Source organism: Microtus pennsylvanicus, chromosome 7, assembly GCF_037038515.1.
Source record: "Microtus pennsylvanicus isolate mMicPen1 chromosome 7, mMicPen1.hap1, whole genome shotgun sequence".
Lineage (NCBI taxonomy): Eukaryota > Metazoa > Chordata > Mammalia > Rodentia > Cricetidae > Microtus > Microtus pennsylvanicus.
The window spans coordinates 75,870,658-76,159,015 of NC_134585.1; the positions used below are offsets into that span (position 1 = coordinate 75,870,658).

Consider the following 288,358-nt stretch of genomic DNA (forward strand, 5'->3'; position numbering starts at 1 on the left):
GTCATTAAATTTGAGTTGAGTTGACCTTGGGATTTGACTTATTTTTTAAAGTCTTATCTTCATTTTATCATCTGTATGTGAGTGTGAATGAGGACACGTGCACACCAAATAGGAACAGTAGAGAGCTCTGGAAGGCCCTCCAATCCCTCTGAACACTTTCACACTCCCCAAGTCTGAAATGACAAGAATATAATAGGAAATGAGAGTGCCTTGTAATTTTCATTCAACTTTTTTTTTGACAACTTCACCCGTACACACAGCTCATTCTGTTGACTGCCACCCCCCTTCTGTGTCTACCTCCCTCGTATCCCTGTTCCTGTCTACAAATCCCCTCCTCACATTCACTTCTTTTTGAGTTGTTTTGTGATCCGGGGGGGTTCATCCAGGGTCGTCTGTGCAAACATGGGTTTGGAGCTACCCATGAAAGCCCAGGGAATTAGGATAGACGGTATTTAGTGGCCACTTAACAAACACGTGACAGCATTCCACATGCAGTGTTGCCTCCCAACCTCCCGGCAGCTCTAGGTGGCCACTGTAATAGGAAGCTCAAGCAACTGAGTCGGGGCAGGGAGAGCGCTCGCCTTGAGAGCAGGAGGGCCTGAGCTCAGGTCCCCATTGTCATGTGGGAAAACAAACAAAAAACAGGTTCGAGGCAAAAGCAAGTGAGTCCCTTGGCAATATACGTGTTTGGTAAGGGCCAGATCACTGAAAGAGCCCATATCAAAATAGCATCAGCTCCTAAGGGGTGGCACCCAGGCTGCCCTCGGGCTTCCACATGCACAATCACACACAGGAAAAAAAAAAAAGCCTACACAAGAGTTAAGTGACTCTCCATCCTCCCAGAAATAATAAGTGACAGGAGCAGGAACAGCGTCCAGGCTTTTGTACCCTGAGCCACTGTGCCGCTTTACTAACGAGGAGAGTGGGGAAGACCTGAGTCTGGAGGGAGGGCCTGCTGTGTAGTCAGCTCCCATAGTGCACACTGGGAATCCCTTAAACGAGGGCTGCCAAGGGGACTACATGGAGTTCGATGAAGGTTGACTGAGGATTGAAACCACACATCACGAAGGAAGGAAGGTCAGGGGACCCTGGGAGGTCACAGAGAATGTGAGTGGACAGGAAAGGTGTACTTGTTCACCAGCACGGGCTGCTGGGCAGGCAGATGCTGACAGACGTCCAGACACAGAGGTGCCAGCATGAATGGACTCACAGGGACGCACAGGCACGCACGCAGGCTGGCACACCGGTAGAGAGAAACGCACACAGCCCTACAGAGTCTAGCAAAGGCAAAAAGTGAAAGTGAAGACACACCCTTCTGACCTCAAGGTCATATTTAGACAGAATCAAACAGAAGTAGCGCTTTGCCCAGAAGGAATTTAGAGTAGACTACATTGCTGCTTGCTTTTGGGTCCCCCCAGACACATGACATCAGTCAGTTTGCACTGACTTACAACACCAAGATGTCTAGCGTCGGCCATTCTCGATTTCTGTATCCGTGCCATGCTGTCTAAACAAGCTGGCTGGAGCATCCCTCTGATTCCTTCAAATGGCGAAGAATAGTGCTCTATACACAAGCTTCTGTGCTTTCAGAAGAGGAACGGGTCAGAGCACAGGAGGGCTCAGTGGGGTTGCCCCAAGGGATGATGGGGCTCATTCTACAGGAGAGCAAGCTCCTCTGTTAAGTTTCTCCTGCTCCCCTGGCAGGACCGATGGTGGGTTACATAACATCTGGATAATCAAGGGTTATACAAATCCCCACCTGCAGCCTACTTGTGGCAACAAAATGAGACGTCTGGAGGACTTGGCTCTGTCTGGCACCCTCCCCCTGTGCGTGTCTTCCCGTGACTATCATCACTCTAACTACCATTTCCTTGGGCTCTAAAAACAAGGCCAAAACCAGAGGAAAACTCTTCTCAGCTAACATCACTGTTGCAAGGTTGGAAGGAAAAACCTTCCGGTGGAAGCTCTTGCCTCCGCTGACAGCCCTTTTCACCAGCATCACCAATGAGACACATACCAAACAGCCCCAGCCCTCCTCTCGTTTCGGCTTTACTATACTTAGAAGCTGAGGGTAAGAGGTAGAGAAACCTAAGCAGTCCAGGATTTACCATGAGATCATCTCTAATTGGTGTGGGAGATGGGGGCTAGGCTAAAAACAAAACAACAAAGAACAAGGAAACTAGAGGAGCTAAAATAGATGCCCTTTGAGGGTGCTCATCAAAAAAAAAAATCTAATGGCCCACACTCTGTGGCCGCAATGGCATTTGCAAACTAACCTGTGGTTCTTATGAGTCTAGCTCCAGAGGCAGATGTCACTCCTTCCCATCCCAAGCAGAGAAGCACTGTTCTCTCTGCCGGCCCCTGCGTTATTCTTTGCTCGGCTTCTCTGCTTTAAATAGATCCGAGATAGATGGACCCTAGGCCTGACATTCGGTTTCATCCTCCGCTGATGTATAGAAGCTCCAGGGGCATTTGGAAGACACAACACAGAGATTATATGTAAATCAATAGCAATTTTTCTTTTGTGCTCAGACCATGAATACCGACTAGGTAGTTCTCGTGACATCCCAATAAGATAAGTGAGCTCTATGTCCCTGTTCCAATTCAATTATGCTTCAGTGTTTTAATTAGCCTAAATGATTTTACTTTTTGCCCATAGAATGAATTTTTGCCAGATCCCTGCATTTTCATCCAACTGTCTTGTCACAGGTGGAGACAGGCCGCGGTGACAGCTGGGTGCTGTGGAGTGAGGTGGACAGAAATGGAGAACTGGGTAAGGAGAGCCCTGACAAGGACTAGCAGGCACGGTTGGAAGGGCGGATGAAGGGACACAACCTGGGTGGTAGAGTGGGGAAGAGTTGGTCAGGTATACTGTAGAAAGGCAGTAGACGTGTAAAACGTGGGTGCCTGGGTAACAGTTCGAATAGCTGAGGATGTGCTGTGTTCAACAGACATACTAGGTTTCTCCTGAAGGGACTCTTAGTGCGCCCTTCCCCATCTCCATCAAAGTATCCTCGCCTACCTGTTGAGTATAGGCTTGTCCATGCAACTTCCTTTGTACAGTGAAATGTTGAGTACATTAGTTTGTTTTGTGTTGCTTTAACAGAACCCCTGAAACTGGTCAGCAGCAGCATTAGTCTTTCCACTGGTCAATTATGACCCAATCAAGTGTTCAACCCCCCGTCTGAAACGCACCAGCATCTCTCCTTACGGCAATGCTCGAGACCAGACTTACAGCACATGGGCAACATCTCGTCGTTTCTCCATTTTTAAGAATACAAACCTCACACAATGTGTTTGATTATATTATTTCCCCTTCCGCAATCCTTCTCACCTCTCCCAACTTCTCCACCCACCCAACATCATGTTCTTTCTCTCTCTCTCAAAAAAAAAAGAAAAACACAAAAAACATCAAAACAAAACAAAAAGCACACATAAAACGTCACGTCTATTGGTGTTGTCCGTCTCCTTGTAAGCATGGGGCCCGCCCTAAGTGTGCTTGGAACACCCAGGGTCACTCCACTGGAGAAAACTGACTTTTGCTCCCACAACAGGTATCAATGACAAACAGCTTTTTGATGAGGGGAGGGACTTTGTGTCCCTTCCCCTTCTTGTGCTGGGATTTACCTATCCCTTCTTACAGCCCGCTTACTCTTCCATATAGTTCCCCAAGTCTTTTTTTTTTAAATATTTATTTATTATGTATACAATATTCTGTCTGCATGTGTGTCTCCAGGCCAGAAGAGGGCACCAGACTTCATTACAGATGGTTGTGAGCCACCATGTGGTTGCTGGGAATTGAACTCAGCACCTTTGGAAGAGCAGGCAATGCTCTTAACCGCTGAGCCATTTCTCCAGCCCGGTCCCCAAGTCTTGAGGGAAGGGGCTGGATCAAGATCCCATTTAGGACTGAGTGCTACGTGGCCAATCCCTGAGGCATGGCAACAGAATGAGAAGCAGAGTCTTCTAGTATGTCAACACCTTTCAGCTAGGCCTCTGAGGCTTCCAGCGGCACCACGAGAAGAGCTGGCCCTAATAGCTCTAGTTGAGACAAGATGAAAAGGCAGGCAGGACAGCCCCAGATCGCACCTACTGCTCAAAGCAAGTCTGGGTGAGATTCCACCTAGAAAGTTCTTCCTAGCGTCAAGGCTGCGCTAAAACTGCTTCCTTTTCTAGCCAAGTCTAAACCTACACATTGCTTCCTCAGGCTACCCTGCCCTGACTCTCCTCCCATCAAATTGATGCCTGCCCTTTCTGTTCATTTTTTCCTAAATGCACCCAACTCTTTCATCACAATCTGATTATATGTCTCATGTTGGCCTCTCCCATCATGCTGTGCTCTCTGAGATCAGTGGGTGTGAGGTAAGCTTCACTTAGTGCTAGCACAGCCCCACGTGTAGAGCAGGCATTAACAAACCCTTGTGGGATGAAAGATAACAAGCGCTTGCCCGGAATGTGATCTGAGGACCACCCTGACGGCCTGGGGCCCCTCACAGGAGGAGATGTGCAAACACTCACCTGGAGTGTGATCTGAGGACCATCCTGATGGCCTGGGCTCCACTACCCAATGTCAGAAGGACATAATGACTGTGTGTCTATGGTTAGGACTGACTTGAGAGACAGGCATAGGATCTACAAAGAAATTTAAGCCAAAATTTGGTGCCTTCAAAGAGCAATTAGCTCTCAAAGTGACTATGTACTAAGAGCTTGGCTGGGCGCTTCTGGCTCAGATACCTGTTATGAGGCTAGAGCCTCGAGAAGCTGGGACTAGCAGCCAGCACATCTCTATATCTGTATCGTCTCGGGCCACTGCATGTGGGATTGCTGCACAAATCTGGGTACATCAAGTGATAGAAATGTACCTCAGTGTCTCAGTTCATCACAAGAGAAGGCTCAGACTCACCCGGGTTTCTCGCAGGCTTGGCTTGGGCCCTGTATCTCCCCTCTTCCCGTCCAAGGCTACGGCCATGAATGAGTCTCGAGTATGCCTTTCTCTTACCTCCTGACTTTCTGTAGAATTCCAGTCAACCTGCACACAGTTCATCCAGAAAAAGGGAGTGGCTAAAATCTCCAGGGATAATTCTTAATTGAAGGTAAATGAGAGGCACTGGACAAATGCCCTATGGATAGACTACTCTGGAAACCATCGTGTAGGACTCAATGGTACCCACAGCATCTGAAGCCTGTAATCCAAAGTGGTGACCTCATTCTTTACATTGGTTAGCTTCTTCCTTCTCTCTGCTTTCTCCCTGTCCCTGCACACCTCCTGCAGACCACCTTACAAATAACAGCATTCCTTTGTACATCCCTGTACATCCTGCTTTTGGAGAAACTTACACTAAGAGATTAATGCATTGGGGAGGCAACAAAATTCTGAACATGTCTTAGTCTTGCAGAAATTCTCACTAGGTGTTAGTACAGAAGGCAGGCTAAGTGCGATACGTGTAAATCATGCCTAGCTGAATGCCAGACCATCGGAGACACTTACCCGGTTATCATACTTCATCCACTCCCAGACACACCATGTCTTGCAGATTTTACATTTTCTGGAAACAAGAAACGCTGCTGCCAACTGTGATTAGATCACTGATTTAAAGTGGACATTGGTGGACTTGTACTTTTGTTTGTGGCTGGGGCCTCATAAGGAGGAGTAGAGGTTCTCTATGTCTCCTGGGAGAAGGAATTCTCACAATAGGCATGAAAAACCTGAATATGACCCCAGCCAGGAAATCAAAGAGACTAGGAGGACCAGAAGGTTTTCTGGACAAGTACTGGGGCACTGAGTTCACAAAACAGACACTGTTTCTCATGTGTCAGCAGCACCAGGATAGAGCCTGGTCAAGGTTATTCACCGGTAAGTGAATTGGGAAGGTGGACCGTCCTACCTGACCTGGAAGCACACAGAGGAAGTGAGACAGCCCCAGCAAAGACAGAGGCAGGGCGTGGTAACCATCTGTAGAATTCCAAGAACACGGGCACGCTTTAGCAGCAGAGGAGACCGAGTGAGCCCTTCAGTGCAGTGCCTCACACTTGTGAACACACTGCCAGCCTCAAACCAGGAGGAAAAGAGGTAACCTAGTAACCACTGCATCACCATCCTCTTTCCTTCCCTTTCCAGGGCTGTGAGGGCTTCAGCAGGGCTCGAGGCCTTCTTTCTCCTCCCAGAGGAAGCCATTGCCCCTCACGGGTCTCTGTCACTCCTGGCACACTTTAACACCTGCCTTCACCTCATCTTCCTCCAGAACTGAATCTCCCTCCTTCCCATCTCTGTAGGCTCAGCCCACTCTCCAGCAGACCAGATGGATGCATCTGGCATTCAGGGCCGATGATAAGTTATCTCTGTTCAGGGCCATTTGTACCGTAATAGAGCTTTCTATGCCTCAAGCCCATGAGGATGAGCCCATGCTAAGCATTTGATAGTGAACTCACAGGGGCACATTGGGGTATTTTTAAAATTCCAAGGGAAACACAGAGGCATCTGTCAGGCTGTGCACAAATTACTGCTATTAAGTTATTTGGATTCACCTACTTAATAAACACAACTGCTAGAGATTTCTTTGGGCTTAGAGGAGCCGTGGGGGTGGAAGTCAATGTTCTGTGACTAGGCAGTTTGGAAACTTAAGCCTCAAGCCTAAGCAGTGGGCAGGGGTGGCATGTGACGTGACTTAAATGCTCTCAGGAACGAGCCTGCAGAACAAAGGACCCCTCCATGTGCCCCAAATCACAGCCTCTAGGTGAGTCCGTCCCTCCAGTAGATCCCTAGCACAAAATTCCTAGTATCTTCCTATTTATTTAATGACTTCAAGACTACCTGTTCTGGGGCACTCCCTGATCATGGCCCCGGGGGATAGAGAGGTCATGAGGTTCCACGGTAGACCTGAGAACAGCCTGCTTTTTTAGGCTTTCCTATATGGGGAAAGAGGAGAAAGCAGCTAGGTCTCGGGTCCGTTTCTATGTGGTCGCACCCTCCCAAATCATGCTAGCTTCCCCTTCTGGGAGGTTTGTCCCATCTTTTCTTCAATATCTATTGATAGAGCTTTTAAGTGTGTGTGTGTGGGGGGGGGGTGTACTGGATTCTACATTAGAATGTAGGGTCCATTAAAGCATGACTTCACATGTACATTACGGTATAACCAATACCTGCTAGAGTACCAGTCATATAATAGTCACTCAATAAATGTACTGAGCAAATTAGAGTTCCACAGAAGAACTAAGCCCTATACCCTATCATCCACCATACGGATTACCTTCTTCCCTATGCTTCCAGAATGGTGCCGACTGCCTTGGAGGAGCAGAGAACGCAGTCACTCACAGTACTGTTTGTGCACTGTGATCCAGAGAAGGAGCCCCTATTGGGAAAGGCTGAGTTTCTGGCCAATGAATGGCTGGAGAAGTCTAGTCCCCTAACAGCAACTTTGACGACCCTATCCACTCTTCCTGCCTCTACTAAATACTCCTGGGTTGGAAATGGTTAAGTCCTAAAGCTTCTGCTTCTACTGGTGAGCACTTAGGAGGGATGCTCAGCGCCCCTGGAAGGAGGCCTGTGGGACCCCACAGCTAATGGCTCTGTAAGCAGATCCAGCCTTTTAAAGGTCTCACAAAAGAGGATGTGCACGATCGAGGCTGCAGCCTAAGTGCTGTCTGGTACTGATAAGGCTGCCTGGGAACGCCCTGTTCTATCCCTTCCCCAAACCAAAGGCTCTTTGAGAGGCGGCCAAGCATGCGAGACCAGCCAAGCAGTGCTAAGTGCATTATCTTGTCTAAGCAAAGCATGAGAAGTAAATTAAGATCCTCGCTGACCTCACTAACTTAACATAAAAAAAAAAAATCCTCTGCTTTTATCGTTGCTTGGTCGCCGCCCTGAAGAATGCCCTCCCTTCCCTTAGAATTGTATTTAACCTTAAAAAAAAATCTGCCTGCTTCTGCCATCTCGTCCTGTAAAGAGCCCTCTAGCTCATCTTCCTCTGGTCATTTCTAAACCAACCACTAAGAAGGAGAATGGGACTGCCATAGTTAACTTAGACCCATAAGATCTATCCACCCCTAGCAGGGAAGGGTGCAGGTAACAGAAAAAGAAAATCGGGGTTCTATAAACCAAGAAGAGGCGCTGGTGTGCAGGCAGCAGTGTGCATGGCCAAGTACTTCACAGCCAGGACAGACAGGTACAGAGACAATAACTGGATCAAATGTTGCTGTTGTCGGACTGATGTTGCAAATGTCCTTCCACAGCTGCAATGGTCACACGACTCTCTGCTTCCCGACAGTGTGGCTTTGTCACCTCTGCACACCATTCATGTGTGAGTCATGCAGATGGCATGCTGGGAATCACCTAAGGAGATGGTGGAAATCCATAGAACTGAGCTCACACCAGGCTGGAAATGCCAAGATGTGAGCAGAGCATAAGGGGCTGGAGGAGAAGGATTCCCCACCAGCTGGGGGTACTTAAGGGACTCCCCAGAGTGGGACTGGGGCTGAGCTTTGAAATCAGCCTTTGCCTGATTTCTTTACAGTTAACCAATCCTATCTTCTTTAGCACTAAGCTCAGTCCTTCCACTTCAAAACGTGTGCTCAGGCTGCTTCTGTCCAGCCTATCACTTACAGACCCTGGAACAGCTGCCTTCAGAATGGTTTGCACACTCCAAGTTTCTGTTTCAAGCTAAGCCGTGTGCGCCGTGCGGAATTTTAATGGACATCTAAAATGCTCACTCTCAGTCTGCTTTGCGACATAGTTCATAGTTTCCATTGGCTCGGAATGTTTTCTAAATGTAGGCTTAGATATTCCATGTATACAGGATATCAACTATAAACTTGGCAAATCCATTTCTCATTGTGAGCCAGTCATCAAAACCAGACTTACTTTCTGTCAGAAAGTCTGACTTCATTTTTCAGTTCAGATAAGCATGTGGACGTCCACCCAGACAATGATCTCACTTTTCACTTCGAATTCAAGGATGGGTGGGTGGGTGGATGGAGAGATCAGTCCTCACTCTGCTTGCCGAGGGTTTATCTTTGGGATGACAAAGGGGAGGCTCCCATCTGGGTTTCCTGCTGGCACTGGCCCTGCCTTGGCATCCTATTGTTGTCTCTGTGTTTGCTTCTCTGCAGTGATGCACATTAATAAACTTTTAAGGCAGGACAGAGATTTATTCTTCATGAAAGGGAATTTAAAGATGGAGCGGGGTTAATCAGACAGCCACACACTTGACATACCAGTTTTAGGAGAGCATCAGAATTGAGCATCTAGAAAATACTCCCCTTAAAATTAAGAAAGTCATTTTTCCCTCCAGGGGTCCAGCGTCCCATTTGGGTTGAAGACCGCCACCCCCTGAAGGCCCCTGGGAACCACGAGTCTACCTCCACATGTAGATGGGAGGTGAACAGTGGGGCTTAGCAGCTCTCTGATACACATCTCAATTTTAAGAGACTCCCACAGGTCATAACTCAGTTCCTCTCTCTTCTACAAACATGAGGGCTTGAGTTTGATCCCCAGAACTCACATGAAAAGCGTGTGGTGGCACATGCTTGTAAGTCTAGCACTGGGGATGTGGGAACAAGGAGGATCCATGTGGCTCGCGGGCCAAGCTGCCTGCTCTCATATGTGAGGTGCAGGTCCCAATAAGAGAGTGAGTTCCTGCCTCAGAGACACACGGAGGACAGCTGCCATGAGAAACAAAACCCAAGGCTGTATGTGTGCACACATACACACACATACAGGCACACATGCATGAGCACACACACACACATACACACACATCACAAAGAAAAGGGTAAATCTTCTATTTCAGTCCAAATACATGTTTTTAAAAGTTCTATAGCTGTAGTGCAAAGATTAACACGTTGTACCCAGAAGGTCCGACATCAGATGACTCGGGACTTTAACTCTTCTCGTGGTTATCTTTAACTTTTAATAGACATCTCAAGGTAAACCTTACCTGATTCACAAACCAAAACAAGACACATGCATCCTAGCAAATTTCATCTAAAACACAGATTTATTTTGAAAATGAATCTGAGTCCAAGGAAAAGCATTCCCTTAGCCAGCCCAGGGGACTGAGAAAGAGCCAGGTGTAAAGTCTATTTCTCCCCTCTTCCAGTGCCATCCTCTCCCAGCCTGACCCAGAACCTCTCTTCTTCCATATCCACTAAAAATGAACAAAAAGCTGCTGCGCTTGATGGGTAAAGAGCGAGGGCAGATGGGTAATCTTTAGACATCTGAGGTGGAAACCAGATGGACTTTCCAACTCTTCCTTCCAAGCCATACTTGGCGCCAACCACTGGCTCCTTCCTTTCTCCTACTGAGGCGGACTAACAAAAACGCCTTCCTACTGGGATTGCAGAAGGAGTCCAGCGTGCTTTCTCCCCGGGATCCCTAACTCGGGATTCATGCCTGCCTTCTTGTGGTGGAAGCTGGTGCATAGCAACTTCTGCAGGAGCAGCTGTTGGGCCCAGGGCCCTCCCTCACCAGGTCACATTCTGTTGCACATTCCCGGGCGATATTTCAGAGGCTTACACATCCTGCCACTCACTTCCCCCACCTCTGCTCCCAAACAAGACATTAGGAAGGAAACACGAGAGATCGTATTTTAGCCTAATTGAACAATAGCCCTTATTTCATCCTGAGAAAGATAAATGGGCTGTCCAACTTCACTTCTCGGTTTATCTGTAACGAGGTTTCTCTCTCAACTGTTTACTAAAGTATTAAAAAGCACTTTGCAGAGCCTGCTGGTATATTCCATCAAAGGGAGTCAATAGAACAGATGAAGACATATGAGAAAGACAGGGAGATAAGGAGCCTTTTATGAAAGTTCAGCTTCTAAACCCATTAGAAAGAACAACCTCCCCTTGATGAATTCAGAGGGGGAAAAAAAACAGACGTTTTGTCTCTGGCAGCAAAATGACTGTTGTATAGGGCAGGACAACACCTGACAGGTTTTCCCAGGGTCAGACCAAGGTGGCTAACTAATTGTAATCATTAGCAAGGAAAGAAGCTGCCAGAATTGTGGAGTCCTAATGGGCCATTAGTGTCTCCAGGGTGTGTGGACTTCTCTGGGCCATTAGCGTCTCTGCAATGGAGGGACTTCTCTGGCCTCTTCTCTCACACAGAGTGCAGGCTCTGTCTATAACTGTTCTTGGGCTCCAGTCAGATGCTGAGAGCTACAAAAGTGAGCCCAGAGAACAGACTCTGCTGGATGTGTTGCACTTACACTTGGAACTCACCGTTTGGAGCCCAGTGTCTTCCCTTACAAAGGAAAAGGCAAATATCTAACCCTGGTAATTATCCCAGTATGGAGAATGACCATCTGTTTGATGGACTGAAATTTTATGTATGAATTAAGCATGGATTCTTTGGCATTTGTGTTGTGTCAGAGTGTCTTCTAAGATGAAACCTTCCATCCTGCAGCACAGCTCCTTAAGCAGGAAGGTTAACAACTTAAAATAGCTCCAGGAAGTCCCTGAAACTGACCAGATTTTCCAGGTCCTGTCCTGCCAGAGTAAGCAATAGAAACCGAGAGTTCCTCTGAGGCTAGAAGAACAGAACTGCCAAGAAGACTCTCAGAGGAGAACAGCTGACTCCAGACAACTGCCTGCAAGTAGCAGAAATCAGCGGCCTGAGAGGTTTAGACTCACAGAGGCCCCTGGAACGGTCACTCTTCAGCCTGTTGAGCTGTCTGCAGGCTGTGCTGTGTGCTCCAGGTTTCCCAGCTGTTGTGAGCTGTCACTCTTGCAGGGGTGGGCCATGGCGATGCAACTGTCTTTGAGTTATTCCTGTAAGGAACCCCTCACCCATACTCCTGTAAGAAACGCCAAGAAAACGCATTGGTTCGTCAAGTTGTCCTTGGAGGCATCTGTACTCTGGGCTGACATGAGTTCCCTATCTGGGGTGACATGTGTGTCGTGTCCCCCCGGGAAAAGTTTTGTCACATAATACACTGTAGAAGACACTTAGAAACTCCCGTTGCTAGGGAGCGCTGAATGCTCTCCTGGATTCCCAAGATAACTGGAAAGCAAGAGAGAAGCTTGGAATTTCTGTTTCCACCCTGAGTGTCTCCTTTACTCCTATTGGTATATCTCTGCTGCCTGACTCAGCATTGACGTGTTAATCACCCAACGTCTGTCAACCTCACCCAGCTCCTCCCTCCTTCAAGGTGAAGGCACGGAAGAGATAAGCCCCCTCCTGTGGGCAGCCAAGTAGGATGCCAGCAAGAGCACAGCCAGCGGCAGACTGCCTCCTCAGATGAGACTAATTCATGATGATGAAGCTGCCCTCTGGAGCAAGGGTAGGCCGCTTTGAAGAAGCAAACCATCTCCTCAAGCCATCAGGCCGACCACAGACCACCTTGCAAAACCAGAAGTGAGACAGTGACCAGAATCACAGTTTGACCAGGATGGCTTCATCATGCACACCCCTTGTCCCTTGCCCCAGTTCTTCCCCTCCCTCAACCCACAGCTCGTGCCAGCGTTCCAAAGGCAGAGCTCAGGTCACTGTGTCCCCTCATCTTTCCTCCTCAGAGTGGCCAGTGACTGAGCTGCCTAGCTTGATTTTTCACCATTTTTTTGTCTCGTTAACTGGTGTGTTAAGGTGGGTGTGCTGCCTAGCCTGGTGGGCTGCCAGCGCCCAGGCTTCGGTCCTGAAACACTGGCTATGGTCCCACAGTCGCAGTTCTGACCCAGCTTTCATTCAACAATCTGCAGATCCACTGTGTCTGTTCATAGAGTGGAGAAGTCAAGACCTGTAGGCATGAAGCGAAAGGTGTGGCCCCATGAGAAGGGAAAGTCACATGTCTACAGTTTTATTTTTTTTTTAAGATTTATTTATTTAGGGCTGGAGAGATGGCTCAGTGGTTAAGAGCATTGCCTGCTCTTCCAAAGGTCCTGAGTTCAATTCCCAGCAACCACATGGTGGCTCACAACCATCTGTAAAGAGGTCTAGCACCCTCTTCTGGCCTTCAGGCATACAGACCGAATATTGTATACATAATAAATTAATTAGTTAATTAATTAATTAAAGATTTATTTATTTATGTCTGTGTGCTGTGTCTGCACATTCATCTGAATGCAGGCAGAGGACACTGGATCCCGTTTTAAATGGTTGATTCACCATGTTGTTACTGGGAATTGAACTCAGCATCTCTGGAGGAGCAGCCAGTGCTCTTAACCACTGAGCCATCTCTCCAACCCCAAAAACCACACTGACTGTTTCTTTCTGCCTGCTTCCACGGTGTCATACCAACCCATCCTTTCTGTGGAAGATGAAAGCCACTGCCATCTTATCCCTCCCTCTGCTTCTCACTCTTGCACTGTTTGTGTCTAAAACATGGGGCTGGGTTCTGTTCATTTCTTTGTGTTCTTTCCCTAGAACGGCTCCTGCGATGTGGTTGATACAATGCAACATTTATGTCCAGCAGATGAAATGAGTGAATAAATAAATACAAAATACATACAATAACCTGGAAATGGATGTTGTGGTAAGAAGAGGCCGATATTGGGAGTCATAATACCAAGGTCCAAATGTCTAACCTATCATTCTGCGAAAGCCTTTTAGCTGGGTACAGCGGCCCACAACTTTAATTCCAGCCCTCAGGAGGCAGAGACAGGTGAATCTCTGTGAGTTTGAGGCCAGCCAGCCTGGTATACAAAGCTAGTTTTAGGATAGCCAGGCCTGTTACACAGAAAAACTTGGAGGGAAAAAGACAAAAAGAAAAACCACCAACCCAGAATAGACCCAGAATACAAGTTCTGGAATGAGACCGCCGTGAGTGTCAGGGTAAGGAGTTGAGGAAAGAAGATCAAAGCTGGGGAAAAATCATTCTTTCAATAGAGTAAAAGTAAAGAGATTCACTGTTGAGAGACAAGCAGGGCACCCTGGAAAAGAGAAAGAACCAGGTACCCTGAACCTTCTTCTTGTAGTTTTTAATGGCATTCACACAAAATGATCCTCCTCAGAGAATGGCATAGGCCTTAAACACAAAAGCAGTGTTCCACCCTTTTGGTCAACGGAGGAGGAAATGTTAACTTTAATGTCATTTAGTTTGTCACTGTAGTTAGCTGAGAGATACTCTTGGGTGGCCTCGCATGCAGGAAACACTACAGTAGGAAGGACTGACATCTAACTGTACTGATTCTGATTATGTCCGTTTGCCTCATATCTTGTCAGCCAAGGAATCGCTCATTGCGTTTCTGTCGTCTGTGTGCCCCGTAGTTCAGTGGCCAGCTTAAAGCCTTGTCACTCATTCATCTTCAGCTTGATTTTAGTTACAAGCAGATCATGTGTCAATATTAATTAATGAAAGGCCAAGGCTGACTCATTTTTAACCTAACAATGGAAGCCGGTGCCTGGAAACTAGTTACAAGCAGCCTGCAGATTTCCTGCCGCATCCCTGATCTATCTCATGCAGTGGGTTTGCAGGCAGCTGCCTCTAGGGGTCAGGCTTTGAGTGTATATGAAATGTATACGGGTCCCCTAGGTGAGTGCTTCCTTTTGTTCTAGAGCTTTCAGGTGTGCTGTTAAGTTGCTAGTGTGAGCTTTCTCCACTTTCTTTATGTGTGCACTTAGTGCTATGAACTGTTTTCACAGTGCCCCATAGGTTTGGGTATGTTGTGCCTTCATTTTCATTGAATTCTAGGAAGTCTTTAATTTCTGTCTTGATTTCTTCCTTGACCCAGGGGTGGTTCAATAGAGCACTGTTTAATTTCCATGTGTTTGTGGGTTTTCTGAAATTAGTGTTGCTGTTGAATTCTAATTTTAAACCATAGTGATCCGATAAAATACAAGGGTAACTCCAATTTTTTTTTTAATCTGTTGAGGTTTGCTTTGTTACCGAGTATGAGGTGCTGAGAAGAAGGTATATTCTTTTGTGTTTGGGTGGAATGTTCTGTAGATGTCTGTTAAGTCCATTTGAGTCATAACATCTGTTCTCTTATTTCTCTGCTAGATTTCTGTCTGGTTGACTTGTCCATTGGGGAGAGTGGGGTGTTGAAGTCTCCTACTATTAATGTGTGAGATTTAATGTACGATTTAAACTTTACTAATGTTTCTTTTACATATGTGGGTGCTCTTGTATTTGGGGCATAGATGTTCAGGATTGAGACTTCATCCTGATGGCTTGTTCCTGTTATGAGTATAAGGTGTCCTTCTCCGTCTCTTTTGGTTGATTTTAATTTGAAGTCTATTTTGTTAGATATTAGGATTGTTACACCTGCTTGTTTCTTAAGTCCATTTGATTGGAAAATCTTTTCCAAACCCTTTACTCTGAAGTAGTTCTGGTTTTGAGGTTGCAGTGTGTTTCTTGTATACAGCAGAAGGCTGGATCCTGCTTTTGTATCCATTCTCTTAGCCTGTGTCTTTTATAGGTGAATTGAGTCCATTGATATTAAGAGATATTAATGACCAGTATTGTTAATTCCTGTTATTTTTTGGTGGTGGTATGTGTGTTTGCTTTCTTAAGGTTTTGTTGGTGTGAGGTTATCTGTTGGCTGTGTTTTTTGGGTGCAGTTAGCTTCCTTGGGTTGGGATTTTCTTTGTAGTACTTCTGTACTACATATGTTCCCACACAGATACACATGCACAAGATTTTAAAAAATAAAATTTAAAAAGGGTTACTTGCAGATCCAAAACCAAGTTACCCTAGTTCTCCCTATTGGCATTAACCACCTTCCCATATCCAACCTAACATCCTTTGGCTATCAGATATAAGACTAATATGTATTTGTGTGTGACTGGGGAGATGGCTCAGTGATAGAACATTTACTGCTCTCACAGAGGAACCCTGTTCAGTTCCCATCACCCACTGGTGGCTCATAATTACTGGTAATTCCAGTTCCAGGGGTACGCAATGCCCTATCCTGGCCTCCATGGTCACCAGGTATGCAGGTAGTACACATAAATACATGCATGCAAACATACATGCAGGTCAATACTCATGCACATAAAATGTGTCTTAAAATAAATAGATATTTACAAACAAATAAAATGCATTCTTAGTAGACACGAACTCCCTCCCATCCACATCCTACCAATGTTGCAGGCAGCATCTAAAGCCGACAACAGCACAGGCCCTGTTTCACTGCAGTCGGCCTGCCTGTGACCACCAGCAGCATATCTGGTAAGTTACTTGATTAATGACTTTCTGCATTTTGTAACAAATAAAATATCACATAACTGCTTCCACGGTGGAACACATCTTTTGTGGCAACCTTAATCTGTGTTTCCAGGCCATGGAATTCATGTTTGGCTCAGGAAAAATGTCCCTCTTCTTCTGTTTGCGATGAGCCATACTCTGCATCGATAGCATCACCTGGATGGGAGAGGTGTGTGTTCAGCGTTGGTCATGCTACTTACACTAGGGATTACAGGGCATCCAAAGGAAGCTCTGGGGACCACTAATCCTGACTGAGTTAACACCACATTTTTATTAGCCCTTTAGGGGGATAAAAGGCTTTATATTTAGCATAGAATCAGGTTCCCGTAATAGTCAAGAAGTCCAAAGATTGTCATTTGCACATGCATGACTCCCCCTTAGCTACAGTCTCCCCCTAGAGTGGCTCATTTGTTGTAATTCATGGATGTGTACCACACGTCGCTCTTGTGAGGAACTCTTCACCATGTCTCCATCGGGACTTCTCACACTGGACTCTGTAATTGTACATGGCTCACTGACTGCCAGATACAAAGAGGATTTTTAAAAAGAAAAACCATCGGGTAATACACCATTTCAAAAGGGGAATAGAAGTTACTTTGTTTCCTCAATTTTCCACCTTCTGCCTCAAATCTGACTTGCTAGGCACCCTGGGTTGACATCAGCCCGTGAGCTATGTTCCTGGTATTGACCTCTGCGGCTAGTAACCAGTATTCTAGACATCTGCTTCTACCCTCAGGATACGGCTCAACAGCTGCTGGTAGGTGGAGCTCATCCAGACCCAAGAGCAACTGCTCCAACAGCTGAGGAATGCACGAGGGTGGGCTGGAAGAGGGGTACACACCTGTCACCGGAAACCTGGCTAAAACTCAGCCCTCACTTGGGGTCAGAAAAGGATAGCTTAAAACTGTATTATTAATGTTTAGTTATGGTGTTTCTGTCCCTGTCCTGTCCTATAGACCGCCCAGAGCCTTTGGGTGGGTAGCTGGCTGTATTTTCCATTTATCATTATTTTCCATCTTACATTATACTTACAGACACAGGTCGCTTAGCCAGCCTGTGCCTTTGTTCCTAAGAGCCAGGAGAATCTTTGACCCCAGCTTCTGAGCACAGTAAACAAAGGCTCCCTTAGCTGCCAGCAAGCTCAAAGTGCACATTAAGCAAGAAGCTTTCTGGCCAGTGGCTGGAATGACATCATGCTTCCTCCTGGAATCCAACTGGAGATAAAAATCAGGTCATTCCATTTACAAGGAGACAACGTGCCCTTCCCCTGCCTGCTTTCAGGGATTGCTGGTCTTCCAAAGAGAGCAGGGAGGAAGGAGCTATTTGAACTTACGCTTTGAGAACATCTCTTAAACCACCTGTCTTAATTCCTGATGATATGCAGTCCTCTCGCTCCAAATGGCTATGTTAGAGAGCGGGGTGCTCCTCACTTCCCAGTGCTGACTTTTCAAATGGCGCGCTTAACAAGACTTGGCAGCAGCAGATAAGCCGCATTAGTTAATAACGAGGCAGCCCTTCAAGCTTATTAGCGCAGTACAAGAGGAAGGAAGGAACGCTCTTTTCTCATCTCTAACACGACTGATCACAGTTTGATGAGAGGGAGAAAGATACAGGAGTCTTAAAGAGATCCATGCAGATTTCTTAGGATGAAACCAAAAATGAACAGTTCTCAGAGATCACTGATCTAAAGGGCTGTGCTCTTTCCTCTTTTCCTTTCCTTCCTAAAGTTCTCTACAGGGTTCTTGAGGGTTTAACATTATGACTCATGACTACTAATTATCAGAAGCCCCGGTCTTTTCTGAGTTTATAAAATTTGAGTTTATGTGACGGTTTTTGTTCCTGTAAGAGATAATAAAAATGGTTTGTGTTCGCCAGTTTTCCATTACTATAACAAACAACCTGAGATGACCAGCTTTTAAGAGTAAAGTTCTGTAGGTTTCTATCCATGACTGGACGGTCCTCCGCACTGGGGACTGTAGAGGGGGCATATCTCCATTGTCCTCTGTGATGAGGAAGCAGAGAGAAGAAGAGGAAGGGGGGTCCCACTACCCCACTTTAGGGCACACTCCCAGTGACAAAGATCTCTGATGTTAATCTAGTCTGCTTCTCTGAATCTGGAATGAAGCAAGAAAAGCATCTCTGTGTGTATGTGGGGTTGTCTTCACAAAGTAGCCAAGTAGAGATGGCTCACCCTCAATTTGGGCTATACCTTCCTACGGGCTGCCATCCCAGACCCAACAACAACAACAGAGAATAGAGATGAAGACCAGAGTTCGTCTCTCTCTGCTTCCTAATGGTGGCTACATGTGATCCTCATATTCCTGCCATTGTGTCCCCCCATCAGACCATATCTCCTCAAACCATGAGCCAGATAAAACTGTTCTTCCCTTAAGGGGCTTCCCAACAAGTGTTTGGCCAAAGCAATGAGAAAAGAACCCAGTGCAACCTCCTTCTCCGTCCATCACTTCGCAGTAGCACCTGGAGCCGAAACCAAGCCTTCCAGGTACCTATTCAGACCCAAAGCATAGCAACGATGCTATCACCTTGGAGACTGTTAACCAGTTTACTGAACATGTCTCAGCTTTCCTTCAGCCACCAACTACATACATTGTGCCAGCTTTCTCATTTACTAATTCTCTCATAATGATTTGAATTTGGCAAATGCCCATCTATTTGCCTAAGAATTATTGTCTCCACAGTTTGAACATTGTGCTTTGACACTCTACCAGCTTTTAACCAAACTGAAACACCAGGTGGATCCCTATCTTGAACAAATGAACCAATATTAATTAGTTTAGCTTCCCTGGAGGTAACTCCTGAGGCAGGAATTTAAGGGTACTAACTGATTTTCGAGACCTAGAGGTTCCTGAAAAAGGTGTGGGAAAGTGACAGCTAGCAGAAGCCGACTGCCATTGCAGGTGACAGGGAAGTCCAGTCCCGCAGCTAAACGGCCAGTGTGGAGCACACCAACAGCTGGAATACTTACATACTGGGGGGGGGGTCAGCACCAAATCTATAAAGTGAGATTTATACACCAGATGTATGACGATGCCGAGAATACATACCACTCCAAAGGGATGGCTGAGGAGAAGGTCTTTATTGTGGATATGAGGAGACTATAGTCAGAGGTACCTGGAAGAATCCAGAGCAGGGAGAGAAAGCAGTAGACTAAACCTGTCTGGTAGACTGAACCAGGCCATGAGAGGAGAGAGGGAGAGGGAGAGGGAGAGGGAGAGGGAAAGGGAGAGGGAGAGGGAGAGGGAGAGGGAGAGGGAGAGCGAGAGCGAGAGCGAGAGCGAGAGCGAGAGAGAGAGAGAGAGAGAGAGAGAGAGAAGGGAGTGTGGACAAAGGAGACCAAGAGAGGGGCCAGAGAGGGGGAAAAGAGTCTAGAAGAGAGGGGACAAAGAAAGAAGGAGCCAACGGGACCCAGAGAGAGCATGGCCAAAATGTCGGGTTTTTAAAAGAATGGGAAACTGAGTGGAAGGGAAGCCCATGAGAGGGAGAAGTTTAGGGTAGGGGGCGAGGTGAAAAGAGTCAGGAAGACCTAGGATGCCAGCATAGCCTCTGGAACAGGTGTCTGCCGTGCCAAGCCTGGCAGCCAAGCGTGCACTTGTGTATGCTAATAGGACCACAGTTCAGCCATCTGTCCTGAGTTTCTTTGGATCTGACACATACCAATTGTGCAGTCACCTTAAGGACTGCTCCCGGGTGGTTCAAATCTGCCAGCTCTTCCTGTCAGGTAACTGATAGCTCTTCCCAGGGCTAGAGTGCCTTCTAGAACTCCGAGACACAGTCAACTCCAAATCCTTGAGCTTGCTGAAGGTTCAGGGGTGTGGACACAGCGCTGAAGGTCTATTGGAAACTGAAATGAAACAAAGCGTTCCCATGTCCTGGGAAACGATGGCGTCCTTAAGGTGGCAGAACACAGCTCACATGTACTGCCCTCCACATAGAACAGAGGGACTCTTTCTCATTGCAGCAAAATATCTAGATTCAAACCTTTTCACTAAAGAATATTTCTCCTAAAGCAGTCACAAATGCAGACTGTTCAAAGTACAATGAAGTTAGCTTTCTAAAAGGAATATTTACCTGCTGAATCTGGGAGGTCCCTATGCGGTACATGTCTGAACTTTCTCACAACTGAACAGTATCTTTTACAAAGTTACAAAGTTTCCTAAATTACTACAAGATAGATGGGTGCACCTATCCAATTAATTAAAAAGAAACTTAAATTTCCTGGTTTTTACAAAATACCACTGGAGCCTGGGGGAGCTGAGTCAGTGAAGCAGATTTGCATGGTGCCCTGAGGCTTTGGGGGCCACTGGGACCACATGGGGATGGTGATATGATATGATATCTCATGGACCCAGAGGAAGAGCACAGATACCCCTACTCCAGGGCTGCGGGACACAGAAATGTTTGTTCTGTTCCTTCACGTGAGATTACTCTAACGAACAGGCCTTATAGGCTTTCCTCTTAAAAGCTAGAGCGTGAGTGTTTTGAGTGAGTGTTGTTTACAAGTGTCCGAAGTACACAGGCATAAAGGTTTATGAAATTGTGTCCAACACCTCCTGCTCATGCGTGTGTGCGCGCACACACACACAGGGGGAGAATTCCACATTTCCCCTTCAATCTCCTTCTTCTGCCTCCAGGTATTTCTAAGAAGCAATAATCACCAACAGCCCTGTGAACACTAACAGCTACAGACACCCACAGCAGCTACCAGGATCTTCGCTTCCAGCTTGGTTCCCACCCACACCTTCTGCTATGAACAGCTGTCTGCTGGCCTTCACCCCTCATCCACATCTCATAGAGATGCCTGAGGAAATTCCTCTTTAGATTTCTCTTCAGTAGGGGGCCAGCTAGGGGGGAAACCTGTACTACCCCTCACTCCTCCTTCCTTCAACGTTCTCTCGGCCACAGCGCTGCTTCTCTTCATTTTGAGCTACCATGTGGTGTTCCCTGACATGTCAGGAGATTCAACAGCTGTAAGCAGCCATGGGAGAAAATGCTTCAGTGTCACTGACCCAAGCTAGAATGTCCCAGTCTGCCCTCTGTCCTCATGCCACTGATCACCAAAGCAGCAAGAAACACACTGGCTGGAGACTGGCCTAGATCCTGGGTTATCTGGCAACCATTCAACGAAGCATCCTAAGCAAACCAGGCTCTGTGCTGAGATGGAAGTCATAGACTACTTTCTTCTTGTTCCTCTCTGCCACTCCCTCAGTTCTGACTGCCATTGCTCCACCTAAGGGACCCCAACAGTCAAGTGTGACCAGCCCCAGGAATTCTCCTCATTACTGCTAGAATAAACTCTCCAGTACAACACCTCATCCTGACCTTATTTCTCTTTAAAAATCTTTAGTACACAGTGTTGGAAGATGTGAACCCCTGATCCTGAATTTCTTGTAAACAACTTGTTTTCCTCTGATCTGAGTGCCTACAGCTGCTCTGAGCACGAGACCCTCAGGAGTTCCTGATGGCAGGAGAGTGGTTTCTGGTGTGTTTGGCTGGGGCGTGACTATCCCTATATAAGCTGCCCCTGAACACAATAAAGAAACATTCTTGGGGCATTCTGGCTTTGAGGATGATCTGTGTCTCTCTCTGTCTGTGAGTCTTTGTTTCAATCTCCAGCCTTTTGCCCGGCTCATGAACTGTATGGGGGCACATAGAGTGCAGACGGGGCGTGGTGAGTTGCAACAGGGGCTGGAGCCACGGCTCAGTAAGTGTCTGCTTTCCGAGCACAAGGACCTAAGGTTGAGCCCAGAACCTGTATAAACATAAAAAAGCCAAGGCGCAGTGCTGTGCACGTGTGCTGGACAGATGCAGCTCACTCCCAGCCAGCCTAGACTAATTGTCGTGTCCCAGGCTGCTGAGAGAAACCCTGTCCTAAAGTAGGAAGGAAAGAAAGAGGAAGGAAGAAAAGAGGGAGGGGAGGAGGGGGAGGGAGAAGAGAAGGAGGTGACGGGAAACAACCAAGGTTTTTCTCTGACTTTCACATACTCATTCATACTGATACATGTGCAAGGCGTGTGCATATACACACACGCACATGTGCACACACACAGTTTTAATACTTTACCTCAGAACTCAACGTGAAAACCAAACACAGTGAGACTTACAAGAGTACGATAATGTACTATCTACTCATCTTTCTGGTCTCATCTCCTGTCACTGGCTTCCCTAACATTTCCCAAAATGTTATACTTTATGTCCCCATTACAAGAGTACTCTCTTCCCCATTCTCTCTTCCACACGTTCATTACCATTAGTCTCAAAAATTTCAACTAGACGACGTCCTCTAGGGCATGGCCTCTGACTTCCAGCCAGGCAAGATTTTGGGATTTTTTTGGTTTTTGGTTTCTTGAGTTTTTTTGTTTGTTTGTGTTTTGTGTTTTTTGTTTTTTGTTTTTTTTGCCTTAAAATCTAAAGAAGTTAAATCCCTTATTTCGGGAAGCTGACTCTCATTTGCCCCCTCTGAGTTCAGTCACTACACCCCACCAGAAGCCACACTTCCACGATGGCTGTTCAAATTGAGTAGGGATGTTCCAAGGAGGCTACTTAGCCTCCCCTAACCAGAGTTTGGCATAAGGAGTTAGAGACAGCTGTCTGGCCTTTTGCTCAATGAATTAACTAGGGAGCCATGGGGTGATCATATTCCTTTTGGGGTGACGGGGGGGGGGGGCTAGTTGACGGAATGCAAAAGAAACAGCAGCCAGGGAGCAGAGAAAGGATTTCTGTGGCTCTCGGGAGAGTTCAATTCCTACTTGTAGCCTCCTTCTGACATGTTTCCACGTCCTTGTTTTTCCAAATCTCTTTTCTTCGGAGATCACAAACCAAAGGCCAGAGGGGGACATTGGGCATCGTGCTTTGTCATTGTCATCCTTTGGGACAGAGCCCTTCCCAGAACCTGGAGATTAGTGACTCCTCTGTCCCCACCCTCTTCCCTACAGTTCTGAGGTTGCAGGTGCACACACAGCCATTGAATGTGAACGTGAAGGTATGATTCAGAAAGCAGTTGGTGTGGGTCACACCTGAGGTAGATGCCATTGGTCCCTTTAGCTGCGGTGGAACCAGAGGTTTAGGTGTGCTTGTCCTGCTCAAGGTCACAGACCCAGAACTACCTGATTCCAAAGCCACACTCCTGATCCCTGCTCTTACCAGTGCACAGGAGGTGGTGACCAGCCCCATCAGAGGAGAGAGGAACAAGGACCAATGATAAAAGAAAGCTTAGCCAGGCATGGTGGCACAGGACTTTAATCCCGGCACTCGGAAGGCAGAGGTAGGTGGATCTTTGTGAGTTCTAGGCCAGCCTGGTCTATGGAGTCTGTTAGAGAACAGCTAGGGGTGTTATACAGAGAAACCCTATCTCAAAAAAACAACATAAATAAATAAATAGCTTAAGAGATATAAAAGTTTGACAGACATCATACTGAAGATCAGAGCACAAAGAAAACATTTCTTCCATGCAAAGCTACAACACGGCTTTCTGAATAGTAAGCCTTGAATAATGGTTTTATGACATTGGTGACCAGAAGAAAATGCATTTACACAGAGAACAGGCAGGAAATTAATAATCTGAACTTTAAAGAGGCTTTTTTCTGACATCTCCAAATTGTTTTATACATTTTAGAGAAATATTATGTCTGACATGAACAATTAAAGGGAAACCAATATTGCAAAAAAAAAAGAATTAAAGCTTTGCAATCACCATGCAATTATGAGTAGTAGGAAAAGTGCTAACACTGGAATGATGAAAAGAACGTTGTCACTTTAAAAAAGGAAAGATGCAAAATTCAAGAAGTCCTTGTTTTTTACTGCTGAGTAATACTCTAATATGTATATATTCCATACTTTCTTCATCCATTCTTCCGTTGAAGGGCATCTAGGTTGTTTCCAGGTTCTGGCTATTACAAACAATGCTGCCATGAACATAGTTGAGCATATACTTTTGTTGTATGATAGGGCCTCTCTTGGGTATATTCCCAAGAGTAGTATTGCTGGATCCAGGGGTAGGTTGATCCCGAATTTCCTGAGAAACCGAAACACTGCTTTCCAGAATGGTTGCACAAGTTTGCATTCCCACCAGCAATGGGTGAGTGTCCCCCTTTCTCCACAACCTCTCCAGCAAAGGCTATCATTGGTGTTTTTTATTTTAGCCATTCTGACAGGTGTAAGATGGTATCTTAAAGTTGTCTTGACCAAGGCCATCTGGCCTGGGTCTGAAAAAGCATGGGATAAATCTGGACTAGCTGAACATAGAGGACAATGAGGAATACTGAGAACTCAAGAACAATCGCAGTGGGTTCTTGATCCTACTGCACGTGCTGGCTTTGGGGGAGCCTGGGCAGTTTGGATGCTCACCTTAGGAGACCTGGATAGAGGGGAGCGGTCCTTGGGCTTCCCACAGGTCAGAGAACCCTAAGTGCTCTTCGAGCAGATGAGGGAGGGTGACTTGATCGGGGGAGGGGGAGGGAAATGGGAGGCGGTTGTGGGGAGGAGGCAGGAATCCTTAATAAATAAATTAATTTTAAAAAATAAAAAATAAAAATAAAAAAGGAAAGATGTAGGAACTCGACGTCTACAGATAAAATGTTCTTCACTGGAATGGGTCAGAAAGCATTTTTAACCTCGGGACTAGGTGTTTGGGAGGCCTGTCGGTGAGATCCCCACGGGCCCTGTGTTAGAACTGGACAAAAGAAGCCGGGCGGTGGTGGCGCACACCTTTAATCCCAGCACTCGAGAGGCAGAGGCAGGCGGATCTCTGTGAGTTCGAGACCAGCCTGGTCTACAAGAGCTAGTTCCAGGACAGGCTCCAAAACCACGGAGAAACCGTCTCAAAAAACAAACAAACAAACAAAAAAGAACCGGACAAAAGAAAGCTATTTAACCAGGGCTGTGGCTTCCTATTTCCCTTGCTCAGTTCTCTGCTTTCTACGTGGGTAGTGGTCACTATTTCCCACGGGTGTGAAGGACTTCTCACCACACATGAATTCTGTTTTCCAAGACTGCTCCCTCTGAGTGGTAGTGCTTTTGAATCTCAGGGCTCCACTGAAACAGTCTGAGGGACTGCAGTGCATGCTGGGTGGTAAGGCATGGGACGAAGTCAGCCTGGAAAATGGTCTAACCCAGTGCCTGTACTGGTTACTTTTTGACCTATACTGGTCAATTTGTCACAGACCTTGGGAAGAGGGAATTGTGGACAGGATCTACCTCTATCAAATCAGCCGGTGGATGTGTGTGCAGGACATTTTCTTGACTGCTAATGAAGGAGAGTTGGACCCACTGTGGGTGGTCCCACACTTGGGCAGGTGGGCCTGCCCTGTATAAGGAGGCTGAGCAAGCCAGAGGTAGCTAACCAATAAACAGCATGTCTCCATGACCTCTGCTTCAGTTCCTGCCTCCAGCTTCCCTTGAGTTCCTGCCCTGGCTTCCCTCAGTGATGAACTGCAACTTGTAAGATGAAATAAACCCCTTCTCTCCACAATTGCTGTTGACCATGGTGATTGAGAACGGAAAGCAAACTACGATGGTGTTCGTTTTCTTGGTCTGTGGCTCCGTTTACCCTGAATAAATACCACTGATGCTGAGAATTTCATTCTGGAAAAATAGTTCTCATTTTATATAGAAGAGACAAAGCCAAATCCTTCAGCTGCTACTGTTTCACAGGAAAGCATCTTTCTTGGGTTTGCCCCCAGTCCAGAACTCAGGAGGAGCACAATGCTACAGTATCCATCACACGTCACTGCTTCCTTTAACCAAATGCTTATTCATCCTGAAGTGACCTGAGTCACATGTTTGAGGAAACAGAAACCAAGGTGTTACAGTGTTGACTACGTGGGGACCAGTCGGAGAGCTGGCGGATGGCATGTAACTATTCCGAGTTATACCCTAGGATCCTTCGTGGGGGACTGTTTGAGATTCCCTCAGATTGGCAGTTCTTTATTGTTTCCTCCTGGTCATCTCACTGCATTTAGGCCCCATGGAGTTTTAGGTAAACGCTTTGCAAACTATGACTTAGCTATATACTATGAAGCTATTAAAAATATGGCATAGTTTTTAATGCCCTTTACCCAGCATGGTTTAGGACACTTAAAATCTTATGAAGAACCTATATCATAGAGGGCCTTGAAGGTCTGCTGTAATCCAAGAGGGGTGTTTGGGTGACTGTTTATGCTCCCTTGGGTGCTGTAGACTAGTTCTGTTCATATCACATTCTCTGAATTTAGTAAAAATTGTATCATATATCAAAATGCAGCTAATACTTACACATGGGCAGTGAGATTAAAGGTAATTTTTATTTCTGGAATATTTTGTCTTTTTAAAACCGTCCACAAAAAAATTCTAAATGAAGACAGCAAAATATTTAAATTTTTAAAATTCACAAGGAAGCTCAGAAGAAATAGAACACAGATTGCTAACACTTATTGGAGAATAAATAGGGGACAAAAGAATTGATTCGGTCACTTTTGGGCTAATTAGGGAACAGAGAATAACAAGAGAAAGAAATCTGGTCTTTCTGTGTTCAAAGGCTCATGATTTCATTTCCATACCCAGAGACACGGGTGCAAATACATGTGCATTTTAATTCTGTGCATGCCATTGAATCCAGCACGAGCACCCAGCATGTGCAGCAGCTGAGGGGGCTCCCCTGTTGTCAAAACTCCTAGAATGAGTCTAACTCCCTTTGGGAAACCTGAAGCTCTTGTTAGTTGGCCTTGGGCACTAGTGTGGGGTGTCTCTCTTTGGGGTGTGGTATAACCTGCCTGCAGCATTTTCTACTTCAGCCCATGTTTGCTTTTAAATTCCAACTCTCCATCAGCCCCTTCATCCAAGGGCAGCTGTCTACATCCCTGTGCTATTTCCTAACTGGTTTTATTCCATCCTTATTTCCAAGCCAGATGACATGTACCACTTTAAATTTACAGAGAACTCAGAATCAAGAGTTGATAGGGTAGGGGCATTCCAAATTAACGTAGGAGTTATCAGGAGTAGCTACCCAGAACCAAGGATGAATCTGCAAGGTGTTATGATAGGTAAAATTGGGCACAGAAAGACAAACAGTGCGTGTTTCCTCTCACCTACAGAATCTACAAGCTTCGTGTTCATAGCCATAGAGAACAGGATAGTGGTCACTAGAGTTAGTTAGGAAAGGTAGGGGGCACTGTGGAAGATGGAGAGAGGGCGGTTGGACAATGAATGCTAAAATGCAAAATAAATAGGAAGAATAAATTCTATTGTTCTATAAAACAGTGGGGTGACTACAGTTCAGAGCGATTTCCTGTATATTTCATAAGAACTAAAAAAAGAGCTAGGCAGTGGTGGTGCACACCTTTAATCCAAGCATTCAGGAGGCAGAGGCAGGCGGATCTCTGTTCTAGGACAGCATATTCTATAAAGTGAGTTCCAGAACAGCCAGAGCTACACATAGAAACCTTGCCTCAAAAAAAAAAAACAAACAAAAACAAAAAAAAAAAACCCCAAAAGCCAAAACCTAACAAACAAAAGTTTGAAGTCTCCCAACACAAAGAAATAATAAAGGTCAGAGGAGCTAGAGATGCTAACTATACTGACTTGAGAATTACTCTGTGTTCAAATGTATCAAAGGATTACTGGCACTGAGAAAGGAAGGTACCTTCCTCTGGAAGAACAACCAGTGCTCTTAACTGCTAAGCCATCTCTCCAACCCCAGGTTTAGAGTTTTAAATGTATGCATATAGCTGTGTCCCTGTGTGTATATGCCACATGTGTGTGAGTTCCCTCAGGGGCCAGAAGAGGATATTAGATCTCCTGGAGCTGGTCTCAAAGAGAATTGTGAGCCATTCACTCTGGGTTCTGGCAGCCAAACTTGGCTCAGCAGCAAGTGCTCTTTACAGCCACACCATCTCTCTAGCTCTAAATTGTTTATTTTTAAAATAAGGATAATAAATAAAGCCTGCATTGCAGACAGGGTTGCCTCACAAGTTTCCTGTAAGGATTAACAGAGATCTTGTTTACAGAACACAACACTTTCAATGTGTGAAAATGTCAAATGATAGATTACTTAATATTACTATTATTATGTGTTTGATATTAGATTCTATAATGGGGTAGTGAACATAGGATAAAAAGATTCCTGGGGTCATTCAGGGTTGATGTGGGAAGTCCTTCTGTATATGTATTGCTTTTATTGGTTAATGAATAAAGAAGCTGCTTTGGCCTGTGATAGAACAGAATAGAGCTAGGTGGGAAAACTAAGCTGAATGCTGGGAGAAAATAAACAGAGTCAGAGAGACACCATGTAGCCGCCACAGGAAACAGGCGCCTGTTGATGGAGGTTTCTATCCAGCCCAGTCCCACAGCCGTTCAGTCCTAAAGAAATGCACAGAGATCTACATTAATTATAAACTGATTGGCCTATTAGCTCAGGCTTCTTATTAACTCTTACATCCTACATTAACCCATAATTCTTGTCTGTGTCAGCCATGTGGCTTGGTCCCTTTTATCAGCGAGGCAGTCTCATCTTCCTCAGCATCTGGGTTACAACTGTAGGTTGAACCTTTCCCCATCCCAGAATTCTTCTGTTATGGTTGCCCTGCCTACGCTTCCTGCCTTGCTACTGGCCCATCAGCATTTTATTAAAGCAATACAAGCAACAAATCTTTCCAGGGTAGAAGACCATTGTCCTACAGCAGACGTCCCTACTGGAGCCCACCAGAACTTTGCTGGTAGGCCACAACCTCATGGTGCTGCACAGATTAATAGAGATGGGTTAGTTTAGGATATAAGAGCTAGCTAGCAATACACTTAAGCTATTGGCCAAACAGTATTGCAAATAATATCATTTCTGTGTGATTATTTCAGGTCTGGGCAGCTGGGAAACAAACAAGCAGCCTCTGCCAATACAGAGGGGCTCAGAGCTACTGTTCAAAATTCACCTTGTGAAAAGAAGGGACTGAGCTATATGTGGTCCCAGCAAGACAGGTTACATGCTGCTCAAAGAGTGAATGCTTGATCAGGAGAAAGCTTACAGAGGCACAGCGACTTTAACTCCTGCTCTCTGAGAGGTCACCTCAAGAGGAGGGGAGGCTGTTTGGCTCATGATGCCAGAGGCTTCAGAGGTGGGTTCTGTGGAAAAGCAGACCATCTAGGTGGAGATTGACTGCCAGAGAAAGCTGCTCACCGCCTGGCCACCAGCAATGAAAGGAGAACAGGAAGAAGTTGGCATTCCCATATCTCCTCTAAGGACACAGCCCCCACAACTCAACTTCTTCCAGCTAAGCACTCACCTCTTAAGTTCCATCTCACTATCACAGGTTGACTATCAAGCCTTCAGCATACAGACTTGGGGGAACACGTGGGCTTCAAACCATAGCATGCAGACAGAGCAAGGGGGTCATCAGCAGACAGCAAAGCATCAGTGACTCATGACTGCAGCCTCGGTCACCCCTGCCCATGATGGCAAGCGCAGGAGTGGGTGGAGTCCGGAAGAGAAGCCAGCCCAGAGGAGCTGTGCTAACAGTGGAATTCGGGCAGACTCCAGCAGAGTGAGAGGAAGCAAGACAATCATTTGTGGGGGCTTCTCTTAAGAAAAAGAGACAAACCTTCACAAAAGAGTAATTTTCCTTTTTATGTCACAAAGACAAAGCACAAAACAGCCTGGGTAACAATAACACGGATTTATTAGTGTTCAAAGAAAGAAATGGGAGCCTAGCTCACAAGTCAATTTCTCAAAACATGAGGCCAAGTAAAGATACAGGGGAAGGACAGGCTAATGAAAGGGAGGAATATTTATACCCTTTCCAGAAATAAGTAGGTGTTTCCCAGAATGCTTTCACTGTCTGGGGTTTCCTGTGATGGTGGCCGAGGGGTATGGCACTTAGCATGAAATGAGATAATGATGAAGTTTGAGGTCTTGTAGAAATCATTTGAGTGGCCATTTTGGATCTGGGTGGTTTCAGCTTCTGATTGCGAAGAGCAGCTTCTGACCTCCAGACATCCCGTCCTCGAGGATGGGTGGGTAAGCAGGCGGCCTGGCTATGCAGCTGTCACACTGGGTGCTGGAAGGCGCTCCAGCCTTCTCTCCCCTCCTGACCACTCATTTCCTGCTGGTGTGTGTGTTGCTAGCTATAGATGTAGCCAGAAATCATACCGCAGGAAGCCAGCGTACTCCACAGGGCTGTGAAGAATGAGAGGGACAGAGTAACCGGGCCAGCAAATTTATAACCACAAACGTGTCCGAAGGTCTGCCGCTTCACAGCGGGTGGTGGCAGGTGGGGGGAGGTCGTTCCACCTGGATGGCAGTTGTGTTAGGACAGTGCAGCCACTTGGTGATAGGCACCCTAATTCCTTTTAGGCAAAAGGGAATGAATGTACAAAAAAAAATTAAAAAAGAACATGACTGCTCCTAGGTATGGTGGAGGAGAAAGTTTGCTGTAGATAAAAGGGAGGGCATAACGGAGATGTCTGGGATGGTCCAGGGTGAACATGACCCTGAGCAGAGCCATATAAAGAGAGAAGAGAGAGCCAGACCAGCAGGCCAGGAGGGTGAAGGGTAGACCAAAAGGGAATGGGGCCGATGTTGGGGACACAGAGGTCCTTGTGCTCATAGAGAAAAACATTAAACACACAGAGGCCTCTCTCTTCAGGGGAGGAAATCAAATACCTGTTTTCCTAATTAATGTGCTTCTTTGTGAATACAAGGACCTCTGCGCCCCTAACAAGCTGAGTAACCAAAGTGGCTGGATTATATAGGGAAGGGCAAGTGGGAGAAGAGCAGCCCAGACTCTGAGCTTGAGGAGTTTAGGGTAGGGGAATGGGCATGCCAGCCATGCCCTGTAACAGGTAGGATGCTGAGAGAACCTGGGGAAGAGACACTTGTTCCTGAACCTAGAGCTGGAGAAAAGCCCCTGGACCCTGAAACCAGGACCAAAAGAATACACTAAGGCCCTAGATTCAGAGCCTAGCAGAGAGCCACCCTGGTCCCAAAATTACGGAGTCAAAAAGGTAAAAAGAACCAAAGAAACACAGTTTGGCCCCAGAATCAGAGCCATCTCTGCCCTTGACACAAAACCTAAGCAGGGAAAAAGGACCAATCACTGAGCTCCTAGAGGATTGGAATCCACCCCCCCCCCAGGCCTGGACATCCCTTTCCATCATAGGGGGCAGCCAATCCCAAGCCTGGAAGTCTGGAATTCCCCTTACTCTACTTGGGGGCAGCCAATCACAAGCTCAGAGGCTTGGAATTCTCCAAGCCACTATATATATATACCATTGAGGTGTGTGGAGTCTCTCCTGTACCGTTCCTGCTGCTGCTGCTGTCGATAGTGGGGCCCAAGTTAACTCGCAGTACTCTTTGCTTTTGCATTGGATGTGGTCTCATGATGATATTTGGGGGGGATCTGGACTTTGGGGGTAACAATGCATTCATTCACTCGTTTATTTATTTGGGTTGTTGGCACAGGTTTTACTATGTAGCTAAAACTAGTCCTCAGATTCATGATTTTTTGCCTCAGCCTCCGAGCCCTGGGGTAACAGATGAGCCCCACTGTACCCGGCTTTTGGTGACCCATTTTAAATCACCTAGTGCTTTTAAAAAGCTCATGGCAACACCCCAGATGGTGATGTTTCTCTTGGTGAGCAGCTGACAGTGGAATTTTAGAAGACCCATAGGTGGTTCTGCTGTGACCATGGGTGAGACCAAGGAATAGTGACCCTTGAGGCATCGAGTGGGGATGTCGGCCCTGGGTGCACAGATAGCTCACCAGGACTCCTTTGAATGGACTTCTCAACCATCTAAACTTAAATCTAAGTCTTTGGTGGTGGTTCCTGGGCAATGATATTTTTATTAAAACCATTCTAGATTATGCCAAAGGGTTGGAAGAGCTGACTGCAGATGGGATGAATAAAAGAGATGAGGCCAGCCAACTGCTTTTTCTAGACTTCAGACCCTTCCTGGGTCTGCAGAAGCAGGTAACCATGGCTGTAGCTGGGTCTCCCGTTAGGAAAGCAGAATGTGGTTGCAAGCACTCTGGGCCTCTCCACAGGGGCTAGCAAGAATATAGCCTCTGGCCACTGACTATGAAATCTTGCAGCAGCCAGAGTCCTGTTCAAGTCTGGTGCCCTGACTCCTCTAGGCAAAGCGAGAAGCGGCACTTTGACTTCTTTTGAACAGAACGGCTGTGACTCTCGAGATAGGCTTTTCTGAGGGAGGGAGAAGACTGGCATCTTTATGCTTGGAGCCCTTTGTGCTGCGCAGACTCTTTCATCCCTGCAGCAGCTGCGCTCCTGAGTGCTCCATCACTTCCTAAACGCGTCCTCTGAAAGGGTCCAGCTGTTGCTTTCCATCAGGTCCTGAAAAGGACGCCTTTCATTTGAAGAAAGCACAGATGCATTAGGGCTTGATGTTGGGATAGGGGTGTTGACGTTTGCTGCTCAAAATTGGGCCAAATAATTATACCTATTAGAAAAAACTGTTACCACAGGAGCGACAAGGCAAGCCTCGGAACACACTGCTAGATACAGCAACAGTTCTTTCACACTGCAGAGCTCGGAAATACTCCATTTTGTCCCCTATGTGACCACTAGAGTCTGAATGCTTGGTCCCCGATGCGGATGTTGAAATCTAATCCCCAGTCTGGTGACACTAAGAGGTGGGTTTCTCAAAGGTCTAAAGGGCTTGGCGCTGGCTGGCTGGACCACTCAAAGGTTAGGAGCTCTTGCTCTTTGCAGAGGACCCCGGTTTGGTTCTGAGCCCCCTCATGGTGGTTCACAACCACTTGTACCTCCAGCTCAGGGAATCGTCTGCCCCTTTCTGGTTTCCATGGGTTCTTGCAAGCATGTAGTGTGAAAACATACTTGGGTGCATACACACAAATACATAAAATAATTTTTAGAAAAGTTAAGGTCTTTGCCTTCGTGAAGAGAATGAGAGCCTTTCTGGAAGAGGCCTGGAAGGGTTGCTTGACCCTTGCATTACACAAGGAAACCTCCAGAAAGTGCCGTCCCCAGAGCAGAGAGAGAACACATCAGACACAGACTCTGCTGGGCACTGATCTTACCTTCCAGGCTCTAAATCACAATATAAACAATTTCCCTAACACAGAGAGATCCATAAATGATTATAGAGAAACTCTGGGCTGGGGTGATAGCTCACTGGTATGAGGGTCTCTATTCAGATTTGAGAATCCACATAAATCCACAAAAATCCTGGTGCTCTGGTGGGAAGGCAGGAAGTAGGGGCAGGCATTGCATTAGGTCCCTGGAGCTGTACTTAACAGTGAGCATGGTCATCGTCTTCTGGAAGTGTAAACTTCCATGGAGAACAGAAATAATTCATAACAACAATAGTAAGCATAAACATCCTTTTCTTCTCTCTTAATAAACAGTCTTTCTTTCCTCCTTCTCTCCCTCTTTACCCCCTCTCCTAATCTCCTGAGAAAGGCATCAAATGAGGTCAAACAGTGCAGGTAGAAGAGGCAGTGGTTCAGCAAGACCACGAGCTATGGGAGACTAATGTCCTAGTTAGGTTTAGCTGTCACCTTGACACAGCCTAGAGCAGCTGGCAGGGAACTCTTCCCTGAGGGCCTGAGGGATTGCTGTGACCATACTGGGATCATCAGAGTGCGCATGTCTGCGGGGCACTGTCTTGATGGTTAATTGATATTGGAGCACTCAATGTTTGTGACACCATTTTCTGGGCAAGTAGTCCTGGGCTGTGACTGGTCTTCCAGATGACCCAGGGCTCAATTCCCAGCACCCTTACAATAGTGGCTCACAACCATCTGTAACTCCAGTTCCAGGCCATCCAACAACCTCTTCTGACCTTCAAGGGTATCAGTCATGCAAGTGGCAGTCACAGACAAACACACAGGGAATCTTAAAGTGATCCAGAGCCGTACCACCAGAAACATAGTATGTGTCGCCAGAGTTGGTTCAGTGAAACGATCCCTTGTCTGCTACATTGTAGCCAGTAACGCATAAACTGGCTAGACAACGCCCCAGACACAGACTGAAGGCATTCTACAGCATGGCCTGGAACTGCTTACAGTGTTAATGCCCTAGCCTCAAGTCTAGAATAGAAGCAGAAGTCAGAAATGTTCCAGATGTGGAGGGACCCGTGACCCTGGCTTGAGTTCCCTGTTTATAAAAAGCTGCTGAGTCCACTGGAAAAACCTAAGTGGGCTTGACCAGGGTACATGGGGGAATTCTTTGTACTATTTATGTAACTTTGCCACAGGAAACTGTTTCACACACGCACACACACACACACACACACACACACACACACACACACACACACACACGTAGTATGATTGTATGATTGTCATGGTAATACAGCTTGTGCAAGCTGTTGTTGTGGCTGCCGGTGGGGTGCTGCTGGGTGAAGATGGGGGTGGAAAACAATCAGGTGGTTCTGGATAAGAGAACATGTTTGTCAGATAGGAGGAGGATTTAGGATGTGAGCTGTGAGGTTCTCCTTCCCTGTCATGTTTGCCTGAGCAGCTCACCTGGAGACTCTCCCGTTGGACCTTGGCTGGTCTGCGAACACTAGAGTCTACCAGAAGCCTCTGAAGACCTTGGAAAGCTGAAAGGAAACTTAGTAGACCATTGTCACCACCAGGTGAGCTCTCCACTACTGCCCTAGCCAGCACACCTAGTGCAGCCTGCAGCAAGGAGCCAGCCCACCCAGTGCAGCCTGCAGCAAGGAGCCAGCCCACCCAGTGCAGCCTGCAGCAAGGAGCCAGCCCACCCAATGCAGCCTGCAGCAAGAAGCCAGCCCACCTAGTGCAGCCTGCAGCAAGGAGCCAGCCCACCCAATGCAGCCTGCAGCAAGGAGCCAGCCCACCCAATGCAGCCTGCACCGAGGAGCTGGAGCCCGTTCTCCTGCTCTCTGGTCCTCAGATTCGGGTCACCCACACTCGCACAACCAGGGCCGGCTCCACTGTTCTACCCCAGGTCAGTTGCAGGGCCCTCTCTCCCCAACTGCTGTTGGGGGAAGAAGGGGACGGTTCATCTCTCCTGCTCTCATGCGCACAGGGCCGGCTCACCTGAGTCCCCTACCACCACCAACACCACACACACTCACCAGAGTCAGCTCTACTGTGCTGCCTTGGCAGGTTGCGGGGTCTCCTCTCTAGTGTGCTGCAGCTGGTGAGGGGCCGGACTAGTTAGTTCTCCCATTCTCATGACCCAGGGGCCAGCTCTCTCACCTGCTGCAGGTGGCAAGTTGGGAGGGGGCAGCATCCCAGCCCACCCCAGCATCCACCTCTGGAGCATGTGAAGGGGACAAATCCACAGATACAAAACTCCAGGGTCCCTATGACATAGGTCAACAACAGGCTTGAGTCATGGCAATGACACTTGCAACTGAAGATGACAGGCCTAAGGGGTGAACCTAAGACACCTGCCACGCTATCGCTTCCACAGTGAGACTCTTTTTGTTTTGTTTCTTTACTTTGCTTGTTTTTTTGCTTTTTCTTTTCAATTTTTGGTTTGTTTTGAGAGGGAGGTTACAAGGGCAGAGGACAAATTTGGGGTGGGGGGAACGGGGAGGTGAGTGGCATTGGGATACAAGATATGAAATCCACGAAGAATCAATAAAAGTTTGAAGAACTAAAAAAAGAAAAAAGAAAAGAAACTTAGTAGACAACATACAGCCAGCAGATGGCAGCAGTCAATTCTGGGAAAGAAGGGCCAACAGGAGCCGGAGGTGTGGAGAGGCCAACACCAGGCTTTTTCCACTGTTGGATCTCTGTGAATGACAGGCTCCTGCTGGGCAAGGGAATCTCCTGCCAGCTGTCCCCACTCTCTGCAAAAAAATGGGAGAAGGAGCAGGGCTTACAGAAAAGTCGACTTGTGCTTTTAAAGAAAGATGCTTTTATTTCTTCCAATAATGTAGAACAGAAAAAGAGAAGCCATCTCTGTCACAGAACTTGAATGAAATGCCTGGAGAGTCCTGGGAGTTAGTAGACAGAGCTGCTCTCACGGGTTAGGGGCGTGACGTCATCAGGATCTGTGACGAAACAAAATGAATAGGAACTCAGTTTCCTTGTAGACTGGAGAGCATGTGAGCATCAGATGAACCAGAAACATATGCGGGGTTTACAGGGTAAGGCAACCAGTCCAAAGAGTTGCAATTATTGCTATTTATTGGACGCTTACCTAGGGCCGGTAAATAGCACCTCACCAAGCCAAGAGTTCTGTGTGTGCTGTACCATGAAGTCCTTTCCTAAGTTAAGGGTGTCTATTTTACCATCTCACGTTTAAATTTTCAGGCTTAGAAAATTTAAGTCCTTAGTATTAATGTGTTAAGGTGTTTACTGTTGCCTTCTGGGACTATAGTGACCAGAGCAGGGTTAAACGTAGATATGATCTCTCACTTCCTGTAATTTACTGCCTAGCTGTGAATCCAAGGGTTGAGAACAGATTCAGAACTTGACATCAAGTTGGTCAGATTCAAAAGTCTTACTTTTGTCTCTAATAATGATAACACTAACAACCATAATAAAGCTGTACTGTTTCTTATTGTTTTGTTTCCCCACTTCCTTAGAGCAAGTTTTTATTAAATCTCTTATTTGTACTTACTTCATTGGTTAAAGTAGAAATTAAAAGTAATTTATAGTTGTTTGGAGAACACACAAGATAATATCTAATTAAGTGCTTACTGTATTCTGGAATCCAAACTCATCAATAGCAGGTCATTGTTATTACTGGGATGGCCTTGCTTCCGAGATCACATCCAACTCTCATTAACTCACCCTGGGAACTGTCCAAGGATAGAATGTGCCCAGCCTTGAGATAGGAGAAGAGGTTTCATACTGCGGATGCTGGTTTTTGCCTTGTTAGCATCTTTCCTTTGGGAGGACCACGGCATTATTTTCTGTCCACGTGTCCTGGATATGGCTGGCCCCAACCCCACCAGGGATAGAAGGGTAACTCGAGCCAAGCCATGTGGGGCAATTCCTCCTCCCAGGGTCATCAATTGAAGGGTGAGCATCTCATTCAAGTTATCAATTGAGAGTAAATTCAAGAGCTTTTCAAAGGGTTACCAGAAAAGGAATGATCTTTCAGCCGAGGCTATTTGCAGGAAGGAATACCAGAACAGTATCAAGTCAAGAGCAAGGTCATCTGGGAGAAAGATTGTAGTCAATGGATGCATGATAATCCTGATGACATCATCCAAACCTTAGAGCCAGGGACTGGCAAGCTTTTACTGGAAAAGGCCAGCTCATAAATATATCAGATCATTCCTGCGGAGACTCGGTGCATTATGGCTTGAGAGCAGCCCCAGACAGCATGCAAAAGAAGTTATCTGGCTTTGTGCCACTAAAACTATTTACAACAGAAGATGATTGGGCATGGGGTGATGGTTCAGGCTGATGTGGGTGTTCTGCTCCCAACACCCACATCAGGAGGCTCATAACCCTAGTTACAAGGGATATTGCACCCTCTTCTGGCCTCTTCAGGTACCTACATGTGTGACAGACACACACTCATAAATGAAAATAAAAATTAATCTTAAAGAGAGCAGGCGATGGGCTAATGTTCTCTCTTGTCTGAGGCTGTCCCTAAAGCTGGATATCACTGGTTTCTTCAATTAGGGCTACCTCTGACCTCCTCTCTGGATTAGGCCAGTTTGAGTGAAATTTATATTATAACAGTGGGAAGAACCCTGATACAAACTCCAATTTGATAAAATATGACCTTAATTAATCTGGCGTATCACAGATTACATAATGGTAGGGAAAATAATTCATCACTCCTATTACCAAATGGAAACCTTCAGAGGGGACACTCTTCCTCTAAGTCTGTTGTAGATGGAGGCCGCTCACTCGTTCGTTTCCTGACTGCTCCCGTTACGAGCAGCCTCCGTCTACAGTTCATTGTGTAGTTGTGAGTGTTTGAGGTCATGTGTTGCTGCCAAGGAAGTTGAAACTTAACTGCCATTAAATCTCCTCATCGCAGAAGTGGGTCTCGGTTTCAGAACGGGAGACTACAGTAAATCACCGTAGACAAGATGATCCCAGAAGCTGTCATCTTCAAATATTTAAGAACCCTGTTGGAGAGGTTCTTCTCCAGTTATCGTAAAAGGGGGATGAAGGGGTGTTATGTTCAGGGAAGGACGGGATCTTTGGAAGAGACAGGCCTGAATGTTCCCGTCAGTGGGATTTATCACCCTTCTTAAGAAATGACTTTGCTATATGGAAGATTTCATGTTCCTTGGATCAAGGCTGCTTGTTCTAGCTCTCTAATTTCCGCAGTTACTCAGACTTTCCTGGAATTAAGCTGATTTATGTGAAAGCTGAACACTGCACTCCTCGTCTCTAAAGCACGGGAGAGCTCTTGACGGCAAGTTGCAGACATTAGAATTAAGGATCGGCTTCTAAGGAGTGCCGGTGTTTACTGGGCCACCAGGTGCCCTAGGAGTGGCGGAGGACAGTCACTAGCATCTTTACCATCATCTTGGGTTGTAATCAAGAGCTGAATTACATGGTACAAATCTGAAATACTGTCTTCATTACAAGAGGGGAGTTGATGTGGGTGAAAGACTTGAGAAGGCCTCTTGTAGGACTAACTAAAAGTAAGGACATTTCAAGTGGAAAGGATTACTGGGACCATGGTCTGGCCCTGAGGATAAGCAAGTCATTGCATTAGATAAGGGTTTATTAGGCACCTTTGTGCCAAACAATGGACTGAGTTCCATAAACACAGCAGGAATGAAGAACAGAGTTCAGTTCTAGTGATACCCGCAGTCTACAGGAGGTGCAGACACCACCACCTATTGAAGAAGACTGTGTTTGTGTCCATTGCTAGAGGTTGGTTGGAGGGAGGGGCAGCCAGTGAGGTGGGGAAGATGGAAGTGGTGTGACTTAAGGCACAACTTGGTGGAGGAAGCACAGCACACTAACATACGGTACACTGAAGGGATCAGCCAGGCGGGAATGGAAAGACAAAATCGGTGAGTATGGGAATGCCAGGAAAGGGTGAACCCAGCCCTTCTGGTTTTGTCTATTCCCCAGAACCTGTGTCCTCATCTCTGTTAAACCCAGGGCAGTGCCGCTGCTAGATGAAAGTCTGTAATTCTCTTTACATTTAACTTATTTACTGTGGGAGGTGGGCGTAATGGTAAAAATAAAACAGCACCTGCCCCAAGGAGCCCATGGGCTGAGTCACAGGCAGGGAGTTGTGCAGCAGGTGAGAGAACTCAGCGGGTCAGCCAGTCCCACGAGGAGCAGCCAGTGAGAGACAGAGACGGATAGGCACGCTATGCATAGAAAGAGGTATTTATTCAGTAGGTCATGAGAGGAAAGGGAAGGGGGAAAAGGGGAGAAGGGGGAAGAGCAGAGGGAGAAAGAGAAACAGAGAGAGAGAGAGAGAGAGAGAGAGAGAGAGAGAGAGAGAGAGAGAGAGGAAGGGGCAAGGGGAGAAGTGGGAAGAAGGGAGAGAGGCAGAAGCTACAGCAGACAAGATACATACATGAACATGCAGACAAAACACCCATACACATAAGATAGAAAAAAGCATTTCTTGCTCTAATTCAGATTTATTGCACCAGAAGTTTGTGTGTGTGTGTGTGCGCGCGCGCGCAAGAGAGAGAGAGAGAGAGAGAAAGAGAGAGAGAGAGAGAGTCATTCTCATGCTCTGTACTTTGTAGCAACTTCCACTGGGAATTCTAATAAACTCTAAATTCTGAGAATCACTGATCTGTAAGGGGTACAACTCAAGACGGTTATGGATTTATTAGTTCTTAAAAGTTGCTTATTTAACTGACCTTTTGTAAACTCTGCCACGATTTAAACAGGCCTTGGCTTGTAGAGATGGGACGTCCTTCCATCAAGAGTCCTTTAAGACAGGAGTTCATTTCTAGTTACTTTGTTTAGAAAGTGTGGGCAATCTTATCGTGGCACCAACTAACACTAACAGAGCAGCATTCATGGCAATGGAAGAAAAGGACTGGAAAACTCCAAAGAAGTCTTTCAGCTCCAACTTAAAGAAGTTTCAGTGATTCCTCTGAGGGCACTGGGAGACAAAAGCCTAATGTTCTCTTGAAAATCAGCATGTGCAAGATACCAGGCATGAAGGCAGAGGCATGCCCTGTATGGAAGTTTGGCAACAAGTGTGAACCCCAAGAGCAAATTTCTAGTCCACTCCAGAACCGGCAGGGAGAGGAAGCAACAAATTAAGCCCAGGGCTGGTGGTAGTAATGCATGTCTTTACTCCCAGCACTTGGGAGGAAGAGGCAGGGTCTCTCTGAGTTCCAGACCAGCTAGCACTGTGCAGTGAGATCCTCTCAAATAAAGATAAGAAAGCAGTAGCAGCAGCAGAAACACCAATGGGAAAACGAGTGAGACAATTCGTATCCGTCGACATCCTCATCTCTCCTCTGGGCTGATTCTTCTAGCAACAGCCACATCATAACGGAAGCCAGGAGATGCCACTTGCTTGGTTTATGTTGACATAGATCTAGTGCAAGTTATTGAGAACAAATCTTTCAACATTCTCAAATATGTCTGATTATATTTTCTCTAGTTTACGAACAACTCTGTAACATCAGGCGGAATAAAATACTGAGCTACAGTCAAGACATTATATTTATCACCTCCTCCTGTTCCAACACAACAACTCTGCTGAAAAAAATTACATTCATTTGAAAAGAGGTGTTTCATTCAGGGCTCGTTTATTACCTAGTAACTTTTCCATGTCTGTTTGCAAATCAATCACAAAACACATTTTACACTATTGTTCTGTTTACAGAAACTTCTGAGCCAACTGACATTATTGTTTTCACACAAAGGATGACTTAAAAAAAGATTTTGTTGTCTTTCCTTACAGAGTGTTGACTGCTTAATCAGCTGTCAGTATATTCTGGTACGGTTAAACATAAACACAAACAACCTCATGTGTGATTCTGAATGAGGAAAACATAACCATCGTAAAGATACCTTGGGTAGGAGGTATACCTGAGCTGAAGTCACAGACGGCCAGTCTTGGAATACAGATTGTACATGGAACCTTACATGTACATGGAACCTCTACATGTACACTGTCTTTTTCTCTGTAAATCCTTGTAAGTGCAGGCTGTCAATCACCCACCAGTGAACACTGCAAGGGGTGAGTCAGTGTCCTTTAGAGAAACAGGAACAATGGAATGTATTATGTAAATTCGATGGACTTTTCTTCTTTTCTATTTGAAGGAATTGACTCATGCAGCTGGAAGGGTTGGGAAGTCTGAAATCTACCACAGGGCAGCCTAGCAGAACAATACTGCTGTCTTAAGTCAGGTATTCACAGAGAAGGCCAGCAGTCTAGAAACCCATGATGCAGACTTGACACAGACTCCTATATACAGAAAGCCTACCTTTGCTCTGAGGTTATCAACTATAACTGGATGTTTCTTTCCTGCCTGACAGTTCCCGAATAACCACTCAGAGGCTTATATTAATTATAAATGTTTGGCTGATGGCTCAGGCTTCCTATTGGCTAGCTCTACACATAAATTAACCCATTTCTAATAATCTGTGTATTGCCACATGCCTGATGGCTTACCGGCAATGGTCTGGCATCTTACTCCTCTGGAGGCTGCTGGTGTCTGTCTCAATTCCAGCTTCTTTCTCCCTGTATCTCTGTTTGGATTTCCTGCCTGGCTTTGTTGTGCCTGGCTATTGGCCAAATCAGCTTTTTTATTAATCAATGATAATAAAACATTCACAACATACTGAGGGGCATTCCACAAAAATCTTAAAATCATTACATACTTTATAGAGATCACTTTATAAATGCTAATCGCACCCAGAAAGTACCTTTATAGCCACTTCTAATGTTTGAAGAGATCAGGTACTATAGCCTAGCCAAGTTGATACAGCAGAAGAGATGTTCAATTATTAAATATGGATAGTATCCCAGAATATAATGTTCATTTATACAAATTACAGATACAGTGACAAGATATACACAATTATTGACTTGTGCAGAGAAAGTGAGTGGATGTCCCACAGAATCTGCCGTGCTGTAAGGCTGAGTGCCTGCCTTATACTGAGCTCACTGCAAGTCTCCTCGGCAGTTCAAAGCTGCTTAAGTTGCTTTGTTACAGCTTGTTAGAGAGCTGAAAGGCAACTTCATGTTCCCAGATGAGTCACCAGAGTGTCTAACAAATGGACTGATCTGGCCTTGCATACTAAGATTCAGAGTTTCGCCAGTTGGTTGGTTGGTGGTGGCGCAAGCCTTTAATGCCAGCGCTTGGGAGGCAGAGGCAGGCAGATCTCAGTGAGTTCGAGGCCAGCCTGGTCTACAGAGTGGGTTCCAGGACAGGCTCCAAAGCTAGAATAACAGTCTCAAGAAATAACAACAGAAACAAAAAGATTCAGGGTTTCTCAAAGTCCCGCAAGGATGAAAAATCCTGAGGGGCAAAAGAAAAACAAACAATATCCCCACCCTGCAATGTGGTACTGGGCTGGAGATGGAGAATGTGCAGATGTTAGACTGATGGTGCTTGATGGGGCCAGAGAGATAGATGGCTTATCAGTGACAGAGGACCTGAGCTCAGCTCCCAGCACCTGTGTTGGCAGTTCACGACCTCTTGTACTCCACCTGAGAATCTGACATCTTCCATTGGCCTCCCTGAGCTCCTACACACATGAAATAAATAAACAATCATGGGGGCTCATACACATACACATAGAGAAAATTAAACCTTGCAGCTGGAGAGATGGCGCAGCAGTTGAGAGGGCTCACTGATCTTGCAGCAGATACAACTTAAATTCTTGTCACCCACATGACTAGCTCACACTACCTGTGACTCCAGTTCCAGGGGAATCCAGTATTCTCCTCTGGACTCTGAGGGTACTCCTGCCCACATATATACATACTTAAAAAAATTTTTACAACATACTTGCAAAACTTGACACCTGCAGTAGTTTGGATCTTGAATGTCTCCAACAGACCACGTGTTGAAGGCTGGTTCTTAGCTCTTGGGAGGTGGTAGAACCTTCAGATGAGGCCTGGTGGAGAGGCCAGGCATCAGCAACATGTCTGGAAGACAATGTTGGATTCCCATGCCTCCTCTTTTACCTCCCAGCCTCCGTGAGATGAGCAGCATTTTTTGCCAGGTGTTTCCTGCCATGATATACTGCTGCCAGCAACAGGCCAAGCATTGTGGATCACAGACTGAAACCGTAAGTCAAAATACCATTTCTCCTAGAAGTTGATATCCCAGCTCTGTTATCACAGTGGCAGAATGCTAATAACCACATTCCTTCAATGAGTGCCTATTCTTTCCCTTGAACCTGCGTAGATGTGGCATTTCTGGACTCATGCATTAAAAAAGGCAGTGGCCCTCTTAGGATGCTTATTTTTGGAGCCCATTCACCATCTTGGGAGGAAACTCAGGCTGCCTAAGGGAAAGGGACTGATAGTTAGTGTCCTGAGCCAGCTAGGTTAAGCATCTATCTTGGAAGAGGAGCCTTACCAAACTGAGACGATCTGCTCCCATGGAGCCCTACTTATAGATTTGTGAGTAAGACAATCATTTTGATTAGATTTTGGGGTTTTACTGCTGCAAAAGAAAACTGGCCATAGGGAGTCTGGGAGGGGGTTCAGGCCATTGTTATAGGATCATGTTGGGCAGGAGAGGTAGAGTGGAACGTCATTATCCTGATGCTCAAGTCAGGAAGAAAGGAACCAGAACATAAGCAGGCCAGACTAGAGTTCTAGATCTGGAATGATCTAAAACACATTAGACCTGGGATCTTGGGTCAAGCACGGGCTGTACAGCAGATGTGATGGCTGGTTCATCCGTGTAATCCCAGCTCCCAGGGGACTGAGGCAGGAGGATTCCAAGTTCCTGGGCAGCCTGGCCTACAAAGTTAGACAGTTACATAAATTTCTTTCTGGTTCTACAAAGAGCTAGATTTGAGATTCATGTTGGTCTGGAGTGACTCAGAAGGCTGCAACAGGAGGATCACTTACCCCCAGAAATTCAAGACCAGCATGGACGACAAAGGGGGACCCTACCAAAAACAACCAGAACAAGACAAGGAGGACCATGCTAATTCCCTTTGGTTCACAGAATAGTGAATAAATACTCTACTGGCTAAGCATATACACCGAAAACTTATTTAACATTTATGCTTAGGTTTGTATTTTCCCTCAAAGGAAGTTGAGTAGTTTTAAAAGGCAAATTGGAAAAAAGAGCATATTACATATTACATTTGAGAATCCTAAAGAGATGACCTTCAGTGAAAGAGCAGACAGGCATAAACGACCTGCAGAGTGGACCTTTCTTTGTCAGTCCCTTACTTAAGGCTTTTCCTTGTTCTGAGAATGTAAAATACAGCTAAATTCTTAAGATGGCAGGGGCTGTGTGGCCTTTGCCTTCTATTCCAATAATAGATCATTCTTTATTATTTTTCTCCTGATTCCCTGGGCTCTGTCAGACATGTTGACCATCTTTTGGGTGAGGGAAAGGCTAGAGTTGGGGCTGAGGACTGCTCAGTTGGCGAAGGACTTCCAAGAACAAGGACCTGAGTTTGATCCCCAGTAACCTTGTTCAAACAAACACCTGGATGTGTTAGTGACATGGTTACAAATCCAGGGCCGGGAGGGGAGGCAGAGACAGTAGGATCCCTGGGGCTCAGAGGCAGTCTACCTGGAGTGCAGGCAAGCAAGAGACTGACTATAAAAACAAAAAGCTAGGGGTTTGGGGGAGAGGTAACCTCTGGTCTCTCCTTGCATACATTTATATGTATACCCAATACAATATGTGCACACGGGCACACACACATGGGTTTGGGGGAGAGGTGACCTCTGGTCTCTCCTTGAATACATTTATATGTGTACCCAATACAATATGTGCACATGTCTACACACACACATGCACGCACGCATGCTTTTCCCCAGATCAAGAGGTTGTTTGTACTGACTGGAGGGCACTTTCCAGCCATTTTCCCTTGACCCCTTCTGTTCATCTTTGAGATGTCAATTTGTCACATTCTCCAAGATCCCTAACCACATCTCTTTGTAATTTTCTCCTAGTAACGCTCTTTATTATTTTACTCCTCTGTGAGCTGTTGCCTGACTGGAGAGTGACCACAGTCCTATGTGAAGCGTTCTGGTCCCCGACTGAAGTAACAGGAGAAAAGGCCGGTCAGACCCCAGGCAAATTAAATTAAATTAAACACACCCTGAAGACCATTTAGTGGAGAATGAAGTTCCTAATGCAGCTACATGATGTGAATTCCATTTCAGGAAAAGTGTCTGAAGACACAGTTGATCTTGTCCCTCATGGCAGTTCCTATGTTCTGTAGTATCAGTGAATACATAACCTGTGTTCTGGGAGAAATGGGCAATTATGTGTCTAGGAGCCTCAAGCAAGACCTCTGTCAGCCTATGTACATACACGGTACAGTGTTCCTTTTTAAAGTATCTACTTTTGATTTTAGAATTGCTTTCAAGCTTCAGTCCTCTCAACAGCATAAGGCAGTTCTTGCTTACAAGCCCTTATTAAAAACCTCTGCCAAATTTAGAGATAACTTGAAACAGTTAAAGTTATTAGTAACAAAATTTTGAAGGCAGAGAAAAGTCACAACTACATTTATGAATTTCAATAAGCTCAATCAAGCACCAGGAACTGGGTATGAAATGGCGCTTTTTAGATCACAACATATACCCTTTCTTGGTAATCAGCAGCTTTGTTCCTTTCAAAAGCTGTTCTTTGATTACAATTGGCAAAACCCACTTTGCATTGGCTGATCAACTTGAAACTCCCAATTAAAATGAAGGATGGAGCAGACTACATTTAGGCTCAGCTCTGGATACTGTGGTTCGGCTTCTCTGATCTCTAGACATTAGAAGACAACACTTTTTTCAGGCCTCTTTTTAAACATCTCACTCTCCCCCTCCCCAAAGCAGAGACGCATTTAACTGGCTCTTCCTGCCCGGAAACCAGTCCAATTTATTTTCTACGTCAATGCCAGAAGTTCTTTTTTGAAGTTCCATCTTCAATACCTCTATTCTTCTGTCTGTGGTGGCAACTTCTCTGTCCACAACCGGCTTAATCTCCCTCTTGTTCTAAAATAGCAATAACCGCTAAGGATCAGGGGCACATTCACCAAGACCTGGACTGTCAAACTGCATTTGATCAGAAGCATGGTGCCCTTTGCCAGGATTTTTTTTATACTATTTTGATGAGCCACGTCATACAAGCTTGTATTCACTGTCTTACTGACTTTAAAAAGGCTTCTTTTAGATGTTACAGACTGTTTGCAATTACAAGCTATTACGTTCTAAAGAGTACAGTCATTTTTTGTATTTTGGCTTAAAAAGGAGCTTATATGAACTGTATATTCTGTTTCATTCTAGACTTCTCAGTGATTTTGGTGTATAGTTGTAGAACATATTGTACGTTACAGTTGTTTTATTGATACATTTTAAAAGGATTTTCATGCCTGTATTTCTAACTTTTTTTCTCGAAGGGGCAGCTAGCTGTGCCTTTCCTTCACTTAGCTCTTTGTGTCAGTGCTGACTTACAGAATTTTATTTTGTATGTTGGGCCGTAATCCACTATTATCCCTATTTGATTTGCTGCTCAAGTTGTCCCTGCTTTTGATGCAAGGTTTGATGCTATGCTCTTTTTTTATATTCACCTCTACCATCATTTTTGGAAGTATTTCCTTCTCTGGTATCGCACAAATTTATAGGCTAATGTGGCAAACCTGGCACTTTGGTTATGTTTATTTACCATGATATTAAAAACTGAGTTTGTCATTGGTTAAAAAAAAAGAGCTTATATGAAAAGTAGGAATGCATTGAGAAACAAAAGGATAAACCACAGTAATTTCAAATTCAAACATTTTTGAAAGTTTTTATTTATATTTTGGTCATATAAGTGAACATTCTTAAATGGAATTCTTTTGTAAGAATATTTAAAAACATAAAAATTTGCCAATTATCAGATCTACACAAATCCTTAACAAAGGTTTTCTGTGTAATCCTCATTAATGCAAACCTTTATGAGTATTACATTCTTACTGTAGATCTTCAATCTCTTCTACAACAGTTAGGCTACAAAAATTTTATAGGGCACAAACACTTCTACTAAAAGGAAAGCCGGGCAGTACAAAAGATCTGAGTGCTCTGTGGAGCAGCTGTGCTGCTGAGGCTCAGTACATCTCACGTGCTTTGTAGTTCTCTGTCAGCCACCTTCAGAGGGACAGCAGAGGAGGCATCTCCTTTATTAACTCCCTTATTTAAGATTCTGTTGTTAGAAAACTGGACCAATTAGTACAAGCTCGTATCTGCATAATTAACCAGAAGCCTCTTACAAAGCATTTCATTAGTGATATCAACTAATACAGAAGAATAGAAATTTCTAAGAAAGGGTTTTGTTAAGCTTGCCAGCTCCTTACATATCATGGGCTGTGTTGCTACTTCAACTTCTAATTAGAAGATTAATGGCGTACATAAAAAGACTGATCAATGTAAGCATGCAAAACTAAATTATTTTCTAGGTGCTGTGATAGCTCATTTGATGAGTAAGAAAAGAACAACCAAGCAAGGTTTATATGCGCTCCAACTTCTCGCTGAGAAACTCTTCCACACTGTCCGTGTTCCACTTGAGGATGCTTAGTTCTTCAGCAATGTTCCCGTTGTCGTCCAAAAGCTTTAGGACAGGGTCTGAACCGCGAACGTACTACAAAGATCAGAGACAGCATCATTTTCTACTTAGAAGGAGGCTTTTTGCTCTCAACCAAGATCAAAATGGCTGAATTAACTGTGCTAATAATTTTAACAGCTTTTACATGAGACATCACAAGCAACAGGTAGTCTTTTTCAGCAAAGACTTGAATGTGATTTCAAAATTGTAAGAATTAAGAAAATTACATGTTACTTCCAAACAGAAAAGCATCTGCTGGTATAGAGACAATTTAAGTGGAACTTTAAGGCCTATTATTGAATGTGGCAAGCACTTATTACATACATGGCTCTTTCTAATCTAGTGAACTTAACACTTAATGGTAGTGACAGACAAAGCAGAACAATCTATGACAATAAATTGAACACACTTGTTAAGATCAAATCTGCTTCCAAATTATGTAAAATAACAACTGAAAACGTAGCAGCAATAAGTAAGGTATCTCCTTCCAGCACCATGCGTCTGTTTGATAAGGCAGGCCGCTCTTTCCGGCCACTATGTGTCTGTTTCTAAAGATTTATTTATTTTTGCGTGAGTGTGTATGCAACATTTTCTGAGGCCAGAAGAGGACACTGAATCCTCTGAATCCTCTGGAACTGGGAGCTACAGATGGGTGTGAGAGGCCATGCAGGTGTTCTAACTGTCGGCTACCTCTCTAGGGCCTAACGCTTCACTTTGTAAAGGTTTAACTGTAGCCATGGAGGTAAGTTCTGATACCATCTTTTTCTTTTTTGTGGCATTAGATCCTTGCTCACGCTAAGCATTAAGTTATTCCCAATCACTAGCGGGTGGGTGTTTTAACTAAAGAGTGAATACTGACAACCCTGACAACAATACCTAAACATTTCTGATTAGGCTACTACATATACTATTTCTAAGATTTTAAATTTTTATTTCAAGTTATTCTTTGTCCAAAAAAACAAATAAGTTATACATACTATAATTCAGTTATGAAATTTCTCAACAAAATTATTAGCAACTCAAACCAATAAGGTGTGAGAGGAGGTAGGAGCTGGACACAGCACGTGCAAGGCTGGTCTAACGTCTGAGAAATTAATGCACTACTTCACTACTGACTGCTAAGACAGGAAACACCACAGCAACAGATACAGAAAAAGTATTTGACCAAAAGACACCATCCCCCCCCGCCACCCAAACCCCCAAAACAAATGGCAGAATTATTAAGCATGAAATGGCTTCAGCACAGTCACCAGTCATGGCGCTGACTGCTGCTGCGGGCACAATTGGCTCAGTCACCCCAGGACACAGCCACACAATCTTAACTACAGTGAGGGCAAACCGTGTGCTGGAGCTCAGGCTTATAGTCACTGTTAAGCAAGCTTACCTGAAATATGAAAACGCACCATGAAAAAAGGCTTTTTAAAGAACAGAAGGTGTTTCCAATCTCAGGGTGGGAGAGCAGGGTCAAACATTATTGAAACATTTGACTAAGCTTTTTCGGCAAATTACAAACTCGACTTTATATATGTCTAGTAAGTTCAAAGATTGTATGGTGGCCGCTTACCTTGATCTGTAGACCTCTGAACAGTTTGGGCTTATCACTTCTGACAAAAGCTTAAAAGAAAAACAAAAAGATTCAAATGGACCATGTCTAAATCCAAACTAGCTATGAAGATTAATCCAATATTAAACATGGCCCAGGTGAAAACTAAGGAAATCTAAATGGATGTTGACTAAATGTAAGCCATCCCTATCTAAACATTTAAGACAAGGTTTCAGATTCGTCAGCACCCCAGATTCCAACAGTAGTTTTGTGGGCTTGAGAGAAGATAGCACAGCTCAGCTGTGAACAGCTGGGGCAGTTTAAAAGAAACACAGGAGAAATCAGTTTCCCTATACGTGACCCCATCCTAGAAGAGTTAAGCTGGATCAGAAATACCAGTGAGAATCTTCAAGTGACAAAATTACAAAGAGAAGTAAGGGGTGTTGGTAGTGGTAGGGACAGGCACACTTGAGGGATATGCTTATGTAGATTATTCAATGGGAAACTGTCAAATATTAGACAAATCCAGGGACCTATATCACCTTATACTACAGACGGAGTAAGAATTTAAATTTGCAAAGATATTCACTGAATATTTACTATGTTCCAGGCAGCAAAAGCAAAGGTACATTAAGTATTACATAATCCCCACCCTTACTAAATTGACACTAAACAAGTAATCCCCCTGAACTGTGATTAGGTAGCTAAAAAGGAGGGGCTTGGAACATTATCACAGTTAAAATACGAAGAACTTAATGAATATGAAATATAAAACTCTTCTCTTACGCATGTTCCTAAAGGAAATGTTTACAGACATGTTTACATAAAAATAGGAATGCCAGGACAGCAGAACACTGCCATTGACAAAATTCAAGAGTAAAAATGAAAAAAGAATAAAAACTGTAAATTGACATATAAAAGAGATCTTACAAAAAAAACCCCAAAAAACCGCAAACAGATTGAAAATAAAAATGAGATACAGCCAATAAGCACCGCATCTTAAACTACACGTGCGCCTGGCCAGCACCCAGCACACTTCCAGCTTCTCCAGCCACCTTTTCAACCGCGCTAGAAACCGCTATGGGAAAAAGACTATTTAAAATCTTTCCTACACACCAAGCAGAGCTGTCAGCCCATTTAATAATGTCCATTCATTCAAATGTCTTTCTAATGGGCGGGACTGAGTGAACAGGCTTCAAAGGAACGGCATGATGAATCACTAATGATCAATCCCAGTAGGGTTTCTTTTCTGCTAAACATAGATCCAGAAGCACAACTTGGAAAGAGGCAAGTATTGTGACAGGCAAGTCCTGCCTCCAGGCAGTAAACAGAGCTCTTAACAATTTTGAGAATTTATATATACACTGTATTGCACGGACTACACAGCACGGGTTCTTTAATGCCATGAAGGCCATGGCTTTCTTAGACCTCCAAGAAATATTGAGGTACTCGTAAAAAGTGTCCCAGTGAGTGAGCTGAGTCAGCCTCAGGAAGACCAACACTGTTGAGCTTCTTTCATCATGATTCCCAGATTCTGTAGACAGTATACAATTGTGTATGCACATGACATGGAAGCAGAAGGGAAACTGTCTAGGAGAACCAGGGGAACCAAAGGGAGTGGGGGGAGTTTGGGGGTGGAGACATGCTCAAAGTTATGTTATATTCCTATATGAAAATGTTATCCAGCCCAGTGCTGCATGCAATGAAAACTAAAGCAAAGCAAAACCGTGTTGCTGGGTTAAGATTCAATCTTCAGCATCAAGGTAAATACATGTTAATATTCTCATCCTCTCCCTCTCCCCTACCTTGCTTGATGCTAAGGACCAAACCCAGCAAGATCTCAGACTAGCGCTCTGGGTAGTCACTCCACCACTAAAACACACCCCCGCCCAAACGCGGTTACTTTAACAATAGATAACGAGGACTCTGAGTTCAGAGGAAGATTTCTCTGTGTTGGAGTGACAAAGATATGAGTAACAAAATTAAAAGAAGTGAAAATTTAAAAAATCACCTGAAGATAAAACAGTGCCCTTTCCTTAACATAAATAATTTAAGACCTCCAAGAGGACTTCTTCCTGGTCTCATGTAAAATAATTTATTACTAAATCTGACATTTTCTAACAGACAAAACAGTTCCACATGTTTTGATGGAGAATGTAAACCGAAAAAGTACATTAAAATGCAAGCACAGAGGGCTGGGGGCATAGCTCAGCAAAAGAATGTTGGCACGGCATGTAGAAGGTCCTAGACCTAAAGCACAGACAGGGGAAAAATGCTAAAAAAGGCAACAAAATAGTTTGATCCCCCAGTCAGGAACAAAAGGACAGTTTTTCAAGTTCATGGTTGGAGTCTCTCTCTTAGTTCTTCAACCAGTAATGTACTTACTCTACCAATATAAATACAGCACTTCATCAGGAGCAAGGCAGGGAAGTCTCAGGATGTTTTGCAAGTTCTGACAAAATCCTGACAGGGAGTTTTTATAAATGGTTGTCACTTGAATCTGTAATATTGTTATGTGCTGTATGCTCAGGTTTAGTTATTGTACCTTACAGTCACATTTTGTGCTAGAGTTGTTAAATATGCCAACGGAAGGTGAAGCCCATGAAAATGGTGGGACAAAAGCACCCTTTCAAGATGATCTTTTCTATTTTTTTTTTAATTCTGGAAGAAGAGAGCTAATATCTTTTAAAATATTATGATCCCATTTCCTAGCTTGGATCAGCCAGCTCAGTTTGTACTTTAAAGCAGTTTAATAATAAAATTTCCAAAGTAAAGTGATGAAAGGTAACTAAGAAACTCTATAGGAATTGAAATATGGGGCGTGCACAACTGTAAGCATGGTACTGGGCAGTGGGGGAGAGCAGGTGAGGGAGGACTGAGTTAGACACAGGGTGGGGGACTGATTCAGGAGGCTGAGGCAGACATGGAGGACTTGAGTCTGTGCCAAAAATCAAAACAGATTAGGCACACAAAAGACCGTAACGCATTTCAACTTGAAAAGAAAGCCAGCCGTGCTGGCATGTTTGTGACTCCAGCTCCATAGGCTCACACCGAGCCACTCACACAAGCATGCAGTCTATGGGACTACCATGAGACCCGACCTAAAGTACCAACCAAAACCAAAATGGAGCTGCCTCAAAAAGCTTTTGTTTCATAAACCTGATTTTCTTTTTTCTTTTTTGGTGATTTTGAGACCAGGTCTTACTGTGTAGCTCTGGCTGTCCTGAAACTCATTTTGTAGATCAGTCTGGCCTTGAACTCAGAGACCCACCTGGCTCTGCTTCCCAAGTGATGGGATTCAATGTGTGCTCCACCATGCCCTGACTGCTTATGAAGTGATTTTCATGGTAAACACGCAAGGCTGAACTAGAAAACCGTCAGTGAAGGCTTCCTGGAGCTGCGAGGCTCCATCACAGCTTGATGTAAACTGCAGGAACAGACTTTGACAATTACTTCGTAACATATTTGTCACTAAAATTCCCTGCAATGACATACACAGAATGACTCTCTAAAATCTGTGGTAATTAATTCTCTTCTTGCTGGTTTGTCATGCTGCATAGGTTTACTTTATCTTAATGCAATGTTCTGTAACTTCCACTAAAAGGTATACTAGGATGTGTTATTTACAGGAAATCTATTTCTATCTGCAAAAAGAAAAGCTACCCTAAAATTTACACCTGACCAGATTATCTTTCTAAAGAATCATCTCATGCTCTCTATTTTATTTCTTTATTTATTTTTGATTTTTTAAGACAGGGTTTCACTGTAGCTTTGGAGTCTGTCCTGGAACTAGCTCTTGTAGACCAGGTTGGCTTTGAACTCACAGAGATTTGTCTGCCTCTGCCTTCTGAGTGCTGGGATTGAAGGTGTGTGCCACCACCGCCTGGTTAATGCTCCACTTTAAACCTAACTAACTTTCATGTGTGGTGTTTGTTTATAGTAAATGACCTGGTTGGCATCATTTCTATTAAAACTCCACCTCTGGAAAGAAGAATGGAGAACATTCACATACTGCTAAAGAGTGTCCTTCTGAAAATCCACATTCCTGGGAATGTTTAGTGAAGTTATTCTTGCAAGCAATAACTTTAATGACTGTTACATACCTTGGACTTGAGGGAACCTCCCCAATTTTCATCCACAGACTTCAAGGATAGCTCCGGCATACAGCTGAAAAATGCAAACCAGAAAACTTATAAACCAGAGCAGCCTTACAGAGCTAGAGCTCAGGAGAGAGCTTGGACATCTAAGCAGTTTTTCAGCGACACCAGTTAGCTTGGCAATAGGCTAAACTATTTTAGAAATGGTAAATCATTCTCCATATCACATGCAATAAGAAAAAGAAATGACTTTTGGCTCCTAACATTTGAAAAATACAACCTATTTCCCATTAACTTGAAGAATTGAAAATCAGTTATGAGATGATTCAAAATTCAAATATTCAGTTGCCTTGAAAAGCGAACCTGAAGCTATAGTGTACAGCAGCAAAAGCTGTGGGGAAAAAAAAAACCCACTTCTGTGTGCTGTCACCTTCCCCAGAGTAAACCCTGTTCCCATCTAAAGTGACAGCCTATCAGGAAGGTTACCTGTACCCAAAACAATGCAACACCCAACAGGTGCGCTGTGTTCACAGCACCCCTCACACTAAAAAACATTTTTTTTTTAAAAGAAACCAATGCACCTGACATATTAAAACAAACAAACAAACAAACAACACAGTCTAAAAAGAAGATAAGAAATCAAAACCCAACTGTATCTCATCCTCCACAAGACACATTTAAACAGTTTGCTGCCGGTTCCCCACTGGCTAATTCCACATGGCTGTATCGACAGAAGGACTGTGTTACCAACCACCGGGTTGAGGCTCTTCAGTAGCTGAGATCCCTTGGCATGTGAGAGACCTACCAATTTCCTTCTTCTTCTAGTATATATTTTTAGTAATATTTTATTTGTTTTCTTTTTAGTGGTTACCACCTTAAATTCAGATACTATGTTTCAGTCTAGTTATGCAAGTCCAACATCTTCTATTCCTTACTGTTCTAGGGGTTTATTTTGGCACCCACAGAGCCCATTTCAAGGAGGAACATTTAGCATATAAATGCAAAGGTAATTAGGAGCCTAAGAGTCTACAGTAGCTGTGCTTGGGAAAGGCAGATTCAATTACTCCAAAGCAGCAGTTCTCAATCTGTGGGTTATACAACTCTTCTGCAGGTTGACTGACCCTTTTTCAGAGGTCGCATATCACATAGCCTATATATCAGATATTTACGTTATTATTCATAACTAGTAAAATTACAGTTATAAAGTAGCAATGAAAATACTTGTATGATTGGGATCAGCACTCCATGAGGAGCTGTATTAAAGGTTCACAGCATTAGGAAGGTTGAGAGCACTGTTCTAAGGGTTTACTCTTCTTAAATAGTATAAGCTACAACTATGATAGAATGTTTGAACGTATGCTTAGAGAGCTGATGCTAATTTATTAAGCTCTTAAAGGCTGCATCAACTTTCCATATTAAAGGCAAGTGTAAAACCACCGATTTTCAGTTCAAATAAATAGCTATAAAATAAACTTCAAAACCTTGTTGAACACACACACGAACATATCCTCTATTTAGCTCTGTGACCTTAGACAGGATGTTACCTAGGTCTCAACTACGAAGTAAAAAATTACTAGTATAATAGTGATTATGAGGATATTATAGAAATCAATTTGCTTCAAGTATTTTGAGATGAGGTCTCAGTACAGAGACCTAGTTGGCTTAGAACTTGCTATGTAGATTAGGCTGGGTTTGAACTCAAATTCCCTGCCTACAATTTTTAAAATTCTTGGAAGAGTGCTTTCATATACTAACAAGTTAACAGATACAAGTGGCCATCATTACAAGTTATTATAATCAGTACTCTGCTACACAAGAGGTGGTTAGCAATGGTCACACTGGATCTCAACTGCTGCAAAGCATTATTTATATGTAAAAACCCCTTTGAGAAGAACGCCTTAATGTTACACTAAGAATCATGTTCTGCTTTTGTTTCCTTTGAAGAAATCAGTTTCTGTAGAGACTTTGGATGCTAGAAAAGCAAGGCTATTTTAAGTAGCATGAAATTTCTTTGGTGATTACAATGCCATGCACAGTTAGCACAGCTTCCTCTTCAGCCTTCTGTGTTTTACACAGTAGCAGCACTGTGTCTTTGGCTTGCTCAAGTGGACTTCTGAATCATGCTGAAATTGGCTATAGTTTATATTTCTTTAAAATTTAAAATAATTATGAGGGAAGGGAGAGAGGAATCTGTGGCTGAGGAAAGAATAAAAAAATATTTTGATTCCCCCTTTTTTTAAATTAATAAAAATTATGTCATTTGTTTGGACCTTATCTAAAGTTAAGAACAGGTAGTATCTTTTTCAAAATCACCAAATTAATGGGAGTTATAGTCTGTGGGCAAACAGAAAGATAAAGATTTGTTAATTTTAAATAAATAGTAGTAATGGAATTCTATTAGTTGTTCTTGTATACTGAACTGAAGGTCCAACAGGGAGAGAGAGACCCTAAGAAGGCCATTCAGGCTTTTCATGTTTAAGTCATTCAATTTTTTACAGAAACTTTGTATAGAAGGAATTACTGTCAACATTTTCAAGATGATATCAAACAGTATTGTGGTTTAGAACTTTGGGCTCAGCGGTCAAACTGTGATAATCATGCTCTGACACCTAAATAAATACCCCAGCACTTTGGGCAGGCCGCCCTCCATTATGTTTGTTTTGTTAAAGACTTACTCCCACAGCAATGGTGTGAAGAAGTTTTCTAGTAGTATCACCCCAAACCCTCATATCTTTCATGCAAGGTCTTAAGTGATAAAATGATTTAAAAGGTCAAATTATACTATATTCTTCACTAAAATCCAATCACTGGCAAAACTGAAAGCATTTGGTTTGATATCATTTACACACGTTCTGTTCCACATGGTAGGACCTGGTACCGAGCTCTTTGTGCTCACAGATAAGGACTAAGGGAACCTGGACAGTTAAACACACAAGGTTGTTCCCTCAAAGGAATAACCTGCTATCTACCCAGAAGGTGGACACAGTGAACAGCCTTGTGATCCTGGTGTGCTGTGTGGTGGAGACCACATCAGATTCCTCCTAGATTCTTAGCTCAAGCTTGTTTATCAGCTAATCTCTAGGACCCATCTTTATGGAAGGTGTCACATGCAGTCAATCTATAGAACACATCTTAGGGAAGGTGTTCTATGTACTTTACAAAAGTTTGCATGTAGTCATGTCTGATCTTCATTTAGCTTATTTTGTTTCTCAAGGAGATTTTTGTGTGCTTTATTGTGCACACAGGAATGAGTTAATTATCACTAGGAAAGTTTTCACTGAATTGTGCTGTGTTTAAATATGCCTAAAATAAACTACTAGGGGGTCAGATCCCTGAAGTTTGAGCCAACATCGGTTATTGGTCATACTGAGCTGAACTGTCTTCTTGCCTCCAGAGGATTGAGACTCTGGAGGCCACGGTGATCACAGAGACCCTGACACCACACCAAGTAGCTGCAAACACTAAAAGTTTTCACATCACTGTTTTGTTATCACAATATGGTCCTTCCTGCACCAACTGAGAGAGGAGCTGGAAAGAGAACATAAGAACACTATGCTGAAAATTTTTATCACTAGCAAATCTAACGATTCATGTTCTATCTATTTCCTGTACTCTGCCAACAGTTATCATTGCTGTGGTATTTCCAGAGTCATTCAAATTTCTACTTTTCCTTGTTTGCTTAAACACCACACACGTGCCCTGTAGATCATGCTCCTAGTGTGTATCACTGCCAGCAGCAGAGGTATCTGGCAGGCCCCTGCAGATCAAGCACAACTCTAAGCTCTGTGTGAATATTCATTCTTTTTATCTCACAGCAACCACAGGGCAGGAAGGAGCCCACAGAGAAAAGGGAGAAGGCAACAAGATCAGATCCTTCAAGACACCAGCTGAGCAGCAGAGGGCTGGACCCAGCAACCTGGGTGCCAAAAACAGGCTCTCAACCACTTTCCCAAACTCCCGCGAGAGTCAATCAAGAGGGAACAAACTGCAGATGAACTTTAAACAATCCGAGCACTGTTTTATATGAGTAATTTAGCTAAGCACGTTCTAGTTTTAGAAGGCTTTGCTGACAGGTGGGCTTTAGGGTAACAGACGGAGTGCAGGTGTGAACAGAAAGGAGCAAAGGTGCTATACTGGGGAACCAAAGCTATTTTAAAGAAAGAAGAAGGAAATCAACCAAATAAGCCATGTTTTAAAAGCCCACGAGACCCCAGGGGTTCTAAAGATGAGGGCCCACATCAAGGAGAAGCCACTCCACAGGAGCACCGTGAGCAGGAAGCTGGAGCGGGAATAAAGACAGACGACAGGTCGCAGGAGTAGAAAGAGTGACTACTGACAAAAGTGACGTGACTGCATAAACCTTAGAAGACAGATGTTCAGAAGAAAAAAGGAACAACTGATTTGTGTTTATCCTCAGGAAAATACAAGAACATTTTTAAAAATTATTTTTAATTAATCTAATCAAAAACAAAATTAAGATAAAATGTAATTGGTCTTAATCTCATGCTCATGTCCACTGTTGGCTGGAGTAGCAGTGCCTGTCGATGACCCTGTGCTCAGAAGGCTGAGGCAGGGGGACTGCGAGCTTAAGGACAGCAGGGGCTAGAGTGAGACCCTCTCAATAAATAAGCACTATTAATTAAGGCTGATGGTGAGCAAACTGTACCAAACAATTAACACATCCATTTTTGATACATCCTTACAAATAAAATGTAGAAAGGAAAGATTTGGAGTTGCCGCTAGTACTACCGAGGTTTACTAGTGGGCACCTGCCACCAGGAAAGCAAGTTTCTGTTCCTTTCAAAGCTTTTGCTATCTGCAGCATACATATACAAAGCACATAAATATAAAAGCAGTCGTAAAGTAAGGTTCTATTGTATTTTTAAGTATTCTTAATGGTTGGCTACGACTGTGCTGTTTATGCTGGCCTCAAACTCAGTCTTCCTGTCTCAGACTCCCAAGTGCTGGAATTTAAGGCCCATGTTCTTAAAATAACTGGAAATAAACCCCAAACCCACCGGATCTAATTTGTTTTCAGTGAAAATGGACTCATTCAAGTCTTGTCACAAAGACTTGTGAGTCAGTGTTCAAAAGGTCAGGGTCTTAGAAATAAATGATAAAACTAAGACTTTAAAGAGCTCAATTTATGCACAATAAAGGGCAAAATAATTGGAACAACAGCACAGCTAAATTATCTGCCAAGTATTCTAGGAACAGGGAGGAGGCACTAATTTGACTTGGGGATGGTGATGAGAGTGGACAAGGAAGGAGATGAATTAAGTCCTAAAAGACAGTTCTAGAAAAAGTGGTTTACTGTAAAAAATGGAACAAAAACTTACTAGTAGGACGTCTTAATTAGTATTTTATTCTGCTCTCTTCAGTCTCTGAAAAAGGTCTTAATTATAATTGGTACAAACTCAAGGCAATCCTCCTGCCTCAGTCCTCTGAGCACTGTAATTACAGGTGTACGTCATCATATCCAGCTCTACCTCTGTTCTTTACCTGAGACAGCTCCATCTTTTGGTTTCAATACACTTTCCATTCAGCCACTGTGGCAGCTAATAGCTTCTTTTGTTATTTCCCACTCCAGTTAATACCCTGGAGTAAGGACTGGAGAGATAACTCTGGTTAAGAGCGCTGCTGCTCTTCCAGGAGATCCAAGGTTGGATTTCCAACAGCCACATGATGGCTAACGACTGACCCTCACCAGCCAGCTTTCGCCTCCTCTGGTCATATGTGAGCTAGTAAGTCTCTATTTAAAATAGCCGAGTGATATGAGTACAGAAGAAATATGTTTCCAGTGAAAGGAGTTGGAGGTGGCAAACTCAGGAATGGACAGTTAATCACTGTGCTTTCCTAGCGCAAGGGCAGTTAGCAACTTTTAGTAGCTTACATTTTTCTTTAAGCTACAAATTATGCTTTGTATGCTTTCTCCAGTTAAGTTAATCTCCTGACTACTGTTTGAAACCATAGTTGTGAGCTTTGAAAGCTACTAAAAACAGTAACAGAACACCTGAACAAAATACTCATTCTAAGTAATACCTGAGAACATTAGTAGGTCCTTTATTGCTAAAATGCATTGGGCAGACCAATGAGAAAGAAAATGCAAATAAACGAATAATAAAATAAATTTCAAAGGACTTCAAGATATTATATGCTTCTGTAATTTTTTAAACAAAAAAATTTGACCATTATTAAAAACAACTGGCCTCAACTTTGGATAGATCTACAACACATGGAACTAGAAAAGCCAACATTTGAAACTGTATTATCAAAGACAGACTACATAGCCAGATGTGGTGCACATCATCCTACCATAGGAAGCAAAAGGAGGATGGCTATGAGATCAAGGCCAGCCTGATCTCTACGGGCTGGCTAATGATGACAGCATGACAGTTACTGTTGCTATCAGCTTAGCAGGATCTAGAATGACTAGGAAGACAGGCTTTGGGGCATGCCATGGAGGATAGTCTTGATTAGGCTATGTGGGGGGAGAGGATCCACTCTGTAAGTATGCACATCCTTCCAGGTTCTGGAGTGAGTCCTGGACTAAATAAAAGGAAGAAGGTAGCTGAGCACTGTGCTCACTGTTCTCTTTGTCCTGACTGGGCAGGTAACCAGCTCCTTTGTACTCCCGCTGCCTCAACTCCCTTCCATGACTGTGACTAGAACGTGAGCCAACATAAACACTTTCTTCCTGAAGCTGCTTCTGTCAGGCATTTGGCCACTGGACCTGGAAAAGTAATACAGGTGTTTGCATGCCAGGCAGAACATATAGCCAGATTCTACCTAAAAACAAACAAACAAGATCTAAAACATTTTGAAAATAACCTTCTAGCAGAGCCAATTTTATCTGAGAATTTAATTTTTATCAAGCGCATATCAAATTTAACAGTGACTTAGAAGCTAAGTGCAGCTGAGTGAGTGAGAGTCGAGTGAGACGGACGGGTATTTACTGCACACAGTGAGCTTGTGCTAAGCTGCACACTCACTGCTTTCTACTGGTCGGGACAGAAAGTCTGTGGGGCTCGCTCCACACGCCACTGTCATGGCTCCAGTTGTACTTCTCAGTACTTTTTTCTGGTTTGTTTCCACTGCACCTATAAAAAATATTCCTTCATTTTGTATGAAAGGCACTCAAAAATGCCTGATGGGAAATGGAGCTTAGCACTTGGGGCTGGAGCAAAGAGAAAGCACTAAACTCAGTACAAAAGGTTATTATGACACAGACTCACTTGTCCTTAGCTATATAAAACATGTAGCCACAATTAGCTAATAGTAACTGCCAGACTACTTTTGCCTGTTATTGCTAAGCTGTAGCAGCTGAAAACTGTCTAGGTACAATGCACAGTTCAATATGTAGTAAAAACTCAACAGTAATATAACTAAATTCAGAGGAATAAATCCAAATTTGGTTTCACAAAAACTATATTAAAATGGGCATTTTGAAGGAACACTGACAGAAAGCAATAGGCAGAAATAGCTCTTCTATGCACTGTTTATATTTCAGACATATTTTGTAACGATGAAAGGGCTTGTGAGATGAACACTGTTAATACAGTCATCCCTTCTTATCCCAGCTTTCTAAGTTTGGGATATTAGTGATATCTTTTCAGGCTGGATAGTGGCACAGCCATGGGATGATGATGAGAGGACTCACAGAGTCCTTAGCAATTTGTCCCATGTGAGTATCTCCCTATAAGGCAGAGGGGAGTCACAGCAAATCAGTTAAATCTGGTCTTAAACCTTTTCAAATCAAGCTTTTAAAACTCAGTGCTTAGCTTTATACATATATAGGGACTACCTTACATGTATGAAATCTGAACATAAAACATACTGTGGATTTAATAGAGCCAAGAAAGCAAAGAACATGTTGGACTCTGTAAGCTCACTTGGGACACTGAGAACTTTAGGTCATCAGATGGAGGGATCAGTGCTAAGGCTGGCTAGCACAAAAGAGTAGTCTTTTAACAACATGCGCTTTATTTTTTCCTCTAAACTCTAAATAAATATGTACAGTGTTAGAAGTAAACTTCATCTAGTCACAAGAAAGCATTACTATTTGAAAGTTTTACTAGTAGGAACACCTCACAAGGTACAGCACGGACAAGTTAAAGAGTAATACAAGGAACTCAACAAAGAAACGGGATATTTGTTTTTTGAAATCTCACTAAGTCACTTTTTTTTTTTTTTTTTTTGAGGCAGGGTTTCTCTGTGAAACAGCCCTGACTGTCCTGGAACTCACTCTGTAGACCCGGCTGGCCTCGAACTCAGAGTTGCCTGCCTCTGCCTCCTGAGAGCTGGGATTAAAGGTGTGCACCACCACCGTCCAGCACTAAGTCACTTTTAATATAATCTGCTTTGTGTTGGTGGTGAGCACTGAAGACAGAGCTGTGTACATCATAGGTGAGCACTCTGTTGCTCAGGCCCAAGGAGGCAGAGGCCAGAGGGCAATGAGTTCAAGTCCATCTTGGGCTACATGGTCAGTTCTACAGTGAGATTGTCTTCAAACTGCCAACCCACCCACACATGCAAACAAAGTACCGTGAACAGTGGATTCAAAACAACAGATTTTCTGGGGCAGAGCTACTTACCCTGGACTGACTTCTCAGATAGGAAAGGTAAGACTATGGGTATCTGGAATTTCCAGTAACGGTATAGACAGCGCCAGTTCTATTAATCACGTTTGTCCCCAACATTCTGCACCAATGCTACCATCTCAGATTTCTTTGTACAACTGGCTTATTATTAAAAAGAAACCAAAGTGTAATTAATTGGCTCTTGCCTTAATTTGGCCAGAGATAGGGAAGTTTAGCTCATGATGGGAGACAGTCTTGCTATGGTCATTGACTGATATAGTAGACCAGGCAAGTGTTGACTGAGTTTTCTAAAACTTGTAAAATTGTAAAATAGATTAAACAATCTGTATCCTATCTATCTCAACTAAAGCGTGTAAAGGAAGAGATACAACAGAAAAAAGGACCTTTTTGGTTTCAAATTGTGCTTCTTCCTGACAGCACCCTCTGCACGTGGGGTCCAGCTGAAGCAGGTTAAACTGTCCAAGAAGATCACAAGAGCTGCAGAGCAGGTTGCTGGAGAAACCCAACTCTCTGCATGCCTCTGATGACAACTCGGCCCCAAGAGCGGACACCTGAAAATGAAAACAAAGAATAAAACACAGTTCCAAGTTTAGGAGCTTCCTAAAAAGAGAAATGGAGCTGTTAATATTGAACATAACGGAGACAGGTGCTGTTATGTTTCATGTGGGGACAAATTTTTAAGTACTTTGGATTCCACAGCTTTATATATTTGGTTTATTGTTATTGCTTTGTTTTCTTAGAGACAATCTCATATAGTCCAGAATGGCTTTGAACTAGATATATGCTGAAGAAAGAAAACCTTATCCCTGATCCTCCTGTCCATGTAAGTGCTGGGCTTACAGGCATGTACTATAACACTGGACCTAATATCACTACTTCAGTGAAAATGTGGATTAACAAAAAATACAAACTATAACTTCAGTGATGTGCCTATTATACATCTCTTATTATTATTACCCAGTAGCTTATTAAAAAGATTTTTTTTTTTTATTTTTGAGACAGGGTTTCTCCGTAGCTTTTTGGTTCCTGTCCTGGAACTAGCTCTTGTAGACCAGGCTGGTCTCGAACTCACAGAGATCCGCCTGCCTCTGCCTCCCAAGTGCTGGGATTAAAGGTGCGTGCCACCACAGCCTGGCTAAGAAATTTTTTCATAAGGAAAAATACTTTTGGCTTGAGAAATCAGCTCCACCATTTATTAGATTTGTGATCCTGGGGAAGCTAGCCTCCTAAGCTTTGATTTCTACACTGTTGAAGCAAGCAACAATATGCTAGATTGCTTTAGAAATTCAAGGCCTGAGTTCAAACCCGAGCATCACAAAAATACAGTATTTGACTGAACTGCTTTAGGATTTATTTTTCTGTGTATGCATCTGTGACTTTGTGTGTATGCCTATTATGGCTAGAAGATAATTCCCTGGGACTAGAACTACAGATTGTTGTGAGGGGCCGGATGTGGGTGCCAAGAACTGCACTTGGATCACTTGGGTCCTCTGGAAGAGTAGCAGGCGATCTTGGCCTCTGGTGTGTTTGAATGAGAACTATCCCTCTATAAGGCTTGGGCATTTGAAATTTGCCCAGTTGGTGGCCCACTGTTTGGGGTAAGGTTGTATAGCCTTGATGGAGGAAGTACATCATAGGCTTCCAGAGATCATAACCCTATTTCCAAGTGCCAAGCTGTCCCTGTCATTACGGGCCCCTGCAACCATAACTCAAAATACCTTCCTTCTGTTACAGTGTTTTATCACAGCGGCAAAAAGTAGCCAAGCCATCTCTCCAGTCCCTCTCTACATTTCGAGACAGGTCCTCATGAAGTTGTCCAGGCTGGTCTTGCGTAGCCCAGACAGGCTTTAAACTTGCCATCCTACTGAGTGGATGGGTTCACAGCCCGGCCTATGCACTTAGGTGCTGTTCCCTGCTTTTTGGGAGGCTGCAATTTTATCCAGGACTTTAAATACCATTTTATCGAATGCTCCCTTTTCCCGAGTTCAGGCTTCCAAAGAATCATCAGATTCTGCAAATTCAAAATTTCCTATGATGGAGTCTATCTTTGTTTCTGTAAGTACAGCCCTCCAAATGCACTTGACATCTTAAAAATGGTACCACTTCCCTGGTCAACATGTTTGCTAGGCCAAAGCCCTCTAGGTTCGTCACCATCTCACAGCTAAAAAATTGTTTCACAGTTCTGTTCTCTGAGGAACTCTCAAATCTTACAATTTTTTAAGACTTTCAATTTTTTAATTTTAAAAACATTTTAATTATTCTTAATTATTTGTGTGGGTATGTGCACATGAATGTAGATGCCTGTGGAGGCAAGAGGCTTCAGATTCCCCCAGAGTTGGAGTTACTGGTGGTTGTTCCGAGTCAGACACCGTCGCTGGGCACTGAACTGGGGTCCTCTGTGAGAGCAGCACACGCTCTAACTGCTGAGCCATCTCTCCACCCCCCCCCCCCCAGCTTCTAAGGCTTTTCCTGTCTCTGCAGCTTTCACTAGTAGTCAGTTCCACCTCTCTCTTTCCCACTTTCCAGCTATGAACCCTCCTGTTCTAAAATGTTTTTACCATTTTTACCTTGTTAAGCTCATTTCCAAGAACCTAATCAGTGCCCGTCTTCTAGGAAGCCCCTCTGTAATATCTGTAACTTACCGTTAGCCACTGTGCCTTCCTTCATGGAGAAACGTATGCCCAGCTATAAAACAGACCTACTCAACAATACTGCATGTGTAAGTCTGGGGATTCTGCCTTGCATGTGTGAGTGATTCTGATGACAGGCATTAAGTTGATTCTATTTCTTGTGCCAATGCGAGCGAGCTCTTGTTTGCTAAACAGATGATTCGGTAAACCCACAATATCAAAAGGGAAATGTCTGACATTATCTGGTCGGTCTTCTACAACAGGGAAGGGTCTGCAAGCCTCTTAGGGCCAGAGAGCAATTACGCTTTGGCAGAAAAATGGTTCCTCTCATAAATACTCAAGTCTGCCATTGCCACACGAAAGCAACCACAGACAATGCAGACATGAGTGTTCCAATAAATGTCAGGGTTGGCTGAAATTGGCACACCAGCTGAAGTCTGTCAGCTTTCTTTTAAATTAATCAGCAAGATTAAAACCCACTGACATTGCTCAGTGAAAATACTGCTAGAACATTCCCACACAATGCTGACCATCCCATTGGTCTTTATCGGTCAGTCTTCTAAGCAGACATCTCATAAGTATTTTCCCCTACCTCTATAAATAGGGAACGCACATTATCTTCAAAACTAATCAACTATCCCAACTCAGTGGGAGGGACCTATGAGGTCACTAGTGAGTTTTCTGTGGTCAATTCTCTAGTTTAGACACTTCTTGCAACTTTCCCACCAGTAAAGTGATCTGTAAGACCTACTGTACAGGGAAATCTGAATTCAGGGACAGATGCATGATGGTTTGGAGACAGCTGTGTCAATATGCATATGTCCCCCCACATGTTATTACAACGTGACTGGCAGTCCTCCAACAAAGAACGTGTGTGTGTGCGCACGTGCAGTGTCTGTCTGCATGCACTCTGCACCCCCAAGCATTAGTTTCAGAACTTAAGTTACCATGCTGCAAAAAAAAAAAAGCCTAAACTAGAGGCACAGCATGGCAAGAACCATGCAGAGATCATCCAAGGCTCCCAGCTGACATCATCAACTACTAAACGTTCAAGTGAAGAGCCTTCAGATTCCAGACTCCAGCCTTTCAGGGACCTCGGAGCAGACGAGCCCCTGCTGTGCCAGTCTGGAAACTGATAGCCCACTGAATCTGAAAGCAAATGAAACTCTTTTACACCACTGCATTTATGCAAATTTGTCTTGCAGTCAGTAATTGAAACATGTAATAAAAGCAAATTCACTTTGAAAACTGCAAACTGCTTAAGAACTTGCAGGAACTGGGGCTGAGGAGATAGATGGCTTAGAGGGTAAAGTGTTTGCTGAACAAGCATGAGTTTGGATCCTCAGCATCCACCTGTAAAGCCAGGGGCTGCAATGTCCATAGGAACTCCAGCACTGAACGGAGAGAAAAGCCAGCTGGTTCCCCGGGCCTCACTGGGTCTAGGGTGATGAGGGGGAGCTCTAGATTCGGTGAGAAAACCTTTTCAAAACATGCGGTGAAGAAATGATATGAGGCCAACAGACACCAACTTTTGGCTTCCACATGTACACAAGTGCATGATAGAGGGGTGTATCCCCTTCCCACTAATTACACACACACACACACACGCACACACGCACACACACACACACACACGACAAATAGGTGGGTTAGAGAATGAATCTTAACATAATGTAGGCCAGAGGCACCACCATTATTGGAAGTCCTTATAAACCACCAGATAGCCTGCAAAGTGCTTTATAGTGGCATCCCATTTACTATTAGCTGTACTTAGGAAGGAAACAGGATAATAAGAAAACCTAAGACTACACAAGAGAAAAGATTTTAATGCTGGGAATGGAGAGATGGCTTGGTTGGTAAAGTGCATGCCACATAAATGTAAGAACATGACTTCAGGTACAGAGGGATGGATGGAGCTTGCTGGTGATCTTGCCTAGCCAAACACTGAGCTCTTGGCTCAGTAAAAGACTGTCTCAAAAAGAGGGCGAGCACTAGACAACACCTGTTGATTCATCTCTGGCCTCTGCAAGCACATGTAGCTGTGCGCATGTGCGCACACATGCAATCAACAATAGAGTCTAAGTGTATGTCCTCACCAAAATCCACGTGGTAGATGCCCAATTCCTCACACAGTGTAGGGAGGTGGGGCTTAGTTAGAGGTATGGAGGGTCTATGAGTTGATTCATGCAGTTCTTGTGGGGAGGTTGCTATCTGCAGCTTTTTCTTTCTCCACTAGTAGTCGGTTTGCTCATCTGATGTGGCTGTCTAGCCCTGTACTGTGCAGTCTCCAGACTGTGCACCAAAACACGCTTCTTTATAAATTAAGCAACCCCTGGCCTAGCTTACTGCATGGAATTCAGGAGGCATCATTGCTAGATAGATCAATAACAATAAAAATACTGACAACTATAATTATGCCATCCAGTGAAGGAGATGCTAATCTTTGGCCAGATTGGTGATGACAGTATTTTGGAATCAGCTACGCACAGCTCATTCCCTTCTATTTTTCATTAAAAATGGTGGACATGAAGATGTATACGATCTGAACAAAGGAGCACATACCAGCACCGAGGACCTTTAGTAAAGAGCTCCTTCAGGTCACACTAAAGTGTACTGTTCTAATCTTTACACATGATTATTTGCTGTTAGCCCAGCTGGGTTAAGTATGTACTGCCACTGACTTAAAATGACAGCTACCTGAAGATGCAGACACTAAAACAATTCTCTCTCTCTTTTTTTGAATTTTCGAGACAGGGTTTCTTTGTAGCTTTTTGGCTCCTGTCCTGGAACTAGTTCTTGTAGATCAGGCTGGCCTGGAACTCAGAGATCCGCCTGCCTCTGCCTCCCGAGTGCTGGGATTAAAGGCTTGCGCCACCACCGCCCGGCTAAAACAATTCTCAAACTTCTCTAGTGTAAGTTAAAGTATGAGCTAAGTCTCTACTTCAAGGTGCCAAGAAATTCAAGTTTACTACTTTCCTCCTTCAAGAAGTTCTATAGCTGTGATTCTCACTGTAACAAGTGCCCACTGTGCTTGGTCTTCTCCCCTCTTGCAAAGAATTAGTCTAACTTTTTTCTGTGTTTCCAATAATCCTATACACCCCTTTCATTGCCAAGGATTTTAGTCACTACAAAAGGAGAGTGTCACGACGACAGGGAGCCATGGCATTCTAGTTTAGCAAGGGTGACATGTCTATGGTCTTAACCAGGATTCTGGGCAGTAAGTTTTTTCTCTAACTTTGGGGACTGATTATGGTTCATCACCACTCTGCAGAAGCCACAGCCACGCTAATATCAATGGGAAGAAGCAGGGAGAAACTGGGAGGCCATTTGCACTTCTGAGGCTGGAAGTGAACAAACACTGGAAACACTTAAAACTAAAGGAACATGGTCCCTGTATTCTCTTGGCAAGTACTCTGGCAGGAGAAATAGAGGGACAGACACTTGCACAGCTATGATCTGTTAAGAACATAGGGTAAGTGTAATGTGCTATAAGCCAGTATGACGTACCATGGGGTATAAGCCTGTATGACATAACAGGGAGTATAAGCTAGTATGACATAACACAGGTATAAGTTTGTATGATGTCACACGGGGCATAAGCTAGTATGACAAAACAAGGGGTATAAGCTAGTATGAGAGTATGCGAGAGGGAGAAATTACTTTTGACTCAAGTTTTGCCTTTTGGTTCTTCCTTTGAGACAGTCCTGCTATGTAACCGAGGTTAGATCATAACTTGCTATATGTAACCCCGGCTAGTCTCAAACGTCTGACCCTCTCATTTCAGCCCCTGAATGCTGTGATTACAAGTAGGAGCTCAGACTCAGCAGGTACCAGCATGCCTGGCTCTGACTTTCTAAGTCTGTAAAGTAGATGAAGTTAAGCACTACATTCTAGTTAGTCACTTCACAGAGAACAACAGAAGAAAATAAAGATTCAAAGCAAATCAATCACAATTATTATTATTTGGATTTTCGAGACAAGGTTTTTTGGTGTAGCTTTGGTGCTTGTTCTGGAACTAGCTCTTGTAGACCAGGCTGGCTTTGAACTCAGAGATCCACCTCTCCCAACCCTCCAGTGCTGGGATTAAAGGTGTGCACCACCCCTGCCTTGCAGCTCAATTATTAAAAGTTAAAATTTGAAGACCTATTTACCTAAAGTTCTTTTTAAACTAAATAGCATAGTATCACAGGGTGGGGGGAATAAATAGCTACATATATAGATATGCATATCTATCTGCCTGTCTATCTATACCTATCAATTTATAGAGAAATTGATTGATTTTGATTATAAAAAATGGCTTGGAGAATACTTAAGTGGAATGATACAGTTGTCTAATTTAAAGATTATTGTAAAACAGTGTATTCTCATCCACCACAGAAAAGAATGGAGTTGATACCTGTCATTAAAAGATTTCAGTCTAGTATATACTTAGTATCAAGAATCATGTAATTACCAGGCAAGCTGAGTGTGAACAAAGGTGGATTTTCTGTAACACTTCTACCTGCACCATCTGTTGTCAATGACACACCCAGGTGGGACTGCAACAACAGAGCTACAGAAAGCTAACTGGAACAGGCGGTCGATAATTCACAGGGGGTCATCTGTCGGCACTATCAGACCTTAGCATCTAGATTCCCTAGTTCACTCATCAACTATGTTACTTAGATTTTAAGGTATTGCATCCCTCTCTGTCTGTCAGTAGACAAATGATAACCAGGAACTGGCCCTTCCTTAAGGTGTGAGCCAGTCAGCTCAGTAGGAAAATGACAATTTCATTACAATAGAAGACTGAAAGGTACCCAAGAGATGAAGTAGTGATCGCCACTGATACACAAAATGGTTTCTAGCCAAGTTTGAGCCCAGAGATTGATGTCCTGGAGGAAGTAATTTCTTAACTGCAAACTGACGGGTGGCAAAATGGCTCAGAGGGTAAAGGTGCTTGCTGCCAGTCTAAGGATCTGAGTTGGATTCTTAAATCACACTTTTAACTCACATGATAGAAGAAGGGTTAGATGGTAAGTAGAAGACAATCATACTTTTCTGGGCATAGGGGAAAGCGCTACTGAAGGAGACCAAACTACATGACATTTGCTGGAGCTAGCTATTACCAGTTCTTCACACCTTTTGTCTCCGAGTGGAAGAAGCAAATATGGGGGAAAAAGCTGGTAGACAGACTACCGACAGACTTGCTAAGGAACACTTAAGGCAAACTCTCTTAAAAATAAGTAGGAGTGGCCGGGCGATGGGTGGCGCACGCCTTTAATCCCAGCACTCGGGAGGCAGAGGCAGGCGGATCTCTGTGAGTTCAAGACCAGCCTGGTCTACAGAGTTAGTTCCAGGACAGGCTCCAAAGCCACAGAGAAACCCTGTCTCAAAAAGCCAAAAAAAAAAAAAAAAAAAAAAAGAAAAATAAGTAGGAGTTTGAAGTACAATAGATTTAGATTTCAGAAATGTTATTCTAGATCAGGGTCCTCAACGACCCTTTGAAGGCGGAATGACCCCTGTGAAAAACATTTACATTGCAGTTTGTAAAAGTGACGAAATTATAGTTATGAAGTAGCAAAAAAAAAAATTTTATGGTAGGGGGTTCCCACAACATGAGGAACTATATTAAAGGGTTGCAGCATTAGGGAGGCTGAGAACCACTGCTCTAGATGTATTGGGTGTAATTAGAAAGACATTAGATTAGGAAACTAGTTAATGAAGCTCTTGCGGTAATTCCAGGTACGTGGATATACTGGCCTGAATTACCTGTGGTGACAAAACTAAGTGACTGGCTTGCAAAATTTTAAGGTCTTAATGACAAATTTGATCCAAAGAGTGAAACTACAAAGAATTTAACAGAACACATTTTTGGCTTGGGCAATTAGAAAGCTGGTAGGCAAATTTTATTTAGATTCTCAATATAGTAAAAGGCAATTCTGTTACTTCTTAGGAGAGAGGTCTTGGTGTGACTGAAAGATTAACAAGTATCAAACTGGTTTTCAGGCATTATGTAGGAAGTAAAAATTAGTAAGGCTTGGTAATTGCTAGCATGTGAGGTGCATAAAGGAAAGGAGTCAGAAATGACATCTGAGTTTTGAGTTAGATTAGGTAGGTGGTCACTATGGCACACAACGAGACACAAACTCTTCCTATCCTGCTCCTGGTCTGAACATTCATCTGCAACGCAATTCTGTCACTTCTCTCATATGGCAGGGGAGTCTATTTACCTGTGGCTTTCTCTCGAGACTTCCTTTGGCAAGTAGAACCTGATGGAGTTTAGACAGTGGGACATCTTGCTTTTTATCTTTAGCCTTTGTCTCCCAGGAGGGTTATGTGATTTCCATGGCGAGGTCTTAAGAGGAACTGTAAGCTTTTACTCTTTTGGAGTGTTGCCCTGAGCTTGTTGTGAGAAAGAAGGTAGTCTAGTCTAGTGAGAGATGAGAGGTTAGAAGCAGAGGAACTATGTGGTCGCAGCTAATGGCACTGATTATGAGTTATGGTAGCTTTAGAAGTTTTCATTAAATTAACTGACTAGCTCAAATCAGTGCATATATGACGGAACTGCTCCACCAACCTAAAAAATGGTTACATTATTTAAAACATTGATTTCGGGGGTGAGGAGTTCTTACAAAGCCATTGTCTATTGAAATTTAGAAGGTAGTTGGAAACATTACTCTTTTATAACTTGTAGTGCTAACAAAACCAAATGGCCTACGATGGGAGGGAAAACAAACAACCCACTCCTCTCAGGATGAGTTTCCACGGTTGTTTCCCTAAGACTTAGGGCCTAAGTAGTTTTTTTTTTTTTTTCTTTTCGAGACAGGGTTTCTCTGTAGCTTTGGAGCCTGTCCTGGAACTCACTTCACTCTGCAGACCAGGCTTGGTCTCGAACTCACAGAGATTCGCCTGCCTCTGCCTCCGGAGTGCTGGGATTAATGGGGCGCTCCATCAACGCCCGACAATTTCTTAGGCACCAAGTGCTTGAATAACAACACTGTATTGCAATGTGAGAAGGTAAGAATCTATCCTCTGGACAAAGTAACAAAAGAAGACACAAAGTTTGCAAATTACTTTCTTTGTATGAAAAAGTCTAAGTATTTACAGACCTACGGCATAATCTTAACTTTCCAAACCTTGGACAAATCAAATACCCTAAGTGGAAGACATGTAAATATGGACTGCAAACTTCGATAAAGGAGTTTACCAATAGTTGTTTCATAAGTAGCTAAATAAGTCAGAATTAGGCTTTCTCCTTTGAGAGATTCACAATCCATGCATTTCTGTTAATGAAGAAAGCCACGAAGATGTTCCTTTAAGGTTTGGGAGTCTTGTAAGTAATGGTAGGTTCATTCATTTCTGTCCCGTTAAAAGAAACTTCCCTCCTTTCTAAGCATTACTGACTTTATGTACCCACTGCTTTCTTGAAAAAAAAATCGATTTTTATGTGCCTGAGGCGAGCAGACCACCGCCTCTAGAGCTCCGGCTGGAATTCCGCCTGCCACGTCTTCTCCCGGATGGAAGCGGCACTAAGGAAGCCCGTTCCAAGGGCGGTCCCCTGCGTGATCGCGGGGTTGATGTTCCCCATCCGAGCCCTCCGACCGGCCCTGAGGCAGCCACGGGGCCGACCCACACTCACCGCTTGAAACGCAGTCGCCAGCAGCAAGCGCAGCCCGAGAGCCGGCCGCAGCCACCCACCCTGCCCGGCCGCCATCCCTGCAGACCCCAGTCAATCTTCAGGAGCTCGAGGACCCCTGGACCGGGGACGTCCACTGCAATGCCTGAAGCGAAACCTGCAGCGAAAGGCAGCGCTACAAGCCTATGATCCCTCAGAGGCGAATATTAATCAGGCAGCCATTGGAGCGGAAAAGTGATCGATTACTGGAAAGCAGTCTGGTTCTCTCAGAGATTCAAATCAGGCATTTACTTAAGCTCCCCACACCCGTGGTCCTCATTCACGACATTTTGTCGGCTATCTACGAAGCCCCAGCTCCTCCGTGAAGAGCCTCGCCTCCCTGTCCGAATTTGCCCAATCACATTCCGCCTTGCTTGAGTCCTCTGTCAAGGAACCCAACCGTAAATCGAACCAAAAGGGCGCTCAGCGGCCGCTCTTCGGACCAATGAACGCCCCTGTACGGGAGGGTGGGGGCGGAGCCTCTGGTTGCCGGGCAGCGTGCGTCAAGGCGTGCGCGTGGTGGCCGAGGGGGAGGGCAGGGGGCGGGCCGAAGGCGGCGCAGCCGCAGCCGCAGCGCTGTGAGAGGAGCGCGCCGCCGCGAGCGACCGAGGAGGGAAAGGGAGGAAGCGAGGGAAGAGGGCGTGCGGCCGCGGGGTCCCGGAGCCGGGCGGCAGCAGGGCGCCAGGGCCGTCGGGTGGGCTGAGGAGAAGCGTGCAGCGGGCGGCCGGCGCTGGCTCCCGCGGGCGGAAGACCGGAGCGGAGGAGGGGGATCGCTGCGGCGCGGCAGTCCGCGCAGCTCCCGGGTCGGGGTCTCCTCCCGGCGCCTCCGTCGCCCGCGGGGCCCCGCTCCCCGCCCCCCGCGGTATGTCTTGATCTCGAGCAGCGGGTTTCATGGGGCTCCTCAGGATTATGATGCCGCCCAAGTTGCAGCTGCTGGCGGTGGTGGCCTTCGCGGTGGCGATGCTCTTCTTGGAGAACCAGATCCAGAAGCTGGAGGAGTCCCGGGCGAAGCTAGGTGAGGCGCTTGGTCGAGCGGGTGGGCATGGCCGGGCATAGCAAGTGGGCGTCCGCAGGGGTCTCGGAGAGTCCCGGCAGCTGGGACCCAGGCACGTCGAGCTCCCGCCACCAGGGACGAGCTGCACGCGCGAGGTCTCCGGCCAGAGGGCTGCCCCGTCGGCCCTCCACGGAGAGAGGGGACCCAAGTCTGCACGGGGCTAGTGCTGCTGGAGGACACGAACGCTCATCCTCCCGTCTCTTCCGAGGCGTTCTGGAGAGCCCCCGCTCTGTGCTGCGGTGGGGACTGGAATTTGAATGAGGGGCGCCTGGGCACAGGATCGAGTGGGGATGGTGGTCATCGGGAGGTTCGTCGAGGGAGATGGGCAGTAATGGACAGAGACTCAGGGAACGATGGGGAGGAAAAGCTGCTCACTGTGTAGCGAGTGGCATGCCTGAGCTAGCAGCAAGGGACCTTAGAGCTGACTGTATAGGTAGACTGGCCTGTGGGACAGCGGAGCAGATAAAAAGATCGGACGGTACCGTTACGAGGCGTCTGGGGGACTGAAGTTCTTTATGAGTGGCGCTATACTGCTTGATTTGGGCTTCAGAGTTAGGTCGTAAGTGTAGGTGGACTGCTTGTACGAGCGGGCATCGTTGAAGGTTCGGAATTGCAGCGTTTACCTTGTGGAAGGAATAGAGTGGGGGAAAGCCAACCATATGGGTGTCTTAAAGCGTTCTGTCAGTGCTGGAACGGGTAAAGATGCTTGAAACACTAAACTGGAGTGTGAAGTTGTGCAATAGCGGATGAAAGCGCGGATAGCCCGTGTTTCCGGATAGTGGAGAACTTTGGAATTTGGAAGTGCTCTGGAAACAGGGAGACTTAATGACTGGTGCGTTTTGATTTAAAACTGTTCATGGCACTTAAAAATCTGCTCAAGGGGTGTAATTTGAATATGGGAAGCGGTTTTTGCATACACTTTCACCTAGCCAGCTTCTTAAATGCGTTTTAAAGTTACCTTGAGGAACGGCTAGATGTAAGTGGGAGTGTGAATTAATTTTTAATAAAAGCACCAGAAAATAATTTAAATTTTAGAGGTAGTCGCTATTTGCAAGTTTTAGTAGATTTTACAAAAGCCTTTAAAGAATAGTGTTATCAGAGAACGTTAAATACATTTGGTTGATGTACAGCTAAGTTTGAAAGAGGAGCCGAAGCTTCCAGAATGAAATGTGAAGAGCTATTGAATTTATTTACTCTAATTAAAAAAGGTTCTGTATGCTGAAAATTATTCACTTTACACATTAAAGGTTAAACCTTTTATGTTTGCATTTCCTATGGCTCCATCCCCACAGCATTTACAGTCAAAGTCTGGCCTCAGTCACGATCCAGTTTTACAGGAAGAAAAGTGACTCATCTTACAATAAGTTAAAAGTTAGTTCAAACCAGAATTTGTATTTATTCTTTTTTGTATTGTTACTTGGAACTCTCTATCTGTCCTTTCTTAGAAATGCTGCAGATTTTCCTCCTTGCCTAACGTTCTTTCTGCCGCGCTTGCCTGTTGTTTCTATATGCCATCTGGATTACCTGGAGTTGTAGAATGCCACAGGTGGAGCACTGTGCTTCCTCATGATCTCCATGTATGACAGAAAAATCCTCTGCCAGGAATAAAAAGTGTGCATCAAAATAGATTGCTATGCAGGAGACAGCAAATATCTACCAGAATAAGTAATTCGGAGAAATAATCCAGGGCTGACTGACCATGGGGGTCAGGCAGGCCTGTAATTCCAGCGCTCTAAAAGCTGATGCCAGAGGATGGTAGGTTCAAGACTATGCTGTGCTGCTACGCTGCACTACTCTGTTTTAGAAAAAGAAAAAGGACAGCTCTCAGGTGTGAAACACCTGAGTATCTGGAGATGTGGACATGACACAGAGAGAAAATATATGCTTTTATGTCAGCTCATTAATCTTCTGTTTGGATTTTTTTCCTCTTTTTATTTTTAAACGACACAGGCGTCTGTCTATGGGTTGTCCAGGCTGGACCTGAACTCCTGGCCTCTGATGTTCTTCTTCAGCCTTGAAGAGTAACTGTAGATGCCCTCACTTTGCCTCCTTCCCACTCCCACAGACTGAGTATGTTTTAAAGGCAGTACTGAAGAGACAGTGCACATTATTCTGGCTCCTTAGCAAAGACAGACAAAAGGGTCAGGCTGTCACTATACAACTTTCCTCTGTGATGTTCTTATTTAGTCTCCCAAGAACAGAGATATCTATCTTTCAGATACAGGATAATCCTTAAATTATATAATTTACCCAAGACTGTACTGCTAGTAAGTGGCAGAGTCAGAATTGGAACTCAGGTATGTTTGATTCCTAGTTGAGGACTCCTGTAATTACACCAGGCAATTTCAGACTTTCTAGTGATACTGTACTACAATGGAGCTGTTTGAATAGCATTTATAAATTGTATTAGCAATGCATGTATTGCTGAGAATGAATATCATTCTGAGAAAACTCAATTTCTGGCACAAAGGGATTGGCTTAATGTCTCGCCCCTTGTTTATATCCATGCAATGAACATAATTATATTACTCAATGAAATGGACTGAAATAGCTTGTTTCTGCTGTTGGAGAAGAAAATCTTTGGTTGTTTGCTGTAATTGTAAAACTGCAACATTAAAAAGCATTTTGTTTTTTTTTTTTCATTTTGCTAATGAACATTTTGCCCTTAAAAGTAGTTTTATTGTTTGTTTTTCTTGCTGTAGAAGATTTCAAAGGATGGTAATGTCTGTTAATGACTGTAATGTGACTTGGCTAAAGTCAACAATATCTTGATGGTGAAATCTCTAATAAAGCAATAGGCATATTAAAAATACAGTATATTCGCTGGTGTCTTAGGAAATTATTTAAATAGAAATTCCTAAAGCTCCCAATATTACAGTTTACTACTGTATAGGTTATTTTTTCCTTAAAGCAAATATTTCTACATCTTACTATATATTATTCTGCAGCTTGTTTTTTATTTAGTATTATAAACCTCTTTCCATGTCAGTACACTGAAATTCGGCACTACAATGACTGTGTAGTGGTTCAAATTATGCATTACTAAATTACTAAATCCTAATTTACTCTGTCAGTGGTAGGTAGTAATTCTGTCTCCACACCTCCCCTCCTTTTAAGGCTTCTTTTCTTGTTATTATAAACAATGTTTGAATAAGTCTTTATGTGCCTCTCTTTACCCACTAATGTCATTTTTTCACTAGGGGGATATCTGGGTCAAAGAATACATGTTACTTGCCAGTTTCTATCCCCAGAGGGTACAGTAATCTCTATTGCCAGAAACTCAAGTGCTAGAAGTGCTGAGGTTTAAATGCTGCTACTCAGAGGCTTGAAATGACATGTTGTTAAATTATATTTCCTAAATTTTTCATTAGAAATCTTTACATTGTTTATTGCTTTTTACTTGTTATTGTTTATTGGGATAATTTGATACTTTTTTGTTGTTTGGGTTTTTAAATATTAAGGTAAATAATTTGTTCTTATTTCTGCTTTTTTCTAAGTCTGCATTTGTCTCTCAGCTGTGGTGTATTTTGCTTATACAGAAATGTTAATTTTACATAAATTTTATCACTTTAGACAAATAGCATTCATGTTAAGACTTTCCTGAATCAAGATGGTATATATTCTCTATACTTAGTTAGAATAGTGTATAGTTTTTGTCATTTACTTTTTAAGTCATTTATTTATGTGCAGAGATTTATTATAATGTCTTTTGATGAATAGTCACGTATGGCAAATATAGTAAACAACCGTTTTTTTTCATGTAAATTCTTTTATTTGTATGCTATAGTTTTTGTTCTCTTAGCTCAGCTGGTTTTATACTCCAGTCTTTTTCACTTACTGAAGTTCTTTAGACTTGATGAACATATTCATACATACACACACACAAGATGTCTGAATTTAGTAAAACTTGCTGTGTAGTTCTCATCACATTTATAAAGGATGATATGACTCCCTGTACTGGTTAAAAAAATAAAATCACAAATATTTAATACAGTTTGAGGAACCCTAGTCAGAACTTCTGAAAACCATGAGCTTCCTTCCAGGAGAAACTCCGAGTGCTTACCCGCTGCTGCCAATAAACACTTACAGAATGGGGTTACTTTCCAAATCCAGCACATTGGAAACTTAAGATCCGCTTCAGGCTGGTGCTTGAGGTGCACATGAAGCAGTAATGAATTTTTGTGTTGAGACTTGGGTTCCATCTCTTAAGATTCGTCTGTAAACATTCCCATTTGAAACATGGTTCTGGATTTTTGTTTCAGCCTGTAGATATTTCATGGTAAACGAAGTGAGTGTATTCTTTATAATAATGTGCTGTTGTGGGATATTTGTACATTATGTGAAGGTGTAATGCTCTGATTGATGTAATAGAAATCTGACCAACCAGGCAGGAGGTATAGGTGGGACTTCTGGGCAGAGAGAGAAAAGAGGAGGAGGAATCTAGGCGTGTGTGTGTTTGTGTGTGTGTGTGAATGTGTGTGTTTGTGTGTGTGTGTGTGAGTGTGTGTGTGTGAGTGTGTGTGTGTGTGTGAGAGAGAGGGAGAGAGAGGTGAGGAGGCATAGAGGAAGCACGAGGGTATGTGGCAGGATGAATATAAATGGGTTAATTTAAGTTATAAGAGCTAGTTAAAGACAAGCCTAAGCTAAGGCCAAGCTTTGCTAGTCACTGAGTTTTTGTGAGATTATTTGGGAACTGGCTGGCGGGAAAGAGAACGACTCATTACAATGTATGATACCATTAGACTCATTGGTTATAGCTACAAGATAAGCACCCTAGTTATGAAGAGCTTTCTCTGGGAAGTTTCACTTGCAAACTTCATTCTTAAAAATGCATACCTAGTTTTCTGGCAAGATATGCTCAGGATGGTGCAGTTGTAGATTACATACTTGATTTTCAATGAAAATCTGAGAGGATATGGAGTTCAAATGAAAATTATCCTAGCAGTGACTCAGAACTCTAGGTATTAGAATTTGCTGTTTATGAAAAGTAAAGTGGGAATCTCAAGCACATACTTGTCGCTGCTGGTTGATAAAACAGTATACTGAAGGCTGCTGTTCTTACCCAGGCATTAGAATTATGTACTTAATGATCTATTTCCTATAGGACCTAAGCATTTTAAATGATGTGTATCAACCACATACTTATGAAACCACTGTGAGTTTACAATTGTGTTAGGTTGTGCTCATGTAAACGAGCAACGTAGCTCCATCTAGATTATGCAGTGGTCTCCATTGATGGAAATTGTTAATCATTCTTTTCTCAAAACTACCAAAGAACTGATTCCAGGGCCAGACTACTTTTTGCAGTTTGGTGGTTTTTGCCAAATACTTGAAAGCATGCAGATACATATGTAGGAAAATAGAGCAGCAGCTACTGTCCAGAGGACTTTGGGTTAATGGGAAAACAGGAAATTTAGAAATGGTGTTGACATCACTTACTGCATATTGAATAGAATGACCAGTGCTGTGCAGTCATCACTTGAAGTAGTTATCTCAATTAGAATAATTCCAGGATGTCTATATCTCATCCCATTAAACTTTCTAATATTTTTTGCTTGTTTGTTTTTAGCATTTAGTAAAATTGAGATGATAATATTCAAATACTTTTCTCGTGAAAGACCACTTCAGAAGAGCATACTTATAGAAGAATTGATAGGGTTCAAAATATTTTCTTTGTACCCACAAATACCTGTACTTAATGCCCCTGGCCTTTCTACATTGTCAGTAGCCTGGCATTGGTGCAGACTTTTAATCCCAGCACTCTGGAGGCAAGAGGCAGGTGGAGCTCAGTGATTTCACGGCCAGCATGGTCTACAAAATGGGTTTTAGAACAGCCAGGACTGTTACACCTAAAAACCAAACCAAAACCCCCAAAAAAACAAGCAAACAAAAAGAACCTACATTATTAGTGCTCCTGATGGGTCACTTGTGCATTTGATCCTACCTTCCTCTAGCTCAGAACATGGTTCTAGACGCTTTCTGTCGTTCTGTCGTAATCACACCCCCCACATTCTGTCCGATTCTTTGTGAACATATTTTCTCACCAAGCCCCGATGAAGGACACCATCCAGCTAGCCCTTGTACCATAAACCTGCTCTCTTTTGTAGGCAGACTAAAAATTTAACTACAGTAGTCACCAGTACATGTCACTTCCTAAATGCTGTTGTCGTCTTTTGTTTTCCAGCTTCATGTATCACAAAGGAATCACTTCTTCCTTAGTAGACTTTGTTTGTTGGGACCCGGTTACTTTCTGGTGCTAGATGCCCCTTTTCTTCCTAACCGCTTAGTTTTGAGAGCTTTTTTAATTCTCTTTTAGCTGGTGACTTATATGTTGACAACTTGTAACTACAAGTTTTTTTCTAGTTCAAGCCCATTTTCTAAACAGTAGACTTACGTAATTCAGCTGCATCGACATTTTGGCGGAAGATGTGTTAACAGACTTTTCAATTATTATCTTTAAAACAGATTGTCTGACCTCTTCTGTCTCACCCAAACCCAGCATCTGTCCTCTTCATTTTTAGATGGTGACAGCCCCATCTTTTAAGATTCTATGCCTTTTACTTTCAAGTTAATATGTCAGGAATGTCTCATTAGCGTCATGTTAAGAATATTTGTAGACTGTGCCTGTTACTCAACACTTGACATCCTCACCCTATTTAAAGATACTTTCATCTCTTCCTTGGATTACTGCTCTTTTTTCATTCATCTCTCTGCTTCTACACTTGGCTTCCCTGTCTCAGTACAACAGAAATAAATGAGTCAAATCTTTACTCTTTTGAGGCAGGGTCTCAAGTAGCCTGGGCCAGCATCAAGCTCCTTATATGACCCAATATAACAATAGCCTTGAACTTCTGATCCTCCTGTTTCCACCAGAGGTTGCAGAATATGCTTCCGAGCCCAGACTTATACAGGAATCAAATAAACCTAGGGCTTCCTGTGATCAAGGCAGGCTACCAACGGAGTACATCCTCAGCCAGAAATTTGAGTCAAATCTTGTCATACAGAATGGGAGAAGATATTTGCAAAACATGTATCTGATAAGAGGTTAATGTCTAAGATGTTTAAGGAATCCAACTCAGTAGTAAAGAAATAATATGATTTAAATGATCTGAAAAGATAGTTCTCAAAAGAAAATTGCCAATTCTTGTATAAGCAAGAACACTCAGTATTACTAATTGCCAGGGGAATACAGAATGAGATGTTATCCTTCATAACTTAGAATGGGTGTTACCAGAGAGTTTGAAAACAATAAGCGTTGGAAAAATGTGGAGAAGGGAAACCTTTTACATTCGTGATAGGAATGTAATTTAATATAGTTAGTATGGAAAATGGGATGGAGGTTCATCAAAAAATAAACACTAGACTTGCCTTGTCTAGTTCCACTACTGGTGCAAGGTTCCTAGAAAATGAAGTCAGTATGTCAAGAAATGTCTGCACCATCCTGTTGATTGTAGAATTATTTACAACAGCCAAAATACACAGTCAGCCTTAGGGTCCATGGATAGATGAATAAAGAAAATTTGTCACACATGCACAATTGTCACACATGCACAATTGAATGCTCCTTTGCCATGAAAAGAACCTAGAGAAATTATGTTAAGTGGGATAAGCCAAGCACAGAAAGCAAGTACTTCATGATCTCACTTATGTGTGGAATCTAAGGAACTTGGACTTAGGCAAAGCAGAGAGTGGATTGGTGGTTACCAGGGATTGGAATTTGAGGGAAAAGAGATGGGGATATATTTAAAGAATACAAACATTTACATAAATTGGAAGAATAAGTTCAGATTTTTATTTACAGCATGGTAACTACATCAGTTACTTTTTCTGTTGCTGTGAGAAGAGCTACTCAAGACTGTTGGCTCACAGCCTGAGGTAGTCAGTCATGGCAGGGAAGCTCTGGTGGTAGGAGCTGGAGGCAGCTGGTCATATGGCATCCATAGCCAGGAAATGGTGCTGGTGCGCAGCTTACCTTCTCTCTTTTTTTTAAAATTTATTTATTTATTAAGGATTTCTGCCTCCTCCCCGCCACCGCCTCCCATTTCCCTCCCCCTCCCCCGATCAAGTCACCCTCCCTCATCTGCTCAAAGAGCAATCAGGGTTCCCTGACCTGTGGGAAGTCCAAGGACCGCCCACCTCTATCCAGGTCTCCTAAGGTGAGCATCCAAACTGCCTAGGCTCCCCCAAAGCCAGTAGGTGCAGTAGGATCAAAAACCCACTGCGATTGTTCTTGAGTTCCCATTCTTCCTCATTGTCTGCTATGTTCAGCTAGTCCAAATTTATCCCATGCTTTTTCAGACCCAGGCCAGCTGGCCTTGGTGAGTTCCTGATAGTACCTTCTCTTTTTTATTCTGTGCAGGATTCCTCAAGGAATAGTAACACTCATAGTTAGGAACCTGATCTAGAGAATTCCTCATAGGCGGCTAGGAAACTGACTTGATCTAGATAGTACTTCACCAGCAGAGGCTAATCCTGTCTAGATGACCCCTCATCTGCATGCCCTGTCTCCAGGGTGATTCTCAGCCGTGTCAAACTGACAGTACTAACCATTCCAGTCATCATAGTGGTGGTGTTTTCTTGAAAATTTGTGAATAAACCAAGTATATCATAATAGAAAATAAGTCCGTGAAGTATGGTGTGTGGTTTGTTAGCTTGATTTAGCCATTGTACAGTACATACATATTTTAGAACAACATGCTTTACACAATAAATATATAGTTGCATTTGTCAATTAAAAATATACTTAAAGTCTAGTATGTTAGTGCATGTCTGTAGTCCCATATATTCAGGATACTTACACTTGAGAATTGCTTAAGATGAATTTAAGGCCAGCATGGGCAACACAGTGAAACTCTGTCTCAAAATATATAGATGAGAGTCTATTTAAAAAAAAAATGGTAAACTGTCTTGGTGTTCCAAGTGAGTGTGAAAAAGTTTATTCTGCTGTTGTAGGGTGATATGTGCTATACATATCTGGTTGGATGCTGTTGGTCTTGTTTTTTTCTTTCTGCTTAATTTGTCCTGTATTTTGAATTCTGTGGATTATTGTTTGTCCTTTCAGTTCAGTCTTTTGCTTCATCTCTTTTGAGGCACTGTGGTGAGGTATGCAAATGTTTAAGGATCATGATGTCTTCACAGCCTCTTTGGGACGAGTTAGCTTACTTCATCCTTGTTAATATCCTTGTTACTATCTGAGACAGTGTATGTAGGAGACTCAATTCCGAGGGCACAGTATTGGGAGGTAGTTTCTTCCTGCCACTTCTCTCACCATGCTGGCTTCACAGCTTTATGGAAGTAAATTTCCCTTTACTTAATCGCAGGTGTTTTGTTATAGTGACTTAAAATGGTCTAAGCCAGATGCCTGCTTTGTGTGATGTTAATGTAGATGCTTTTCTTTTGACGGGTGTCAGTATGGTTTGGTTCCCTGTCTTGTTAATGGAGGCCAGAGGGTGATGATGGGACATCTGTCATTTTCTTCTCAGCATTTGTTTTATTCTTTCTTTCCTATGTCTGAGTATGTGCTGTGTGTGCCTGTGTGCATTTATATTTGCATGTGTGTGGGTGTGCATGCAGGCTGTGTGCATGTTCATGTGGGTGTCCAGGGTTAATGTCAAGAATCTTCGATTGCCTTCTACTGTCTGTTGCTTCTTTGGAGCAGTTCTCTTAGTCCTAGAGCTCACATACCCAGCTAGTTTCACCAGCCTGCACTAAGGCTCCCCCATCTTTTCACCTTTGAAGGCTGGAATCATAGATCGTTCAACATGTCTATCCAGGATTTCCACGGGTTCTGGTGAGCTCAACTCTAGTCTTCTTGCTTGAACCATCTTCCTGTGCCTTCACCTTAGTTTTAGAGTCAGGGTTTATAGCAGTCAGGGTTCTCTAGAGGAACAGAACTGATAGAATGTGTGTGTGCATGTGCGTGTATGTGTATTATATGTAATGATACACACACATATATAGTACATATATATCTATGTATTTAAGTACATAAATATCTATGTATTTATTAGAGTGACTTACAGGCTGTGGTCTGGCTAGTCCAACAATGTCTGTCTCCTGATGGAAAAGACAAGAGTCCCATAGTTGGTCACGAGGCGAGATGTCTTAGCTGGTCTTCAGGATATGTTGGGATCCTAAAACAGTGGATTCTAATCCCATCGCAGGAATGCCTCTGCAGCGGGATTGAGAAACTTGACAGTAGAGTGAGAGCAAGCAGGCATGAAGTAGAAGCTTCCTTCTTCATGTCCTTTTATGTGGGCTGCCACAGAGGGTGTGGCCCAGATTTAGGGTGGGTCTTCTTTCACAAATGATTCAATCAAGAAAAGCTCCTCACGGTTGTGCTGCTTGGGTTTTAGTTGATTCCAGATGTGGTCAGGTTGACAACCAAGATTACATATCACGGGCTGTCTCACTGAATTTGTAGGTTTATGTTCTGTTAGACTGTCTAACCAGTGAGCCCTGGGGCTCTGCCTGTCTTCCTTACCAGTGCTGGGCAATTCAGATGTTTGTGGCTACACCCAACTTTTATGTGGGTACTAGGATTCAAACTCAGGTATTCTTGCGTTCTCAGTAAGTACTTTACCCGTTAACACTTCAGCTATTAAAAATTTCTTGTAGGCAGTATGTAGTTGAATCTTGCATCTAATTTTATAATCTCCTTTGTAAATGGAATGTTTTAAGGGTTTACGTTTTGTGTAATTCTTGATATCATTGGCTTTAAATCTCCGAGTTGCCTTTGGTTTCTTTGTTCCATCTGTTCTTTCACTTTTTCTGCTTTTAGGCTGAAAGCAGGTCTTTTTTTTTTCCCATTGGATGAGACGCTAGCAGCCCTATGTGCATGTGAATGTGGTTTCTTTATGAGTTATGGTATATAACATGTATCATAAATTTTGTTACAATTGTTATACATCTGCAGTACATTATTATTTTGCTTTAACTAACCAATTATCTTTTAAGGAAATGCAAACATTCTTTAAGCCTTTTATGTTTTACTTGTGTATTTTACCATTTTGGTGTTTCTGACTCCTTTGTGTTTATGCAGATTTTTCTTTTTCTTTCATCCTGTAAGATTTATATATCATTATTTATACTGAAAAATCTGGTCTGAATTCTTTTCATTTTTGTATGCCTGTAAAAGCACTTATTTGCCTTGATGCTTGAAAATATTTTTGCAGAATATAGAAGTCCACATTAATGCTTTTTGTCAGAGCTTTGACAATTTTGGCTCCATGGTTTCTGCTATGATTTGTATTTTTGTTCCACTATGTGTATTGCATATCTTTCTCTTGTTGGTGGCCTTTATGGTTTTCCACTAGATTTTAAGTGATTTGATTATAATGGCCCTTGCTGTTGCATCTTGTGGATCAGGTTTGAAATGTTCTCCCACAGCCTATGTGTTGAGGACTTAGTACCCAGAACTGTGTTTAAAGGTGCAGCTTCTGGGGAGTGATTAGATCATGACTAGATGACTAGTTAATTCGTTAATCCATTGATGGTTTCAGATTTGATGGAGGTATTAGGAGCTGGTGGGAACTAAGGTCAAGCTCATTGGGGTGAGTGGACGGGGTGGGAGGGTGGGATGGGGTGGGGTTAGTGTGCGCCTTGAATTGTGACCTTGTTCCTGACTCTTCCCTCTTCCCTCTATCCATGGCCACTATGTTGTCCATAGCTTTGTCCCCCTGTGCCTGCACCTTGATGTTCTGTTTCACGAGACCCAGAAGGAATGGAATCAGCTGATCATGGCTATAAACCTCTGAACCCCTGAGCCAAGATAATCCTATCATCTTTGAGTTTGTTTCTCTGACAGATTTTTCACAATGAAGCAAAGCTGACTGTAGTGATATTTTATATGTATTTTAATAAACAAAGCTTGTCTGAAGATCATATTGACTAAAACCCTTGGGGTTTGTTGGACTTCTTGGATCTATGGATTTATAGTTATGATTCTATTTGCACATTTGGGCCATTGTACTTCCAGTTGTTTTCCTGTGCTCTTTCCCCTCCCCTTCAGAAACTCACGTATATTAGGCTGTGTGAACTCGGCTAGAGCCAGACTTGCTCTCCTCTTCAGTCATCTCTATTTCTGTACTGTATTCTCTGTTCAGGCACAGTCAGTGTGCCGCGCCGCCAGTTCTAGAAGTTCAGTTTGGATGCTCAATAAATTATGCGCTGTTTACATCCTTAAGATATATTTTTTTGAGGAAATAGAACTTTGTTGTAAGTCTTTTGATATTCTTGTTTAGTAAATCCTGCCATCCCTGTCATTTCTGAGTTACTTTTATTGATTTACATTTCCGTTTATTATGGCCAAGACTTTCTTACCTCTATACAAATTACCCAGGTGATTTTTAATTGGAAGCCAGGCATTATGAATTGTGTTCTGTTACGTTTTGTGTGTTTCCATGCTTTTGTAAATACTCTTAAGCTGCATTTTGGGACATGTTCAGGTTACCTAGAAACAATTTGATCCTTTTGAGGTGGCTTTTGATTTTGTAGAGGAGATTTCTGTAGCTTTTAGTGTATGGCTGATTCTGCTCTGCAGCCAAGGCAGTATTTGTTACTTCTCTCAGAGTTCTCTCTCGTGTCCTGTTATTACAAGTTTCCAGTGGCTGCAGGCACCGTGGCTAAGACTTTCCACCTGTGTCTTGAGTGTTTCCCTAGTTCTTCACAGCCATACCATTGGCCTTCCACTCAGCCTGCACCATGGCTTCTGTACTCTACCAGCACACAAACCTTCATGGTCTCCCGGAATTTCCAACTCTGGCTTTCCTCTCTTCCCTTCTTTTCTTATTTTTTTTCTTTTAGTTTCTTCTTTAACCTGAAAATTTACTTTAATAGAAGCGATTGCCCCAAGGCATTTCATGCGTTTGCCTAGATGGCAGATCAAAGAGGCTTTCCCAGTGTACCTGTAGAGATGAGGGGAGCATTGGGATCTGGGAAGATGGAAGACCGGGGCAGGAGGTCACCTTTGTGGCCCGGCATAGTAGGTCAGATGCTGTAGCTGTGATAAGTGTAAGAGGGGGCAGTCACAGAGCTTCTTTCGAAGCAGACTCAAGATGGGAGAGCTTCTGGACAGAAAGATCAAAGGAAGGTGCCCCCTCCTCTCCCTTTGGTGTCACTAGATGTCTTGTAAAGAGCTGCAGCGGACCCTCCCTGCCTGGTGATGCACATTAAACTGCCTAAGTTTAATTCTCCCCCCTGTACTGTGGCCTGGGAACTCTTCCCAGGCTTCTCATGGGACCCCTCATTTCCCTTTTCTGAGAGATCACATCCTGCACTGATCTTTTGTTAATATCTACTGTCTGGAAACTGTCATTCTTCTACACTAAAGCAAGAGGGCCCGTGACTTGTGAGCGGTACTTTCTCAGGTTGTCTAGGATAAAGTAGTAAAGCAGGATCATCAGTGTTGTAGTTCACAACTAAAGCTGATACTGCAAGTTCAAGACCTCTCTGTTTCTTCATAATCCAAGCCTGGTGTTGAGGTGAAGTCCTTTGTATGTTGCTAACCTAGAGGCAGAGGCAAGACTTACTCATAACCCAACTTCACTTCCCAGGAGACTATCAACTGAACACGAGTTAATTCATATAAGTGCTATTAGTTTTAGTCTATCTCAAGAACCAGCTTAATTGTATTCTTTAGACACAGATGAGTCTAAGATACAGGCTTTCAGGCTAGCCAGTGAAGCGCCTGGGTCAGGACGAGGTTTCTGATTTTCCTGTGAGAGTGGCTCTTGGGCTAATTTGTGTTTGCAGGATGTGGGTGAATGACTAGTTATCTTCAGAGGTGGCTTTTCTGCATTTCTCTGGTAAGTAGTAGGGTAGGGAAGCGTAGAGGATGCAGTGCTCACTGTAACTGATGTGTATGCTGTATAGTGGTAATTATAGCAAATAGATTGTACTTATTGAAAACACACATAGGCTACCTTAAGGAAAATATTATTATAGCTCTCAGTCGCTCAACTTTGTGACGTGACTCGGGTCAGAGATAGTTAGGTTGTATCAAACACGTGACTCTGATAGTGTCAAGGGCAGTGTTTTTTAGGACAGTACTGTTGGATCCCGCTGTTGGAAGGCGGGGCTTTGAAGTTGTCTGATGGTTTGGTATTTATGTAGCAGTTTTAAGATTGAAGTTCTGGGACAGTTAAGTATGCCCTCCTACCTCCCAATACAGTTTAGATTGGATTCATCAGTATTATCCTATTTCCCCTTACATTTGTGACATAGCCAGCAATAAGCCCTCAGGTGGCTTTAGAGAGACTTGTCAGATGTCTGTTGGGAAAGGGGACTCCCGTCGGAAAACAGTTTAGGGCTTGTTCCTTGTGCCTGTGGATTTGCACTTCGGGTCATATGCAGTTTCAAACAAACTCAGCACATTTATTTCTAGGTGTAAATTTAGAAATGTTATACTCCGGTATGTATTTTCACTGCTTTGAAGGAAAACACTGTAAGAAATGAGTTGATCAGTCAGGTATTTTTGTGCTAAATAGATGACTAGGTTTTGGCATCAGAATCTCCATGGCTTTTTACACCATGAACTCGGTGATAAGTAACTCCTTTGCTACTGTGTTTTCAAAACAGTTTATGGCGTAGTGTGCCTTTTAGTTAGTAGTAGCCTTAAAAAAGAAAAAAAACCCTAGCTGTTTAATATAAACATTCCAGAAATCTTAGTGCATTACTGCATTTTATTCGGTATCCATGAAAACCGAAATTCTCTGTCTTCGTTGTAAGAGCCATTGAGTCTGTTGTCCCTTCAGGTCATAAAATATGATACAAGCATTTATTTCCTAAGTATTCAGTGATGAGAAATATTGACATGAGTTTTGGAAGTTGGAGTTAAAATTAAATTAGTGGCTTAAATTATAAATCACAGAGCCCAGTGTGACATAACGCCTGTAATCCACGTACTAGGAAGGAAGCTGAGACACAAGGACTGTGAGTTCAGACCTGAGTTACATGGCAACACTCTGCCTCAAAAAATAAAAGAAAATGGGGGAGGGGATCCGTCTACAGCCTTCCGTGTGACTTACTGTTTTATTTGTGGACATTGGAACTGCAGTCAGTTTTGACACTAAGATTTTTTCTGTGTTCCTGCCGAGAAGCTGCCTCCATTTGCCAGCATTTTAAGTTGCAGCACAGGTTTTAATGCTTTTTAATGAAACATACTCAGGTCTTTCATAAAATGTTGGATGTTCTTAGTGTACTGTATATCCTTGGCAGGAGACCAAGTTAGGCTAATCGTTTCTCCCATAGAAGAGCTAATTAGGAAGACTGACTTGACATGATCTTAGGTGTGTTTTAATAGCTTCTTCATTGTATTAAATTGGCTTGAATAAAAACCACTCACCATTGCACTCAAGGACATAAATTCTTATGCTCATGTTTTGAAGGTTGAAACAAATAGAAAAAGCAAATAGACTTGTGTGGTGATATTTTAGCGTCCTGGAATAGGTTTCATAGCACGGAAAATTAGAGGTGTGTGTGACCTTTGCCGCTGACGCTGGCACTTGGTAGTGAGAATGTCTGTCCGATTTAGTAATCAGCCTGTCTGGGATGACTGATAGGTCGGATGTTACTGTGCCCTTTTCCTTTTGTCCATGCTTGGAACTTTGGGATTAGCCCTGTGACTATGACCAGTCTTCCTCTTAGCTCTCTGGCTTCCCTTTGGTCTCTTTTCCTTGTCGTGATGCTTTGTTCTTTGACACCTGCCTCATTTTTCTCAACTGGTTTTGAGCTTTCCCCACTGGGACCGTTGAAACTTTACCTGTAACAGAATGATAAACAATTGGTCACTGTCGTGGTCCAGACATGTACTATATTCCTCGTTTAATATACATGAGCATTACTCAGTTGTTACTAATGATTAGCGAGCCGGAGCAAGGTGTGAGCATATTACTGTCAAGTCTAAGGACCTGAGGTCCTGAGTTTGATCCTGGAGCTGACTTTCTCTCCTGTGCTTTTATCTCCAAATGCTTGCAGGGCACATGCTCCCTTTCTTCCCCAATAAAGAACTAAATGTGGTCAGAATAGCGCACCAGCACTATCTCTCTCCTCTTGTTGTTTCCATGGGTCATTGTAATTTATCGCTTACATTTCTTACCAGTATAGACTCTCCCGTGCCCCACCCATAGGGCCCTGGAACCTCTGCAGATATTCAGACAAGAGATGCTGCTGCAGGAATGCCTGATTGGACATTCATTAGCCTCTGCTTTTCTAAGGCAGAAGTAATGGTCACTGGTAATTCATGTCATTATTTGTTCCTAATGACAAATATTTTTTCACATATAGTAAGGAAGAACCTTTAAAAAAATATTACTAAATTCTCATCACTGTTTCCTACTTGACAGTTCCAGGATAAATTTTTATAAATTAGAAATTAAGTTGTGACAAAGGAATTGTTAGGTATGTATGTATGTATAATATGTATGTATGATGTATAATTCCTTGGTGCTTTCATTTTTTTTAAGCATTGATGATAGTTAAGTTAAAAGGAAGAAGAGAGGAACCCAGGCTGGTTCGTTTCTTGGGAAGGCCCAGCGAGTTAATCCTTCAATTTGCTGTTGGTTCCCCTTGTGACACATTGTCACTGTCTCATGGAAAGTCTGATTCTGAGTGTTCTGTGCCTTACGTTGGAAGTTCAACTTCTCGCACAAATACAGAATGTCATAGTTTGTACCATTATATTCTTTTTTTCTTTTCTTTTTGGTCTTTTGAGACAGAGTTTTTCTGTATCTTTGGAGACTGTCTCGGAACTAGCTCTTGTAGGCCAGGCTGGCCTTAAAGTCAGAGTGAATTCAAATTTAATCCCAAGTGCTGAAATTAAAGTTTTGGCACCACCACTGCCTGACTTGTACCATTATGTTCATTGCCAAAATTATGTAACTACAGAACAAACAAAATTCTTAATCTTACAGTTTTAAAAATCAACAACTCAGGGGCTGGGACCTATAAGCCCCCACCTCTAGCTGAGGAACTCTTCACAGCTGATGGCTTCTTGGGAGGCAGTCAGTTTCTTAAGTGGCCTCTGGTTGGTCAACCATGCACTGGTGAATGGCCTCATACCTCAGAGTAATTGAGCAGCACAGCTTGTGATCAATAGGGTGTGTGTGTGTGTGTGTGTGTTAGAGAGAGAGAGAGAGAGAGAGAGAGAGAAAATTGGGATGCGGTGGGAAATGAATATGATCAAAATATATTGTATTCATGTATGAAATTCTCAAAAAAATAATGAAAGTACTATGATAAACTATTTATTATGTAGGTGAACACTTAATTTCCAATTTAAAGTCAGAAAATTTGGGAGACTGTCTGTCATACTTGGGCTTGCTTTAGCTGTTTGGGAGGTAGGAATAGGAAGATTGATTCTAAGAGTGCATGACTAGCCAGGAAACAAGAAAAGGGAGGAAGGGAGGGAAGGAAGATAAGAACACTAGAGGTTGTAAGAGATAAGCTGTGTGATTACCTCTTTAATTTTGTTGCTGCTTCTCCGGTCACTATAGCATAATTCTAGGTACAGGTCACCCTTAATCAAGATTCACTATATGGTGGCAGGACATAGTTTCATGAGTAGAATGTTGTTTGGTTTGGTTTGACGTTTTGTGGTTGGTACCTTGTAAAAGTGACCTAGTTAGTAGTGCAAATTCCGTGGGAGAGGAGCATGGTTTGTTCTGTTTTAGCTGTATTTTGATTATATTTTAAGACTTTTTGGTAGAACTGAGGATTGAATCCACTGAGCTTCCCAAAAGGGGGAAAAATTCATTTCTTAGTGACCTTACCAATCTAGAATTGAGGATGGCAGGATTTAAAGGCACTGTGAACCTTTTACATTTAAACTATCCCTCCTCAGTTCTTCTTTTTTATCTTATTTTGTGTGTATGAGTGTTTTGCCTGCACATATGAATGTGCACCATATGCATACCTGGTGACTGCAGAGGTTAGAAGAGGGTGTTGGGTGCATTGATGGAGCTGGAGTTGTGAATAATTTAAGCTGGGTGGTGCTTGGAACCCAGCCCTGGTCCTTTGCAAGAGCACAAGTGGTTTTAGCCGCTGAGCTCTATTTCCAGCCCCTCTTCCCCTGTACCTGTGAAATCTAGTACCTTCTGCTGGAAACTGTCTTAATTTTTATTTCTGTTCTGAAAACTTAAACATCTGGTAGTCTTCTCTAGAACAAAGATGCCATATAATTTTCCAAGTGGATTTTTCTTACATTTATATATTTTGCAGGGGGTAGAGGCTTACTTTCTTTGCCTATTCTATTTAGACAGTGTTGTAGGAAAACCATTCTTTCTTGTTCTGTATGTCGAATCATCAATGCAATTTGAAAATTTTCCCTTCCTGACTAAGTGATTTTGTGTTCTTGCATGAATTAACCATTTCTCAAAGGCTAAAAACTGAGTATTTGTTCCTTGTTCTGTTGAGCTAGGTGGTTGTGGTAGTGCTGGAATTGGTAGAAATGCAGGAGGCAGATCTGAGGAAGGCTTCCAGACTTAGTGAGATCAGAGTTGACAGCATATTGAATAGTACTTTTAAAGAGTCACTAGGCAGCAGGGAAAGTAATATTTTTATCTCCATAAAGAATATTGTATGAAATGAGAGGTAATCAAGAGACACTAAGTAAGAATAGGTTACAGTTTCTCAAAAATAAACTTGCTTCTAATGTGAGACACATAGTAAGCTTTAAGAGTTTTTTCAGCCTATCTGTGGTTCTCAACCTTCCCAGTTCTGGGACCCTTTAATACAATTCCTCATGTTGTGGTGACCTCCAATCATAAAGCTATTTCATTGTTACTTCATAATTGTAATTTTGCCACTATTGTTAATCGTAATGTAAATATCTGATACCTCACTCTGTGAAGGGGTCGTTCAGCCCCCAAAGGGGTCGTGACCCACAGTTTAAGAACCACTGACTTAGTGATATTGAATATAGTTGGGAAAGATCAGCCATCTAATCATGAGGAGTGAGAATATTGTAGTAATAATGACTTGTGATGTCATTGTTCTTGCTATAATGCTGACGACTGTGAGTCATGGTTAGCGTAGGATCCATCATATAGAAAAATCTGTGTAATGATTGTTGAGCACCTTTTGACAAACAGTTTAAGATCACGTTATTACTTAGAAAGAATTATGAAATATAAGTAATCTTTTAGAGTACATTTAACTTCTGTTTAAAATTCAAACAACAGTGCATTGCTTCTTGATTTATTTTTAATTTTAGGAACATCTTTAAATAACTCATAACTTACTTATGTAGCCATGATTGCTAAGAAAACTATGTTTAAATTGACTATTCTAAGATATAGTTTTAAAATATTTAAAACACACATTGCTAGATTAATACTAAAGGTTAAATACTAAAGGTGAAATTGCTTATGCATAAGTAAAAGACAGAATTTTATGATGGCTGTTGTTTTTTAACTGTTCCTCATGTCTTCCATAGTATACTAAACACAATGTTCATATATTGACTTATTTGAGGCCTGAACTCCCTGTGTAGCCCTGATTGGCCCGGAACTCTCTGTAGCTCAGAGATGCTCCTTAAGATGTGTGCCGGTGCACCCAGCAACAGTTTTCAGTGGCTACTAGCACACTCACAACCAGAGCACTAGCTGCTGAACCCTTGCCTGGTATGTGTCCCTCCCGTATGCGTAGCTCTGACCTGTGACAAAGGAAAAGGAAGATTCATTTTAGGTCATGGTCTCAGATTTTAGTCCTTAGTCCTTGGCCCGTGGGTGATAACAGAGAGCATGTAGATGAGGAGGGTCTTCACCTCAAAGAGCGCAGGAAGCAGAGAAAACGAAGGAATGGGGACAGATGCAGCTTTCAGGGGGATGATCTAGTGACTCACTTCTTCCTAAGGTTTCCTGGTCAGCATGCAGCCTTTGCAGGAGCTCTGTGTAGACCATAGCACCTGGCTGAATGAAGCGATGCAGAAAGTCACAGCTTTAGCTTTCGCTTTAGGGTAGGGCGATCATGATGCGTACTGATCTGTGGTTTGTGAGGTTATGGTTTCTGATTTAAACTGTGCCACCTGCCCGCCCTCTTCCTATGTTAGTGTTAGAGATAGGATGTAAGCAGGAGAACCACTGCAGCACATGTACTGTCAGACATGGGGAGCTCCGCTCACACAGGCTCCTCAAGCAAGGAGTCAGAAGAATGCCCATAAGTCAGTCCGGTGCACCCGACTCCATCACTTAGGATTATGAGGGATTCTGAGCATAGTTCTAAGGGAAGGTACATACTTATGGTGTGCTCCTAAAACAACAGGACAGAAAGTAACTATTGTTAATGCTGTGGTCTTTTCTGTATTATTTGCTGGTTTCTCTAATGTCTATTAAAAATAGTTTATATATAATGAAAGCTTTTGCTATGTTTTATGAATTTTTATTGCTATAAATTATTATATTATTTTTTACAATCTTCTGAGGTATCAGCATTATCTCTGTTTATACATGAATAAATTGTGTTAGGTTCTTTAATTTAGTTGCATAAAGTCACATAGCAAGGAAGTAATTCACACTTGAGTTTTTGTGTGTGCACATAACACACACACACACACACACACACACACACACACACACACACACACACACACATACACGCATAGATGTGAATGTGTGTAGAGACCAGAGGATCATCTTGTTGCCTCCTGGGTGTCATCTGCTTTTGTTTGTTTATTTAAGATAGGGTCTCTAACTCACTTGGAACTTGTCAATTAGGCTAGACTGGCTGGTCTGGGATCTTCCTATCTTATTTCCCCAGTATTCCTATCACAAGAATGGGCCACCATACCTGGCTTCCTCTCTCTTCCCCAGCCCCATGGGTTTGGGGGTTAAATAAAGTCAGGTCCCATACCACCAACCTAGCTGCCCCTCCAGCCTACACCCACATTTTTATTCATTTTTTATTTATCAATGCTTTCGTTCTAACTTCTGTGACTGTAGAAAGGAGCAGCTGAAGGCTAGTTCGATGGATTTGTGTCTCGGGCATTCACATTTTTCTTGGAAACTGCATTCGAAAGTAGAGTAAGTTAGGCTAAGTACTGTGTACCGATGAAAGCCTCAGTGTTGTAATAGATGTGCCAGAGTACACACCTACCTGCGAGAGATTGTAATGCTAAACCTACCCTCTCCCCCCTCCAGTCCTTTCTTCCTGCTCTTCCTTCTCCTCTGACCTCCCTTTCCTCACTTTAAATGTTCCTGCCTCAGCTTTCTGGGGTAGCTTGCAGGGCAAGGTTGTAACACCTGACCCTGCTTTCTTACATCAGGAACAGAGCAGATAAAACCTAAGACTCAAACATACTTGCACTTCTGAAACTTAATCTCAAAATAAACCCTATCAGATTTATTATACTTTTGTCACGGACAAAATGTGTAGCCATTCAAACCTGCACGTAGACAGTAGTAATTGTCTAGCATCTGACAGCCCTGATTCGCCTGCTACAGATCTGCCCATGGGCTGTTGGCACTCTGTGGTCCTCTTCCAAAGGGGAGACTCCCTGGAGAACAGCATCTGTAGGCTGCTGAACTTCCGCTTCATGCTTGGAGATGGAGTGTGTGTAGAGGCCTGTCCCCTCACCTGGGCTCTGAGTCCTCCAGAGTCACCTGCTTGAAGCTTTGAAAGAAATCATGCAGAGGCTTTTCTGTGAGGACAAGGAATTTGGTAGACACCATTACAACATTGTGTTCTCTCTCTCTCTCTCTGGTTTTATGATGGACTTTTTTCTAATACTTAAAATGCCAATCACTTTCAATTAAATTACACTGCTGTGAATAATTCTTCATGTCCTCCACCCTTTCTTCTCTCCCTGGTTAATTATTTGCCCCTTCTCTCTTTTGGCAGTGTTATTACTTTGCTTTCTTTGGGGAGGCAAAGCTCCCTGCATGGCTTTTGTGATTGCTCTGTTATAAAGACAGTGGGATAAATGTTCACATGCTATAACTTTTCTCTTTGGAGGGCTGTGATGGGGAGGATTAGTGAAGAAATAAATAAAAAGCGAATGTTGGCGAACGTTCAGATATTTATTCTTTTGTGCACATGCTAGTAACTTTTTACAAGTAAATTTTTCACACGGTCTCTTTGAGAACTAAAGGTTGGAGATAAAGTGTGTATAATTGATTAGCCTTCGCCCCACAGAGGTGTTGGACGCATTAATTAGTTGTTAGAAAGCCCAGGAAACGTCATGCTATGCATGCAGATGACTGATCACTAGCTTTGAAAATTCACGGTAAGAGAATGCTCTTTAAAGGAGATGGGGGAACTGAGATTCTGTTATGGTGTTTTATTCTGTATCTGGGTTCCTGCTTGAACATATGTAAAACTCAAGTGTTGTTTTTTTAAAAATACAGTTGTGAAGTATTTATGCAAATGGATTCAATTTAAATTTCTTGACATATAAAATGTGTAGGAGGGCTCCATGAAGGCTCGCTTTAACTTCTTGATAGGGGCGAACCATTTTTATCATTACTATTTGGACTTTTTAAAAATATTGATGAGTATAAAATTTATTAAGATAAATGCACTTGTCTTCCTAATTTGAAACAAGGAATCACTTACTTATCTTTTCAAGTATTGGAGGCATTTGTAGTTTTCTCTCAAGGTCTTTTGGTTTTGGAGATGATATTTTGCCATGTTGCCTAGACAACCTTGAATTCACAGTCCCCTTGTCTCAGTCTCCTGAGTGTTAGGATTACAGGTAGACCACGATGCCCAGAACCTTACATTTTCTAAAAGTTGACTGAAAATTCAAATTTCAGAGGCCTGGTGTTGGTGGTGCATAGATTTAAGCCCAGCACTTGGAAGGCAGAGGCAGGAGGATCTCAGTGCTTGAGGCCAGCCTGGTTTAGAGAGCGATTTTTTTAGGACAGCCAGGGCTACGCGGAGAAACTCTATCTCAAAAGAGAAAAACAAAAATAAAAAAAGAAAGAAAAGAAAATTTCCTAAGAGATGATGTTCATAGTTTTTGTTGTTTTTAGTTTTTTGGCTTTTGGTGTTATTCCCGGTCTCATTTCCCTGTGTTATAGTTCTGTAAAAGTCTCATTTTACTCCAGGATAAACTTAAACCGTTTTCAGTTAGGTACAGTAGTGGTTATAGTCTTGTGATCTCTGCGAGCCAGCAGGGTGGTTCTGTGGGTAAAGGCACTTGGTGCACAAGCCTCATGACCTGAGTTCTAGCCCTGGACCCCACGTAAAGGTGGAAGGAAAGAACTTACTTTGTGAAGTTGATGTCTGACCTCTACGTACACGCTGTTGTGCACACACACAGGTGTGTGATCACTCACAACACAATAATAAATAGATACAAATTAAAACGAACCTTTTAAAAAAATGCTACATTTACTTTGAAAACTTTTGCCACATTTGACTCAAAGACTAAACAATAAAAAGTGCAACAGTTAACCTATATTTAATATTGAGCTGTCATTTTCTTCCAAATATAATGAGAAATAACAAGGTTGATAAAGAAATGCTGTTTTCTTAGTTAGGAGATAGTTTTAGGAGACAAATGAAATTCTCACTAACTTGTTTACTGCTAGCAGCATTTTTCATACGGATTTTTATCTTTACCATATTCTTTGCAGTACTTTTTCTCTCACATTCTCAAAACAGAAATAAAAATTTGAAGTTGCATGTGCTTATGCTATGAAAATAGATTCATCATTATAATAATTACTATTTAGGTGACTTCATGTGTTATTTTTAAATTCTTGGGCTATAACTGAATGTCCTGTTAGATTTAACATGATATTTGATATTCTACTCAAAATGATTCTAGTTGGGGAGAGTTACCCTGTTTAGTCGTGTTTAGATTATAAAAATAAAGTCTAAATTCTCATATATTTTGGAAAATAACAGCTTTAAAGCACACCGTGAAGTAGTAAAGCTATTTCCAAACAACGTAAATAAAGGATATAGCCCTAGCACCTGCAGTTTGCTGGAGATCGTGAAGACACCAAGAACAATTTTAACAGTAGTCATTTTTATAATTTATGATGGGGAGAGATATCACTGGTCATTTTTATGCTTGCCTGGCTTCAGGAGTCGTACCTGTTTTTCTTTTTCTAATGTAGTGGGTTTATCCACCTTGTATAAAAGTATCCAGATTTACCTTTCTGTGAAATACACAGTATGTTTGGAATATTTATTCCCCTTTGACTAAATTATTTTGTTAGCTATGGAGTTTCCATTTGCGGTGGAAAGGTAGACAGGTGACTTATATACAATTTTCTCTTCAATTATATGGTTACCATAAGCTTGTGTGTCTGTCTCTTGGCTTTATTAAATATCGAAGTGTTTCTCCACATAGGGAATGCCCTGATAGTTAACATTGACCCTGTTCTTTCTCTTCCTCTTACAGGTAACCACTGTGTTTATAAACTCTTAGAAGAAACATTTTCCTCCAAATCAGTCTCTTTAGTAATGAAATGAATCAAAATTAGTGAGAAGAATTTGAGAGGGAAATTTTATGGGCAGAACTTAAGGCCTACTTAGAGGTTTAAATAGTTGATAAACAGTTTTGCATCTGGGTCTTTTTTTCCCCCTCTATTTGAATGTTGAGTACTATTGAAACGTTTTCTCTTTGTAATGTAAATGTTTGCAAACCTAGGCTGTAAGGGACACGGAAGATGAATTCTGGTAATGTGTCCAGTTGTTACTGGCGCTTGTTGACAGGAACCCTAGGGTGGACAGATTTCAGTGTTAGAGAACGAGGTTGGCAGGCATGGTGGACACTGCCAGCAACACTGTCCCAGCCAACTCTTTTATCTGTGCTAAATTCTCTGTGGACGCAAACATCAGTCCCTTTACATTTTAGGTAATGGTACATTTTAGGATTCACTTAGGCTGTAATTTACAATGCACAATTTAAATTGGGTCCTGTTTGTTTGGTTCAGATAAAAAAGGGCTGAAGTGATACTGAAGGACATAAAAGGTGGTATAAGCAGTTTTAGAATCCTACCATAAGAAATTATTTTAGAAATAATGATTATTTTAAGAAAAAAAATCAACTTTGAGAGAGATTGTGCTTTTCTTTGATACCATTTAACTGCTTGTGACCACTGAAAAAGAATCCATGTGCTGGGTGGAAAATGAGACTTCCCTGATGTTAGTTGAGGCAGTGACTAACAACCTTTGTCCCCTTGCCACCCTAAGAATAAATAAGCCTTTCTTTATAAGGTAAAGTTAGTGTCGTCGTTTATTTAAAAACAAGAAGACTGTTAATCTGCTCTCTCCCCCAAATTAGCATCCTGCCCGTCTCCTTTAGTTAGTGTTTTATTAATGTATCCGTCTATTTTGCTGGAGGGTGGCTGTGTGTGTGTGTGCGCGCATGTGCTTTGGTTTTGGACCCAGCACTGCACCCCATACCCCCCAAAGGCAAATATTCTCAGCTGTCAGGCTTGAAAACTCAGGTCATCTTTGACTCTGCTCTATTTGCATATTAGTTACTAAACTTCTGGGCTCTACCCCTTTGATTCTTCTACCCCTAAGTTTGTGTCTTAACCAACTTACATATCAAGAATGGCATTCAGGAAGTCTCATCCTTTTTAAATATATTGTTGGTCTTTAACTCTAAAACTAAATGGTAAAATGTACAATTAAAGGCTTACTAAAGGACTACAAATAATAAAATTTGAAAATAATCGTTCTAATTTTAGAGTAGATTCCCCTAATGAGAAGATGGTGAAGATTTAGTGAAAGACATAACTTCATGCTTAGTGAGGAACTGTGCTATTTATTTACTTATAAACAAATTGCTGAATACTTTTAATTTGAATGTCTCATTCTGAGCTTTGCATCTATTTATTTTAAAGAGGATTTTGCTATATAGTCGAGAGTGACCTAGAATTCACTGTATCATGAGCTGGCTTCAAATGAATTATGTGCCAAGAATGTTCTTGAACTTCTGATCCTCCTGCATCCATCTCTAGAGTACTGACATTATAGACACGTGAACTTCTGATCTTCTGTGTCCATCTCTAGAGTACGGACATTATAGACACGTAAACTTCTAATCCTCCTGCATCCATCTCTAGAGTATGGACATTATAGACACGTGAACTTCTGATCTTCTGTGTCCATCTCTAGAGTACTGACATTATAGACACGTGAACTTCTGATCTTCTGTGTCCATCTCTAGAGTACGGACATTATAGACACGTAAACTTCTAATCCTCCTGCATCCGTCACTAGAGTACGGACATTGTAGACACGTGAACTTCTGATCTTCTGTGTCCATCTCTAGAGTACTGATGGTACAGACATGTGAACTTCTGATCTTCTGTGTCCATCTCTAGAGTACGGACATTATAGACACGTGAACTTCTGATCTTCTGTGTCCATCTCTAGAGTACGGACATTATAGACACGTGAACTTCTGATCTTCTGTGTCCATCTCTAGAGTACGGACATTATAGACACGTGAACTTCTGATCTTCCTGTGTCCATCTCTAGAATACGGACATTATAGACACGTGAACTTCTGATCTTCTGTGTCCATCTCTAGAGTACTGATGGTACAGACACGTGAACTTCTGATCTTCCTGTGTCCATCTCTAGAGTACGGACATTATAGACACGTGAACTTTTTTCCCTCTACTTATTTTGTCCAATATGAGGTCTTCTAGTGTTATACATTTTCATTCCATACATTACAACTTTATATTCAGATGATAAAATTGCATTCTTTTTGCTAAGTAATAGTCCATTGGCTATATGTACATCAAATATTCTTTGTCCACTTGTCTATTGGAGATCATATAGGTTGATTCCTATTGTGAACAGTATTACACTAAGTACATTATACAGCATCTCTGCTAATGTATCGTTCCTTCTGTATATAATTCCCAGGAGTAGAGACTGCTGTTCAAATGTGGCTATATTAATTTATAATTTATATTACCATCAACAGTGAGTAAGCTACTTGTATTTATTCATTCTTGCTAGCATTGTTATTTTCTGGTTGATTGTTTTCTCTCCTATTTTACCTTTTTTTGTTTTTGTTTGTCTTTTGCTTTTTCTATAGACAGGGTTTCTCTGTGTAACCCTGATTGCCCTGGAACTTGCTCTGTAGACCAGGTTGGTCTCAAACTCAGAGATCCACCTCCCTCTTCCTCCCAAGTACCAGGATTAAAGGCATATGCCACCACTGCCTGGCTACATACTTTGTTTTCTTGGTATTCATAGGGCCATTGAGATGGCTCAGTGGGTAAAAGCACCTGCCTCCAAGCCTGCTGATCTGATTTCAATCCCTAGGACCCACATGCTGAAAGAGATAACCAGCTCTTGCAAGTTGTTCTGCAGGCCTCCACATGTATCTTGTGGCACACACAACGTGCACGCACACACACACACCTATGCACAAATACTTAGACACACACACAAATCAAGGCAGTAAAACTTTAGAATGAAAAATTATTGATACCCCATTTAACTGGAGGAGATAATACCTCAGTACAGTTTTCATTTGCATTTCCCTTATGTTTGAAGTTGTTTGGCATTTTACTTCATACATTTATCAACTGCTTATACTTTTGAGGTCATTTGTTCATATATCTGATTGGATTTCTTGGTGTCTTTGTTGTTAGACTTGTTGAGTTCTTGTTATATCCTGCATATTAATAATCTCTGATGAATAGTGAAAACTTGTCTCATTTTGCTGATGGGACAGGTCTCAGGGTATGATTCTCTGACTAACTTGGAACTTGTGTAGACTAGGCTGCCCTCCAGTTAATGAGCCTTCTGCCTGAGCCTCCCTGGTACTAGAATTACAGATAGGAGGCATTGCACCCAGCTGAAAGTTAATTCTCTGGCTGATACTGGGGAGCCAGCATATGTGTTAAGCAAGTCTCTATCATTGAGCTACAGCCCCAGCTAACTTTTTAAAATGGTAGTAGAGATATTTGCGCAAAGACAGCAAAGGCTATCATGAGCCTTCACAGCAACAAGAACAAATGATCTCAGTTTCTGAATCTGTATAATCATAAATCATGAGAGAGAATATTTTTAACCTTCCAAGTCTTTTTCTTTGAGATGGGGTCTAATGTAGCCCAGATGGGCCTGGAGCCACATCTTTGTCTTATCTTCGTTAATTCAGATGTTTACTGGACAATGTTGTCTATGCCTGACTTTTCATTATAAGTTTAGCTTCCAGCTAAAGATTATTTCTTTGATGTATTTCTGGTATCCAAGCTGCTGCATTCTGTTTTCTGCAAAGCCAGTGCTTATTATCTTTTATAGCTCCTTAAAATACCCTTGTGAGGTTGTGGTGTGCTTCCCTTTGGAGTACCACCGTAAGGAGCAGGCATCGGAGAAGAGGGGTGTTTGAAATGCTCTTGAAGGAATGTGGAATTCGAGTAAGGATTTTAAGAGTGGGTAGGAATTTGACAAGCAAAATTAAGATAGAGAGGATGGCATGACCAAAGGAATGAAAGTGGAGGCACTCAGGGTTCTGTGTGAGAGATGTGGTGGGATATAGACGTGTGGACTGCTGTCCTCGCCCGTACCCTTGGAAAGACGGAGGAAGTAAGGATCATGAAATACATTCACGTTACTTGTAGTGAAGACAGACGTGCTTATTACATGTTTAGCCTCATTGAACCCTACATGACAAAGTCTCATTCAGCTTTCACAAGAACAGTCGATATAGCAGATAGTTTCAGAAGACTACTTGGGATTTAAGGAACCAGTGAGTTACATTTGAATTCACATCTCTTTAAACATGGTCCCTGGTACCTCTGTCTAACTGACCATCGATTTTTGTGACGTCTGGACTTGACAGAAGACCCTTAAACAGTCTTAAATTTGCCCTTGTAATAATATTGGACTGTTGTATTAGGGAAGAAGCATGGTTATTAGTACATCAGACTTCAGAAGAATTTCAACCATGAATCTGTTATTACAGTAACATGAATTAAAAACCTGAAAAAGAAGACTGCTTTTATTTTGACGTCTGAGGCTCTTTATCTTTTTCTATATAGCTAGAGCTCATACCAAGGACTCTGTAAATGCTGAGCCAGTGCCTTATGTCCCTAGCCTCTGAGGATCTAGATGCCCTTCAATGGAAGAATGGATGAAGAAAGTATGGAATATATACATATTAGAGTACTACTCAGCAATAAAAAACAAGGACTTCTTGAATTTTGCATGCAAATGGATGGAAATAGAAAACACTATCCTGAGTGAGGTAAGCCAGATCCAAAAAGAGCAACATGGGATGTACTCACTCATATTTGGTTTCTAGCCATAAACCAAGGACATTGAGCCTATAATTAGTGATACTAGAGAAGCTAAATAAGGAGTACCTAAAGAAAAACATATAGGCATCCTCCTGAATATTAACCTTCAGCAGGTGATGAAAGGAGACAGAGACAGAGACCCACATTGGAGCACCGGACAGAAATCTCAAGGTCCAAATCAGGAGCAGAAGGAGAGGGAGCACGAGCAAGGAACTCAGGACCGCAAGGGGTGCACCCACACACTGAGACAATGGGGATGTTCTACTGGGAACTCACCAAGGCCAGCTGGCCTGGGTCTGGAAAAGCCTGGGATAAAACCGGATTCTCTGAACATAGCGGACAATGAGGACTAATGAGAACTCAAGAACAATGGCAATGGGTTTCTGATCCTACTGCATGCACTGGCTTTGTGGGAGCCTAGGCAGTTTGGATGCTCAACTTACTAGACCTGGATGGAGGTGGGGGTTCCTTGGACCTCCCACAGGACAGGGAACCCTGATTGCTTTTCGGGCTGGGGGGGGGACTTAATTGGGAGAGGGGGAGGGAAATGGGAGGCGGTGGCGGGGAAGAGACAGAAATCTTTAATAAATAAATAAATTTATAAAAAAAAATTCTCTCTCACGTTATAAAAGACTGGAACTTTTTCTGGACCTCATTGCCAGAGTTAATAACATACCTTGAGGTTACTTAAGACTTAAGACTGATACCCTACTGTGTACTCGGCATGTTTGTTTAACATTGATGGGAACAATGTACCTTCCTTGCCTTGGAATTCCCCTGCAATCTACTTTGAAAACCTAAACCGACTGCACTGCTGCTGTCATAAATTCTGTACTCTTCCCTGTCTCTGATCCACCAGAATATATCCATATGTGTTACACATGTGCTATGGTAAACATTTGTTAGAAACAGAAAAGATAGAATGCGAACAACTTTATTAAATGAATATCCACCATAAATGTGGATGGAACACAATATATAGATATCACTTAGGAAACAGGATGTTTGTGGTACTGTTTGTTTCTTAGTCAGCTGGAGTCAGTGGCTTAATCAATCACTAAACTCTGCTAAAGATTTCTGTGGCATATTCCCTCTTCCTTCCCCGTGTTCTTTTCGTGCTATTCATTAGGAGAGAAAGACATTTGTTAGGGACAGACAAAGGAACAGGGAGAGAGTCACATGATAGCCTTCAGGGAAGCATAGATTCAGATTCATGCAACTCACAGAAAAGAATGAAGGAAGACACAGGAAGAATGAAGTAGAGAGTTCAAATCTGGCTTTGCTCTTGGTTAAAAGACAGAAGGAAAGGACTGACTTTTTTTCTCAATTACCACCAACACATTAATGGTGGCTCTGACTTTATTATTTATACATTCAAACTGACCACAAACCTGGCTCCAGAGGATTACACTCGGAGTATGTGGATAGCAATAATGAAACCAAGTGGGGTTTAAATTAGAAGAACAAAAAGAGGATGTGACATTTGGGCAATTGGAAGGTGGGGTAGAACTAAAAAGAGTTGGGAGCATGCAGGTAAATAGCCAAACACATTTTATACAAATGTGAAATGCTCCCATAATTTTTTGTTACATTTTAAAAATTTAAGATTAACTACAAGGGTTGGGGCAATGGGGAAAGAAGCAGAGGAGGACAAATAAGTTTAAAGCACACACACACACTTATGTATGTATATATGTGTGTATACATGAAAATACCCATAAGGAAGTCCATTACTTTGAATTCTAATTTAAATCTTTAATAAAATAAATATATGTGAACCCTGAAAAAAAAATAAAACCAAGTTCAGGGATGGTGGTATAGTTCAGCAGTAGGTTCCTTGTAGCTACAAGATCCAGGTTCAGTGTCTAGAACCAATATTTTATTGTGTCTTTTTTTTTAAAATTAAAGCCTGTATTTCAAATGTTCAGAGCTACATGTATGGAGCTACACAAATTACACACATTGATAAGAATGTGCATTAGAGGCAACTTTAGATTTGACCTTTAGTAATTGTTTAGTGAAGTCTTGTACGAATAATTCTAAGACCAGGTATGATCAGTTGCAGCACTGAACTAGATGGATGAGACTGGAGCTGTTTAGTTAATCTATTAGAGCTAGGCTAGAAGGCTTTGTCACCAAACTATTACTTCTGGTGTATTAACTACATTAATAGCACACAAGTCTCTAACCTGTTATGAGGCTGACTTGCCTGGAGCTCTGGTCGTGGTTGACTGAGATAGATTCAATCACTTGGGATTCTTTTGCAAATACACATGCCAACCCCTCATTGAAAGCCACTTAGTTAGAGAGGCCATCACATCAAGAGCATCTTTAATCAGTAAGCAGAGGCCCTGTGGTTTGAACAACATGCAGAATATTCTTGGATTTTAGAAACAGGTATCCAGAAAGTGTGTTACCTGACAGCCTAGTGGTAGCCTCACCCACATCTCTTCCAGTATTCACTAGCTAAAAACATCTGTTTTGATTACTGTATACATTTTTAAAATGTAATGCTAAAAATGTGAAACCACAATTTTATATTCTTATTTTTATAGATATAATTCCCCCTTTCAAAACTGAAATATTTTTGCAAACCAGTCTTACTACCTTAGTGTCCTTTTTATAAATAGTGGGAAGGAGACAGCATTTTTAAAAATTTATTTATTAAAAATTTCCACTTCCTCCCATCCTCCCATTTCCCTCCCCCTCCCCCCTCCCCCTTCCCTCCTCCTCCAGTCCTAAGAGAAGTCAGGGTGCCCTGCCCTGTGGGAAGTCCAAGGCCCTCCCCCCTCCATTCAGGTCTAGAAAGGTGTGCATCCAAACAGACTAGGCTCCCAAAAAGCCAGTACATGCAGTAGAATCAAAACCCGATGTCATTATCATTGGCCCTCATTGTCAGCCACATTCATGGTTTGATCACATGCTCGTTCAGACCCAGTCCAGCTGGCCTTGGTGAGCTACCATTAGATCAGCCGCACCGTCTCCATGGGTGGAGGCACCCCCTCGCGGTCCTGACTTCTTTGCTCATGTTCTCCCTCTTTCTGCTCTTCATCTGGGCCTTGGGAGCTCAGTCTGGTGATCCAATGTGGGTCTCTGTCAAGGAGACAGCATTTTGTAGCAGTTTTCTGAGCTCAACCCTACGGTGACAGAAAGTAGGCTGGCTGGCACTGTACTCGTATACCATGCATTACCCAGGAAGAACTCTGAGTTTAGGGGCCTGCCTTTTGGCTCTGCAGACACTGTTTGCAATTTCCAAATGTGGTTGCTGTCTGACCACCTTGGCCAGGCAGTGTGGAACAAAGAGCGTTCAGTACCCAGCTTACAGCGCATGCAGAAATATGAGACCAGTCAGTACATGTTTGCTTCCCTGGAAGCATCTTATTATGACAGGTGAACTAAGATGTTTCTTTTTTCTCTTAATCTAAATGGAATAATATAAAGAAATTCTTTTTACTTTTTTTTATTTTTTAAAGCAGAGCCTCCTTTCTTAGTCCGATTGACTAAGAAATATATAGTATATCCAGGACATCAGTTTAGCCAAAATTCTTATCCCTTGTTTTATTTTAATGTCAGCAAATTCTTGCTTTCAAGTTCCAGATACCATGTACTGTTTATTTACATGGGTAGATAGGAAAGTTGCGTGTTCCTTTACTCTGGGTTATTATCTGCTAAGTGCTCTAATTTTTTAATTGTTAGATGATTTCATTAGTGTGGAGACAGGTGGGACTTCCAACATAAAATATGAGACAAAGTAAGTAATTGACAACAACCTTTTACTGTGGAAGTATTTTAGATATTACGGAGCAAACAGAAAGAAAATATCAATTAAATTGAATTACCTATTTATAGAGCCAGGTATAGTGGACAGTGTTACGTAACAAGAATATACACAGCTGTTGCTCTGTGAGCACTGCAGTGATTATCTAAGGAAAGCCCACACTTTAAGAGGGTGTATTGACATTGGTGAAATGTCAAGACCGAAAAGTAACTTCCAGATAATTTAAACAAAAAGAATTATGGGTATAACGAGAGGTGGAAATCGTGACGGATTGTTAACAGTTGGGGACAGTATTGTTCTTACTGACACTTCAAGATGGGGATGATTTATGTGAAGGCTCTTTACCTCTTTCCCCCAACTTTTGTTTTAGGTTTTAAAGTTTTCAAAATAAAAAGTTGGGAGGAAAGAAGTGGCCTCTTGTTGTCTTGTTGGAGATGCACCTCTCTTTCTCTGCTGTGTGCTTGCCATGGGAAAAATTTGTGTGAGTTTCTGCAGAGTTGAAAGGACAGGAGGTATTGAGTTGATTGTCTGATGCTGTGAGTTGGTTCTGCTGTCTAGTGAGAAGACAGGCTTAGACTGGGAAACATACAGTTCAAGACTTATGTATTACAACTGCAATGTGTTTTCTGGACATGAGGTTTTTGCTTCTATAGAAACTAAAGGTTTGATTATAGAAAACAAAAAGTATTTTCTATCATCACATTCAGCATGTGAGAATCAGATTAGTTCATCATTAGATTGAACTGTGTTTTAAATGGAATGTTACAGTGTTAAATTGCTGTCTTACTGTATTGTTGACTTGCTTTTCATAGAACCATTAAATAAATTTTGGCTTGGGATTAAGACAGATTTTCTAGCAACTTCTGAAATAGTCCTAAACTTCTTTCATTTTGTACTACATATTTATGTGAAGTAGTGTTCTCAGCATTGAGACTTACAAAATCAAAATATTGATCAATTTGAAAAATAGTGAAGGTCCAGCACATCCAATATTTTCAAGTTTTAATTCCTGTAACAAAAATAAACATATCCATCTCATTAGAGTGTAAGTTTGCTTCCATCTGTAATAAACTGAAAAAATTTTATATTTATTCAAAAAATTTAATTTTTAATCATATATTATTTATAGGTTTTGATTTGATTACCTGTTTTATATAGTCAGGTTGTGTAAAAGTTTCTCAAGCAGACTAGAGTTTAACAATCCCTCTTAGTGCAAATATCTTTTATCTAGCACTGGAAGGCAGAACCAGGGTGATCTCTGAGTTCGAGGCTAGCCTGGTCTACAGAGCAGGTAAACCCTATCTGAAAAAGCAAAACAAATTGAAACAAACAAAAAGAAGCTGTATCAAGGAATTCCTTTGTCTAGGATATTGATGATAATAACAACTAATTTTCCAGGACCCAATAAAGCAAAATTTCAGACTATTCCTTTTACTTATGCATATTGTAAGGCTTTTTTTGTTTTTTTTTTTTTTTTTGTTTTTGTTGTTGTTTTCTTCAGTATCTCAGTTGAGAAAAAGTCAAGTTAAAAACGATTAGGTGATAAAGCAGTAGTAGAGTTAAGTTAGGAAGATTAAGTCATTTACAAGTTGAATATTTTTATTTTTAAGTTAGATTATAATTTGTCTTAAGGAAAATGTACATATTTTAAGTGTACAGCTTGAATTTGGTTCCGAATTTTTATCTGTGTGAAGCTAAAAATAAACCCCACCAGTTTCTTGGAGGGACCCAGGATTTTCTCAGTGCTAACTTCTTGAGTAGAGTCATGAGTTATCACAAAGCTGTTCGCTTGCACATCTGAAGTAAAAGTTGAGGTCCTGCCGTAGAGGTGCCAGTTTTAGTCGTAGTGAAGGGCTGTAGGGGGCTCAGTAATAATATATATCCAGCAAGAAAATCTAGAGTATGTTTCTTAGGGTTTCTATTGCTGTGAAGACACACAGTGGCCACAGCAAGTCGTATAAAGGAAAACATTTAATTGGGGTGGCTTACAGTTTTAGAGGTTTAGTCTACTGTCGTAGTGCAACATGGTGCCATGTAGGCAGGCATGGTGCTGAGAAGTAGCTGAGAGTCCTACATCTTGACTCGCAGAAAGTGGTCTGAGACACTGTGTCTTGGGTATATGTGAGCTCTCAAAGTCCACCTCCACAGTGACTCACTTTTTCCAACAGGACCACAGTCACTACACAAGGCCACACCTTATAATAGTATCACTCCCTTTGGGGATCATTTTCTTTTAAACCACCAAAGTGTGTCAGTAAATTATCATTCTTTCCATACATGTGCTTATGTATATATATATATTATTATATCTAACAATATATAGACACAGGGATGCTTGTAGTTTCTTTGAATGTATTTCTTGTTTAAAATATTTGCTTGGGCTCTTGAGTAAACATACGGAAATTTCTGTCCCTCAAGTCACTCCCAAGTAGCCACACAGAGGCTTAATAATAATTATAAATGCTTGGCCAATAACTCAGGCTTGTTACTAGCTAACTCTTACAACCTAAATTAACCCATATTTCTCATCTAAGTTCTACCACATGATTCATGGCTTGTTACCTCATTTTCTAACCACCCTGCTTCGTCTGTGTATGGCTTGTGACTCTTCTGACTTCCTCCTTCTTCCCAGAATTCTCCTAGTCTGGCTCTCTTGCCCAGTCTCTCCTGCCCAGCTATAGACCATTATTAACCAATGAGAGTAATGCATATTTACATTGTACAGAGATGTTCCACAGCATATATGTGCATGTGATGGTCAGAAGACAGTTTGGGGGTGTGGTTCTCTTATACCATATGGGTCACATTTGCAACTCAGGTTGTGGATTGAACTTCGATTTTTCAGTCTTGGCAGTCAATGACTTTATCCACTCTCTCTTACTAGCCCCTGAATGTATTTCATGATAAGAATTGATCAATTAAAGGCCTCAAGTAACAATACTTTAGAGTTATTTGCTTAGGTAGATCTGTTGCTTAAGAAACAAGCAGGTGGTTAATATTGACTCCTTGTTTGAAAGTTTAAGACTTAAAAAGATTTCTGTTTTGTTTATGGTGCCTTGAATTGATTTCAGGTTTCCCACCCTTCCTTCTAATTCCAGCGCTCATACTGCTAGCCTACGCCTCTACTATGTTCTTAGCCCATAGACTGAGCTTTTGACCCTCAGGCATGCTGACTGCACTCGCGCTGAGCTTTCCCTCTGTCTCTTTCCCTCTTTCCTTCCCTCTTCCTGCCATCTTTTCTGCTTTTATTTTGGGGGATGGATGGACAGGGTCTTACTTTATAGTTGAAGCCTAAACTGACCTGAAGCTCTCAGCAGTCCTCCATCCTGACCTCAGAGCTGGGATTGTGGGAGTGAGCACACCTGGCCTGGCAAGGTTGTCCCACATCCAGGGGAAAGTGGGTCACCTGAGAACCCACGTTAGTCCAGTTGTTTTTTAAGGGACAATTTATCCGAATCAGTGCCTGGAAAAGAATCAGTCAAGTCCTTAAAATTCTTGACAACATACTGAGGCCTCTGTACTTTAAGCTGCAAAGTTTAAAGTAAATGTTTCCATGTGGCCACCTTGGCTGTAGAAACCTATATGTGATGAGAATCTGGTTTGAGCTGTGTGAACTCATACAGAAAGGAGATGAATGGGAGAGGTAATTTTCCCTTCACGTTACCTTGTTTTTGTGCTACTTTGATCTGGTGTACTTTAGAAAACGCCATGTAATTGCTGCTCACCTTTTGATGTAGTTTTGTCCTCAAAAACTCTTTGTAAGTAAGAAGTCTATGTAATTTGCCCAGCTTCCTGGGTACCACAGTAAGAGCACACTGTTGAGTATGGATCATTTATCCCTGAGGGTCAGCTGACGGCAGCTGCCTATTGTCGTTACCCTGTATTACTATTCAGATTTGAGGTATGATTTTTACCGAATGCACCATTGTAATACTTAGAAATAGTACATCAATCTTTGTAAGTTGGAGAGCAACCTTATTTGATGAGAAAAAAATTTTTTTGTTATATTTTGTTTTGTCTTATAGGCTGCTACCAAAAAGACTTACACCAGAAAAACAGAAAAAAGAGAAACAAAACCTTCATGCCCTGATGTTTACTGGAGTTTATCATAAACTAGTCTGTCTTCAGAGATGCTCTTTCTCCCTTGAGGCTCTGGGCAACATTTTTGTTTGTTTGTTTGCTAGTTACTTCCAGATCCTCGTACTTAAAGAATTTGGAGATGTATTCAGAGTCTAGAAAATAGAACCTTTTTCTTACCTTTGAATCTCTGGGCATAAGAATGCCTTGAATTTAGCATCAAATATTGAAATCATTCCCAATTTTGCCACTTGACGTTCCACACGGGAAGGTTTAGCAGATGCTTGCTTGACATATACAAGGCTGGGCAAGTCAGGTCCTGTGCCCAGCAGAGCACACACAGCCAACAATGGCAGTACACGAAGAATGTCAGGCTCACTGGATGACTGGTTAGCAGCTGGGCTCGAGGTGGCCAGATCTGAGATTGCAGATGATTGGCAACTGACTGCTAAAGTTGGGGGTGTCTTTCTGTTCTCAGCTCCAGAAAAAAGTGCCAGAGAAAGTACAGCCTGGTGTTATGTCATGTGGCTGTTACTGCTAGCACCAGGATGGCTGAGATTACAAGATGGAAAATTTGGGGTCCATTTCTGAAAGGTTGGGGCGAAGGAGGAATAAAAATATATGTGCTCAACAATCTCGAGGCTAATATATTTCAGAATATCTTCTATAATTGTTCTTTCTCTGTTTCTCTCTACCACCACCACTCCCTCAGAATGGACAGGTTTAAATGGGTTCACTAGTCTAAATGAAAAGCTACACCTAGACAGTTCAGTTTGGTTTTGTTGAACGGTTAGGAATGGTAATAGTGTTTGGAATAGATACTGTAAGCCATTCAAAGAGCGACAATACTTTGTGTGCAGGGAGCTGTTTTGTGGTTGTCAGGATGGATTCGTACAAGTGTTCTTGCACTGATGGACTCTGTTGAACATCACATCTTTGTAGTATTGTGTCTCATGCTTGCAGAGTACTAAGTGATCCAATAACAAAGATTAGAAAACTCTGGGTCATATTTTAAAGGCTTATTTTTTATTTTTAATTGTATGTGTGTGTGTATATATAACCATATACACATGAGTGCATATGCCCTTGGAGACCAAAGTTGGATCCCCATGGAGCTGGAATTACAGACAATAGACGATTGTAAGGTACCTGATGAGGATTCTGGGAACCAATATTGGATCTGTCTTTGAATAACAGTAAGGTGTGTAACTGAGGAAGTCAGGAATAATTGAGAAGAAACCTAGGGACAATAGACAGATTTACAGGTAGTGCTAAGGGACACAATGTCTACCTATCGTGGTAGGTGAGTGCCTGCCTCACAGCTGTCTCCACACACCCAGCATTCTCTCGAGCAGCGCTTTCCAACCTTCCTGATGCTGCCACCCTTTAGAGCAGCTCCTTATGCTGGGCTCGTCCCCAACCGTTAAATTATTTTTGTTGGTACTTCATAACTGTAAGTTTGCTGCTGTTATGAATTGTTATGTAAATACTTTTGGATACAGAGATTTGCCAAACGGGGCAAGACCCACAGGTTGAGAACCACTGCTCTAGAATATTAAGATGTTTCCATTGTTAAGATCATGAAGTTCCATAGTTTTATTTTAAAATGAGGACCTGTCCTATATTGGGTATGTCTCTGATATCAAACACTGTTCCCTGATGTTATTTCACTCATAGTTTAAAAACCAGCTCTGCATAGTCTCCCCTTCGCTGTCCAGCTGGGCTTGTTATTCAAGGTTGAGATTCAGGAATTGTTCTCTAATCTGGAACTCTGGTCCACTGAGAAACTTCCCTGATACTTCCTGGCTCTGTGGTTGCTGCAGCTGACTCCACTTGCTAGCCCAGCTCTGCCTGGTTCCTTACAGCTCCTTGATGGCATCTAACTCTTACTGGAGCTAGGCAGACTCTGAGAATCCTTGAGTCTCTGGGGCCTTTCTGTTTATTTATGTATTTGCATATTTAGCTTTCCAGAACAGCTACCTGCTGCCCTCTTCTGGCTTCGTATTAGGCTGTCCTTAGGCCAATTATATTTTATAATCTCTAGAATTCTATCGGTGTCTTAGAGAGAACAGTGGTTTCCAAGCATGACTTGCTTGTGAGAATCTTTTAGATGAATTTTTCTTTTGAACTTAGTTTTCCACTTTTAGAGACTTTTATTTAATTAAATTTGGGGAAGAAGGCTGGTTATTGGTATATTTAAAACAAACAAAAACAAAACGCTTGAGTGATAAAAACCTCCAGCCAGTGATTAAAATCTAACCATAAGATAGGTAGTCTTTGGGTGCCTGGAGGACTTGTGCTGCTTAGCTATAGTCCTCACACTTGAAAATACTGCGGACAAAAAGGGAAAAGATGAGGAGTATGTGGGACTCCACCTTCTTCAGGAGGAAATATAGCTTAGGCAGAAAGAAAGGCCCACATGGTACCTGCCAACTTGGGCCATGGCATATGTGCTTGCCTGTGCTGGTTTGACACCCACTGGACCTCTCAACAGTATTTATAGTAGTCAGGACTGAGGGAAGTTGACTCTAATTTTATGGAGTCTTGACCCTTTATTTTTTGTGTTTTGAAGTGCATAAATCACTCATGCCAACATCTTCCTTCTTGGACTGATAGAGTGGGAACAGTGGCCCATCCTCCCAGGACACCAGATGAAGGGATGGTCTTTGCTGAAAAGTAAAGGATGGAGATTTAATGTGTTGGGAAGAACACATAAAGTGGTGCCCCCTGATCGAGTCTTTGGGTACTGACATGAGCTTTGGGTTTCAGTAGAATTTGGGTGCACATATGCATAATCAAGCAGTTGTTGCTAGAGTATGGTCTAGTTGAGTATTAGTTTTGGTTCTGCAAGAGGCCCGAAGAATCCTTTTATTTTTCATCACATGAAAAGATCAGTCTGGTTCCCACAACGGGCTTGCTGCTGCTCCCCTGTCCTCAGGGACAATTCCTTCCATGTGAGAGGGTCTGTCCCATGAGGATGTGGTCTGCTTGGACTGCGGCTGATTGTCTTGAAAGACCCTCGATGAGGACCTCTTTTCGGGAGGAGACCTCCCCAACGCCAAGGAACAGGCCGAGACCGCACGGATGCAAATCGCAAGAGGTTTATTGAGTAGACACAGGTACCTGTGGGCAGCAAGATCTCTCGGAAGATTTGCGCACCTGCCAACTGGAGGGTGGGCTTTTTATAGGGAAGAGCAAAAAGCAAGTTTACAGAAGCAAAAGCATGGTTATCAGAATGCGGCAAGGGGGGGAGGGCATGAATGGTTTCCTCTCTCAGCATGGATGCCTGGCAACAGTCACCCTGTTCCTATCTTATAGCTAACCTGCTTTGTTGATGTCCTATCTTATTGACATCTTGCCTTGCAGTCTTCCTATCTCTATCTCATAGATATCCTGCTCTCTCAAGCACATAGGATGTTCTTACGGGAGCAGGCTGGCTGCTGATCTGGAGAATTTTTTTAAAAGCAGACAGGACGTTCCCCTGGGAGCGTGCTAGCTACGGGTTTTGAGGAGGGGGTCTGTAGGGTCTTTCAGTCTGTGTCTGTCCTTCAGCCTTGTTGAGATGAGAATAGGGATGTGATATGTTGGTAGACACTTCTTGTGACTCTTTTGGTTGTATAGAGTCAAGCAGGAGTCTGATCCAGAGTCAATGACAGAGATGCCAGGTTTCACCTTGCCCCTTTAAAGTCCCCTTGTGGGCTCAAGTGAGAAGTTAGTGCTTTTTCACAAGAAACTTAATGAAATATACATGTGTGTGTGTAGTTTTGGAAGTTCTGCTTAAGACATTGGTGTTTATAGGGCCTGGCATTATTTATTTCTTTTTATCTTTGGATTACTTATTTTAATTCTCAAATATTTGAAGCATATATGGTTCTTCTGATCTCTTCTATGTCTTGTTGACTGTTTAGATGCCTGCTGTATGTTTTAAAATAAATAAATTTTCATGCTAAATTGTAAAACTTAAGATGTTGGCAATTATTTGGTTAGGGCTGACGATGTACCTTGGTGTCGAGAGCTGCTGAACAGGCAAGGGCTTCGGTTTCATCGCAGCACCACAAACATCAAGAGTCATATGTTTGGAAGTTTAATTTCAACTTTATTGGACCCATTTCATTCTCTTTCATTTGCATAAAGGATATGAAGCAATTATCCAGTTGAATAATTTATAAACTTTTTAAACTGAAGGAATGTAATAAAAATATTTTCTTAAACTCTTTGCACTAATTGCATTTAAGGTTGTTCCAGATATGTGATGTTTAGATGTATATTTTCCTTAGGTAACAGGCCCTGCTTCTCTCTTGTTTAAGCCATCATCTTCCTGCTATCTTCCTCCTTATCAGATTATTTCATTACTTCTATTAATACAAACATCTCTCTTTCTGTTGCTCAGCCTGTCTTACCCCAAAGGCAGAGCAAACACCCGATTAACTGCTTCTGGTGCAGATAAGGATGTGCGAGGTGGTGTTTGACGACTGAGAACTGGGGTACTGGCATTTTCCTTCTCCTTTTGTCCCCTGTAGTGCTGGATCCTGAACCCAAGCCTTGTGCGCTGTTCAGATGTTCTTCCACTGAACCAGTCCTCAGCCCATGGAAGGCACTGTGTCTCTTCTCATACTGCCTCTAGTATGCTTTGATTCCGTAACGCCTCTTAAATGTGTATTAGGATTTCGTGTTTATATCTCGTGTATGATTTTAGCTCTCCCTTTCCATTCCCTATACAAACGTTTGTAGTTTTTCTTCAGTACATTTCTTCAGATGTGTCTAATTAATTGTCCACTACATCTAATTAATTTTTTTTCCTAAGACAGGGTCTCACTATGTAGTTCAATCTGGAACTCACGCTAGTCGTAGACCAGGCTGGCCTTGAACTCAGAGAGATCCACCTGCCTCTGCCTCCTGAGTGTTGGGATTAAAAGTGTATACCACTACTCCTGGCTCAATTCAGACTTGTTTTCAGTTATTTTATGTTTTTTCCATTATGACTTCTGATTGTTCTTTCATGTCTGCTTCTTTTATTTTTTTTATTTTGATGCTTTACTTCTTTTTCAAATGTTTGTAGTCTTTAAAACCTTTTGCCCATAAAAGCCCAGTTTGTGATGAACAGCAGATAAATTCAGTATAGGGAGCCCTGGCAGGCTATTCTCATTGTTCTCTCCACTGTGATTCTGCTTTGGGAATCTCACCTCCTCTTATTTTGTCTTTGAATGTCGCTGGGCATTTGACATAGAAATTTACTTGTGACTGACTTCCCCCTGAGGAGTCTTCCTTGCCCTGTCCCCATCCAGCTCTCTGAGGCAGCAGGCTTGGGAGCCTGGAACTGGAGCATGTTCGCTTCATCTCCTGACCTGGCCTCTCACTTCTGCAGGTGATACTTGTTCATTGTTCCTTCAGTTGCATGCTCAGCACCTCGTCCAGGACACACTCTAGGCTTCCGTTTGTAGTTGCCACATCCCAGTTTTTCGTTCCCTCCGGCTTAGGGAGAGATAGTTTACTGTTTAATTTCTAGAATGGAGGAAATAAAATGACTTTCTTTACAAAGTAGTGACCTAAACTTGTCTTACAGCACTTAGTGCTCGCAGCTTAGTAAGGCTTTAAAAGTCACTAACTGATTCTGCGCATCCAGAAGTGTAAGGATCCCCTGTAACCCAGACTGGCTTTGAATTTACTAGGTAAATTCAAATTCTCATGCTCCTCCCTTTTCTTCTCAAGTGCTGGGATTGCAAACTTGCTCACCACAGCCACCTTCATGATTGCTAAAACAAAAACAAAACACTGCATTTCTTTATGGCAATAATAATAATTCATCTCCTATTAGACTCTGGACCCTAACCCCGAACTAAAGCCTACTCTTTCCTTACTTGATTTTATCATTAGACAGTGCACAACTACGGGGCATTCATCTTAGCACTGTGAACGGCAATGAGTTTATTTATGCTTTCATTTGGGAGGCTTGTGTTGGAAAATGACCATCACTGTTTGCCACATACCCTCTATTTGTGTGTCTTTAGCTATTAATGTGTATCCTGAGCTGTGTGCACTGTTTGGCTGTAGTATAGGGCTTGACATCTCCCTGATTACTTTGGGATATATTCATATCATATTGACTTGGCAGAGGTAAGACATAGTACAGATTTACAGTGCCATAACCTGGAATGATGCAGACATCGTGATGACATTTGCTGAGACAGAATCCCGAATCCTTGAGCATGTGAGCGTGCGCAAAGCCGTATCAAAGAAGTTTTGTTTTAGAGGATTCTGACTTGAGATGTCAACAGCAATTAGGAGGACCTTTTAACCCCAGTCCCTTTCCACGACAGCACCAAAACTCTAAGCAGCATCTTCCTACGCTACCAATTATTTACTAATGTTTTTATGGCTGGTTACTTTATAATTAAGTGCTGTTTCACTTAGGTACACCTTTACACCCCAGCATCTGTTTGATTTGAGGAATCCAGAAACCCAGAGGGGTGGAGAACATAAAGAATTTGAAACAGAACTCACAGAAAGTGCAGGGCATTGATTTTTGTGGCTCTAACACATATATAAAAACCAATAAAAAAATCTTAGCGAACCAAACATATTAGCATTTCAGAGAATTTTAATTAATTAATTAATTAATTGTTTCTGTGGTCTTTGCCTATTTGGCTCACTTAGATATCAGACAGTGCTGTGAGATGGAACATACGACAGTGTGTCTGTTCTAACTGCCATCCAAAGGAAATGACCATGACAGCTATTGTTCACTATAGCCAATGTGTCCATCAAGTGACAGCTAGCTTTTGAAAACGTAATGGAATAGTCAACCATAAAAATGAAATTCTACTGTTAAGCCTAAGTGAATGGAACCGTAAGACTTTATATTTAATAAGCCATACATTGAACAACAAATACCATTTATTAGCAGTCATTTGTACAGATGGAAAGAAGAGATCATTCCAGAATAGGATGTTTTGAAGAGTGGGTGGGGAGGGAAGCTTACAGAAGGAGCTCAAGCGGATATGAGGAACTGGTTCTCGGTAGACAGCCCTCACGGCTCTGGAGACAGTTCAGACCCAGCAGAGTACAAACCTTCCGAGCATGTGGGAGTGATGGAGGAGAGAAGACTGTCCTCACCTGGTCATCATTTTGTGTCAGGATTCTCTGGTTATACTTCATAAACATATAAAATTGTGTCAGTTAAAAATAGGAATAAAGAACCATAAATGATTTTTATTGAACAACTTTACTGCAGATGAGGGGGCATCACCCTCTGCCTTCTTAGCTCTAAATCCCGGCTTTGACGTTTGAGAGCTGTTCTTTTCTTATCAGCCATCTAGCGTCAGTGGCCATGAGTCAGATTGGCTGCATATGTAGGCTAGTGTCTAAATTACCAGAAATACTGTAGTTAAATTAAAAGTCGAATAAATCCATGGCTATGTAATTTTTCATGTTGCAGGATACCCACATGTTTAGAATATTTTATTACAGTTACATGGAAACTACATAATTACAAATGCATATTATCGCAGAATTGCTTTAACTGATAGTGATTAATAATTATGAAATATAGTTTACCTCACTTCACTTGTCTAAGATTCGAAATGTTTTCATTGGGAAATACTAATTCTTAGGGTTTTGTACTTAAATTTTAGCCACGTTTACCTTTTAAAAAATATGACAAAAGTTGCATTTATTATTTTCAGGCAGTTTTTAAGGGAATGGTTATTGGTTTTAGTAAAGAAACGATGTCTTTAATTCTTGGTTCCTGGTCCTTTCATAGTACAATGATTTGGGGTATAATTCATACTCCTGGGGTCTCTGAATAGAGTGAAGATTTCTCATCCATTCTTTTTTTTTCATCCATTTTTAAAAGAATTTCCTGGATACAGCTCTGTTCTGACACTTATGTCTCTAACGTGTTTACGTGGTAACAGAAATAGTTTTTAGTGTTTATGAACTGCTTTTCATCTAGGTAGCAAAGTCATTCAAGTATTTCATTCTAATGATACAGAGTGTTTTTATTGACACAGAGTCATTATATACTGTGATATATAGGACGTTTTCATATAAGTATATATTACTTCTCATGTCATTCCCCTCTTTCCTTCCTCTCCCCTCATCTTCCATTTAGTCCTCTTCATTCTCCTAGTTTGACTTCTACCTTTATGTCATATATGCTTACATTATTTTATGTACCATTTATTTATTTATCTATTTATTTATTGGCTTTTCAAGATGGGGTTTCTCTGTAGCTTTAGAGCCTGCCCTAGAACTAGCTCTTGTAGACTAAGCTGGCCTCGAACTCACAGAGATCACCTGCCTCTGCCTCCTGAGTGCTGGGCTTAAAGGCGTGCACCACCTGACTATTCTATGATTCTTTATAATGCCTAGGATTCATACATGAGAGAAACATGCAATATTTGTCTTTCTGAGACTGACTTTATTTGCTTAAGATGATAATCTCCAGTTGCTTCCATTTTCATGCAAGCAACATAATTTTGTGTTCTTTTTGCCTGAATAAAATTTCTGTGTGTCTGTGTGTGTGTGTGCGCGCCTGCGCCCGTGCAAGCGAGTGTGAGTGAGTGTACGCACCACATTTCTTTATCCATTCCTTTGTTAACTTTGTCCATTCCCAGGTTGGTTCTATAACTTAGTTATGATGAATAGCACTGCAATAAACAGTTGTATAAGTATCTCTGTGATATACTGACTTAAAGTGTTTTGGATAAATGCCCAAGGCGATACAGCTGGGTCCTATGATACATCCAATTTTAGTTATTTGAGGAAATCCATGCTGATTTCCATATGGATGGATTAATTTGTATTTCCTTTGGGAGTGTATAAGGGTTCCCTTTGCCCTGCATTGTCTCCAGCATTTGCTATTATTTGTTGTTTTCTAACTGTCCATTCTGACTAGCGTGAGATGGAAACTCAATATAGTTCTAATTTGCATTTTTCTAATAGCTAGAATGTTATTTCATGTTTATTGATCATCTGTACTTCATCTTTTGAGAACTGTGTTCAATTTGTTAGTTTATTTTTAGCTGCATTAAGCGCTTCTCTGACACCAAGTACTTTGACCTAGCAGCCGTCACCCCTTTTCATTCTCAGGAGTTTTCACTGTGCCCCACAGGGGCTCTCTACTCATTGAACAATAACTCCCTCTTTTTTCCCTAGCTCCTGGCAAATACTGTGTTCTCTGTGTCTGTGCATATAATGTTTCCAGGTACCTCTGTGGAGGGCAATCATGCAGCATATGTTCTTTTCCCAGGCGTGCTGTTTTTAGGGTCCATTCATGTTCTAGTGTATATCAGAGTTGCATTGTTTTGGAGCTTGGGAATTTTGAGACAGCTTCTCACTCAGTAGCCCATCATGTCCTCACGATGTTTCTCAGCCTCAGCTTCCTGTGCGCTGGCATTATAGCCACCATGCCTACTGGATTTTATCCCTTTTTATGCTGAGCACTATTGGATTAGGTGTTCCTACTACACTTTGTTCACCTTTGATCCAGCAGCCTGCATTTCTAATCCTGTAAAGCGGACAGTAATACAGACAAGAGACAGCCCCAGAAGTCACCTCATTGTCCAGTAATACAGACAAGAGACAGCCCCAGAAGTCACCTCATTGTCCAGTAATACAGACAAGAGACAGCCCCAGAAGTCACCTCATTGTCCAGTAATACAGACAAGAGACAGCCCCAGAAGTCACCTCATTGTCCAGTAATACAGACAAGAGACAGCTCCAGAAGTCACCTCATTGTCCAGTAATACAGACAAGAGACAGCTCCAGAAGTCACCTCATTGTCCAGTAATACAGACAAGAGACAGCCCCAGAAGTCACCTCATTGTCCAGTAATACAGACAAGAGACAGCCCCAGAAGTCACCTCATTGTCCAGTAATACAGACAAGAGACAGCTCCAGAAGTCACCTCATTGTCCAGTCCCTCCTGTACTTGAGGCTAATGATTGATAGGAAGGGAGCTAAGGGTGATTTCTAGGAAGGCCTGGGGACAGATGCTTTGTCAGAATTTTAACTTCTGCTGTATAATTAATAGCTATATGTTGGCCTAATTGCCTGTTTTACAGTTTGCTAGTCTTTGAATTCATCTTGTCACTCACCATCCCCTAGGAAGAAGCTTCCAGCATTCCCTGGTGCAGTGAAGAGAGGGTGAAGGGATGTCTTGGGGTTAATTGTGTAAGCACTCAAGAAAAGGAAGGGAAGTGGGGTGGAAGATATAGTCAGCCTAATCCTATTTTCTTAGGGAATTTAAGTAGCTTCTCATGAGCCAAATGTTTAGAAGAAATAGGTTATACCATGTCATTTCTTACAAGTAGTGGTTTATCTAATTGATTAAAACTATTTTTAAGTATCTCGTAAGAATTTACAGGAGATTTAAAGATGCTGGGAAACCTCCTTAGTGTTGTAACTATTGATATCCTTTCATCATGTTTTTTTTGGGGGGGGTACTCGTGAATTACAAGTTGAAGGGAAGGGATAGAGCTGAAGTGTCAAGAGACTTTGCAGCTTTAGCCCTCGGTATTGGCTCCCTACACATAAACACCCCTGTCTGCTCCCCGCCACAGCTTCTTGCTCCTCCTAAATTCTGTCAGCTTAGTTCACAGCAGCACAGTTTGGGTCTGTGACAAAGAAAGAGAATCCAACTACATGGAAGAGAAGAGCTAACACCTGCTTATGTTTTATTGTTTGTTCATTTGTTTGTTTTAAAGAAAGTTACATGACTCATTCTTGCTTTTTGAACAACAAACCTAATTTCTCAAAATAAAAGATTATTTCCTCTGGTAAGTTTGGTAAGTTTTGTTTACATTAGAACACCATTCTATAGCAGTGGTTTTACTAAGGCTAGCCATCCTTCTTCAGCTTCCCGAGCGCTGGTATGGCAGGCAGGCATCACTGGCTGCTTAAGAGAACAGTATAATAAATTTGCAGACCAATGGCTTTTCCTGGACCTTGTGTTCTGAACTCAGCTTGGTTTGTTAATTTCAGACTTAGTTCTTCTGGTTGATCTTACTGACACCTACTGTGTTGTGTCCCCTGCTTCCCAGACAGTGTTTTGACCTTATCCATCTAATAACGCCACCCCCCCCAAAGATGTCTAAACTGTGCTCCTTGGATTTGCAGATATGTTTTGTCATCTGATAAAAGGAATTAATAGCAGGCAAGATTAAAGTTCTTAGAGTTTTGATGATATCGAGTCTGTTTTTGAGAGGCTGAGAGAAACTTGGAGATCTTGTAGAAAAGAGAAACAGACAAGGCTTGTAGTTTGCACAGGTGACAGCTGGGTGTCTGGGTTAGGCCAAGGGTCTAATTGGCTATGGCAGTTCAGCTCTGGTTCTGCCAGGGCTTCTGGAGAAGTTGTTATGGGTGTGCCACCACTCTGGAGCTCTTTGTTCCAGCGTGCAGCCTCACGTCATAGGTGATGGCCCTCATCTGGGAGGTGATGTGTCCTGCCAGACTTGCTCTTGCTGGGGAGTAATTTTGGTCCCTTGTCATAAAGATTTTTATAGATCAGTCTTGTCTTCCAATCTCTTCTTGCAGAAGAGAGTGACTTAGCAGGAAAAATGTTTTAAAAAATGAAAAGGATACTTTTGTATAGGAGCACTGTCCTTGAACTGGTTCTGAACACAGTCGTCTTGTTCTTGCAGTCAACACTTGACGCGCTCATATATTTCTGGGACCCTGTTCTCTGGTGACCTGTAGGTGTGCTTCTTCCCTGCAGTGCTTCAGTCACATGACACTACGGCTGAAGTCTTGACTAGCCATCCGAGTACATTTAATTCTCTTAGCTCTATTGTGCTTTCTGCTGTTAATCTCTTCATCTAGTAAGCAGTTGGCTCACTTGAGGTATTACTAACTCTCATTCTACTCTAGTGGTTATTTTTATTCCTTCACACAGTGTCAGATGCTAGAACCATGTCAGGCCCTTCTGGACATTCCGTAAAGATATGGTGAAGGAGTGAGCACATATCCCTGAAGGATTTTGGTTTTCAAGAATTGGAAGTGCTATGGTGACCCAATGCCTTTATAAATCTATCAAGATTCTTGATTCCAAACAAAACTTTCATTGGATGTCACTTTAGTACTTAACTTCTAGATAAATGACTATTAATATAAAGAGCCCACCAGAACATGACTGTGTGTGCATGCTAGAAGGCCCACTTTGAGTTTTACTCCATAGCTACATTGTGCATACCCTCTGCAGTTAAATCCTTCTGCATAGCAGCATGGGGTCACTTCTCAGTCTCCTCACATAGTGATGAACTAACTGCGTAAATTTTCTCTTCGTTAGTGGAGAACAGGAATGTTTCTTCTTACTACAAATTGTTCAAAATTAATATGAGCAGTTGATACATTTCAAGAGCATCTTAAAGTACATTATTAGATGTAGATATCCTTTAAAACTTGTTTGCTTATTCTGAAGTAAAACTAAACTGTATCAACTCATTTCATAGACAAATTCAGTAGACCACTGTTCATTTGAAGACTGCCTTCCTAACTGTAGACTTTTAAAAACAGAAACTCTTCCTTGTATTTTCTGCTGAATGCACACTGTTTCAGAGGTTAAGAGTGGATGGTAATTGGAAGGCAAGCTTAGCCTTACAACTTGTAAGCAGTTTTAACAAAAGGTTTGAGTGCTGCGTTCAAAGGCATTGGTCAGAATTAGAGAGTTTTCTTTATTTGTAATTTTAGAATTTTATTCTACCTTACCATGGACAGTTGAGTTGGTTACAGAAAATGTTTGTCTTATATTCTACTATTCTACCTCAGTTCCTTTTTCTGGTTCCCACTTGTTTTTGCCTATTATGTATTCTATAGTTGAGGGAACACTTTGCCTTGTCTTGTTTATTTTCTTAAGAGCTGCTTGCCCTGTAAGCAATGCTATCTGTATAAGCCAAAGAATTATGATTGGAAACAGTCTCCCTGAAGTACCACATGTACCAAATAGTTAAGCATTTGGTCCCGAGAGCTATATATTTCACATACTACTCAAGGAAAGAGCATCAACTGTTCTTTCTCTCTTAGTCACCACTGTTTTCAAAGCTAGATAATAGTAACCTCAGGGTTTGGTTTTTTTTTTTTTTTTTTTTGGTAAAAGTGGTTGATGCTGAATACATTGTTAAGAACATTTAGACCACAGTTTGGCTTCCCCAAGTAGCTATCAGGTCTCCTGTAAAAAGTCACAGTGAGTGTCATGTGGTAAGAATTTCAAAATTAATACTCCTGCTTTATGTGCTTGAAGTTTATATAATAGATGTTACTTTTAATCTTTCCAGACACATTTTCAAGCAGAACTTTGATCTGTTCCACAGAACAGATGTTGCTCACACTTCAGTCAAGTGTGCCTATTTGTGTTGTTCTGTTCTTTACCCTTCTCTTCTGAGCCCTTGCTTGTCTTTCTCCCTGGGATGTATCCATACTACCCCTGATGCTTCTCTGCAGAGACTTAACAGATTGTTCTCAGGGGTCCATCTCCAGAGCTGTTGGAGCAGTTGATTCATTGGCCCAGCTTCTGAGCATGTGATCACCCAGATTACCACAGTCAATTACTCCCTTCCTACCCTTGTCACTTCCATATTGGCCATTTTGATTCTATGGCCATGGGTCACTTTTAATCATCTAGATTGCCAGGAGGAGAATCACTTCCCATACTGCTCCAAATAAAGGTTGCCAGTTTCTGTCACCCCAGCTTCATTTGCAGTGGAGGTCAGAAGATTAATTACTTTCTCTTTACATTATTTCATTTCTCTGTCTCCCTTCTCTCCCCCTTTCTCCTCCTCCCCCTCTCTCTGTGTGTACATACATGCATGCATACATGCATGCGTGCCATAAAACACATATGGAGGTCACAGAATAGCTTCCTTCCATCATGTGGATCTTGGGGAATCAAACTAAGGTTGTCAGGCTTGATGGCAAATGACTTTACCTGCTGAGCCATCTTGACAGCCCAGAAGATCAATGCTTTCCATTTAAGGTCACATCAAATAGATACAAGAAACATTGCAGAGAAGACTTTCTAAATCTTCTGATGACTGAGACTTGGTAACTTTGTATCAGTTACTCTTTTGTTGCTGTAAAGAAACACGGTGAGCAAAGCGGTTATCCAAGAGTTTATCTAGATGTATAGTTAGAGAGGCTTAGAGTCCATAGTGGTGGGGACGGCAGGCATGTTGACCGAAGGAGGGAGCTGAGAGCTCACATCTTGAATCGCAAGCACAAATCAAAGACAGGAAACTAGAGGTGGCATGATACTTTTAATCTCAAAGCCAGCCACCAGTGACATACTTTCTTCCCCAGTTAGTGCCATCCTGGGGACCAAGTGTTCAAATACCCAAGCTTATGATGGACATCTTATGTACACCTCCACAAGTGAGTAGAAATTTGATTTTTCAAAGTCTTCTGAATCTTTTGATGGCTAAGATTCAAAACAAAGTGGATTAAGGATGATGCTGAGTTGGTAGCAGGCATCCTTGTAACTATTTTTAAGACTCTCTGCTTTACCTGCTGTAAGAGAAGAAAACTGCAGGGCAATGACAAACAACATCTCAGTAGGCCAGCAAAACAGTGCTAGCAGGCCTCGGTGAGTTACAGCCTCTACTGCGTGTAATGTTTTTTGTCTGAGCCCTGAGAGCCCTGATTTTCTCACCTAAAACCTTGCTCTTACTGTTTCCTAGCACTCAAAAAGAGAGCCTTTTAAAGAACTGCATGGCTGCTTTTCCACTCCTCATTTTGTTCCCTTTATATCACAAACACATTTTAAAAATTATTACAATTTTGTGAGTGTTCGTATGCATACATGCGTCTATGTATGTGTATGATGAGCATGATTGGATGTGGTGGTAAGAAGAAGGCATTGGATCCTCTGGAACTGGAGCTAAAGATGGATTATGCAAGAGTTGAGAAATGAACCTGGGTCTTGTAAAAAAGCAACCAGTGCTCTTGACTGCTGAGCCATCTTTCCAGCCCCTTATAAACACACCTAGCTCGTGTTTACATTGAGAAATATTAGAAATTATTGGCTGGAATGTATTGGTATAAAAATAGGCACTGATCTTCAAAACATACCTATGGACATTGGATTTTTTTTATATAGAATCTAGAAATATACATTTGATAAAGGACAGCATCTTCAACAAATGATGCAGGTCAAACTGGATGGCTACATGTAGAAGAATACAAATAGACTCATACTTATGACCATGCACAAAACCCAGGTCAAAATGGACCAAAGACCTCAACGTAAAGCCTTATACACTGAACCTGATAAAAGAGAAAGTGGGGGATAATCTTGAAGTAGCTGAAACTGAGTGTTTTTGTGCTAGGTCTGACAAGGGTAGAGGATTATGGAAGAATGTCCTTGTGTAAACACAGTGTCTTAGACAGGCATTTACGTAGTCCCCTTAGTTCACATTCCTCTTGACAAAATGTCTGTGGAGATAAGCCGAGTCCTTCCTTCCCTGTGTAGGTGTCTCCCCTCAGCTGAAGGTCCTTCACTCGATATGCATAGAACACACGGACAGGTAAAGTGTAGTTTCCAAGGCATTAATAGTGGCTCAGCCGCAGCCACTGGAGGTAGGTCCTGGACAGTGGGTGACTGGTAGCTCTCTAGAGGTCTCCCAGCCCCCAGAGCTGTTTTCCAGCACACTTCTCTGCTGTCCAGTCTTCACCCACTGCAGTCTGCTGGGTCCTCAGGAACTTTTCAGCTGACCTTTAGCTGCTTGATAGGCTTGGGGCCTGCAGCCCCATGCAACCAGCTCAGCTCACTCTGCCTGCTATGGTTTAACTGGAGACCTTTGCTGTAGAACAGAGAGAAGCTGTACAGGGGGGTAGTCTCCTAGACCAACTGATGGGAGTGAGAGGGGGGCTCCTTATCTGGATAGCCGTGCATAGGCTCTTAATTGCTCACTACCATTCACTAAGCCATATCAGCATGTTGGGGGAATACTGGACTTGCTTGTTTACTGTCAGAGCCTGGGGGAGCCCTCCCCAACAGAGTAGTAACTTATGCAAGGAGAATGCTTGCATCCATGGCAGGTGGGGGCTGGGTCACCTGGAACATCTGTGGCTTAAGCTAACTCTTAAAGGCAGGATTTTTATGTGGGGCCTCTAGAGCAGAGATGGGTGCATGTGTTGGCTATGCCAGCTGCAGTTGTTCCTGTGAGTGGAGTGAGTAGTTGTCCCCAGGGCATCTTCAGTGAGAACCAAGTGTCTGTGAGCAGTTGTGGGGCTCTTAAAGCAGCCACAGCATCTGGTAGACAGCTCTTGAGATCACCAAAGAAGCGGCTGCTTGATTGACAGTTCCTGTGGCTTGTGTGGAAGGAGCAGGATTGAAGTGTGGTTACCACCATCTCCATGGTACTAAACTGGTAGCCGTGTTCACACAGGGTGGTCAAATCCAAGTCGGTACATGCACACTGCTCCCCTTCAGCTGTCTTTAAATGTCATGTCTGGGAAGGAGTCCCCGGTAGCTCTCAGATGGGCGATATCCTCACTTTCACCTAGTTTTGACAGCTTTAATCATTTAAAGGGAAGTCATAAACAATAAAAAGTGCTTATAACCAAGATTTAATGTAAAATTTACCAGAAATATTATCCAGGCTTTACCCCTAGCTAAATGCCTTTACATAAAGGTAAAAAGGTCACCTTATGTGTGTGATGACAGAATAGCTGTTGAATGAGTCTGATGAACTCTGTCAAAAGGAGAGTGAGGATATGTGCTGTTTCTCAAATTCCTGCAACTGAAGCATTCTACCGGCCAGTTGTCATGGTTTCTCCTGGTTTTCATCCCTGAGCCTTTTAACCTCTTTGATTAGAGGCCCTGTTATTCTGTGTAGGCCATGCTGGTTAGTAGCTTTGTGTTTGATGGGGGTGAGGGTGTAGGTTGGTTTGGTTTGGCTTTTTGAGTCAGTCTCACTGGGCCAGAGTTGCCCAGAACTCAGAGCTCTCACTTTCTTTGTCTCCTGATTGCTGAGACTAAAGGCATATTCTACCATGTCTGGTGCTGGGGAGTTTCTCATCAGCTTGGCACGAGCCACAGTCATCTGGGAAGAGGAGACATCTGTTGAGAAAATGCCCCACGAGAGTCTGTAGCACATTTTCTTGAACAGTGATTGATGTGGGAGGGTCCAGTCCACAGTGGGTGGTGCCACCTCTCAGCAATTGCTGGGTGCTGTAAGAAAGTAGGCTGAGCAGTGAGGAGCAAGCCAGTTAGCAGTGTTCCTCCATGCTTTGTTTCAGTTCCTCCCTCTAGGTTCCTGTCTCCAGCTCCTGCCCTGAATTCCCTCAGTGATGGACTGCAGCTGTAAGCTGAGATAAACCCTTTCCTTTCCCAGTTGATTTTGTTTGTGATGTTTTATCCCAGCAATAGAAAACAAACTAAATATAGGCATACGTAGAAATCTAAAAGCCAAGTAGATGATGGGAAGTAGGTGATGTTCCTCTCTGTGAGATTCCTGTCTAGTACTAAAATCAAATTTATTTCCCTTTGCAAAAATATAGCAGTGTTTTTTAAGGGACTTCCCATGTGTCCACCAGAATGTATAGTATAAGGTGTTTATTATCTTAATAGATAATTTTAATTTTTATTAGATACTACCCTCTTAGAGGATATAGATACAGTTTCATCACTAAAATGAATGCTAATTCTATGTAACCCATTTAAATTCTATGTAGATAGTGCCACTGTATCTTTTTAAAGATTATATTATTTTATGTGTATAGTGTTTTTTGCCTACTTCTATATGTACATGCATGTGCCTGGTACCAAGAGAATTCAAAAGATGGCATTGAATTTCTTGGAACTGGAGTTAAGGATGTCTGTGAACCACTATGTTGGTGCTGGTAAAAACAAATAAAAAATCTTCTTTGAAAGCAACATGTGCTTTTAATGGCTGAGCCAGGTCTTCAGTCTAAAAATCAAGTAGGTGATGGGGGAGGCAACTGTCATTGTATCTTAACAGTACTAAAAAAGAATATGCTATTGACACTTAATAGTGAATGTTCTAGGAAGGATGTTTTCATAGTTTCTTCCATTTCTGTGAGAATTTGTATCTGTGAAGCATCATTACACATTTACATAAATTCACATTTGCCAAATTATACAAAGAGGGAAAGCTTAATTGAATCATTTTACAATCATATAATCTATTCAATGTGATTGCATTTGCTCATAATGCAATTTGGTAAAACTGGTGATTGTTGAGATGAATGATAATGTTTCACAGATAATGTCATTTTATATATTTTGGATTTTAATGTTCTTCAGTTAGCATATAGATGTGGCGTGTATAGCTTCTTGTCTAGTGGAGGACTATTTGTCTGCAGTGTTTTCTGAGACATGCAAAAGCTACAGCCTCGACGATGGTACTTGCAGTACCCACAGGAAGGTGCTCAGGTCAGTGAGACAGACACTCCTATGGAGGGGAGGGCTCTATAGCACTTGACAAAATGAGTCAGTCCTACAGTTAACCACTGACAGGTTTTGTAACCATTTATTGAGGGATGGAAGGCCATGATATAACTAGCAAGAGTTAAATATAGTCCTTCTAGAGAATACCCAGAGTCCTGCTCTGTAGCAGTCGGTGGAAGAGGAGCTCGGGATCAGGTATATGACACTGTCTAAGTCACTGTTCTGCTGCAGTGAAGAGACACTATGACCAAGCCAATTCTTAGAAAAGAATGCATTGGATCAGGGGCCTGCTTAGGGTTTCCCAGGGTTAGTCCATTATCCTCTCGGTGGGAAGCTGACAGGCACGGTGCTGGAGCAGTGGCTGAGAGCTTCTCATCCTGCCACGGGCAGCAGGCAGAAAGCCACTAACCCTGGGGTAGACTTCTGAAACCTCAAAACCCACCCCCAGTGTGATAGATCTTCAACAGGGCCACACCCTCTAATCCTTCCTAAACAGTTCACCAATTGAGGCCCAAGTCTCATTTTCATCTAGAACCGCCACAGACATCAAGAACCAAAGCTTGGTATTTACACAGTGCACTGTTTGAGATGGACAGGCCACACCCTTTTTTCTGAACCCCTTATAATTGAAAAACAGTGCAGATGGTTTTATTTCTGTATGTGTTTGTTGTGGTGCTAAAGATCCACCCAGGGATTGGATGTGCTGGGCAAGCACACTGTCACTGAGCTAACACCCCAGCCATAGTTTGAATAGTGCCACACATTGACAGAGAATAGCATTCTTACTCCTGGTAGATCTCTGCCTAGGGGGTTATTCTGTTCCCTGAGCCACTGTTCAAAAACTCATAATAGCCAGCAGTTGTCACTTGTTTGGGGACATAAGGTGAGAGCAAAGGCCACAGCTCACAGTGAGATATGTGGCACCAGCTTTGGAAGCAGCTTCTTGTAATCTAATAGCAGAACTGGGACTAGGCAGGAGCCTCGGGCATTTGGTCAGCCTGGGAGTCTTGCAGCCCTTGATCTACACCTGCTGGGGAAAGAAGCTACTGTACTGAAAAAAAAAGGAAAAGCTAGTTTTCCACCCTTTGTCCATTAGTGGGGTGTGGACAGTACAATAAAGAAAAAAAAATATGAGCAAGAGAGACTTTAAGAACCCAGAGATACCATTTGGCAGCAAATTGCAGACTCCATATTCCCCTCAACACTGTTATTACTTGATTTCAAACTGCTATTACTTAGTTCCCAAAGACACTGACTGGAAACCAGCTACCCCAAAATTCCCAGGTAGATGTGGCATAATGTCTTTCTAGAACCAAAGGTACACATTCTGCACTTACTGGCAGGTGTTATTCAGGAGTGGCTGTGACAGTTGTTCAGCTAAAGGGATCCTTAGCCTCATAGTCTAGGAGCTTTAAATGGGGACACCAGAGCAGTATGTAGTCACCTGTGCAGCTGAACTGGCTGTGCACTGATGGCCAAGGCTCTTGAACTGAAAACTGAAACGAGAAATTGTCATTATGTCTTTTTCTTTCATCTGCCAACTCAGCATAGTATCTGGTATATCAGTCAGTAGATTCTAAGCATCAGTAAATGAATGGCACCAGCTCACTGGTTTGAGATCTCACCCCAGCTTGTCCTGAACACTCAGGAGCTCTGCAAGGGAAAGCACCAGAGACAGCTGGACCAGACAGGGAATGGTTTGACCCTGACTGAACTAATGTTGAATCACAGCTGCCTGAAGATTCCTCTTGTCAGGTGTTCAGTTGGGGTTCCCAGTCTTCTGGGTATAGAGAGGTGGCCCTGGAGACTGGAAACCTAGGGGCCAAGGGAAGAATTCAGAGTGGAGAGTAAATGTCTTCATATAGGGAATGAATAAAAAGACGAGAAAAGCTGCACAGGTCAAGAGGAAGTTGGCATCAGACCTAGATGAATGAGAGCTAATGGTGTGTGTGTTTTGTGTTATTGAGATGATGGAGACCCTATTCTTGACTCCCATTTTCTCCAGAGTCCATATTCAGGTGGAGATAGTGCGGTATTGTGAGACCCACCATCACCAATACTAGAAATAGTTGGGCTCCCATGAACCCTTTGATGACAGGCCTAGCTCCCCTACTTCTGGTAAAATATCAACCAGGCCCCTTGATGCTGTTGGATAATGGTTTTACACTGTAAAGATTTGTTTCTTGTACCTGTTCAACAAAATGTTGATTGGCCAGTAGCCAGGTGTAGTAGGAGGCTGCTTATTCATTCCCGTCTGCCCAGAACCAAAATAACCACACAGAAACTATATTAAAACACTGCTTGACCCATTAGCTCTAGCTTTTTATTGGCTAACTCTTACATATTAGTTTAACCCATTTTTATTAATCTGTGTAGCACCAGGTGACAGTGGCTTACCGACAACGTTCCAGTGTCTGTCTCTGGTGGGGCTACATTCTGTCTCTGTACTCCACCTTCCTTCTCCCAGAATTTAGCTTAGTTTTTCCTGCCTAGCTAAGTTCCGCCCTCCTATAGGTCCAAAGCAGTTTCTTGATTTTTTAATGGTAATTACAACACACAGAGGGGACTCCCACATCAATCAGACAGGAAGTATAGGTGGGATAACCAGGCAGGAAGTAGAGGCAGAACAATGAGAACAGGAGAATTCTGGGAAGAGGAAAGATGCAATCTGTAGTAGTCACCCAGACAGAGAGGAAACAAGATGAGAATGCCTCGCTGATGAAAGGTACCAAGCCACATGGCTAACAGGCAAGAATAATGGGCAAATATAAGATGTAAGAAAGAGTTAATAAGCCTGAGCTAGTAGGTCAATCAGTTTATGATTGTGTGTTTCTTTGGGACTGAATGACTGTGGGACCATGTGGGACTGAAACCTCCGTCAGCACCTTGATACTGAGTTCCCTCTGTGGGGTATACAGGCTACAGTAGAGGACAGATTGACAAGTAACCAACCTTACTACTGCTAGGTTTGTGACACAAGAGGGGCTTCCCCCATTCCCCTGGTGCAGGTACCCTCCTGGATACTTTATCATGGCTTCAGCAAAGAAACAGTTAAAGGGAACACCATTTGTCATATTAGAGCCTGGACCTGTGAGGGCCCTTAGGAGCTAAAAGGATGAAGTTGTAGGACATTGAAAAGGTCAAAGGGCACAGAAGCTTGTTAAACCCAGAGATTTGGGCTGAGTCTGGATAGTGACATGTGGTGTGCAGCAGTCTCAAGGGGGCTCATGCAAGAATGCAGTGAGGCACTGGGATGCCTCCTGCACTATCCTCATCCCCTGCATTGTGGAGACTTAAGCTACAGAATGGTTGAACTTGGAGGACTCCCCCCAGCCCTACCACTGCTTTCCTGGATGCCATGCAGAAAGACTGGCATTTTAATGTTTCTATTATGTAGACAGCATGAAGACTCAAAGACGGGAATTAGATTTAACCACTTGGGATTAAGGTGCTAGAAACTATACGTTTGTCTAAGGGGAGAAAATTAGATGAAAGACTTTGGGGAGATGTAGTGCTTATGGCAATGTCAGATTTATAATCTTACAGATTTAGCATGTTTTTATATATCTAGTGGAATAATTAAGCCTGTCAATAACCCTGCTAGGTAAATCCTATGGGAAAATCATAGACATGAATGCAGGCATGCTCACTGCTTCATTGGAGCGGAACAGTGTATTCAGGCGCAGTAAACAAGAACCCAGGTTGAGCTCCTGGACAAGCGATGCTGTGAGGGAGTCGCAGGGGTGATGCAGCCTGACTGGGAGCTGCTTCAGATTCTGCACACAGGGAAGGTCTGAAAAGGTGGCCATCAAGATGATGAGAAGACACTGCAGTGTCATTTTCTTGAAATGCTAAGCTGAATTACATTAGCTTTTTCTCAGAAACTAATGAAACATACTGAATAAAATATTCTTTGTGCTTTAAAAGCAAACTGGAAAGATAGCCGACCTTTACACAAGAGAAACCTGAAGGAGACTGCGAAGAGTTTTCAGCGTTTTTTCTTCTGTATTGTATCGGCTGTATTGGCATCATTTCCAGTTTCCCTCTACTCTTGTGCCTCCTTTTCTTTAATTGTTATTGTTGCATGTGTGCGTGTGTTTGTGCACATGCCTGTGTGTAAAACCTGCAGAATCCATTTAGTGTTACTTGTATGTGTTTAATGCTGACTGCTTGGGTTGTATAACTTATAGAGGCTCATCCCTGGACAAGACTGGTCTTGTCCCCTCCTTTCTACCCTATTCCCTCCCATTTTTCTCCTCCTCTCTGTTTCTGTCTCTTAGTGTCATTTATCTGTGTCTCTTGATCTCCCCCACCCCCCACCCTGTTCTCTTGAGGTTGGAACATGTGAGATTTTTGCCCATTGGCGTGTCAACCGGTGTCATATGCATGATCTTCCTGAAAGCAACCATAGTTTTGAGACTTCATGGGTTAACTTCCCTGTCAAAGTTGGACACACTGCCTCACAGCAGACATCTTGGTTCTCTGATTGTTACAGTCTTTCTGCCCCATCTCCACAGTGTTCTCTGAGCCTTAAGTTATTGTAGATGTACTAACTAGAGCTGGGCACCTCGTGGTCACTTGTTCTCAGCATTTTGACCAGTTGTGGATTCCTATAACAGTTTCCATCTCCTGCTGGGGAAAGCTGCTGTGATGAGGACAAGAGCTGCACTCCATGTGCTGGAATGCAGTTAGAAATCGCACCCATTTAGGAACATACAGTAGTGGATTCTTCTGTAGGGTCCCTGGCTTTCCTGGTCTTGCCCACAGGCCCATGTGCTCAGGGCGTTTTCTCCATTAGGTATCCTCTTCACAAATGACTCTAGTTGGCGTCAAGTTGACCTAAAACTAGCCAGTATTCCTGGTGTATGCCTTTAATCCCAGCACTTGGGAGGCAGAGGCAGGCGGATCTCTGTGAATTGTAGGCCAGCCTGGTCTACAGAGCTAGTACCAGGACAGCCAGGGCAACTCCGGGTAACCCTGTACTAAAAAACCAAAACCAACCATCCAAACAAACAAAAAACAAACTGGCTAGCATAATTGGTTTTGTCATTTTATTTAAGTTTGTTTCTTGTTTTATGTCTTGATTTTCTGGATGCCTAGTCTTATGGATTACCTGTTCCTGCAATTTCTTTGAATTTGAAATAGGTTAATCCTGGTGCCTTTTACACATGCAGATTAATGTGTGGTAGTGCTGTTGCTATGCTGTGAGCGCCGTCCATATCCCTGACTTCCCTCCTCCGTCTGTGTTCTATTTCAGGTTCTCTTTCTGTGTCTCTCTCTTTCTCTCCTAAGACAAAATGTACAATTCTTAACCTTTCTGTGCCTAAGCGTAGATTTCAGTGATTGGCACCTTTGACAAAATACATTACACAACGATGACTCTATAGCAGTGGTGGGTTCAGTAAAGATGAATTAAAATGTTTTTGTAGCGTTTGTTAGTAAACTGGAAAAAACTAGGGGCCAGGAAGAGTTCAGAAAGATGTGTAGAAACTGTAAGTGGAGAATCTTAAAAACTAAGGAACAGCTGTAGGAGTACAGAAATCTTAAGTTCTCTGCCTCTGGTGTTTTCCTGCGCTTTTCCTCAGACTGCGTGCGTCTAAGATACACATCCCTGATGATGCTCACCCATTACAAACAGCTGCCTCCTCCATGCTGTGTGGCACGTTTGAGAGCTCCTCTTAGCAGAGGAGAACTGAGGTGTCTGGAAGGGCAGTCGGAACCTTACATGCTGGTTTTGTTCTCCATTCTCTCTGCTGGAGGTCAGTGTGTCTGAAACCATGCTTCTTTGTTGAAGTGGCTCTATACTGGGATGCTTTGGGGTGAGTGTAGTTACAGAAAGGGAGCATTTCTGTTAGCAGCTGCCAGAGCAATGCTGATTTCCTTACCTTGTGTGTGTCTACTTTTTCAATGTCAAAAAAATTTTAGTGCACACATAATTAAAGAGAAAGATATATTTTTACAACCTTAACTTTTGTGAAAAAAGAAGTAGGGCTTAATAATACTTAAATGTTAGCTACAAGGTGTTACTCCTGTCAAAGTCTATTAGGAAGACACAGTTGTGTATAAACATTTTAATGAAATTCTTCACACACAACTGGCAAGTGGTGCTGTAATGAGCTATTTAGTATCCCAGTGAGATTCAGGGAGATGTTTATTGAGGTTTTTTGGTTTTTTTTAAATAATGTTTTCCATTATGTTAAAATACACTACTGATGTCTAGAAATAATAATGAATTTAAAAAACAAAACCAAAAAACTTTAGCATTAGCATTATACCCTACTCAGCTTTTAATTTTTTTTCTCCTTTTTATCTGCCAAGAAACTCAGAAGCAGGCATTTGTAGTCCTCCTTGCCATACAAGTTGATGAGCTTGCTCACTGCCCACAGCCAAACCAGATTTGTACAGGGTAATTAAAAAAATAAAGCAAAAATACGTGCAGGAAAGGCATCAACATAAATAGTGCACAGAGCATTTAGCAGACTAGGAGACCTGGTTTGCATATATAGACTGTGCCTACAGATTGAAATATTGAAGGGAACAAGAAGTAACACTACACACAGGTGACTAAGGAAAATGGTTAGATAGCAACCTGTTACTCATCCCTCATCCCTAGTCAAGTGAAAATTTTTGATGAAATGAATCAAATTTTATATTGATTTATTACTATTTAAATTGTGCTGTGATTATTCCAACTAGGTTTCAGTACTTTCAGATGATTCTCAGTATTATAAAATTGTGATCAACACTGAGACAATGGGGATGTTCTATTGGGAACTCACCAAGGCCAGCTGGCCTGGGTCTAAAAAAGCCTGGGATAAAACCGGACTTGCTGAACATAGCGGACAATGAGGACTACTGAGAACTCAAGAACAACGGCAATGGGTTTCTGATTCTACTGCACGTACTGGCTTTGTGGGAGCCTAGGCAGTTTGGATGCTCACCTTACTAGACCTGGATGGAGGTGGGGGTTCCTTGGGCTTCCCACAGGGCAGGGAACCCTGATTGCTCTTTGGGCTGACGAGGGAGGGGGACTTGATTGGGGGAGGGGGAGGGAATTGGGAGGCGGTGCTGGGGAAGAGACAGAAATCTTTAATAAATAAATAAATTTATAAAAATAAAAAAATAAAATTGTGATCAAAAATTGATCTTCGAGTGTTCACTAGTGTTAGATATTTACTTAATCCTTTTTTAGCAATAACTTTTGTTCACTTCTGAGTTAAAGACAAGTCATTATTAACATTCTGTTTATAGCTCTTCTCGTCTTTTTACTATGATTGCCAGTACTTTTTGTCCAAAGTGTTAAATTGGGAAAACGGCAGTTTTATAAAGAGAAGGCATTTAAACTAGTTTCTTAAGTGTATCATTGTCATTTTTTATGGGTATGGGTGATTTGCGTGCCTGCTTGTCTGTGTACCACCTCTGTGGCCTGTAGTGGTGGAGGTCAGAAAGAAGGAGGTGTTGGATCACCTGGAACTGGAGTTCCAGATAGTTGTGACCTGTAATGTGGATGCTGGGAATTGAACCTGGGTTTTCTAAAAGCACAGCCAGTACTCTTACCCATTGAACCATCACTCCAGCCCCTAGAACTGGTGTTTTAAAGCAGAACAGATGTGATGCTGTCTTTGGGAATCGGGAAAAGGGTTGAACTTGTTTTTTGACACTAGCAATAGCTTGTTGATCAAGTTCTGTATTAGATGCGGCTAAATAGCGCTGTAATCCCCTTCTGCAGTCCTGTGGTCAGTCGCAAAGAAGCTGATGAAAGTCACGCAGAAACTTGGATTTGTTGGCATTTTGTAGATGACTTCTAGGCATTAAAAAAAGTTATATTCTTGAATAGCCTTTTGTGTTCATACTACCCGACACACAGCCACATAAGATGCCAAATATTACATGTCTTTGTGTGCATGTATATTTTCTAACTATACTGAGGTCCCCCCACAAAAAGTATTGTCATACTTGGTGCCCTTAGCTAGCTTGCAACTTGCTATTCTTGCAGTCCTGTGCCTTACCTACCTAAATACTGCCCACTGGTGTGTGCCATTGTGTCTGGTTTTTATTTTTATGTTCCTTGGGCCTTGATTTCTTTACATATGGCTAAAAATAGCTTCAGAGATTCAAATTGAGGGTTCTGCCACCATCCCACCATGATTGGATTTGGTCTCTGGGTCTTCTAGAGAATGCACAGAGGCACATAGAGTCAGTGCTGCAGGGAGCTGTGCTGATAGCCGTGCCGTCCAATGTAATAGCGTATTTCAGATGTGGTGGAAATAAGTGCATCTTTTTTCCTCACTTTATAACACTTAGGCTATGTTCTGTTCAGGTTTTCTTTCCACCATGAGACACTTAGCATTTCTCTGACATCTCCAAACACATAGCTTTACAGCTCATTTCCTTACTAAGCCTGTTCAGTTGTCATGACTTTATAGTATTTAAACCATTTGTTTTCATGTGACATAGTTTATCACTTATGCACAGTGCTAATGCTTTGCTCTCTTAGTGCTCATATCTCTCTCAGTTGAACTGTGCAATGAATTCTGTTTATTGTTTTCTGTGTGGTCCTTTATATCCATTTTAAAACTTCCAGCATTCCCAACTGATATCTTTGATTTCAAAGGAATGCAGTGGCATAAATCATTTGTATCTTCTAACCTTATTTACAAAATTAAAGAAAAAATTTGCAAATTTATCTTGTAGCATAACAGGTAAAATGTATTAAAATTTCTGAATTATGGAGAAGAGAAACCAAATAGTAATAGAACATTACCTAAATCAGGAATTTTAGATATTGCTTTTGCTATATATAGTCTTCCTGACAGATGATGTAAGTAGAATGTTTTCTGTGTTAGATATCAGAGAAACCAAGTTCATCTTGCCTAGATTCTTTCCTAAATATGTGTTGAATAGAATCTTTTAAGACTATTCCAACAACTCTTATGCAGAATTCTGCCTTATTAATTTTTTTCATTACTCATGATCTCAGAACAAAACAATATATGACATGTTAAAAGACATATCCTATTAGTTAATAGCTCATATTGGGAATTTCATAATTACATAGCACTTCAACAGAATGAAGGGTGATTGTTGGTGCTGTGTTTTGACAAAACATATATATGATTTGGTATTCTGAAATATAATTGCTAGGCAAAGTAACATGTAAAAGCTTTGTTTAGTTCACCAACTCCACTGTCACTTCTAGAGGCTTCTTCAATCGGTTCTCAAGTGAACGTGTCAGCAGAAAGTAACATTTAGTGCAGTTTATAATTAATGTCTTACAAGCCCTTAGAGGTTGAGGAGGACCGGAACTCAGTGGTAGTGCACAAGGCTCTGGCTCCATCCCACGTGTCACATAGTAGTGACAGTTGTGTGTAGGAAACAGTGAGGGTAGAATTTTATCTTTGAGTGGGCATAATGACTTTATATCCTACTAACTGTGTAGCTTAAGAAGGCTTAACAAGTTTTATTCTAGGAAATGCGTACTTTTCAGCTAACATCTAAAAAACTTAAATTGGGTAAGAATTCTCTTGCTCCTTAAATACCACTGCAGTCCGGAATGTGCCTCATGGTACCCATCCTCATCCCTGTTAAACATACAGTGTAGCAGGTAAGGTCCTTGGGAAGCAGTTGGAAGCAAAGATAAGTAGGCTCAAATTAGTTGTAGCCTCAAACATGGGACATTTAAGAAAATGGGATTAAGTGGCCTCAGTATTCTCCTGCACTCCCCCCATAAATTATTCAGCACACAGGAACACAGATAGGCACTTTATTATGTTCAACAGTTGCCATGGAAATATTCACATAGACAGCTTTTGTGATCTTTGTTCTGTTTGTAATACCAATGTTTTCTCTTACTTGTCATAGCAAAAGCAGAGAACTCAGGTTTCAGTGGCTTATTTATTTTCATATTATGTGTACAGTACTCAGTGGATTCTCTATGGTCTCTGTATGCCTTTTCAGTGTGAAAACAGGCTGAGAGGAAAATTATGGTGGTAGATAGTGAGAGTTCTTCAAATTCTACTTGGAACTAACACACGGAACTTTTGCATATGGCGGGTAAAAGCAGGGTGGTGAAAGTCAGACCTGTAACCATTCCACAGGAATAGACCCAGTAAAGGAGGAGCAGAGTGTAGGACGCTAATCGAGTCTGTTAATTCCCATCTTCCAGAGCACTGTCTACTGCACCTGCCTTTCCTGTTTGTAGTGGAGAAATAGGTTATTTTGATTATTATTTTATATGAATCTCAGTTTTCATGTTAATTACTGTATACATAGGACAGGAAATACAAGGAACATTTAAATCAGTGACAGCATTTGTATCCATGCTGGTATCCTGTTGTCCTGAAATAATCACACAGAAACTATATTATTTAAATCATTGCTTGGCCCATTAGCTCTATCTTCTTATTGGCTAACTCTTACGTCTTAATTTAACCCGTCTCCATCTGTGCATCACAAGGTCATGGCCTGCCAGCAGAGTTTCAGCACGTCTGTCTCCAGCGGCAGCAGCTCCATGGCTTCTCACTAACTCCTCCTTTTTTCTCCCAGCATTAAGTTTAGTTTTCCCCGCCTACCTCTATTCCCTATGCAGGCCTAAGACAGTTTCTTTATTAACCAAAGGTTTTCACAGCATACAGAGGGGAATCTTACATCAGTATCTTGTTGTAATTGATGCAAAAGTAGGCTGGCAGAAATATAGAAAATGTATTTCTCATTTTTTATAGAGTGACATTATATGATTAAGGAATCAAAATGGAAATTTTGAATGACACATTGTTTATATTTCATGATCAATGTGTTGTAAGTAGACTAAAACTAGGCCCTCTGTGTCTGGGGGTTTCTATTGCTATGATAAAACACCATGACCGAAAACAGGGAGGAAAGGTTTTGTTTCAGCTTAGGAGTTTTCGGTAACAGTCCTTCACTGAGGGAAGTTGGGGCAGGAACGTAAACCAGGAGTGTTCTCTTTCACAGTGACTCTAGTTTGTATCAAGTTGGCAGAAAACTAGCTAGCATACTCTGTTCATTTGGCTGTGGATTTGAAATTCTATGAAGCTTTGCTGTATCTCCCCTGCCCTAGACATTTTCTCACTTGTAAACTAGCCTGGCCCTGAACTGCACTAATCCTCTGCCCTTTGCTTCTCAAGTGCTGCGGTTACATGGACATGTGGTAGGCATGGACTACCACACTGAACTTCAGTGCTTTTGAAGTAAGATGTTCTATTTACTTTACATGCAGTAAAAACATAAAAATAAAAGCATACCTAAATGTTTTCATTTTGATGAAGTAATATACAGTATACATCTTGTTTTTTTCTGAGTGTTTTGTTTTGTATTGCTCTTCAAAAGCTACATTCTGTGGTCAGTACAGACTGTTGTAGGAATGTTGAGCGCGAGCTGAGTTTGCATATAGTGACCTTATGCCCTCCCTCTTCCTTACAGGCATGGTAGTATTTATGTAATGTTAATGAGGCATCCGTTCTTATATTTGTTAAAAGATGAGTCTCTGATTTCAGTGGGTGCACAGATCTGCCACACAGATTTAGCAGCTTCGAATAAACCACTATTCCTTGGAAATTATTGGAACGACTATAGATACATCTTTGTAGAAGCGCACTTACGCTATATCTCAGTGTGTTAGGGGTCTGCTTTGCTTGCGGATTGTGGGTTTTAGCTCCAGCACTAGAAGAGTTCTCAGCATTCTTTTTTTTGGAGGGGGGGAGGCTCACGTCCTCTTATCTAGTTTGTATATCTTGAGTTTATTTTTGTTTGCAGAGTCATTTCTTTAAATTTTGTGTGTTCTGCATTTGTTTGGTTTAAAGAAATTTGTTGTTTTTGGAAGGTAGACTCTTTCCAAAGTGCTTTATAGAGAACTGCCCATTCACTGAGCAGACTGTTCACTGTTTGTGATGTTCTGGTCACAGACTGTTCGCCTGGGAAGAACTGTGTTGAGCGTGTCAGACAGTAAATACCCTCCATAAGTGTGACCGTGGAGGTTTGTGGTGGTCTTATACATTATTAATCTAGGTTCTACTTCAGATATAAGCTTTTAGAATTTGATGACATTATTTATAGCCCTACGCTTCTATATGAGCTGCTCAAAAGTACCTCATTAAGAGCTTGGCAGCTTATGTCTGAGACAATAATACCACATACACGTTTCTAGTACATTTGTCTCCCCAGTGTAAAAGGGAAAAGTACTTCTCTTGTCTACACAAACGAAGGAGACTGTTGTGCTCAAGTTGCCAGGAGTCACTGCAACAAGAGAGAGAGAGTACGAACTCAACAGGGTTCCTCGCTTGTTGCTTGCCCATTTTTCTGTGAGACAAAATCCTGCTCATGCGTCTTGCCTTTCAGGCAGTTTCCTCAGCTTAGAGGGGGGAAAGGTCTCAAAATAATTGGAGTATATAGACAACCAAGTCAGGCGCATCAGAGGTAGCCTCAATAAACCACATTTTAAAGTAGGAGATTGTTGGGGATTTTTGTCGTTGTTTCAGTTAAAATGATGCAGACACATTTTGCCGGGTTCCCTTCCAGGGTCACGGACTTGGGGTTGGTTTGCCTGATGCCTTCAGTCTTCTCCCTGCTCTGCAGCCCTCCATTCCAGCTTGTTTTGCCTCGCTGCAGAACATCATCCAGTTTACAAAATACCTGTGAAAATTAATCTGTTCAGCTTACCTTAATAGGTGGATTTTTCTCTCCTTCTTGCTAACTCCCAAATCATGACATGGAGACTTATTATTAATTATGAAAGCTTGGCTGATGGTTGAGGCTTGTTGCTAACCTGCTCTTATAACTTAACCAATTTCTTTTCATTTATGTTCTTTTACATGGCTTGGTTACCTTTCCTTTGTAATATCCATGCTACTTCCTATGTGTCTGGCTGGCAACTCTCTGCATCTCTGTCGTCCTTCTTCCCAGCTCTTCTTCCCAGCGTCCTCTCTGTCCCCCAAATCCTGTCTACCTGTTCAGCTTTTTCTTAAACCAATCTGAGTGACAAAATCTTCACAGTGTACAAAAAGATTATCCTACAACAGTTTACTGTAGTTGCTGTGACTTTAGTATACAAAGAAGGACTTGTAGGGGATAGGAGTCTAGATCACAAATCTACACTGCAGTGAGACAAAGGTGAAGGGGAGAAACAGAGAATGCGCACTACACTAAACAGTCATGGCAGATGACAATAACGGTGTCTGGAAATGTTTAAATGGCAGTTTGCATTATTAAGTATTGAAAAGCTTATTTTTAACTGTGCTATATAGAATTATATGTCAATCCTAAATATTTGCAGTCTAACAATTTTAGAGATTTTCAGTTCTAGTATCTGAAATTACAGAATGATATGAGATGGTCTAAAGAATGACACCGTGATAAACTTTGCTTGTTTGAGCCTCTTCCTCTGTATCCAATATTTTAACTATTTTTGTGGGAAGTTTGGTTTAGAATATGTATCTATAACCTATATAAAAGTAATTAAATATTAGATAAATAAAATTTCAGTTCAACTAGAACATAATGTTGGACAGGTAAGCTTCAGCTTACTGTCCACAAAACAGAAAGCTGTATGAAAATTTGATACGTGATACCAGGATGGTTGAGATTATTGGAGTCAAAATAATAGAGTTTAAAGTTTACATTAGAAATTAATGGTGCATCAGTATTACCAAAATCTATCATAGAATTATAATCCTTTTGAAAACTTATTGTGTGTGTGTGTGTGTGTGCACATGTGCATACGTGTGCCATAGCGTGCACGTGGAGTTCAGAGGACGACTTTTTGGCACTCAGTTCTCTCCTTCCACTTCAGGTTGTGGTCAAACCCGGGTCACTGGGCCTGCGCAGCACGTGCCTTTTCCTATTGCACAAGTTTGCCAGGCCTAATTGTACTCTTGATAAGTAACGTTTGGCTTTATAGTTCATATTGCACATTTGTATGCACCATCTCGTCTAAGAATGTAAGTCCTAGTGCCCTGTACTGACAGCTCTCACGGGCTCTTTGCCTTTTCCCAGCTTAACACATAGGTATTTCCCCATTACATGGTCAACACTAACTTTGTATGTTTATTACTCTTTAAGCATGAGATCCAGAAATGTCTCACCCTGCATGACTGAAACCCTGTCCTCCTTGATTCTGTCAACTCCCCATTTCCTTAATCAACCTGCTCCTGCCACCCACAATTCTATACCCTGTGTCTAAGTGCTGAGATGACTAGATTAAATTCTAAATATAATTGACATTATGCTGCACATGTCTTTCTCTCTGTGTCTTATTTAGTGTAATGCCCTCCAAATCCATCAATGTCATCTCAAACGACAAACATCTTAGTAGGACACTGTATGGGTATAGCACATTTTTCTTATCCATTTGCTGGTTGGTGGCTTTGCGAGGTTCCATGTCTTGGCTGCTGCGAGTGATGCTGCAGTGGACTTGAAAGTACAGATACCTTTTGAGACTCTGGTTTCCTTTGCTTTGAGTGCCCAGATATGGTTTGGTAGGTCATATGGGAAATGTATGTGCCATTTATTTCAAATAATATCCATACTGTGTTCTATAGTGGTGTAAAGTGAAATTATTTCATCACAGCAATCCTTGGCTTTTTGCTCACCTGGGATACTCTAGCATCTTATTTTGACTTGGGAATTCTAAAAAAGTTATTTTGCTGCAAATGTTGATGTCCAAACTTGTGTTTCTGTTATGGGAAGGACCAGGGCTACACAGAGAAACCCTGTCTCAAACAAAAGATAGTCATCTGCTAAGCTAAGAAGTTTAGAGTTTGTCTTGTGACATTGGTGGGGGTGTGGTGGGGGATATGATTTGGTTTATTTTTAAATAGAATAAAGAAAAAAACACAGCTGTTTCTCTCCATATGTGTTTAAAGGAATAATCTTAGCCCTCTTATGGAGAATGACTAACATTTACTGCTTCTCAGTGGACTGGTTGCAAAATTCAAATCAAGGATGAAAAAAAAAAGTGTCACTGTGACAGCAACCTTATATATGTAAAAAATAGACTAGGGAGTAAGCCAAGAACTGCTAACAAAATGAAAGTAGGAATTGGGAGAAGTTTGTGAGGCACCTTCCAGACACTGCAGGGTAGAGCTATGGGGAATTGTTAGAGACAGCAGAACAGAAGCAGTGGAAGCGGCAGTGAGAGCAGAGATCTTAAGACATCTAAGGTAGAGGTTTTAGAAAAATATCACATTTCAACTGTTGGCCCTTATTTTCATTTTGTTAGCCTTCAAAATAAAAGAAAGCAGAGAACGAAATAAACCCTGAATTAGTATTTGAACCCAGATTAATTGAACTATATGTCGCTAGCAGCAAAAGCTTTTCTTTTACTATATGCTGCCATGCCTGGCTCTGTCGTGCCCTACAAAACACCTAGCTGTGCTCATCTCCCACGTTAGCACATCCCAGCTGATAAGACCACAAGCGGGAAGAGTGCCAGGTTATACAGAAATGTGTTGAAACGTTTGCTAGTCATGTATAATTTAAAATCTGTTTTACTGTTTAAGTTTCATTATATAAATCTATCACTTTCCCTAGAAAACTGCCATTGAAAACCATGATACAGGATAACGGCAAAGAGCACATCTTATTTCTCTGCTTTGCCACTGCCAGCTGTGCCATATTGAACGAAGTCCTTGGTACACTTCTTTATTGATGAAGTGAGTGTAAACAGAGACTGCTCTTTCATTTCCCTGCAACTCAGACCCAAATAATCACACAGAAACTATATTAATTACAACACTGTTTGGCCTATTAGCTCAGACTTCTTGTTAACTAACTCTTGCATCTTAACCCATTTCTATTAATCTGTCTATGTATTGCCATGAGGCTGTGGCTTACCGGCTAAGGTTCTGTTCTGGCATCTTTCTCCTTTGACAGCTACATGACATCTCCGTGACTCCACCTACTCTCTCTCTCTCTCTATGTCACTTCCAGCCTGGTTATATTCTGCCCTGCCATAGGCCAAAGCAGCTTTATTAAAAAAAAAAACAATAAAAGCAACATATACAGAAGGACATCTCACATCAAGTAAGGATGAAAATAATGCCCACCTTTAAAGGATGTTCAGGTTTTGGAGAAAAAGGTTAGTCCTGGCAGTAGCCAAGTAAAACTAAAATATCAGTTACTATGTCCAAAGCCATGTTTAAGATGTAAAAAGAGTGACATTTCTTCTGTTAATTACTTTTCTGTTGCTGTATTAAAATATCAAGACCAAAAGCAACTTAAGGAAGAAAGAGTTTATTTTAGCTTACGATCCGTAGGACAAGATCCATCATGGCGGGAAAGGCATGGTAAGGCACGATATGGTAACAAGACGCCAGCTGATTACATTTTTATCCATTGACAGGGTACACAGAAAGCGGGGAGAGCAAACAGGAAGCCAGGTCAGGCTCTGCACCCCCAAGCCCTCCCTCAGTGGCATACTTCCTCCAACTTTTACCTTTGAAAGATTCTATAACCTCCTCACACAGCGCCACCAGCTGGGGACCTGTTGTTCAATGGATGAACCCTTGGGGGACATTTCTCATTCAAGCCACCACACTTAAAACTTGTTCCGGTTACCTCACTTTTGTTACAGAAAAACAGTCCTGTTAATAAACAGTAGCATTCTGAACACACACTGGAGATCCCGAGTTTCCTTCGTAGGAAAGCAGATTTCATTATCTTTTTGTTCAGTCATCATTGACTTTTTGTCAAAAATTTGGCCCCAGTGTTCTTAATACGACTTGAAAGGCTTGATTGTATAAACGTATTACCTCTCCTTTTCATCCTTCAATTTGCTCATCAATAATAGAATTAAGGCCTTGCATATTCCTCCCTCAGGAGACAGCCATCTGTCTTATCTAACAGGATCAGCATAGTTTAAATCTTAATAGCATACTGAGCACCCTCTCCAAGTAGACAAGAATTCTCTCTATGTAGTAGGACTGGTGTCCAAAACCAAGGTAGTTTGCCAACATGACAGATTTAGGTCTAAGATGTGTGCTTTGAGAAATTGATGTTCTAAGTTCCTTCTGTATGTGTGTTTCTCGAGAGGAAAGCATACCTAGAAGGAATTTGTCTTAGTGGCTGGTGGGGGTTTACCTGAATCTGACTCAGTCACTTTTAAATCTGTATAATAACATGATTGCCTGAGTATTTCTTGAGTGTCTGCAGTCATTCAGTCATAACTAATTAATGCCTCCCACCACAGTATTGTCTTGCATTGCTCTGAGGTTAGAAGCCACCAACAGTGCTTCTAAGTGGTAGAATTTCCCCCCTGAATTTTGGATTATTTTCCTATCAGTATTTCATCTTTTAGTTTTCATTGGAATCTAAGTGCAGACTTTTTTGCCACTGTTACGTTTGTTTTGTGAAATGACTGTTTGGGATATCTATATGATACACCTTTATTATTTCTGTGCTTTATTTCTCATGGGATGCTTTCTAGAAGGACATTAGAAGGAAATGAGCAATGGATCAATCTTATCCAAAGTTACAGTTATTGGAAGCCCTATATTTACTGCAAACCTGTTGAAGACATTGCTCATAATTCTACATTTGAGAAAGTTCTGAGCTTTCATTGGGAAAATATTTATTGATGTTAAGGATGTATTTTCACAGCAGAGGTTGGAGGTAATGTGGTATGTGCTTAGCATGTGTGAGGCCATGGATGCTGGTACCAGAATCCAGACTACAAATGTTGGGTATTCTTGAGCACATAAGTCAGGGCATATCACAGAATAAAGTTAGCTTGCTGAGTATGAGCCTGTGATTTTATGTGTGTACATGAATAATGTGATCTTAACCATTAAAAAGGCCTCTGCTGGTATTTTATAGAACATGTTGCAAGTGTCCGTGCATTATCTGAGTGCCTGACATGCATGAGGCCCTGGCTGCCGCCCGTGCAGTAACAGCCGTGCCTGTTGAAGATGCCTTGCACATCACCTGTTCTCTCGGCCCTGCTCTGTCACGTCACGTCATGGCTAACCTTGTGAAGCTGCATTTTAATATTTTCTCTTCCTGCTGAAAGGCGCCGTGCATCAAAATGAAGACATTTGTATTCTGTATCGCATTGCTGTCGCTTTAGCTTACTGATGGTATTGTGTTTCTAGTTGGTTGCAAATGGTGATTTTTTTCTCTCTTCTTCAGTTTGCAAAACTGTGTGACAGAAAATCTGTAGCTAAATATCACTTTATGATTTCCATCTGTTCGAGTACAATGGTGTTTATGGCATAGTCCAGATTGCAATGTCATAGAAATATCCTATTATAGCAGATAGAATTTAAAATGATCATTGTATGTTCTAATGAGAAAACATTTTTAAACAAGTGCTTCACTTAATTTCAAAGTAGAATAGCTGAACACTCAACTTGATGGCAGCATCTGTTCTTCAAGAGTGTTTGTGCTGTCAACAGTAAAAACTTGCCTGACTTTAATAGAAATCCATCGGTTTGCTGCCTGTGTGGGAATCAGTAATGGAAGTGGGGTGGTCAGAGAGTTGTTAAAGTCGACGTGAATACCCTTAACTTTGTATTGGCATAGCATTGCTGTCTGCTCTTTTTGTAGCAGTAGGGTTGGTGATCCTATTTTGGCATACGACAGTGTAATTTTTGGCAGACTTTCTTGGGAGAGAAAGTTTACGTGTGTCAAATAAAAGCAGTTCCCATTATCACAAAGAACTCTGGTCACATCTAATTTCATTGGCCTGAAACTGAAGGCTGGGGACAGAAGTATGCGCTTTCCTCTGTTACCAGCACAAGCATCTCACGCTCATGTCTGCATAGATACTTTTGCCTTTGTGGGGAGGTGGGCAGGGGGAAGGCACCTGCCACCAGCACCAAGCTTAATAACTCAGGTTGCTCTGGACCCTTTAGAGGAGATAAACAGGTCCTCAAAGTTGTCTCCTGACGTTTCTCTATATGGGTGTCTCAGGATGTGTATGCATACAAAATAAATAAACATGTAATTTAAAACAGAAGAGAGTGATGCCCTGCTTAGTATGTGGTGTCCAGGTTCACATGATGACTAGAAGGTAGACTGTTATGCTGTGAGGCAGTGCATGGGATTGGCGGGATGGGCTAGTGGACACAGGCTCAGCAGCATTTCTTTGGGAGATTAGAAAAGAACAGTTGATTATTGTTGTATGTTTATTTGTGCAGGTGATTGAATTCAGGGTCTCTGTCATATAATTGGTTGATTAAAATAAGTGGGAAATACAGATACTTATATTTTTAATTTTTTAGTTTTTTTAAATTTAGATTTATTTCTGTGTATGAATGTTTTGTCTGTGTACTACATGCTTGTCTCATACCTATGGTAGAAGAGGGTGCCTGGTCCCGTGGAACTGGAGTTACAGACAGTTGGGAGCTGCCATGTGAGTGCAGAATTCAACCTGGGTCTTCTGGAAGAGCAGCCAGTACTCTTAACCACTGAAGCATGTCTCTAGCCAACTTGTATTTTTAAAGATAATTTTTCCTTACATAAAAACAATTAAAATGTATGTTGATCCTTTAGCTCTCATACTATGATTTTTAAAATTACCAACACAGTTTTTGTGTTAGAGAAAACAGACATTCTCATTGCTTTGAGAGATACACTTTTCTGGAAGTCAGATTTTCAAAATGTAACAAATCAAGTTTAAAATAGGACTTCATTTTTGCTGCCTTAAGTTTATCATGAGAGCAAAATTACAAGCCTTTAGTCTGTTGAAGTTAGAGCAGAGTGGACTTATAAAGATTAAGCTAAGTCTGTGATTTGGAAGGCATGTTTCTCCTTACTGTTCACCTACTTTAAGTTTTTATTTTTAGTAATTTATATTGTTTTCATCCTCCTCATTGCTGTCTGGTTCTGTTATTGTACAACAGTCTTGCTGTGTCTGTGTAGTCTAGGCTGACCTTAGACTTGCTGGATAGGATACTCCAGGGTTGCCTCAAACTTGGAATTCTTTTGTGTCTATGTCCTGGTGACAGGATTGCATAATGCTCTCTTTTAACTGCTTTTGACGAATCTGTTACTGGTATGTGAAGGTGGGCCCAATAAGACAAGAGAAACAAAAACACGAAATATACATGTGAAAAGCCTGTATAATTAAAAGTCAGTGCTCATGGATATTCTGGACGAACAGCTGGTTCCGTTTGGCCATCTGTGATTACTGTCCTTTGTAAAAAATAGTTTTCTTCCTTTCATCTGACTCATTCCCAGTCTTTCTAATCTATTTTGTTTGTTATAATCCTGTTTTATAATCATGATGGGCCTCTAGAATGAAAACTAATAAGGATAAATGCCATTTTTAATGTTCTAATAAATACTAGGAACTGAGTTCATTACATCTTTAAGAATCATTACAGATATGTTCAGGACATAAATAGAATTATAAAATGGATCTCCACATATTTCTCACAAGCTGTGGCAGCCATCAGCTCAAGCTCGGTCTGTTTCACTTGTACCTTTGCTCATTTGTGGCATATCTCAGGGCTCGTGCCATTTTGTTCGCAACTGCTTTTCAGGGGAATCAAAACAGCAGACGAAGTTCAAGAATCCTGTTGAATGCTTGTTGTGTGATGTTTTATTCCTTTGGACTTTTGGGGGTCCCTCCACCCAGCTCCAAAAAAATTGTACACGGAGGCTTATTCTAATAGTTATGAATGCCTTAGCGTGGCTTGTTTCTTGCCTTTTCTTAATTTAAATTATCCCAATTATCTTTGGCCTTGGGGCTTTTATCTTTATTTCTGTATCTCTTTTCTTTCCTTCTTACTCCATGTCTGTTTAACTGGTGGATAGGTGGCTGGCCCCTGACGTCCTCCTCTCCTTGTTCCTCCTTCAGATTTCTCCTTCTGTTTATACTCTCCACCTGCGACCCCACTTAGCCTTTCTCCTGCCTCACTATTGGCCTTTCAGCTCTTTAATAAACCTTTGGGTGTTTTAGAAAGGCAAAGATCACAGCTTCACAGAGTTAAACAAATGTCGGAAACCAATGGATCTGTTGGAACATGCCTGAGTGGGGGAGTGAGGATTGAAGAGAGGAATAGACAAGAGACAGAAGATGGAGTGGGGAGGGCATCCAGTGAGTACTGCATCCGCCCAAATGTATTTTCATAGCCCTTATATACCCTAAGCAAAAAGGGAGGGCTGTAGCTGGCCGTTTTACTCTCTGATCTTTAGGCAAGCTTTATTTGTTAAAATACAAATGGAATATTGTAGTAATTGGAGCGGCGGGGCTGCGTCCCCAACACCCCAGCCGCCTGCTCGGCTAGCTTATGCCCCGAAATAGCAACATACAAACTGTGTTCATTTAAACACTGCTTTGGCCCATTCCTTTCTAGCCTCTTCTAGGCTAATTCTCACATATTAATTTAGCCCATTTCTAATCATCTGTGTAGCGCCCCTAGGTGCGCTTACCGGGAAGATTCTAGGTTGGAGCTTCATCGCGTGTGTCTGCCTGGGAGCGGGGCATGGCGTCCCTCTGCAGAGGTGTCTGCTCCGGAGAGGAGAGCTGTCGAGTCTGACCTCACTTCCTCTTCCTCCCGGCATTCTGTTCTGTTTTCTCCACCTACCTATGTCCTAACCAATTAATTGGGCCAAGGCAGTTCCTTTATTAGCCAATTACCTTCCTCCATCAGAATATCATTACAGAGGGCAAAAGGAACAAACAAGTGTAATTTCTTCCTTAATTCTCATAGCATCCTGTTGTCTGTCCTTGAGGATCAAGAATAGGTTTGAACTCTCTGACCTTAAGTCAAGGAGTCAAATCTGTGGGTTCCCACACAAATGCAGGATAAACAAAAGTAACATCTTAAAATAGTACTCTACAACAAATGCTCAAAGTAATAGGGCCTCTTTGTAGGCAGCAATCTTTCTATGGAGTGCAAAGACTGCCACATAGTAACTGTTTTCTAAGATTCTGTGTAGCTTCTTCCCTGAGGACTAGCTTTAATGGTTCTAGAATGTGCCATGCACGCTTCCAAAGGAGGGAAGCAACCAATCGTCCTACCCAGCCATGATGCCTGTTGTCTTAGTGTTCTAATGCTGTGGTGAGACACTATGACCAAAGCAACTATTACAAAAGAAAGAATTTAGTTGGCAGCCTTGCTTACAGTTTCAAAGGGTTAGTTCGTTATCATCATGGTGGGCAGCATGGTGGGACGTAGGCAGGCCTGGTGCTGGAAAAATAGCTGAGATCTACATCCTGATCTGCAGGCAGCAGGCAGAGCACCACTGGGCCTGGTATGGGCTTTTGAAACTTGAAAGCCCAACCCCAGTAACACATTTCCTCCAGTAAGGCTATACTTCCCCATGCTTCTAATCTCTTTCAAACATTTACCAACTGGTGACTAAGCATACAACTATCTGAGCCTATGGTGACCATTTTCATTCAGACCACCACACCTGTGAACTCTAACAATGACAAACATGACACTGTATTCGAAGGGTACAGTAGGGGCACACATACCTAGGTGGTAACCAATGGGTCTCCAATTAGACTTAAGGCCACTCGACAACCAACAACAAGAAGATCATGCTGGTACTGAAAACAGCCAGTTACCCAGGGCTATTGAGTCATGTCTTGGGTCTTCGAGGAGAACCTACAACCAACACTTTACTAAGCCAGGATAATTCCTAATTTTATTCTAAATATTTATCTTATACCCACAGATAATTATAGCTCACCCCTCATCAAAGAAACTTTTCTTGCAACAGATAGAAAACTACAAATAATCAAAATGCAGAGAAAAGTGCATGCAAAGTGATCACGTGATACCTGCCCCACCTGACACATCTGCACTGTACCTCCTGTGCCTAAGGCCTAGGGAAAGTCATGGAAGAGGGTGGCGAAAAGATTCAAAGAGCCATACGAACAGGAAGTTTGCTATGAGACTACATTTGGAAATACCAGAGAAGCTGCATGCACGAGTCTCATCAATATGACTCCTGAACATGACTTGAACAAGGAAGACACCAATAGACACACTAACGTGAAAGGGAAAAATCTTATGATGCTTCAGCCCTGGACAAAGAACCATGGGAATGCTGAGAGCCTGAGAAATAATCTTCCTCAGCAGAGTCCCGCTTATTGGTTATCCACAACCACATGGTCAGCCCTGAAAACAAATGGAAGTAACACTATACTGACTGCTCTGGTTATATATTTAGGAACAGGTGTGTGTGTGTGTGTGTGTGTGTGTGTGTGTGTGTGTGTGTATGTGTGTGTGTGTGTACATATACACACACACACACACACACACATATATATATATATATATAACAATTAAAGAAATAGATCATGAATTTGAGAGAAGAAAGGGTGCAAAGAAAGGATTGGAGGGAGAAAAGGGAAAATGATGTAATTATATTTTATTTTGAAAAAAATTAATATTCTGTGTAGTGTAAGTAAAATCTCATGAGATGCTGGAATTCATCTTTCTCTGCATCTTCAGCGTGTCATCTGTTTGTTCATTTATTTTGATATTTTTTGAGACATTGTTGTCTGTTTTTTACTCTACCTCCATGTTGGAACACCAAAATGTTGTTTTTACTCTTTTTACTGTTTTGGCCTTTTTGGGGAGCCCACCACCCAGCTCCCAAATAAAACCTACAGTGACTTATTATAACTTATAAATGTCCGACCTTAACTTGGTTTGTTACTAGCCAGCTTTTCTTATCTTAATTTATCCCATGTACCTTTTCCCTTTGGGCCTTTTCCTTTTCTTCTGTATATTTTCCTTTCACGCTTACTCCGTGGCTGGCTAGCTCCTAGAGTCCTCTTCTTGTTCTCCCTTGCTCCTCCTTCAAATTTCTCCTTCTGTATATTCTCTCACCTGCCAGTACCGCCTATCCTTTCTCTTGCCTCACTATTGGCTGTTCATCTCCTCATTAGACCATCGGGTGCTTTAGACAGGCAAAGAGTCACATTCACAGATTTAAAGAGATGCAACATAAACAAAAGTTACACACGTTGAAATAATTTCCTCCAGCAGGACATGGTCTCACTTGCAGCTTTGGCTGGCCTGAAACTTGTAGTTATCCTCTTGACTCTGACTCCTGAGGGGAGGGGGGATAATACACGTTTTCATTTAAAATGGTTGACTTGCTAGCTTGCATAAAGCTTCTTTTACTTTTGTTTGGATTTGTAGTTTACTCTACTGTTAGAATATTGCTATCCCAGTGATGAGTGTAGTGATGAAAGGCAAGGAGGGGAGAGAAATTAGTTCCACTGGCCTGCTAGTTGAGACACCTGGTCATTGAGATGGTATTACTGACCTAGTAAGTAATGTGTCTCAAATATGCAAAGCAAATTAATTTTCAAAAGTAAAGAGACAGTAGTTCTTAATCTTAATGTAAATCTTTAAAAAGTGAGGAAACTACCTACTCCTTGGTCTGTTTCAGAATATGAAAACAAAAATGGAATTCATAATAGGAATGGCTGAGATCCCAGCGGAAAAGTAATTATTCCACACGTGACAGTGTCATCCCCACATCACAAGCACTAATGCACAGAGGGAACAGCAAGTACACAGTATGTGCTTGGGGAATCCTCATTCCACAGCACCATCGAGGGCCTCCAAGACTATTATATATGATTCTCCCACATTCCGCAGTGAGAAAAATAAGTTAACAGTGGACTGTTAACTTGATTGCACAAGCTGTATTAATTGTTTTCATTATAAGGTTGTAAATTTGGGGCTGGGGAGGTGGTACAGGGCTTAAGAGCACTGACTTCCTGCAGATGACCCGGGTTTGGTTCCCATCACCCACATCATGCCTCACAGCATCCGTAAGCAAGCACATAGTACATATATGTACATGCAGACAGAACATTTCTATATTTAAAAGAAGTACAGCTAAAACAAATTTTTAAAATTTAGATATTTCAGATTGACTACAGTTCTTGATTTCTAAATATGATAACTCGTGTGACTATTTAAGGAACTACACTTTCAAAACTATTACTCTAGTGTCAGACTGGTACAGTGAGTCTCTTAGAACCCTGAGTCATGTTTTCAAATAATATTAAAGTTTAAAGATTTTCATTTCTGTTGTTGAGAAACTGTCATGGCATTAGTATACATGCTAAGAATTTCGCTTTAAAATAGTTAATGTACAATCAAATAGTAAAGGATCAGTAACTTTATAAAGGAGCTAGAGTCCTTGTGAGCTGAGTAGTGTGCTATCTTAACATTTATGTTAAAGCCAGGTGGTTAATTCCTTTTGCTTACACATGCATGAACTGCTCCCTGGGTGGGTAACTAAGAATAGAGGTTGTATATTGTAGAGGTTGTAAATTGGACAGATGGGACAAGACCAGGGAGAACGTTCATTGCATACGCTTGTAGAAATACTTCTTCAGAATCTCAGCAGTAGGGAAGCTGGGGCCAATGTGAACTATAGAGGAAACCATTATCTCAAAAAAAAAAAATTAAGCTGGGCGGTGATGGCACACACCTCTAACCCAGATCTCAGTAGGCAGAGGCGGGCAGATCTCAGTAGGCAGAGGCGGGCAGATCTCAGTGAGTTTGAGTCCAACCTGGTCTACGAAGTGAGTTCCTGAACAACTAAGCCGTTACACAAAGAAACCCTGTCTCGAAAAATAAAACAAAGCAAAGCAAAAGAAAACGTGTGTACTTGAGTGCTCATGATGTAGAGGTCAGAGGACAACCTGTAGAGGTTGGCTCTGGTTCTCTCAGCCTTTGCCTTTATTTGGGTCCCAGGGATCTAGCTCAGTTCCTCAGGTGTAAGTGGCAAGTAACTTTACCCACCAAGTAATCTGAGTAGTCTGTACCTTTTACTTTTAATACATGAATGTCAAATCTAAGAATTATAAATAAGATTTAAAATTTTGAGTAATTTTTATCAAATAATCTTATGTCTAAAATTTAATTTTTATTAAGATTGCTTTGTTATATTTAGATTTATTTCTAGGTTATCTTAATCCACCTACCCAAATTTAAGAAACTGGCCTACATTAAAAATAAAATGGGGACCAAAGAGATGGCTCAGCAGTTAAGAGTGCCTTCTGCTCTTCCAGAGAACCTGAGTTCAGTTCTAAGCACCCACATGATGCAGCCCACAAACCCACCCCCTGTAACTCCAGTTCTAGAGCTGATAACCTCTGGCCTCTGCAGGCACCAGCATATATGTGCATATAAACTTGTAGGCATACCCTCATACATATAAAATCAATAAAATGAAATAGCTTCAAAATTAGAGCTTTGTGTAAAAAGGTAGTCGATGTCCTGACCGCTCAACTAGTTGGGTAGCCTTGTTTTTGGATTTAGCTTAAATGAACAAACCTTAGCACAGACTCTATATTAATGCAAACACCTCCTAGTCACAGAGAACTAGAAGTGAGAGTGCACTGTTTGACGTCCTACAACTGACCATTACTCCCTCGAGGCGTTGATCTTGGGTATTAGAGTGTCACACCGTCGTCACCTGGGCTTTTGATAGACCGTTTCTTAGGTCCTGAATAAGTTCCTGCAGCATTCATTTCAGGCGGCCCTGATACAGGCTCCTATGGAGAACCTCTGTCCTGGAATGTGGTGCCTTTCAAACTCCAGCGAAACGTCGAGCTTGCAGCATGCTCGCTCTAGTTTTGAAACAGCTGCGACATTAAGTTCTAGATAATGAGCTCAAACCCAGCTGGAGTTGAGTCCTAGTTACTCCTTATTCTTGTTTTTTACTAATGAATGGAGCACCAGGTGCAGCTGCTGCACTATGGAAGATAATGCAACTTTGGACAGTCCTGGCATTTCTTTCTTGATTTTGCAAAGGCCTTAATCTTCCAGTGGTATTTATCTCAGCACTCAAAGCACATATACTTAATGGCAATTTGTACGTACACTAAAAATTGACAAAAGTCTCTGAATCATTTTGCCATTTTAATACCAAAACTAACATTCTAGCCTGATTACAAAGGTTACATTTAATTGAATCCGCAGTGTTATGTATTTTCACCACATCGTAACGACTTTTTATAATGTCTTCTTCCCAGCATTATTTATTTTGGGCCTCTCACATCCTCTACATTTTCACCTCTTTATTTTCACTCGCAAGTGGAGTGGTTCGCTACCTGAACCATTAGTCATGTGCAGTGGGTTGTACTGAGAGTTTCTGTGCCTTCAAGACACACTCAGAACCAGTATGAGACATAAAACAAGCTTGTGTGTGCTGCAGGTGCTTATCTGTCACTTTATATATTAAATATAGGTGTTTACGAGTGAACAGCATAGTAAAAACTGCTTACAGTAATCAACAGCCTTGCGGTTGTTCCTGGGAACTTATTTTGCTGTATTCCAAGCAGTTCCATTTAGTGAGGAGACCACTCAGTCCCAAAATAATCACACAAAAACTGTATTAATTAATTCACTTGTCACTTGACCCATTAGCTCTAGCTTCTTCTTGGATACTCTTCCACCTTAATTTAACCCATTTCCAGTAAAGTTTTGTCTGGCTCCAACCGGGCTACATGGCTTCTCTCTGACTCTGCCCTTCTTTCTCCCAGTATTCACTTTAGTTTTCCCCGCCTAGCTCTTTCTGCCCTGCTCTGTTATAGGCTCAAAGCAGTCCTTTATTAACCAGTGGTACTCACAGCATACAGAAGGGAATTACACATCACCTCCCCTTTTCTGTTTAAATAAAAAGGAAGGTTTTAACTTTAGCATAGTAAATTACGTATAACAAAATAATTATCAAGCAAGAATTACAGTTGCAATATTTATATCTACTTTATCTTTCATAACTAAGAAAAACTATATATTCTTCAACTCCATCAAATACTCCAGAAGGATATATTACCTAAGTAAACAGAAAGTGTATTGTAAACGACTTCCAAAACGTAGAATTGACAGAGAAATCTCACTGCCTAGACACTCACCCAAAGTTCTTCTGTACCGTTGTGGCATCCATCTTCAGCCTACAGGCCTTTCTAGTGGAGTCTTCAGAGATACCTTGTGTGTGCTTTCAGTAACGAAGAGCAGAATTCCTTCGGCTTCTCGGCACCTGCTGTCCACAGGAATCCATCTCTAATCAGACATTTATCTCCCTTGCTGTGGCCCTGAGAGGAAAGGCTGGCAGTGCCACACTGCGTTGTCGGCACTGGTGCTGTGCTCTTGAAGAAACGGTCTTGTTCCTGGACCCCTGTGTGGAAACAGTGTTCTGTTGCTTTGAACCTCTTTGTGTGCCTCTGTGACGATATACTAAGTGTATATTCCCTCTCCTGGTGTGAGAGGTTGTTGTCAAGCCCGCTTAGGCTGCAGGAGTGAACTGTTTTAAAACCAGAGAAAAGAAAGCATATTCCTGGTATAGCTCTCACAATATTGTTATGACTACTACCCAGCCACTCACCTCCGGCCCCACTTTGCTCTCACCCCTTCCCCTATGTCCAAGCTTCCTCAGAGCCATTTCCAGAGCTTTGTGCATGATTGTTAGTTCAGTCCTTCTCCAACCCATTCCACCCCTTTTGTCTTCCACAAAAAGGACTTCCTTCCCCCCACCCCCCTCAGCCATCTCCTAGGGATCCTTGTGTATGTAGTCTTCCTGTTTTTGCAGCTTCTGTCCCATGCTGCATAGACTTTCCCATAGACGGTTTCTTGGTATGTCAGCAAGGCTGATTTTAAGCTCCCTGAGCTCAAGCGATGCTCCCTCCCTCAGCCTCGCTAGCACTGGGACTCTAGATGCTTAACTGTGCTGGCCCATTCAAGATTTTGTTATAAACTTCATCAGACTTCCCAACATGGGCTCTTCTCCAAAATCTGAAACAATATTCAAGCATTGATAATTAGTTAATAAACCTAGAGCAAAAATGACTTGACTGGTTATAAATGGTCACGGCATTCTTACTGCTTAAAACTGCACAGAAATGTTGTGACTGCTCAGTTCATGAAATTAATTCTTTTTTTAACATACAGATATATATTAAGGGGCAAATTTGGATACATATGCTGTGGGAGCTCCTTCGGCCAATAGCCTTTAAGATACCAATCCACTTGGGCGTGGTCTCTTATACTATAGATGCATCTGTAAGGCATGTACTCCCTCTCTTGCTTCTGGCTCTCATGTCTGTTCCTGTTCTCAGAGAGAACTGTGATCTAGGACAATGATCTGGTGGTCTCCCCTAAATAAATAACCCTTTGTTATACGTAATTCTGAACTAGTGTGGGATTATTTTGTATCTTCGCCATCATACATAGATATAAGCATGGGCATTGGGGACAAAAGGAGGACATGAAGTGTGGCTTCTCGAGCTACATTGTCCCAAGACAAGCTTGTCTTCATATCACTGCATAAAACACAAATGTGTTAGACCGCTATGCACTTACTCCCTTCCTTCTTAGCTGTTGTGGGCCCACTTTTACCTCTGGTTTGTTTTGCTTTGCTTGCTCTGTTATGAGCTTTGTGGAATTTCGTGTTTATTTACCCCAGAGAGTCCTGATTTCAGCTCTGTTCTAGAGTCCTTTCTGTTTCATAGTTTGGTCCTCACCCAAGGATAATGTCTGTATTATCAACAGGGACCAACAGCTTTACCACACTCCACCCGACTCCACCCTCCTGGAGAGCTTGCCTATACTAATGACCTTAAAGACCTCCTCCTGTTGAGGCAGTCCACCTAGGATACTGCTACAGAGACGGGGCATCCTTTGCTTCACAGTACTGGGTGTTTCTCGATGCCTTTATCCTCTCTCTGTATGCAACATGATAGTCTAGTTCACGTACACTCGGATGTACGTTAGTCTTTAGTGTGGGCTTAAAATGTCACGTACTGTCCCTGTGCCATTGAATACAAATGTCTTAAGAACTGTCCTTGCTTGTGACTTAAGAAAGTAATTACTGCGTTTTAATAGGGATGTACTTACTCTTCTTGAATACAGCTTTATGCAGTATTGTCATGTACAGATTCTTTTGAAAATTAGATGAATTTGTGTTCATTTAAACACATGGAATTGTTCCTGGCCCCAATGTAAGTGCAGTATTTTTTTCAGCTGCTTCTCTTTACTGCTGTTATGTAATTCCGTATTCATCATAATAATGTGTATTATTAACTGCTACCCCTGCTTTGTGCTGTCCCCCGTTTGTCATCACCATGCTTGAAAGCAGCCCCATCCTTTCAGGCTCAGCGTGTTCAGCGTGTTGTCCAGACCACTTCTTCCCCCTTCTCAGGTTTGGAAGTATTTTGTTTTCAGAACATTTGTTACAGCGACATTCATTCAGCTCTGTACGAGATGGTAACTGAAATAGGAACACTTAAATACATCTCTAAAATTTGAAAAATAATTTGAGATATAATGCTTTGTTAAAAATTCGTTAAAAAGAATGACTGGACTAGACTCCATTATGCTTCAGAATATCCAAGTCATTGAAGTGAGGAAAGAGCAGTGATTGTAGTCAGCACTTGAATTTTTTCACAGTATTTTACCTTTCTCAAATATGTATGTGGCATAATTACTGACTGATATAGGGTAATGAAGGCTATTTTTCCCCACAAACACTGTCTTTACTGTCTGTGTAGTGATCTACCACCAGCAAGAGAAAACTGACTTGTTTCATAAAAGTTCATGAACAGTACTTAGAATATTGTGCAATTAATGGACTGTTAAAATGTTATGAATTTAAGAATTATTTTGCTTTGGCTTTGATTTTTTTAGCATTAAAAATCTTGAAATAATGATGCACTAACAGGAAGTTCCACAGATAATACAGCATGTTTTGCTTTTTAGTTCCTAGAAAACAGTTGAGTACTGTCCATCTGTTTCACTAAAATAACCACAGAATGCTTCATAAGTTCCAAAGTGAAAAACATTTTCTGTAAGGAACAGTTTTAAAGAGTATACCTCGGTACTGTGTCCTGCAGGATTAGCGCTAAAGTTGTGACGCTTCTCTTTTAAGTACAGTGAGAAAAATACTAAATTTCAGCTAGTGCAATGTGGAGCACAGACTCTGGGGTCAGACTGACCTGGAGTTGTGTTCTTACATCAGTAATCAGCCCGCAGTCACGTCCTTGACGTCAGTTTCCTGACTGAGTGGAGATAATAATGAACTTCTTGGAGAATAAATTATGAGGCAGTGTTGCAGAATATTTCTTAGCTATGCAAAGCTGTGTTGCATTTGTTTACATTACTGCATGTTGTTTAACTTTGTAAAGAAATGTTTCATTTGTTTAATTATGCCAAGATATGTTACTGTTTTACCTTACCTCCCTAAGGCACCTGATTGGTCTACTAAAACCTGAATGGCCAGTAGCGAGGGAGGAGTTATAGTTGGTACTTCCAGGCAGGCACAGTAAGTAGGAAGAGGAATTTAGGATTGGGGGGCAGGGGACCAATCAGACAGACAAGGCGGAACCAGGAAAGTAGGACCTACAGAATGTAAGAAAGGTAAAAAGCCCCAAATCCAAATGTAGATAAGTAGAAACAAATTAAATTAAGTTAAAAGAGCTAGCAGGACAGGCCTAAGCTAAGGCTGAGCATTCATAACTAATAATAAGTCTCTGTGTCTTTATGGGGGAGTTGGTTAGTGGTCCAAAGAAAATTCCAGATACAGGTCCAGTACAGAGGTGTGCTCTTGAAAATAGGTGGATTTTAAACTCAGGGTCAACCTAACTCAAAAACAAAGAATAGTGCATTTTATAAACCTTTTGTTTTTGTCTTTAATATTATTAAAATGAGCTAATATTTTAAGAACTGTATCTTGTACTTTTCTAATGATAAATTTTTATGTGAAATTCACATAAATTAGCTGTTTTAAGCTATTTAAATTTAGCTGAACGTTCCACTAGCATCTAGTGTGTTCTCTAGGTCACATCTAGTATGTTACAAGCACTACCTCTGTTTACTGTCATAAGTTTCTAGGAATATCTACCTAGGGGTGGAATCGCTAAGTCATAGTCTGTACTTAAAATTTTGAGAAATGTAAAAATGTTTTTTTATTGTAATGCACTTGCAGTCTTACCAGGAATGTAGTGAGTGTTCTGTCTGGTTTCTCTGCTTCCTCAAGAACACTGCTTAATAGCAGCTGACACAGTGAGTCTCAAGTGGGACTTCATTGTACTTTTGTTCTGCTTTCCCCATGACTGTTCCAAGCATCTCTTTATGGGTATTTCCATTTGTGTATTGTCTTTATTGATTAAATGTTATTCTCGTGTGTGTATGAGCTCCAGATTTCTCCTGTACTCTTGTTTTATCTTATCTCACAAATATTGACACTTTATTTCATTTGTAGTCACTTTAAATGTCTTTTTGAGGCCGGGCGTGGTGGCGCATGCCTTTAATCCCAGCACTTGGGAGGCAGAGGCAGGCGGATCTCTGTGAGTTCGAGACCAGCCTGGTCTACAGAGTTAGTTCCAGGACAGGCTCCAAAGCCACAGAGAAACCCTGTCTCGGGGCTGGAGAGATGGCTCAGCAGTTAAGGGCATTGCCTGCTCTTCCAAAGGTCCTTAGTTCAATTCCCAGCAACCACATGGTGGCTCACAACCATCTGTAATGAAGTCTGGTGCCTTCTTCTTCTGTCCTGCAGGCATACATGCAGACAGAGTATTGTATACATAATAAATAAAAAAATATTTAAAAAAAAAAAGAAACCCTGTCTCGAACCACCCCCCCCCCAAAAAAATTCTTTTGGCATTTTATTTTCTGTTCTGTGTTTTTTGTTTTCTGGACTCTTGGACACTGTTGTGTGTCTCTGTTTTCTGCATTCTTGTGAATTTTTTTATAATTACCTTTTACCCTGGAATATTTCAAGTACAGTATTTTTGTATAGCTTTTTTTCAGAGTTACCTCTTTCATTATATAAACATCATGTTTCCCTTTATTGATGTCATTTTGCGAAGTGACAGGAAGTGTAGAAATCCCTGCTCCATTTAGGCCTTTTTCTTCTCTTTATGACACTGTGTTAAGTGTTTGCTATGCATGAATTGCAAACCAAAACTCATACTTTAATTTTTGCCTTCCTTGCTTAAGTACACTTTCAAAAACTGAAAAGGAGGGGAGTTCATTATTATCCATTTGGGAGTACTATCCATATTTTTACTCGCCAAATTTTTTACTTTGTATTTAAAATTTTTGAATTTATATATGAGTGCTATATTTACATCATTTCCAGCCTTCCTTTTCCTCTCTCCCCCCTCCAACTCCTGTGTTCATCTACTCCCTATCAAATTCATAACCTCTTTAATTATTATTTTACACACACACACCCCTTTGGAATCCATAATCCATTTAATGTTGCTCATTTGTGTGTTAGGGATGACAGCATGGAATTAGATAATCTATCTAGGGCTTATTACTAGAGAAAACTGATTCTGATGTCTCAGTGTGGTGGAGACAGCTTGTTCATTTCCTGATCGCCCAGACCCAAAATAACCACACAGAAACTATATTCATTACACTACTTGGCCAATAGCTGAAGCATATTTCTAGCTAGCTCTTATGTCTTAAATTATCCCACTTCTATTATTTTATATTTTACCATGAGGCTCATGGTTTACCAGTAAGGATCCTGTGGACAGGCATCTTTCTCCTTTGACAGCTACATGGTGTCTCTCTGACTCCACCTACTCTCTCTCTACATCTGTTCAGATTTTCCACCTGGTTTTACTCTGTTATGCCATTGGCCAAAAGCAGCTTCTTTAATGACCAATGGCAAGAAAACATATTAACAGTATACAGAAGGGAATCCCACATCATCTTAGCAGCCATAAATTCCCATATATGCCTTCATCTTGGGGTAGGACCTGGTGAAATTTCCCCATACCCAGTGGCATATCAATTGATGCTGTCATTCTACAGGACTTGATTAAGTGACCAAAATTTTTTAGATAATATGGATACATCTTCCCTGTCATATATGGAAGACACTATCTCACAGTAGACGTCCTGGTTCTCTGACTTGGAATCTTTCTGCTGTTCTGTGTTGTTCCCTTAGGTGTAGGGATTGTTGGAAATGTATCATTGGCATTAGTCGGGTTTTTTTTTTTCCTGTAGTGTGGATTTCTGTAGCTGTGGATTTCTGTAGTGGGATATACAGGCTTTTGTGTAATGGTTAATTTTGGTGTGCATTTTTTTTTAATTTGTAAGTTTTCTTATAGTAAGGTGTTTAAAAAAAAGGTAAATAACTTAGTTTGGCTCTTCTTTTCCTTACAGAAAGGGCAATTGCAAGACATGAAGTCCGGGAAATTGAACAGCGGCATACAATGGATGGCCCTCGGCAAGATGCAGCTTTCGATGAAGAAGATGATATAGTCATCATTTATAACAGAGTTCCCAAGACTGCGAGCACCTCCTTTACCAACATCGCCTATGACTTGTGTGCGAAGAACAGATACCATGTTCTCCACATCAACACTACCAAAAACAACCCAGTAATGTCATTGCAAGATCAGGTAATTATCACGTAGGGAACACGAAAATGCTTTCTGGTGTCCCCTCAAATCTGGTGTTGCAGGGGACGAAGTGACTTAAAAGGGAGATGAGCCCTGTTGTCAGTTTTTGTGGGGAGGGAACAACCAACTTCTTTCTGAATTTATAATCTTCCAAATACTTGACATATTTTCTTCCATATAATCCGTAGTCAAGTATTTGTGAAATAAGCAAACTGATAAATGGCTAGAAGTTTTGGGCACAGCTTTGATATTCTTCCATATGGAATCCCTCGGTTGTTGGTGGTTTTGAGACAAGGTTTCTCTGTGTAGTCCTGGCTATCCTCAAGCTAACAATGTAGACTAGGCTGTCGTCAAGCTCACAGAGATCCACGTGCCTCTGCCTCCCAAGTGCTCCATTACAGGTGTGCACCGCCATGCCCAATGCTTGGTTGTTTTGTTTTTTTTTAAACTTGATAAGATGCCTGCAGCAAAAGTTACTTTATCGTCTCAATTTACTATGAGGAAGTATTGGCTCGATACTTGTATGCAGTTCTTTATAGCTTCCTGAGTTTCATCTTTGGTAACTCATGTGCATATTAGCCACAGATTAGCCTCCTGGAGAACAGACTGTGGCTGGTGTCTTTATCAAAATCTTATCTTTTGATTGTCAGGAGTTTGGGATGATCGGGTGGATAGGTACCTTCATAAAATAGTATTTTAAAGTACAGGAGATTGTTAAATGAAATCTAGTTTATTCATCTCTTTCAGAAGTAGTTTACACTTTTCCACACACGTGCAGTGATGACTATAATTATAAATTTCTCATTGTAAATATTGAAGATGATGGGTATTTGACCATCATAAAAAGAAACTAAAATCCTAGGTGATCCCAGATACCACTGAGTGGCTTCAATAGCCAGCTGGTATCCATTATCTTTCTGCAGCTAGGGCTTCAGCTGTTCGGAAGCAACGGAACTCGTTTTGTTATGGACTTGAACATTTTCCCAGTGGTAAGTGCATCTATAGCCCTTATACTAAACAGGGAGGGAAGAAAACTCATACGGGTTTTGAAGACTAGTGGTAGATACATATCACCTACCCATCTACTTTTTGGTTGTCTATAAGATAATTTATTTTACATAGAACCCAAAATATATGTCTGTTAGCTAAAACAATTTTCTGTAAATAAAAGGAAACACAAGCTTTTTTACGCTCTTGGTTATTTAAAAAAAAACTCACAGTACTGTATATCTCAAGGGACAGCCTACTAAATGTTAATTTTGCATTCTGCGTAGTGGGTTTGCATTTTTGCATTTCATATCTTACCTTGATTTAAAAGGAGCATGTCAGACCAATGTCAGATTTCCTCAGCAGTATTTTTTATGATTCACTTGTTTGTCCAGTTTTTACTTATTTCGTGTCCAACCTTCCGAAGTTTACTGGCAGCTACCAGGCATCTGGCAGTGACATGCTTGCTTTTTTCCGTCAGGAAATGTGAGTGTGGAGACACTCGGCACACATGACATTTATCAGCACCGTGGCTGCATTTTCCAGTTGCATTTGGATGGGCTCCAGCCTCTGCTTTCCTTGCAGCACTTGGTATTTGTACGTAAGGAGGGCGCAGAGAAGCAGAAGTGCTGGCCTAAAGCAGTCAGCTTGTATAGTGAACAGCACTGAGAGGTTTGTTTGGTTTTTGTTTGTGTTCTTTGTAGACACTTTAGGGAAGTGGTCTTAAGCATTAAATGACATATCCCAAATGTCAGCCAGTAACTCAAAACCTGGTCCTAATTAGGAGTGGCTTACACAGACGTGTCCTCCGATACAGCATGTGTAATGTTTTCTCATCTCCTGTGTAGAAGCCGTTTTCTATAAACAAACCATGTTGGGGCTCCCTATCATTAGCATGGCATGTTTAGAGTGTTTCCCTTACAACCCAAAGAGCTTCATCTGAACGCAAACTTAAGACTACGTTACTCTGAAGTCAGCTTTTAAGTATTCCATATTCTATACTATTGCTCTGTTTTAATGTTATATCATAATATTCAGCAAATTAAGGAGAAATTACGGGTGGTTTTAGACCTCTCTAAGCAAATAGCTTCAAATCTATGTCTGACTTTAGTGAATGTGCTGTTGTACAGACCCTCCATTTAAAGCCCCAATTTCCTCATAAAAAAGCTGTGGCTGTGATAGGAGACCCTGCTCCTTTTGGATGCTCATGTATCGAAATGGAGCTCCTCCAATCCAATCCAATCCAGTCCTACCCAATCCAGCTCATCCCGCCCAGCCCAGCACTGCACATCATGTATGAACCATACTAGGCACCAATTCCTTACATGCTTAATTACTTTTCTCTTAGTTTAGAAGCAAAACACTAAGCATGTCTAGTCTAATACAAAGCTGTTCAGTGGGATGACAGCAATGGCCTCCTAGCCATCCTGGAAAGTTACCAGCTTTGCTCTCAAGTGTGTCATTTACCTTACTGAACATGTGATACATATGAAGATTGTGCCACAGTCTTTGGGAGAAATACCAATGAAATGAAAAGCCAGGGCATGTCTTTGAAAGAGATTTATATAATTGACTTGAGAGCCTAAGACACAGAATCAGAAATTGAGGATAATGGAAACATCAGTGATGATAATCTCACCAAAATGCTTTACATGGACATAACTGAAGAAAGCAGACATTCATGTCTTAGAACATCCTGGGAAACAACTTCCCCTTTCTTTGCTGAAGTTCCAGTGTTGTGACAACCAACAGGACAAGGTGCTGGGGTAGAGGCTCAGACTACAGGAGACTAAGGTGTGGAAAGCAAAGATGTGAGATCTGTATGTAGTTGGACATTTGATTTAAAACAATAAGGTCTTTGTTCATAAGCAGTACACACTGTAAGAATGAAGTGTGGGTGTGTGCTTTTCTCATGTACTTGAGAACAGTGAGTATGTCTACACATAGAGACAGCACACTGGAAGTTGCAATATATTAACAGTTAAGGATAACTGTCTAGGTAAGCAGTTTGAATGTTGGCTCCATACCGTTTTGCCTTTTCCATAGTGTAGAGTTTGTTGCTTTGGATGGCTTCAAATATGCAGGGATGTTCTACCTTAGCCTCCTGTCTGAAATTAAGCAGTTGGGACAGTTGAAGAAGAAAGGTTTTTAAAGAGGAAATTAATAGAATATAAAGCACAAGAAACTAAGTGATTAAAATGAAGTGACTTTTGTTAGAGTTTGGTTTTTGAGGTGGCCTTTAATTCAGATGATTAAAAAGAATTGGCAAGGACTGGAGAGGTGGCTCAGTGGTTAAGAGTGTTGATTGCTCTTCCGGAGGGCCCAAATTTGATTCCCAGCACTCATCTTACCTCATAGGCATTGGTAACTTCAGTTCCAAGGGATCCAAGTTCCTCTTCTTGCCTCTGTGGACACCAGCATGCATGTATACAGACACACATGCAGCCAAAATACTCAAACACATAAAAAATAAAATACCTTTTTTTTTAAAAGAGAAAGAATTGCTGAGAGACACAGCTCTTTTAGGTAAGAACAGTAGTGTGATTGGCAGCATCCTGTGTGTTCCTCTTAAATACAGTCTCTTCTCATATGCCTAGTTGATTATTTGTGAGCCCTCTTGGTTTAAACATTTAAAGTATCCAGCCCTATAGGACAACACATTTAGATATTTCTATTGTATATGCATGTGTGTTTTGTTAACTTACTCTCCAGCTTACTCGTGCTCATTTTCATTAGAACCTAGATAGTTTGCTATGTTAACTTCTCTGAGCAACATGGCAGGTAAGCATTTGGAACCTTTTATATGTAAGCTAATCACTGGTCAAAGTGCAGGTTCTTACTCTGAAGACCTAAATGGAGCTTGATGTTCTGAATTTTTAAAAAGCTTCCACTTGATGCTACAATTTGAGGATCAGTGATTTAGAACGCAGTTAAATGGTATACAAAGACACATTGAGGTCATTCCAGAAAGTTTTATTTATCTTTAAATTCATGTTCTTATTTTCCCTACAGCACCCAAATTTCTTATCTACTAGATACTAGCCTTTTGGCTCATTGACTGTATGAGCCTTCCTCACTTCAAGACCTCTGCTCTTACCTTCTTGTAGAATAAATTTCTCCTTCAGTTGTCTTCATGTTATCCTTTTAGTGTCTTGAACCTTGACTAGTCATCCTGTGCTATATTAAATGCTCCTTCCAAAGTATTGGAACGACATCACTCCTGGTACTAATCAGTTTATAAAATTAGGTTACATATTGGTTTTATTTCTTTTTGTTTTCCTCTACTGTACTGTATTGCCTTTGAGGGCAGACATCTTGCTTGTCCACTATTTGCCTCATGCCTTGTGCCTCAAATGGGTAACCAAGACATTGAGGATAGTTGATACATTGTTAAATGATGAATGTGCAAACAAATGAGCCAGCCTAGATTTTGGTGGTAGTCCTTAACTGACCACAGCACCATGGTTCCAGCTATAAGCAGAGTAAATCCTCTGATGGAAGGTTGATATTTCTTGGGTGATTTAGGACTCTTGAGCAGCTCAGGTCTGAACCTCAGACTCTGTGCCCTCTGTTGCAGCTGAGCTTAGACTTTTTCTGTCCTCTCACTAGTTTTCCTGAGTATAGAAAACCTTCTCTCTGGTTTAGCCTTAAACAATATGCCTATGGCTAGACAAGAAATGTTTATTTAAAGTAAATTTATCAGTAGGAATTGGTGAATAGTAATTACTCAAGTTAATAGTAGTCTTAATCTCAATAGATAGTAATTACAAAGTTGGAAGCATGCCAGGGCATTCAGGGATACCCCAGTCTTTCAGATAGCAGAAGGAGCTCTTTTGTGATTGAAGTCAAGCCTGTCGTGAATGTAGGCCCAGATACTGTTCATGCAAAGGTGCTTTCCTAGCTCTTTCCTTTAGAATTGGTTCAGGTCCGATTCAACAAGCAAATAAATCATGGACCACCACCTACATTGCTTGTGTTTTCCCTAAAGGTGTCTTGTGATTACTCGCTAGCCTGGCTCTGCTTGAGTTATAAAACCCGACAGAAGTCATAGTTTAGAATCTGCTCCAGGCTAGCCATAAAAACATTATTTTCATGTGCTGTATCTAACTACCCTTTCCAAACCATCCTTTTTGATAGCATGCTTCAGTCAGAGTGTGGAAACTTTTATTTGTATTCTCTCTTCTCCCTCTGCCAGTGTCCAGTGTTTTCAGCCTCCTAAACGTCATTTGATGCTGTTGGGTTTTATTGCCCTTCGCCTGGTATAAAAGGAAGAATCTGTAAAATGCACTGGGTGACTCAGCCAGGCCCTGTGGGCAGCATGCCCTGGCATGGACCGCTAAAAGAAAATAAATGGGGAGAACCAGCATGTGGTGCGGGAGTGGGAGGGCGGAAAATAATAGGTGGGGAGCGGGGACCAGGTGGGTGGAGGAAAAGTGGAGATGGAAACGGGGAGCATTTGGAAACTAGAGCCTAAATATTAAACATGGCTAAAAGGAAAAGCGGCTTGACAGATACTTTCAAAGGGAGGCCATCCAAGCTGACCTTTTCTAATGGCTTACTCACAGCATCTCCATGAGACAGCTTGGGGCGGGGTTGAAAGTGACCTGTGTAAAGGGCACTCCCCCATGCTCCAGCTGTGTTCCAGAAGGGAGAGTGGGAAGCACCACTTAGCCCTGGTCCTAGTTAGGGTGTCTGTTGCTGTGAAGAGATTCATGGCTGTAGCAGCTCTTATAAAGAAAGCATTTAATGGGGGGCTGGCTTAGAGTTTCAGAGGTGCAGTCTATCACCATCATGGTAGGGAGGGTGGCGGTTGGGGAGATGGTGGTGAGCAGGTAGACATGGTGCTGGAGAACTCTACATCTTGATCCAAAAGCAGCAGGAAGTGAACTGTCTACACTTCCTCCAACAAGACCATACATACTCCAATAAAGCCACACCTCCCATTAGTGCTGCTCTCTTTGGGAGCCATTTTCTTCCAAACCACATACCCTTCCTGGGCTCCAAAGGCTTGTAGCCATATCGTAATGCAAAAATGCGTTCAGTCCAACTTCCAAAGTCCCCATGAGTATAACGTTTTCATACTATTTAACAGTTTGTATGCTCTTGTAAAGTCAAAATCAAAAAGCAGACCACATACTTCCAATATATAATGATAGAGGATATACATTACCATTCCAAAATGTAGAGGAGAGAGTGCAGTGAGAAAATACTGGACCAAAGCAAGACCAAAAACCAGCTTGGCACACTCAAAACTCTGCATCTCCATGTCTGATGTCAAAGTGCTCTTCAGATCTCCAACCCTTTTCAGTTTTGTTGACTATAGCACCCTTCCTTTTCTTGGACTGGCTCCACTCCCTGTTAGCAGCTCTCCTCAGTAAGTATCCCACAGCTCTGGCATTTTCAACGTCTTGGGTTCTTCAAGGCAATCCAGGCTTCAACTTCACAGCTTCATACAGTAGCTTCTCTGGGCCCCTGTTCAGGAAAAGCCCTGACACATGCCTGACTTTAGTGGTTTTCCGTAGTTGCAAAGGCAAATTCCATAGCCCCTTTCCTCTATCTTTAACGTCAGAACCACGTGGCCAAACACACCAAGTTCTGCTGATTGCTGGGTCTGGAATATGACCCCTTGTTCAGTTGCATCTACACTAGCTTTCTGTTTTCCATGGTTGCCTTCCCTGCCTAGGTTTGGCTGTTCTGGAACTCACTCTGTAGACCTGGCTGTCCTGAACTCAGAGCTCTGCCTTCTGAGTGCAGAAGACTTTTATTTGTTCTGGCAGTAAAGGCATGCATCACTACACCTGGCTCTTAAACCTTTTCTTAGATTCCTTTTTACATTTTGGAAACTTAGCTGGGTGGGATCTTGCCCTTTATTACATTTCTTAATCTGTTTATCTCCTTGAGCAGAGAATTTAGCTCCATTTGACTTCCTGGTGCTCCTTTTCTCCACAGATTTTACATTTCATATTTACCTTTCTCAGCTTGCTCCTTTTCATTAGAAGTCTTCATTTGAGTCACCACTGATAGCCAGATTTCCTTTGCCAACAGAATTAATCCAAGTCTCTTCACCTTAGCCCCAGGCAGACTTCTGACAAGGGCAAAAGGCAGCCACTTTCTTCACCAAAATATCACAAGAACAATCTTTAGGCAACATACTGAAATTCTTCTCATTTGAAGCCTCTTGAGACAGCCCCCCCCCCCCCCCCCAGTTCAAGATAATGTGGTTTTCGGTGTTCCTTGAAAAGTAAAGACTACAGGATTCCCTTGTTCTTTTCTACCTCTAAAACTCTGGTTCACTAATAAGTTCAGGATTGGATATAGCATAATATTCATGCCTTTTCTCTACGCCTGCCTCTAACAGACTGGAAGTATTTTAATCTGAACTGTGTGTGAAATGCGTGCTTGTAGTAGACTTAAGCCCTCACTGGAGAGGTAGGGGTTACAGAGAATGAGTACAAAGTAGACAGGGTTCACTGCTTCTGCACCCTCTTTGTTTTGTGTACTGTAGTAGCTGGTGTGATTACCAAAACACCTGCTGGATTTCAGTGTATTGTTTTGTAACAGTGTGAGGATAACCTTGCCCAAGAGTTTCTGTAGCCCTCAGGCCTTCTTTGCTAACACCACAAAACAAGCCTCACATTAACAAAGCTAAGAGCTGGTTCCTAAGCCCATCCTTTCTGAAAGGCTGTTCTTCACTGTGGTTGGGTGTGAGCAACAGCACCTCCTGAAGGGTTATTAGAAGTGCAGAATTCCAGACACTGCTTCAGAACTGCTGCATTGGGATCTATCTCCACAGCAATTCTGGGTGGCTTGGTTTGCATTTTCAAGTTTGAGAAAACTAACAGCCGTCTAACCCAACCTCCTGAGATTCCCCATGTTAGAGAGCACAGGTGGGACGTGTCATTTATCCTCAGAATGCCTCAGGTTCCTAGTGACCATCCTAGGAATGTCTGGGGGTAAGAGAGGACACTTGGAGTGTACATCTGACTCCTGTTTCTGTGAGTCTCTTACATGTTCTACTCCATGTTTGTGTGCTCTGGTTCTCTCTGACCTCTGCGTTCTCCAGCAGCATTTCCTTAGAATTTCATCTAGCTCCACTTTTGGAAAACATCTGAGTTTCTGAGCATGTCTTACGCCGTGAAAAATTACCTCTTTTTTCCCTTCGTCGTCCTCCTCTTCCTCTTTTTCCTCTTCCTTTTCTTCCTCCTCTTTTTTTTTTAAAATGAGTGTATTTATTATAAGTGTTTTGCCTGCATGTATGTTCGTGCACCATCTGCATGACTGGTGACTGTAGAGGCCAGAAGAGAGCATCAGATCCCCAGGAACTGGAAGTACAGGTGGTTGTGAGCTGCCATGTGGATGCTGAGAATCCACCCAGGTTCCCCTTCCTCTGGAAGAGTAGCCAGTACTCTTAACCACAGAGCCATCTCTCCAGTCCCTCTTTATTTTTGGTAGAAATACTTGATTTACATAGGACCCAACATAATTAGTATTACAAACACATTTCATGTTGTGCATGATTTTGGATTATCTAATACTTTATTTTTCACTTGCCATTTTATATTTTTATTCTACTTGGTGCTGACTTTAAAGAATGAATAGGAAAGAGCACAAGAACCTCATACACATACATGTATGTATGCGGCTCTTAATGTTACTACCATTTGCTTCAGTGTATGAGTGTATGAGTTAATAATGTGTCCCTTAAGCCTAAACTGTCCAGGACCTTGTTTTATCCCGTGGACGTTTCCCGACTTGTGAGCTGCACTTGTCGTGTCCTTCCTAACTTCCCATCAGGCTCCTGGAGAAAGCACTCATCCTCACTCACTGCGGTAATGTCAGAAGCCCAAGGGCAGATGCTGTAGGATAGGGCCATGCAACTCGGGCCTGATGTAGACGAAAGGCTGACACAGTGTCAGCAGTTCGGACGCTGGTCTTCTGGGACTGGTGTCGCAGCCTGCCATCCCTGCAGTGGAGAGCAGTGGCCTTGCTGTGAGTATCTCCTCTCCAGAAGGGAGTCCTGACCAGTTCCGGCTTGTTGTGCGGACTAACTGCCTTTGAGAAATTGTGGAGCTGCTGGCACTCAAACTCTTTAACTAGCTGTTTTCTCAATTCTTTAAAAATAATTAAGTGCACTATACAATTTTTCGTGTTAACTTTTTGTGTACTTCCAATTCTAGTAAATTAAGAAGTATTTAGGGGCTGGGGAGTTGCTCAGCAGTTAAGAGTGTATAGTGCTCTTGCGTAGGCCGTGAGTTCAGTTCCCAGTGCCCACCTCAGGCACTCACAACAGTACAAGAGATGCAGCCCTCTCGTGGATTCGGTGGTCACCTGCTGCCACGCTCACATGGCACAGACACATGCAGTGACACATATTTATGCATCATTTTTAAAGTTAAAAGGATATAAGATATTTGAATATGTTAAATATTTTAGTTTGAACTAGTTTGTAAGTCCAGTCTTTAAAATCTGCTTATAATCATCATCTTTAATCATTTTGGTAGTCATATTTTAGTTTGTTGAAGCATAGAAATGTCTTTTTTATAATCACTTTTTGAATAATATATCATAAAAGATGATGGAGGAAGGTCATTGGCTAAAAAAGAAAATGCTTGGCTCTCATTGGTTAGGAGATAGGTGGGAGGAGTAAACAGAACAAAACGCTGGGAGGAAGAGGAAGTGAGGTCAGACTCGACAGCTCTCCTCTCCGGAGCAGACGCCTCAGATAGACGCCATGCTCCCCGCTCCAGGGAAGATGCACGCTATGAAGCTCCGGCCCAGGATGGACTTAGGCTAGAATCTTCCCGGTAAGACCGGTGCTATACAGATGATAAGAAATGGGCTAGTCCAGGTGTGAGAGTTAGCCTAGAAGAGGCTAGGTAGAAATGAGCCAAGCAGTGTTTAAATGAATACAGTTTGTGTGTTGTTATTTCGGGGCAAAAGCTAGCCGAGCAGGCTGCTGGGGTGTTGGGGACGCAGCCCCGCCGCTCTTATTACTACAAAAAGAAAATATTTAATATATGGAATGAGCAGGATATGGTGAAACACAAATAAAACCCCTTGGAAGGTGGTAGCAGAAGTATCAGGAATTCAGAGTCATCTTTGGATGCACGATGAGCTCTGTGCTCACCTTGGTTTCATGAGATCCTTTTTTAAATTTACACACACACACACACTGAATTTCTTACATTGAAATGTTGCTTGCAAACTTCACTGTATATTGTTGATACTTTTATGTTAACTTGATAAAGGGTAGGCTCGTTGGGAACAACACCCCCATGATTGGCCTGTAGGCAAGTCTAGGGCTGTGGGCGCATTTACTTCATTCATGATGATGTGTGCAGGCCTACGCCATTGTGGGCAGCATCACACCTGGGCAGGTCCTAGGGTTTAAACTGAGCAAGTCAGAGGACCAAGTCAGTAAACAGCACTCTTCATGGCCTCTCCATCAGTTCCTGCTGTGCTGGGTTCCTGCACTGACTTCCTTTGATGATGGACTGTAATGTGGAAATGTCTGTGAAATAAGCCCTTTCCTCCCTAAGATGTTTATGATCGTGCTGTTTTATATTACAGCAGTAGAAACCCTAGTTAACATAGTCAGGGTTCTCTAGAGGAGCAGAATCAGCAGAACGAACACACACACACATTTATATTATGTATATGCATACATAGTAAAAGTGGATCATGTTGGGGTGGATCATTGGTTAGGAGTGCTTGCTCCTCTTCAGAAAACCTGAGTTTGGTTCCCAGCGCCCAGATGGGGCAGGTCATATCACCTATAACTGTAGCTCCGTGAAACCCAACACCCCCTTATGGCTTCTGTACACGTGTGCACAGAAACACATAGATACAGGCCCATTCAACCATATAAACTATCAAAGAGAGCAAATGTTAGAGTGTCTTATGTGATGCTGCTCAAGTAGTTCAGCAATATCTGTCTAAACACTGGAGAAGCTGATCCTGTAACTGTTGAGTCCACGAGGAGTTCCAGCTTGGCCCTGAGGGCATTCATCTTCAGCCTGAAGAATCTGGGTTCTGACATCTGCAAAAGAAGGCTGCAGCTACAGTAGCTACAGGCAGTTATAGTAGCGGCAGTGGTACAGGCAGCTACAGGGTAAAAGAGGTACAAGGCAGAAAGGCAAATAGAGCCTTCTCCCCATCCTCCTCCCACCGTCTGGGTGCCACCCAAGGGTACTGCCTGCGTCTAGTATGGATCTTCCCATTGCAGATAAGCTGGCCAAGAGAATCTCTTACAGCTGTGCTTATTAGTTGATTCCAGTTTAGTCAAGTTGGCATCCATGATTTACTCCTGCACCACCTACCACCCTGTGTACTCCACTGTTCCTGGGTGTGGTAAATTAGTACATACCGATTTCACTATCTGCCTTTACTTCAAACGTGTCTTCCAGCTCTGTAATTGTCGAAGTTCTGGGACTCTATCCTGCTCCTGAGTGGGCTGTGTTTTGCTGCTCTCAGATGCCGTTTCCTTCTTCTTCTTTTTTTTGTGCCAAAAGAACAAAACTTTTATTCAAAAATTGTGAACATTAGGGTTAAAATTCTCAGCACCCACAACCAGGACACTGGAGACTGGCCGGCCCCCTCAGACCAGAAGCCTGGAGGCTCCCGCTGCAGACCTCAGGAACGGAGGAAAGGGGTGGGGGGTTGTTGAAGGGTGCTTACAGGGGTCAGATGCCATTTCCTTTACGTTGCAGCGAGGTAATGATATGTCCTCCTCTTCTAGGTACGCTTTGTAAAGAATATTACCACCTGGAACGAGATGAAGCCAGGGTTTTATCATGGACACATTTCTTATTTGGATTTTGCAAAGTAAGTAGCATCCAAAATGATGTACTAAAGAATGCTTTATATGTCACCAGCATAAAACCAAATAACTTCATTAAAGTGTTAGGATTTTGGTTTTAAAAAAAGAATATACTGACACACCTCTTTTAGGCCTGTAATTTAAATATTCCTTCCAGTGCTTTACTGCCCTCTGGTGTTCATAAATTGACACTTCTCGTGCTAAGTAAGGAACTCATGTTCTGTTAAGTTAGGGGATATGGAGCAGTTTCTCATATACAACTGAAGCCGACTGACTACTCCAGGAGCACACAGGTTCTAGCCTAGTCAGTCACCACGGCTCTCCAGGTCACTGACCGAGAAAACAAAGAAACTCTCACTCAGTTTTGGTACCACAATGTGTTTTCCCTTGAGCTGCTGTAGGGGGAGATGTCTTAAAAATTAAGAATTTTATTTTATGTTGGAACATGATTGTGTAAGTCAGGGTAATTTTCTCTTAGTTCTCAATAGAAAAGCTCAAAAGGCTGTAGACTACAAACAATGCTCAAGCACTCTGTGGCCCCCTTGAGAGCCCTCGCATCATTAAGGACTAATCAGAAAATTGGTTAAAAGGAATCGTCTAAATACAGCATCTGTTTGAATGTTCTCAGTGGAACACGTGGTTCTGCTCCAGCAAACTTCACATCAAACGCTCAGCTCATAATACTCTGTTAACTTCAGGAACACCAGGAAATGGCTTACTAACTTGGCATTCCTGGTTTTTAAACTAGAGCGTGTGTCTTACAGGAATAATGTTTATCAACTGTCAACTTTAAGAGCCATTCTGTGTAAATTTTAAAATGAAAGAAGTATCTCAATCTCCTTTTTTAAGGCTGAGAAGGAAAAAGAACAGAAAGGTGTGTTCCTGGGTCAGATAATAGAAAATCTTAACTTCTCTGGAAATTATATAATTAAAGAATTGCCCAAATATTACATACATAAAGTGATATATTCCTGACTTCCCTCATAATTCCTAAGATCCTTCAATAAAATTGTAAACTTTCAAGTTAAATTCATACTTTTCTATAAATAATTCATGTTGCAATATTGAAAGCATTTTATAGGCAGCTTTAAAATAAACTAAAATTTTTCTCTGCAGAGGCACTGAACCAGTTTCATAAACTTTATTCATATGCACATTTCCCCTGAAGGCTGCATTATCCTTCAATGAGTGTTTGTTACCCTTTCACCTAAATGATTTGATTTTTTTCTCTACATGGCCTGGTTTCTAATACTGTAGGTTTTCATTATTAAAATTATATATTTAATGTTTTTGCTTTGGGCACAGTCTTGTACATAGAGCAAAGCTCTGGTTTGCTGAGATACTTGAACTTGAAGTATATAAGACTTTTTAAAGAATATTATTAAATACTGACAGCAACTCTGGGTTTGAATATTTTCATATTGGCTTATGTTGTTGGAAAAAGTAATATATTGTGAAAATTTTAATAAACTAACAACATTTTAAACAAATAGCTAAACAGTTTATTAGAGGAAACTCTTTGATGTATCTTACTGTATATAGTCCAGAAATTCTATAGATGTGGTTATCCCTTAGCTTGATAGTCATAGACTCTGTGACTAAGGAGGGAAGAAATAAACATCACTTGCTGATTTTAATACCTTATTCTTCAAAACACTGAGTTGAGAATGCTGGCTAATGCTGTAGTTTTAGTTACCTGGAAGCTGGTACAGGAGGATTATATGTTTGAAACCAGCCCAGACAACTTAGCGAGATCCCATCTCACATCTTAAAATGAGAGTCTAGGAAGATGACCCTGTAGGTAAAATTGTGAGTACCCAAGTGTGAATCCCTAGAGCTTTGGAGAAACCAGGTTTGTAGCACAAGTACTCATATTGGAGAGTGGGGGCAGTGGAGTCCCCGGAAACCCAGCAGCCAGCTAGCCTGCTGGCAGCAGCAGGGAAACCCTGGCTCAAAGGAAATGAAAAGGAACATTGTCATCCGTGATTGTCCTCTGACAACCACCATACATATGACACATGCACCCATGTTCACACACACAGCTCATTTTACAGAACAAGCAAACGGATAATTCTTAATGTTTAAAAATAAATTTATTATGTGGTTCTGTAGGAGAATGTTATCTAGTTATGGTGGGAGACCTGGGTTCATTCAGTCCCTGTTAACCACAACAACAAAGGCACCATGGGGGTGGAGCGATAGTTTAAGCCAGTGGTTCTCAACCTTCCTAATGCTGCAACCCTTTAATACATTTCCTCATGTTGTGGTGACCCCCAACCATACAATTATTTTTGTTGGTATTCATAACTGTAATCTTGCCACAGTTATGAATTGTAATGTAAATATCTGTGTTTTCCAATGGTCTTAGGTAACTCCTGTGATAGGCTCATTCAACCCGGCAAAAGGGCCATGACCTACAGGTTGAGAACAGCTGGTTAAGTGGTTCAGAGTACCGGCTGCTCTTCCAGAGAACCTGGATTTGGCTTCCAGCATCCATATATGGTGGCTCATGACCATCACTCCAGTTCCAAGGGATCCGATGCACAGGCATGGTGCACAGACATCCATTCAGCAAAACACCATACACATAAAATAATAAGGCCTCAAAGTAGGATAAAGATGCAAAAACTGGCTCCTATATCCTTGGCTGGAATCGTCCTATGCTTGGTGGAGTTCCATAAGTTACTTGCTGTTAGAGGGATAATGGTTAGTTCGTGGTGGAATTGAGTTCCGTTTTTCAGTTTATTTACCAGATAATAAAAGACTGAAGCATAATTGAGTTTTCTGGGAACCCAGGGAAAATGTGGGGAAATAGGTGAAAAATCCTTTCTAGTTGAGACTGACTCATAAGGAGTGCACCTTCTATCTAAAAACCTCTCAAGTTGAGTCCTGGCTTTGCAATTTTTCTGCAGTTTTAGGATAGAAAAAAATAAATGTTTTTTATCTAGCAGTTGATTTCTTGTTCTATTTTCCACCCTTTGTCTTAACCCCTTTTGATTTTTTAGATTACTTTACCTAGTCCTACTTTTCCTGTAAGTTCTCAGTCGCTGTTTGTTTTCTTAATGAGGAACAATTTTCATATAGTTTAGATATGACAAATTAATGCCATTGACTTCAATATTTTCTATTTTAAAATTATATAGGTTGGACATTTCCAAGATGCCAGTGTGAATATCAAATTAAATAAGCTGCAGTTCTTGACTAATGAGTTCATTGACATCCCCTTTCTTTCTAGAGTGAAGAGTTTGTTTCCTGAAAACTGAAAATACTCATAACCATTCTATATAAATGTACGTTGTTCATTTATCAGTAGCATTTATTGACCTGGAGTCATCCCAACAGATGAATGTCCTTGATGCCACAGTGTCATCAGTGAGACCAACAGATGCCAACAGGTCATTCACTTCTTCGGAACTAAACCAAGGCTATCTGCCACTAGTATGAACCACATAAATATTTACGGCCAGACTTATGCAGACTTAATGGCTGGTGTAGTTGACATGTTCTTTGGGTCACCACCCGGCTCCCAAATAAAGACACAGAGACTTATAAATTATGAGTGCTTGACCTTAGCTCAGGCTTGTCCCACTAACTCTTTTAACTTAACCTGTTTCTGTTCATCTACGTTTTGCCTTGGGGCCTTTACCTTTATTTCATTCTGTTATGTCCTACTTTCCTGCTTCCTGTGTTTGTGTGGCACTTGTTGTCTCCTTTTCTTTCTCCTTGAGCCTAAATTCTTCTTTCTACTTATTCTCCCTGCCCACAGGGCCCACCTATAACTCCTTCCTCACTATTGGTTCAACTTTTTATTAGACCAGTCAGGTGCCTTAAGGAGGCAGGGTAAAACAGCAACACATCTTTACATGATCAAATAAGTGCAGTATATCTTTACATAGTTAAACAAATATTCTGCAACATAAACAAATGCAACACATTTGCATAGTTGAACAAACATTCTGCAACAGGCTGGCAAGATAGCTCAGCAGCTTAAGGCACATCACCAAAACTGATGACCTGAGTTTGACTCTGGGAACCACCCACATGATATAGGAGAGAAGTTTCTCCTGCAAGCTATTCTCTGGCCTAAACACACAGGCACAGGGCACATGCACACACACACACTAACAATAATAATGTTTTTTTTTAAGTTGATGCTTAAATAAAGATGGAAACTATGTTACAAAAGTCTCAAAGTATAGTATTTCCCAAAGACTGTCACCCCTCTTCCCAATTTCTTTGTCCCTCCTTTAGATTTTGACCAGTAGATTAGGTTCCTTACAAATGCCTGGCATATGCCCTTGCTCTTCAGACAGTTTTTGGTTATTCTACCCAGGCTATGTGAATGTAGTTGTAAAGAAGTAATTCAAGTGTTTGTTCCTTTTGTGCACCACATATGCTGACATGGCGTAGATTTCTAAAGTAGCTGTTAACAAGCCTGTTGGTGGGTAGCTAGATGTAGACATGAGCGTGCTATGAAAAACTCGTCTGCAGACGCCCGCCAAGTGTGTGCCTCTTTCACCAGTCAGTCGTTCATTCTCCTTGGACAGGAGCAGGTTTCCTGTCCTTCTACCCAGGTCTTTCTAAGGAACAACCGTGTAAAGTCTTCAACTAATGAACTTGGTTTTCTCCCCGTAGGTTATAAGGTTGGCAAAGTTAAACCAACAGACCTTGTTAGCTTTGTTTCTTACCCAGCTGTGGAGTGTGGCCCAGGTGGTGCCATTTTTATCATACCCATTTTTTGTTCTGCTCCCCTGCTTCCAGCCCTTTATGCTTCCATAGCCCTTCTGCAGCTACAAGTAAGAACTCATTTCTATTTTCAGAATGAGCCCACAGATTATCTCATTAAAATTGTGCTTCACACATAATGAGTGCCGCCCGGTGTCCACAGACAGCTGTATGCTAGGTGCAGCAAAGGTTTGTACAGTGTCGTACTCTGTTTGCTGTCCGAGACTAGGGAGACAAGGCAAAGTGCAGACATTCTGAGAGGTGCTGGGAAGCACTGAGGCCTAGCTCACAGTGGGGCAGCAGCTGATGGAAAGTATGGTAGTTTCCCGGGGAACCCCCAGCCTAAGGGAAGCTGTCGGTGCCATACATTTTCCCCTCCTTGTAGCTTCTATCGCTTGTCTGTAAGCTAGAAATGGTGTGTGAGCTTTACAGTGCCTTCCTGCCAAGTGCACTCTCATCCAGAGCAGTGTAAGTGGTTAGTGCCCGCAGTCTGTCCACCCTAATTAATACCTCTGTGCTCTCTGGGCCCTCGGCACTGGCGATGAAGTTCCAGACAGAAGGAAAGCAGCTGCAGCCTCTTTAGCCTCTATTGGGTCCTTTCATCAGGTGCTTGCTATGTTTGCTTGCCGATTTATGGATCCTCAGAAAACTCATACAGCAGGGGATTAGTAAGACAAGCTCAGAGTTGATTTTACCTGAGCCTAATAGCATGTGGGTACCGCAGGTGTCAGATGAAAGCAGATAGCTTTGTATGCAGTGGGTGTTGGGGACACAAGAATGTGTCACATCTCTTCATCCTGAAACAGCCACTCGCCTTTGAAAGATGACTCATTGCACTTCTCTACCGAAACCCTCCAGTGGCCCTCACACATGTCTCCTGGAAAGGGGTGATTAGACTCATCTGCAGGGCCATGTGCTTGACTCCCCAAAGCCTGTGGCCTCTCTGCTCCCATCTTCCTTCACTCTCTTTCTTCATGCTGCCGTCTTCTTCCTGTGTCTCCAACACTGGCACTAGAACCTTCAAGACCTTCAGCCTCTGAGATTCCCTCTTCCAGAATGCTTTCTCCCGCATATCTGGATGTGTCCCTTTTGTATATAACATCAGTGTGACTTGGTGGGACATGACCTGTGTGTCTGTCACCTGCCCTGGCATCCTTTCATTTCCCTGAAGTACTAGTCTCTGCACTTTACCATCTGAGCTCACCGATATGTATTGTTCTCTGCCCCTCAGTAAAATGTTAGCTCTAGAAAAACAAGGTTTCCTCTTTCCTTTTCTTCTGTTCCTCCCCGCACACTGCTGTATCTGTATAATCTAGATTACTGCCTGGTGTACATTTGGTATATACACACACACACATAAAAAAATGTGGAGAGAGGTGTTGGAGGGAAAAAAAATACAAGCATTGTAGATCAGGACGACTGGTGTGGTTTTTGAGGTGTGGTCAGGCCTGCCTGTAACTGGAAGCTTCTGCCTTGAGTAGAATTGAAGAAAACAACAAATAAGGTGACACCTAAGCTATAAAAGGACAAACGTAAGGTAACCAAGGAGGTGGGATGAGGCTGTCACTATTGTTACTTTTGAGGTGCTAGGAGTTCATCATGGGGCCCTAAACATGCTAGTCAAGCTGCACCTCAAATCCCAGAAGCTTAGTTTTGACTTCAGCTATTAGTGAAGTTTATTTCAGGTTCTGAAGAGCTGGCAAGCTAGCAGATGGTGTGCTAGGAGAACCAGTTAAGAATTGGTATTTGAGGTAGACCAGTTAGACACAAGAAAGCCAACGAGAGCATCACTGTCAGTTGTTGGGAAAGAGGTCAGTTCCCCTTTCCCATTCCGCAGCGTAAGACTTTTGCCTGGCAATGTGTCCCAAGGTGCGTGTCTCATAGACTGTTTGTCTAGTTCTAGGTAGACTCTAAATGTAGTATTGATGTTGCTGTTTCAGCTAATCAATGTGTCTTGCCCTGTGTATCCTGCAGAGGTTACGAGATAGAGCAGATGGAATACAGTTTTCATAAGAAGGCTGGGGCAGGTAATCTGGGTATAGTGCATGTAGCTTCAGGCATAGGATACCTGTCATTTCCACAGATGACATGGTAGAAATATCACCCTGATAGGCCTGTATAGAAGAGGCCCAGCTAACGTTTGGCTGGCACTCGTGAGTTCTTAAGGCTGCATGGGGTTGGCGTTGTCAAGGTGTGGCCAGTGATGGGCTGAAGCACGTGTTTGTATCTGAGTGACAATGGCCAGTTCATGCCTAGGATCTGATCTCAGGGCTTCACTGTGCAGTCCTCTAATCACAGGCTGCGTGGCTGCTTAAACTCCTCAGAAAGCAGAGCCCTCATAGTCAGAGCCTACCAGAGCCACACCTCCAGGGCCCCTCAAGACAGATTGCCTCCTTATTCCTTGAGGGCATAGGTGGGTATTCTCCATCATTTCTTGAATTGTTTCTTGTTTACTTTGTGGCATCCTAGATATGAAATATTCCCCAGTTTTCACATACTCAATTTCATTTTAATTAATTCATTTTATTACTTCCATATACCATCAGTACTTCAGACTTCTGTATATAATTGCAGGGCATGCCTGCACTAATGAAAATGCTGACCTCATCACTGGAATTCTGCTGTTTCAGATTCGGTGTGAAGAAGAAGCCCATTTATATTAATGTCATCAGGGACCCTATCGAGAGGCTAGTTTCCTACTATTACTTTCTGAGGTTTGGCGATGATTACAGACCAGGATTAAGGAGACGGAAACAAGGAGACAAAAAGGTAAGGTGCTTGCTGTTGCTCTTAAGTGCCCTCCTTGTCCAGTGTTGGCGTTTTGCAGGGAGCTCAGGACTGCAGAGAAGCAGTGGTGAAGTGTAACATGGATAATTCTGTGACTGGGAACTGTCTCAGCATACATGTTTATTACAGCCCTGCTGTATAAGTTTCTGTTCTTGCCGCTGTGTCATGGTTTATTTCAGTGCATGGTTTGAAGCTGCTCATTGGGGTGGGAGGCTTGGTAGTGGGAGGGAGAGGCAGCTGTACTCAGCACGCATGTGAGCACACACACATGTTCAGTTATACATCTCTGGAAATGCCTCCCACAAACAAAGCCCAAGTTTGTCTCCAGGGTGACTCTAAGTTAAGTTGACAATCAATATTAACCATTACACTTACTGACAATTTTCTAGGGGATCATTGTCGATTAATCTATTTTTGTAGATATTTTGTTTCTTTGTCTTAGGGTTTCTGTTGCTGTGAAGCGACACCATGACCACAACAAATCTTTTTTTTTTTTAATTTATTTATTTATATAGTATCCTGCCTGTAGGCCAGAAGAGGGCACTAGATCTCATTATAGGTGGTTGTGAGCCACCACGTGGTTGCTGGGAATTGAACTCAGGACCTCTGGAAGAGCAGTCAGTGCTCTTAAACTGGTCTCTCACTGTGCGCGCATACACACACACACAAACACATCCTTCATATCACCACAAATAATAAATAAATGTGAATTTATTTAATTACCTAAGGCTTAGGAGACACAATCTAATATGATCTTATACCTGTCTGCCTCTGTAGCCTGGTTACCCGTTATGCCCAGCCCAGTGTTTCAGCCACGTGAAATGCACGTGCCCGTGGAACTCATTATTGCTTCATACTTTTTACACACGTGTTGTCCCTCACGTTTAGAGTGCTTTTTCTTCTCTTTAAAAAGCTCTTTTTTTTTTACATTTAAGATCGAACTTGGTCATTACCTCTGCCATGGATTTGTCTCTGATGTTCCCAGACTGAGTTAGTCACATTCTTTTCAAGGTTCCCAGGGCTAGAGAGATGGCTCAGAGGTTAAAAACACTTATGGAGGGCCCCAGTTTGGTTCCCAGTACCTGTGCTGTGCAGTTTACAACTCCAGTGGATCAGATACCTTCTCTTGGCCTCAGCAAACATGTGCAAGTGTGTACAATATGCATGTGTGGGTTGGTGCACACACCTGAGTGCTAAGCACACACATGTATACACACATCTTAAAGAAGAGTAAGGACTCCGGAGAACTTTTGTTTATGTAGCCATTTGTTAATATTTACCAATGTAAGTGTCATCGTTTACATAGAAAATTTTAGCTTGTTTATTTTTGCCATTTATTTTTTTGGGGGGGTGCACATACCAGAGGACAGCTGTGGGAGTTGATTCTCTCCTTTCACTATGGGTTTCAGGGATCAAACTTTGGTCCTCAGTCTAGGGACAAGCACTTTCACCTGCTGAGCCATCTCACTAGCCAGAGAATGTCTTTAAATGGTCATTTTAGGAAACTGTCTCATGTTAACTAAGAATATTTTTGTTTAAATAATCATCTTTCCAAAAAAAAAGTGGCATCATTTTACATTTCAGAAAATCTTCCAATATCTAATTTAATAAAGGTATCCTGATTTTCATATTTTTTTTAATTCAGTCCAATCAGTTGCACTCCCCCCTCCCTTTGGATAAAGTCTATAAAGAAATCCAGCTATATGCAAATAAATATTTGGAAAAGAAATTGAGGCTATTTTTACTATGACACTGAATTTGACAAGTGGAAGGTCCAAGTGTAGGATGTGGAGCCACAGTGAACTTTTCACAGTTAAAATCCATTGATATGTTTGATGCTGTATATGAAATTGGCCTTTTAGTCAGGAAGTTTCCAGACATCTTGCATTTTCATCATACAGTATCAAAAATTCGTATTTATTAACCCAGCTACAGACATTATCAGCGACAGCTTATAGGCTTACGGTGTCAAATACACATTTCTAAAATGTTATTCTCACTTGGAAACTAACTTTTACACAGGCTACTGTGGATTCCTCTGTCTGGAGATGGCCATTTATCCTGTGCACTTCGTGTAGATTGGAGTAAAGAGGTTGCGGCCTCTGCTTAGTAGCATCTTCCAGACCTCAGATAGAGAGCTCACCCTGTCTCCAAGCCTGACTGATGCCACCCGAGACCAGAGCAGCCTTCAGGCAAGGACACTAAGTTATTTCCTTTCAAGTGGCACAGTTGACTTGTTGTAAGGAGATATCACCGAGTACAGGAGTGTAGCCCTGGCAGACAAAAGAGCATGTCATTGCTGAGTAGAGCCATTCCTTGGCCACCACGGGGCCACCTTCCCCCACTGGGAAAAGGAAGGGAAAGCAAGCTGTTTCCTTCTGAGCAAGTGACCCAAAAGTTGCCCACATTCCTTCTGCCTTCAGTCCATTAGCAAGCCCGAGGCAAAATGGCCACACTGACCCTGCAAGAGACGCTGACAGTTTGACCTATGGAGGATTTAGTTGGGGCGGTAACTTTAGTCTGCCTGAGTCCCATAGCAGATTTAAAGCTGCTGCCTAAAAACAGATCTGAAGTCTTCTAAATTTTGTTTGCCTGAAAGACTAAAATACTTGAAGAACACAGGAACCAGGAGGATGCTAATTAAAGAATTGAGTTAAAATAGCCATCCGGTATGATTATTCAGTTTTAATTCAAATAGTATGCATGAAATCCCCAGAGTTGTCTGCATATAGAACATTGTATACATAGTAAATTATGGAGACTTTTAATATTACAATCTCCTACCATGCTGCTTTCTTATACTTAAGCCAATCTGTTTAATGTCTTTGAATTTCACACACACGATCATGTGCACACATTGACCAGTAGTGACGATGGTGAGCTTATTTAGTAACTTACTTGTCTTCTGGCTTGCACTCGAGTCTGGTAGAGGCCTGAAGAAGCAGAGTCCTGAGCTATAGGGAACATGCCATGTGCTGGGCCTGTTAGAAATAGGCATGAAATCAGAAACTTCCTGACCTGTTGCACTTAGTTCCTTGAGCCACGGACTTCATAAAAATTGGGGTCTAATAGAGATAAGTGGAGAAATAACATGTGCTTATTGCCCACCCTGTTTGGTAAAGCCACTTTTTTAAAGTAAGCTTTGGTCAGGAAATCTAACTCAGAAGGCCTTACTCTCTGTCCTGTTGCTGTAACAAAATGCCCTGATGAAGGTGACTTAAGGGGAAAGAGTTTCCTTGACTCACTGTTCTAGACCAGACCCATAAGCTCAGGGGAGTCAAGGTAGCAGGGGCTGGAAGCAGCTACTCAGTGTCTTTAGTCAGCTGCAGAGAATAATTAATGCACTCAAACTTGTTTTCAGCTCACTTTGTCTATTTTCAGTAAGTAATATTTCCCCCTTTATGTTTCCTCCCTTGTACCTGTGCCCCTCCCTTTCAGTACAGTCAGCAAGTCTTCTTACTTCAGTTATGCAGCAGAGAATCCCTCATAAGAATAGCTACAGGCTAGCCTAATTTAAACACCTTTAATCCCAACACTTGGGAGGCAGAAGCTGGAAAATCTCTGTGAATTCAAGGGAGCCTGATCCACAGTGAGATCGTGTCTAAAAACAAAAAAAAAAATCTCACCCTCTTTCTTAGGTGTAGTAATATGAGCGGCGTGGCTGCGTCCCCAGCACCCCGGCTGCCTGGCTAGCTTATGCCCGAAATAACAACACACAAACTGTATTCATTTAATCACTGCTTGGCCCATTTCTATCTAGCCTCTTCTAGGCTAATTCTCACATATTAATTTAGCTTATTTCTAATCATCTGTGTAGCGCCCCTAGGTGCGCTTACCGGGATGATTCTAGCCTATGTCCATCCTGGGTCGGAGCTTCATCGCGTGCGTCTGCCTGGGGGCTGGGAGCATGGCGTCTCCCTGAGGCGTCTGCCCCCGAGAGGAAAGCTGTGGAGTCTGAGCTCACTTCCTCTTCCTCCCAGCGTTCTGTTCTGTTTACTCCTCCCACCTATCTTCTAACCAATGAGGGCCAAGCAGTTTCTTTTTATTTAACCAATGACCTTCCTCCATCAGTTAGGGTTTCTATTGCTGTGAAGAGACACAATGACCATGGCAACTCTTATAAAGGAAAATATTTAATTGGGGCTCACTTAGAGTTTTAGACATTTAGTTCGTTATTGTCATGGTGGGAAGCATGACAGCATGCAGGCAAACATAGGGCTGGAGAAGGATCTGAGAGTTCTACATGCTGATCAGCAGGCAGCAGGAAGTGAACTGGCTTGTTCTTCTGAGCCACAATGCCGTCTCCACAGTGACACACTCCCTCCAACATGGTCACACCTTCTCCAACAAAGCCATATGTCCTAATAGTGCCCTATGGGCCAAGCATTCAAGCACATGAATATGGAGGCCATATCTATCCAAACCAACACATTCCGTCCCTTGGCCCTCCTAGGCTTGTAGCAATGACATAATGCAAAGTGCATTGAGTCCACCTTCAAAAGTCTCCATAGTCTATAACAGTCTCAGACTTATTTAAAAGTTCAAAGTCTCTTGTGAGACTCATGTACTGTCTTAACTATAATCCCCTATACAATCAAAATCAAAGCAGATCGCATATTTCCAACATACAATGGCACAGGATGTACATTGCCAGTCCAGAATGGAGGAAAGGGAGGGTGGTGCAGGCTAAATACTGGACCAAAGCAAGATAGAAAACTCCAGACTCTACATCTCCATGTCTGATGTCGAAATGCTCTTCAGATCTCAACTCCTTTCAGCTTTGTTAGCTGCAACACACTTCTTGGACTGGGTCAACTCCCTGTCAGCAGGTATCCCACGGCTCTGGCATCTCCAATATCTTGGGTTCTCCAAGGCAATCCAGGCTTCAACTTCACAGCTTCACACAGTGACGTTTGTAGGCCTCCATTCAGGGACACCCCTGACACATGTCTGGCCTCAGCAGCTTTTCTTAGTCCTTTCTTCTGCCTTTAGCTCTAAAGCCAGAACCAGTGGCTGAAGCTGCCAAGTTCTGTGGCTTACTGGGGCTGGAATATGGCCCCCTTGTTCAGTTATATCTTCTCCAGCTTTTTGTTTTTGATGATTTTCTTCACAGCCTGAACTTGGCTGTCCTAGACCTAACCTCACTCTGTAGACCAGGCTGGCCTCAAACACAGAGATACACCAGTCTCTGCCTTCCCAGTGCTGGGATTAAAGGTGCATGCCACAATACCTGGCTCCAAACTTCTTTAATTCCTTTTCATAAATTGGAAATTTAGCTGGGTAGGTTCTTGCCCTGAGGTCACCACTCCCTTTATTCCATTTTTTAATCTGTTTATCTTCTTAAACACAGATTTATCTCCATTCTACTTTCTGGTACCCCCTTTTTCCTCAAATTTACACTTTGTACTTTTCCTTGCTCAGCTTGCTCACTTTTGCACAAGAGTGAACACTAGTAGCCACACAATAGAGTCAGTAACAGGCTGTTTTGAGATTTCTTCTGGCAACACAAGCCAAAACTCCTCAGCCTGAGGCAGACTTTTTCAGAAAAAGTCAAAAAGCAGCCACATTCTTCACAACAATCTCTAGGCCACACATTAATATTCTTCTCTGAAACCTCTTGACCCAGCCACCAGCAGTTCACCTCACTCTTACTCTACTTGCCCCCACAGCTCTCACTAATAGCAGCACTTGAAGCATTCAGCTGCTTTTGCAGTCCAAACTCCCAGCCCACATTCCTCCAAACAAAAGTATGGCCAGGCCTATGACAGCAACACCCCAGGCCCTGGTTGGTACTTTTGTCTTAGGGTTTCTGTTGCTGTGAAGAGACACCAGGACCACAGCAACTCTTAGAAAGGAAAGCATTTAGTTGAAGCTGGCTTACAATTTCAGAGGTTTAGTTCATTATCGTCCACACCCTCACACAGTCCGCCTAGGGAAATGCCTAAGTAATGTAGTGGCAAGGCCAAGGTTGTCCACTTAGACAAATTGCACACATATAAAGAAAATTCAGGGAAGTGCTGGAGGGCTATCTCACCTGTGACCCTGTCTCTTGTGCTCACCAGCACTTTGTCTTTAGTACTTCTGCCATCCCCAATCACGGTCTCCGCAGTGATGCTGTGCACACACTAACTGACTGCCGACAGTTGTGTAGCCCCGTACAGTGTGTTCTCAAATGCGCTTGCACACGGCATGACCTTCTCAAGCTCTCTCCATAGTTTAGGGCATGTGTGTAATGTAAAAACTACACGAAGCTTGTTATGGAGATAAAGACGACACATGCAGATGAGTGTGTCCCCTTCTTGAGAGCTGGTTATTAACAAGGCAATGTGTAGAACTCAAAAATAGTAAATGACTTTCAGCTAGAGGTGTAACTGGAAGGCTGGACCTTATATAACCTTTGTTGGTAGAATCAGTTACCAGGGAAGAACATTCTAGTAAAGTCACAGCGATTTGGGGCACCATAAAGTAGTTAAGAACCCATGGAGCAGACTAATATGGTATGAGTGGATGCTCCAAGTCAAACACAAGCAGGAAACACACCAGGAAGGCAGAACAACGAGTGTGGCCTTCTTGGGGTTTTTCACTAGGTGTCAGCACTGACAGCTGCAGGATGGACCATGGCTGTAAGCCTCCATCTGCCCTGAACCGGGTCCTCTGCAAGAACGAGTGTTCTGACCTCTGAACAGCTGTTCAGCCCTCACTTACCCACCTGCTTGCACCCATTTACTCTGTAACTTGTTACATTAAAAGTTTGCGAGCTGGAGAGATGAGTCACTTGCCACGCCATGTGAAGACCTAGGGCCAGTTCCCTAGAACACATGTGAAACTGGGCACAGAAGCACATCTGGACTTGCCGTGCTCTGTGGTGAGATGGGAACTGAAGACAGGAACAGTCCCGAAATCTTGTGAGCCAGGTGTCTGACATTCTCTGCAGTGAGCAAAGACCCCGTCTCAACCAGGACATAAGACAAGGACTGGCGCTCAGGGTTTCTGACGATTATACAGACACCATGGCCGTGCACGCCTACACTCTCAAAGACAGATATACAGAGATTATAAAAATCTGTCTTTTAACTTGAGGCTTGGGTTTCTGGATGACTGTGCTCTTTTTCTCTTTGCTGCAGACCTTCGATGAATGTGTGGCTGAGGGCGGCTCAGACTGCGCTCCAGAGAAGCTCTGGCTTCAGATCCCATTCTTCTGTGGCCACAGCTCAGAGTGCTGGTAGGAAAATAAGCTTAATTAAGGTGCTCGTCTTCCATATCTGGGTACCCACATCTCACGAGCAGGAATGTGGTCGTCTACACATAAATTTCTTAAAAGATGCATTTTGTACACATCCTCACAATGTGTTTTATCAAATGCAGTTATTATTTTGGCTTTGGCCTTCTGTTTTGCTGTATTCCAGCAGAGACCTTAAAGGTAAGAGATCATTCCATAAACCTTATTTTGTCCTAAACTTTCTGCTTCAAGTAGATCAAATAAAAGTAGTTAGTGGGCAGAGTATTTACCTGGTTTTATTGTTATACTTATTTTGAGTTCAGGAGTATCTAACAATATTCTTCTAAAGTAGAGTTCTATTTAGTTTGCTAGTGAGCATGAAGTACAAAAGATTTTACTAATAAAAACTTTCCCCAAAATGTTCTGTTTTAAAATAATTGTACATATTTATTTATTCTAGTCAGTCTTTTGTTTTGAGGCGCTGAGGACCAGATTTGGGGCTTTCACAGGCTGGGCAAGTACTGGGTCACTGGCTGCCTACCCAGCTCCCCAGCTGGCCTCAACTTGAGATTCTTCTGCCTCGGGTTCTCCGGTGTGGGGAATACAGACGTGCACTACCATAACTGGTTATTCAGTCGTTTTCATAGAAAATACAGAAACAAAAAGTCTATTCAAAAGTAGTATTTTTTACACTATACTGGGAAATTCAAAGGATTTCTTAATTATTTGAGCCTCAGAAATTGACATAAAGTTTAAGGTCCTACTTGTAGACCAAAGTGTCATTGTTGACGATGAATCAGAAGCATTGGGAAAGTGTCTGTTCAGGTTTTAGACATTTCCTCTGGAAAGGAACCCAGCCTATAGCCTAAATATGGGCGAGCACTTGTTCTTTGTGAATAAAGCTTTATTAGAGCACAGCACTAATGATGGTGCATTTACTGTCTGCCGAGATAGCAGAATTCAATAATGTGATTTAAACCATATAGCCTGCAAAGTGTAGACTATTTACTCTCTACCTGTCACAAAAAGTTTGCCAGCCTTGCTTTTGAATAATAAAAAGTATTGCGTAGTTGAGTTTTAATTAGAGAGGGTAGTTATATATTTCATACACAATGAAATATATTGGGGAGATCTTAGAAATCAACTAATCTACTTCCTCATCCTCTCCTTTTTAGGTTTTTTAGAGACAGAATCTCTTGTAGTACAGGCTGGCCTTGAACTCTTGACCCTCCTGTCTTCCCTTCCAAATTCCAGGATGACAGAAATGTACTACCACATCCGGTTTCTTGGTCTGTGGTTTTGACTTTCTTCAAATAGTTGAGAAAACACAAAGTGTAGGCACCACCGCAGGTCACATTGGCACTTAAGATGCAGAGCCAGAGCAAAGCAGGAAGAACGTTAGTGCTAATTAGATCCCAGAGGTGTAGTCTGTGTCGGATGAAGCCTGTCGATGTATGAGCTGACACTGTAAACAAGGAGATTTTTGTAGAGCTGTTTCTTACTTATTTTCTCTTTCTGGTATTTCAGAAAATACTAAAGTTTATGGAAAGAAAAGAAACAGAATTTACAGATTCAGATAAACACTAAATACAAATCGCTTCGCCTTTACCGTAGGGGCTCTCAGAATAAAAAAAGTTTTAGAGTAGTTTAAAGCATGAATGCACACCAAGTCAGAAAAGAGAATATATATAACACAAACGTGAATATTTAAAATTGTCCTTAAAATGTGTTCATATTCAGAACCCTGTAGTAGAGTCTAAGTAACTACATGGGAGCGGGAGCAGGATGTGGAAGGAAGTTGGAAACTGGTACCTCCCTAAGATGCTGTTGTTATGTCTGCTGTAGCTGTAGCTGTGTGTTCACCTACTTCCTCCATAACACGGAGGGTCAGAAGCATGAGAACACTTAACCCATTTTACAACCCAGTGCTTAGTTCTTTTTCTGTGGTTTCAGGAACGTGGGAAGCAGATGGGCTATGGATCAAGCTAAGTATAACCTAGTTAATGAGTACTTCCTGGTGGGAGTGACTGAAGAGCTGGAGGACTTCATCATGTTACTCGAGGCCGCTTTGCCCCGGTTTTTCCGGGGTGCTACAGACCTCTATCGTACAGGTATGTACACAGTAGGTTTCTTTCTAAAGCAGATCCTAACTTGTTTGTTTGTTTACAAGTTGACTCTATAATAAATTAGACTAGTTTTCTAGAATGGGCTCTGATGGGAATACTGAACACATGAGCAGTCATGATGCTGTGCCTTCCGGCCTTTGTGAGTCAGTCCTGTACTGATGGCTTCCTTTTAGTAATTCAGTAGTATGCCATCACTCAAAGTCTTCCTAGAGCTTACACCTGCCCCCGGTTCTCCATGATGGTAGAATTGAGTTTAGTGATACATGTTTTACCATAGTTTTTAAATAAACAAAGGCCAGCAAGATGGCTCAACAAAGTGAAGGCACTCGCTGCATGAGCCTGATCTGAGTTAGACCCAGATCAGCAGAAGCCGAGTCCAGGACCTGAGCCTCAGAACACTGTGACAGCCCCCACTCACCCAGTGTTGAGCCTCAGAACACTGTGACAGCCCCCACTCACCCAGTGTTGAGCCTCAGAACACTGTGACAGCCCCCACTCACCCAGTGTTGAGCCTCAGAACACTGTGACAGCCCCTACTCACCCAGCGTTGATCCTCAGAACACTGTGACAGCCTCCGCTCACCCAGCGTTGAGCCTGTGTTTTTTGTGTGGACATTCCTTGCCTCTTTTAAGTCTTCGCCCTCTAACAAAGCAAGCCTCAGCTGATGTTGAGTTTCTGGTTTTTGCTGGGTTGTATTAATGTCAGAAGGCAGCATGTTACTTGCCCTTCGGTGTGTCATGGTAACATAAGCCATTTTTCAAGTAAAGAGGCATTGTCTGTGTGTATTCTATAAGAATTATTTACTTTTCTTATTTTTCATTGTAAGTAGGAAAGAAATCCCACCTTAGGAAAACCACAGAGAAGAAACTGCCCACCAAGCAAACCATCGCAAAGCTGCAGCAGTCTGACATCTGGAAAATGGAAAACGAGTTCTATGAGTTTGCCCTGGAGCAGTTCCAGTTCATCAGAGCCCATGCCGTCCGTGAGAAAGATGGAGACCTCTATATCCTGACACAGAACTTTTTCTATGAAAAGATTTACCCGAAGTCGAACTGAGCACAGGTGTGGCCAAGGCAGTCTTGAACTAAGCTGGGCTCCGTCGTCACCTTGTCCTCAGCTCCCCACCTGCTTTGCTGATAACGTGTCCGAGCCCGTTCTCGTTGGGCTGAGCTAGGGAACAGACATGAATGTCAAGAAACTAGATGCTGAATGGGATGTCAGTGTTCTAAGGAGTTTTTAAGTGTAAGGCATTGATATTTTTTTGTTATTTTGTTTTTATTTCCGTGATAATTATAATCTCCTCCAGGTGAGGGAGATCTCACATCACCTAAAATACACCCATGCAAGTTGAATCAGTAGGCTGAATACCATTTCAGAACAGGTTCTATGATTCTCTTGCTTTTGATAAAGCCTTTTTTTCACCTCTCTTTGGATGAAGATGAATCTGTTTGCCACTTCACCTTCTAGAGGTTTCTGTTGCACACCTCTGCTGGATAGTGCTAATAACTTTGCCGTTATCTGATTTGTTTCTGTGAATTGGGTCTCACAAAGTTTATTGGAGTGTTTGATCATGGTTTCTCAGAACTATTTCTACTGTAGTTGGGTTTTCCCATATTTATGTAGGCTTTATATTTTGGATGATCATTAGTGTTAAAGAAATCAACTTAAAACCATGAATAACACTGTAAAAAAAAAAAAGACAATGCTAAAGCAGTATTCCTGATGCCTGTCTCCCCAGTATCTAATATTGGGGTGTGATTTCTAAGAATGTTGGCATTATCTGAAGCTTTCTTAGGGATTTCCACATATTACTATCAAAAAGTGAGTTTAGTATTTGTTTCTCCATGAATTGTCTGTAACCCAGTACACTGAAGTGTCGGTGATCCCATATGGTGTGCGATCCGTCGGTGAGCTGTGATACGGTAGGATTTTCCTACTTCTGGACTTTTACCTGTAGACTATTTTTACTACGGTGCTTTATAATGTGTTTTAAAGCATTGCATTTACAAAAGAAAAAAAGGAAAATGCTGTAAATATTGCATATTTTATGTATTTGGACCAAAAAGTTACAAGTAAGTAGACAGAAGTGGTTTTGCACCAATTTTATTATGTCGAGTAAAGTCATCAGACCTGCTATTCTTGTATTTCTCATTTAACTTTACTGTTACGATGTCACTGAAATGAACTAACGAAGCCTTCCAATTTTGATAGAGAACATTACTCACCCCGAGGCAGTAGCTATAACGAAAGAGTACTAGACAGCCTAAGCATTTCATCACTGGTTCCTGCTCTGTGTCTTCTAGCTGTGTGATGTTAGGCAAGTCACTTGGCCTCTCTCTGCCTCAGTTTCCTTATCTTGAGATTAGGATACTACTAGCTGCTGTGTCTACCTCACAGGGCTGTTGTGAGGACTAGGCTGGCATGGTGAGAGCACTTGGGAACTGTCCAGTGGGTTTGAATGGAACTATCTCTAGCATATAGTTTCGTACTTTCCATTCTTTTAACAACGAAAACTTTTAAGCTTTATGAGAAAAAAAAAAACCCTTTATCTTGGTATGTTTGTGTTTGATAACTATCCTCTCCGTGTTTTATCTTCTGTGCTTCGGCAACTATTGAAATGTGAAACACCTGTGAACTCCAGCGACTCAGGATCTTTCTTAGCTGACGAGGAGCATGAAACTCTTCCTCAAACTTGAAAGACATCCCTGTTTTCATTTGACCTTGTCAAAAATGGTGGTTGTTTTACACCTATGGTTTCTAAAGTATGCTTTGTAGAGTTAAAATTTCCATATTAATTCTTCACCTTCTCCCTCTGCAGATTCAGAGTCCTCTCAGCCTGACTTTCTAAAGGGGAGTACCTACTTACATGTTTATACTTTCCTGCACAGCACCTCATCAAACAAAGCATTTTCAACAGAAGGCTTTAAAGGTTATTTATTGTTTAATAAAAGGGGCAAAAAGCACTGCATAGAAAGCACTTATAAAGACTAAAGGAATGACAGTGTCGCCCTGCCCACCAACATGAAAATGTTCAGAGAACATAGCAGCGTTTTTTCCTTTCCTCCCTACCCCTCCTTCCCAGCGAAAGTTTCCAAGTAGCTGCTAAAAACAAAGTTTTTTTAATTTTGTTTTTTCTTTTCTCCCCCACCCCAAAGCTAAAGAACTATTTTCAGGTATACATTTGGCTGTTGAGTAAATCTGAGGTTATTCTTGGGAGTCGTAGCAAAAGTCTTTTAGGTAATTAGGGTAACACGTAGTAAACTAGCTGGGGCGTCTCAGAAGCTGTTCTCGTAAAAGACTAGAGGAAATACTCATCTGTCGCAGCCTCAGCTCTCAGTGTTGCAGGGAAACTTCACAAACAGTAGAGACCGATGACCATGGCTATGGCCCAGTTAAACTATCGTTTACAAAACAGACAGCATAGCCGTGCGATGGTGGCGCACACCTTTAATCCCAGCACTCGGGAGGCAGAGGCAGGCGGATCTCTGTGAGTTCGAGACCAGCCTGGTTCCAGGACAGGCTCCAAAGCCACAGAGAAACCCTGTCTCAAAAAACAAAACAGACAGCATGAGTGTGGACATGAGCTGCGGGCCCCTGTGCTGTGAGAAGTCACACGAGGAAGCCGTGGCTGTGTCTGACCCAGATTCCCAGTGAGTTTCTCTACCACCCAGAGCTCCCAGATTCCCACCCGAGAACTGCGTTCTGCCTCAGTGTCACCTGTGGGTCCTTCCATTTTATGTCCATCGCTTCCAGGTGACCGCGTTTTCCTAATTTACCAGTTCAAAATTGGGACATTTCTTTTATCTCTTTTTGGAGTGAATGGGTTCAGAGTGTCCTTTCCAAGGACTGGGAAAAGGTGGATTTGCTTCTGTTTGATTCAGTTTAATCCTAGGAGTCTGAGTCCTTAGAGTATATAACTTTATAATCAAATAAATAGAACCTCTGAATCGATGTGTATTTTTTAAACGTGGCAAATGTGCTTTTCCTTTTTTTAGCCTTTGTGTTTTTTTCAGTAATTTGACCATAGAGAGATTGTTTTTATATGATAGTAAAACAAACTAACAGATTTGAATTTTGAAGATAATGTATATGTGTACATGTATCTCTCTATATCTATGTCTATTTCCTACAAGACAAGGGGTAGCTTTGTGTTGAGCTTGTACCAACTGTTTTCTTATTGCTGGGAAATGGCAACTGTTGATAAATCATTGTGTTTTAAATATCGTGGGAGGATATATTTGGTTTTTACCGGCTTTATTCTGTAAAGTGTCACTTAAATATATCTGATAGCAACACTTGAAGTCCTGCATGGAAGCTGCTTTTGTGTCCCCGGTACAGTCCTATGGTCCCTAACCTCCTGCTGCTTCTGGACTCCCGATGACTGGATTCAAATTATCAAACCCACAAGACTATACATTACAGACTTTTTAAATGCTGAGCTTTACTTTCTATCCTGAAAACTCAGCTAATGCCTATAATTTAAACTACTGATCTTCCTCATTATATGTCCTGTTGGGAATTCGTAAAATTGTCAGCTCCATCAGGGAATTTATCAGAGTATTTTGATGTTGTATTTGCATAGTTAGATACACAGTAGTTTGTAGATGGCAATTCTTTTTTAATAAAAGGAAATTTTCTTAAACTCTGAAAGCACTAGAGAGCTTAACTGAAGCCCAGTTCCCTAATATATAGCTAGTGTTTTAAGTTATGTTGAAATTGTGCTCAGAGACTGTCTGGGTAAGTTATCTTGCCAGCTTTTCCAGCCATCGTTTGCAGACATTGCTGTGGTCTCGGGAGCCTTTATTATAGGACTCTCTGGTACCTAAGCCGTCTATGAGACTTGGTTCAGGAGGGTCACATGCTTCTGCGTCATTGTTTTAATGCAGGTGCTGCTAAGTCTTTGCATCCATGCTCTGCAGGCAGAGTTGCTGTCTGCGAGGCAAACTGCTCTTGGACAGTCTCCTGAGAGGAGAGCCACCTTGGCTCCTCGGGAATCTCCTAGAGCAGGGATTTGACGAATTGGGTGTCATTTGGTCAAATTCAAGGTTATATGACATGGCGACCTTTGCAGTGCTGTCTATGAAATAGACCCTGATGGTTCCGATCTGTTAGAAATGAATTCTAGTGCTCGTGTGACACGCATGTGTAAATGTGTGTGAGCGTCTGTAAATCAGTGTGGAGTGCATTTTAATGAAGCAGACCAGGTAGATTTTGACTTTAGTTAATCAGCGCCTACCCACCCCCAACTTCTGGGGAAATGTCCCTCCTCTCTCTTCTGTTCCCATCCCCTACTCTCCTCACCCTGCCCTCTTGGCCCACCAGTATCACTTAGCTAGACTTTCTAACTTGAAACCATTTTGTCATATCTCTTGGATAACCCCCTTTCCCTTGGCATTCTTGCCGCTCTCTACTATTGAAGTGTCTCAGCCCCCTACCTGGAGCACAAGCTATCAGCTGTGGGGCGGGGGTGTGGCTGCTGCATTGATGGTGAGTGACAGTTTCCAGGGTGACTTGGTGTTCAGTGTCACCCGAGATCTCAGATATTGTCACCAGGAAGTCCTGCATCACCACCACTCTGCAGTGTTTTCCCAGTCTAGTTCTTGACAGGTTTTGACTTACTGCCTTTGCATTTATTAGTCATTGGTGTTGACATTTGCTATAGGAAATTTATAAAGTGTACTTAGGTATATGGTTAACAAGAGAAAAAAGTAAAATAAGGCAGGCTGTTCAGATGAGAGGAGATGGATGGGTGTGTGAATCTGGTCAGCACTTGTGGAAGTCTCTTCAGGCTTGACATGGCTGTCACATCTTGAAAACATGAGTGCCACCTCAGGAGACCCACACAAGTTCAGGCATTTTGGGTTTTTTGTTTGTTTGTTTTTTAAAGCTTATTAGTTTTAGCAAGGCATTGTAGCACACACCTTTATCCCAGCAATTGGGAGGTAGAGACAGGTTCTGAGTTTCCTGGTGTATAGAGTAAGTTCCAGGATATCCAGGACTACATAGTGAGATCCTGTCTTGAAAAAAATCGAAACCAAAAAACTAAAATAAAGATTTATTAATTTTGTCTGGTATGGTGGTGCATGACTTTAATTCCCTTTAATTTTAGCACTTGGGAAGCAGAGGCAAGTGGAGCTCTGAGAGTTCAAGGCCACCCTGGTCTACGTAGAGAGTTTTAGAACAGCCAAGGCTGTGTAGTAAGATTTAGGCAGAATTTCTATGTGTCCCACCAGCCAGTTCCCAAATAATTAACCCCTTTCTATTAATCTTTGTGCTGCCTACTCATGTACATACTTCCCATCCTGCTCACTCTGCCTCTCATGCTGGGTGTCTCCTGACCACTCCTCAGACTCCACCCTTCTTCCCAGGGTCCTTCTTAATTTGGCTTTCCTGCCCAATATCTTCCTGCCCAGCTGTAGGGCCAATCGGCCCATTATTAACCAATAAGAGTAATTCATCTTTACAGTATACCAAGATTGCTTCACAGCTGTAAGACTGTTATGTATGGGTATTTTGCCTGAATGTATGTGTGTATGTATGTGCACCCTGTGCATGCCTGATGCCCACAGAGACCAGAAGAGGGCATCAGAGCCCCTGGCTCTGTGAGTGCTGGGAACAACTGCATTTAACTCCTAAGCCATCTCTCCAGCCCCAACACCTTTCCTTTAAATAAGAAATAATAAGATTTCTTTGTTTTCTTTTGTGCATACGTGCGTGTGTACGTGTCTGTGTGTGCTTCTGTGCCTGAGGAGAGCATCAGATCCCCTGGAACTGAAGTTTACAGATAGTTCTAAGCTGCCATGTGGGGCCTGGGGATTGAGCTTGGATCATCTGCAAGAACAGCAAGTGCTGTTAACCCCTCATCCATCGCTCCAGTCCCAAGGTCACACTTTGAATATAACTTCTTGGAGGGAATAAGGAGAGGGTAACTAGAGCCTTGCCTGAGAGTCTGACCTCTCCCTCTTTCTTACATTTCCTCACCCCAGCTGTATGGAGTCTTGGGACATGGTAGGACACATGGGACATAGAGTGTTATCTGCAGGGGGAACCCAGACTCTACAGCCTTAGATAGGTCGTCCGTGTTGGGGTTGGACTTTGAGCTGGTACTACCGTTTGTTGGTCTCCCAGGTTCCAGTAAGTAAGCTCAATGAACCCATTGGTTCACCAAGACCTCTCTTGGATCTGGAGTTTCAACTCCAAAGCAGTGTACCCAGTCCCAATCTTACTGGTGTGCAGGCTTCTCCCCTTGTTACCAAGTCAACTTAGAATATATGCTAATGGGTGTTAAAATATGGTTAGAATCATGGAGAACCAATGTGCAAAAAAAGAAAAAGTACCTAACAGTTCAAATGTTGATTTCACAAACATGAGTTGACCTAACCGGGTATTTCATGTCGCATCCCTTAGTTTCAAAGCGTGTGTGGCAGTGACCATCAGTTTGTAAATATTGTGTTGGATCTGAAGGTTCTCTTGATAGTGTAGCCAGATTGGGCCATAAGAAATGTAGAGTATTTTTGAAGTTTTAGATATTCTATACTGTTCATGTTTTTAGGCTTCTGTTAATATTGACTAGCTGAAAAAAGGAGAGAAAATGCTAGGTAACCAACCTCACCAGTAATTTCATTTGAAGTAGGCCAAGCCTTCAGAAAATGGCTGAGGGAATAAATGGCGTACTGTTCAAATACGAGTAACCAGGGACTTATTTTTCCCCTTTTAAAGTAATTTCAAGTTCTCCCGGGAATTAGTAAATTAGGTCTCTCGGCATAGCATGGTAATCTGATCAGAATATGGAGACTCTAAACAGTGGAACTTGGGCTGTCAGTCCATCCTGGGCCGTTTAGAGGAGGCTGTGATATTAAACCCTCTCATACTTACTCTGTTTCTGTCATCATTTCGTCTTGGGGCTCTTTAAAGAACCCCGAAGACAGGAGCAGTTTAAACACCAGCCGGTTATGTTTTGCTCCCACACACTGACGGCTCCTTGCATGGTCATTGAAAGGCAGATGCAAACCCAGATGGAATTAGATGCCCCCTCTGCTGCAAGCCTGCAGTCAGACAGTCTGTGATGTTTGATATGGATCTTCTGAGTGGACAAGATGAGATTAGATTGGTCTCTCTGGGAGCCAGCCCTATTCATTTTGCAAGAAAGTTCTGTTGGAGGCCCGAGGACTGCCAGGAGCAAAGTGGAAACAGTCTGCCTTTCTCCTCTTATCAAGATCCACAGCTGCTTCCGCACTGAGCCATGGAACAGACCACGGTAAAAGGATTTGAATAATGAATTGGATCAGAAGCCGAGAAGGAGGCCCCTGCCACCCACGATTGCAATATGAGCTTCTTGTGTTATAACTTTATTTCCATTTTTTTATTGTAATACATGACAAAAGCTGGCATCTCCAACATAGAGTGAATGGCTATCTTTAGTTACTGGTGGGTTTTGTGTATTAATAACCCTACTATGTGCTGGGCACTGCAGTGCAGATTCTACGCCATGCCCTTTAATGTTTATAATAATCCTCATATTCACTCCAGTGTGATTCTGTGGAGCTTTATAAGCTCACAGGGCACTTTCACATACTTGCAATCCATTCTCATGGCAAAGGAATTCCACTGTCCTTCCTTGTTTTACAACTGCTATCAAACAGAGGGTGATTTTGCCCTGCTTGTTAGGTTCAGCCCATGAAAGTGCCAAGGGCTCTAATCCTGGCCACATCACCATCTCCTGGGAATTCGTGCTGTCATGAGAAGACCCTGCCGGTTAGGTGGTTCTTACCCATGCTGAAGTTCAGGAACTGCTGGATCAAAACAGCAGTTCAAAGGGGAAAACCTAAAGTTTAGCAAGCTTAACCTAGTTGGTTAAATAAGACCGCTCATAGCAGAGGTAATGTGCTATGATCTGAACCCAGAACTGTCTGGCCCCAGAATCCTCTGCTTCCAGCTCAAGGCTGCTGTACTAGATACGGTCCATCTTACATACTGCATTCCTGGCACTGGCTTTCCAAAACACGAGCTGGGGAAGAAGAAAGCAAGTAATTAAGATAAAAACATCTCTGTGTTCTTCTAGAGTGATTTGTAACTTTCACCCTTTCTTATTTTTTGGAATAGACCCCAAACAGTGTCTAGTACATCTATGTAAGGCCATGTAGATAGCCAAGGATACGGCGACCACCCGTTCTAAGCACATTACACCCATGTCCCCCCTGTGGTGGCCGAGGCTCTGGTGTCCCTTGGCTCTACCTGCTGTTTGATGGTGATGGATTTTGTGGCCTGGTCTTGGCAATGTCCATAGAGTTTTGAGTTGACAGCTGCTTGGAAATGTTGTCCCCGCTGGTCATGTTCTCAGCTGTGGTCACAGGAGAGTCGTACAGTTGTGTGGCTTACACAGAACTGCTCCCTGGTTCTCATAGATTTCACCTGCCTTTGTTTATTGTCAGTTTTGTTGTTGGTCGGTTGCTTTTGTTCTGCTTTGTTTTGGTTTTTGTTTCTTGTATGAAAACTTACAATCTGGGGCTTAGTCCCCAGCTCCAGGAGCTGCCGGGTAACTCAGAGCTGTCCCCGCTCCACCAGCACACCCTTTTCCACATTTTCAGGAGAGATCCCAGAGAGGCGAGCCGCCTCAGGAGTGGTGTGTACCGTCAGCGTTTGAGCAGGTGTAGGCCCTTCTCACCTGCTGGTACCATGCCTTTCACATCTCACTCCACCTTCTTCATCCACCGCCTTCGACAGGTAAGGCTAACTGGGATCGCACAGTGCCAGACTAGTCTCAGTCACATCGCTAGGAAGTGGTGGAGGCAGGTTTCAAACCAAGGATTTGACTGCAAATTTGTAACTCTTCACTATTGTGCCGTACAGGCTCTGACAGCTGTGAGGTGCAGTGGGGACACTTGGCTTTGAAAGTCTTCCCACACGCCTTTTTTTTTTCCCTCAACCCCACAGGGCTTGGCCACAGAGCTAGGAGCCGTTACTGTGGTACTTAGTTGCATGGGTTCCAGCTGGGGCTGTTGCTCACTGTTGTCCTCCAGGTGGAGGGAGTGGGGGGTCCGGAGGATAACATGTAACATGCGGGGCACTGTGTCTTCTTGTCGTCTTCTCTCTAGTCTGTTTCTGGCATCACACGTCTTCCGCAGGTGAGTAGATGAGAACATCATTTTGCTGCTGTCCAATAACCGAGATTCAGGGCAGGGAAATGGCCTATGCCCTAGTCTGCTGACCCAGATGGGGGTGGGGGTGGGGGTGGGGGCGGGGTTGAGTCCAAGCACCTGATTCCCAGGGTCAGTTTAAGGATTCTTTCAGTGCTCCGGTTTTATCCGGATCTCTATATCAGAACTTAACCTTAAGCAGTCGTGAGGCAGAAGGATGTCCAGGCTGCTCTCAGAGCTGGGAGGTACTGAGGTCCTGGGTACTGCATGAATTAGACTGGGCCCAGCTTCAGTGTGGGCACCCAGCAGAGTGCTTACGGTCCAGAGACCCTCCCTGTGTCTGCTGTCTCTCTCCATGCTGTCTTGTCACATGCTGAAGGAAGTCCTGAGAGACCCATACCACCTAACCTCCCCCAAGGAGGCAGGGAGAGAGGAATTAAACCGTGTCCAGGAATCAGGCATCCTAGAGCAGGGAAGGGTGGCACAGGGGCCAGTGAGAAGGAGGGACCCCTGCCCCAGAAACCTTTATGGGTTTAATGGCAATTTCCCAGCTTCTCTTTGGCTAAGAGATCTGATCCTCTGAGTCACTTCAAGCCTCCCATTTAGTCACTTAGGCCTCTAGAGTCCGGGTGGCCAAGGCTTCTTGCCAAAGCCACTCCTGCTAATAGCAGTACTATTATCGTGGCTTCTGTACTTAAATTTCTTTTCTTCCAGCAGCCCCAAGGTCTTTAACAAAGGCAAGAATGATGTTATAGGCCCCAAATTAGAAACTGAAGGAAAGTAGACACCTCATTCCAAGTCTACTCCTTCAGTGGCTTGGCCTACTTGCTTTCAGGGCTGGATCTTTAAAGATTTATAAACCTTGGTGGTGAATGGGGTGGATGAAAGGAAACCAGAGGCTTTCTTGTCACTTCTTGTCCCCTTTCAGCTTTTAGCATCCCTTTGTGTGGTTTTGCAGCTGAGCATCTTCGGTGTTGCCTCTGGATGAGCTAACTACTGGACCTGCGAAGTCGCGTTCAACATCAGTGTGTCTGAGGATGTACACACAGGAGTGAGAGGATGGTACCTGTATCCTGCTCTGTTGCTCTCAGCCTCATTCTCTCAAAGCAGAGACTCTCACTGAACCTGGAGGTAGCAAGTCCCAGCCACCCTTCCGTGTCCACCTCCTCACAGTACAGGGGTTACAAGCGTGCATGATACCACACACAGCTATTTTTTTGTTCTTTAAACGTAGCTTCTGGGGATTTGAACCCAGGTTCTTGTGCCTGTACAGTGAATACTTTCTAAGCCAATTCCCCAGCATGTACTAATTTTTCTATAATTAGGTTTCTTTATGAATTTTCAAACATATTTTTGGTCATGTTCACCCTCATTACCCTCTCTCGTCTCCCTCTGGCTGTTGCTGATTCTGGACCCCTTCCCAAATAGTCTTTGCTTCTACTTTCATTCCCATAGTGTGTGTCCTATGTAGGGTTGTGCTCTCAGCAGTCATGTCTAGGCATGTTGGCAGGTTATGAGTCTCTGAAGTAATAGTTACCCATTGCAGAAAGAAGCTCCCCAACCAAAGCCGGCAGCAGAAACACAGGTATTTAGAAGGCAGTTTGATGACCACATCACCCACCGGCTTGCTCATGTGGAGGCCTTCCAGATGCTCCCAAGCCCAGCTTGTCACATGGCTCAGGACAAACAAGAATGGCAGATGCCTGGAAGGGCAGCATCAGTCTAAAAGACAAGAGTGGGACTCCGTGCTCCGTTCTACATCTGTGAAGATCTCAGGGTCCATACAGACCAGTACCCTTCCCATGCCCAGCAAGAGAAGTGCCGGAGGTTCTTCTCCAGGAAAGTCTGATCAGGACCTTCCCAGTCGTTCAGTGCTGGGGAAAGGGTGTTTATGTCAAAGTCCGTGATACAGCTGCCAGCTCTGCTTTCGGCAGTGCCCACAAGGCTTTGTTTTCTTTCTGTTGGGAGAAAGAGTGCCATTTACATAAGTTGAGCTCCCTAATTGAACACCTAAACTTGAAAATCCTTCATAATTGAAATTATTTAAGCACACATGCTGGGCTGCACACTGTAAATTCTAAACGGCTGCCTTACATGTCACAGTTATTAAGAGACAGACTTGGATCAGTGTCCCTGTTCTGTCACTCACCTGCCATGTCACTTTTAGAAAAGCACTAATTTGTTTACTTGTCCTACAAAAAGTTAAGACCAAACTTTACTTGACCTTATGAATAGACTGAGTGATGCCACATCTTTAAGATTCTTCAGAGAACTGTGGGTGAGCTGAAGGACCCTACAGTGATGGTGTCTCCGCATGCTTCCCGATCAAGGGCGTCCAGCATGTTGATACTGGGACATGACATCATCACCTACGAAGTTCATGCTCAAGAACCACAAAATCGGCCTGGCCTGATAGTGCATGCCTTCAACCGTAGGCAGGAGCCTCTGTTCTAGGCCAGCCTGGGCTGCATAGTAAGACAGTGAGACCCTGTCTCAAAACAAGTAAACAAATGGAACCTAACAATCCAGTCACAAAACAAAAATAACAACAATAAAACAAAATACCTTTTTTTTGTTTTTTAGTTGTACTGTCTTTTGAGATAGGTTCTCTCTCTGTAGCTCCGAGGGCTGTGCTGGAACTTGCTATGTAGGCCAGTTTGGCCTCAAACTCAGATATCAACCTACCTCAACCTTCCTAGTGCCAGGATTAAAGATGTGCCACCATGCCGTGGCAAAAATCTTAATGTTTTAAGTAAGTTTGTGTTGGGTCTCATTCATAGCGACTGTTGGCTGTGGGTTACACACACCTGCTGGATGATGGTGCCTGCCTGCCTGCCTGTCTGTCTGTCTGTCTGTCTCTCTCACTAATGACTTGCTCGGCAGGGCGTTAGTTGTGGTCACATTGACCAGTTCCTCATCTAATCTCAACGCATAAAGCATGGAAGCACCAAATTTCGTGATTCCTCAGTTTCTCTATGGGGACAGTGATTTCAGAAGCAAGCAAAAAAGAACATTCTGGGCTTTGAAGAGAGCTCCTGGAACAAAACCTATTGTTAATTGGAAAATAAATAGCTCTCCCTGAGCTCACTCCTCCTTTTAAGGACCCCCTGTGAGGTGGGCTGAGAGACAGTTACACCTCCTTTGAGGATAGTAGTGACTGCCCCTAAAGCTTTCCTTAGGGAGACAAATGAGACAATACACCTGACAGCTTGTGAGCTCCCCGGAAAGACACCCTTGAAATACAGGATCCAGGTGTGTTTTGCTTTGACTTGCGAATTTGGGGGACCTTATGAAAATGTGAACCTACCAAACAGGCAAATTAAGGGGTGAAAATTAGCATCACAAACAGCCTCTTGGCTTGACAGAAAGATTCACAGCAGGATCCCTTTAAATAGCCAGCTCCCCTGGGGCATTTAAAATATGACTCAATTTACAAAGATTTTGATTTACATATACCCAGTCAGGAGCAGTCTATTACAGAAGGAGGAACACATATGTTTTCTATAATAAAGATCGATAACTGTGGGGTTTTAAAAATACAAAACAATTATTCTCATCATCTCAGCCATGCAGTTCCGGTGCTAGGAAGCATCCCTGAGAACTACAGCTGTTGCTGAGGCGGCGGCGGGCAGAGCCTCCCGAGCCCGCTCTAGCGGTGGAGCAGCGGCAGGGAGACTGGGCTGTCAGCTGCCGCCTGACGGGAACCAACACCTGGCTCAAGGCCGCTGCTGAACTCAACGCTATATGCTGCTCCTCATCAGGCTGAAGTATTTCCAAGTTAATAGAAGATGAAAAGTCAGTACTTAGAGGATCTCTGGTGTCTGTGGAAGAGCCTTAGAGAGGAAAGAGACAAAATCCCATGACTCCAGAAGGCCGGAGAAATGAGTGTGCTCATTGTTCCATGTCTGTGTCTGGGAGCACTGAGAGTGTAGAAGTATACCACACATGCATAGCGAACAGTGCTTGCTCGGCTGGGTTGAGGGAAATGTGCTGGTCACTAGACCAACATCCCCCAAAACGCACGCTTCATACCTGATCTCCAGAATCTGCAAATGTGCTGTGACTGGTGAGGAAAGTGAAGACCGTGGATAGGGTTAACTCGGCTTAGCAGCTGGCCCTAAGATAGGGTGATTGCATCCTTGATTATCCAGAAGGCCTGCGTCACACAGTGTAACCGTGAGAGTCTTTCAAAGGTGAGAACTAGGGTAATGTCTCATTCAGCAAATAGAAGAACCTGAGTTTGATCCCCAGGATACTAAAACTGAGTCACTGTGAAGGAAGAGACAGGAGGATCCTTGGGTTCATTGGCCAGCCAGTGTGTCCTCTTGGTGAGTTCCAGGCCCATGAGAGATCATGTTTCAGAGGAGGTGGATGGCACCCAAGGCTGTCGGGTTTCCAGAGGCATGTGCACCTACATATGTTTATAAAGAAAGGCAGAAGTCAGGGAAAGAGTGCTGCTAGTGATGTCATGGAAACTGGGCCCTGGCCGTGTTATGTTTTCAGTACAGATTTCCCAAGCATTCGTGTACACCCAAGTGGTTGCACTGTTGTTTAAGAATGTGGATCTAGAGCCCAGGTGTGGTGGCACACACCCTAATCTTAGCACTCAGGAGGATCTCTGTAGGTTCAAAGCCAGCCCGGTCTACATAGTTTCAGAACAGCCAGGGCTACATCAAGAGCCCCTGTCTCTGAAGGAGGAGAAGTGAGAACCAGCTGGGGGAACTGGAGGGAGTGAGTCATCAGGGGGACTTCCAGGCCCCGTCTCTGCTTTCTGAAAGGTGAGCAAGCAGCCCCCATGTTCCCCTACCAAGCGCTGCCATGCAGGACTGTGGCCCCTCAAACTCCTTCATTCTTTAAGTTGCTTCTTGTCGGGCAGTTAACTCGTAGAGAGAGAAATGATAGAAGGGAAACGTGAGCCAAGGAGTGCGAGCATCCCCTAGAAGCTAGAAAAGACAAACAAAAAAAACACCTCTCCTAGGCTTCCAGGAAGAAAAAGCTCTACCAAGATTTGATTCCAGCCCACAGGAACTTTTTCTGTCTTCTGACTTCAGCTGAGAGGTGATAGGTGTGTGTAGTTCTGTTTTTATGGAAGGCACAGAAAAGGAATGAAGGGGGAGTGGTGTTACCATAGCTTCCCTTCATATTCGTTTTGGTGAGATCTATAAAAAAGTTCTCTGGAGTCAGGCACACCTTTAATTAATCCCAGCACTGTGGAGGCAGAGACAGGAAGGTATCTGTGGGTTTAGGGCCAGTCTGATCTACCTAGTGAGTTCCAAGCGAGCCAGGGATACACAGTGCAACCCTGTCTTAATGTATGTCTGAAGCTGGATACAATTTCACAAGTGCTTCAGGCCCAATGAACCTAAACCGCACTTCTAACTACAAAGCAGGAAGTGTTCTGAACTGTTCCCTTGAATCTTCTGAACCACGTAAGCAGGCCAAAGGCCTAGGATTCTCCTGATGATGACTGTCATCTTCCAGGTGATGCTCCACTCTTAGGGAAGACCCCCTCAGAGTCACTGGCACCTGTATGAACTATCGCAGGTTCCTCCCTACAGTGTCTGAACCTTCTTCAGGCTGCAGCAGCTGTCTGTCCACTCTGCTTCTCACTGGTCAGCATTTCAGAACCCCAGTCTCTGGGCCTACCCCTCTGTCCCTGCCAAGCAGCTAGCTAGATTCTGTAAGCTGGCTAGCCTGGACCAGCACTTCAGTGACAGACAACACCACCATCCCGGTGTGAGAGGTGACTGCCAGATGTACCACTGCTCCTTGCCTCCCTCCTGTGTGCTCACCCACATTGCCAGTGCATGTGAGCCATGTCTGTCCTGTTAGTAGGGATGTGGTAGGTACGATCAACTCAGAGGGCAAAGAGGCAAAACTATAGTTTAACCTGCTTCCTTTCCCAACCCAGCTTTCAAGAAGATGTTCTTTTGGCCCCAGACAGGGTCTAAACCTACACGGGGGTGGGGTGGGGGGTAATTAATTTTGCCCCTACAGTTATCATGATTGGCCACTGCAAACTTCAGTTGCATCTTTAGACTGGGTAAAATAGTACCTACCTGGTGGGGTTGTCCTCAGGATCAACTGAGTTGAAAAAGTAAGTTCCTTACATATTAGCCACATCAGCAAAAAGGGAGAACAGCTCCTATGGTTTCTGTTTCTGTTGTTATAAAACACCAGTAAGATGGACCCTCGTCATTGTAGTTTCAGATGAACCCTTCATGGGACTGAAATTACATGACTGGCCAATCAGGATGCAGTAGGAGGTCATGAGACAAAGCATGCAGCATTAGTCAAGAAGTCAGTTTTAGAAAAAGAGGGCGAGGCAGGCTAGAGAGTTGGCTCACTGGGTTAAGAGCATGAACTGGCAGGGTGTGGTGGTGCCTTCCCTTAATCCCAACCCTGGAAAGCCAGAATCAGGTAGGTCTCTGTGAGTCTGAGAATACCCTGGTCTGTGGCATCCTCCCCTTTCTATGCAGTGTAAGCAGGGAGGCCACCAAAGGACTGATCCATAGGTGGGAAGAAGGTTTTATTATAGGTAGGAGAGAGAGAATAGCTCGAGGCCTTGGGGGAAGTCTACAGCAACCGTGGCTGCTTCTCTGGGCAGAGCAGTGGGAGAGGCAGATTGGCAAGCCAAGGCTGTCTTGGAAGCAATGTGAACAGTGGAGGAAGGGAGAAACCCTGTGGGTTGTAGAGAAAGAAAAAAAAAACAACTCTAGGGTGCTTGAACAGCCTGGTAGAGATCTGAGCAGCTTGGAGGTCAGCGTTGGCTTTGACATACACCATAGGTATACTTCAGTAGTGAGCCAGATGCCTCATCCCCCAGAGGAAGGGAGACAGGGGAGTGGCTCTTCCTGGCAGAGAGAAGTTTCACAGGTTCCTGGGGAATACTGAAAGTACCCACCAGCCATCCTTGTGTTTCTCCCACCACCGTCCAGACTGAACTCAGCCAAGGCTGCCATCTTGGACATAGCCAGTGAAGTTTTGGGGTCCTTGGGGCTTTCCTTCAGAACTAACATGTAGGACAGTAGATGTTCTTACAGGACTGGGTGGGTGGTCCATCATGAGTCTGTGTGTCTGGGAACTTGAGGTGGTGGCCGTGTGACATCCAGTGCAGAGGAAGAAGAGGGTCCCCACCAGAAGTTCCTCCAGGTAAAGTCATGGCTAAGTGGTGTCACTGCCATGTATGTCTGTCCCTTACCCTGGATTTATTGTTCTATGCTTTGTTATGATATATTTATAAAGCATACATTAACTCTCAAAACCGTCGGGGTTTAGATAACCAATCATAGACTGCTTCTGTGATGGCCAAGAGCCGACCGTGTGACCTGGCTGAATGTGCTGGCCTACAGCTCATTTCCCGTCCCTCCTCCCTCCTCCCCACCTGCACTCACTCCAGTTGAGCTTTGGTGAGTGAGGATGGAGAAGACTAGAAATGTGGGTCCTAGTGTGGAAACCAAGGAAGCTCTGCACACTCCACCGCTCCTCCATCCTTTGCCGTTGAAGTTCCCATCTGAAGCACACCTATGGAGGAGGGAGAAGGAGCTTGGTGTGTCGGTTAACCTGAAAGAGTCGTAAGAAGTCAGTCAGTGACGAGAAATGAAAGAATAGACTCAGTTTGACTCAAGCAGCAGATTTTTATCAGTCTAAGGTGGTACGCTCTCCACACAAAGCCTGTGGCCAGGCAAAGGGTGCGGGGGTCTGAGGATCAATCTCTATGTCAGACAGTAAAGAAGGACGAGGGCCTGGCAAAGTGAGAAGCAGAAACTGCTTTTCATGTGAACTGTGGGTGGGAGTTGAGTCAAGTGCCTGTTTCTGTAGCCGCTGGACTCCAGGGCGTGTGTATCTGCTGCTTTTTGTAATTGCAAAGGCAATAGATCCCTTAAAGTCTTGTGCTTGTTTTATGGTGATGATTTGGGGGTGGGGGTCCTTTGAGAGTTATCTGGGAAATGGGAACTTCAGTTGAAGAATGGCCTCCATTAGATTGGCCTGCATGTAAGTCCATAGGGCATTTTATTGATTGATGTAGAAGGCCCAGCCTGTGTGCTGCACTCCTGGGCTGGTGGTTCTGGGCTGTATAAGAGCAGGCTGAGCAGCCATGGGAGCAAGCCAGTGAGCAGCACTCCTCCTTGGCCTGCTTCAGTTCCTGCTTCCAGGTTCCTGCTTGACTTCCTGCAATGGTGGATTACAGTAAGGAATCGGAAGCCAAATAATGTAGGATATTTTACTCTTGGCTTTTTGGTGCCCACACGCAGCTCCCAAATAAATCATATGGAGGCTTATTATTACTTATGAATGCCCGGCCTTAGCTCAGCTTGTTTCTTGCCAGCTTTTCTTAAATTATCCTGTCTACCTTTTCCCTCTGGGCTTTTATCTTTCTCTATTTCTGTATACTTTTTTTGTGTCTTTCTCCATGGCTGGCTGGGTGACTGAGTGGCTGCCCCTAATGTCCTCCTCTCCTTGTTCTCTCTTCCCAGAGTTCATCTGTTTATTTTCTCTGCCTGCCAGCCCTGCCTATCTTTGCTCCTGCCTTGCTATTGGCCGTTCATTGCTTCATTAGCTCATCAGGTGTTTTACACAGGCACAGTAACACAGCTTCACAGAGTTAAATAAATGCAGCGTAAACAAAAATCACACACCTGAAAATAATACTCCCCAACAAAATAAAATCTTTCCGTCCTCCAAGTTGATTTTGGTAAGTGTTTTATCACTGCAACAGAAACCAAACCAAGATAGTTGGGTTTTTGTTTTCTTTTTTTAATTATTATTCTTGATATGCTCATTCTTGGACTATGGTTAGAAATGAAAGGACCAAAAGTGAGCAAAATTTTCATTATCTGTCTGAAAGCCTGAACTGATGGGACATGCTAGATGACAGTCAGTTTGATTGGGTGGTGTGAGCTGAACAAATAAAGTCAGCCCTTCTGTCGTCCTCCTTCCTTCTCTCCCTTCCTCTCTCCTTCCTCCTTCCTTCCTTTTTCCTTCTTCCTTCTTTCGTCCCCCTCTCCATTGCTTCTTCCCTCTCTTCCTTTCTTCCTTCATCCCCCTCTCCCTTTATTCTTTCCTCCCTTCCTTGCTTCTTCCCTCTCTTCTTTTTTTTTCTTCCTTGCTTCTCCATATTCTTTCTCCACTGCTCTTTCTCTTCCTTCCGTCCTTTCCCACCTCTCTTCCCTTTCAGATTCTTGTCAGTATGTTGCCTGGACTGGCCTTGAGTTCCTGTGTTCAGGTGATTCTCCTGCCTCAGCTTGAGTAACAAGAACTACAGGCACATGCAGTCAGTAATTTATGATGACACCGTTTCTAGTCTGCTAGTTAAAGACAGTGTTTGTGGTATTACAGCAACTTCTTCAGTATTTTTAGCTTTGTTGGCATCAAAGCAAATGGACATGATTTTTCACAAGAATTTTGACCTCAAATTCTTGTCTCACCTTCTATTCTTCTGAGTTGCCATGGGTCTCATGAAAATATCTAAGAATTATTTTGAACTGAAAATGTAAGGTGTAGACTGGAGCCTAAAGATGCTGATATCCTTGTCAAGGATTAAGAAAAGAAAGTGGTGGTGGTGCACGCCTTTAGTCCCAGCACTTGGGTGGGGGGTATAGGCAGACAGATCTCTTGAGTTCAAGGCCAGCCTGGTCTGTAAAGTGAGTTGCAGGATAGCCAGAGCTATGCAGAGAATTACTGTCTCCAAACAAAACAAAATAGGAAGAAAGAGAAAGCAAAACAACAGCAAAAATAGAGCCTGATGCACACCTTTAATCCTAGCACTCAGGAGGCAAAGGCAGTACAAGGCAACATAGTTCCAGAACAGTTAGGACTATGTTATCTCACAAATCCAAAAAATAAAAGAAGATGAGGAAGAGGAAGGAGGAAGAGGAGAAGAAGAGGAAAGAGGAAGAAAGAAGAAGGAAGAAAGAAGAAAGAAAGCATATTAGCAGAGTTAGGTCTGGGTTGTTCATGACTCAAGGATCAACATTTGGGAGGTGTGAGTTCTTAGGAAGGAATCAGGATTAGTCAAGGACATCTTGGAACACAGAGCAATTCTCCTTGAGGATTTTGAGTACAAAATACTTTTATAGCCAGGGAAACGGGAGCAGAACAGGAAGGCAATACAATCAACAGAGTCTTCATCATTAGGCTGCATGTCTCCAAACACCCAAGAAAGGCAACTTTGGGGAGTAAAGACATGATTTCACAGCTCTCAGTCTGTCATCCGTGGCTCCTTTGGTTCTGGGCCATGATGAGGTAGAACATCACAGCTGTGGGAGAATGTGACGAGGAAGCAGCTCAGAAAAGAGGAGTTGGGGACAAGGAACAGCATCTAAGGACACACAATGGTCTACTTCTTTCCACAGGCCGTACCTCCTAAAGTTCCTAGAATGTTCCAAAATAGCACATTGTACGGGCACCAGTCATTCAACACATGAGCATATTGCACAGCCCTTATGTGAGACAGAGCGTCTGCCCGAGGACAACTCAAAGGAGTAGCCCTGAGAAGAGGAAAGGAGAGAGCAGCCGATCAAAAACTTCCTTTCCCGATTCTTCCCTCGTCTTAATAACTGGAATGATAGAGATTATCCAAGTGTACTAATTATCCACATCCTCATATTTTCAAGGTTTAGGAACAAAAGTCACAATGACATAAAACTGTTTTGTGTGCCCTTCCATCCTCCATCACCGCCCTCTCACCTACCTCGGGAAGCCCCTTTTGGTCCAGTCTCCTGTGTAATGAGTGGGATACGGTAAACATGTGGCAGACAGAACAATGGAAACTATTTCCAAGTCCAGTTCCAGACCTTCCAAACACCTCATGGCATGGCAATGAGGACAGCTGAAGCTGAAGAACTGCTCAAACCCCAGCAAACTGCTAAATGGTGGAAGCGCCAGGTCACAGTGGGACAAACAACAAATTAAAATAGTGACCCCGAGAAAAATAAATGAATCACACAAGAGACATCGTGGGGGAAATTTAGAGAGCTCTTGAATACTTTAAGAGATGCTCTTTCTGAAGAGAGGGTTTAGTCAGTAAATAGCTTGCCGTGTAAACACGAGGACCTGGGTTCAGCTCCCCGGACCTGGGTAAAAGCTGGACAGGTGACACGTGTCTGTAACCCTAGGTTTAGGGAGACAGAGTCGGATGGATTTCTGGCATTTCAGGTCCAGTATTTCAAAAAGTCAGATGGAAGCCCTGGAGGGATGACTGAGAGGTTAAGAGTACTTGCAGAGGACCAGGGTCCTGGTTCCCTCCTGATGGCTCACAACCATCCGTAACTCTGGTTCTAGAGGATTAGATGCTCTCTTGTGACCTCGTGGGCTCCCGGCATGCATATGGTACACATGCAGGCAAAATACTTATACACATTAAAAATACTGAGAAAATAACAAAGAGTGACTGAGGCAAACATTTGAAGTTGACTTTTAGTCTCATCTGCACATACACATACATGTTATGCACATGTACATATGAACACGTACACACTAGCATACTATACATACAAAATTAATTAGTTGAAAGAAAAAAATTAAAATGCCCTGTTTATATTGTTGACTGTAAAAGCAAAGACTGCAATGATGTTATGTAATCGCTTGGCTAAAATTTTTCAAAGCAAATGATGTATTTCTTTGTTCAAATTAAGATCAATGTGTGTTTATAATTATAATTTAGGTTACATTAAATATAAAACTTGAAGAGCTCAATTCTATGAGTTTTGCCTCACAGGTTTCAAGTTCAACGCCCCCTCCTATTTTGTGTAAAATGGAGTCTTTCAGGTATTTTTCTATTAAGTGGCCTCTCCGAGAATTAAATAACGAAGACGCTCTGCTGGGAGCATCAGGGTCTATACTGTGCTCTGCACTCGGACAGCCAGCTAGCGTCACAAGGTCAGGACCAGGGTAGGGCATTTAACACGCATCTGCATGACAGGAGCATCACTGAAGGAAATCTCTAGAACAAAGGGAACCTCTGCTTCAGAGACACGTTTACATCCCTTGCATTTTTCATTGCCATTATCTGCATCTCTTTGCTTGGAAAGCAAACAGTACCCTGTCATAGCGAAAGACTAAGCGCTTGTCACTCCTGATGCAGGCAGTTGCCTGGCCCCCTCGCCCTTTGTGCTGTACAAAAAAGGGCCTCTTAGGCTTCTGACAACAGATGCCAACTCCCAAAGAGGGGAGGGGAGGGGGAGGCAGGCTGGGGGTGAGGACAGATGAGGGAGGACTGTGATTCCAAGGAGACTGTCGCCTGCCTTGCCTGTGCACAGGCCTCACACTGGGGAGCTGTCTCCGGGGCCCTCTTGCTCTCTCTAGGGCAGGACGAGAAGCATTTGGTTGCCACCATGTTTCTCTGGACCTTCATTGCCAACATTAGTCACTCACCAGTGTAAGATGTCCTATTCCCTCAATTCCAGTGACCATCTTTTTGTTCGTATCAAATCTGTGTTCCTCCCCACCCCTTTCTTGTCAGCCCATCCTGATGACCTCATCTAGGTCCCTTTTTCCTTTGGATAGCGCTTTGCTTCAAAGGATGGTTTAAAAGACAAGATACATCTAACCAGCGTTGTGACCTCTAGTACCCGAGGAGAAGGCAAGGGCTGCAGAGGGTAGCCAAGGATGCGTGCTCTCTTAGGGGATGGATGTACTTCCTAGTCCTCTGTTACCTGGCTGGTGCCTGATAATTGTGCTACTAGGTTATATATTTAAGCCTTGGGGCTGACCTTCATTTTGGGTGGATTATTGTCACAGATGAGTGAGGAGAGAGAGAAAGGAAGGAGAAGGAGGGGGCAGTGGCTTGTGAGTCCCACCCTCGCCTTCTACGTCTACCAGGGGTATTCAAACTGTTGGCCTTGCAACCATGGCATTGTCATTCACGGTGTGTATGGCTGACTCCTAGCTATCTTGGGATATATGTGGCCTATGGGCACAGGTCTTAACTGCCAAGTCCCATCATCGTTCACTGATCCTAATGTCAGACACAGCAGATGCTTTGTTCATTTCTTCTGGGCCTTGGTGAAGACCTAGAGACCTCCCTTACTTCTCTAGTGCTGTGGGGACTCAGGGACTGTTTCAGGCTCCAGATCTGGAGGTACTGAATGAATTCGTGTTCCTGCCTGTGTGGTACCTGAAGGACAGAAGGACCCTGAGTCTCTTTGGAGGCTTTCTCATTTCCTGCTGCCTTCAAGAGACACTAGCCTTGGAAGGCCAGCAAAGGCTATCACGAGCTGCTTTCTCTTTCTGGATGGCTTCAGTTTGAGTATTTGATGCCATCTCAAGGGGAAGCCAAGGATCTTTTCATCTTTAAGAGCACCTCTCTCTCCCCTTTTGAAACTTGGCCTTCATTTCTGGGACTATAGATGAGCATCACCATACCTGACTGTGTGTGTGTGTGTGTGTAAACCAGAGGTCAGTTTGGGTATCTTCCTCAGTTGCCTTCCACCTTTTCTCTTCCTCCTCTTCCTACCCCCAGCCCCCCTTCCTGAGACAGGGTCTCATGTAGGCCAGGCTGGCCTCAAATTTGCTTGTTTGCTACAGATGATCTTGAACTCCTCATCCTCCTCTATCTACCCCCTTGATGCTAGGATTATAGGTGCTCTCCTACCTAGTTTATGGCATAGTAGGGATCAAATCCAGGACCTCATGCGTTCTTGGCAAGCACTCTGCCATGGAACTACAACCCCAGTCTCTACCTTAATTTTTGAGACAGAGACTCACTGAATTTGAGGTTCACTGCTCCAGCTAGACTGGCTGGCCAGCGAGTCACAGGGACTCTCTTGTTTCCTCCTCCCTGGTTCTGGGATTGCAGGTGTGTGCCACCAGCTCAGTATGTGGGTGCTTGTGTGGCAAGTGCTTTAATAAGTGAGCCATCTTTCCAGCCCAGGACTTCACCTTTGAATCTTAAAGCATAAGCACAGGAATGAATCTTGGGGGCTTCAGTTCCTTTTAGACCTCCTTCCTGTGGGCTGGAAATATGTCTTAGCTCTCTAGGCCAAGCGTGGGTTGTAATCCTGATGCAAAATACCAGTGACCATGTCAGTGAATGCGTTGTCCCCAAACAAGTGAGTCCGGGATGCAGCCTCCTCCTAGTTCAAAGAGAGACCCAAGCTGGGGCCAGTAGAGTCTGCCCTCCATGAACCCACACAGCTGGCGTGGAACCTCAGCATGGCCGGTTCTGTTCTGTTTCAATGTGTCAGTCTGCTCAGCATGACGCAGGTAGATGTCCTGCCTTTTGTAAACACCCGTCCTTGGCGGTTTCACCTTCCTGTGGACAGTTATCTGGAAAGGAATCGCCGTTTGTTGTGAGTAGTTAAGTTTATCCAACACACAAATCTCTTAAAACCCATGCACTTAAATGTTTGTGGTCATGTGGGATGTGACCAGTGTCAGGGGTGGCACTGGGTCAGTCTGCTTTCTTTAAATCTTCTCCAAACACTTTAGGTTTGGCAAAACGAGTATTGTGTCTTGCCAAGCCCCTGTGCCTGCAATTTGTAAACCTCTGTGTATTTTCAGGGAAATGTAGTCCATATGTTTCTGATTGATTTACACTTAACTCATCTAAACGTTGCTTTGCTAGTGTTATTTGATGTCCAAAGGGCCTCAGAGCCTGTTTACATCTGTCTAAACTGCTTTTCCCCCCTCCGAGACTCAGGAAGATCTGCCTTGCCAAGATTAAACTAAGTTGAACCACCCTGTTGCCCCTCCCGCTTATACCTCCCCAAGTTTGGAACAGACTCAGGTTGAATCTGAAATAAAGATCTGAAGAAGCCGTGTTTGAAGTTGACCGAACACTGCTGCATACTTCATTAAGAGGAATTGGAGCCCAAGGCATCCCTGCTGGGAGGGGTACTCTTGCTGACACCACCCCCAGGGCTGCCAGCTTTCTGGTCCAGCCCTTTCCCGCTCAGTCCTGTTCTCAGCTGTGACTGGCCAGTGACCTACCTCCATTGTCTCTTCCTGTAGGACCCCGTCACTCAGAAGAATGGAATAGATTTTCTACCATGAACAAAGAGACCCAATTCTCCGAGTCTCTCGCCAGATTGGTGATAACAATCTTGTCAAGCAAGACTGTGGTTTTCAAACCAAACAAAAGCAATCTTCAGTGAGTGCTCTACACTGCGGAGCCCCTAATTTTAGGTAGTTTGCATTTGCCTTGCAAATGAGCCCCCAAATTACTAAGCCACAACCATTTAAAGCTGTCCGCCAGTGCCAGAAGGATCGAGTACACGTGGGGACTGAGCACACCACTCCGCCCTTGTGGAATGGATAGGCAGGGCGTTTGAATTCATGTGGTGCCTGGAGTTGTGGCAAGAGGACAGAAACGGGGACGGACTCACTGCAACCTTGTCGTGCACCATGGAGGGAAAAGGAGGGTTCTTTGGAGGCGGTACTTAGCTGAGGATTGAGGCACGTGCAAGCCCATCTTGTTTATGGGCATATTTGAGACGAAGAACTCAATGATGTGACATTGATTTCTCAGTGCTCAGTTTTGTCTCTCATGTGATGTCACTTGTTTGGGGACACAGTCTGACATATGTCTGTTGTGCTTTAGGCACCAAAAGGTATTTGGAAACATGTCCTGGGTAGAGGGGATATTGAAGCATTTAATGGGGAAGGAGAAGAAGAGTGAGCCCTGACATGTCACAGAGAAGGGGGACAAGGACAAAAGACAGCCAGGGTTCCCTATCACAGGGCTAAGGATTGTTGTTTCTCTACTTAATTCCTTTCTATTCTCATTAAGTTTAAAAAGACATTTATTTATTTATTATCTATCTAATTTGTGTGTGTGTGCACACATGCACACACACTTCGAACAGGTGCTCCATGGCATGCCTTTGGAGATCAGAGGTCAAATTCCAGGAGTTGGGTCTCTTTTTCCACTATCTTTGTCCTGGGTTTGAACTTAAGTAAACAGGCTTGGTATCAAGTACCATGTGTCATCTTGCTAGCCACAGAAAAAAATCTTAATCAGTATTAATTAATACTTTGGTCATGAGTATTTTTCTGTGAGACCAAGGAAGGCATCTGAGTTTATTCTGTGGATCCCTCCAGCGACCTGGAGGAGTCAGAGACTTGAAGTGGGCACTGAACCATCCAAGGCAATATGACAAGTGGCTAAGAAGCCCAGTCTCTGCCATGTAGATGAGAGCCTCAGGAATCCTCATCAGTACGTGGAAAGGGAATGCTCGCAGACTGGCTTCTCTAAATGTGTCCAACTATTTAAGCATTGGGGGAGAGCCAGGTCTTGAAGCCTGGGACCATGGGACTATTGGCATCATATCTTTGTTAGCTCTTGCGACAGCCCATGGGAATCCTAGCAAGACTCACGTGGGGACATGGGTGATTTTATGCACGATACTGAATTGAACCAAACCAAGGGATAGGTAGACTATTCTTCTACACCCCTTGAGATGATGGCCTTTTCATCCCTCCCCGAGCACCTACCCGGCCCCTGACCTCCAGGCCTGTCATTCTGCTGTCTGTCCCTGAATGTGACTATTCCAGAGGCCTCGTGTAGATGGAATCCCACAGCATTTGCCAGTTGGTCTGTTTTATGGCTCTGCTATGTTTTTATCTTACAGCCCCCAAGTTCCCTGATGAATCAGATGTTGCTCCTCCTCCACTCGTTTATTTTGAAACTGCAACTAGAAAACAAAACCAGATCTGTGACTTACCCGAAACAATGGGTGGTAGCCATCGTCACAGCCCTGTTCTCCATTCTGTAATCTAAGGCCTAGCATTTCCCTTTTAACTTCTAACTACTGATGATTCTCATACACCCTTCACACTGTAGGCCTTTCTGTAAGGCATCCCCAAACCCTTGGTAATAGAGGAGGGTTTGAGATGTCTCAGCCCTTAAGAGCATTGCCTGCTCTTCCAAAAGTCCTGAGTTCAATTCCCAATAACCACATGGTGGCTCACAACCATCTGTAATGAGATCTGGCGCCCTCTGGAGGAAGAGACCCGGTCAGTTGTCCTCATCAATTTAGACCATGAAACCCAATATGAACAAGTTCAACAGAATCACCATATACGGGCTGCCCATGCATGCTTCAGCAGGGCCAGGTCATAAATTTCAATTCATTCATCATCCTTAGGGGACTAGACCTAGTGCTTGAGAAAGTGGGTTCTTAGCCAGTGGCATGCTCACCCATTTGTTCATCCTGATGACTAGACCTCACTGTTGCTGGCTCAGGCAGCAGATACCTTCACTGCTAGTCTCTTCTAGATGCTTCTCTCTCCTATGAAGTCGCTGTCTTAGGACTACTATTGCTGTGAAGAAACCCCGTGACCAACTTTATAATATGAAAGCATTTAGTTGGGTGCTTGCAGTTTCAGAGGGTGAGTCCATGGTCGTCATGGTGGGAGCATGACAGTAGGCAGGCATGGAGCTGGGGCAGCTAAGAACTTACTTCCTGACGGTGGGGAAGGGTGGGGACTGGGCTGGCAAGGGCTTTTGAAACCCCAAATCCCACCTCCAGCAACACACCTCTTCCAAAAAGGCAGTATCTTCGAATCCTTGTCAAAGTAGCTCACCAACCAGGGACCAAACATTCAAATGGCCTATGGGGTCATTCTCATTTCAGGTCTGTCTGCTCAGATCATGGTGTGTTCCCAGAGCCTTTTCTTACCTAATGTGTACTGATCTAAACTACTGAGTCTCTAAAACCATGCAGGGACATCTAGGTCCTTTAGGGATGCCACCCAATCAGCACCTGCTCCTACTTTTTATCTGGGTGTGGGATACACAGAATTTGTGGGGACCCCCTGGGTTGAGGACAGAGTTACAAATGGGAGGCATAGCTTGAGTGAGAAGGTGCCCAAACAGTTTTAAGTTTAAAGCTAGTGCTAGCCAACCAGATTTCAAGTTATTTTTCTTGGGGCCGTTCTTCCACATGGGGAGTTTGATGGTGGCTTCAGGCCCTTTGGAGTCCATGCTTTTGACCTATACTGACTGGGCTGGTTCATCTTCAGAACCCTGAACTGATGGTGGCTAGATCTGCAGGAGAATTTTCTGGGACTTCTCCTTCTAATACCCCCTCCTACCTAAGACCTCGGTCAAGGACAGGTGTCTGTGGGCTGTAAGGGTTGCTTTTGCCATTTGCGGTCTGAAAACTGGTCCTTGGTGTCGCTAGCAGGATGCAGGCTGCGTCACCTCTCTCCTTCCCCACACTGGGAGTACCCTTCTCTCAGTGCTGACGAATGAAGTGCCGTGGGGGAACCGTACACTTAATGTGATGTCATCACACTGATTAAGACAGAGATCCACCATTATTTTACCTGATCTCCAGAGAATGTGGATGGTGCCCAGGTCTTCTACATCAACTCTGATTCTCTCTTCACCTATTATTATTTTAAAAAATAAAAAAGGCCCAAAGAATTAGTTAGTGCTGAAGGATCCTAAAATGTGGTCAGGGCCAGTGACTCTGAAGGCTGACCACATAGGAGTGTCATGTGAAAAACTTTGAATGTCATTTATTTTATTTATTTTTCATTTCTTTTGAGTTTTTTTTTTTTTGAGACAAGGGCATCCTATGTAACTCAGGCTGCCCTTCATCCTATGTAACTCAGGCTGCCCTTGAACTCATGATCCCCCTGCTTCGATTTCCTAAGGGCTCGGATCACAGACTTGTGCCCCACCAGGCCTGACATGAGAGATATTTCAAGTGGAGGCTGAAGAATCTGTTTTGGGTAGCTTTCCTGGTGGTTGGTATTGCTTTCGTGGTGGGTGTGCAGGTGAGTCCTGGTCTAGACAACTCTCTGCCATAGGCAGGCAGGTCGCTCTGACGTTCTGAGGAGGTGTGGACCATCTGTGTTTACAGACTTCAGCCGGGGTTCTCCCCAGCTATGAAGGCCCCTTTAGTCTTATCTCCACTTACTGAGGTGTGCTTCCCTCTGCAAAGATTGTAAGTGGCTTGCGATCACCTGGCAGCAGCTTCCGGGTCTCCCACCTCCCTGGTCCCCATCACTGCCCTTTCCTCATGGTGGCCTTGTCATCTGTTTCTTGATGTTCTTTGAAGCTCATGTTTTCTGCAACTTGGACTCCAGCTCTTCATTCCTTCCCTCCACTTTCTCCCGTCTGGAGTCTGGGTTTATTTTTCTTCCTGCCTAACTACTTCTAATATACTAAGTCAATAAACAGATTCTCTGTGGTTACATATGGCAAACAGCTGAGATTTACAGTCGAGAGTAAAATTTCCTCATTTGGGAAAAACCCATCATTTCACAGATTTTAAAAGTGGTCATTCTGATCTCCAGGGCAAATAAGAGTGTTTTATAACCTTTAACAAAAGCTTATGCCTTGATTAAATTTTTATTATGAATTATTAATTAAACCAAGGAAATGCAGAGGCCCAAAACTTTGCTTAAATTCGCTCCAGATTGAGACACAAACCAAAGGCGGCAAGAAAGCCTGAAGGGGAGGTTTAATGACAAGCAACACATATAAAGCTATTCCAGCACTTTCATCTGCCAAAGGCTCCAAACCAGCCATGTAAATGAACCCACGTGCCCAGCCAGAGCTGAGTTAGAAACAGGCCTGGAAGACACAGGGCCTTCTCAGCCTCAGCTGCCCTCTTCCTGGCCTGAGTATTCCTTATTTGACACTCAGTTTGGGTTCTGTGTTAGGGTTCTGTGCAGTGTTGGGCCTGCAGAGACACCGTAGGTTTTCCCATTGAGAGTAGCTGTGGCTAGGCAGGGGATAAATAGTAAGCAACAGAAAAGAGAACCAGTCTGGTGTCTTGGAATCTAAGTCACAGGCCAGGCAAAGTCAGATACCACTCTCAGATCAAGTGCCATCCAGTATGGTTGAACAGGTTCCTAGGAGGCAAGTACATTGGTAGACGCAGAAATCCAGCTCCTGCATCCTTTGCCATACCTTCAACAAAAGGGCCTTGCTTGGGGGTCAATAGTACATTCAGGGATGAGGAGGGGGATGGGACCGTGTTCTTTCAATAAGGACATCTTCTTTCTTGAAACACAGAGGGGCTGTCAGCCTAGACTTCAACCAAGAGATGCTGGCCATTAAAAAACTCTGAAAGGCTGGGTGGTAGTGGCATGCGCTTTTTTTTTTTTTTTTGGTTTTTCAAGACAGGGTTTCTCTGTGGCTTTGGAGCCTGTCCTGGAACTAGCTCTTGTAGACCAGGCTGGTCTCGAACTCACAGAGATCCGCCTGCCTCTGCCTCCCGAGTGCTGGGATTAAAGGCTTGCACCACCACGGCCCGGCAAAATATTTATTTATTTATTTATTTATTTATACAATATTCTGTCTGTATGTCTGCAGGCCAGAAGAGGGCACCAGACATCATTACAGATGGTTGTGAGCCACCATGTGGTTGCTGGGAATTGAACTCAGGACCTTTGGAAGAGCAGGAAATGCTCTTAACCACTGAGCCATCTCTCCAGCCCTGGCATGTGCTTTTTATCCCAGCACTCAGTAGGCAAAGATAGGCAGATCTCCGTGAGTTCGAGGCCAGCCTGCTTTACAGAGTGAGTTATAGGACAGGATCCAAAAGCTACAGAGAAACCTCATCTCGTGTGGGGGGTGGGGGGAAGCCTCTCAAAGGCTGATGAGATGACTTGATGGGTAAAGATACTTACACAAACCTGCTGAGTTCAGTCCCTGTATCCCATGATGGAAAGAGAGAACTGATTTCTATAGTTATACTCTAATTACCAATTATAATGGGGGGGGGGAGGGAGGGAGAGGGAAAGAGAGAGACAGAGAGAAGTAAAAAGCTGTCAGCAACCAAGGAAGGCAGTTAAGTTGAGCGCTGAGCATCCCAACAACACAGTGGAAGCACAGGCCCTGCAAGTACAGTCTGTAGACCTGGCTGCATGGTCCCCACCCCCCTGAGTAAGCGGCAGGAGACCCAGGCTTTCCTGAGGACAGCGTGGAGATGACCGCTACAGGTCTGTCCCTTGAGTGTCCTTCCAAGGTCCAGCTTTGTTTCTGTTTGGAGTTACTGGGATCGAGGGGGAAGAGACCAGACTTAGTGAAGTGGGAGGCCTTTCTTGGGGTGCTCCCTCAAAAGGGTGCTTGTGGGAAGCCAGTCTCTTCCTCTCTGTGTTTTGGTTGCTAGCCATGATGTAAGCAATATCACTCCATGCCACACCCCCACTGCCCTGGCTAGTTTGCCATCTGAAAGGAGGGAACCTCATTTGAGAAAATGTCTCCATAAGATCCAGATGTAGGGCATTTTCTTAGTTAGTGATGGATGTGGGAGGCCCCAACCCATTGCGGTTAGTGCCATCCCAGATTTGGTGGTCTATAAGAGAACAGGCTGAGCAAGCCATGATGAGCAAGCCAGTAAACAGCACTCCTCCATGGCCTCTGCATCAGCTCCTGTCTAGTTTTGAGTTCTGCCCCAATGGACTGTGACTTACTTCTCTTAATGGGCTGTGACTCTGGATATTTAAGCCAAACAAATCCTTTCCTCCCCAAGTTGCTTTTGGTCATGGTGCTTCATCATACCAATAGTAATTAATTCCAGGGCTGGAGAGATGGCTCCGTGGTTAAGAGCACTGGCTGCTCTTCCAGAGTTCCTGAGTTCAATTCCCAGCAACCACAAGGTGGCTCACAACCATCTGTAATGAGATCCGGCGCCCTCTTCTGGCCCTCAGGCATACATGCAGGCAGAACACTATAATAAAATCTTAAAAAATTAGTAATTAATTCCAATTAGTTTGCTCATCATAATGCACTACCATAAGCCCAAGGAGGGCCAACCAAACATGGACCCAACACCCCCAAACCGAGTCTAAACAGACTTTTTCTGCTTCTGAGCTGGTCATCTCACGTATTTGCTACAATAACAGAGGGAAGACTGACTCGGTGGATCTTGAGAATGGGTGGGGGATGGGTGTGGGGACTCTGAGGCCATTGGAAGCACATGGATAGCATGGCCGAGGAAGATGAGGATGGAGAGGGTGTCTGTCCAAAGAGAAGAAAAAAGTTTTCAGACTAGGCAAAGAGGCTCGTGCCTTTAACCCTAGCACCTGGGAGGAGGAGGCAGGTGAATCGCTGTGGTTTCAAGGCCAGCCTGGTCTACAGGTAAAGTTGCAGGCCACCTAGGGCTGCAAAGAGAGACCCTACCTAAAAGAAGAAAGAAAAAGGGAGGGAAGGAGGGAGGAAGAGAGAGAGAGAGAGAGAAAGAAAGAGAGTTTTCTGAGACACGGACCAACCCTTGATTCAGTGCTACTTTTCCCCCCTTCCGACTTCCTCTGGCCTGTTTGGTTTCAATAGGAATAGGAATTGAACTGTATTCAACAGGAATGAAAGACGCACACTGCATGTCTTTTATGACATTTTCAAAAGGGACTTCAAAACTGGGCGTAGTGGCTTGTGCCTCACTCCTAGTCCTTGGGAGTGGAGGTAGAAGCATTAGAAGTTCAAAATCAGGCTTGTGAATATGGTGACTTTGAGGCCAGCCTGAGCTACATGCAACCAACCCTGGTTTTGCTTTGTTTTGAAGGTCATGAGAGATAGCCATCCAACCCCTTGGCTGTGGACAACCCCTCAGGACCTGGCATCTGTACTTCTGAGCTGACATGTCCTTGGGGCTGTGCCCAGCAGGAATCTGACTTCTCTGACCTGGGAGGACAAGAGGGTAAGAACTTTCCACCTGCCCCAGGAAGCGAACACCCCCACCTCCCATTATCTTTAGGCGTTCCCTAGTTGTGCCCCAGAGATACCGCTCAGAGACTGGCATTTGTTTGGAGCTTTCCTATACTGAAGTCAGTGCCTGAGGCAGATTGGCAACACTGCTTCCCCGTGTGACATCACATAAATGAGTTGGAAGAACCCTGTAAAGATAAGAGCATCGGTTGAAAGAACAAAGGGCACCATTTCCTTTCTAATATCTGCCATGAATCACAGCCCAAAAGGAAGACAGAAAGCAGACACCAGTGTAGGGGTGAGGGACAGGGCTGCCATGGGGGTGGGGATCAGATGGTTTTGCCAGTGGCTGGGTAGAGTGGGAGGTAGGGCTTCCCTAAAGGGTGGGGTTGGGGGGCTAGCCTTGACTGACATGGAGTTTTGTAACCATAATTACACACACTGTAAATCCATCAGCACTGGTACCCACTCCCTTTGCCAGTGCCCTGTTAGTACCTAGTGTGAGTCCCGAGCAGCCAGGAGTTTGGAGGAGTGATGATTACCCGCCCGCCCCCAATAGAGGGATTACTTCAACCCAGAGGCCTCCTGCCAGGGAAATCCTTCCCTTCCTTCTCCTCATCCACCAGAAGTGAAAATAAGGGCAGGTCCTTGTTGCACCTTCCTGGGGTAGAAAGGTTGTATTGCAGCACCCTCTTTCTTCCCATGATGCCGCTGAGCCGCGTGCCTCTGAAGTTCTCCTGAAGGGTTTTCAGAAGAGCGGGGTGGTGTCAGGCCAGCATTTCGGAATGATTAGACTATAACTCTTGGTTGCTATCCTGTTGAACCAATGGCTTTGCTAGTGGGGGCAATTGGATCATGAGGAAGGATGGAGCTGAGGCAGGAGATTGCTCAATATTTCACCCACAACATTCTTGTTTGATGAAAACCCTACTGCCCTCCATTAGGATATCTGGAAGCTGAGGAGCTTCTGGTGGAAGCCAGGAGATGGGAGGGAGGGGACCAGCCATGGTGTCTGATGTTCTGCTTATTTTTACAACAGTGGTGGTACGGGCTGGAACCCAGGATCTCTGCATGCTACAGTGAGCTAGCTACACCCAAGTCTGGCCTCATGTCTTCATGACAAGTGGCAGATAGGTTTCCAATGAACCCAGGGGAAGTCCTCAGGGGTCCCCTCAGTAGGACTGGTCTTCATAAGGTAAGGAGCACATGTCTTCCTTAGCCAGCTTGGTAATGAGGATGGAGATGTAGGTAGGGAATGAGAGGCCTGCGTGAAGAGGGACAAAGCAGACCTGAGGTGAGGGAAACAAGGAAAACGGCTACTGGTGAACCCTCTGGCCTCTTGTGACACGCGTGAGGACCCAGCGGGTTCAGCTGAGGGCTATGCTGTATGTCCAGAAGGTTTTAGATGTTCTGCACACACCACCGTGGTGTCAGAGGCAAAAAGTAGGTCCGGAAAGCTTTGACTTGCATTTGGTCTCATGGTGAGCTTGTGGCCCAGCAGTGCCTGCTGAGCTCTGGTTGGTTTGCCTCCTGGTTTTGTTGGTTAAGGCTTAACATTCCCTTTTTCCTCCATGCAGGCAAGCTAAAGAAGGATTCCTGAGGTAAAGGGACCTGTGGTAGGTGACCTTGGCTTTGGGGTCCAGTTTCACATACCCTGGCTCTATTTACTGAACTGCCCAATGCCTTAGGCTGGCTACCCTGTAGGGGTTAGTAGTGAGGGAAAATTCTAGACAGGTCAGGCCCACTGTGAACGCTTTGCTTGCGGCTCCCACTTCCTTCTTTCAGAGTGGCAGTTGCTGGACTACAGGACCCTTGAAGGAGGAGATCAACAACCTCAGATAGGAAAGCTTTATCTCTGAAGTTATTGCAAAGGGGCCTCTGTCTTCTTCTGTCCAGATCTGAACGGGTAGCCAGATAAACTGCTGTGTTTATCAAGTCTAAACAATTGTCAGAATGCAATTAGCCCTGGAGGCCAGTGCTCCAGATAAGCAATGCCCCCAGCTGGCTTTTGCTGAGGACCACTCTGCTGCTCCAGCCGCCATTGTCACCACCCCATAACACGGCCAGAATCTCCTTGCCCCCCATCCTAAATTTTAAAGGGGATTTGATGTCCTAACATTGGTTTTGCTGTTCTTTGCCCATAGTGGGAAATAAAACCCGATGGATTTTATAGGTGGATAAATCCTTTTAAAGGGCCCTTTTGTTACCGCCGTGGCGTTTGTGTGCGCTAAAACTGAGTTTTAAGGGACCAGTGAAACCCTAGAATCAGTTTGCTATTTCTGGAAGGGACCCTGAGTCCTTGGTACTCAGCCTCTTTCTGTTACAGACAGAATCACAGAGCAGAGGGCCTGGGACTTGTCAAAGCAACATGTTTGTGGACTCTGGACAGATGTGGGTAGGAAGCTTGGTGTGGTGTGACCTGGGCCTGACCTTGGATAAACTCCTGGAGCCACCATTTCCTCGGCTGTTGCAGGGAATCCACAATCTGAACCTCACAGCTTGGTTGGGAGAGAGGAACACCCGTTTCCCTTGGTCAAGGTAACACAGATAACCAAGCAGGGCGGAAGCCAGAGCTCTGGGGTCACATCCTGGACCCCAGGTTTTCATTCTTTCCACCTCGGGGTCTTCCCTCATCTTCTATTTCCCATCAAATAAAACTGGATTTTCCTTTATCCCTCTCGAAGTTCAGCAAGCCTCGCTTGTTGCACCTCCAGATGGTCCGAGGCTCAGTTCTGCTCGGGGACTCATGTTTATACGATGACAGCATCTATATTTTTTCTGGATGAATTAATAATCGGCTTGCCATTGTATTGAGGGAAAACCAGACATCACCTCATGGTCTCAGAAAGGGAGCGTCATTTTTCCCGGTCCTTCTGGCAAATGTGCAGCTTAGATTTAGTGGCAGCAGGAGAGGTCTACGTGAGGTTTTGCCCAGCTGAAGGGTGCCCCTGGTCTACAGCCAGGAAACATGCCGCTCTTACCCCCATCCTGCCTCATGGCTTTAGAGATTGCAGTTCTGACTCTGAGGTCCCATGACTAGTCTCAGTCTGAATTTGAGGCCTTTGACCGGGCGTCGTCTGAGCCTTGGACACTAGGTGGCGCCACAGGAACATCTTGGCTGTTTGAGGCTCGCAGGCCGCTGGCTAGGACGCGCGTGGCCCTGGGAAATCCTTCCTTTCGCTTTGGCTTTCCATCAACTCCCTCAACCAGGTTCCTCCATCCATCCCCTGGCTCCAGTCTTAGGACATAGCAGGTGCTGCATAGTGGGGGCGAGGGGGCTAGGGTGTTGCTGCGGCCCAGTTTTTGACGCACAAAAGGGCTAAGCTCTTTTTATCTGGGGTCGCTCCCTGCCCTATTATTACTTACTCTTTTGCTTTGAGTGGCATCAGCAGGAGGGTTGGAGTGTTGAGCAGGAGGCTGTGGAGGCCTACAGACACCCCCTACACACACCGAGGGCGCCTGTCTGCTGACCACAAGAGCCTGCCTGGAACTGGACTGTGATGGGAAGGGGGCAACAGCGGCCCTGTTGTCACCAGCTTCAGGCACTGTGTGTCCCACCCCTCTCTGATGCCCGGTGTGTCCCTCGGAGGGCTGCTGGAGTGTTTTAACTTTCTGCTCACATTGGTTCTTTTTCCTGGGAACCACAGATTCCCTGTCACATCTCAAATCCCGAGGTGGTTTTCCCAGGTGGCTGTCGCCTATCCTTTCTGTCTGTGGCGCCATATCCTTTGCCCCATTCAGGCACCTGCTGGGCCTCTTGGGCTCCCGGACTGGAGTCCCTGCCTTCTGCTACAGAACTCCTAGTCTCCATCGTTCACCTACCTCCACCACCGGAGCCCTGACCTCTACCACCCTCAACCTATAGCCACCGTTGTGTTCCTTTGCCGGGATTCCTCCCTGCAGAGTGCTAAAGGAAGACACACTGGAGTGGGGGTGTCCCCCAACCCATACGGTGCTGCCTCGCCCTTTTGTACTCTGGAGAACCTGACATGAACTCTGGGGTGATTGGTCCCCTTCCTGCCTTCTTTAAACTGGAAGCTCACAGAGGTATACTTGTCAGCCTGTGAGATTAGGGGCAACTTGGTTTGACTTCAGAACAGTTTTTCTTCCCCAGCCTTCTTTTCTATATTACGACATCTGTGCCTAGGGCAGGGCTCGGTGTTGCTGCTGGCTGGGACCACGGGCCCAGGGAAATAATTCCAACATGCACTTTGACCGTGAGATCGAAGAGCATGATGGGGATGGGTAGAACATGGGGGGTTGGGTTGGCAGAAGAGAAGGGGAGAGAGAAGGCAAGGGTCCAAGATGAGGGCTTCCGTGTGGGTGCCTTCTGGCCTCTGTGTCTCACCCTCCGCCACAGCAGGGTAGAAGATAGTGTCTTCAGCCTCAGTTTCCCACCACTGGTGACGTCACAGGAAGTATGATCTAAACTAAACTACACTAGTGGCAAATGAAAAGAGCTCAGTAAACCGTACCTGCTCCTTTGCTTGCTAGCCCGCTTGAGACAGCAGTATTAAAACTGGCTTGATTATCTTGAGAAGGTGGCCCAATTAGAAGCTATATACTCCTTCAATGTATGTGTTTGTACGTAGTGCTTTAGACAAAATACATATTTATAAGTGTGCACATGTTGTGTGTGCTTAGCAACTTAATTACCTGGGCTAAATTGTTAGAAGGAACACCCAGGACTGAGCCCCTTCTCTGGTGACAGATTCAGAGCAGCATTCCCCACGGAAGGGGATGGTGCTGGTAGCCTCTCGGCGACTCCACAATGGAGGTCCTGATTGCACAGAGCCCTGCCCCAGTGTCAGGAGACGGCATCTTTGGCACAAGCCGATTCTGGCCTCTGCTGTGCTCTGAGGCTGTCCCTTTGAGATTGAGCTGTGTGGCTTGGGGAACACCGGGGCAAGTGTCCTTGCCATAGCTCTGGAGAGACACTGACTTCAGGCTTTTGTTTCAGGAGCTCGCTGTCTAGCCTTCCTAATGAGCAAATATGTTCTCTTTAAGGAAACAAACAAACAAAGCAGAGACACCAATTCATCTGGATTTTCTTCATTTGTTTTAAATACAAACAAACAAAAGGAGGGTGGTGATTTCTTCACCAACTATTTCCAATGCAAGTTTGTCTCATCGCTCAGGGTGTTTAGATGGCGCTTGTCACCATAGGACCCACAGGGCCAGTTCCAACTGTTCCTCAGTAAGGCTTTTTTTTTTCTTTTCCAAAATTCTCAGTGTTCCTTTAAGGCCCATTTAGCTGCGGGTTTTGTTTATTCTCCCGGCAATCAGCATTTAAAATAAGACAAACAAGCATTTTTCCCAGGCTGTGAATCCCTGCTGGCCAGCCTCCACCTGCACACCTGAAGCCTATGTGTCCAATTGAATTTCCGCAGTAACCTAGAGCCCCTTCAGAGACTTAGCCCCTCCGCCTACCAGGCTGGGAATAGGGAACTTGAGCAGCGTAAATGCAATTTTAAGAATTGCTAATGACGCTAGAAATCTGCAATGCAATTAGCGTCATTGGAGTTGGCTCTCTTCCGAAGGCACAAACCTCCTTGTCATACTGCAGTGTGGGAAGAGGCAAGCGGGGCCACGTGCACCCAGCCCTACCCTGGGTCTGGTGGCAGTCCCTTTGCACCGAGATGGAAGCAGCTGGTTTGACTTCCTCCTCTCCTTCTCTGGTGTAGCTGCTGACTTCTTTGTCTGGTTTCTGGGTGGTGGGGGGTTAGATGAAGGGTTGGACCGTAACCTTCCATACTCAATCTTCCAGCGGAGCCGCTCTGTTATCTAGGAAATTGGGCCCCACTCCGTGAGCTCATTTTGCTCCCTAGTATTTCTGTTCAACCTTGATTCCTCCTATTCTGGACTAGTAATTTTGGCAGGGTTCATTGTCAACTCTGCAGTTATGGGGACCCTCCCATCAACATTACCCACCATGGGTGCTTTCTCTCTCTCTCTCTCTCTCTCTCTCTCCCCTCTTCTCTTGCTCTCTGCCTTGCTGCTTCTGTGTCCTTCTCTCTTGCTGACTGTCTCTGATGTCCTTGTCATCTTCCAGCTCCACAGGTGAGAAGAACAGAAAATGGTGGATGAAGCGAAGCAGGATAGTCAACGGGGGCGGGGTGTGAATGTGAACTATTGGATTAAAAACAAGCCCGTACTTTTTCATAGGAAAATTATTTTTGCTTCCTGGAAAAATAACACGGGCCAAGCATGCAAATCCTGTTAGCTGCCTAAAAGGCTGCCAAATGCCACAGATGATCTTAGTGGGTCTGTTCAATTCAGCAAAGGTTTCTACTCTGGGGATCTTCTTTCGAGCACAGAGACCCAAATCAGAAGCTCATAGAGGGGAGCTGTTCTTCTGAGATTCCAGATGTGTCTGTGAGACAACACGTTACGGGGCAAATTGATTTCACCCTTGGGAAACTGGAGATTTTTCAAAGTTCTGTCTGTGAAGCTGGCTAATGCAATTCCCCATTAGTACATTAAAGTGTGCCCTTATTAATTCAAACATAAAGGCAACAAAATAAGCTGTTAAATTTAAAATATAATACATATATAATGAGTAAAATGTGTGAAAGCCTTATTCAAATGAAAATACAGGAGTGTTTGAACTACTGAGGTATCTTTTGTATTGAATTATGAGCATATGTAATAGATTTAATTATTAATTTCCCCATTGTTCTATGCATACAGACAGGGTTCAAGGCACAGTCACTCTCTGGCTTTCATAGATCTAATTTGTATAATTATTGCCTGAATAAAGAATTGCTCCAATTCCTAGCTCTCTTTCTTTCTTTCCCCGTTCTAAATACTGTTTCAATGCTGCATTCCAAAAGGCGAGCACCTGCCACTTCTTCAAAGTCAGCTGATCATTCGGGATGATGGACGGCGCGGCCGCCGATGACGTCCCCTTTCAAGTCTCTTTGTCTAAGTGAATTATCGTGCGTCCTTTTAATTTTATTGAACAAATTACATTTGTCAAGGTCTATCTTTGTAAATAAATGATAACTAGAGACACATGGATGCGTATTTCTGCTGTTCAAGGGCTCTTGTTCCATTTCTGGAAGCCAGATGAACACGGAACAAAGGAGAAACTTTCCTCTAAAAGCAATTATCTTTCTGCATTCCCATCAGTATAATTATATTGCAGGGAATTTTAAGGAGCTGTAGAAGTAGAATTGAATGCTTAAAACTGTGTTTGCTGAATTGCTATGCAAAAGTTGAACAGGCTGTACGGCATCAGACAAAATAGTGGCTCTCCCCTGGCCGCAGTTCCCTAAGGGCAGAGTGTGCCTCAAGGATGGAGGCAGTGTGGGGTGACCGTGGCCATGTTGAGGGGTCCTGCGTTTCTTGAACAGAATCTGTAATGACATTTCTGAATCCCGAGGGCTGTTGGCAAGGTGACTGGGAATGCAGACAATGAAACCACCCACTTCCAGTCTGTTTGGAAGGCTTCTGATTTGCTGATTGCTCTCTGCCCGGAAGAGAAACCTACTAGCTTATTAAGTAATCCATGAATGGGGGGCGGTGGAATATGGAGAGGACGGTCCATCAGTGGTGGTGGCAGCATTTACATTACCCCCTAAAGCAAACCAGCAGCTGCCTTGGAGAGGTATTGAACGTGGTTTGTGTGGCTGCTCTGTCAATAAGGCATGTCAGCAAGGGTCATTTCTTCATCATTAGCTTTCCCCACGATCTAGTGAACTGTAGCTTAGAAGTAAATTGTACTATCATCTTATTGCTGATAGCTTAGAAGTGTGTATGTGTGTGTGTGTATGTACTCAAATATCTTTCCTTAGAATCCACATAATCTTTTTTTGAGGCAGGATCTCTCCCTGGCCTGGAAGAGGCCAGTGAGCATCAATGGTCTGCCTGTCTCCACCTCCCCGCCATCAGGGATACAATCACTCTTGCCAATTTAAGATTCACCAAATGGACATTTTAGAATGGAGATGGGTGTGAGAGGCAATAGTAGAAAACAGCAAACTCTTGTCTGGTCTAGTGTGGTGACTTTAAACTACTTAGGCAATTGATGGACTAACACTGTAAGCTAGAGATCATGAGAAAAAGAAATTCAGAGGCGAGAGTGACCTTGTATCTTCAAGGGAAAATGGGCAAGGGAGTGAATCAAACGTCTGGAAATGAGATTTGTATGGGGTAGCGGGCTGAGCATGGCCAAGGGTGGAGACCTCAGCTACAAGATGAAGAGTCTGGGCTGGATGATTAAATGGCTTATATTTAGGTACTGTGACCAAGGTCATAAATTCCTGTCTGAGACATTGACCTCCAACATGAATGGTAGAGGAAAAAACCCTGTCCTGGGATTGCATGGCTCAAGCTTCATGAGTGTGTTGAAGGGGAAACAAGTTTATTCTACGATGGAGACAAGTCTGGAGGTAGTGGGCCATGGGAGACCAGGAAGCGAGTGATGCACATGGTAGGTTTAAAATCTTGGCTCGAGCATCCCAGCTGTGAATCCTCCTCTGCTAGGGGAACTTGAGCTCCTTTCTTATTCAGAGCATTGCGCTAGCTGGGCGGGGATGGGCATGGAGTCAGTACACTCAGCCCAGAATGGAATCTGGTCCCCATGAAAAGCGCTGAATAATCTGCCCTGCTCTAGAGATAGGGGTTTACAGGTGCTCTGTGGTCAAGGCCACAGTGATGAGTCTGAGGGTGAGGTTAGGTAAGCACATCCGAGGTCATAGTCAGGGTGAGGCTGGACAAGATCATCCGCGGTCATAGGACACAGCCACAAGGGCCACAGAAGAAAGCAAAGCTTGCGCTGATGTCCAACAGAAGTGGGGTAGGTGAAGGAGAGTAGAAGAAAGAATTTGAGGGACAAGGGACAGAGAGAGGTGGGTATGTTGAGAAGTTGCTTATGCTTCAATATGGCAAAGAGGAAGGTAAGGATGAGCAGGAAGAGAAGGAAAGGTTGAGGGAATCAGCCTATGTCAGATGAGAAGGGCTGAGGACCCACCTAGAAATTCTTGGCTGCGCAGTGAGTTTGAGGCCAGCTTAGAGTACCCAATCATAGGCAAATGTTAGTGAGTTATATAGTGCCGTGGCTTGACCTCAATCACCCTGGCAGCCACAGCTGGTTCCTGAGGCCCAGAGCCAAGTGAAAACCGAAGTCCTTATTCAAAAGCTAAGAAGAGGTTTTTTAAGAGGAACGAGAATGAGGTAGGTCTGGAGGAATACACCTGTAGTTTTAGCAAAACTTCCTCATGTCTGTTGTTGGCCATGTAGGCACTCAGAGAGACCAGCTCTTCTTCCAAGTTCCTCAAGGCAGAAGACTTGGAGCCCAACCCAAGGCATTTGATTTCACTCTGCCACAAGAGTGAATCCCTTTCTTTTAACCCAGGCACCTGTGTAGGTGCTGAAGCCAGGCTGGTGAAGGAGTCAGACCTAGCCTGCTCTCTCAGAGAGCAAAGACCTTAGTAGGGCCTAGGTGCCACACTTAATCAGAAGCTTTTTAGGGCCAAGGGCCAGTGACAGACATTATTTACCTTCTCTCTGTCTTTCTCTGTGTGGATAGCACAGTTTAACCCACCTAACCTAATAGCCTCTATAACCTTTGTTTTGTTTTTGAGACAGAGTCTCCTTATGTAGCCCCAACAGGCCTAGAACTTGTTATATAGACCTGAAATCTACTTGCCCGTCTCCAAGTGCTGGGGATAAAGGCATGTGTCTTTATAGATGCTTGGCACCATCTTGTTTCTTGAGATAGTGTCTTTTGTTGAGACCCGGGGCTCTCTTACTAGGCTGAGTTGGCTGGTAAGACCTAAGTGACCCCCTTCTGTCTTCCTAGTATTGAGATTATGAGTGCCTTCCTAGTAATGGGTATTCACATGGGTCCAGTAATCAGACTCAGATCACCACAATTTGTAGCAAGCACTTACAGACTAAGCCATCTCCCCAGCTCCTCTCATCTCCTTTTAACAAATTTGAGTTTTATTAGCAAGACACTACTGACTATTGGGAAAGAAAGAAACTGTGATATTGTGTTATTGTCAATTTAGCATAATCTAGAGTTGCCTGGGATAGAGGCTTCTGGGCATTGCTTTAATTGGGATGGGAAAACTTGCCCACTCTGGGTGGCGCTGATGGAGAAAGGTCATTGGTTAAATAAAAAGAAACTGCTTGGCTCTCATTGGTTAGGAGATAGGTGGGAGGAGTAGACAGAACAAAACGCTGGGAGGAAGAGGAAGTGAGGTCAGACTCTACAGCTCTTCTCTCGGGAGCAGACGCCTCAGAGAGACGCCATGCCCAGCTCCCGGGCAGACACACGTGATGAAGCTCTGAACTAGAATCTTCCCGGTAAGACCGGTGCTCACAGATTGTTAGAGATGGGTTGATTGGGATATCAGAATTAGCCAGTAAGGGCTAGAGCTAAGGGCCAAGCAGTGATTAAAAGAATACAGTGTCCGTGTAATTATTTTGGGGCATAAGCTAGCTGAGTAGGCGGCTGGGGTGTTGGGGACGCAGCCCCGCCGCCGCCCTTATTACTACATGACGCCATTCCCCGGACAACTTAGATTGTATGAGATGGAGAAAGCGAGCTGAGAGCTAGCCTTGTAACTCTCTGGTTCTTGTCTGTGGGTGCAATGAGAACCATTCCCTACATCCCTTGCTGCTGTGGCTTCCTGCCACAGTGGACTGTGACTTGGTCCTCTGCCTCAAAACAAGCACATCCTATCTTGCCCTCACTGAGGTATTTTATCACAGCTGCAGAAGAAGAAACAGCCAGTGTCTTACATGTATGTGTATAATTAGGAAAATCAAACCCTGGACCCACATCTCCACCTGCGTGGACAGGTCTGTGGTCTCCTTAAAAAAGAACATGTAATCCGTTTTAGGGAACATTATAAGTTTCAGGACAGGAGACTTTCCGATGAAGAAAGCATTTCAAAGTATTAGATGGTTGCTGAACAGTAGTTCAGAGGACTGAACTATAGGGGCCAAAGACACTTAGCGGGTCCACATCTTGGCCCCTCCCAGTGTCTTGCACCATAGAAGACCACCAGGAGCGCATATGTCAAATGGTGTTAGCATGAACCAGTCTGCTCCTTGGTGTACTGCCCCAAAGAAGACTGACAGATGGCTCTGGATGGCAGAACATGAACACTCAGGGTGTGGCGGGACTGAAGAGAGCCGAGAGACTGGGATCCTTTCAAAGGCTTCATCTCATAGGTAATGGCAGAATATTGCCCCTGGAGGCCGTCCCCTTAGACAAGGGAAAGCCTAGTCATCTCTTTACAGAATGTAGCCTGGTCCAGAGAGTCTGGCAGAGTGTGCTGTGAAGACCGAAGATCCATCAGGTGTGCCTGCACACACATCTGCACACACATCTGCACACCGGGGAGGGTCTGGACCTCATCACTGGTATGCCTGACCTGATAGCTAGGAAAGGGCTGGCAGAACGAGAGCTGGTGGGTTGGCCTAGAGGGCTGGTCTGTGATAGCTCTGGGGACTTCTGGGAGTTAGGAAGCCTGACGAAACCCACGAGGCATCTTGGAATGCAAAGGCCGTCTTGGTCCTAACTGGAGATCACTGGTCCCTTCATTATCCTTCGTGGCCTGGCAGGATTGCTTTCACCTCCCCTGAGCTGCTTTGCCGTGCCGTTCCTCCATGTGGTGTGACTCCTCCTAATGGCGTTTCTTTTCTGGCCTGTGGCATCGCCGTGTTGTCAAAAAGTCCCTCTCCATAGTAACAGACGCTTCCACAGAGTTAACACCTCAACCCATTAAGCCTAAGTGCTTTTCAAAACATTTTATTATTGGCTGAGTGTTTGTGAAGCAGCTTACCTTGGACTCTGACCGCTCAAGAGGTTTGCGGCTGTCTTGTCGTTCCATGGGAGCTACGCCGCAAACCCAGCACATTCCAGCGCCCTTCCCTTGCATCTCCCTCCACGGTGGGAAGACCACGAGGAAGTTTGAATTCAGTTTTTGTATTGTTACTTAGCTTGTTGAAAGAGGGATGCTTCTTTCAAAAGGCAAATTTTTAAATTGTATTTCGTGGGGCTGGAGAGATGATGGCTCAGTGGTTAAGAATGCTTGCTGCTCTTGCAGAGGACCCGAGATCAGTTCCCAGCACTGCCCACACTGGGTGGTTCATAACTGCCTGTAACTCCAGATCCAGGGGATGTGACCTTTTCCTCTGTCCTCTGTAGGCGCTGATGCATATGTGCACACACCTGTATATGAGTTTCTAAGGTCCTTAAAAAGTTGTACTTTCCATGGATAGACTAAGCCCACTAGGGTCAGATAATGAACACTCAAGCAGGGAAGGATATTGCTCTATCTAGGAACGATCCATTGCGTTGTCACCTTCTGCATTTGTTCTTGTCCCTTCCTGATATCAGGTTCTCTAACTCTGCTGGTAGATAAACATCTGCATATATATTCATGCCTCAGTCACTATGCCCAGGACAGCCAATGATATATTCATTATATTAATATCTTGCCAAAATTACTTTAAGTAGGCTTACCAGTGTTTTATTCAAGAGCCTTGCATTGCAAGCCAATTTGATCTATTCATGAGGCATTTTCAGGGACCTGTTTTGGTTTGTGTGCGTGGATGGATGTTAAACAGTGAAGGATCTTGATGTACGACAAGCCCAATGGAGGAGACATTGGCTGCAGTGGAGCCTTGGCAGCCTTTTTGACTGTTTTTTCTTCCTGCATGTAGCATGGAGTTTACCATATAAAAATGGATGCATTTAACCAACAGGATAGATAGCTTAAGCAAATACTAAACTAAAGAACCATGATAGCAAACCATGGGGCACACTCCTAGCAGGTGAGATAAGTACCATTCGCAAGATTTTGATTTCAGTCCCTTGAAAAGGAACTGTAAGATAGTGACAGACAGCATCTAATCTCAAGAATGGGAGAGAATGGCTAAGAGGTTAATGAATAATTTTTAAATTAATCTGTGGCTAACTGTTATGGCTTCAAGTCACCTTGCTGCTGGGAAAGCCATTGTGGTGAAACAGAGTCTAGAATAGGAGATACAAAGCTCATCCCAGCCTTTGCTTCAATTCTCTTGCTCTGAGGCTTCAGCCACCTTTTTCAGAAGATAGAGAAAGAAGCCCACGTCTTCCCAGAGCTGCCTGCACTTCTCAGTAGTACGGTTGCTTATCCTGCTTCCCATTGCATCTGTGTAGGCTCAGTGGGTGGGAACTTGGGAGAGGTCTGCTGTGCCGCACTCTTTGACAGCTGAGGGACCTGGCTGCAGCCAGGCCCAGGGGAGAACATTTGGCATCGTGCTTCTCTTTGAAGACCTGACAACAGAGTAGAGAATGGTTGCCATAGGGAGAGATGTTTGCCTTAGGTGTGGCATGTCCTTGGCAGGTGTGTGATGAGCAGGAGCCTACCAGGAGGTGAGAGCCGTCTTCTGCTCCAGCATGACCTGAGACCATGTGGGTGGGCTCAGGGGCGGCTATTGAACTCAGCTACAGGATTTGAGGTGGGAGCTGGTGGCAAGGAGCATGTGTGTTGTGGTAGGAACTGGTGGCAAGGGGCATGTGTGTTGTGCAAATCACACCTCCTCTTGGGAATCTTCACTTGCCACCATTGTCCTCAGTGTGGTTTTGACTAAGCAAAACAGAAATATTCCAACAATAGATTTACTAATTGCTTCTCTGTACTACAGACAAATGTTTTCCTATGACCACGGTCCCACACGTATGTTTTCAGTCTCAGATTTCATGTTTTCTGTGTTCTTACACATGAGGGCAGTATTCTGTGTCTCTCCATCTCTCTGTTTCTCTTTGTGTGCGTGCGTGTGTGTGTGTGTGTGTGTGTGTGTGTGTGCACGTGCGTGCGTGCGTGCGTGCACATGCATGCCATGGTGTGTGTGGAGGTCAGGAGTTGATTTTCTCCTCTCATCATGTGGGTTCTTTGGATTCAATTAAGGTCACTGGGCTTGGTGGCCAGTGTCTGTCTTCACTGAGCCTTCTCGATGGTTTAAGCAGCAGCTGACTTCTAGCTAGCACTAGGCTCTGCTTCGTGAGCCCCTTCTAAGCAGGTACTGTGATTCTGCTACTTCACAGATGGAAACAGAGACATCTGTGTTAAACAGTACGATGGCGCTCTGGCGTTTGCTGAACAGGACTCAAAGCCAAGCAGCTAGTTTGGGGTCTGTGCTGTAATCTCTTTGGAATTGGGCTCCTGGCATCATTCTCCCCCTTTCTCCCTTTATTCTCCTCCTTTTTCTTTTGAGACAGGGTCTCTCTGCATAGCCTTGGCTGTCCTGGAACTTGCTTTGTAGAACAGGTTGGCCTGGAACTCAGAGATCCACCTGCTTCTGCCTCCCACATGCTAGGATTTGTTCCTTTTTTTAAAATGCTGTTTTTGTTTTTGTCTTTTCATTACAGGTCTTACTGTGTAGCTATGGTTGTCCTAGAGCTCACTATCTAGACCAGGCTGGCCTTGAACTCACATAGATCTGCCTGCCTCTGCCTCCTGAATGCTGGGTTTAAAGGCTTGCACCACTATACCTGGCTTATTTGTCATTTGTTCTTACACCGCATGGGATTATAAACCCAAGGGATGAGCAAAGGGGCCCAAAGGTTGCGAACATTCTTTCAGCCATGGAGCACATGTGGGCAATCCCTGCCCACATCTGTGCAGTTCAAAGCATCATGCTACTCACTTATTTTCATTGCCACGTAGCTGAGCTGAGCGTTTCTTGACCTTCCACCACCTAATGGACCATCGTGCTGGAGATCAGACTGAGACAGCAACCTACAGAATGGGGAAAGATTTTCACCAACCTCATATCAGGCAGAGGGCTGATCTCCTAATTATACAAAGAACTCAAGAAATTGGTCATCAGAAAAACAATCTAATAAAAATTGGGGTACAGCCATAAACAGAGAACTCTCAACGAAAAAATCTAAAATGTCTGAAAGACACTTAAGGAAATGCCCAACATCCTTATCCATCAGAGAAATGCATATCAAAACAACCTTGAGATACTGTTATGCCCAAATCTTCAAAGTCCCCTCAAAAGCCAACAAGTAGACCGAGTCCCATATGTAAAAGCAAAAGAACCTTTATTTTATGCAAGTTTGCAAACTCGGTCTCTCTGCATGTCCAATGTATTGGAATAAACGGAGAGCCCTGAGCTCAGCTAGAGTAGGGTTTTTATAGTTGTAAAGGTGGGGATGAGGGTTTCTGAGGTTCAGGATCCCTGACTGGCTGACATTTGTCTAGGGGTGTCCTGGTGAGTGTGTGCTGGCAGGTGGTCCTACCTACAGCAGTTGGAATATTAGACATTTCCTTTGGGTGGTCTGTTCTTGGGGGGTTCTTTGGCATGACTTTGGCTGAGCTTTGAACTTCTAGAATGTTACAATGAAGCTCCCGAACCTCATTTTACAGGCGAAGAAGCTGAAGTTTACAATGTTGTCACTAGCTAGAGAAATATTTAAAAACTGCCAAATTCTGTGATTTTTTTTCCAACCTCTAAATCTCAGTTTGTGGTTCTTCCTGCAACCAGGTATTGCTTCAGGGTAAACTACTGAGACTCAGGCCTTTTTAAATTTATTGATGGCCGAGTCCTACTCTGGCAGGTGATAATGGTTGGAAGTAAAGAACTTCCTTTGGGCGATCTGTTCATATTTAGCTTATCATGGCTGGATCCTATATTACCACCTTATACCTGTAAGAATGTAAGAATGGCTAAGATCAAAAACACTGATGACAACTTATGCTGGAGAGGATGTGGGGTAAAGGAAGACTTCTGCATTGTTGGTGGGAGTGCAGATTGATACAGTCTTTTTGGATATAAGTATGGTAATTACTCAGAAAATTAGGAAATACCTGCCTTAAGACCCAGCAATACCACTTTTGGGTTGCTCAATCATACCATAAGGACATGTTCTCAGCTATGTTCATAGCAGCATTATTTGTCATAACCAGAACCTGGAAACAGTCTAAATGCCTCTTGACCAAAGAATGGATAAGGAAAATGTGGTACATTTACATAATGGAGTACTATACAGAAGAAAAAATAATGACATCTTGAAATTTGCGGGCAAATGGATGGATCTAGAAAACATCATATGGAGTGAGGTAACTAAGACTCGGAAAGACAAATATCATATGTACTCACTCATAAGTGATTTTTAGACATAAAGAAAAGAAAAAACAGCATGGAAATCACAATCATGGAGAACCTAGACAACAAAGAGGACCCTAAGAGAGACATACGTGGATCTAATCTACATGGGAAGTAGAAAAAGACAAGATCTCCTGAGTAAATTGGGAGCATGGGGACCATGGGAGAGGGTAGAAAGGGAGGGGGTGGAAGGGAGGGAAGTGGAAAAAAATGTAGCTCAATAAAAACAATAAAAAAGAACACTGTTGTTCCTGCATACGATCTGGGTTTGGTCGCAGCACCCAAGATGGTGGCATAACAATGTGTAATTCTAGTTCCAGGGGATCTGATAACCTTCCATGACCTCCTCAGGCACTGGCCGTGCATGTGGTGCACATACATACATGAAGCTGAACTCTTATACACATTTAAAAAATAACATATTCACAGGCATGGAGAGGCGAGAGTTATCACCTTGTCTTCCAGTTGCTACACATTGAAAGTAAGGAAAGGAATCCAGCAGGTCTGCTTGGCTATTCTACATGGCTACCCCATAACAGAACGAAGAGTCAGTCTATAGCCTTATCAAGGGAGTGAATTCTATGCTGGATTTTCAGCATGACTTTGGCCAAGCTTTGAACTTCTAGAATGTTACAATGAAGCTCCCGAACCTCATTTTACAGGCGAAGAAGCTGAAGTTTACAATGTTGTCACTAGCTAGAGAAATATTTAAAAACCGCTAAATTCTGGGATTCCCTTCCAACCTCTGAGACTTGTCAATCTTTACTTGTAAATGATTGTTGAGTTTCCCAATATTTAACTAGAGCATATGCTAGGGACTTTGGCAAGCTGCAGGTTGGAGAATAGAGTATCTCGAGGGCTTCCTAGAGCCAGCTAGGGAACTTCAAAGGAAGAGCAGAAGGCAACCAGGACAATACAGAGGGAGTGCTCTTGGCATGGGGTGGAGCAATGGGAGCTTGGGTGGAGACTTCCTGTGTCAGAGTTGGCTGCAAGGAAGCAGGGTGGTAAGAACTCCAGAGAGGAAGCACTCAGGAGGGTGGGAGGCAGAGGAGGCAGGAACAGGAGGAGTGGATTCTTAGGTGTAAATCTTTCTCTTGCTTATGTACCAATTAATATCATTTTCCTGCCTCAGGATATGTTGGATTTCTATATTGTGCACCGTCACTTTGGATTAATAGATGAAAAGCCTTTACTACTAATTTCAGGAACCCATGATAGAAGATAAACCTGCAAACCCTCCTATACAAAATCAGAATTCGGCTAAAGCGTTCAAAACTCTTTTATGTGTATGATTATTTGGCTGCCTGCATGTAAGTGTCCCATGTGCTTGCCTGGTCCCTGTGGAGGCCAGGAGGCGGTGTCAGATCTCCTGGAACTAGAATTAGAGTTGTCTGGAAGATGCTATGTGGGTGCTGGGAACTGAACCTGGGTTCTTTGCAAAAGCAGTCAGTGTCAGTGCTCTTAACTGCTGAGTCATTCTCTAGCTCCAAGCAGAATTCTTACGAATACCTTGTGTTATTCTTTCTGTCCCTGCCCTGGCCACGCCCACTCCTTTTAACCTCTGACCTTGGCTGCCCTTGCTCTCTCTTCCTGTTTCCTCTCCCGGTACACACACGGGGCTTTGCCTCCCTCCTCCTCCTCCTCCTCCTCCTCCTCCTCCTCCTCCTCCTCCTCCTCCTCCCTCTCTCTCTCTCCCCCTCCCTTTCTTTCTTTCTTTCTTTCTTTCTTTCTTTCTTTCTTTCTTTCTTTCTTTCTTTCTTTCTTTCTCTCCTTGTTAATAAATTCTTATATGGCTATTTCCTGTGTTTATATATCTGTTACTGCCGCCACCGCCACCACCAGCGCAGCGCGGGCCCTCCCGCACCACTTTTTCTCATGGCAGGCTCCGCCAGCCCGCCCAGGGATATTTTTTAAGAATAAGACCTTGGCCCTTATATTATTACTATTATTATTTTATTATTTCACACTATGGATTGAATTCAGGGGGTCTCACACATGATAAACATGCTTTTTACCACGGAACTACAAGACCCCCCCCTCCACAAACCAGCCTTCAGCATTCACCTGAAGTCTTTATTTCTTCAACAAAAAGCCTCCCGCATTTAATGGTCCTTCTCATATGCTAGACTTGGGGGCCAAGAATTCTGAGAAAGGAGTCTTCTGATTATCCTGAGTCCCACAGGGGAGGGATATTTGAAAGATAAGAGAAATAGGGAAGGAGGGGGAAGAGATAGAAAGAAAAAGGGGACAAATATGGAGAGGAGAGAAGAGGAGAGAGGAGGGGAGAGGTGAGGAGGAGAGGAGAGACTGGCTACCTACCTGTTTTTTTGGGCTAGATGCTCTGCTGGTTGAAGAGCCACCTTGGTGTCATTAAAGTCTTAACGGGATTTTTATTTAGTTTATTTTTGTTTGTTTGTTTTGTTTGAGACAGTGTCTTTCTAGATAGCCCTGGCTCTTCTGGAACTCACTCTGTAGACCAAGCTGGTTTCATACTCAGAGAGAGCCACCTGCCCCCGTCTCCTGAGTGAGGGATTAAAGGTGTGCGCCACCACACCCGGCTTAGATTTTCATCATCATCATTTATGCCGGCAATGCTCAAGTTTACGGGGGCAGCTCCTTATGGTGCTTCTTTTGTTCCTGTCCTCGGCAGTCCTAGATGCTTGTGTTATTGTCATACTTGAGGCTCCATGGTCTTCCTTTATGCTCTCTATCCGGAGCTTTTTTTGGCCTTACTCTTCACCTTCTCCCGTGCACTCGTCCAAGTGGTGCTATCATCAGGTATCTGCCGTCATTCATTTTCATAACATGGCTGAAGTATCTCAAGCGCCGTTGCTGTATCCTGTAGTTTACTTCCTTCTGTAGATGGAGATGTTTCTTAATGTCATCATTACACAGCCTATCTCTTCATGTGACACCTAGAATCCTCCTGAGACACGCCATCTCAAACACATTCAGCCCCCGTTCTGAGGAGCGTTTCATTGTCCGGGGTTTCGCAGTTGTGAAGAAGGCAGCTGAAGACAAGTGTCTTAAAGCTGCCTTCTCGACGGCGAGACTGGCAATGACCATCTGGGTCCTCTGGAAACTTGGGGAATTTAGTATGTGGGTGGAAAGAAGTGCAGCTGGTTAGTCGTCCTCATCAACTTAGACCATGAAACCCAATATGGACAAGTTCAACAATATGCAGCTTGGATTTTGCCAAAAGAAAATTAAGCTCCAGTTCCAAGCATGGTCATGAGCAAAAGACTCTAGACGCCTTTCTTAGGAAGGTCAAGTTTGCTGAGCCTAGTAGGCAGGCTGAGGGCCCATCCCAGACACGTTTGGATTATTGTAAAGTAGGTAGGTACCCTGCATTCTCAACACATGCTCCTCATATGGCCTAGTTTATGGAAGGTGTTTATTGTCAGAAAAATACTTGGCTTGGGGTCTGAAGGCTTGGGCCTGAGACCTACAATCCAGTGTTGCAGGGCATAAAGGAAAGGTCTTGACAGCACGCTGAAGCCATGTGCAGGTTAGTTTGTGATTGTTATCTAGCAATGGCTAACCATTGCCCTTGTCTAGATTCCAGAGTCACCAGAGTCTATGGCTTGGTTGGTCCATGTACAACTGATGGGCAAAATTAGCCAAATGAAGAGTCTTACCCGACTTCCTGTTTTGAAGAGTTAAAATGTTTATGGACAGTTTCCCCACGGATCAGTGAGCAAATCCCTCTCCTACTTGATCACCTGTACCCCCATCTCTATTTATTCACTCAGACAGCCACATCCTGCTGTGGGTGTTGCTGAAGATGTCTCCCATGGGTGCTGCAGAGGCATCCCTCCTCTTCAGGTCCCTTGCCGGCCTTGGTTTCCCAGGCCTGTCCTCCGGTTTGCTTTCTCAGTCTCCCCTCATGGGCAGGATGCTTCTCATTCTCTCTTGCTTTCCAGAGCCTGCGTTCTTCCCACTTGAAGGGACAATGTTTTGAGTCAGGTTGTTTTCTGTTGAAAATGTCTTTGAAGACAGTCCAGCCAGAGGCCCGTCTATGAGCCTTAAAACTTCCAAAGTGTACTTTTGATGTCCTGGGCACTCTGCTCACTGCGGCTGCTATTCCCGGTTTTACTGGATGGTCTCTTTGAAGATCCCTCAATCGCGTATTACATTATTCTGAGAATAAAGTTGCCTCTTTCCCTCTGGGACGAGACTTCTGAGTGTTGAGACTGACTCATTTACCTCTGGCTACTTGACTATGTGCTATGCTACATTGAGTTTTTCCTATACTACCCTCTCTACTGGGCCCAATAACTTCCTAGTCTAGGGGTGTGTGTGTGTGTGTGTGTGTGTGTGAGAGAGAGAGAGAGAGAGAGAGAGAAAGAGAGAGAGAGAGAGAGAGAGAGAGATATTGAGAGAGAGAGAGAGTGCTCTTTCCTGTGATCACATGTGCCCAAAGGCCAGTTTTAAGTCTCCAGGTCCTCTAAGGAACTCACTTTGGTCTTAGGTACACTATCCAAAACTTCATCACCGTGTCTTCCATCCTTGATGCCCTTGGTTTCTGCTGCACGTTGGGGCTTACGACTCCTCCTCTCAGGGGTTCAGTGGCCCAGTTGCCACCTAGTTCCTGGGCTGGTCGGCTTCCTTTCTCCAGTTCTCAGGCTTGGAGCTCTGAGGCAAGAGCTTCCAGACAACATGCGGTTAGAAAGAAAGTCTCCCCCAGGAACAAGAAACCCCTTTTCTCATTGGCAGTTCCGAACAGCACCCTTCCCTATGCAGCTGTGTGAGAAGGCACCAAAGGCCCATTTTTAACGCAGGATGACTGAGGCTCACTGCGCGCCGCTTGCAGGAGGACTGAGGCTCACGGCGCTGCTGTTATCTCAGCAGGAGAGCAATTTGCCACCATTTAAAATCCTTTCGCCCCTCCCGTCCCCTCCGTGTGTGCTTCTACACACACCAGTCCACATCTATTAGTGCAGATGGTGACAAACTGACTCCCCGTCGCAAGGGCTCAGAGCAGAGGGGGAAATGGATTTTTGGCCTCGTCCTGGCCTCACAAACAAGGAAGCCTGAATGATTTCAGGTCCCTGGTTCCTGCCTCAAAAGAGCACAGTTTGCGTTCTTCCCGACACAAGAGGTTGTAAATTGGTAATTCAGCTCAGCCAAAGGCCACATGATGAGCAATTGTGGAAGTATTTCTTTTTCTTGTTGTGCGAAAGAGGAACCAGACATCTGAGTGTGGGTTCCAGCTGGAATTCGCCTTCCACCATTTGCAGCCCAGAGGCGCTGTCTCGGCCAGCTCTGGGCCCTGGCGCTCCTTCCTGCCTTTTCACCTGCAGGGCCAGCACAAGGGTAGATGGCTTCCGCATAGCCAGGAGTTCGCTAATCAAAACACTTTACTGTGGTCCTTATCGTCAGCTCATCCCGCCTGAACTCATTAAATGACAGTGTGGGGGTTATTTGCTGTCAGTGAGATTATCAAAGGCATTTTTGGGCCGGGGCACGCTCCAAGCAAAATAGTAATGAGGAAATGTCGTGATCCGTCTTGACCAGGTGACCCTGGCCACTTTCGATTACCTCTTAATTTCAGCGCAAGGGTCGTCCCTGGAATGCTTACAGTTAAGTCGCTGCTCCCGGCTCACGCGATAAAGATGTGACCTATTAGAAAGCTCGCGGTACTCATTGCGGCTAATGAGATGTGGAGAGCTCTGCCGTGTGATTTGCTGGGCCGTGTGCTGTAAAGGGATACCGCTGATTCCATTCCTCCGTCTTTAATTTAAGCCGTCTGCAATACCTTCTTCATATGACTACTTATATATAAAAATTAACTTGGGATATAAAAAACACACACCATTGTGGGGTTTATAACTTGGTATGCTTCAGTTTCATGCCTTGCTTGGAAACATCTGTAAGTAATGTGTACGGGTCTAATTTTAAATCCCGCCAAATATTTTCCGTTTAACATTTGGTTTAACTGACGAACTTGCAGAGGTGGTTTGCAGAGAGTTGTCGGTGACAGATCTGCGCCGTGTTCCCTGAGCCATAGATATATTTGTTTTTTAAGACAATAACTAATTCAAAACTTGCTTTCTAAACTCTTTTCCTTATCAATACATATAAAACGCAGCAGACTGGACCTCTTGATGGTCCTGCTGCAACGAATCAGTTGCCCCTAAAAGTAGTTACGTTAGTTTTAACTTTTGCTTTGACTTCTGTAGTAGGAAAACATCTGAAGACCGGAGAGTTGGGTATGGAAGCCCTTCAGGACAAGGTGGTAGGAGCCACTATTAGCTGGAACATGATGGTGGCCACCATTGCAGGAACGGACAGGGGGATGAACCAAGTTCCTCCAGGCTGTCCAGTAATCTACATTGCATTTCATTCCTTTAACACAAACAAGTTCTCACTCACTAACTCTCAGAGGAGTCAGGCCCTCCCATCCATCTATCCAGGATTTGACCTACAGAACAAGTAAAGGTCAACCCCTGCTTTGTCTGCTTAGTAGGGTCACCCGCTAAGAAAGAGAGGGCCCAAAAAGTGAAGGTCAGGTAAACCACAAATACTTTTTAGTACAAATTCAACCCAGGGAGTATTTGTGACATACTTATATTAAAATTTGAGTGAGGCAGTAATCTGGAATCCACACTCCAGCGGGTGGCCTGTATTCAGTTGCTAAATGAATACCGGGCCAGTCCTTCCACACCCGGGTCAGGCCGGTTTGCTGGCTGCACCCTATGGCTGGCCTGGACCCGAAGGAGGGCGGGCAGAAGCCAGGAATGGCTCCCTGGAGATGGGGTGGTCCCTGGGAGCTCCACTGTGCAGTTAAGACGGTTAATAAACACACTCCACCCGGGGCTCCAAGGAATGCTGACTCAGCATCCGGGCAGCGGGGATGCAGGACCCCAGAAACATAATTAAACTGTTTCCACGACTGACTCGAAAATAAAAGTGTGGGGCTGAGGGTGGGGAGAGAAACTTGAGGGGGAAGTTAAATAACAAATGGCGAGGTGTGCGCGAAACCTCAGGGAAAACTGTCGGTTTTGCTTCAAGGGAATTGAATTGTGAAACTTCCAAGTTGCGAAATTTCACTCGGCTGATGCCTGTGAGAACTGACGTTTGTTTTTTTTTTTTTTTTTTTTTTTTTGATTTTTTTGAGACAGGGTTTCTCTGTAGTTTTTGGTTCCTGTCCTGGAACGTTTGTTTTAATTGTCAATTAAAGCTGGGATCTAAGGAGCCTTAGGGCGGTGCTGGCCCGAAGGGAACGCGGTGTGGGCCGGAAGCATGACAGTGCTGGCCACTGGGGGTCAGGATAAGCTCGCACAGTGGCCCTTGGACGGGCTGCGCCGTGGAGGGGAGCGCTCAGCCCTGGGGAGGCACCGTCTGGGAGCCAGGGCCTTGCTCGCCCAGTGGGTAAAGGGTGCGCCCTCGCGTCTTCCAGGTTGCTGGGACGTCAGGTACTAAAGGGCCTTTACCAGAGTGCAGTTGACTTTGTACAGATGACCACGGCCTGATAACAAAAGAAATGTGGCCTTGCTGGAGATTTTATGTAACAGAAGACGGTTCATTTACGTTCACAAGGAGTCTTAAGACAGAGACAGCCAAGCCCTGGAGTTTTACTTTACTTTTTTCTTAGAACTTGGGGGGAGGGGAAAGGGAGAGAAAAAGAGAGAGAGAAATTGATGGAAGAAACCACCCACCTCCAAACATCCCACAGAAGTTTAGATGCTTGCGAGCTGCTGTTGACTTGTTATTAACCCGAGAATGCAGCCTCAGAGGAGATTCCCCCACTGGGATTAACCACGCAGAACAGTTAGGGAATGTGAGGTCTTGAGAGTCTCGAGATCAAGGAGTCTAAAATGTTTGTAAGAAAAAAAAAAATTCCTCAGTGGCTTGGGAGCTTTAAGAAGACACTTTAAAAAAGCATCAAAATTGCCCTTATTTAAGAGCTTTGGAGATCCAAATATAAACCTCTTTTCTTCTGCCAAGAAGGCCACTTACTCATTTGGTGTGCCTTTAATGCTTCAAGGAAATGCTGGGGTTCCAATTCGGTCCCCAAACAGAAGTCTTACAACCAACTTTATAATTTTTTTTTTTGCAAAGTCCATTTTTTCCCCCCTTAGCGCCTCGGATTCCTGTTCTATTTGGGGATGATATATTGAAGAGAGACTGGATGAATGGCTTTCTCAGAAACTGCATGAGAGGCAGGCTTGGCTCTTTCAAGTGTCTCCAAGTGCCTGGGTGGCGGGGCTCCTCGGACTGAGGGTCATGTCAAAAGGTTCTTTGATGGCAGCCTCTTGGTGCAGAGATGTTCCATCCTGAACATTTCAATCCTGTATTCAGCCATATTTACTGAGGGCTCTCCTCATCCTTATAGGGTTGGTTGGGCGGCGTGGGGAGGGGGATTCAGCATCCTTGCAGGGTTGGGAATTCCGTGTCTGCCAGTCTGATGGGGAAGCCCAGGGTGTGACGGGACAGTGACTGGCTTGACACACGGTTCTTGAGAATGAGGAAACCATTCTTCTCTTCCTGGAAGGAGGAGAAGCCACAAGTTTATTTAATCTTTTCTAGGCAACTTATTTTTATTGCATTTTAAATTTCCTCTCTTGCATTACCATGACCCTTTTCACTGGCTTCCCACGCCTGGTGCTTAATTACTTATCATTAGCAGTGTACACGGGGGCCTCGCTGCATATTTATAAAATGGGATCGTTAGTACATGGAAAGACAAAGGCTCCTTTAAGGCTGTCATTAGTTATTCTGTTTTCATGGAGATGTTCATTAGGAGAAACTACCCACCTGGTTAAATCATTATAATTAAGAATTGGTAATCTCCTTTGCATTTTTAACTTGCTCTTCCGTCTGTTTGCAGGAGGCTAAACAAGCCTTATTTGGCTGCTATTCTGTCATCTTTCATTTTCTCAGGAGCTGTCAGCAAGTCCGGACCCCTTGTTTTAAAGTGGAGGTGCTGACTGATTTAGAGTATGTGGGATACAGGTTTGGTAATCCAGGGGTTCATCTCTGAACCTGTAGATCAGTCGCGGAAGGGTGAGTCAGAGCCCAGAGCCCACAGGGATTGCTGGGCTGGGAGGCCACTGGCCGTTTCTCCCTTGTGTACCAAGTAAGACAAGGAGCAGTGCGAATGCTCAAATGGCAGTCTTTATGTATTCTTGATTAGGGGTGCCCACAGCATCATGATAGCTGTGTCCTTGCCAGTGCCCAAGCAAATACAGTCTAGGCAGGGCTTTCCAGTTGGTAGCTAATGGCCACGAGGCTCAACCACGGACTAGGTGACAAACACAATGAAGGCAGCGTGGTCTTGCTGCCACCCACTCCCCTCTGCCCAGACCCATCTGAAGCAAACTGCTACCCTGGGCCGATGAGAATTTGCCAGCGATAAGCCACGATTGTGGGAAACGCCGGCGCAGTGCATAAATATCATCTGTAAACAATTAGGCAGGCGCTGCTCACTCAGTGCCATTTTGAGGAGCTAAGGAAGTCTGCAATCAGTTATATCTCCAATTGCCATAAAAATATATTAGCCATTCATTCATTTATTAATGATTCATCAGTTAACCACACATAATGAGCAAATAATTAGCAGTGCTGTACGGTTGCCAAAATTGAAAAAGCGTTGGCATTTTAAAGATGAAAGGTTGCATTTATGCAAAAGTCTGGTGATGATAAAGTTAATGTGGAATATCGTTATAAGAAGGGGCTGTCCTGTATTTGCAGGCCGAGGGACCACAAAAAAACTTGCCTAATTGAAGTGGAATTAACATTCTCCCCAAGTCTGCTTGTTGCCACACACAAACGGCAGGGTCCCTCCCGAAGATCTCCCTTCAGGAAGGTGCGCCACACAATACAAGTTAATAAAATGCCAGACAGCTAGACTGTGTTCTTTGTGTGCTCGGTGCAGGGCCTCATGGAAAACAATAAATTGCATTCATGTCAGCCGAGGCCCATCCCTTTGCTAATTACTGTTTGGTGCTGAAATGACTTCTGTGAAATTGGGAGCGCGAGGAAAGCGAGAGCCTTACAAGGGAGGCTTTTCAGAGTTTTGCAGTAAACGCGAGATAGGCCTCGGGCACACAGATGTTAAAACACTGAATTCCCCCACAGATTACACTAATGGAAACCCTGTCAGGGTAAGTCAAATCCGGGTCTGTGGTCAAAATCTAATTAAGGTTTCTGTACTTAAAAAGAATATGAATGCCCGGGGGTGGCGATGAATGTATAAGAAACTCACTTGTTTGGAAAACGGTTAGCGTGAACGGTAAGTACCGCGGGGCTGTTACCTGCCATGTAACACCTGCTTTCTCGGTCGCGTTCTGCTTTGCTGAAATCACTAGCCGGGTTGTTCCAGAGGTCAGTGAACTCTGCTCGGGCCACGGTGGCCTCTGCCTTTGGGGGTCTGGGACAAAGAATGGTTTGAGGTCACGGTGAAAATGGATCCTTAGAAGTCGCCCTGGAATCCCAGAGGGTGCCCTGCCCGGCCACATGAAAACCACCCCAGATGATCCTGCCCAACTGCCTGGCGCCACGGAGGAAATACTTCTCGGGGAGGGTGTGGGGCTGGCCCAGTCTTCACCATTGGGCTAACAAAGGGTCGCCTGCTTGCTGCTCACCCTCCAGTCAGGCCAGCCGCCCAGAACAGCTGCCGTGTGCAGGCGAGGCCCTGCTTCTAATAGAGGAAATGAATTTATAATGCTGCCGTCTCTTCATTTTCACCGAGCACAAATTTCCCCTTAAATACTTAAAAACAACACCCAGAGCTGGATATACCTTAAATTTTGAATAAATGAAACCTTAATCCAGTCTGTTGCTATGGCTGAGTTGTTATTAAAGAAATAAATTTGAAACAGCAAGTGGTTTGAGAATTTTTGAATTTAATTATTTAAATCTACTTAGGGTAACTCTCGAGTGCTATTTCAGTTTCCCATGGAGAGCATGAATTCTGGGAAAGGTGTCCCATGCAGGGCCTTGGAAATATTAACTTTCATGTACAACTGTGGCAGTGGTGGACGGGCTCTGCCGCCCTCCTGCGAGAAAAGGAAAACGGGGAAAAAATTCTGAGATGTTTTTTCCCTTGTGGCATTCAGTCAAGGAGTACGAGTCATATTTTTCAAAGAGAGAAAGCCGAGTCCCCTTTTCAACTTCCATCGGCTTCAGAGTCGGCCTTTAAACGTCATCCATTTGAAGCTCTTCAGAGAGCAGGCGAGCATGCAATCACTGAACCACGTTAGGGACCAAAAAGGAAAGAGAAATTATTACTGCTTCAGTTGAAATGGCCAGCAACTTATTGAGTGTGTTCTCTGGCTTGGCAAGTGTCTGGGGCCTGCTTTTTGACATTTGTGAAAATGGATTGTCTGTTGTAAGGAACAGGTTCAGGCCTGGTTTCCTGGGCCTTGCCTTAGTTTTGACAGCAAAGGAGACCTTCCCTGTGCAAGCAACCTCGTGCTCTAATGGTGTCTGCGCTGGGCTGTGTTGGGGGAGCAGGGAGGGGACAGTACAGTGTTAGGGCACAGACTAGCGGTAACCTTCCCAGCTTCCGGGGACTTTGCCATGGAGCCTGATAGGTTTGGGGGTCCTGTCTAAGAGGGTTACCTGATCTCCACCTGCACTCTCTCTGGAGTGTCATCTCACCCACACAATGAGATCCTGAGACCTGAATCAGAGAAATGATGAAAGTCTCATTTGTTTCTCTTTCGTGCCTGCTATTTGATATTGTAACAGTCAGGACCTTGGAACTGCCAAACAGAACTTTCCCACACCCAACCCAGACTAGCAGGAGGATATTGACTTGGAGTCATTTCTAGATCCTGAATTCTTATTATTATTATATTTTTTTCCTGCTCAATATAAAAATCTTCATGAAAGCCAAAAGTCTTGAAGGAAAAAAGCAGACCTTAGTGTGGGGCCCAGCCTCAGCCTGGCCTTGTTTCCAGTGAATGCCAAGGACTGCGGAAATTGCATAATTCGCAGTGTTCAGAGGATGAGTGAATGCTTTATCTTTGGAAAGAGCAGACGAGGAGTTAGATTAGGGGTTTCCCCAGGAAGTGAGGCCCTTAGCCAGTGATGGCTCAGAGGTAACATCTGTAATAACAGCAGCATGGACTTACAGCTGATTTCGAGGGTTTAATTCTTTTTAAAAGTCTACACACATTTATAACATAGCTCCTCTTACAGATGCCCTAGGACTTTGGGGAGGAAAAGTTGTGATTCCTGGTCATGGGGGTTTCTCAGATTAGCTGAAAGAGTGGGCTCCCAAAAAGTATGAACCCAGCTTCACGGAGCCAGATTCTACAAAACTTCCAGGCCCAGCAGGTAGGAACCAATAACCATTTGCTGGAAGAGTGGATCTGTTGGAAAGGGAGTGCCATGCCTCCTACCGATCGGGATCCTTGTGGGACATAGACATCAACGCCTGCAACTTCGCTGGTGCCCATGTTCTACACGAACATAAGTTGCCAGGTGTCACAGGAATCAGCAAGGGTCCCAAGCAGCTGCTTACACTGCTTTTCTTTCTTCTTTCTTTCTTTCTTTGTTTTTTTTTTTTTTTGTGAAGTTAGTGACATTTCGATTCTTTTGTTGGGCAGATGGTAGAATATCACACCTGCTGGAAAAATAGTTACTTTGGAAAGGGACATTAATTTGGGACTATTTATAATAATATTAATAAAAAATCACATTGACCTCTTGGTATGTGCATGTTGTTCCCCCAAAGAAGTAGCCCAGCTGGATACCCAACTCTTTGAAGCAGGGCTTCAGAAATGAAAAGATCACAGTTTCTTAATGCCCTGCTTTCTCCATTTCTGTGCTTTCCGGACTGGCTTTAAATTTTTCTTTTTACATTTAGAAGTGTGTGTGTGTGTGTGTGTGTGTGTGTGAGAGAGAGAGAGAGAGAGAGAGAGATAGTTCACATGTGGAGGTCAGAGGACAGTTTGCTGGAGGTGGCTCTTTCCCTCTCCTGTGTGGGTTCTGGGGATTGAACTCAGGCTGCTAAACTGGTCTGCAAGCCCCCGCACCTGCTGAGCCATTTCACTGATCCTGTCTTTTGTTTTTTTTTTTTTTGTTCTGTTTTTGTTTTGAGACAGGGTCTCACCATCTCACCCTGTCTCTCCTGAAACTTGATATTTAGACCAAGCTGGTTTAGAATTTGCAGTGGGTCCCTTTGCTCCTGCCTCCTTGGTGTTGGGATTACAGGCATAAACCACAATGCCCGGCTTTCTGGTTTGATTTTTAATCTTCAATTTGTTCTCAGCTTTTTCTCTCATCTCATTTCTCTCTGCTCTGTCCTTTTCAACTCCCTCTTCCCCCATCCCTCACTCTCCTCCTCTTTCCCCTTTTCCTGTCAAATTTTCGTTCCTCAGGAAGCTACTCCAGCGACTGCAGGGCTGAACTCAGATGTGGTCTCCCCAGAGGGCACGGATCTCCGAAGTTCCAGTTCTGGACCAGGCGCTCTGTGGCCACCAGGCTGACGGGCTCACGACCCTGCTAATGCCATGCGGTTCCTGGGGCCCTGGCTCTAGTCTGTCTCCCATGTAGAAGACTTCTGCTACGCCTTTCCAAACTCCTCGTGTTTATTGATTATCTCCTTTGAAACCCTTCTTTGCTTCCTTGATTTCCACTGCATCTAAGCTCCTAATGCCCACAATTTAGGAACCCTTTCATTGTACTCTATAATTTAGTCTTAGCTTCCCATATAAGCCCTAAGCTTCTTACAGCTAAAAGAGGCTACAGTGCTTATTATGTACAATGCTCTGTATTAAGGTGCATTGCATTATTATTCCATTTAATCTCCATGACAACCCTATGAGGTGAATCTCTTTTTTTTCTTCTCCCATTTCCATTTTACAGATAAGGAAGTCCAGGTCCTGAGGACGCGCTTCTGATTCACCCAGGGTCATCTGGTAACCAAAAACCAGTGCTGGCTTCTTCTGTGTTCCCTGTCTAGTACCACCCTAATCCTGTTTAGGGAATGATGGGCTTGCCTCTCATTCGCGTCTACCCTCGACCAGCAAGGAAAAACACAACACCCAGAGCTCTTCTTGCGGCAGTTTATTCCAGGACTTTATTCACTTTCTCTCTCTCCCTTCCCCTCTCTCCTCTTTTTTTTCCTCTCTCTTCTCTTCCCTCTCTCCCTCACTCCCTGACCTCTCTCCCCGGGCAAACCTCTCCCAGCCCTTAAGTAGACATGGGCTACCAACCCCGAACTGCCAGGTGGGCACTGCCCATAGGTTCACGCATATGCAGGCAGCTGATAATCATTGCGTGATCATAGCATAGGTCAGGCCTTAGCCATCTCAGGAGTTGATTATACATCTCCATCAGGTGTGACACCACGCAGCTCACTACACTCCTCCAGGGGCTGTCTGTGCCGCTGGCCGGCAGTCTCATCCCTCCATCTTGGGACAGCTTGTCCCCACAAACTGATGTTGCAGGGCTATGAAGATCTGTTCCCCTGATCCCGGCTTGGGGCAACTTCTAAGTTCAAACCAGGTTCAGAGGTTTTGGTGAGGTTAGGTGAGGCCTTTATCCTGATTTGGTCAGAGCTCAACTCCTCTGTCTGCTCTGCCTGGGTTCCTTCTTGTTCTCCTTTCTACAAGGAGTGGTCCCTAAGAGAACACACTAACTTTCTCACACACAGGCATCTCATTCAAAGTCTGCTGCTTCTCAGGGGAGCCAAGCTAAGGAGTTGGCACAGGTGCAGTCTGAACAAGGTGATGGGATCTGGAGGGGGTGTACCTGCTGGCCATGAGTTATGAGGACTGCATCTCTGGAGGTACATGGCACAGAGACAGATCGATGCCAAGCAGAAATGACGTGTTGGCTGGTGAATGTATTTGGCATCTGGGAAATAGGATGACTATTACCAGAGGGGCGTCAATACTTTAGAAAAAGAGGAATTAATTTAGTAGTTAGTATGGAAACCGGAAGGCCTTACAGATTAAATATAGAGCAAGCCTGTTCTTTTATAAGAGGCAGAAAACGTAGACATTAAGAGAGTAGAGCCAGAGCCATCCTAAGATTGACAGGGTTCCAGAGGAGTTTGGATGTTCAACCTAGGTGAGTGTACTATTTTTGCCAGACCAGATTCTGAGGAAGAGAGAGCAGGACCTTGAGACATATTAGATGAAGGTATCTGAGTTAGTCTCCAGGTTCCCACCCTCTTTGGACCAGCACAAGTTGGCGAGTCCTCTCTGCTAACCATTAACATTGTACTGCTTTTGCCTGAAGATAATGCAGAGGCCTCTGTCTTACAATGCAGAGGTGTCTTTCACTCTAAGACCTGTTTTCTCTCTAGGCAGCCAGACCAAAACCAATTCTTGTTTTACCAGACTTAGAGGCCTTGGGTTTCAAAGGGAAGCCTCACAGTCCTTCTGGACTCTGAGCTATGGCTACCGGCAGGACACTTTGGATCCAAGTGTGAAGGGATTATTTTAGCAGTGGTCATTGACCCTAACCAAGAAGAAGTCAGGCTGCTTTTACCCATTCAGGGCATCTGGGCCTATGTTTACCACCCACGTGAACACTTGGGTATCTCTAGATTGTCTGTTTACCCAGGCTTGATGGTACACGGACAAACACAGAAACCTTGTTTGAGAAGAGGTTTAGGAGCTCACCTTCTCAAAGATGAGGGCATTGCATGCAAATAGGTTCACCAGGCAAGCCACCAAAACTAGAAGATATTCTGGTTGAGGGTGAAATTGTCATCAGAAGAGGAAACAGTGATCTCAATGGCCACCTTGCAAGCAGGTGCAACTGTGGCTGGCCCCAGCTGCAGTTAGGGGTTGTGTTTATGTGGCTAGAGTCAGTCAGAGAGAGGTTGTCAGTCTTAGCAGCTGTTGTCATTGTTTTCCAGGCTATCTTGCCATTTGGTACCTAATTAATGTTCCCACTTCTAGTCTAGCAGGTTGGGCTCTTGGGTGACGTATATCCTCTCCCCGCAGCCACGGTGGTGTCTGACTATTCTCCACTGCGTATTTCTTAAGCAGCTGCTGTGTGGTAGGCTTTTGTCTTTGGTATGGGGAATATGAAAATGAGGATGAGAAATAAAATGTTTTTCTTTGATTTTAGGAGGGTCACAATTTGGTGGTGAAAAAAAGAGAGAGAGATTTAGCTAGACTATTACTAAACACAAGGGTAGAAGCTGTGATAGATGTCACACAAGAGAGGTGTGATTGGGGAGAAGACCAAGAGAGGACGGCTTTTGGGAATCAATGGCTAAGCTGGCCTTCTGGTGGCAGACATGAGGTCTGGATTGAGAGGTCTTCTAAGCAGAGCAAGAATTGGGTGATGGCTCTCAGGTGGATGTTACTGTGGCAAAGGTCAGGCAAGGCTAGGGTGGCAAGTTTTATTCTATGGATGACACAGGAACAATGACAGAGATGAGGGTGTCTTGTGCTCTCTACTTACCTGCTTGCCGTGGCAACTCCTCTTTCTTGCGGAAGTTGAGTATCTTCTTAGAGGATGATGCATTTATACCAAGAAAAACTGGTGGTTGCAAAGGCATGCTTGAGGTTACTACTCCCTGTCCATAGGTTCTTCCACATGCTTGATAATACCTACCTGGCTTTTTATATACTGTGGAAGATTAACCATTTCCCTCAAATTATTTATTATTTAGTAACACCTAGAGTACTGATAGGGAAATTGGCAATTTCTCATTCACCCGGAGCTGCAGAACACTAGCAGTTTGGGACAGTAACCCAGAAGGCCCTACATACTGATGCTGCGTGGAAAAGCCTCATTGCCTGGGATCAATTCACTGTATTCATTAAGCTCTTGAATGAAGGCAGATAAGCACACAGAGCCATCACATGGTCAGAGCACAAAAATCAAGATTAAAGGGAGCGTGGAATTCTAAGGTCATCATGCCTTAGGAGACAAGAGTGGTGAGCAACTTTGCAACAAGTTGGTGATCAAGTTTCAACTAAATTTCACGTACGATTCAACATTTTATATAGATGAACTCAAATAAGAGATAAAGGCTACCTTTGCCCTCTTAACTTTTTTAAATTAACCACCATAGACAGTGCACAATTGTGAGTCACCATAGTTTATCATGAAACTATAAACTGCAGTCTCTGCTCTGATGGAAACCATACTTGGTTATAGAAATGTGTTATTACTGAACCTTTGTGATGGCAGCCGGATCACAGTTTTGTGCTTGGTCTTCCTACATGTCCCATCTGGCCCTGGTGGACATTGCTTTAACATGGTCCAAGATACCAACCTGTATACTGCATATACAGTTCAAGGGAAGTGGGAACCCTTGAGCGAGGCTCTGCACCTAAAAGCTGGCTTTCTAACTACTTACAATTGAGAGTTGCAGGCTATCCTTTAGAAGCAAAAGAAACTTTTTTCCCCCAATAACACTGGCTGTGTGAGACAGCCAGGAAGGCTAGTACTGAAAGCGAGCATTTGGAACCCTCTTTCTGTAAGCAGCCTTGGTGAACAGAACGCCTGGGTCGGACCAAATGTGGGGAAAGCTTTAAAAGGTGTTGGCTGTAATCTGTTAGCACCACTGTGAAATTTAGTTCAGGTGTTCTGTGGATCCGGGTGAAAACGGTCAGATGTCCACACAGATGTACCAGCTGACAGTGGATAATCCTCTTGAGATTGCCAGCTTTCTGCCAAGGCCTCCTCCTCATCCAGCTGCTTCTCTTTCCTCCCCTCTTTCCAAAGCCCCCTTTAGTCTCTGATAAGGGGGACGTTAAGTGCAGAAGACGTCCATTGAAGTTCAGTGGCTCTCAAGGGACTGTCCTGCGCAGAAAAGGTCGCAGCATGGGTGTCAGCTGACGAGGTTCATGAGCTGGACTGGAAGACTACAAAGGGATGAGAATAACGTATAGTGGCCAGAAGCACCAAGCACACCTGCTTGGTAGACAAGGGAACTACTTAAGAGAAATGATGTTGGACTCAGGTGATGACGTTGGACTCAGGTGGACTTCCCAGCTCTGGTAAAGCTAGCTCCATCAACATTTTTGAGTCATTGCAAAGAGGTAGGAATGCGAGACTTGTGGGTCCAGCTCTGTCGCTCACTCTAGGGTGTGGTTTTCCTTCTGGAAGCCTGGGGAATGAGGCAGTGATCTCTGAGTTTCCTCTCAACCTCAAGATTTCATGAAGGAGAATCACATCCGGCCACCTTGAATGGTTATATTGCTACTGTATGTTTTCTTTAAACAGAGTCTCAAATCCATTCAGTATAAAACAGATTAGTAATCAGAACCAGAAACTCAGGAGAGGCCACCCTCAGATTCAGGGACTTTACTGCCTTTCCCTGGATGTTTGTGTTTACTTCTTCTGATTCCTAGGTGCGGGTCCCATTCTAGGGAAGTAACATTCAATGAGTCCAAGCAGAGGGAGAAGCTTTATCCTTCATCTCCCCTTCCCAAACAATCTCGCTTAGTTCATCATCTTGTGTTGACATTACTTATGAATGCTAATTAACTCATAAATGCTAATTAATAACTCCATGTGCTTCTATTTACTGGCAAACATAGGCATCCAGGTGCAGTGGAGACCTGATCTCAAGCTCAGTGTTTCTCTGTCTCTAAGAGCGTGGGTGAGTGACTCTGGTGTCCCATCAAAGTCAGATCTGAAAAATACGCGTGACACTCAAACCTCACGGAAGCATCTTCTTCTGCCTTTCCACTAAGAAAATAAATGGGGGCCAAATCCAGCCCTCTCAGCCATTGTTCTCCAGAGACGCTAGATCCGTAGGCTGTAAGCATAGATGTAGAGAAAGAGATATTGGCTTATGAGATTATGTAAGTTCAGAAGCTGGTGTCTGGAAGTCAGGGAACGGGGAGCCTGGCAGTATTTCTGTTCTACACAGCAAGGCCTGAGAGCCAAGGGAGCTGGCGGTCTTGGTTCCAGAGGGTGAAGAAGGTGTGTGGTAACTCCGGGCAGGAGAAGGTAAATACACCACTTCAACCTTCAACGGTAGGAAGGGCACTCACCCTTCCCTCCATCTCCTCTGTCTAGTGGCACCCAGGTGGTTTGGATGTGCCCAGCTGTTCGGAAAAGGAGATCTTAGCCTCTCAATTCAAATCCTGACCCTTTTCCCAGACACAGCTTCACAGACACATAGAGAATTGAATGTTCCCCATTCCCATTGCTTAGTCAAGCTGAGGTATAAAATTGATCATCACATGAGCAAATACCAAGAGCAGATTAAATTTCAAGGCTAGGGGACAAGGTTAAAGTACAGAGGTGGCCAGAGAACCTGCTTCAGCCTGACTTTGGAGGACACCAAGGTGTTTTCTCCTCATCATGGAGAGGCGTGGGGACCTCAAAAGTGTAGAAAGGAGAGCTTGGTCAGGCTGGACCAGAAGAAAGCCAGTAGGGCCCTGAGGCCCATAGGACATCAATGCCTTGGCTGTCTCGTAGGCAGAGCCGAGCTTAGCGCTTCCTCCAGTAGATGGTCGGCTGTATAAAGGCTGGAAGGCATCCTAGCCAAAGCCAGACCCTCCCTGCGATGGTGTGGACTTAAGCTTAAACTGTCGTCCTTATTGGGAAGCCCTGTGCTTTCACGTGGCTTATGTGATTATGGAAGTTTGAATGCTTTCAGCAAATGAGAGAGATCTTGGCCCTGAATCTAAGGATCATACGACTTGGGATCGGTCACACAGGTTTTAGTGTGGAATTCTCCCACAGCAAGGGTATGTCTGTGTTACTGCCGGTGACCGCTCTATTCGAGGGCTTTGTAAACTGAGGAAGAAGTGTCCTATAGCTTGGGCGAACTCACAGAACTTGGAAGTAAGCTAGTGGTGATGCTGGGATTTGATATCTGCCTTGGGTACAGCTGTAGGTCCATGCTGACCCACGTGATCCAGATGCGACATTGCTCTAGTCCCCTGCCCGCCCGTCAGAGCTGCCTTCTCCAGCTTCAAGAGCTGTGCTTGGGCCTTGCTTCCTCTGCCAGCTGCAGTTAGCGGCTGAGCCTTGCCCTGACCTCCCTCCCCACCAAGCCTTTTCCAAGTGCAAGTTCCCCTTCCCCAAAAGGCACTCTCCAGCCTTCTCCCTTCTCCCCTCTCAGGCCCATTTCCATCCCTTGTGAGTACTGTCCCTGGTTGTTTTTAAAGTCACTGTTAAATAAACCCTGACGGGAGTCCCTCTGAGAAAGAGCCATGAGGAGGGCACACAAAGCTACAGGCAAATTTTCTGTACCCTTGTATAAGATTCAGTCTGGGGAGCAGTGCAGACTGTTGCTTTCGGGGAGCTTTTCTTAGTAAAGAAAGAGAATCTTCATAAACCTTGTTCTCTTTTTCAAAGAGGTTTTATGGGTGGTGAGGATAAAGTTAGAAGCAGAAGAAAGAGCTGCTAATTCTTTGCCAATCCACCTGCTTTTGAAGGTGCGTGTGTGTGTGTGTGTGAGGGGGAGATTTCCTCCGTGTCACTTCCCAGGGGTGCAGGGAACACAGGGTTGCTTGACACCTCTGACACTGTTCTCTGGGACAGTCCACCCCCATTTTCCCCCTCCCTGGCCTGTCAGACAGAGACAGGGCCCGTGGCTGCATCTGCCAGCCCCAAATGCGACAGCTGTGTAGTCCTGGGATAATTGCTCATATCCGTTTCTTCTCCCTTCCAGCTCTTGGAAAGTGTGCCAGGAATGGCCGCTGTGCGGTATGAGGGCCTGCAAACGCAGCCCTTCCATTTACGTCTCAAACTCCAAGGGTCAGAGTTTGAACCAGGGCTATGGAGGATGATGGGTCAGACGCAATTAGCAGCCCAGAGAGCCCCACACTGCAGTCCGATTTATTTATTTATTTATTTATTTATTTATTTATTTATTTATTTATTTATTTATTTATTTATTTGCCCGTCAGATTCCAAGAATGCTAGTGCTTGAAAAAGCAACCAAACAATTGCTCTATTGTACTGAAATAAAGCCCAGTTCATTCAAAAATCAATTCGCACCACCAGGTGGAGCACACTCTGGCCCCGACAGAGGGGGCTGACCCGCCTCCTCCCTCAGTGAAATCTTGTTAAATTAAAAGCTTGATCCAGAAGTGGCACAAACAGGGAGCATGAATGGAATGGAGTCAGTTCCTCCCAGGCGAATTCTTCTCCCACTCTTTAGAAAAGAATTCCCCATTCCGGTTCCATCAGCCTCAGCATCTCTGCAGCCACGCAGACACCTACCTACCCTTTGCCGGTCAATGTGTACTTGAACGCGATTGAAAATTAAGGGGCAATACTGAGCACATGTAAATGGTTTTGAAAGCCATGCGCATGCGCATCAGTGCGTTCCCGTCATTTAATTAATAGTCTTGTAAACTATATAGTGCGCTTGAAGTCAGTCGAGAAGCACAACTATTCCATGTTAAATATCCACTTAATATTTAACAGGATGCGAGGCACACACCAGAGCACACGGGCCCGTCTCGAGTTTCCCTCTCTCAAAATTTCAATGCTGACCCAAGTCAACCCGAAAAATGTTTAACACCCTGGGCCCGAACACAAGAAACCCTGTGATTGTGATGAGCAGACATTCAATTACATTTTTGTTTTTAAGTAAGAAACTTTTTTTTTTTTTTTTTTTTTGTGAAATAGAGGCCCTGGAAATGAATTGGCAGCTGCAGAAATAGTGAGCGAGGGCCAGAACTTTTACCAGAGTAACAGAAGGCAAAAGAAAATGTGAATAGCAGACACCTTTGTTTCCCGGTCAAATGAACTGACTCAGAGAGAAAACATCTTCATGTGTTTTTAAATGGAGAGTTAATTATTTATATGCTAAAAATTAAAGCGGGGTTATGCGAGCTCTCCTCTCGTGTAGGAGTTGCGTGGGGGCAGACGGAGTGATCTCACGGGTCCGTGTCTTAAGTCACCCAGCGAAACTGGAGATGAAGAGTTCCAGTGATGGGGGCGGGGTCTGTATTCGAGCTCTGCGGCGTGTTGGCCCGTGAGAGTTTCAAAATTCGGACTGGCTGTGAGACAGCTAATGGATGCAGGAAAGCGGCACCGTGTCGACTGGATTGTGGTAGCCGAGAAGTAGAAGACAACTTCTAGGGAGGAAGAGGCAGGGGGATCTCTCTGAGTTCAAGGCCAGCCAAGACTACAAAGTAAGAACTAGAGGAGAGAGAGAGAGAGAGAGAGAGAGAGAGAGAGAGAGAGAGAGAGAGAGAGAGAGAGAGAGAGAGAGAAAGAGAGAGAGAGAGAGAGAGAGAGAGAGAGAGAGAGAGAGAGAGAGAGAGAGAGAGAGAGAGAATACCCGACTGGGAGGGGCAGGGTTTCTACTTTTAAGAGACCAAGGAATAATCTGCAGCAAGAAGTGAGCAAGCCAAGCCATTCTTTATCTTACAGATCCAGATGCATTTGGACCCAGGGAAACAAGGCAATGCCAGTTATGACATAAGGTTAAAGGGGAAAGAAGTGGGCATGTAACCTTTGACACCTCAGGCTCCAGCATCTCAATTCCAGCCCTTTCGCCCTGACCTCTTCACATTCCAATATCCTGAAGCCAGGCTCTCCCAAGCCTATGCTGCAAATTATCTTGGTGCTGTGGATAAACAGCCTCTGGTTCAGGTGTGGTCTAGAGACCACCCGCACCACTGGTGCTGGATAAACCTCTGAAACTGTGGGCTTCTGGGCCCCATATTCACTAAGTTGGATGGAGTGGAGCCAGGGGTTCTGTTGGATACTACTGGCTCGAGTCACTGATCCAGGCTCTACTTAGAGGCCACTGGACTCATTCTTTAGCAGGTTCCCTTGGTGACAGTCATTTGCTCAAATGTGGACGTTTGAACACAAACCCCCTCATTGAACGGAAAGTTCCTTAGCTACATTATTCATTTCTCCTCCAAAATAGAGGGAGGGCTCTGTCCTTTAAAGGGAGTCCAGTGGTACTTGAAATGTCATTTGGCAAGAGATGAGGGATGAAACCAAAGGGAGAGATTAATGACAAACAGGATCAGAGTCCTTGCTAAAATAAAAATGGATTCACACCCAATGTCTGCTGAAGCATGCGGCGTGTGGCAGCTCACGTGGGGTGTGTGCCCTGTATAGAAAGAGGCCCTGCTGCAGAGATGGGTGATGCGAGGGGGACAGACTTCTCAGTCAAACCCAGAGTCATGTGCCCTGGGAGGGGACCACCTTTCTTCTGTGTGGAGGCAGGCTTTCCGGGGGACATGTGAGAGGAGCAGTGTTGCCTGAGGGACGTCGTGTTTCTGAGTCCAGATGTTGGGTTTGCAGGCTTAGACCTTGGTTCAGGTTTTGTCTTTGAGCCTGGTCTGAGAGCCCAGCATTTTGTGTGACTGTTTTGGGGCTCACAGTTGATGGAGAAGTCACAGTTCTCGTTCAGTTTTAAGAACCTAGGAGAAGACCACTTTGCCCAGAAGAAATTGGACTTGTGAGCTTGAGCTGCAAGTTAGGAATGTGGCAGTCATCTGTACCCCTTTTGGGGTATTATAATTTTGATTAGGACAATGCTAAGTCATACCTGGGGGAAAAAGAAGGAATGAAGGCAAACTATTGGCTCTTTGTAGTCAGTTATACCCAAACTTTAAAGCAGCAAGTGCCCACGAAAGTTCAGCATTCGGTTCTTAGGATTCATTCAAAACTATAGCATGGGAGATGGTAAAAATGCTGGGCTTTATGGGATAGCTGGCCCTGCCCTGCTCTGGATGCTATGGCAAGAGAACTGACCTGGATCCTCATGCAAGAGACGCACCCCTCCACTTCCAACCCCAAATGGCAAGGGCTGGGGTGGGGCGGCCCAGGTGGCCCAGACTGACCAGCTCAACTATCACCTGGGCCCACAGCCGGGCCTGGGGTTGGTGTTCTCTACCATCCACCCTATCTAGGACCTGCTGGAGCTCGTGAAGGGACTGGTCCTGCAGAACAATACCCGCACACCATGACTTGTATATTCAAGAGGAGTTCCCCTGAGAATCCAGTGATGAGGGTGTGCCAGAAACCAGAGGCCTTGAACCAGACCAGTGACTCACTGCAATGAACATTTGCAAGTGTAACTGGTTGGACAAAAGAGTCCACTGTGTGACACCCTGCTTCACATGCCACCAGGAGGGATGAAGGGGTGTTGGAGAGGTGGGAAAGATGGAGGAGTGAAGAGGTTTTGTTGTTGGTTTTGTTCTTTTGTTTTTCCTTTTGTTTGCTTGTTTGCATGTTTTGGCTTAATTTTTTTTTCATGGGGGGGTGGCGCTGCAGTGGAGAGGGGAGAATATGAAGGGGCTGGGAAGTGAGCAGAATTGGGATGCATGACGCAAAATTCCCAAAGAGTCAATAAAGAAATTGTGTTAACTTAAAAAAGATGAACTTTTTAGTGCACACCAGTAACCCTAGTGCTGGGGAAGGAGAGGCAGGCGGATCCCTGGGATTGCCTGGACATGGCCAGCGGCAGGCCAATGGGAGCCCTGTTTAGAAAAAGGTAAATGGTGCCTGAATAAAATCACCTGAGGCTGTGCTCTAGTATCTTTGTGTGTCCTTGTACTCACATGAACACACATACAGATACACGCAGACAAACACATATATATACAGACACACACATATATACAGACACACACACAGACACAGACACACACACATATATACCGACACGCACACAGACACAGACACACACATATATATAGACACAGATGCACACAGACACACACACAGACATACACACAGACACAGACACATGCAGATACGCACACACACACAGACACACACACAGACATAGATACACGTAGACACACACAGACACATACACAGACACACACACATAGACATAGATACACGCAGACACACACACAGACACACACACAGACAGAGATACATGCAGACACACACAGACATAGATACACGCAGACACACACACAGATATAGATACATGCACACACACACAGACACACACATACAGATGCAGACACACATATAGATACATGCAGACACACACACACAGACACACACACAAAGACACACACACACAGACATAGATACACGCACACACACAGAGACACACAGAGACACACACACACACAGCATAGATACACGCAGACACACACACACAGAACTCATTTACAAATGTGGCTTTTATTATGCGTACAGTAGCAGCCCTTGCCTATGGAAAATGCTACATAATAAGAACTTTCCCAAACTCATGTCCTCTTTGAGATAAAAATTTCCACACTGAATTTCATCACTCTCCTAGAATTTCCTCTGGAATGTTTGTGCTGAATTCCTCTCTCCCTAATGGAAGTATACAACATAAAATCCAGCCCCAAGACTTTAAAACAAACACATGGGAATGCAGATACACACAGACTTGGAAGGGGCTTTGGGCGGGGGAAGGCAGAGAAGACTAAGGGGAAAAAAAAGAGTTAAGATCCCAATAATTAAGAACTAAATTTACTTGGCTCCTTTGGTATTTGGAAGGTTTGAACAGCAGGACAGTGTATGACTTCATTCTATGCCACAGGCAATCGCAGCAACCCAGGTTTGCTGAAGGAAGTTGTTGGGTTATTTCTTTTGGTATTTCCTGACTTCATGTGCACAGTTGTGAACTTAATTAGCACACTCGTGGTTCTGCGCCCTCAGGGGAGGGGGGTAAATTTTGTGAAATGTAAATACAGGAAAAGGAGCTTCTTTGCTTACTGTTCCCAGCAGCTTCTCTCTCTCTCCCTCCCTCTCTCCCTTTCCCCCTTCTCTACCTTGCTTTAAGATTTATTTTATGTGTATGAGTGTCTTGTTCATATTATGACTGTGCATGCCTGGGGCCCAAAGAGGCCAGAAGAGGATGCTGGATCCCATGGAACTGGAGTTACATTGTGAGTGGCCATGTGGGTGGCTGGGAACTGAACCTGGATCCTCTGGAAGCAGTTCTTCTTCCTGAGCCATCTCTCCAGCTGCTTGAGTATCTTTGTCTATTATAAGTCAGGGAAAACAAAAGCTACTAGCAGTTTTATAGAGCTCAATCTTTAGACCCACTAAGGCCTACTACCCAGGGATTCTTCTAAACCTGTTTGACCTTGTAAACCTTCTGACCTGTTTACAGTAACCAAAGATGGCAGCAAGAGCCGGTCGCATCTTATGTGTTTTTTTTTTAAAACATTATATTGTTCTCATTTGGAAGTGACTTGAATAATTCCTTTGGAATTAAACCCTATAAAACTGATCGATATCATTTTTTTCATGAAACAAGTTTAAACCAATAAAGTTCCTTCTTTGTCCTTTTTCTCTCCCACCCACCCTCCTTAAAAAAAAATAGAGTCACAACTCTGGCATGTAGCTTGAGTGTGAAGCTGTGATATGGAAAAGATGACATTTATAGATGGGTACATTTATATTTAATTTCTTGTGTGTGTGTGTGTATTTCTACTTCTGTTCATCAAAGATACGACATCATAATTAAGAATATTTTACTTTACCCAATGAAGAGTTTTCTCAGTTCTCTTTAGTTGGAAATTTAATTACGGAGCTAATTAGGAACATGGTGGGTGTTGGGATGACAATGACTGTCTCTGACTGGAAAGTCTTACTACTTACAAAGCACGGAAGTTTTTAAATTATGGAACACTTAAATAATGGATTAATAAGTCAGTGAATACAAGTGTACGAAGGAAGCAGTCATATGCCCCTCAGTTAGCAAACCCTTAATGGGGAGTTTGATCTCTTCAACTAAGTAGTTACCCCTTTCCAGTGTGCTGGGGGGCGGAGCGGCATCCACGCTGAGGTGCCAGGGGATTCGTGTGCTGAACTCCAAGCTTAGAATGTCTGGACCAGAGCTGGGGCAGGGGGTGGAACAGATAGAGGAATACCATCCAAAACTTGCCTTGGTGCATGGAGGAACTTCACTGCTCACCTCTGCTCCACCACGCTGAGAAGCCAAGCCAAAGTTGCCTCTTCCACCTCTGCTGCTGTCCACTGTGTCCTTGCAAGGGATTCCTGGACCCCAACAGAAGGGAGCAACGTTCGGAGGTGGCTCAAGGGGAAGGTTTAGAAGTAGCTCTTGCATATGTTGGGTGGCCATCTGGGTCTTGAGACCACCAGCCGGTGGTGGAACTGGAGCAGAATGTATTAATTGACTGCTTTTATGTCTGGCATGGGACGTGAGGACTCGGGTGGTACAGGACGAGTAGCCAAATGCAAAATGCCCTCTGTATTTTGAGACGATTTCTGTTTGCTCTACTTAGAGGAACAATCATTTGTTCATTTATCAAGTTGCTATATTCATGGGACGGGCTACTATATGCAAGATGCACATACAGAGACAGGGACACCAAACTCAACAACTAACACTTTGAATATAAACCACAGGAATTTGCTGGAGGATTAACTTTTTGCAAATGCCTAAGAGAAACCCAAGTCAGAATCTCATCTCTCTGGCTTCTTTCTTGGAAGGACCCATCTGGAAAGCTAAGGTCCTAGAAAGGCAAGCTATTTTTTTTTTTTTTTTTAGTGGAAACTGCTCAAGCCAAGTCTAACGGATACATCTGAGGAAGTATTTCTCAGTTTTCCATGATGACTTCAGCAGAAGGTCACAGACATAGCCGGGGCTCTGAAGTCTACAGCAGACGGTTCTGAAACTTGCTTTCAGTTACTTGCCTCACTCAAACCCGTTCCCCTCTCGGCTCCAAGCCTGAATGTTTACTTGAGTTCTGCTGGCCTGCTGCCCACAATATGGTCAAGGAAGACTTAAGGCCAGACTAGGAAAAGATTTGAGGGCAAAATCAGGAGTTCTGGCACCTCTCTCCCCACACCGTGCTCCCAACCAAAGCAAACTGAAAACGAAAGCAGTGGGGAGAACTCACTGCTTTCCTAGAGACCCAGGCCTTGTTCCCAGCATCCACAGCCACCTGCCTCTGTATTTCCAGGATATCCAATGCCCTCTTCTCAGCTCTTTGATACCTGCACACATGGTGTGAACATAGAGACAAGCAAGTGTGCATGTACACATGAACACAAACACATACACACATGCAAACTAAATTAAAAATTTTAAAGTCCACACATACTGATGGAGGGCTCATGGTAGAGGGACGGGGTGGCATGATTGTAGCTCAGGCCTTGCCCTCTGAGTTTCTAGCTCATGGGAGTGATGGCATGCACACAGATGATGATGCTCTAATGACTGAGGATCACATGACCCATGGGTGAGCCACTGATAACATAAGGCCTTTGCGAAGCCAGCAGAGGGAAAGGTTGCTTTATCTGGGTTCCTTGGGAAAGGGCTCATGAAATGGGAAAATGGGGCCCATGCTGAGGTGGGGAAAGGGCATTGGAGACAGGGTGCTGCATTTACATTTGTTGTCAAGAACAGTGCTCAGCAGCTCACAAACCTCTCCTGCATTTTTCACCAGGACTGGATGAGAAAGGAACAATTATTTCGCTCCAAACATGAAGCTTGACAACCGCCCACCTTATGCAGCGCTGAGTGGGGCTGAGTCTCTATTCTGAGCACTTCACATGCATGGAGTCTCTTGGTTGTCATAATAACTCTATGAAGACACTACATGTAGCATGAATAATAAAAACCCAGAGACAGATACTGGGGTTCAAGTTGAAGATCAGAAAAGCAAGGCTGCTGAGCCGCTAGAAAAGTCTTACCTCTCGCAAGGCTGGGCGACTGCAGACTTAGCCCTGAGCCTCTTTCTCCTCCCATTTATATTCCCCTTTAGTGCTGGGATTAAAGGCAGGTGACTTCCTAGTACTGGGATTAAAGGTGTGAACCACCACTCCCTGGATATGTTTTTGTGCATTGTTGTTGTGTAGCCCAGGGTGGCCTTGAACTCACAGAAATCCTTTTGCCTCTGTCCCCAAATCCTGATATTAAAGGTGCACGACAGCATTGCCTGGCCTCTAGTGCTTTAGTTTTACCCTCTAATCTTCAGGCAGGCTTTATTTATTAAAACATAAATAAAACATCACTATAACTATCACCACTGTTATTCCCATCTTACAGAGAAATATATAACCTGTCCCGTATATCCAACCAAGTGAGGGGCAAAACTGGAGTTAGGACCCAAAGTTGACCCTTAGGAGCCCTTCGTTTTTAAAATAAAGTTTTACTTGACATATAATTACACATGTTCACAGGGCACTATCACAGTAAGAAGCTGATAGACGTATACAGTGTGTATCCATCAAATCAGTGCGCTGTAAGCAGTTCCTTGCCTGTTCTGGGAGGCTTTGGGTTCTTGCCTGGTTCTTTATAAAATTTTGTTATAAACTGTTGTAAACTGAAGTCACCCTACTGTGACGAAGAACACTGAGATCTATTTATGTGTGTGCACATGTGTTGTGTGTGTGTTTGTTGTGCACACAATTGCATATGAAGGCTGGAAGACAGTCTGTGGTGCTGTTCCCCAGTTGCCTCCCTGTTCCTTCTTCTCCTTTGTTTCTGTTTTTTTCATGACAGGGTCTCTCTGTGTAGCCCACTGTCCATGGAACGAGTGGCTCCTGCCACACCTGCCTTCCCTGCCGCTGGACTGGAACCCCTCGGAAACCCTGAACCAGATAAACCCTCTCTCTCCTGTTGGCCTGTCAGGACTTTTCGTCACAGCAACACAAAATGAAACGGATGCAGTCAGTGAGGATGAAATGCAGGCAAATCACCTTGGGAAATCTCCAAGGGCTACAGGTGCCCGGAGTGCTGGAGTCTCTGGGCCTCTCCAGCGAGGAGCAGCACTGTTTGTAGCATTTCAGTGGAGGGTTCTAGGCAGTGAGCCGAGGAAGATGTGTCTAGTCCAGGGGATGAGACTGTCACGCCCTGGTCACTTTCCCATCTCATTAGATGATTTTCATGAGTCATTTTGTCTCAGAATCAACTGGACCGTGAAACCTGCCAGTAGGAAACATAAGAAGGGTGAGTGATGTCTTCAAATCTTGGGAGAGACACCCACGGTTTCCTCAGCAGTTTCCCATGCATTCTGTCACCTGATCCCACAGGTTTGGGAGGAAGAACAGTGTTGGTGGAGACTGCTTGTTCGTTTCCCAGCCACCCAGACTTGAAATAATCACATTGAAACTATATTAATTAAAACACTGCTTGGCCAGTGACTGTAGTGTATTCCTAGCTAGCTCTTACATCTTAAATTCACCCATTTCTATTAACCTGTGTATTGCCACCTGGTTGTGGCCTCCGGGTAAGGTTTCCTCTGGAGTCCAGCATCTGTCTCCTTCTTGACTCCGCCTACTCTCTCCTCTATCTGCTTGGAATTCCTGCCTTGCGCTCTTCTGTGCTGCAATAAGCCCAAAGCAGCTTCTTTATTAACCAGTGGTATTCACAGCATACAGCGGGGACTCCCACATCAGAACAGGACATCTCTGAGACACACGGCAGCAGAAGTGCAGGCCCTGGTCCCTACTCTTGCTTTTCCAGAGGCCCTGTCCTTGTTTTGAAAAACTTACTATCTTTTTATGTGTGTGTGTGTACTTTGCCTTTATGTATGTCCACATACCGTTTGTGTGCAGTGCCCAGGGAGGGCAGGAGAGGAAGCTGAATTCCCGGGAGCTAGAGTCAGATGGCTGCGAATCTCTATGTGGGTGTTGAGAATTGAACTCGGGTCCTCTGGAAGGCAACTAGTGCCCTTAACCGTTGCCCCATCTCTCCAGTCCCGCATGTCCTCACTTTTGACCAGAAGGACCTGGGCAGTCAGGAACTGGGGAAGGCCGAGCTCGCACTAGTCAACAGCAAGTCTCTCTAGGAGCAGGAGGTATCTCCATGATAGCCGGAGAACAGAACATCAGAGCAGAAAGGCAGCGTTTTGCTTCTTACTGAGACACAGCATGAGAGATCCCTTATATAGAACTACTATCCCATGATTGGAGTTACAGACTGCATTAGTGGAGAAAGGGAAGGCTTGCTTTGTGTGTGTTCAGCATTCTCCTCCTCCTCCTCTTCTTCTTCTTTTTTCTTTTCTTTTTTCTCTTTTCTTTTCTTTTTTTTTTTTTTTTGAGACAGGGTTTTTCTGTGTAGCCCTGGCTGTCCTGAAACTTGATCTGTAGACCATGCTGGCCTCGAACTCAGAGATCCACCTGCTTCTATCTCCCCAGTGCTGGGATTAAAAGTGTGCGCCACCACTGCCCGGCTCACTCTCTGCTTTTTGATTGTGTGTAAGGTGTAATCCACTACTTCAAGTACTGCTGCCTCAACTTCCCCACTGCAATTGACTATGAGCCAGAATAAGCCCCTTTAGAACTGACTTTAGCCAGAGAATTTTATCACAGCCACAGGACAAGAAGCTAAGGTTATATACCCTCTCCGTGCTGTTTGAGACATGGAGTCTATGTGGGGAGAAAATTAACGATAGATTTATTCAACACACCTCCAGTAGGCACCTACTGTTATGCTGGCACCAGAAATTCTGAGATGAGCGACATTTCTTTCATTTCCAGGGAGCTCTTGGTGAGTGTGCAATGAGCAGAGATAAAGAGGCAAGGGTGGTAACCCAATGCCATGCTTCTGGAGGGAAGAGGAGGGCACCATCGCACGTGAGTCAACTCTCTTCTAGAACCCTCCATATATTTTCCTCTAAGGCACCTGGGAGGATGCCTACATGACTTGCTGTTGTTCACAAAAGGCTTGATAAAGTAAGACTCATTGTCGAGAGAGTCGAGGAAAGATTTAAGTACATACCTGGTTATCTCCAAAGTTCTGTCTGTGTTCTGAGTGTGCACAGGGCTTCGTCTTATTAATTTTAGCTAGGTATGACTGCTGGGCCCCGCTCTCTCCTGTGCCCACTCGAAGGTGGTAGTGGGAACAGAAGGAGAGGCTAGTCCTGAGCCATGGGCAGAAGGCAAAGAGACACATTTTACAGGGATAAGTAGCTAGGAGACGCTGAGCCAGGCCTTTAGGAACCAGCAGAGGCTGGGAAGAGAGCTGACTGGGCAGTGTGAGATAGGCTGGGGCGTTAAGCAAATGGATGGGGTTTTCCATGTATTTCCTGTGAGAGAAGCGGAAACAAAGGCCCAGATCCCAAAGGTCATTTAGTCCATCCCCCAGCCTCCATTTAAAGCCTCTTAAAACATGGTGAAGAGAGAGCTGCCTGTCTGGGCGTATGAAGAACAGAGAAGCATTCTGAGATTTAGTGACCCGCATAGCTGAGGAACCACGACTTCTGGCCTAACTGATAGGCTAGGCTGTCTCTTGTGTCCTCAGACTATGAAGGCTGTCCCACACGAGGCCCCTGGCTTAGTGGAGGTGGGCAGAGATACTGAGACCAGACACCTTGTCACCTGAGCCGAGGGCACTCTGTGGATTAACTCCACGTAGTTTCCTTTCCTTGGATAATTATTTTGTTGAAAATAAAACCTTTGGTGTTCCTTGGCCTCGTTTGGACACCCGCCATCCCTCCTTTCTCTTGTTGGAGTCCTACAGTAACGCCATTAAAAGCCCTGGAAAATGTCAGCTGAAATCAAGGTTTCTGTCGGTTGTAACCTATGAAAAATGTATTGGGTTTAATATGTTTGGTTTGGGAAATCAGTTTTTGTCCACTCTAACCAATTGTCTGTAATAACCATGTCTGTTGTAAGTGGTGTGCACTGTAATAACCCTCATATAAAGGGTAAAATGAAAGACAACCATTTCAGATAGTAGCCGGAGCCATATCAATATAGATCACTGCCTACGTACATCAAATGATTGATGGCTATTTTTAAGGCTTTTTCAATTCAGTGCCAGTGCCATCTAACGGCAGTAAAGCACAGAGTATTTGCTGATACCCTTCCTGATAAACCGTCTGGTTGCAAGAAAGACACAGTGTAAGAATTGAAAAGACACCAGGACCCATTGCTTGAATTGAAATGATCCATTCCCAGTGTCCGGGCAGGAGGACAGACCTCAGTGCGGAAGGTGGGAACTTGCTGGAAGACATGAAGGGCCTCTGGAAGGACATGCCCTCCTGGCCAGGGAAAAGCTGTCTGCTTCTGGGTTGGAGAATCAGGAGGTGCATCTTGGAAAGAAGCGAACTCTCGTGCTCCCACCAGAAGCAGAGGGAGTGAATTTGACCATCATGAGGTAGCAGGCCCTTGTGCAGCTGTGAGCCCTTAGCACTGGCTAATTCATTTAATCCTCAGATTAGCCCCACAGGGTGGGGATGCTCATCAGTCTCCCACCCTGCACAGAAGCCAAGGAACTTAGCCATAACACAGTGACAATGCTGACCCAAAACAGACTCTAGCCCTGGACTGTTGGCTCTATGCTTTTCCACTGTGGGGACCCAAACGTATGCGGTCACTTAAGTGTGCTTTCTCGGCATATATGTTGACACTTTATTCAGCTCTTGGTAGCTGACGTCTGCTCCCACAAATGCCTGCTGGAAACTTCTGCCTAGCCCAACTTCACTCCTATGGTTCTGGCTGCCAGCCCTTCCTTTACCAGGAATGTGTCCCCAAACATGTTCCAAACAGGCTGTTCATTTCTCCCACTCCTCCCTCACACAGGAGCCCACTTTTCTTCTCAGCTCTCTTGGTGTTTGCTTTAAACATTCATTTCTGTAATTATCTTTTTTCTTTTCTTTTTCTTTTTTTTGGTATTAATCCCTCAGTGTTGACGATAAACTTCAGGAGGCAGAGAACATTTGTCATGGCTGCTCTCTCAGTGGCAGGCCAGGAATGAGCCGAGGGTACCGTAGGCTTCAAGGGTTGTTGAAGGACAAGGAGAATAAAAAAAATGGTATTTTCTGTCCTTTTTGTCCTTTATCAGAGATGAGAAACGTTACAGTCCTTCCTTTCCTTAAAATATCCCTGTTTTGGTTAAGGAAACAAAATTCCACCAGAGCCAGGACCCTCTAATATGAAGCCTGTGCCACCTGGAGAAGTCTTGCTTGTAGACGCATACATAGGTGATCCCCCTTGCACCCCATTAAACCTGCCAAGTGTTCTCCTGCCCTCTGCTTCCTCCCGAGGAGCAAGCATCAAAGGGGTCACCCCACTGTCTCTTCAGAATCCTCCGGATGCCTCCTTGCCTTGGGAACACATGCAGACACTCACAGTTTAGCTCGTGGGCCCCGTCTTTTCAGCCGTCTTTTAATCTTTGGTAAATTGAACCAAGCGTGGAGAACTTGCAGGTGCCCACCAGCTTCCCAGAGGCTGCAGGGATGAAAACCATGTCCGCACAGTCCCTAGAAGTCCTCCAATGCGCTGTGAGCGCAGAAAGAGAACCCTTGATCCCGGCTATCAAAGGGTGCAGAAGGATCAAGAAGAATTAAACTGACGGTGCGCCAGACGCCACCTGCAACAGAAGGTCATTACTTCCCCTCGTTAAAACGGCCTCAGTTCTGGGGCCTGATCTGAAGCTTAATTGAAATGTTTCAAACAGTGGATTATAACGAAGATGAGACATCGCCTGCCCATTTTGTGACCTCTGCTCAGAAAGGCAGATTGGTAATAAGGTAAAAAGAAAGAAGGAAAGAAAAAAAAATATCTAAGCGATTGCCTGAAGACAGAGAAGGCCTGATAATGATAGACGCTATGCGGCCCTTGGTAAGGAGGGCTCTCCAGGGAGCAAATGGAATGGGGATGATGAGTGTGAGGGCTGAGGACCATGGCCTCGGAGTTCCCGTCACTCCCCTGGAATCTGCCTATCTGCCACCATCCCTGTGACCTCTCTCTTTCCAGGCAGGAACAGAAGGACAGCAGGCATGGCATTTCCCCTGGGATCGTAATTGTCCGTTGCACTAAACGGCATTCTTGTGGTGCAGAGGGCTCGTTGCCCTGGCACGCTTCTTTTGCAATCTTTCTATCTAACTTGAGTAACCATGTGTGACCCGCTTGATAGACGAGGCTGAGGAGGGCCCTCTGGGTCTGGAGAGGATGGAGACTGCAGTAGGAGAAGAATCTGCCAGGAGATAGCTCAGCTCTGATGCTATCAATTTTTCTATATCCTGGAAAAAAATCACAATGCTCCTACCATTTATGCTTTTCACACGATAATAAATCGCGAGTCATATTCCCCCGGAGGTTTGAATGCCTTCGGGCTCTCTTCCCCTTTTTGGTGTGATTATCTGCTCTGGCAGTGAAGCCCACGTCTGACGCTTGTGATTATCTCAACCTCCAGCTGGTTCGTTGAGAAAAAAAAAATCTCCATTTTGGGGATGCTGTGGTAGCAGGTGACGTGAATGCTTGGCAGAACTTTCTACATTGGGACAGCCACTCTGGCTTTGGGCTAACCTGTCCTAACCAGGTGTACGTTTGAGTCTCTTTACTGATGGCTCATTGTGGAGACCGTCCCATGGCCTTGCTGTATGGAGTATGACCTATAGCCCTCAGAGTCACAGGGGGTACTAGGTCGAGATGCCTAAGTCTTGGGCAGTAGTGAGACAGCCAAGTGGGTGAAGAATGTGTTGTACAAACATAAAGATAATGCGTTTGGATTCCTAGTTCTCACTCAAAAGCTGACTGTGGTGGCAAGTGTGATCTCTGTAGTGGGGTTGGGGAGAGGCAGAGATGGGGGATCCCTGGATCCCTGGGGTTTATTGGCTAGCCAGTGTAGACGAATTGCTGTGCTCCAGGTCCAATGAGAGACTCTGTCTTAATAGGCAAAGGGGAAAGCAGCAGAGAAAGACATTGATACTGACCTCTGGCCTACGCACGTGCACACATATGCGCATGGACCTGTCCCCCACTCTGCATTTTAACAAGGACCCCAAGTGATTCGTAGGCACACTAAAGTTTAAGAAGGAGATTTGAGTCCTTAAGAAAGCCGCCCTGACTGGAAGGTTTGGGGAATCATGTTTAGTGTCCCTACCACAGAGCCTTTCTAGGACTGGGGTCAGCCAAGGGCCTTGTGAAGCAGGTCCAGAGGTGTCCTCGCTTTTCTTGCATGGTTCTATTAAGAAAATGTTAATAAGCCCTTCAACAGCTAGAGCTGTTTGGTAATCAAGGGTCAACATAAAAAAGATGGCAGGCCCCAATGCTGGCCCACCAGACCCTCTGGATTAGAACTCCTCACCCCAGCCTGTGGAGGGGCCCAGTGGTTTCTCCTGACTTTATTACATCTTTGTGTGGCAGAACTTCATTGAATTCTCCAGATGAAGCACTAGCTTGAATCACCTGTGTCTGTAGGATAGCATGATTGAATTCAGAATAAGCAATGATGAATTACTGTTCGAGGGCAGCTCAGAGGGGGACCCCACCCTGCCCGACAACACTCTTCCACTGTACCTGGAGTGGAAAGCTAATTCTCATCCTTGTACTTTGCATTGGCTGATTACATTTCTTTCCAAGATTGCTGCATCCTGTGCTTTGCTTTCATGCCTGGCTACATTGCTCTAATCTGCAGATTGTTCTTCCAACTTCCTCTCTGTGTTTTAGCCCACGCCACTAGGGGTTCTCTTCAACATGTTTAATCCTCTTTCCAGAATAATTCCATGGTCTTCCTTTCCCATTCATATCGTAACACAGGTGTAACAACAACAGAAATAAAGGTCTCCAAAGGTACTTCTGCTAAGATGTGCCCTGATATGATTTTGTTAACTCTGGAGAATCCGATTTTCTTGACTCCTAGATTCCAGAACTTCAGGGTTAGTGTTGGAGGGCATGCTGTCTCTCAAATCTTGCTGGGACAATTACTGAGAATGCACGATGTCCATTGGTTTTAATTCTTGAATCGTAAGTCCTCACATGACTTCAGAAGCAACACTCATGATTTTGCCTCCTGAAAGAAGGGGTGAAGACCTCATCTGCACACATATGGAATGACGGAGCTCGGGGGGGAACATCAAAGCCTTGCTGCTTTTTCCCATTGAGTTGAGAGCCCAATATTGGTCATGCTAATGCCACACTGCCCATCTTTACTCCTCTCCTGTTACACTCTCTGTCCTCAGTAGCCAGGTGCTTCAGCACAGAACTTATATAGTTGTCCAAGCACACCCGGCTGCTTCCTTATCCTGTGGAGAACCTCTCTCCCATTCCCGTACTACACATCTTTCAGATTCCCTTCTCTGGCTTCTCAGGTGATATTCTCCATCCTCACTCTGCATCTCTGTGTTCAATTACATCCTGTTGCTACGATTCCTTCCCAAGGGGAGATAAAAGCATTATCTACCCCTTCTTCTAAGGTCCTAGTGACAAACTGAGGCACAATTCCCCAAAGTTCACTCTGGGGAACCAATGACTTTATCTGGTTTTCCCACAGAGCACAGGTGAGCAGTTACTTCTAGGGTGTGTTGCTTTTCCTCCAACAGCCACACTGGGACAACCTTTATCTATCCAGGGAAGAGAGTTCCGCCTTAGCCGCAATGTCTTCTGGGCCTACTTACTCTAATACCTTCCCAAGCCCACATGCAAACAAGGCTGCAAGAGACAACAAAAAGGTGGGAGAGAACAGGTGGATTCTCAGGTGGGGAGGTTCCATTGCTACCATTGCCAGCACTCTGGCAAAATGCCTACCCACCCCAAGTGCTGGCACTTCCGGGTTCCGCTGCTGGGCAAGCACCATGAAGTGTTCAGACAACTTACATAGCCAGCCAGGACCCTCAAACCCTATGTGATCTAGGCACAGCGTGGTCACGTGATCCACACGTCTGCGGCAGCTATGTTAGCCTCTGTGCGCACGCGCTATATGGCCTTTAAAAACTGGACATACCCGCTCCACACTCTCTTCCCGCACACGTTTTCCCCAGGCCTTAGTTCACTTCTTTCCCTCTAGAGCCGGTAATTTCAACTCATGCACCTCCCTTCCCTCCATGAGTGGGTATAGACAGTTAAAAAGCCCGGCTGGGAGGATTGTTTTGCAAGAAGGTGCAGCTGAACTCCCCAAGATGGTGGTTGCTTAGCTCGGAGGAGGACCGTTCCTCACATCCTCTCATCATCCTTACTGCAATCTTCACATTGTCTTTACGCGAGGTATGTCTACCTGCCTTGTGCACTTTTGAATTCTCTCTCATCAGCTAAACATGAGGTGTTTGATGTCAGATGGTGACTAACTCAAATCAGTGTCTTCGGTGTCTGCCTCCCAGAAATGCTTGTTGGGATGTTGAATGGATGGGGTTCTACCCTAGGCTGCATTGGATTTTGTTCTTTGAAAGAGTGTTTTTGGTATTACTCCTTGGTAGCAAGCCACAGAGACAAACTTGGTTATGCAAAGGGGAGAGAATTCGTAAGGGTTCCAGGATGTCCCATGAGGTACACGGTAGGAATGTAGCCAGGATCTAGGACAAGAATAGAACTTAAAACTGAAAAAAGGGTTGAGCAGTGGTGCCGCACGCCTTTAATCTCAACACTAGGGAGGCAGAGGCAGGTGGATCTCTATGAGTTTGAGGCCAGCCTGAGCTACAGAGTGAGTACCAGGACAGGCTCCAAAGCTACAGAGAAACCCTGTCTCGAAAAACTGAAACCCAAACAAATGAAAACAAAACAAACAAAAAACCCCAAAACCCCTGAAAAGTGATCAAATGCCATTGAGATTTATCCGTGCTCCTATGCATTCATCTGCCATCTACCTCTTTATTCTTAATATTCGCCACCTCCCTGCTTCCCCTCTCAAGAATTCATATGTGTACAGGCACACATAATCCCACACATGTCGGAGGAGAGAATGTGGTTGGCCCATCTAGGGTCAGGTGTCAGCCGTGGATTAATCTATCCAGGAAGAATTAATGTGTCCATGAAGAACGACAGAAATTTCCAGATAATGAAGCTAGCATAGACCCTCCCGAATGTGGGCCCCATGATGACAAGATTGGAGAACAATTTGAATGCCAGACTGGAGATGACTTTCAGTGGTTAAATCTAACATAATAAACAGTGACGCTTCAATCACATCTTTTATTAAAGGGTATTCCTTTAAAATTAACTTCCATAGGGTTGTGGGGGGGCTTTATGACTTTAATGTGGTCCTTTGTGTGAGCCCTTAAGTCCTTGATAATTACCTCCTAATATTTTTTTTCTTGAAAAGTATGAAGTCATTTTTCAGATAAGACCTATATTGCTCAGATATTTTATATGAAGTATGGCAGCTGCGTGTCTGGTTTCCCAGGGTTTCCCCATTCTGCTTGCAGTTAACGACTCAGAGTAAAGCCTCAGTCTGGTTGGACCCTGGGAGACACTGGCTGTGACAGAATGAAAAACAATGCTAGATGGACCCCCCTGAATTTCCATACATTTACAAAGGAAAGATGTGCCGCTATCAACAAATTATATTTTCATTTTCTTTCCAAATCTGTTCCTCTAAGGACCACCACAAAGTAGACCGTGCTTAAAAGGTGGCTATTTCACTCAGTTTCTGGTCTCTGGAGGTTACGGACCAAGGGCACAAAAGCAGTGACAGATGGGATTTCAGAGGAATGTGGCACCAATCTGAAAGGCCTTGGAGTTGTGTTGGACAATATCCCAGCTAGTGAGAATGCTGGTTTACAGGTAGAAGGGCCATGAATAAAGTTAGCTGGGACTACCTATTTAAATGTAGCCCCTAGGAAGTCAGCTTCCCTGTAGCTTGCCAGACAATGACTGTGGCTTTATGTATCTTAAATGTCGGTTATTTTAGATTTTTTTCAGTGGATGTTGGCATTCGCATTCAAATCCTATATACATCTGATCACCATCACTTTAGTGATCAACACTTATTTCTAGAATTATCTGATTAATGTCTGCCTCTCCCACTGGACTGCAAACTCTAGGAAGAGAGGACTAAGTGGTTTTAGGTTACCGTTGTGGTTTCTGTATCTAGTTGAGAGCCTGGACCTCAGCGAGTATTTGTTGGATAAACGGATGGGGGACACCTGAGTCAGGAGCTGGTCAGTGATGGTGCACTGGGAATGGGGAGGGATGGTGGGCAGGTACTGGGCACTGAGCATAATGTGTTTTTCTGAGCCAGAAAGCCAGGCTTTGAGCCCCGCCTTTTCTACCATTTGATAGCTTGTTTCTAATCATTTCACTGCCTAGTTTTAGTTTCCTTTCCTATCTTTTAAAAGGGAAGGAATACTTCTTCCAAAAAGTAGTGAAGAATGAACACGAGAAGATAAACAATAACTGATTTATATAAAATGCTAGCTCTTAAGCATGGTGGCACACACCTGTAATCCTAGCAGAGGGGAGGGCTGTGGGTCCAAGGTCAGCCTGAGCTACTTAGTAAGACTGTCTCAAATATCCTCTTTTTTTGCCTTTCCCTTCCTACCCTCCCCTTCCTGTGTGTGTGTGTGTGTGTGTGTGTGTGTGTGTGTGTGTGTGTGTGTACTTCCCATTGGACGTATTCATTGCAGTCTTGAGTCAAAGTAGCTGTGACCACCTGCCTGAGATCCCCCTGAGACTGGGCCCATTGACATTCCATCACTGAAGGGCTGAGGAGAAGGGGAGACTCATTAGGTTCCTCCTTTCTCTGAAACCACCCAAGGGGTAAACAATGGACTGGGACTTGGGACTCTGCAGCAATGCAGCCACCCAGGAAACTTCAGTGGTGCTGGTGTTTGTCTTAGCCATCCTTGCCATGTTAAGACTCTTGGCTCAGTCACCCATAAGTTGCCCAGGGTACTTCCGGGTGATGCGGCTGCCTTTGAATCACCATGCTTCTAGAGTAACTTCAATAACTCATTGGCTCATTAAGCTGAACTGAGATGGGACTCTCTCTTTGGTTTGTGTCTTCTGAGTTGAGTAGTAGACTCAGGGAGAACCATGTAACATATACACACAATATATAGAGTCTATATGTTATATATTCAAAAGAGTTATGTACATACACGTAAATGCACATATAACACATGTAATGCAGAGCTAACATATGTTGTTTAATGTGTACATAATATCACATATGTACTGTTTTTACCTTAAATTAGCGAGAGTCTTCCAGTGCATCTTGTCTTATGAATGAGGCAGAAGAGATGAAGAAAGTTAGATTTTTGTTTGTCAGAAATCACCCCTCTGTGTAGGAAAAATATGAATTATGGTGTGATTTTGACAATAACATTTTGAGTACTTAATATATAACGACTTCACTAATATATCCCACATTTTCCTAATCTTTATATGACCCAGGTTATATAAAAATAACACAATTTCATAATTGAGGAAGCGAGTCAAAGGGAGATGCTGGTAGCCTGTCTTCTCATGGGGAGATGAGTGTCATCTCCTTCCTGGAGGGAGAGGGGGACAAATCCAGACAGGACTTTGAGCTTCAGACTTGACTGCCACCTGGAGCTGTATGAGCACGGAGTTGAGAGGAACACGTTGTGTTTTTGTCAAGACAAAACTGTGATATTTTAATAAGGCCAATTTTTGATGAAATTATTATAGTTTCCAGAGAGAGAGAGAAACAAAACCCTCAAGGGTTTTATAACTGGCATTTCTAGTTCTTGTGTGGATTTTACTTCCACTTACGGAAAAGAAGTGTTTGTTATTGTGCAGTTCCTATCACAAGACATTTTAAAATGTGAGATTCATAATTTCATTGCCATATTTAGTGCAAAATACAAATGGGCCTTGATTGGAAGGTAAGCGCTGTGCTAAGTGCCAGCCTTTGCCACAGCCTGGTGACTGCAGCCACTCGGCTCCTTGCAGGCAGGAAAGCAAGTCTGTGCTTTGTGCTTTGTCCTTCCTCCTTTCTTTTTTCTCCCATCTTTTTCCCTCCTGCAATTTATTCACTAAATATGTGTGAAGCGGGTGCCAGGAGCAGCTAAGGGCCTGCCTGCCCTGAGGGCTGTCTCCCAAGGGTGCAGTGTCTTAGTCACAGTAGGAGGTGCTCTTGGCAGTGACATCCCTGCTCCTTCAGTCATCCATTGGCTGGACCTAGAACCCACTGATTTTGAGCAGCTAGTGACAGGGCGGGTGGAGGTGGGGAGCAAGGGGTATGAATGACAAGGGACTGAGAATGGGCAAAGGATGAAACGAATAAGACATCTATTTTACTTATGCTTATTTTTATTTTAAAAACAGTTATAGCAGGTTTTATTATGATATTTTCATATGTGTGCATAATGTATTTTGATTATATGCACTTCCTGTCTCCCTGGTTACTCCTCTATTCCTGTTGATCTCTATTCTTCCCAAACTTCCACTTCCTCCCACGGCCAGGAGCACCTTCCCCCCACCTTGCCAGTGGCTATATCACTGAGTAAGGTGCCTCTTTCTCTCTCTCTCTCTCTCTCTCTCTCTCTCTCTCTCTCTCTCTCTCTCTCTCTCTCTCTCTCTCTCTCACCCATCAACTGTTACTCACAGTAATTGCCTTGTGAATCCACATGAGCATACAAGGAAACTGAGTGAGGGGCAGAGGGATTTAGAGATCTCTTCAAGGCAGCCCAGGCAACAAGTGTTTGGGAGGAGAGATTTGAGCCAGGAAACCTGACTTCAGAGTTCGAGATTGTACCCTACTGTGTGCGGGTATGGGACACCACATCCCTGAGCACAGAGACTATGCCGATCCTTTATCAAAGAGAGTCCAGGGAAGCAGGAAATGCTGGGAAAGCAAACCACCTTGGAATACAACTGCTAGCCTGGCCGGGATCTCTGAACTGGCGAATTCTTAGTCCCCCACTCCCCAGTGGAGCGATGTGTCGCTATTCACCTGCCCCTCCATCCTGGAAGCAGACAGGTTCATTACCCACCCAGCCTTTGATTTGGAAGAGTAATGTGCGGAGGTGGATTTGGGTGGCTTCTTCCTGCCTGGTTCTCTGGCTGTATTTGTAGTCATGTTTGTGCATTAATGTTTTATACTTAGCTAAATTGTGCGCATTGCATTTAAGGCCAGGTTTGCCTTGTTTAAAAAACATCCAAATTGGGATTAAGTATTCAAGCGGTAATCTCTTTCCAGGACGTCTGTCTATTAGATTTGCACGACATAAAGAGGGTTATTGAAATACTGCAACTTTAATATTTTTATCCTTTAGATTGAAATGACTCTTAAATGAATTTAAAAATTGGGTAGGACATTGGACAGATACCAAACACCAGAGCAGCCTGTCTCATTTTTCAGGTCAGTTGTGATGGAGCCTACATCTGTGTTGCCTTCTACCCAGTCCCTCGCTTCATGCGACATGGCAATTTGTGTTCTGTCCAGGACAGTGAATTCTCTTGGGGTTTCTGATCTCCCCTTTCTTCCTGCTTGTGGTAGGGTTCCATGCTGACAGTTTCCCTTTCTCTGTTCCTTGGGGCTGCCAGAGAATTAGATGCTGTCAAATCTTGACTATCCCCAGGACTGGAGCAGGGATGGGTAAGTGGGGTGGAGGCTAAAGTGTGTGATGGCCCTTACACATTTGTATTTAATTGAAGAGAGTACAGCTCTAGTTAGCATTCTGCAAATATTGAATATGAATAATCAGATAAGACACATACTAGTATAAAGAAACCAATAAATTTTATTTTGTAGGGCATTAAAATAAAATTTAGATAAAAATTTAAAATCATAGCATATTCCAAATAACCATTTGATAGCTACATATAAATCTATTTTAGAGATATGCAACCACAAATTATGAAATGCCAGGGCAAGTTGATTTAGGCTGCTTTTTCTCTAATATAAATAATGCAGAGTGCTTCAAATATTCAAGTACACTTAACTGAACATAATTAAAATATTGGAATATATTTTAAAAATAAATAATTAAGCAGTTAGAAGTATCTGCAGTACTAATTCAAAGCGATAGTTACATGGTGATTATATTCCACAGTTTGCCCTGCACTTTTGCTTTAGAATGCAATAATAAAATTTGCATTTAATAAAAATTATAGTTCTGTAATATTTGAGGATATGGGAAGATTCTATATCAAGTCCCAAACATGATCCTTGTGTCTCTGATCCATCAACAGATGGCTGGAGAACAGCCATTTGCAGCTGAGCTGAGTTGAGCTGAGCAGCTTGCTTTCCAAAACACTCTTATAGCCATAATAATGCTTGTTAACCAGGTCCAGGTATTTATTTTCCTTGGTCTGCTAGATGGTAGACTCCTTGACGACAGCGACCTGGATGTCTATGTATGTTCAGGACTGAGGATAATGCTAGGGAGTAATCCCGGAGTTCATTAAATATTGGTCATGAATAAAAGGGCTCTAACCTGGCTCCCTGTACTGAGCATTGTGGGTAATTCGAACTCCAGGTTTTACTCGCCAGCCTCCAAACCCCTCCCGCTAACACCAGGGTTTGTCACCTTCTTTAGCCTTTGTTCCGATGTCCCCTCTTCTAGGACACATCCTTTCTATTCTAAATAAAGCTGCACCTATCTCAGGTCACATTCACTCCATTCTAAGCATCACAGGAAAAGCTATTAATTGTCCTTTATTTACTTAAATCTTCTATCTGCTCACTAGAAAGAAATATAGAAAAATAAATTTAAAAAGGCAAGCCCCCCCGAAGGTAAAGATTTTGTTTTTCTCACTGCTGTGTCCCCAGTAAGAGCAGAGTTCAACCCATAGCAGAGGCTCAATGAAAATCTGTTGTATGAGTGACTGAATGAACAAATGAGTTGAAGCTTCCCAGGAGAGGAAGGAAAGGGATGTAACTGTAGGGTAGGCTCAGTGTTTAGGAGTCCACGGGATAAAGTTAGCCACACATGTGATCTTCCTCCATCACTTGCCATTGGTGGCGCCTGCGTGGAGATGGAAACTGGACATTCCCATTTCCTTTAAATGCGTGTGCAGTGTTCTATGGGCTCTGATCTCCTTCGGAATCTGAGTCTGCTCAGAAGCCATGGCCCAGATGAACCACACTTATTCATCTATGTGTTCTTCTGGAGGGATTTTTTTTTTGCCTTTCTGGGGACTTGTGTCCCTCATCTCTCCTCTCAGCTGTCTGTTATCTTTTTCCTTCCATGGACAAAGATATGTCCCTTCTCCTCAGCCAGGACTCTATGAAGCCCTGAGCCTCACCTCCTGCTCCCACTTCACAGGTCCACAGGAACACCAAAACCTGTCCGAAGTTTCAGGTCTGTGACTGGGTGGGACCTTGGGCAATAGGGTAAAGATTGCTGCAAAGTCTGGTCAGTTTCCTTTTGGAGACATGCTGCCACATTAGGCTGGCTTCATGACCAGCTGTTGTGGAGTACTGTTTTAAGATGTGTTACACTTATTTATGCTATGGGACATCTGCTTAATGATTGCATTTGTTTGACTCTGTGAAGCTGTGTTACTTCGCCGGTCTAAAACACCTGATTGGTTTAGTAAATAACTGAATGGCCAATGGCAAGGCAGGAGAGAGGACATGTATCAGCATGAATATATTACACTTCAGCAACAGAATCTTATCATCTAGTTCTAGCGGACGTAAAAGAAGAATGGCAAGAACTTGTCACGTTTTGAGGCCTCGCTGAGACTGTCTTAGGGCTTCTGTTGCTGTGAAGAAATACCATGATCACAGCAACTTTTATAAAGAAAAACCTTTAATTGGCGTGATTTTGCTTACAGTTCAGAGGTTCAGTCTATTATCTTTAAGGTGGGACATGGCAGTGTGCAGGCAGATATGGTTCTGGAGAAGCAGCTGGGACTCCTGTATCTTGTAGGCAACAGGAACTGATCCTCTAACACTGGAGGTATCTTGAGCATATATGAGACCTTAAAGTATGCCTCCACAGTGACACACTTCCTCCAATAAGACCACACCTACTCCAATAAGGCCACACCTCCTAATAGTGCCACTCTCTTTCGGGGCCATTTTCTTTCAAACCATCACACTGATCAATTGCCGATAAGGAAATATTATTGATACTGGGATTTTTTTGTTACTAATATTTCTTCTAGAAACCTTATTGTGCAGCCACACAGGAGATTTTCTTCCAAACTATTTCCCGGCAATACCACTCTTGGGAATATACCCAAGAGAGGCCCTATCATACAACAAAAGTATATGCTCAACTATGTTCATAGCAGCATTGTTTGTAATAGCCAGAACCTGGAAACAACCTAGATGCCCTTCAATGGAAGAATGGATGAAGAAAGTATGTAATATATACATATTAGAGTACTACTCAGCAGTAAAAAACAATGACTTCTTGAATTTTGCATGCAAATGGACAGAAATAGAAAACACTATCCTGAGTGAGGTAAGCCAGACCCAAAAAGAGGAACATGGGATGTACTCACTCATATTTGGTTTCTAGCCATAAATAAAGGACATTGAGCGTATAATTCGTGATCCTAGAGAAGCTAAATAAGAAGGTAAGCCTAAAATTATTTTTAAAAATATTTAGTTCTTGCATTTACTTTATGAGTGTGTGTCCTATGGCATGCACCTGAATACAAAGCTCAGAGGACAATTTATGAAATGAGCTATCTTATTGTAGCAGTTCTGGGCACTGAATTCAGATTGCCAGGCTCGGTGGCAAACACCCTTACCTACTGAGGTATCTCAATGACCCTAACATATTTTTAGCTGTCTTACAAAATGGAGTTCCTATTTTTATACTCCTTTTGTTTGGATTATCCCTCCACTGTACCCTCTCACCCCCATCATCCCACCCCGATCCACACTTAAACCCTTCCATCTCCAGTATTTCCCCTCTGCTTCCGCTATCACCCACATTCCACTATCCTTCCTTGCTTCAAGAACCAGCACATCCCACGGCCCCGTTGCCGCTTCTGGGCCTCTGTAAGTATTCCATCTTAAAGGCAAAATCTACCAGTTTGAAGCTAGGATCTGTATGTGAGAGAGAACAGGGAGTGTTTGTCTTTCTGGGCCTGAGTTACTCCGCCCATTACTGTATTTTCCAGTTCATCATTTACATGTAAATTTCATAATTTCATTTCTCTTTACAGCTGAATAAAATTCTGTTGTGCATGTATATCACCTCATTCTTAAGTTTTATGAGTCCTGCATTGTTGTTCCATGGAATATATATTACAGTGCAGCTCTTAGATGTCTCCCAAAGGCTCCAGTGTTGAGGCTTGATCTCTAGAGGATGGTGCCATTGAAAGGTGGTGGAACTTTGGGAAGCAAGTTAGGCATTGAGGGTGTTCCCTGAAGAGGATATCAGGACCCTGGCTCCTTCATTTTATTTTAACACATCATGAAGTGAGCAGTTTTGTTCAGCCAGAAGCTCCCTTCTGGGAGGATGTGCCTCTATAGGCCCCAAAACAACAGAGCTTACCCTCTGTGGAGTAACCTATCTGAAGCTGTAAGCCCAAGCAGTCTTTCATTTTAATTTGTTAATCTTGGTATTTTGTCACAATAATAAGAAATAGCACAACATACTTATAATTTTAATGCATATACATTCAAATGTCTTAGCGACTTACTGAAATTAGACTTGCATTTACTTTCGCCTATGAAAAGTCAATCCACTTATACTTTTGTGTATCTCTTCTTATCTTCCAAATTTGATTAATTACATAATTTTTATTCTGTGAAAGTTTATATTTACTTTTTTGGTAATTTTATGTTCTGTGTACTTAGTTCTTTGAAATTTAAAAAGTAGTCCTATGCTTATGCAAATAACAACTACCTCACCATTGTGCTGGCTAGTTATGTCAACTTACGTCAAAGCCAGAATCTCTGCAGAGGAGGGAGGCTCTATTGAGAAAATGCCTCTAGAAGATCAGGTTGTAGGCAAGCCTGTAGAACAATTTCTCGGTGCTTGATGGGGGAGGGCCCAGCCCATTTCAGGTGGACCACTCCTGGGCAGGTGGTCCTAGGTTCTATAAGAAAGCAGACTGAGCAGGCCATGGGGAGCAAGCCAGTAAACAGCTCCTCTCAATGGTTTCTGCTTTTGGGTTCCTGCCCCGTTTGAGTTTCTATTCTGACTTCCTTCAATGATTAACAGTGATATGGAAGCGTAAGCCAAATAAACTCTTTCCTCCCCAAGTTGCTTTGGCC

At 43.6% G+C, this 288,358-nt stretch overlaps 2 protein-coding genes across 4 annotated transcripts; one reads left to right on the forward strand and one right to left on the reverse strand.

Annotated features, from left to right (window-relative positions):
* Positions 1–46,950: 46,950 nt before the first annotated feature.
* On the reverse strand, positions 46,951–72,599 carry Selenof (selenoprotein F). 2 transcript variants are annotated; one of them, XM_075981168.1, is made up of 5 exons: positions 72,261–72,599; positions 62,393–62,560; positions 53,416–53,479; positions 49,334–49,383; positions 46,951–47,805 (listed from the first exon to the last, which is right to left on the reverse strand). In XM_075981168.1, the coding sequence occupies exons 1-5, from the start codon at positions 72,333–72,335 to the stop codon at positions 47,674–47,676; spliced, it is 489 nt and encodes a 162-aa protein (XP_075837283.1). In that variant the 5' UTR covers positions 72,336–72,599; the 3' UTR covers positions 46,951–47,673. The 2 variants fall into 2 exon arrangements, with proteins under 2 accessions (XP_075837283.1, XP_075837284.1); XM_075981169.1 differs by lacking the exon at positions 49,334–49,383 and having other exon boundaries at positions 47,605–47,805; positions 72,261–72,448.
* Positions 72,600–72,843: 244 nt separating this feature from the next.
* Hs2st1 (heparan sulfate 2-O-sulfotransferase 1) lies at positions 72,844–195,828 on the forward strand. 2 transcript variants are annotated; one of them, XM_075981170.1, is made up of 7 exons: positions 72,844–73,311; positions 162,952–163,190; positions 174,916–175,001; positions 182,352–182,490; positions 189,633–189,730; positions 191,681–191,838; positions 192,680–195,828. In XM_075981170.1, exons 1-7 carry the CDS (start codon positions 73,188–73,190, stop codon positions 192,907–192,909), a joined length of 1,074 nt encoding a protein of 357 aa, XP_075837285.1. In that variant the 5' UTR covers positions 72,844–73,187; the 3' UTR covers positions 192,910–195,828. The 2 variants fall into 2 exon arrangements, with proteins under 2 accessions (XP_075837285.1, XP_075837286.1); XM_075981171.1 differs by having other exon boundaries at positions 192,683–195,828.
* The last annotated feature ends 92,530 nt before the right edge of the window (positions 195,829–288,358 follow it).

What these genes read in the sequence shown, in the direction of transcription:
- Hs2st1 (XM_075981170.1), top strand. Translation starts at nt 73,188, where the DNA reads ATGGGGCTCCTCAGGATTATGATGCCGCCCAAGTTGCAGCTGCTGGCG. An exon ending in GGAAACAAGGAGACAAAAAG is followed by an intron (nt 182,491 to 189,632) that starts GTAAGGTGCTTG and finishes TCTTTGCTGCAG; the next exon opens with ACCTTCGATGAATGTGTGGC. An exon ending in GGCCACAGCTCAGAGTGCTG is followed by an intron (nt 189,731 to 191,680) that starts GTAGGAAAATAA and finishes CTGTGGTTTCAG; the next exon opens with GAACGTGGGAAGCAGATGGG.